Source organism: Neolamprologus brichardi, chromosome 12, assembly GCF_056152115.1.
Source record: "Neolamprologus brichardi isolate AB-2024 chromosome 12, ASM5615211v1, whole genome shotgun sequence".
NCBI classification, from domain to species: Eukaryota; Metazoa; Chordata; class Actinopteri; order Cichliformes; family Cichlidae; genus Neolamprologus; species Neolamprologus brichardi.
The window spans coordinates 6,251,302-6,503,779 of NC_142115.1; the positions used below are offsets into that span (position 1 = coordinate 6,251,302).

General features: G+C 41.1%; 21 protein-coding genes and 1 non-coding gene across 26 annotated transcripts; 13 read left to right on the forward strand and 9 right to left on the reverse strand.

Annotated features, from left to right (window-relative positions):
• Positions 1-3,274: 3,274 nt before the first annotated feature.
• Positions 3,275-12,213, reverse strand: LOC102789720 (cytotoxic granule associated RNA binding protein TIA1-like). The gene is made up of 12 exons (XM_006797489.3): positions 11,994-12,213; positions 11,164-11,260; positions 10,838-10,936; positions 9,985-10,039; positions 9,624-9,711; positions 9,323-9,398; positions 9,097-9,205; positions 8,903-8,998; positions 7,581-7,665; positions 6,783-6,921; positions 6,174-6,325; positions 3,275-4,642 (listed from the first exon to the last, which is right to left on the reverse strand). The coding sequence occupies exons 1-12, from the start codon at positions 12,020-12,022 to the stop codon at positions 4,504-4,506; spliced, it is 1,164 nt and encodes a 387-aa protein (XP_006797552.1). The 5' UTR covers positions 12,023-12,213; the 3' UTR covers positions 3,275-4,503.
• A 333-nt stretch (positions 12,214-12,546) lies between these two features.
• On the reverse strand, positions 12,547-12,617 carry trnag-ccc (transfer RNA glycine (anticodon CCC)). The gene has a single exon. It is a non-coding gene; the product is annotated as a tRNA-Gly (tRNA).
• A 6,611-nt stretch (positions 12,618-19,228) lies between these two features.
• Positions 19,229-25,632, forward strand: rchy1 (ring finger and CHY zinc finger domain containing 1). The gene is made up of 9 exons (XM_006797490.3): positions 19,229-19,343; positions 22,028-22,147; positions 22,297-22,412; positions 22,673-22,751; positions 22,841-22,885; positions 22,997-23,055; positions 23,826-23,855; positions 24,318-24,438; positions 24,545-25,632. The coding sequence occupies exons 1-9, from the start codon at positions 19,293-19,295 to the stop codon at positions 24,704-24,706; spliced, it is 783 nt and encodes a 260-aa protein (XP_006797553.1). The 5' UTR covers positions 19,229-19,292; the 3' UTR covers positions 24,707-25,632.
• A 4,127-nt stretch (positions 25,633-29,759) lies between these two features.
• lrp13a (low-density lipoprotein receptor related-protein 13 a) lies at positions 29,760-42,109 on the reverse strand. Of its 2 annotated transcripts, none has more exons than XM_087848946.1 (20): positions 41,975-42,109; positions 41,724-41,879; positions 40,892-41,107; positions 40,536-40,757; positions 39,299-39,514; positions 38,976-39,205; positions 38,376-38,505; positions 37,852-38,042; positions 37,436-37,622; positions 36,091-36,303; positions 35,794-35,977; positions 35,504-35,705; positions 34,575-34,739; positions 34,056-34,256; positions 32,855-33,404; positions 32,657-32,776; positions 32,374-32,481; positions 32,011-32,244; positions 31,536-31,917; positions 29,760-29,883 (listed from the first exon to the last, which is right to left on the reverse strand). In XM_087848946.1, exons 1-20 carry the CDS (start codon positions 42,024-42,026, stop codon positions 29,766-29,768), a joined length of 4,077 nt encoding a protein of 1,358 aa, XP_087705072.1. In that variant the 5' UTR covers positions 42,027-42,109; the 3' UTR covers positions 29,760-29,765. The 2 variants fall into 2 exon arrangements, with proteins under 2 accessions (XP_087705072.1, XP_087705073.1); XM_087848947.1 differs by having other exon boundaries at positions 41,724-41,882; positions 41,975-42,091.
• A 391-nt stretch (positions 42,110-42,500) lies between these two features.
• Positions 42,501-54,933, forward strand: LOC102790296 (SMAD family member 2). Of its 2 annotated transcripts, none has more exons than XM_006797491.3 (11): positions 42,501-42,660; positions 44,625-45,039; positions 46,198-46,287; positions 46,498-46,691; positions 46,811-46,945; positions 47,054-47,128; positions 48,565-48,618; positions 49,130-49,342; positions 49,482-49,619; positions 50,040-50,184; positions 52,566-54,933. In XM_006797491.3, the coding sequence occupies exons 2-11, from the start codon at positions 44,804-44,806 to the stop codon at positions 52,687-52,689; spliced, it is 1,404 nt and encodes a 467-aa protein (XP_006797554.1). In that variant the 5' UTR covers positions 42,501-42,660; positions 44,625-44,803; the 3' UTR covers positions 52,690-54,933. The 2 variants fall into 2 exon arrangements, with proteins under 2 accessions (XP_006797554.1, XP_006797555.1); XM_006797492.3 differs by having other exon boundaries at positions 47,054-47,116.
• Positions 54,934-55,862: 929 nt separating this feature from the next.
• Positions 55,863-56,950, forward strand: LOC102790772 (immediate early response 3-interacting protein 1-like). Its single transcript, XM_006797493.3, has 3 exons — positions 55,863-56,033; positions 56,286-56,387; positions 56,494-56,950. The coding sequence occupies exons 1-3, from the start codon at positions 55,943-55,945 to the stop codon at positions 56,547-56,549; spliced, it is 249 nt and encodes an 82-aa protein (XP_006797556.1). The 5' UTR covers positions 55,863-55,942; the 3' UTR covers positions 56,550-56,950.
• A 62-nt stretch (positions 56,951-57,012) lies between these two features.
• si:ch211-12e13.1 (uncharacterized) lies at positions 57,013-60,063 on the forward strand. The gene is made up of 5 exons (XM_006797496.3): positions 57,013-57,316; positions 57,406-57,569; positions 58,654-58,896; positions 59,000-59,197; positions 59,298-60,063. Exons 1-5 carry the CDS (start codon positions 57,081-57,083, stop codon positions 59,486-59,488), a joined length of 1,032 nt encoding a protein of 343 aa, XP_006797559.1. The 5' UTR covers positions 57,013-57,080; the 3' UTR covers positions 59,489-60,063.
• A 4,181-nt stretch (positions 60,064-64,244) lies between these two features.
• si:ch211-12e13.12 (uncharacterized) lies at positions 64,245-67,553 on the forward strand. The gene is made up of 2 exons (XM_006797590.3): positions 64,245-64,339; positions 66,529-67,553. The coding sequence occupies exon 2, from the start codon at positions 66,545-66,547 to the stop codon at positions 67,208-67,210; it is 666 nt and encodes a 221-aa protein (XP_006797653.1). The 5' UTR covers positions 64,245-64,339; positions 66,529-66,544; the 3' UTR covers positions 67,211-67,553.
• Positions 67,554-70,874: 3,321 nt separating this feature from the next.
• On the forward strand, positions 70,875-83,068 carry susd1 (sushi domain containing 1). The gene is made up of 19 exons (XM_087848948.1): positions 70,875-71,185; positions 71,312-71,455; positions 74,843-74,998; positions 75,112-75,264; positions 76,209-76,388; positions 77,365-77,544; positions 77,662-77,841; positions 78,327-78,506; positions 78,590-78,769; positions 78,927-79,106; positions 79,261-79,440; positions 79,678-79,842; positions 81,474-81,568; positions 81,644-81,830; positions 81,992-82,085; positions 82,193-82,448; positions 82,528-82,567; positions 82,679-82,772; positions 82,923-83,068. Exons 1-19 carry the CDS (start codon positions 71,131-71,133, stop codon positions 82,939-82,941), a joined length of 2,718 nt encoding a protein of 905 aa, XP_087705074.1. The 5' UTR covers positions 70,875-71,130; the 3' UTR covers positions 82,942-83,068.
• A 2,058-nt stretch (positions 83,069-85,126) lies between these two features.
• Positions 85,127-94,460, forward strand: p2rx4b (purinergic receptor P2X, ligand-gated ion channel, 4b; the record flags this gene model as incomplete). The annotated part of the gene is made up of 12 exons (XM_035910656.2): positions 85,127-85,329; positions 90,195-90,342; positions 90,462-90,533; positions 91,536-91,608; positions 91,697-91,793; positions 91,877-91,957; positions 92,066-92,207; positions 93,055-93,191; positions 93,277-93,370; positions 93,464-93,529; positions 93,611-93,715; positions 93,815-94,460. Coding segments are annotated over 12 exons (1,251 nt in total), but the record flags the coding sequence as incomplete, so codon positions are not given.
• On the forward strand, positions 86,214-88,567 carry zbtb26 (zinc finger and BTB domain containing 26). Its single transcript, XM_035910655.2, has 2 exons — positions 86,214-86,439; positions 86,602-88,567. Exon 2 carries the CDS (start codon positions 86,625-86,627, stop codon positions 87,948-87,950), a length of 1,326 nt encoding a protein of 441 aa, XP_035766548.1. The 5' UTR covers positions 86,214-86,439; positions 86,602-86,624; the 3' UTR covers positions 87,951-88,567.
• Positions 94,461-94,542: 82 nt separating the features above from the next.
• On the forward strand, positions 94,543-100,503 carry gucd1 (guanylyl cyclase domain containing 1). The gene is made up of 6 exons (XM_006797500.3): positions 94,543-95,045; positions 95,121-95,202; positions 95,385-95,550; positions 95,649-95,740; positions 95,832-96,073; positions 98,146-100,503. Exons 1-6 carry the CDS (start codon positions 95,039-95,041, stop codon positions 98,235-98,237), a joined length of 681 nt encoding a protein of 226 aa, XP_006797563.1. The 5' UTR covers positions 94,543-95,038; the 3' UTR covers positions 98,238-100,503.
• A 211-nt stretch (positions 100,504-100,714) lies between these two features.
• upb1 (ureidopropionase, beta) lies at positions 100,715-105,679 on the reverse strand. Its single transcript, XM_087848949.1, has 10 exons — positions 105,501-105,679; positions 103,460-103,631; positions 103,107-103,194; positions 102,923-103,017; positions 102,684-102,842; positions 102,430-102,599; positions 102,056-102,137; positions 101,933-101,975; positions 101,326-101,480; positions 100,715-100,960 (listed from the first exon to the last, which is right to left on the reverse strand). Exons 1-10 carry the CDS (start codon positions 105,602-105,604, stop codon positions 100,877-100,879), a joined length of 1,152 nt encoding a protein of 383 aa, XP_087705075.1. The 5' UTR covers positions 105,605-105,679; the 3' UTR covers positions 100,715-100,876.
• A 2,368-nt stretch (positions 105,680-108,047) lies between these two features.
• Positions 108,048-111,243, forward strand: LOC118454705 (uncharacterized). The gene is made up of 5 exons (XM_087848669.1): positions 108,048-108,133; positions 109,035-109,564; positions 110,013-110,242; positions 110,404-110,581; positions 111,033-111,243. Exons 2-5 carry the CDS (start codon positions 109,165-109,167, stop codon positions 111,167-111,169), a joined length of 945 nt encoding a protein of 314 aa, XP_087704795.1. The 5' UTR covers positions 108,048-108,133; positions 109,035-109,164; the 3' UTR covers positions 111,170-111,243.
• A 1,057-nt stretch (positions 111,244-112,300) lies between these two features.
• On the reverse strand, positions 112,301-113,730 carry c8h22orf15 (chromosome 8 C22orf15 homolog). 2 transcript variants are annotated; one of them, XM_006797501.3, is made up of 5 exons: positions 113,647-113,730; positions 113,419-113,505; positions 113,221-113,343; positions 112,862-112,936; positions 112,301-112,704 (listed from the first exon to the last, which is right to left on the reverse strand). In XM_006797501.3, exons 1-5 carry the CDS (start codon positions 113,669-113,671, stop codon positions 112,604-112,606), a joined length of 411 nt encoding a protein of 136 aa, XP_006797564.1. In that variant the 5' UTR covers positions 113,672-113,730; the 3' UTR covers positions 112,301-112,603. The 2 variants fall into 2 exon arrangements, with proteins under 2 accessions (XP_006797564.1, XP_087704796.1); XM_087848670.1 differs by having other exon boundaries at positions 113,221-113,505.
• Positions 113,731-117,723: 3,993 nt separating this feature from the next.
• On the reverse strand, positions 117,724-127,501 carry adora2aa (adenosine A2a receptor a). The gene is made up of 3 exons (XM_006797502.3): positions 127,400-127,501; positions 120,863-121,553; positions 117,724-119,707 (listed from the first exon to the last, which is right to left on the reverse strand). The coding sequence occupies exons 2-3, from the start codon at positions 121,186-121,188 to the stop codon at positions 118,699-118,701; spliced, it is 1,335 nt and encodes a 444-aa protein (XP_006797565.2). The 5' UTR covers positions 121,189-121,553; positions 127,400-127,501; the 3' UTR covers positions 117,724-118,698.
• Positions 127,502-130,814: 3,313 nt separating this feature from the next.
• Positions 130,815-156,683, reverse strand: specc1la (sperm antigen with calponin homology and coiled-coil domains 1-like a). Its single transcript, XM_006797503.3, has 16 exons — positions 156,510-156,683; positions 146,849-147,005; positions 146,618-146,756; positions 144,546-146,167; positions 143,967-144,174; positions 143,705-143,778; positions 142,461-142,636; positions 142,000-142,163; positions 140,436-140,563; positions 139,388-139,478; positions 138,768-138,857; positions 138,505-138,664; positions 138,147-138,249; positions 136,054-136,170; positions 135,906-135,965; positions 130,815-134,384 (listed from the first exon to the last, which is right to left on the reverse strand). The coding sequence occupies exons 2-16, from the start codon at positions 146,966-146,968 to the stop codon at positions 134,295-134,297; spliced, it is 3,342 nt and encodes a 1,113-aa protein (XP_006797566.2). The 5' UTR covers positions 146,969-147,005; positions 156,510-156,683; the 3' UTR covers positions 130,815-134,294.
• A 523-nt stretch (positions 156,684-157,206) lies between these two features.
• Positions 157,207-189,350, reverse strand: si:dkey-91m11.5 (PH_BCR_vertebrate and RhoGAP_Bcr domain-containing protein). The gene is made up of 23 exons (XM_006797504.3): positions 187,150-189,350; positions 174,685-174,866; positions 173,287-173,391; positions 170,907-171,092; positions 169,796-169,903; positions 169,511-169,571; positions 169,347-169,399; positions 169,127-169,267; positions 166,320-166,441; positions 165,902-166,067; positions 165,600-165,719; positions 165,354-165,429; positions 165,154-165,258; positions 164,986-165,060; positions 164,363-164,460; positions 164,055-164,186; positions 161,535-161,594; positions 160,539-160,648; positions 159,980-160,119; positions 159,705-159,839; positions 159,488-159,593; positions 158,595-158,754; positions 157,207-158,516 (listed from the first exon to the last, which is right to left on the reverse strand). The coding sequence occupies exons 1-23, from the start codon at positions 188,486-188,488 to the stop codon at positions 158,427-158,429; spliced, it is 3,870 nt and encodes a 1,289-aa protein (XP_006797567.2). The 5' UTR covers positions 188,489-189,350; the 3' UTR covers positions 157,207-158,426.
• Positions 189,351-189,765: 415 nt separating this feature from the next.
• On the forward strand, positions 189,766-207,184 carry ift81 (intraflagellar transport 81 homolog). The gene is made up of 18 exons (XM_006797505.3): positions 189,766-190,204; positions 190,338-190,441; positions 191,598-191,778; positions 191,865-191,954; positions 193,247-193,312; positions 193,614-193,724; positions 195,038-195,122; positions 195,595-195,758; positions 195,836-195,931; positions 196,776-196,922; positions 201,436-201,585; positions 202,834-202,962; positions 204,378-204,467; positions 205,132-205,218; positions 205,356-205,427; positions 205,624-205,709; positions 205,922-205,967; positions 206,490-207,184. The coding sequence occupies exons 1-18, from the start codon at positions 190,061-190,063 to the stop codon at positions 206,670-206,672; spliced, it is 2,031 nt and encodes a 676-aa protein (XP_006797568.2). The 5' UTR covers positions 189,766-190,060; the 3' UTR covers positions 206,673-207,184.
• Positions 207,185-209,034: 1,850 nt separating this feature from the next.
• On the forward strand, positions 209,035-234,810 carry atp2a2a (ATPase sarcoplasmic/endoplasmic reticulum Ca2+ transporting 2a). 2 transcript variants are annotated; one of them, XM_006797507.3, is made up of 21 exons: positions 209,037-209,549; positions 210,523-210,540; positions 210,650-210,732; positions 214,010-214,114; positions 214,975-215,113; positions 222,647-222,727; positions 223,206-223,291; positions 223,460-223,924; positions 226,882-226,970; positions 227,063-227,165; positions 228,057-228,188; positions 228,285-228,404; positions 228,500-228,718; positions 228,802-229,137; positions 229,280-229,500; positions 229,676-229,878; positions 229,981-230,066; positions 230,151-230,284; positions 230,399-230,516; positions 232,060-232,180; positions 234,166-234,810. In XM_006797507.3, the coding sequence occupies exons 1-21, from the start codon at positions 209,432-209,434 to the stop codon at positions 234,177-234,179; spliced, it is 2,991 nt and encodes a 996-aa protein (XP_006797570.1). In that variant the 5' UTR covers positions 209,037-209,431; the 3' UTR covers positions 234,180-234,810. The 2 variants fall into 2 exon arrangements, with proteins under 2 accessions (XP_087705076.1, XP_006797570.1); XM_087848950.1 differs by lacking the exon at positions 234,166-234,810 and having other exon boundaries at positions 209,035-209,549; positions 232,060-233,182.
• Positions 234,811-235,614: 804 nt separating this feature from the next.
• Positions 235,615-241,481, reverse strand: anapc7 (anaphase promoting complex subunit 7). Its single transcript, XM_006810124.3, has 11 exons — positions 241,272-241,481; positions 240,619-240,805; positions 239,934-240,053; positions 238,574-238,685; positions 238,244-238,397; positions 238,009-238,151; positions 237,754-237,871; positions 237,469-237,665; positions 237,154-237,378; positions 236,848-236,998; positions 235,615-236,754 (listed from the first exon to the last, which is right to left on the reverse strand). The coding sequence occupies exons 1-11, from the start codon at positions 241,370-241,372 to the stop codon at positions 236,565-236,567; spliced, it is 1,698 nt and encodes a 565-aa protein (XP_006810187.1). The 5' UTR covers positions 241,373-241,481; the 3' UTR covers positions 235,615-236,564.
• A 2,215-nt stretch (positions 241,482-243,696) lies between these two features.
• Positions 243,697-249,094, forward strand: LOC102786257 (ubiquitin-conjugating enzyme E2 G1-like). Its single transcript, XM_006810125.2, has 6 exons — positions 243,697-243,866; positions 246,267-246,369; positions 246,472-246,569; positions 246,732-246,910; positions 247,022-247,129; positions 247,209-249,094. The coding sequence occupies exons 1-5, from the start codon at positions 243,824-243,826 to the stop codon at positions 247,106-247,108; spliced, it is 510 nt and encodes a 169-aa protein (XP_006810188.1). The 5' UTR covers positions 243,697-243,823; the 3' UTR covers positions 247,109-247,129; positions 247,209-249,094.
• The last annotated feature ends 3,384 nt before the right edge of the window (positions 249,095-252,478 follow it).

Here is a 252,478-nt window from a genome sequence, read left to right on the forward strand (position 1 = left end):
AGGTTGAAAAGGATTTCTGGTCACATTGTAAGTTGTGATGCAGATTCCCTGCAGAAGCAGAACTCAGGCAGAGAAAGGGTTGTGCCGTAGGTTATGGTGTAGGGTTTGGGAGGGGTTTGCAGCTACAGCATAGATTTTGTCATGGATTTCCCGCTGAAGCCTAAATCCCCAGTAAGTCTGCTTTTGGGGTTTGGAAGAAACATTTTAATATCACAATATATTGAGGTCATCATAAAAAATGCATCATATGGATGTCTTGTGTTAAAATAATCCCATATGAGTCATGAAAAACATTATCGTCACCAAGTTTTTAAATATTGTTGTGTTTTGCATCTCAAGGACATCATATTCTAATGATGGCCCAGTTTTGGCTCTTAAGCTAGTGATTAAAAGTAGCCTTTAAACTAAAAGAAATGTGTATATATAATATATCATGTTAGCGTTTTAAAAAATGAACATTTAACTGATGTAACTAGAGCTGAGACACTAAAGGTTAGAAGGCCTGAACGTGATAAAAGAACATTTACTCTGTCAGGGAGTGGATGTATTTCAGACCTGATGTAATACTTGATAAAAGGGCTGAAACAAAGATAGCTATAAGCTGTTAGATCACAACAGCAGAAGTGTTTTTAAATGTTTAATTAGATCTGTATCCTTGCTCCCACACATTCTCCAGCTTTCTTTAACCAGTATGTGAGTATATTTCAGAGCAAAGAGTGAGCCTTTTTGAATTTTTTTGGTTTTGTTTTGTTCGAGTGCCGCAATAACAGCGGCAGAAAACGCTGAGAGAAAGGAAGCGGGACAGACAAAAAGAGAAACCGAGCATGGCTGCTTTGATTGATTTCAGCTCTAATCTGCTCACTAAGTCATCTTCTGACATCTCTCTCTCCCCCTCCATCTCTAACAGACTCTCCGTCCATTAAAGCCCAGTCGGGTCCTGGCTGAGCAGCTGTGAAGAGACAAACCATTTATCAGCCTGTCAGCTCTTGCTGCCTGTTATTCCAGCCAGCCAGACTGCATGGCAGTCCAAGACCCAATAACTCAGACTGAGGAGAGCTGGCACGATACCTGACAACACCCATATGAACATACACGTTAGTATATGCACAGCGCTTACTGAAATCTAAAAGACCTGTAACGTTTGGAGTTTTTTATTAAGAAAAAAAGAGATAAACTTTCTGTGTGTGTGTGTGTGAGTGAGAGAGAGCGAGCGTTAACAAGCTCTCACTTGCTCACTCTGATGTGACAGACAGCCATTTGACATGCTGACAGACTAACTGATGGTTCTAGTCACACTGTGCTAAATAGCAGCAAAGCAAGCCAGCTGCTCCACAGCAACCTGTAGGAAACGTGGACTGAGGGCGCCATCTAGTGCCCAGGCCTTTATTCACAGGCCTCAAGCAGAGAGCCTGCAAGAATTCCAGTTAACTCATTTTAACTACTGTTTTAGGAATATAGGTCACATGAGTGCCAATACATAATGAGCATCTCAGAATTAAAGGCCTGTGAACTGCTTACTGCACAGTGGAGCTGGGGCTAGTTGAGCCTGCTACTACAGGTCTGTGACCCGTTTTGTTTTCTGATAATCTAGCTGCCACATCACACTGTTCTCCCAGTTTAGAATGCATATGGAGTCACTGGTACCAAAGTCCAAATTCAGTTCAATTATATTCATATAGCACCAAATCACAACAGTTGCCCCAAGGTGCTTTATATTCTAAGGTAAAAGACCCTACAATAAGCTTTATAAACAGCTTCAACAGACCCTTCAGGACCTGTGGTCCATTTGGTGTCTAAACTTGGATATAAGGAGCTTTAACCACAGACAGGCGGCACTGTTTATGCAGTATTAGCTTAAAAGTGTAGCCAGATCACTGTTGTGACGAGTGCAACTTACAGTATTAAATGTAGCATGAGTTTCTAAATGTGTATTTTTCTGTGATTTTGTTGCACCGTGGTGGAGTGAACAGTGCTGTAGCCTCATAGCAATAAAACATCAGGTTTTAAAATACCAGCTAAGCAGCATCAACAGGCAGCTTATACAGCATTTCCCTTCCTAACGAACAATCAGGTTTCACTGGTATAAACTGTTGGTTGTGTTGATGAAACATTACTAAGGTGTGTAACCTGACAGTTACAGCGTGGCGACAGAGTAGATTTCCCATTGGAACATAAATCCCCAGCAAGTCTTTGCATTGTGTTTTCAGGGTTTGGAACAAACATCACTTTGAGAAAACACATGGTTGTGCTTTAAAAAAAATAAATAAATAAATCACTTACAAGTCAAATGTCCTCTGACAAACTGTAAAAAGCTCCAGTCAGAAGGTGGTGGTAGAACTGTGGGAAATCCTTTTTGTTTTATGAACTGGAATAAATGAGATGTAAATACATGAATAAGACCTAGTGCTTTAATGAACTGAATATTAAAAGTCTAACAGACAACCTGAAGGCACAGTTTGTTTGTTTTTTAATTAAAATTCAAATGTATCTTCAACTTTTTTTGTGCTGAAGCCATCTCAGCTGCGGCTCTGAAGGTAGAGCAGGTTGTATACCAGCTGGAACATCTCTGGTTTGATCCCTGGCTGTTCCAGTCTCAATGTGGAAGTTATTGTTAAGCAAGACAACTGCAACTCCAAGTTGCTCCTGATACATCCATCAGTGTGTGTTTAAAAAAAAAGTGCTGAGGTAAATGAGGATTGTAGTAACAGAGCGTTACACATGTAAAGTTCATTTTCTTTATGAACTCTAACATTTTATGCACGAAGTACAACAAAAATAAAGCTTTAAGTTCTTTTTTTAAGCTCTAGTTTTAGCTGCAGTGTGACTGACTTACTGTAATATGATTATAAAAACACTTGTGCTTTATTTTCACCTTTGAAGGCATTAGGAGTTTTGCGATCACATGACCTGATTTATGTTTGACCACGTTTCTACATTTTGGTGAGATATCTGTTATCTGTGCGCTTTGGCACCAAATAAAGTTCCTCTGGTTCAGCCGGACAGAATCTAATGTCTTAAACACACACAAGGCTGCAGATGTTAGAAGATTAAATGCGACCGGTGGCTAAAAAAAAAAAAAAAAAAGATTTGGCTGAACTGTGCCATGATACAGATCAGCAGGTTTTCTTCATAACAAATATGGTCAAGTACTGGCAGGCTATAAACAGCAAGACTTTTCCAGATGTTTTATGTGATGTGCTTAGAGTTTTGGACACAGTATTTCCGTTTGATGCTCTAATATGACTAAAAAGAAACAGGGGGGAAACAAACAAAGTGTGGTTTATGTGCATTAGCATTTTAATTGGACAAAGCAAGAAAACATTGATTACAGTAGCAGAGTCATCAGTTCTCAGGACTAACACCTTTCGAAACAAAAAGGTCTGAAAAGGTCTGTAGGCACTGCCTAATTAAAAAGAGTATCTTGTCAGCTAAAAGAAACCAGCTCTATAAGGCAACAGTTACACAATGTAGGCCTCTCCATCTCTCTGGCAAAAAGAGCAAGTGTAAAGCTGAATACACTCAGATTTGTCTGATATAAAATACTGGCGTTTCAATAGATATTTAAAAAAAAAAAGAAACATCAGAAGTGTCAAACATGTTCACACTTTAACGTTTGAATCGTGTTAAATTTTAAAGTATGCACTGCATAGCAATGCTGTCTTATCCCTGCATGGAAGAGTCGCGTGTTGCACTGTGCCAGTGTCACCTTTGATAGTGCCACTCTGCTACGTACAATGTTCGAGTTAACTGTCGAGTTATCAAAACAAAAAATGAAAAGCAAGCACCCACAGTTAACAGTAGCATTTTACTTACATCGTTTCAAATGAATGGATGGCTATTTACACGTGGCGAAAAAAGTTTTGAGGCTGTCAGAAAGATATGAAGGAGAAATGGAATGCAAAAAAGAAAAGAAAAATGCTCTTGGTAGTCAAATTTTTCTGGGAAATCCAAGAGAGGAAAGAACTGTGCAATATTAATCTGCCCTTAAAGAGAAACAGCAGTGGCAATAATCCCTGCAATTGTTTTTAATCCAAGAGAAAATTAGAACAAATTTCCATTCCTCAGATAATTAAGGATCATAACTTAGCATGACTCAGTTCCAAAAAAAAGAAAAAGAAACCTCTCAGTGGTCGAGAGGAAAGAAGTGAAAATGGAGGCAATCTGTAAAACCCGGGAAAAAAAAAGATTCTCCTTTACAGTTTTATAATTCATTTACAGTTAACTTAAAAACGGTAAGAGCCCTGGTTCATGGACAGTCTTTCCTACCACAAATGGTGTAAATACCTGTGTGGGTCAAACTGCTGCTCCCTGGCTCCCGTTACCTCAGCCCACCCCAAGAAATCCCATTTACATCTCCACAGACGTCACCCTTCTCATTAGATTCCACATCCCAGTAAAGTCTCAGTCCTGCCACAAAATGGAGGCAGTGTTACACAGCCCCGCAGGGCACCGTACAGCCAGCAAGAGGCTGATGGTTGACAAATCTCCCACCCTGCCCACTTATCAGTGTGTGGGGTATCCTGCGGCTCCCATACCGGGCTGGTTGGCTAGCATACTCCCATTCAATCCCTGTGTAGGCTCCATAACCCCACCGTTACTGATGGCGCTCATGCCAGTCCACCCAGCACTGGCCGGTAAGTGACTGCAAAACAAAAAAAACGAGGTAAAGAAAGACAGAGAGAGAGAGGGAGAGAGAGAAGACAAAATGCCAGCAGGTTAGAAGAGACAAGGCGAAAGGGAGCCAAAAGAATAGTCTGTATTAAAGCTACTGGAATCTGGACAGGCTAGAATGAGAACAAGAAGGCAAACAGAGTTATCAGAGGTTATAAGGGCGGGGTGGGGATTCAAGCTAGATGAAAACAAAAACAAAACAAAAGAAAAAAACTGAAAGTGGATGGCTTTTGGTTGGGGTGGGGGGTATCAAAAGGAATTTGATTATACATGGGTGGATAAGCAGACAGAGAGCATACAGGCTAAGTCCAGCAAGCTAAAGATTCCTTGCTAAACCCCCCACCCCCCTCCCAACTGCTGGTAACTACAAACCCTGCTGTAAGCAGCCTACAGACTGATGACAGTGCAAGCACATTCATTTCTCTAAATTTGGCCACAAAGTATCACTAAGTAGCAAGTTCTCACCCGGTTTTCACAGGCTTTCTTTTTACTGCTTCTGTGGTTCAGGCAATAAAACTAAAGGTAAGTTCAGAGTGGAGATTCAGCGTGGAGACGCAGGTTAAAGTTCATCTTCAAATTTCAAGTCAAGAGGTGTAACCTCTGTCTGAACAAACTACCCTGAACAGTCAAAACACACTGAGCCCACATCTGCCTGACACTTTAGTGCAGAGTATTTAGAGAGCTGTTCACCACACATGTTAGATTATCAGCAACTTGAGGCCCGTCCTTTATTAATCTTGGGTGCACAAAACATCACTGCACATAAACTGTCCAGATAAAAGCAAAAGAAGGTAACCTGCACATCATATTCGACATTTCCAACATAACAAACAACATCAGTGAGGGGGAAAAAAAAAAAAATCAGTGAAATCAAAAAGAAACATGTAAAAAGCTACAACAAAAGATCAAAACAAAAACAAAACAAACATGCAACAACAAAAAAAAAAAGGAACAAGTGAAGAGTCTTGAAGATGTCCGTACACAAAGTGAAATGGATTCATCATCGGCGAGCTATCCCAAGAAGAGGATGGCAAGTAAAGAATAAGAAAAAAACCCTCAGCTCTGAGCATGTGGGGGTTTTCTGCATTTAGTCAATTACATTTTTTTAAAAAAAAATCAAAAATTTTACTTTAGCTTGTTCAAGCAGCTTTTCGTATATCCGATGCTCTGAGCCATTATGGGCTATAAATCAAGTGACAACACATTTTGGAACAAAAGTTTTCAGGTTTTACGATGAACTATGTGCACAGTAACTATACACTGAAACATGATTACCCTCAAATCTTGAGTTCAGATTCTTTTTTTTTTTTGGTGGTGGGGGTCTGTTTATTTCTCAATCTTCTGAAGTTGGCAGGCTCGTGAGGGAAGAGGTGGGGGGCATTGGAAGGCAGAGGGAGGTCATAGCTCCCTCCTGTGGCCAGAGCTGGATCTCACTGGCCTGGTCTTGAACTGATGGTGTTGGAGTAGGAGGAGGCAGAGAAGAGGAGCCCTGTGCTACTTACTTGAAGCCCTGCTGGTTCCAAGCCTGCCCGTAGACACCGTAGGTGGGGACCTGCCACCCATTGGGGACATACTGGCCAATCTGGGGCCCGTTGCCGTACCACTGTCCCCACTGGCCATAAGGCTGGGCTGCAGCAAAGCCCATCTTGTTCTGCTGCAGAGTATAGCACAAAAAAGGATAACTTCAGAATGGTTTAACAGCAGCAGATCCCACAAAGAACCTTCCAGAATCTATTTAACAGTGGCATAGCTGGCATGGCTTTTTATTTGTTAAATTAACCACTTATTTGCATATCAGGTACAATATTAGATAAAGCTGTGAGGTCATTACTGGTGACTTTTTCTTCCTGCTTGGGACTCCTGCAGGTGACCATGTTGCAATAACACTTGCCCGAGTACATCACAGTATCTTAAATATATCAATTTCATGTACAGGATACTCAATTACCCCATACTTTTTGTAACACTCACATACCCTCATATAGCAAAAAAGCTGATACTTGAGCTGAACTAGATCAAGACATACTGCAGCACTATTTGTTTGGTGTTCTTTGCCATACCAAGTCATTATGTAATGCTGTCCCTCTTACTACAGTTCATAGCACCCTTACTTGTGGCACAGGCATCTGCTGCATGGAGTTCATCATGTCTGGGGTCTCTTTACCCCAGTAACATTTGACTATGTGCCCCTCTATAGACGAGCCATTCACAGACACAATGGCATGGGCTGCTGACTCATGGGAGTTAAACCTGGACAAACAGAGGGAGAGAGAGAGAGACTAAGGAAACGCTGAACATCATTTCATAAATATCCACTCAGCAATGATGACCACAATGCATGTGTTTGTTAGCAAACTGAGAGGGGGATAAACCATTAGATTCCTTGGCTATTAATGGCTAAACTACTAATAGTACAGTAGACATCTAACATTCATCATGGACTAGAACTGATACAAATGTGTTGCAGCACAGACCTGTAAACAAAATCTGTAGGTGTATGTGATGCATATACATCACACCATTAGGACATACTCAGTGTCCACAGCAGTGCTGCTTTTTGCTTCCATTTAGTGCTACTGCTCTTGCAGTACAGTTTATGAACCCACTGGAATAACTGTTTTATATTTTCTCTTTATGTTAAGTGTTTTGGTGTTTTCCATCTTAATCATGCTAACTGGTGCACACCAAGTTCCCCTGTTCAGGGCAATAAAGTGAACAGAACAAAGCAAAAATCTGTACTCCAGGCTGCAAAAAGTAATCACAATTACACTTGTCTATCATTATGACCAGGGCCGGGGGATCAAGCTCATTCCAAAGAGTTCATTAACCTTTTCTTTCAGCTGTAAACTTTAGCATCACCGTTCGATCAAGCAAAGAAATGAAGAAGAAAACAGAAAACATCCACATACCTGACAAATGAATATCCTTTGTCAGGAAAAACTCTGACTTCCATGATTTGTCCAAAGGGGGAGAAGGTCTGTCTCATTAGTTGCTCTAAAAGACATAAATAATGAGACTATTAGAGACCGATTCTGTAAGGGCTGTGTCCTGATAAAGTAACTGCTACCCAGGATACATGTGGATATGCCACATACAGGTGGTCAGCACATTTATAATCAACAAGCAGAAACTAATAAACAGACTGGGCTATGTGGCTATACTTTACCTTTTCCTCAGTTCTGCTAGTAGCAGAACTGATTTTCTATACCTACAGTGTAGTTATAGAGTACATCACATGACTCTTTCTTTGAGGTAAACACGATCTGAAAAGTTTATTTTGGGACAAACTGATGCTTTTCTTTTTTTTGTTAAATCTCTGCATTTAAAATGAAGCATGTATGACTATGTTAAACTCTCTATGAACTCAAGCAGATGCACTGATGCTTGAGCAGCTTCTTTGAATCTCTCTGCTCTTACTAATAAATATATAGGTACTCATTTTAATAATAAAGATTTGACCACCAACAGCAAAAAGCTTTGGCTACCATGGGTAAAGACATTTATGTATTAATTCATAAACTAAATTATGCTTAAAAATTTCCACAAATCAGTAGGCCTCCTGGGCCAAACAGTTAAACTCTGAGGTCTATTTATGTCAACATATTTGCACTATAGGATTGGGAAAATAAAGAAAGAAATAATTGAAGAGCTCACTTTGGTAGCAGACCAGTTCTTGTCTATCACCTACATGATGCTAGCAGCGTTAGCTTGAAAGCTGGGCAGACACTATGCGAGCTTTATTTTACATGTTGGCTCCAAATAAATGTTGAGTTTTAAATTGCCTTCCTCCACAACCAGTGTCTCCTTTGCTCACACAGTGATGGTTTAATTAGCCGGACACTGAGGAAATCACACTGATCATAACTACTAACTTGTAATTTAATGGCTCATTCGGTTTTGGATAAGGTAAAAACATGCCCTTTTTCAATCTTCTTGCAGTACTGAACATGATGTAAAACCAAAGTTCATACCGAGCAGTGACATTTGTGTATTGTTAAACTCGTATAGGGGTGAGGCGTTTTGTTTTTTTTCCTGCTTTGTTTGAAAGATCATTGACTAATAACGAAAAGCTTAAATATGAGCAGTCATATCCATCTGAATAGCAACAGATTCAATTCAATTCAATTTTATTTATATAGCGCCAAATCACAACAAAAGTCGCCTCAAGGCGCTTCAGATCTGCTGTAATTATCATAGTTATGTTGTCAATGGTACTCATATATTTCATTACCCGTCAGTCCTGTGCTGACTCCACCACAATACACAGTGCAGTTACTGGGGCTGGACTGATTCACTACCTCATCAAAAGAGAGATGCTTGGAGTTATCTGGTGAGAAAAGACAAGCTTCTGTTAATGAATCCACCCATCCGTACATATAAGGACACCTGTAAATCTGCATATCTTACAAATCCTGTATAACATACTTTCATGGGTGGTCTTTGGGGCAGGAGGCTTTCTTGTGGCCCAGTTAGTTCGAATCTGTCTGCCTCCTAACCACTGCCCCCCCATGTGCTGAATGGCATTCTCTGCATCCTGGAATGAAGAAAAATAATCTTATTTCATCCACTGGGAGTCTTAACATGAAATCTAAAGTGCACCTCTTCAGAAGCACTGCAACAGCAATATTAAACTCACATGAAGCCTACTTACCCATTTGTTAAAGAAAGACACAAAGCCATAGCCTTTAGATTTCCCTGTAGCCATGTCTTTCACAACACGAGCATCTCTACAGAAAAAAAATCACCAAACAGCAGCTTGTCACAAACATTCAGCACAACATGAAGTCTCTGCTGTAAGAGGACTAGCAGGTCTCTAAATAAGACAATGGGCCCTCTCCTCCTCTGCCTGAGATTTATTTCATTCTTTTCTCAATATATCTAAATGGGAATATGTGGTCATGTGTGTTAACCCAGACTTGATCTTTGATAGTAAACATTAGTTTGAAACTTACGATATCCTGCCAAATGGACCAAAGGCAGCTTTGACGTCTTCTGTGGTTATTTCTGGGCTGAGGTCGCCAACAAAAACATGAAAATGATCTATTTGGAGGAAAAACGTGGTTTAGACCCGCTGTGCATTAGAGTACACACTCTGTTTCAAGCTTTATACTTTCCAAGAACATCCCGTTCCTATTGTAGACCGCTGATTGCTATCAGTTTGTTAACAGAGGAAGAACAAAAATAAGCATAAAATCAACAAAAAATCAAATGCTTAAGTTCTGCAGTACTTATTCAGCAATATTATCACAGGGACTCTTTAAGTGTGTTAAAGTTCAAAACTCCACTTCTTCATATACAAATAGTTTTACTTACTACTTGTGTCTTTTTTCTGGCTGGTTGGTGTCGTGGCCCAGTTGACTTTGACTTCCTGTGAGAAGAGCGGGAAAAAAAAAGAAGGCAGGTGGAGTATGTTTACAATATACAGTAAAACCTGGTAATCTCCAATACACAAGTTAATTAAAAGCCAATTTTAAATTAATTTTTTTTTTTTTTTTTAAAGCTGATCTTGACTCAAAATAGGCTTTCAATAACCTTAAGGAAAGCTATGCATTTTTATAAAGCCCACAATATAACAATAAATGATTAAATGAATGATTTAATATAATATGTTAAAAATAAATAAAAATTCAAATAGAATATAATACATACATCTCATCTAAGCAGACTGGTCGCTCAGCACATCTATTTGACTTCTAGGTTAAAGTCCCAGCACTGAACTCATTACTACACCATTCCTGCACCACTTTAATATTCTTTTATCAGCCCCTGGGGTCTCTTAAATGTTGCAGTTTACAATGTTAATTATTTCCTCTCTTGTTCTAGATTGTAGGGCTTTATCAAGTTCCTCTGTTTTAGAACACTGTATTAAATTACTGCACTCTGCTTAAAATATTGAAAGCAGAGAGCTCACACTTAACAAAAGAACTATGTGGATTTCCTCAACATAAAGACTGAGTGGCCTGGTGGAACCAGTTTTCATCGTATAAAGAAACTGTCATCACTTGCTTAAGTAGCCGCCCCTCGTCATTTAGATCTAATCAATATTATATGGAATGCAGAAACCCACTAGTTTTTCTTTCATGTTAAAAATAACTTTTTTTTTCCTCACATTTTCCACACCCAAAGCCCACCCATCCCCACTCACCCTGTAGATACGATAGCTTACCTTACCCATTATTTTCCTTCCATTCATAGCTGCCAATGAGGCAGCAGCATGCCTGTGGTCATAGAACTCCACGAAGCAGTACGGATCATTTCCAGCTGTCTGTTAATGGGAAATCAAGACTGATTTTAAGTCAAATATTTAACCACTAGAGAAAATAAGAATCACCTAGTATAGATGGATGTGAAAGGTCCGATATAATGGATTACAAGAAGAAGAAAAAAAATGACACATTGGCTAAGACTTCCACAAGCAGCGCCATAACCGCTCATGCCGCTGCTGAAAGACAGCCACACCACACTGTATACAGCAGAGACAATAGCACTCACATCGACTATCATTTTACAGCTCTTGCAGGGGCCTATCTGTGTGAAGACCTGCAGAATGAGGGGCTCGGTGACATCCCTGGACAGATTCCCCACATACCTGCAAAAGGAGAGAGATGGGGGAGTTGAGCTTTAATCAAACAGGAAGTAGCATGCAAACAAAGGCTAGTTAACCAGGCTAGCTTACAACCCACAACAATGAATTATAGCAACATAAAAGCCATAAATGAATTGGAACAAAACATTGTCGGGGACAGTGTGTGCTTTACAAAAACAGTCAGAGTGATTTCACCCCCTCACTGGAGATGTCCCACACCGTCTCCACGAGCGTTGACGTGGCTTGTCCGCCAGCTAGCTAAAGATACCGCTAACCGGTTTACGGGCCTCGAGCTAAGTGTCTTGGCAGCTAGACACATTATAAAATACTATCCTTGTTGTTACATTTTCGCTAAAGTGTTTACACTACCAATAAAACAAAGCGTTTTATTTTATTTTAGCTATCACTGCACGCAAACGGGAGTACTTTCGAAGAACTGACTTGCTAGATGTGTTCGAATGTTTAGGAGGTGCTAGCTAGCATTAGCTAACAATTCACTTTCGTTTGCAAGCAAATTAAGGTTCCGTCTATTTATCCAAATAAACCCAACAAACAAGGAGCTACGTGTGTTGTATTACATCCATGAATGGTAGTATATAATAATAGAAATGAAACACCCTTAATGACGAGGTTTAAAAGCTTTTAATTGAAACAACAACGTGGAAATATTTCGGACGCGCAGCAGTTAGACGAAGCCTTCCCGTTCCAGGGCATAGACAAGGCCGCTGATACTCACAAGGTTCTGGGTTGATCGTCCTCCATCATCAAGGTTCAGTGGTTTCGTCCTGAGATAGCTTTAATCCAGTGACATACAAATGGTTTGTGCTGAACTTAGCGACCCGAACGTAAAGACTAAATCTACTATTTGATAATATATCTGCGGTCGACTCTGCTCTCTCTGGCACACACCGCAGACAGCCTCAGTCTGATGCAAACAATAGGAAGTTGAAGATGGCGGAGGAGCGGCGTCAGCAGCGTCAACCTGCGCGCTGAAATTAAGCCAAAATCAAGCGCTCCTGCTCCCACACACAAAGATGCGCCCCCACATTTTTATTCTCTACGTGTCACACAGGCATAGTTAATACAGGCTTTGAGGAACACATTTTTATTTCTCAGTTCCTGATTATTGCTCAATCCGCTAAAATAAATAGAGCCATCTGGAAATCATATTATGTGAGTAGTAGTCACGATGAAACGTCTAAATATTTTAAAGGGTACATTTGACTGTCAAACATTTTGATCACATTAAATAAATGTCTTGAGATTTAATCGCCGTTCTAAAAGAAGCGTGCGCCGCCCGGGAATCGAACCCGGGTCGCAAGAATGGGAATCTTGCATGATACCACTACACCAGCGGCGCTGCTGAGGAGAAGTTCGGGAACGGGATATATGAAGGCTGCTGGATCAGTTGATGTTTATTGGAGGGAGAGGTAAATGCCAATTAGAACGGTATGTTTTAGTCACAATAAAGCAAAGGAAACGTTAGATGTTTCAAAAGACTACTTCTTAGCCAACAGGCTATGATTAAAAGATACCGTCTTAGAGAGAGACTGGAGAGACATAACAGGCACTATGCAATAATATAGAGATTTTAGACCTACCATTCATTAGCTCAAACATTAAATTCATTAGCTCAAACATTAAATGACATATAAGCTTAAAAAGCATCAACCTCAGCTCCTCTCTGACAGCACGATTGGAGTATCTAAAAATGAGAGAGTCTTCATTAATCCATGAAAATTTACACCCATTTGGAACAACCCTGACATACTACAGAACAATAATATGATTAGCCTTTTGAAGTTCTGCAACAGAAAGAGAACTAAGACCAGTGTTGGGAAGGTTACTTTTAAAATGTATTCCATTACAGAATACAGAATACATGCCCCAAAATGTATTCTGTAACGTATTCCGTTACGTTACTCAATGAGAGTAACGTATTCTGAATACTTTGGATTACTTAATATATTATCATGCTGTTTACAACTACGTGAATGTGATTTATTACTGTTACTGAAGGTCCGCGGCTCCGAACCGTAGTAAAGGGACCTCTGGCTAATACGGTGGGTTCTGTGTCGGGCTCGTAGCCGAAAACTAGCTTTACTTTGTTGTCTGGGTCAACTTTGCTAGCGAGAGATAAAGAGAGGCGTTGAAAGGCTGCTCCAACGGAACTTATTGTTTTTGGAGGAAAACACGAACACAGCGTACAGTCGAGTCTTAATAGCTTACTTACAACTGGGCTCGTCAGGCACTCTTCTTGGCTGCAGTGGTTATTATTATATTTACATGCTTCCAGCTCCCGTTTTTGCTCGATGACAGCTCGTACTTTTCCTTTTTCTCCCTCCCTCGCTCACAGACACATAATGTGTATGGCAGTCCATTCTCCCTGCAGCACGGACTACACTGCCTATGATGCTACATTCTTTAGAGCTATACCGGTAGCATTCTGCCTATTAGCTTAGCACAACAACAACAACAGGCGCTCTCTCACCCAGGAAACACGCAGAGAGAGAGCGTCACCCTGTAACCATGGCAACCGTAACGCTGCCGCCTGGAACAACAGAACGTAGCTGTCAAACAAAACCCAAACAGTCCTGACCCGCGACAATAAGAAACAGGGAAGTACCGCCGTGTAATCCATTTATTTCAACAAAGTAACTGTATTCTAAATACCACCTTTTTAAACGGTAACTGTAACGAAATACAGTTACTCATATTTTGTATTTTAAATACGTAACGGCGGTACATGTATTCCGTTACTCCCCAACACTGACTAAGACACCCACAGTTGTATCTGACAAAACATCATTAATGATTTGTCTTCTCAGTGTTGCAATAATATTTTCAGTTTCTGAATACAACTAGAAGCAAAAAAATTCCCTTTTGAAAATTCAATACTAAAGTCCAACATTGTGAAAAGTTATCTCAAACAGTCTACAGAGGTTTTTTTCTGTCCACCAAAGTCAATATGATTGAAGACGTTTCGGTAAGTTTGCTTGTCCAAAAAGCAAAAAAAAAGATTAAACCAAGATTGAACAACAGTCAGAATTAGCAGAGTGAGCAGAGCTACCGTAGCTCGGTTTATGACATGAATTAGGAAGGATAAGAAAAGTGCAATCTACTGACATCTAATGGTGAGATTTTACATGCTGTAACTTTAATAAAAATAGAAAATAACAAGTCACCTCCTCTACAAAGATGGCATCAAGGTGTATGCCAAGAGTGAACGAGACATCGATTCACTGATACACACCACCAAGATATACACCAACGACATCAGAATGTTGTTCGGACTGGAGAAGTGTAGTCCGATGATAACAAATAGAGGGAAGGTATAGAACTGAGGGGATCGAACTACCAGAAGGCAACATTGCAGACACTGAGGACAGCTACAAGTACCTGGGGATCCCACAGGCAAATGGAAACCATGAAGAGGCCGCTAGGAAAGCTGCAACCACCAAGTACCTGCAGAAGGTCAGGCAAGTCCTGAGGAGTCAGCTGAACAGTAAGAACAAGATCTGGTCTATCAACACCTACGCCCTACCCATGATCAGGTACTCTGCTGGGATAATAAGTTGGCCAAAGGAGGAGATAGAAGCCACTGACATCAAGACAAGGAAACTCCTTACCATGCATGGAGGGTTTCACCCCAAGTCCAGCACCCTGAGGCTGTACGCCAACCAGAAGGAAGGAGGCCGGGGACTAGTGAGTGTCAGCACCACGGTCCAGGAGAGACAATGAACATCCATGAATACATCCGGAAGATGGCCCCAACTGACCGCGTGCAGACAGCAGAAACCCAAGAAAGAGGACAAAGAGGAGGAAACATCATGGAAGGACAGGCACCTGCACAGTGTGTACCACCGGCAGATAGAGAAGGTGGCTGACATCCAGAAATCCTACCAGTGGCTGGACAAAGCTGGACTGAGAAGCTTGAGAAGTACCAAGGGTTCAGAGAAGAGCTGGAGAAGATGTGGAGGGTGAAGGTAACAGTGGTCCCAGTGGTAATCGGAGCACTAGGTGCGGTGACTCCCAAGCTAGGCGAGTGGCTCCAGCAGATCCCAGGAACAACATCCAAGATCTCTGTCCAGAAGAGCGCAGTCCTAGGAACAGCTAAGATACTGCAATACCGTCAAGCTCCCAGGCCTCTGGTAGAGGAGCCTGCAGGGGCATGAGGGGATATATAACAACAGTTAAATGTCATACATAGTTTTTTTTCACAGCATCTCAGGAGATTTACCAAAGTGCCCTAATTTACCTGAGTTCACACTTGCTCTTTTGAAATTATGCTAAGTTAAAAAAAAAATCATATTGAGAAAAATATTGCAAAAATATTCACCAATACAGTCAGAATTAGGTTGATTAGTTCAACAATTGCACAGTCTTTTGTAACTTTGCCTCTGAACACCAGTGGACCAGCGACTCATGTACAGGCTTTAATTTAAAGGGTTTTACGAAAGTGTTGTATTAACCATTCATTACTTAGACATTTTATCTTAATGTCAGTCCCCCATTTTAAGGTAGAAAACATAATTGAACACACTAACATAAACTTAAATGTAAGAATTGTCATTAATGAGTGGATGACAATGATTCCCATTCAATAATTACCTTGAGTCTATAAGTCATGGGCATCACTAAATGCTGTGCCAGGTATTTACTACAGCCGCTGCTTGTTTGTGGGTTTCTCTGCTTTAATCCTTGTCTTCATTCCAAAATTACATGAAATGTGTCATTGTCCAAAAACATATTAATCCAAGTGATAGATGATATCCTATGATAGATCAGTATCAGCTGAGTATATTGGATAATTGCTTGGTCAGGATCCATGTATTGAGTATAATTCATGCACAGCTGTTGAACATGTATAATGAGAATCACTGGTTTTGGGTTATTGTCTTACTTGTAGTGATGCAATACTATATGTCAATACTCCTAAAACTGGCGATTTTCATTATAAATCTTCAGGAGCTACAAATGAATCATATGTGTATGCTATTTTAGCTCTTAAAAATTGCATGCAAATTATTTTCTTATTTGTTCCATAATATCTAAGAAAAAAGTTTTCTGGATGCTTCAAGAATTTTGAACCATTATTAAACCAGTTGATTCAGACTAACAGATTTATTTTATTTTATTTTTTATTTTTTTTACAGTTTATGTGACTACTTAGTCCATACAAATGTGGATTCCATAGAGGTAGGTGGGGTAAAGATGAGTGAGAGTGTGAATGGTGTGAAAGTGATGGGAGTTGTATACACTAACAAGCCAGATTCCATGACTGCCACTTGAAATCTTATTGAAGAAAACACATTCAGCTGATCCCACCTAAAATCAGTGTTGTAAAAACTGAGTTCCTTCAGGTAGCCTTCTTCTTTTCAATACTAAGATACTACTACATTTATGGATGAAAATAGTAAATAATGATGGTAGGCCTTCTGGAAATGAAATATTTACTACATGAGTCCAAAACCTTTAAATGAATACTTTAAAAATGCCTAAAAAAGGGGTCAGAATAAAGCAAATTCCAAATTGTGTGGTATTATAATAATAAACTTTATTTATAAAGCACACTTAAAAAACCAAGGGTATGCCAAGGTGCTTAACAAGTAAGATAGAGAATAGGAGGAGGATAATAGAAATAGGACCAAAGCAAGTACTAAGTATGCAAGCAGGTAGCTGTATAGGAAAGCAACAGGTATAGAGCAAACAAGAATTTAAATGAGCATAAAGTGCATGATATAAAATCATAAAAGAAATATTAACTAGAGGGAAAGGCAAGATTGAATGAGTGGGTTTTTAGTCGTGATTTGAACAGTGCAATGGAATCAGATGCGCGGAGGTCGAGAGGAAGGGTATTCCACAGTACCAGGGTAGCCAGAGCAAACGCACGGTCACCCTGAGACTTCAGCCGAGATCTGGGGGTCAGAAGTAGTTGAGTGGCAGATCTGAGTGTTCTAGCAGGAGTATGTGATTTGAGAAGTTCACTAAGATAACTTGGTGCTAATATATTAATAGTTTTGAATGTAAGGAGTAATATTTTAAATTGAATACGGTACTTTATGGGCAGCCAATGCAAGCTACCTAGAACAAGAGTAATAAGGCAAAATTTCCTGGTACCAGTCAAGAGACGGGCTGCTGTATTTTGGACTGTTTGCAGTCTAAGAAGAAGAGAAGAGGGAAGACCGTGGTACAAGGAGTTACAATAATCCAACCTGGAGGTCACAAAAGCGTGAATAAGCTTCTCCAGGTCCTCATGCGGAACATAATGCCTAGCCTTAGAGATAAGGCGCAGTTGGTGGAAGCTAGATCTCACTACAGCAGACACTTGCTTATCGAGTTTGAGCGAGCTATCCAGCAGTACACCCAAGTTACTGACATAGTCACAAGAAAAGCTAGCAAAGGAACCCAGGGCAGCACAGAGTTGGGCACGAGGGATTTTACTGTTGAACACCACAATCTCAGTCTTCTTATCGTTTAAAACGAGGGAATTACTCAGGAACCATTCTTTGACCTCCCGCATGCATTCTTGAAAGTAGTACAGGGACACAGCAAGGTCGTCAGTAAGTTCAAAATAGATCTGTATGTCATCGGCGTAACAGTGGAAGGCGATATTGTATTTTTCAAAGATTGCGCCTAGAGGGAGCAAATACAATGAGAAGAGAATAGGGCCCAAAACTGATCCTTGAGGCACACCACAACAGACCGGAGCGGAGGAAGAGTTAGTTAACTAATAAGGATCTATCAGCGAGATATGATTTAAACCAGTCAAGGGCAGTGCCTCTAATACCCACAGTGTGCTCAAGTCTTAGTAATAAAATGTTATGGTCCACCATATCAAAGGCCGAAGAGAGGTCCAGTAAAACTAGGACCATAGAGCATCCAGTATCAGTGATTACAAGAATATCATTAAGAACTCTAACCAACGCTGTTTCAGTGCTATGCAATGGCTTAAAGGCAGATTGATTCTATGTTGTATCCATATAGAGGTCAGGTAGAATAAACCAGAAACCCTCTAAATCTGCTCTGTTTCTGTTCATAAAGTCTAAAATCCTTGCATCTTATTTACAAGCACAGTCCCAGCTCATTTACCATGGCATGCTTATTGGGTTTATGTGGTCATGGGTCTAAAGAAGAATGAAGAGGCTTGGAAATTAGGCTTAGACACTCATAAGCAAATCAAAGGCCACAGAAAAAGTCTGGTGCACAGCAATGTGGTGAGGGAAATGGAACACAAAACAAAGGGGAGGATTCTATATTATAAACAACAAGATTATTAATAAGAAATGAAGATAGAGCAGGGAAACAATACAAAAAAAGAATATTTTAACTTAAAATGAATCTTGCTGGTCTGTGTGAACACTGTTAGGCTGAAAATGAGATCGCTATTTAGGCTAAAATGAACCTTAACCTCCTAAGACCCGAACTCTTCCACAGCATGCATTTTTAATTTCTCTTTGATATTTGGGCTGATTGGGACCTGATGAATGTAAAAACAAAGAATTATCAGTTTTGTTTTGTTTTTTTTTTATCTAATTTTTGTTTCTAAGAAAAATGAGAGCCACATATGAGGATATTCGTCCTCATATCCACATATGAGAATATTTGTTTAAAATTTTGATAGAACAGTAGCAGTATAATGTCCTCATAAGTGGATATCAGGCCCCTGTAGAGCAAAATTGAGTATTTTGGTCTAAATAACCCAAAATGTGATGTCCACATATGTGGACGCCAGGTCCTAGGAAGTTAAAGTTGTGTGGACATGTTTAATGTTCTTTAAGAGACAGTATTTATGGGCGCAATAAAATGCTGTATAAAATAGTTTCTTTTGTTTTGTATTAATTTTGTGTCTGTTTGTTTTTCCTTTTTTGTGTTTGGAGTCATTGGGTAGGATTTGTACAGACTGCGATCCACATTCCGAAGCAGAGGTGGCGCTAATGCAACCTCAACGATGACATAATCAACAGCACAGGAGGCAACAGTGCAACGCTCTAGAGCGGAGAGAGAAGAAGAAGCATTCCATTTCGGGGTAAACATGGCTGCTTCTGCTGGTTGTGATCATTACATTCGAAGCTGCTTATTGAAAGTGAGTAAAATGCTTTAAAAAATGTTCATACATTTGTCTTAAATATACGGTGGAGGCAAATAGGCTTTGAATATGCCAAGTTATAACTGTGCTATAACGATTATGTCGTCGGTATATCTCTGCTAGAGACTGTCATAGTTAGCTAGCTAGCTAGTTATTTAGTCTTCAGCCGGCAAACGTCGCTGTAACAGGGTTAAATAATAATAAATGTTTCAGACGGCATGATTTTGCATAATATCTGCACGGCGAGGGGCTTGAGAGTTTCTGGAGCTTTTCTCGCCTCCTTCCCTCCGGTCTTAGTCCTTCCCATCATAATTACACGCGGAGGAGACAAGGAAGCCTGCTCCCTCTTACATTTGACAAATAAGAAAATGAGAGTTTATGTATTTAGCGCAAAAGAGCACAAAACTGAATAGAATTTAAAATTGTTGCCTTCCTAATCGGTTGTACTTGGCCTTGACAGAAAACGTCAGGGGGAGGTCAAGGAAAGGCGTGGAGAATTTATCATTTATTTTATATACGCTTTAATTACATAACCTTTACACACTGTTTATATTTAAATCTTTTACATTGTGTCCAAATTTTGATGTACAGATCTATTAAAAGTGTGTAAACAGCCTATCTGACATTGATAAGTTGATGACTCATCTTTATATTTTCAAACAGCAGGGAGAATGTACTTTTTTTTAGGTCTTGGAGCCAAAACGTCTGATGCAACATGATATCATGTCCTGTTTTACCTAACATGTGACAAATATATTTTATCCTCATGTCCTCATTGCCAATTTTTTAATTAATTACTTAAGGGGTGGTCAGGGCGTGTCATTAGTATGGAAGCTCTTCACTGTGAGCCAAGACGTTTATAACAGCACGCCTAATCAGACACTTGATTAGTAGCTGAACATTTTAAAGAACCTAACAAAAAACAAGTGGCTAAAGCTGTTCAGAGTTCAGTCAGCCAGCAGCCTTGGTATGAGAATCCAAACAGCTCCAGTTATCAGGGGAATTTATAAATGTTGTTTTGTTATATATCACCGGCTTTTGTTTGATAAGGTCAAATATGTCAAATAAAGGTGGGTGTACTGCAGCAAATTGTTATTTAATTATTTGTACTTCTTTCCAGTAGCAGAGCATTTTTTCAGTTGTTTAAGAGAGAGGGGCTTCTTGACTTACTGCTGTTTGGGAGAAATTTAAAGTTTATTCATATATACACATGCATATAATATTTACAGACACACACATAATTTCCGTGACAGTGCCAAGCTCCCTCTTGAACTTTGTCAGCACTGTTTAATAAAGAATTTTCAGAATAAGGATTACATTTAGACGCGCGCGCGCACACACACACACACACGCGCTTAGTGACTTATTGCTACAGCTACACAAACTGTGATAGGACTACTATATGGGCTCAAATTGTGGTCATAAATATTTTGTACTTGTAAATCATGATTTTTATGTGTAAAAAGAATTTGTGTGTGTTTAAAAAAGATTTGTGTGTGGACTTAGCCCAAAAATACGTGTGAAACTCTGCACTCAAGTTTCAAGTTACAAGTACGAATTTTGACCCCGTTTTTCTTCCTTTCATCTGATTGGCCAATGTCATGTCAATCACAAATTTAACTATCCAATCAGAGAACAGGTGGGTTTGGCTATTGGAGGGGTGCTTTATGGAGCTTCAGGTGCTTGAAGGGAATAAACGCCCTTTTACATGCCAGTCCAGTGTTTTCCTTCATCACCAGGAAGGAAAACAGTCTGTGGTGGTCTCAGTTTGGTGATTTTTGCGTCACAGGTTTACGTGCTTAATACAGGGACCTCCAGAGCCTTTTTAACAGCGCTGCAGACCTGGGGGGGGCAGTATTGTGGAAATGACAGTCTTCACTAGTGGGGATAGTTACAAAGCTTTCTTCGTTATGAATGAGCATACATGTTTTTATTGAATATTTGAAGAACCAGCAAAAAAAGCAGAAACTCTTGTAGAGGACATAAAGTCAGAGATAGAAACGACAAGGAGCAGGTGCATCTAGTACAGGTAGAGCTGCTGCAAAAACCCACAAAGCTCAGCAGCCAGCGCAACAAATTCTGGATCCTTGGCTTTTAGTTAGCAGTAGCAGCACGTGCTGCGTCCGATGTGAGAGGACCTTTATGCTGCGCACTGTGACTCACAGCAATGGTCCCGGGTCAGCCCTGACTTTGTGTTAAACTAATCCTAAAGTAATAATGGTATTTCTAACCACTGATATACCACAACTTTATCCTTTCAACAGCTACTGAAAGTTAGGGGACCTAGCTGCTATCGGATATTTATATAGAGATCCTCCAGCTTCAAACTGTATTACCCTTCAAGGACCTGCAGTTCAAAAAAGCGCCCCTCCGACAGCCAAACCCATCTGTTCTCTGATTGGATAGTTAAATTTGTGATTGACATGACATTGGCCAATCAGATGAAAGGAAGAAAAACGGGGTCAAAATTCGTACTTGTAACTTGAAACTTGAGTGCAGAGTTTCACACGTATTTTTTGGCTAAGTCCAAACACAAATCTTTTTTAGGCACACACAAATTCTTTTCACACATACAATTCCTGATTTACAAGTACAAAATATTTATGACCACAATTTGAGCCCATACTACTATACCCATCCCTGTCTGTGCCCTGTGTAATCGCGTTTCTGCTGTACTGCAGGCACCTTGCTGCGGTAAACTGTACGTGTGTCGGCTGTGCCACGATGCAGAGGAGAACCACCAGATGGATCGATTCAAAGTCAGAGAGGTGCAGTGCTCAGCGTGTCTGACGGTGCAGCAGGTAACTGAGGAAAAGCTAGTTAACGTGTTTGAGCTCCACCGTCGGTTACAGCAGGACGTCTCGATGTCACCTTAGTGCTTGAGTTGTACTTTTGATTATGGTTAGCTCGGATGAAGGGAAAAAGCTGTACAAATGTTATACTTTTGTAGACACAGCAGACTTGTCAGCAATGTCATTTGCTGTTTGGGGAGTATTACTGCGACATTTGCCACTTGTTCGACAAAGACAAGAAGCAGTACCACTGTCAGCCCTGTGGAATCTGCAGGTAAGAAACTGATTCAATATATTTCATGTTTATAGTGTCTAAATATTTCTATGTGTAACTTTAGTAGTAATAATGATACGGGTACTGGGGAAATGTCTTCTTAACGTTCCCCACAAAATTTTCCCATTTTTCTTAATTCATTAAGAAACGGTCAGAGATAAAAATCACAGTGTTGTGTTATCATGCTGATATTTCACTGTTCCCGAAACACGTGATGGCAAAATTTGTCATTTAGTGAGTTTTCAAATGTGCCTCTACAGGATTGGGCCCAGAGAGAAGTACTTTCACTGCGAGAAGTGCAATTTGTGTTTAGCTCAGGATCTGCAAGGAAACCACAAGGTGACTATCGCTGTGTTCCTGACTCGCCTACATCTATCTGTATGTTAAACCCTCACAGTTTTAATTTCCCTTTATTTTCTATGTTTCAGTGTGTTGAAAATGTTTCAAGGCAGAACTGTCCTGTCTGCATGGAGGTAACAGCATTAATGGGATAGAAGGCGAGGAGAATGTTGGCTCTTTTTTAATCTATTTTCTCCACAGTTTAATATATATTTCTTTCTTTTTTTAAATGTTTTTTAATGCAGGATATTCACACATCCAGGATTGGAGCTCATGTTCTTCCATGTGGCCATCTTTTACACAAGTAGGATTCCTTACTCTCTGGATACTGTCAGTTCAGGGTTATGGGGTTTAATAGTGTATTTTTTAATTTCTACCAGTGGCACAAAATGATATTTAAAAAAACACACCGGGCATTTTTCCCACTTCCAACACAAAAAGTCTTTCACATCTTAATCTTTAATAATGACTGATTTTACTTTTATTAGTCCTGTTAGACTGATTTGGTGACTTATCCAGTTTTTTCTGTGTGAAATATCTCACCTACACGACTATGCTGGTGGAAAAATAGTTACAGTCTAATATCAAAATCAGGTCAACACTCCTCTGTTTCTCCTGTTTGCTGCTGCTGATAGTTCAGTGTCGCTGCTCACACACACACATGCACAAATTAACTTGAAAGCATCCAGAAGTCTGTGTAAAATTTGTGACAGAAAACTATAGTGAAGCACACTCAATTTATTATTATGACTCTTTTAATAATATGAATGTTTAATGCATGTATCGGGAAATGAATCACAGATATTTGAGTAGGATCAGGCACCTATCTGACCAAAATGTCAAAGAGGTGCCTGATTGCAACACTGTCAGTTTGACAGTATCTGTTCACAGACAAACACATAGTACTCAAAACTACGTTTGTAGTATATCCTGCTGCCACAGTCTCCAAGAACACAATTTTGCAGTAATGACAAAACACAGACTCAGCACTGACAAACTGACTGCAGATTAAAATATCTTCACGATCTATTGTGACATAATAGTAACAATGCGTTTGTTCACCTTCTTCCACAGGACCTGCTTTGATGACATGATCAGAACAGGGTATGTTTAATAAACTCCTTTTTCTGGTAAAATAAGATGTTGTTGTAATTAAGGGACCGGGTTATAGTCTGCTTTTTACCCCTCAGCCATAAAAGGCTGACGGAGTATTGTTGTCGCCCTGCTAAGCATGCAGGATGTGTCGACACAAGTTTGTAAACGAGACCATGTAAGATTTTGAAATTGATACAGTAGGTCCATCTACTAAAAAATCTCAGATAAGTTTGAATCTCAGTGACCTTGACGTCAAGGTCAGAGGTCAGGCTTTTGTACAGGCTTCTGTAATTTGTAAAAGCTTTCCTGAAGAAGATTGTCCAATCTACCTGGTACAGAGCAAAAACGGTTTCTGATCAGCTTTTTAAAGGCAGTGTGTGTGTGGCAATGTAGGGATTTTTGTGTCCTCTTATTTGATTGCTGGTGGCCTTCCATATGATTGCTTTTTTCCCTCACCTGTGTTTGTTTCAGAGCTTATCGCTGCCCACTGTGCATGCACAGTGCTTGTGACATGCAGAACCACTGGAAGGAGATAGATAAAGAGATCGCTCAGTCACCAATGCCCACTGAGTACCAAGGAGCAATGGTCAAAGTAGGCCTTCGATAACACAATAAAATGCTGGTGCATTTATCTAAATGTGAATATGAAACCGATATTTGTTCTGTTTATGATTTTTTTTTTAATGTCTTTACTGCAGATTATGTGTAACGACTGCCAAGCTCACTGTACGGTGCCTTTCCATGTGCTGGGAATGAAGTGCACCAGCTGCGGCTCGTACAACACAGCGCAGGACGGAGGACTCATCCAACTGCAGCAGCCCGAGCAGAACATGGAGCCACAGCAGCACGATCAACAGTAGTTTCCACACAACATTAAGAGTACATGCTTGACCAAAACCGAAGGCATGTGATGTAATAAGGAGCATCTAGGGTAAAACTAGACTGAGCCGGTTTCTCCAGTTTGTACATACAAAAATGTATTTATCTATTTTCCCTACCTGCTAACGTTCGTCGTGGATGGAATTTTTCCCAGGATCCACTCGGTGGGAATCACCGGACAGGATCACCATACTTACAAAGAAAGACAATTTAGAAGCATAGTCCATGTGACCTGCATGTTTATAGGAGGCGGCACGATTGAATCATTCAAAGCCACGCAGGTGATGGTGTCAGTGGTGTGCAGTTGTGGTTAGTTAGCCCTGATACATCTGGTTTATGTGCCATAAATCTTATTTAAATGATCTGAGTAAGAGAAAGTGTTAACTAATGTGTGTTTGTCATTGGCATTGGTCAGCCTGTGCTGTTACTTGCATAGTCTCCCTGTTAGTCAAATATTTAACAGATGGCATTGTTTCTTCATTAGTTCTAAATACATATTTTAGTTTGTCATTGTGGATCCCTCTCTCTATGATTTTTAGTTGGAACTTGCTACAAGGGTTGAAAATGGTTTATTGTATCAAAATTCTAGTTCAAATCAAACATTCATGCATATCTTTAAAAAAGGCTCATTATATATAAACTTGATGATCTATTTGTCTTTAAAGCTGTCATCAAAACCCACTTATAATTGTAAAATACTATATGTGCAATCTGAAATTTAAAAAACGAAATTGCATACAAATGGAAATATATGTGAATTAAATTTAGATGGCTTTGTAATGCTCCACAGCTAGCCAACATCCTGTATAATTTCTGTTGTGCCCACAGACTGTATATTAAAGAAAGATGCATGTAACCTCAAAGATTTCAAAAGCGGAGTCTGTGAGGAAGTGCCTTGAATTTGCTTTCTTTCAGGGGGCGACGTCTGTTTGCAAAAAGAAGTCAGACTGCAAAAAACTCTGCGATGATTGCATACTTTATACTTGATTTGTGACCTCTGTAAACACATTCTTGATAGGTTTATGATATTAATTGTTCAATTCATTTTGAAAATTATGGCGCCCATTTTAGAGGAAAGGAGAGTATGCTGTTTAGTGTGTTTGGCAGCTGCTAACGCACGAGCATGTAGCAATTATTACGTTCAGTTTGAAAACATCAAGACAGCGGCTGCCAAAATGCTGAGGATGAGACTTCGGTCTTTTATATACAGTCTGTGGTTGTGGCTGCTGTGATAAATGGCCCTTGATTATTTTTGCATGTTTGCCCTTTGCAGGTATCAGGTTTGCTGAACTGTACTCTGACTGTAATACACACTCATATTAAACACTCATTTTACTAAACAGTTCACTGGATTTGAGACAAAAAATTTAATTTTCAGCTGTTTATTAATTAATTTATTGTGACTGTACTTTTGTTATTGCAACAGCTTTAGATGTGTTTATTGTATATATACAGCATATACATTAGCACCATTTTTTTTCCCATTTGCCAAGGTTGAGGGAAAAGTGGCAAAGTAAAAGCCACGTGTAGTTAGGACATGTATATAAGTATCAAGTCAAGGTTGTGTATATGTACAGCCATAATGTGGTCTGTCCTGGTCACCTAGGCTGAACTAAAACTTAAATGAACAACAATTTCTGTGTTCTGTTGGGGATCAAATGCTGTCTCCTCTAGGTGGATCTGGCTCAGCAGTTGTGACCTGGAAAGTGAAACAGACAGGACCACCATCTAGTGTTGTTCCAATAGGGAGTACCAGTGGTGGGGCTGTGGAGAATGCTGTAGGTGTTGGTTGGATGACACATGTAGGAAAGGGTGGAGTGACACCCTGGGTGGATCCTTGGTATGTGGTAATGACTTGTGGTTGAATTGTACCTATGACTACACCAGTCTCTGAAAGCCCTGAAGGATGCGTGTTTGGTAGAATGTGGGTAGGGTTAACAGCGTTAACAGAGTCCTTTGTGGGACCAGAATTGGGCACATCTAAAGAAATATCAACGCTCATCGCAGTATGAGACGGATCTGGCACAAGCTGTAAAGCATCTGGGTCAGCAGAGGTTTGTGGGTCTGCAGGAGAAGTGGCCAGAGAAGGTTCTGCATCTGCAGAGGGAAGCGGTGTTGCATCCAGGGGGTTGTTCTCTGTAGCATCCGGCGTGTTTGACTCCAGGGTTTCCTGTGAAGACCGACCATTAGTGGTGGTCTCTTCTGATGAACTGGATTCACTGGACTCTGATGACTTGGGTGAATCCTCACTTTCTTTCAGATGGACCTGTTTTATAATGAAACTGTCACAAATCCACCAATCTTTGCTATACAGTGGGAAAATGTAGCAGTAAAGCAGTATATCTACTCACTGGTTTAGCTGTCACTAGAGTCACCATGAGGACAGCGCAAAGGGTGGCCCCCAGGACTGCCATTGCTGTCCTTCCTGTATTTGCTGAAACAAACTAAAAGAACCATATTGGTAAACTGGTAGTGTGTACATTGAGAGACAAACAGTGTACTTTCTTCTTGGTTCAGTTAAAAATGATTTCCACCTCAAATATTGTTAAAAAAGACATTTCTGGAATCATTTTTTTCATGTTTGTAGTGGCACAAATCTTCTTTTTTTTTTTAGGGGGGGGGGGGGGGGGTTGATTTACATTTAAATTTGTCAACCCTTTGCTAATATTGCCTTTAACTGTCTCAAGCATAAAATTCATTAATTTTTAATTAAGGGAATTGCTGCATCCACTAATCTATTACTATTTGAAGGAATTAAAGAGTAACACAAGTAAACATTTTAGAATTCAATTTAAATGCATTATTCAATGTTAGTAAAGTTGTTCAGCATCTTGAACTACAACAAGTTCAGTAAAGTTATGATTGAGAACCTACCTTAATGGTCGAGTGTCCTCCTCACCATAGAAACGCTCCAGACTGATTACAGTAAATTCTCACTTCTACTCAGTCCTCAGCAAACAATAGAACATCTGGGTTGGCCTTCTTTTTATATGGCCGTGGAAATGTGTGGGTACCGGGACATCATTGGGTTCCTGTTCCTGGTAATATATTATGCACTGTAGCGCTGATTCCTAAAACCATGAAAGCTAAATCATTAAACACCCCCAGCTAAACTGAAATTACAGATCGCTAAAAATTCTAGGACAATGGCTGTAGAAGAATAAGTCCACCAGAAGTGCCTATTCATAAGCACAGTAAACATGTGTTTTGTGGTATTGGTTTAAACAATGGTTTAGAATTTAAATAGATGTAAAATACCTAAGGAATTTTAGACAAAGTTTCATGCATAGTGTTGGCACTGGGTGCAAAAGTACTAACGTGATTTTGATTGTTTTGATGTTCCATGGTATTAATTGAATACCCAGTGTTTCCGTAGACACTGAAACAACATATTCTATATGGACACCATTTTGTCTCCCTGTGATTTACAGAACAGTCAAATAAGACCATTCAGGAAATTAAGGATCACTGCAATTCATTGTTTCCTAGCTGATTGCGACATCACCATGAAGACTACAAAGCCTTGCAGAGTGTCTGTCCACAAGTGTTATAAACCATATGTCTCCTAAATACCTAAATAAAACATTAATCATGATAACAATAATAATAGCTTCAGCTGTGTGCCATGACACTTAAAAGTGACATTTCGGATCATTTACAGTTCTCTGTAGTCTTAAGCCACCACTCATTTCTTTGTTTTGCATACAGTGAGCCAGACTAGTAATTTTTAAAATGTGATCTTTAGCAACAGTTTGAGGTTTTCTGAAGGTGTTCCATTTGCTGCTTTTCCCCACTCAATTTTAGTTCAGTATCTGTCCATTTTTAGATTTGTTTCCTTAGCCACTGGGTGCTGAGCTACGAGCCATTCAAGAGTTGAAAACACCTACACATAACAGAAAACGTAGCAAAACACCAGTTTTATGTTGTATTGTAAGGCACATTGTTACTAACAGCTTGTTGCCCCCCCCCCAAAAAAACCAAATAATAGTAATTTCTTTAGTTGAATCTACAAAAATAAAATGCTTAGGACAAAAGTTTGAGAGGCGTACATTGTAATTTTGCAACAAAAAGCTGCTAGCCAGAAACTGGACATAAATCAACATGGTGTGTGACGATGAAAAATGGAAGAAACTGGAGGAGAAAAGAAAAGTGAAAGACCTAAACAAACAAAACTCTACAAGTGAACAGTAGCTGGAAGTAGTGTTCTTTGTAGGAAAAGATCCAGCAGAGACCTGACGATCTGGCTGATCCAAAGTTTCATGGGAAACAGCCTCAGTGGAAGGGTGGCTGTCAAGAAGCCATTCTTTAAAGAAAAGTTTGAGGTATGCCAAATTATACAAGGAGTGGACAGGAAAAATCTGACAATATTTGGGATTCATCACTTAATGAGTGACAAATCAAACTGCTGTCAATGTGTATGCAGGTAGTAAGGAGAAGAATACATCAGTGTTTGTAAAACAGAGGCTCTGTCATGGTTTCGTGCTGCATTTCAGGCAGTGGTGTTTGAGAACTTGTCAAAAAACACGGAATTATGAGGAAAGTACAGTCAGATTTTGACAATGATCATGTGTCACACCAAATACTGACGTTTAAGTTTGTTAGAATTCTACAAACTATGTCTTTGCCTTGTATCATTTTTCCTGTGCATTCACAAGTTCCATTATGTCACAGCACCCATTTCCTATGTTCCTAGGAAAATCTTGTGAAATTAGGGCTGGCTCAAGACTTTTGCACAGTAGTTATTTCAGTTTAAGTAATAGTCCCCCCTTTACACAACTGTAAAGGTCTTTTGGTGAAAACAAGGCATTAAAGTCAGACTTGCACTCACATTTTACCGTCTATTATAATCCAAGTGTTCATGCTTATTCATGTCAAACTTCACAATCATGGTCTAACAGTAAACAACCTGAAATAACATGACAGGAAACTGTGGAAAATGCAGACTGTTTATTTAAAACATCACTTGTTCATAAATCAGCTCGATTCCAGAGAGGATACGGCTTCTAACAAAGCGACAAAACAAAACGGGAAGCTGCTGGTTTAAGGGAGGTCCACCTCTGGCTTTTCTGCTGAGGCAGTATGGGATGTGGGAATGGTCTCCGCTTTGCTCTCCAAGTCAGTCATGCTCATCTCCTTGCCTGCTGATGGTCCATTTCCCCTGCAGCAAGAACACACGTTTAATTCTGTGATGCAGCAAAGCTCTAAGTTATTTTTGCTAAAAGTCTGAATAAGAATCAAGTTCCTGACTTTGTTTTTAAATGAAAATGATGCACCATCCATAACCACACTTCTAACTTGGCAAAAATTAGATTATCCAAACATAACAGCATAGTCTAGACTGGATAATTGAATCACTATGCAAATCTGTGCTGAGATTCATGGACCCGAAAGGGGGGGCTGCTCATTTTCTTATCAACCATGTTGGATTTTTTTTTTTTTCCTCTCAAATATTATGGTAGCAACACTACATTGCATTGGGTCAGTGGCAGACAAATGGACAGGACAAACATTTTTACTCCTGTTGACATCATTCCAAGTGGTTACGCCCAGTTCTAGCTTTGTAGTCACAGGAAAACATCCTAATGCAAAGATACTGTATATGGAAGATGGACAGACCATATAAGAAATTGAACCTGCTATCATGAAATCACTTGGTTTATGAAGTCCCATATGAAACCTAAGATGTGCATTTTTGTTTTGACCATCTTGGCATTTTCATTGTACAGTGGTCCACCTTTCCCGGCTTCAGTGATTTTTTGCAATTTTGCATGTTTTTTTATTTTAATTTTTTTAAACAGCGTGATGTGTTCCGAGTCCTGATCGGCTGTAGGCCATTCTCAATCTCCTCCGTGCCGCGTCTCCTGTTCAGAATGCGTTCAGCTTGTCAAATTCGCATAAATCTTGGAAGTGCTGTACTGTATGTTTGTAAGTTTTCTGAAAACGTTTTGCACCGTCAAAGGCAACCATGGGTGCCTTTGGTTTCATTCTATAATACTGGACTTATTGTTCTACGATTGTATGAACTTTGAGAGTATTTAAACAAGAGACAAAAGTGTGAAAATGTTCATGCCTGTCTGAGAAAAGTGTGTAGTGAGGGGGTTTTATAGCCTTAAAACTTCTGTAATAATTGTAAAAAATAAAGTTGGCTACTTCACAGATTTCACCTATCACGGGTTATTTTTAGAACGCAACTCACGCGATAAACGAGGGACCACTGTACAATGAAAATAAAGGCTTATTCTATTCCATTTTGAAACCAGATGTGCCGACTAAGGGATTGATATGGCATTTTAAAAACCACACGCTCGAGATTATTCCAAATCCAAACAGATTTTTCACAAATGGACATCCGTTCCTGCAGATCACCACTATGCTTGTTTGCTGTACATGCTTAATTGAGAGCCAATAGAACTAACCTCCAATTAAACAGATTCCAAGTTAAGTTAAAATCAATATAGTAATAATATTTTAACCCGCATCTAATAACATTGATATAAATGCCATCCTGAGCGTTAGCATTCTGTTGCTAGCATTTCACACCATATAGCCACTGTGCCCAAGTCTTAGAGCTGCTATTAGAAGAGCTGTAAAATAGTTATCCATCACATCAAACCACCAGTAGGTTAATGTGTGCAAATGCTTCCCAGTAAGGTGTACAAAACTAAACATTGCTGCAAACCAAGGACACCATCTCCTATTGCAAAGGGGCAAGTGTTGCCAAGTCTTGTAGCCCACCCACACCAAAACCCACGGAGAGAGAGCAAGGAAAAAGTAAAATTTGAGATTGAAATAAAGAAGAAGAAAAAAAACCTTAAGTTGGCACTCTTCTTCCTCTTCACCAGCACTATTGCAACAATGACAATCACAACCACTGCACAGAGACCCACGGCAGCGTAGACAACGGGACCCTGCATGGTTTTTACGAGCCGGTTTTCACAGGAATCGCCGCTGTAGCCCAGTGAACACACACATGTAGTAACTCCCTTCGTCTCTACACAGTGTCCGTTACCACTGCAGCGCCTCTGGCTGCACTGCTGGGCATCCAGGTTCACACGCTGAATGCTGACATTCAGTGTTGTGTGCAGACCTGTGACTTGTGAGACAGGAGAGACACTGGAAGGAGGAGGAGGAGAGCTGTGAGGTTGAGTGGGAGCCAAGACCTCAGCTCCTGGGCGCCGCTGGGTGCCAACACCTTTATGAAAGGAAAAAAAAAAAGTTTTAGCCAAGGTGCAATAAGGTGTCATCATCTACAGGAGCAGTTTTAGTCTTTAATTTTGTGTCCCACAGTTCTCATCGGAGTGGTCCGTGCAGTCTCCACGTCCATCGCAAAACTTCTCCACAGGCAGGCATGAGAGGTGATCGAGGCAGGGCCTGCTGCCAGCTGGGCAGTGTTGCTCTGGGCTGCACTGTGTGGCATTCAGAAGGATGTGGTCATAAGAGCACTTGCATGTGCGACCTGCTGGGGTGGCGAGGCACAAGTGCTCACAGTTCCCATTGTTTTCTGTGCACGGGTTAGAGCCTGATGAAATCAAGCAGATATTTAGGCATGAGGTAGTTTGGTTTTTTGTACATGACATGTAGAAACATCTTTAAAAAGGGCAGGTTAGCCTTTCCTAACCCAGGTGTTCCGTTTGTGGTTCTTACATACCCATCTGACTGGGTTTGCTGAATGCCTTTAAGCCGACCACTTGTGTGCCAACCTCAAACCATAATTTCTTATCCTGCTGAGCTTCTTTGTACCAGAGTCGGGTCTTGTCTGAAGGAACAAAAGGTCATAGTTGTACCATTAAATTTATACTCAAAGATGTTGATTCCTGTGGAGCCATTATCCATGTTATGAAGTAGTCATTTACCAAAACTGCTCCGGCCAAGATGTCATTTGAATTTTAGGAATTATAGTCAGTTATTACAGTACATGCTTGGACTCTTACCAGTGACTGTAATCCAGAGGAGGATGTTGTCACTTACAGCCACAGCAGTCAGGCCATCATCAACCTTCAGCTCTGTATATCCAGATCCATCAATCAGGACAGAGCCAATGGTCCCCAAACCTGAGAACATTTGACTCAAGTCATTAAGAGAACAACCTATTGGAACAATTAAACTAAAGTAAACTAGTGTCAGCTTACTCGTGTCAGCCCAGAAAATGTTATCCCCATTATTAGAGAAGACCAAAGATGTTGGTTGGACAGCATCCTTCCACACCACTCTTTGCTCACCACCATCCATGCTGGCGCACACTATTGTAGCCGTGCTGCCTGTAGCCTCCAGATCCATATTCGTGAAACAAACTCTTCCACTGGGCGGGTGAAGAGCAATCGAACCCACTCTATTGATCCCCTCCTTTATAAGAATGGCTGTGTACGTGCCTGTGACAGCAGTGACCTGCAGGCGGGGCTGTTTGTAACTGCTCCAGTAAATGTTGAGTGTTATCCAGTCGACTGCCATGGCAGTGATGGCGTCATCCAGCAGCTCAAGAAGCTGGTCCCGAGACGTCAGGAGTGAGTCCTTCAGCCTGAATGAGCTGAGTGAAGAAGTGGCATCATCTGTCACAAATAGAGTGTGTTCCTTGAGGCTGTAGTCCATGAGATTGGCTTTGTTCACGCTCGGTATCTGCAGGGCCAGATGCTCGGGCCAGCCCTTCAGCTCGGCTGCTGTGTGTTGGGACTGCAAGTAGATCTACAGAGATTACTGGGATTAGAGTATTTATATTATAATTAAGCATTTATATAAAAGTCTTTCCATTTTTAATGGCATTACTCTATTAGTTATGTAGCTTGCTGTGTGATACAGCCTGTCCAGAAGGGCAGGCGTAGAGTTTGCTTCACTTTTGAGTGAAATTCTGTTTTAACAATTACAGTTTAGAGCAGAGCATTTTGCCAAGTATCCTTTCCTAATAAATGCATCTAAATTTGTCGTAAGTATTTGTCCAATGACAATCTAATGTTTGCTTCTGTTCATCACCACAGTTGACTTTAGAATCAAACAAAGAAGATGTGAATGAAGTGCATACTTTCAGCTGTGATTCAAGAAGTCTTCAAAGTCAAAATTCGAATTTTACTGTGGTGGTGTGCAGACGCAAAACAGAATGCTCAAGAGCCCAAAACCAAGGATACACAAAAAGGAAAGCTGCATCAGTTATTTCTATTTAAAAAAAAAAAAAAAAAATCCATTTTATACTTTTATACTTTCAGAACCCAATTCCCATTTTGAAAGTTTGCACCCAGAACAAATTGTTCCAATTTATCAGGCATTTGAGTTGCAAATCCATATACAGCACATTCTGCCAATGCAGGTTACACTGAGTAAAATTAAGGCATTTAGCAAAACCTGAGTGACACTGGACAGAGACAGCAACAGCAGAAATGCCGAATTGACCAGGTTGGAGCAGGTGAGGTCATCCTCTGCCAGCAAGAGACCAGGGGGACATTTGCACACAGCCCTGGGCCCAGGAGCAAGCACACACATGTGGGAACAACCCATCTTCTTGCAGGGGTTCTCAGTGCCCATCTGGAGCATTGGGTGGATGATCTAAAAGAAGAAAAAACAAACTTCTAAGCCTGTTTGTAACATTTTAAATTAAAACCTCTTCAGCAAGCTTTCCAGGACTTTAACCATTAGGGTGTGCCCAAAAAAAAAAAAAAAAAAAAAAAAAAAAAAAAAAAAACACCCACACACACGTCTTAATCGCTTCCAACAAAAAAAAGAAAAAAAAAAAAAAAAGGGAAAATCTTCAAACACAATGGAATAGCTTTGTATGAGCACTTAACACATGAAAGGATCCAAAAATTGTACATTATTATGCCGCCCCATTTCCTAACATGTTTTAATTCAACATCTACTCCTTACCTTCACAGCAAAAGGCTGTCTGGGCTTTTTCAGCACAACTTGATGGTTTTTACCAGAGATTTTATGAGCAGCCTGCACCACTCGTTTCTTGGCATCAGACCAGTAGAGCATGTCATTGAACACTGCCACAGAAAAGGGGTTTGTGGTCTCCTTTATCTGTAGAATCTGAAAACAGCATTTATATATAAAAAGGTATTTTTCACCAGTTAGGTTAGACATTTTTCATCGTTACACAAAAATCATCTCTATATTCTTGAGTCATTTAGGGAAAAGACTTCAGAAATTCATTTTATTACCAAGTTACTGTGTTGTGTCGTATGTAGTGCTGACATGAGACAGTTTTCCAATTTCATTGTACTATGTATAACAAGAAAGAGGTATCTTATCTAAAGTGATGTTTTTAGTTATAGAAGGAGAGCGTGATAACTAAGAGGCTTGGAAAGAAAAGCATCTGGACTTCTTTAAGTCGACTGAAGACGTTTCATCTCTCATCCGAGAAGCTTCTGAAGAAGCTTCTTCAGAGGCTTTTCTCTTCAAGCTCCTTAGACCAGCGGTCCCCAACCTTTTTTGCACCACGGACCGGTTTATGCCCGACAATATTTTCATGGACCGGCCTTTAAGGTGTCGCGGATAAATACAACAAAAACTAGTACCGGTACCGAAAAAAAAGAAGATTTATTTATAACACGTGAAAAGACCCAGGAAAACCGAGTAAACGATAACAAAATAACGCTGAAAACCAATAAAAACTATACATTTTACACCTTAGCCTCAACTCTCGCGGCCCGGTATTGGTCCGAGGCCCGGGGGTTGGGGACCGCTGCCTTAGACTACGATGAACTGGATGACTGAGAGCCTTCACAGACAGAGCTTGATAACCTTTTCGCTAGAACAGCAGATTTGGGATAGGTTAAATAGATACATTTTACCCTAATGTCGTCGCCATCCAGAGTTGCAGATCCAATCGCCCTCAGTCTTTCATCTGTCCAGTAGACCCTCTCAGAGACGGCATCTACAGCCACACCACCCGGCCAGCCCAAACTCGAGTTCACCACTGCCCTCCTCTCTGACCCATCCATCCCAGCACGCTCAATCTTCACTACATTACCAATCTCTGTCCAGAACATCAGCCTGATGAAATAAGAGACCACGAATGCCGCTTACTGTAAAAACTGAAACAGTTCTGTCTTTTTTCTTCTTTTTTTAAATTCATATCAACCCTTTTTGTGGTAGCAGGGCAAGAGAGCGGGGCTGATCCAAGTCTTCATCCAAGATGATGCTTTGGTCCAGTGAGCTTGCAGAGGCTGCTGCCAATCTGATGGCAGCAATACAACTCTTCACCCCATTGATCCAGTACAGATTCCTCCCGACCCAGTCCACAGCTATAGAATCAGCCCGAACCCCTGTGGAAACAAGTGGCATCTTGTTTCCACAGGGGTTCCTTGATACAACTTTCAGACATGACAGTAAACAGCCATTCCTCTGAATGCTCCAGCCACATTCGAGTTGTACGAACCTTTAATCAGACTTCCTGTCATCTTCTGATCTAGAGAAGACCACATTATAGCATCCATCCCCAGACTGACCCAGAAGACCTTCTGCCCTTTCCAGTCATAGTCTAGAGACAAGACTGCCTTCTTTGCAGAAGAGGGCAACGTAACCAAGCTGTGACTACGCAAGCCATACAAGTAGATATCTGTTTGGATTGAGGACAACAGGAGGGGCTCACCTGAGGGATAAGAAAATCATAATGCATAAGTTATTCAACACTGAGGCTTTTTGCTCCATTTCACCTTTTTAATGTTGATTTAAAAAAATATATATAAGACTCAAATGTGAGAAAAGTCTTGTGAAAAGGCAGGGGAGAGTCTTTCAGCAGAATGGCTAGATTTTTGTAATGCTATTAAACACATGATTTTGTGGTTTGCCTGACACACAAAAGATGCCAGTTTGAGGAGAGCAGGAAGTGAGTCCCTCAGAGGGTTGTATCAGTCCTCCAGATAAAAATCAAATCTGCAGATCCATCTGCTGTTCTCACCTCTTCTGAATAAGGAAGCAGCTGAAAGAAGCTTTTGTATAAGGACATTACAAAAAATAAAAATATTTCACCAACTGTGAGCCCCACTGCTTCTCCTCCCTCTGATCCTTGCCCTTATTTGGCATGAGACTTCTTTGGGCAGTTTGTGAGCGTGAGAATGAAGTGAAAATGTGTCACACACCAGAAGAATGAGTGTTCCTCACCCTGCATTTACCCCCGCTTCCAGTTTGTGGTCTCCTGCATGTGGCTTAGTTTTTCAACAGACATGCATGCATACTCGTTAAAAATTAAAATAAAATGGGTGCAATTCCCAAAATGTCCCGCTACCCATATGGAAAAGAAATAGAAAAAAAAAAAAAAAACTTATAAAAGACTTGCATAAGATGTGACCTACTTCATATAGTGAATCATATAAGGCTTATACGATTCATATAAGGCTTATATGATTCACTCATGAAAGTGGCCACTTTCTCATTACTTTCATATATTGTTTTAGTAAGTATCCAAAACATACAAGTTTCATTTATAGAATTTTTCAAGGGATCTTATCTGTTTTCACTCGTGTGCTTTTCATACAAGTTTCACACAAGACAGATAAACTTTATAAGATTTATACATCTTTTCCATATGGGTATGCTGTTGCAATATATCTGCTTGTGTCATATTTAACAGAATGTAGCAAAAATGTTATTAATCTTGAAATGGGTCAAAAGTCAAACCCATTTGATTTTGGTGTGGCTGCAGCGTGCTGACATTTTCAACTTTGTCCAGTTCCACTTCAAGAGTGACAACGCCATGCTGTGTTTATTAAAGGGAGCTTTACCAGTGATTTTGCAGTGGTGTCCATCTGCTTCCATTATAAAGCCCGGCTGACAGTCACATCTGTACGAGCCTGGAGTGTTGATGCATAGCTGACTGCACACACCTGGAGTCTGAACTTTACACTCATCAACATCAGCACAGGCCAGCCCATCCTCCATGAGCCTGAAACCTGCTGCACAGCGACAGCGCTAGAGACACCAAATGCAAATCTAACATTTAGATTGCTCACTTTGAGTCACTGCAGGCTCATAGCCTTCATATACATCTTTACTGGATCAACAAAAGGGATTGTTTATCCAGAACAATCAGACTTTACATGGCAATATTGCTACATACACCCTTCAGTCCATTTTCAGGCACCGTCTCTGCTGGGTAAATTTGATCGAGCACACAGAATTTTAAAGACACACTTCTTACCGGTCCCTGAGGTGTGTTGTAGCAGCCCTGGGAGCAGTGCATGTTATCTTCCTCTGCACAGTCTGTATGGCAGCTTCCTCCCTCATCTGAGCCATCTGCACAGTTTGTAATGCCATTGCACACCAGGTTTGGATCCAGGCACTCCTGACTGCCACACTGGAACTGGTGAGGGGCACATGTTACAGCCTGACCTGTAAACATGAACAGCATTCATGTACACACAGGTTTCAGCAGCAGTTTAAAGTACAGGAATATCCATTTACTACTCTTCAGCTAGAATTTACACATTACAGGCATTTTACAGCTCACATAACTAAACATCCCAATTTGAATTAAAGAATTGTGACAGTCTCATTCTGCAAATAGAATATTCTCAGACAAGCATCGACATATTTTATGTCCTCTTTTATACTATGTGCTAAACAGATATAGCAGGTGGTAAAACTGGAATAAGATAAAGATCCTTACTGCTACAAGTTTTCACATTGATGTTTAATTCTGTGAATAATTCCAAATTTACTCACATTCAGTCTCGTCACTGCCATCATTGCAGTCCTTCATGCCATCGCACATCCAGGTTGTAGGGATGCACTTGGTCTTGGATTTGCACAACCACTGGAACTCTCCACAGTTCACTGGAGCCACAGGACAATCCTGAAAGCCCAATTAAATTTTAATCATCATCTAAACATGCACTTTACCATTTCACTCCTGATCATGGAGGGAGAAAAAGAAAAAAAAAGAAAAAAAAAACTGCAGGAGGCCAGCTGAACATTTAGCCCATCAGAGGACACGCAGCAGTTTTAAAGGAGAGTAAAGTACTATTCAATAACATGCAGAAACCCTGCTTCATGCCTTCTGAACCTGACATCTAAACTGTCAGAGGAAGAGGGGCATGGCAGTAATACACCAACATCGATGTACACTGCAGCTAACATCTAATGTCTGGTTTTATTTACAACGATTTCCCCTTCATTTATCCACAAACAGGACCTGAACTAAATCACTAGCTCCTAAAAACACAAAAATAAATAAATAAAAATCACTCCCCAAATCATTTTTAAAAGATTTTTATGGTTGCTCCTCAAAGTTTAGCATGCATGAAGCTGCTTTTTAGCATCCACCTTCTCATCAGTGCCATCTCTGCAGTCCTGGTCTCCATCACAGATCCACTCCTGCACTAGACACTCCTTGCTCTGGGGACAGCGAAGTTTGGTGTTGCAGGCTGGCACTTTGGTGCAGTCTTCCTCATCCGAATGGTCCCGGCAGTCTGGGTGACCGTCGCAACGCATTGGGGCCAACACACACTGGCCACTGGTACACTTGAACTCTTTGTCACTGCAGTCCTCCTTGTCTACATTGACAAGAGGGAGGCAAACAAAGCATTAAAGATTACTCATATGCAAGCAAAGCTGAAACCAGGTAGGACATTAGTATGCCCACATACCACACTTGGCCTCATCACTGCCATCAGAGCAGTCACTTTCCCCATCACAGAGGAAGCTACTGGGAATGCAGCGGCTTTTGTTGTCGCATTGATGAGAACAGCCCTCCATGTACTTTGTGCATTCCGCTTCATCCGAGCGGTCCTGACAGTGAGGCACACCATCACACACCTGGCTCTTCTCAATGCACATCCTTCCATGGGCACACTGGAACTGGTCTACAGAGGACAGATTGTATAATGTTTTTTTATTATGTTGACATTAATGTCTCACTTGGGTTCAGGCTTGTAGTGCATACATCTGTAAACCTACAAACGCATAGACCATCCTACTGCATACACATTAGATTGTTTGTAACTGTCCAGCTTATCTGCTGACACAAATATCATCTGGCAGTTTGAGCTTCAGTTACAATAAGAGATTTTAATCCTAAATTCCACAGTTAGGTCTACATTTATTGATCTGCATATAGTGCCCTGGTTCCATGTAATGTCAGAGTTTGCAGTGGCAATGCTGGGGGGCTCAGCTCCCGATCATAATGTCACATATGCAGTGCCTTGTAATTAATATTAGTTGGATATGCTGTTTGCAAATGAAAGCAACCCTTTGCACGTCTCAAATAAACTAGATAAACACTACAATTTTACATTCAAAAGCAACCTAATAAGATGGGTGACCAGAGATTTCAGGGTGGATTAGATTCCCAATTTTCCCAGCAGACTAGTGGATCAGAAGGTTAAAACTGGCTAATAATCTCTAGTGATTTAAGCTACATTAACTAACGTTTTTGATGCCATTTAGAGAACAAATAGAATTAAGCAGACACTTTATAAGCTGCATTATCAGAACAGTTTGAACTGTTGCTATATTGCAGTTAGTGCGTTTTAAATTTGCATCACTGATCTGTGTCATAAAATTACCTCAGCATCGTCTTTCTGGCGCAGGAACAAGAGTTATTAGACTGTTAATGACAAACCTGGCTCTGTGTGAGTACACTGTAACATCATCAACACTGGATATGTAGCCTGTTTTCATTCCATCCTGTGCTGTCGTCTTTAGAAAAGTTAGAAAAATATAACTTTAAGAAAATACTATTGCTATAGTAATTTTTAGGTGTGCTCTGATAGTAAAAAGCCAAAGCGTCAACTGGCCATGCACCAATACTGATGTGAAACTAGCGTTGCTCACTAGATGGCAGTAAAGCCATATTAATAACAAGTGAGATGACAAACAGGTTACCCTTTTCACAAGACGATGAGCATTTGGCCTCATCTGAACCATCTCTGCAGTCTGCTTCACCATCACAGAAATAGCGGTTCTGGATACACTCCGAGTTGTCACTGCATGGTATGAAGCCCAAAGAACACTTAATGGGGTGAGAAGAGGTGGACTGTTTAGAAGGGCCAACCAAGACTGAAGGCACAGAGGTTGTAATGGTCTCTTCCTCCTTTTTGTCTTCTGCTGGATACATAATAACAATAAAATATAATGCTTTCCCCACTGTATTTTAATTCAAAACCAAAAAAATTAATAAATGCACAAGTCCAACATAAAAACGAGTGTCAATTCAGTACTATAAATACATCAGAAGGTACCACAAGTGGCTTCATCTGTGCCATCTGAACAGTCCTCCTCGCCATCACACAGGAAGTTTGCAGGCAGGCAGCGGGTCTTGTTGTCACAGTGATGAACACAGCCCCTCATTAGCGTCACACACTGAAGCTCATCAGAGCGGTCCTGACACTGAGGCACACCGTCACACACCTGGCTCTTCTCGATGCACATCTTCCCATGGGCACACTGGAACTGATCTGCTTGTGTGCAGGCATTACAGTCACATGCACAATCGTAGTTCTTCATAAAACATAGTACCATAATAACCCCAATAGAGCACCTTGTCTCCAGAATTCTGGTTTACTTGTGGTATTTAAGAGTACAATAGGAGGCAAAGCCTTCGGGCCCCTTGTCTGTGGAACCAGCTCCCAGCTTGAATTCAGGAGATAGACACGCTTTCTACTTTTTAGATTAGGCTTAAAAGTTTCCTTTTTGATAAGGCTTAAAGTTAAGGCTGGTGACCCTGAATCCTCCCTTAGTTATGCTGCAATGGGTCTAGGCTGCATGAGTGTTTCTACTTCACTCACCATGCATTTAATCATTAGTTATTAATCTCTGGCTCTACATCCCCTCACCCTGAACTGTTTGTGGCAGATGGCTGTCCCTTCCTGAGCCTGGTTCTGCCAGTGGTTTCTTCCTGTCAAATAAGGTTTTTCCTTCCAGGTGTTACCAGGTGGTTACTCCAAGGGGGTAATCTGGCTTTCCCTCGATTATTGTATGGTCTTTATTCGTGCTTTCAGGTGACTGCCGTTGTGATCTTCAACTACTTCTGCTACTCAATTTGTCTAATCTAACATACACACTGTCTCATACCTTTGCTGCATGATGTTTCACAATCCTCTTCATCTGAACCATCCGTACAGTCCAGCTCTCCATCACACAGATAGCTGTAGAGCACACACTCTGAACCATCTCTGCACAGTTTAGAGTCCCGGGTGCAACTTCTGATACCACTTCCAGCAGAAACAACTACTTGAATTAAATTGAAAGAAAAGGGACAAAAAAATGTAGTCACTGCAAAATTAGAAGGTCTAGAAAAGCAGTTTTGGTAGCCCCACACTCACCCTGTAAGGAGCCCGATAATAACACCAGACAGAGAAACAAACATCCACCCATTGCCACAAAAAACAAAAACAAGGTAAAAGAGGTGGGTAGATGTAGTGTTTTATAACGACACCAGGTGAAGCCAATATAACCTAATTGAACACCTGCCTGAGGGGAGGAGCTATTGCTTCTGACTAAATTTTCAGCAAACCTGATATCTCTAAAGATAAATTTTCATAAATAAGCCGGAGTGAAAAATAAAACTTATCCTATTTTTCAATTTACTATTTAATTTTGTTGGGAAAATGTAAATAATGATAACCCAAGTAATAAAAAAAATGCTGCTATGAACTGGTTTTGCTTCCAATCCTCCGTAAACGATGACAGATATAAACACATGCTGTCAAATAAACAAAGAAGATTGTCAAGGACAAGAGCCAGTATTCAGTTACGTCTTCGTCCGATCCTCCAATCACGTTTTTGATAGGCGGGCCTAAGCGCTTGCCCGTAGCCAACAGGTTTGTTGTGTTGTTCCGGTCTAGCTAACCTAGCTAACTAGCTTGTGTAGCATTGGTGGCAAGTTGAGAAGAGCCTTGTCAAAATTAGCTGCAGTACAGTAGCGTTCATGTATTTTTATGTCACCAAGGCGTTTAGAGAGGCGCACATCTCTTCCTCGGAAACTGGAAGCTGGAATTTTCAGACTGGGGTAATTATTGAAACGTTTAGAGCGGCTTTCTTGACTTTGAAGCATGTTGTTTTGTGTGGGAGATGTAGCTCCGTTAGCCAGCGGGAGACAGGGCTCAGTTTGGAAGAGTTCGTCCAAGATGCTAGCTCATTTTACTGTGTTTGAGTAAAAGACACAGAGAACGGGTAGCTTTATTCAACTGATAGACTACATTGTGTATACCCTTATGGTGACATTTTGTGAGATTGGATAAATTGTGTCTTATCTGTATTTGACTGCCTGATGGTAGGTAGAAAAGTAGCGCGACTTGACTGTTGCGCATAGGAGGCTGTTTCGTGGATCACAACAAAAGGATTTTTGATAACAAGCTGGCAGCTAGCTTGCTTAAGCTAACGTTAGCTGCCTTAGCTAGATTATGAATTCTCCGTAAACTACCTATGGTTTATTGAATTTCATTATCTGTGGCTTTTTTTTGCATTTCGCTCTTTGCTTGATTTATTACAGAAATTCACAAGCTAGCTCTGATAAACTGATTTAGTGCTGACTTGATCTAGGCAGGGCCCCTATCAGGCAGCTAGAAGCCGGCCTTCCAAAGCCAGTTAGTGTTAGCACTAACTGGCTGTCACAAAATACTCTCACATTGATTTGATATGATTCACAGCGCTCTTTAAAAGTTTGTCGTGCTAGTTTCTGGGCATGGAAGAGACACACCCGGTCTGCTAACTTCATTGTTTTGCAAGCTAAATAGTTGAGGTGCCAGGCAGTGTTTGTGACTAGCTAACATCAGGTGGGCATTTCTTTACTTCACACAAGAGTCAGTGCTGCTGACAAAAGAGTCCTGCTTATTTCTTTTTGAAGTAACGGTGTCTAGTACAATAGTGTGCAAAAGGCTTGAGCCCGCCCTCATTTCTTAACATTTTGCTTTTGTTTTTTAAGTGGTTTTGAACAGTCGTTCTCCGAGCTTTCTGAAGGTGTTTCAAAGGTTTTCTTTGGATATCGGCTCCCTTTTCACTCATTTTTAGCCTAGACCCTGTCCCGTTGTTTGTTAAACCATTCTCACTGACCTATGACTCATTCATACATATTTGTATCTTAAGTGATGCCTAAAGTGTATCTTTAGGCAGCCTCATAACACAACTTGTTCCCATTCCTTTAGTTAAATATTTAAGAAATGCAAAAGATGACTTGCCAGCATAAACTAGTATTAAGTAGAAATAGCTGTGGTGTGCCACATTACACAAGAACGGGACTGGAAATCAGTGGCAACAGGTTTTATGGAGTGGTGAATTCAAATTTGAATTTATTTATTTTTTGTTTATATCAATAAATACAGATATGGCATATTAGTGAGCACCTACAGCAATTTGTAAAACATGGTGGAGGCTCTGTCATAGTTTGGGGCTACATTTCTAGTAGCAGTGTTTGGTATCTTGTCAAAACCGGTGAAATGACAGGCATTAAAAAGTACCATCAAGAGCAAATCTGACTTGTTGCTGCTTAATTTTACAACACGACAGTGATCCCAAACACACTGCTGGTGCAGTAAAACCATTTCTGGTTATAAAAACATACAGTGGAGCAAAGTCAGTCATGGACTGGCCTCCACAGAACTTTGACTTCAGCATTATTGAACAAGCATAGGATCATCTTGAGAGAGAACAGAACAAAAGGCAGACAAAATCCAAAGAATACCATCAAATGTCCTTCGGGAATCCTAGAGAATTATTCCCGAAAAATACTTAAAGACCCTAAAAGTTTTTGCCTTATAAACTGTATTTCATTTCTGTTTATGTTTGCACACATTTTAGTTCATCACTACACTTATTTCCCAGTTTTCTAGAAAAAGTATAAAGACATGAAGGGTAGCTCAAGACTTTAGCGTTTCGCTGTATATGCCTGCCTGTTATTTTTATAAGCTTAAATGCTCTTGTTTTTTCTGTAGTTTTATTTGTAATGATGTACTTTGTGTATGCCTCTCTCCCAAGGTGTCCGTCTCTTCTGAGTTTACACTGCTAGCATTGGAGTTCATCCTGTGACTCAGTGGTCAGTAGAGGGGCTCCTGAGAGCAAGGGCCCGAAACTGTAGCTCCCAGTCCCCTCTTGTCTGTGTGTGAGAGAAAACTTGTATTAAGTCCTGTGGAGACTCCTGGCTTTTCCAGCTTAAGATGTCCTCCATATTGCCATTCACCCCTCCTGTGGTGAAGAGGCTTTTGGGCTGGAAGAAATCGACTAGCAGCCCGGGAGGAGCGGGCGGCGCAGAGCAGAACGGACAAGAGGAGAAATGGTGCGAGAAGGCCGTGAAGAGCTTAGTGAAGAAGCTGAAGAAGACGGGTCAGCTAGATGAGCTCGAGAAGGCCATCACCACACAGAACTGTAACACAAAGTGTGTTACCATCCCCAGGTACAATAATACTGCTGATTGTTGGTGATTCTGCTTTTTCATGTTTCTGTGACTAAAAGCTTATATTATATTTGCTGTTAGACAGTTTGTATTAGTCCCATGGGAGAGAAATGTTGAAAGCTCAATTGATGTGGATCTTTGTCAGCCAGCCTTCATGACCCAGACTTGCATTCAGTGGGAACACCGTGTTAACAGACATCTTTCAATGATGTTCCACCAAGTACCACATCAAATGTTTGGATGTCTATAGATAACTGTTTTTTTTATCTCCTGAGAGTTGTTCTAGGACATGTATGTTTTAGTGATAGAGTGACTGGCTCAGTGTGAGTGAAATGGTATCTACGTCAGCTAAAAGTAATGTCATTCAAGCAGCTGTACTTATACTGGTTTGTTTTATAGCGTTTAGTGACTTTGATAGGTGTCACGTTGACATTAGGTTGCAATCATGCAGTTTCCTGCAGTGGAAATTGCTAATACCACATCTTGATATTATGAGCTAAACGTTTCTGGGGTAAGTGGACTAAAATGGATTTCCAGCTTTGTCTTGAGCCAGACGACTACAATCACAAAGTCTAATGCATGTTGTTGTGTATTTTTAGCTTATAATACGTAGCATCTGTTATTGTCCTGTTATTCAGAAGCAACTACTCTCCATTTGTCTTAATTTCACATTTTTCTGTCCATTTTCTTGTCAGTGTTTTGAGAATGGAAAGGTTTTTTCTTCTTTTTCTTTTTTGCCAAGGTTGCCACCCCCACCCCTTCTCTTGTGCCATTGTGTGTCTTCAGTGTTTGTTTGAATGTCTCCAGATAAGTTCTGACATAAACAATCATAGTGAAAGAGTTATTTTCAGTGTTTGATACAATGCCACAATGTGAAGAATGCCCTTTGTCTCACTCATTGTGCGTGCTAGCAAATTCCATGTTTGGGTTTTGCTTTTTTTTTTCTCTCCCTTGATTCGGTTGAAAAAGGCTTCTCTTATTTGAAGTTCCCATCTTTCATTTTCATAGCTGAAATTTGATGTCTTTCTTTTGCCATGAGACTCCAATAAAAGAGGCCTTTTAGTGTTTACATACCCATACTGATATTTCTGAATGAGTCATGTCCCATGTTTATCATTTGTTTTTTGTTTTTGTTTTTGTTGTTTTCTCTGTGTGCAGCAATTGCTCTGAAATATGGGGACTGAGTACACCAAATACGATAGAACAGTGGGATACATCAGGCCTTTACAACTACCCTGACCAAACCAGGTGACTATCTCAACTATTGTGTATACAACTTTGATGTGGGAGAGTTGTCATCATAGTGTTGGAGGTGACGGTTGCTGAGAACATCCTTGTTTCTCGTCAATCCATCTCCATTACCTCTCCTACCTGGCCATATTATGTATCACTCCTCCCCCTCTACCTCCCCTGTGTTCTGCCCCTCTCACCACCGTCTCCTGTTTGCTGTTCAATCAGATCCTTGGACGGCCGTCTCCAGGTCTCCCACAGGAAGGGCCTTCCCCATGTTATCTACTGCCGTTTGTGGCGATGGCCAGACCTTCACAGCCACCACGAGCTGCGTGCCATTGAGGCCTGTGAGTATGCCTTTCACCTCAAGAAGGACGAAGTCTGCATCAACCCTTACCACTACCAGAGGGTGGAGACCCCAGGTGAGCCAAATTGTGCCGTTTGAATATGAGAAGTTGTAATGAATGGTGAGCGGCAACATTTTAAAGCCATTTTTTTAAATATGTAAATCTCTTCTGGTAATTTTTCCCCAACACTTTAGTGCTGCCTCCTGTTCTCGTGCCAAGACACTCAGAAATCCTGCCAGAGCTGCCACCTCTAGATGACTACACTCATTCCATACCTGAGAACACAAATTTTCCAACAGGAATCGAACCTCCAAACAACTATATACCAGGTGAGTTTGCTTCTTGTATTTACATCATGTCGGGAAAGAAAATGTGATTTGAGAGAAGACATGCTTTCAAGATTTGTTCAAGATCACATTTTTTGTGTGTTTCAACAGAAACACCTCCACCAGGCTACATCAGTGAGGATGGGGAGGCCAGTGATCAGCAGATGAATCAAAGTATGGACACAGGTACCCTAGACTAGTGGTTCTCCTTCTTCTCCTGTCTGTCTCACATCACTAGTATGCAGGTCGGAAGGTTGGTGCTTCGATCCCCGCCTGCTCCAGTTTGCATGTCAGAGTATCCTTGGATAAGATACTGAACTCCGATGCGTTCATTGGAGTGTGAATGTTAGATTGAAAAAGCTTGCTTCTATGTATGGGTAAATGAATGAGGCACATTGTATAGTGTGCTTTGAATGTTCAGGTAGAGTGGAAAGGTTTTATATACGGACCAGTCACCAGTTCAGTTACCATATATAACTTGTTTGAGTGATTTAAGTTGATAACTGAAGGTACTGAGTTTTGATTGATGATTATTATAATATTTTCTTAAGATCGTTTTTGGGCACTTTTGCCTCTATTGGATGGTAGAGCAGTGAAGATGGACAAGAAAGTAGGGCGAGAGAAGAAGAAGACATGCAGTAAAGGGCGATAGGTCAGACTCTACCTGTGCTGCTGCACTACCATGTGTCACATAGTCGCCTGATCTACCTGGTGATGGATTAGTACCAATGAAATCTGTCCATCAAAGCGCATCCTAGATCAAGTATGCTCATAGTAACATATAGTTTTAGATTGTTGCGTCAAGAGATTACAGTCTTATTCACTTACTGGTTCAAAGGTGAGTTTTTGACTGTACCACGCGCTGGCCTTATCAGGCCACTAAAGTGAGAGCTTGGTGTCATTCAGACATGGGTATGTATATACAACACAGGAAGGCATGAATAAGAACAGTTTTAAAGCTGCTGTTATTGTCAGACACAGTGTAGCACCTTGCATCAATCTGTCAGTGCTTGTTCTTTATTGAAAGCGTCTTGATTCAGTCCTCCACCTTGATTCTACCTGTTGCGCTTCCCCCTCTGTTTTACCTCAGAGGGTTAAATGTGTCGTATCCTTCAATTTCTTAAAGAGGGTGGCAGGGACAAAATCCAGATTGAATCTTTTTAGATTTTTTTTTTTTCCACAGAAACGTGAGCAAACATGAGAAAAGCATTTAAAGTTTAAAGTCACAGAAGTTAAATGTTTTATTTTGTAAGATTCAATAGCAGCGCTCGGTGTCTTGTTCTGGAAATGGATGTAAGAATAAAGTAGCTTAGTGTACTGTTAATGATAACCTCAACTGCAGCAGTGAGCTACTTACTGTTTTATAACTAATCCATTTCACCCTTAGTGCAGTGAAAGAAGCTGTAGCTCAAACTTTATCTTCTCATCTAGAAGATGTACAGATCAAGTGTTATGGCAACAGTAGACAGCATCTCTTCTGTTCACTGTAAAGCAAGCAGATGAGTTTTATGGTATCCTTTTGGCTTTTCTTTGCAAGACAGCCACCAGGTTCATTATAAGATATAATCCACCTTTTTGGATTTTAATGCATCCACACCCATGACTTGTTGTTTTCTGGTTAGGTTCTCCAGCAGAGCTCTCCCCCAGCACTCTGTCTCCTGTCAATCACAGCATGGGTAAGTGTTGTTTTTAACTCTACTCAAACAAATTGTGTAACTGAATATGTTAAATCTGACACAATGGAAGGGAACCATGTGAAAAAAATGTAATTAAATTTGTTATTTAAAAAAACACAAGTGTTTAGCTGATAAAGAACAGGATACATTTTTATTCAGTTATTTGGTGTTTTTTGGCATCTCTCTATGTACAACTGTGTAATGAAGATTAAAAAAAACAGCATGATGAATTAACAAGTCTGTGTTTGCATACATGAGTGAAGCGAACAAGTGCCGCAGACTTGGCAAAACCTGCACATAGGGCGGGGATTTTGCTGGTAATCACAATAATGGTAATAAATTAGTGAGGTGGTGGTTTTGGATGGGTCTTGTGGTTGCCTGTCAGTAGGAAAGCAGACACATCTGTGCATACACAGAGAAAACTTTTCAGTGCTGGTCTCTGCTCTTCTTTCAGTGCAGAAATGCTCTGTGATTCTTTCGTAACTGATGTGTAGTTTTGCCTCTCCTGCAGACCTGCAACCAGTGACTTACTCGGAGCCAGCCTTCTGGTGCTCTATAGCGTACTATGAGCTGAACCAGCGCGTCGGGGAGACGTTTCACGCCTCTCAGCCCTCACTGACAGTGGATGGATTCACAGATCCATCAAACTCTGAACGCTTCTGCCTCGGCCTGCTGTCTAATGTTAACAGGAATGCCACTGTAGAGATGACCCGAAGGCACATAGGTATGGCACAGCTCAGTATGTGTTAGGAGTGTATAACTGTGTGTAGGAAACCTGTTGCACTTTCAGCCTTCAAAATTACTTTCTTTACATTCACACAATTCAGTATGTCTGAATAACTGGGTTCTATCTGTGTTTGCAGGAAGAGGAGTTAGACTCTACTATATTGGGGGGGAAGTATTTGCTGAGTGCCTGAGTGATAGCGCCATCTTTGTCCAGAGTCCAAACTGCAACCAGCGGTATGGTTGGCATCCAGCAACAGTGTGTAAAATTCCTCCAGGTGAGATACTTAAGAAGAAATATGATGATAAAAGTTTCTCTCTCTCTTAAAATTGTGTAGCATCCTGCTTTAAGGTGAAAATGGAATTTACATTCCCAGTGTCTCTGCTTCCATAGCAACCTTTCATATCACCTCTGAAAGTCCACTTCTCTGCCATGCACTCAGAATGCTAATTCTCAGTATATCAGAATAAAACGTTTTTAAAGGAGTTCTGTGGAAAAAGAGGAATTTAAAAACTTGCTAAATTAATCAAATCACTAACTGGTGAAGGCCAGCAGACTCATCACAAAAGCTCTGTGTAATTAATAATTATCCACAGCAAAAACAATAACAGACCACTTCCAACTAAAGTCTCATTGTGATTCATCTTTTACCACCAGCGAAAACCGACGGCCCTGTTTTTTCTCTTTGTCCTTTCAGGTTGTAACCTAAAAATCTTTAACAACCAGGAATTTGCAGCTCTGCTGGCTCAGTCAGTCAACCAGGGCTTTGAGGCCGTCTACCAACTCACCAGGATGTGCACTATCCGCATGAGCTTTGTCAAAGGCTGGGGAGCTGAGTACAGGTGAGCACTGGTCCAGAAACTGGAAATCATGGGATGTAGTCATACTTAATATGTGGAAATTTGATTTGAAACGTTAACAGTTAATCTTAGTGGTGCCTTGTACGCCGAACTTTAGTTGCACCCTATGGTCCTTATTACTGCAGTTAAAGTAAAGTTTTTCTTCCTCGCTATCAGTTTTGTTCCTAGTGAATTTAATGACTTGACTAATTGATTAATTTATTAGTCAAGCTTGAGGGGACAAATAACAAAGACCAAACAGAGCGTTCATAGAACAGCCAATCTGAGTTTATTCACAGAGCACTTTAGAAAACAGCATAGTTGCCCAAAGTGCTTTCTAATTCAAGAGCAATAAAATATAAAACCACATAGTAAACAAAAACTAATAATGGTAAGCTCCATAAAATAAGGGTTAAGTTATTTGTGTACAAGTATTGTGTGTTAAAGAATCATTTCAAACTCATTAATATCCTTTATACTGCAAAGAGCTACACAATTCAGCAGCACTTAAACTACTGAGGGATTTTATGCATTGCTTTACAGCTTCGACACACACACTGGATGCAAGAAATGATTCTTCTATAACAAAATAACTGCAGGACTGAGCTGGTTCACGGGGCAGGAGGGCAGCTTTTTAACAGCTTAGAGCCAATCACATACAGGATGTGGACCGGCCGCTAACATTGTACGACTAATTAGTGATGAAAAGTTTAACCAGTTATTTCTGTTGCTGATTAACAAAGGCGGCAAATAGGGCTGTTCGATATAACGATACGTATCGGATGACATCTATCGTTTCATTTTACGCTATCGTTTGTTTCGTGGTGTCGCAAAATAAACTGTTTACGGCAATATTTTCTCATCGTTTTGATGGTCACTGTAGTGGCTATATTAATTTATTAAAGTTCTCTCTTTCTCTTATATTTAATATAACCACACTATGGACGGACAAGCGCCTGTTTTTATGCGTTGTTGTTAGCTACAACGACGGTAACACCATCGCGTGTCCGCTTGTTTATTTTCCACATAAACCTTTCACAATAAAGCTCAAGATTCTGTTGAGACTTTTCAAAATAAACTGAATCACGTGAAAGAGGATGCAGAGTGTTTACGGATGAGAAGCAACAAGGAGCCGTCAGGTGCTAAAAAATAAACCTTATGCCGGGCTCACACTGTGCGATTTTTGGCCCATTTTGAGCCGATTTTTGGCCTTCATCATACGTCGTGCATCGTGTAGTATACGTGGGGTAACGAGAAGCGATTAACACCTCACAACCAGCTCCTGATCATCAATCGCTTGGTCGTGAGGGTGTCACCGCAGTCTCTCACACTGCGCACGTGCAAACACAAATGTCAGCTAAAAAGACGGAGCAGCACGGCAGTGCAGCGTGTGATCTGGACACAATCGATGGAGGCACTTGTAGAACTTTGGAAAGCTCATCCGAGCCTTTTCGATGTGGCCTCACAAAATTATCACGACCATAACAACCGTGAAAATAGTTGGATAGACATTGCTGCTCAATCACAGCTGCCTGATCAATGTTTTTCATTAGCAATTTAGCAAAGTTGATGGCGGTGGTGTGCGTGTCTGTGTGAGTGAAAGACAGAGAGGGAGAGCAAGCGACAGAATTTCTGTTATAACCTTCATTTTATGGACGCACAGTGTGAGCACTCAAGTCGCATCAGAGCATCGGGTCGTATAGTGTGAGACCCTGCATCGTGACCTACGAACTTCTAACCCCTACGAGTCAATCGTACAGTTTGAGCAGGAGCTGAATCGCGCGACTGAAAAAATCGCACAGTGTGAGCCCGGCATTAGACTCAAACGTTAGAACAGGCTTTTCCCCGCAGCACGCCGTGTAATAAATACTCACAAAGAAAACGGCGGCCGTTACAACTTATGTCTAAAAATGCACCTCAAAACACGTCACGCAAGTCAAGCTGCCCAAGATTTACAGAATTTACAGAAAATGTTAAATTTTTGTGATTTATATCGTTATCGGGACGATAGATGTCTTATATCGGGATATGAGATTTTGGTCATATCGCACAGCCCTAGCGGCAAATGTTGTTTTTATTTTGTTTGTTTGTTTTGATGCATACAGTTTGAGCCATTATTAGTGACATCAGCTAATAATGACCTGAACTATTTCCATCACATGGGATGCAAATGGTTCAGGTTATTCCAGGGATGTGTGATCAGATTTTCAAGTAGTTTTTAGAATTTCAAGTAGAGAGCTGCAAACCGCAACATCCTCTTCCTGTAGAAGAAGTTGTAGAAATGGGTGCTTCACTTAACAAAGCTCGTCATAAAGCATCATAAGTCACATGTCGTGAAACATAAAAAGGCTACGTCAGCTCATGAAATTATCTTTATTTTCCAGGCGGCAGACTGTCACAAGCACTCCTTGCTGGATCGAGCTGCATTTGAACGGGCCCTTGCAGTGGCTAGACAAAGTTCTGACCCAGATGGGTTCCCCATCCGCACGCTGCTCCAGTATGTCCTAAAATAGCCCCTCCCCCTCAAAAAAGCCCATTATAAAGCTCATTAAATTCTAAACATGTGAGTCCTTTCATTTAAAAAAAGGAAATCCCACAGATTGATTTTTCTGTGACATACTTCATAGTATTTGTGGCCCAGTTCCACATCCCTCTTTTAACTTCACATACACACACAGATACAGACTTTTGACTAAAACAACAACAAAAAAAATTGGCACTTTGTTACCCCTCTATGTCATGCACCTTGTTAAAACTGTTTTCCCAAAACCTTAATATTAGATCTATTTGTGGTACAAATAAAATGTATATTGGTTTTTAGTCTGGGAGGTAGAGGAGATACCAAAAATATCTGTGAATAGTTTCTCAGTATTTGAAGATTGCTTGTATAAGTAACATGATTTTTTTTTTTTTTAAAGCCTACCCCAAACATTGTTAACATAAGTTTACTTTTCTCTGGGAAACTCTGCCCCGTCTCTTGCCAGGGGGAGGTGACTTAGTGAAGAAATGATGGCCTTGGTGGCCGTTCCCCTCAAGGAAACGCCACGGTGTTTTTATTTTGTTTTTGTTAAAAAGTGATTTGATTGTCTTTGCCAGAACACCCCTTCCTCGCACACACACACACACACGCACACACATACACCTCAGTTTTTGTTTTTTTTTATTTTATTTTAGTTTTATTTTAAGTCTTGATGGGTGTCGTTATAAGACATTCCTCGTAATGGAGAAAAGAGTGTTGGTTGAATAAATATTTCAAAAACGAAGTGCTAACTCAGTCTGACAAGAGTTTATGATTTTTGTCATTATATGGCACTCTTATGTGTCCTTGGCTTAGTCTAGTTACATCCCCCACTTGAACAGCCTGGTATGGAAGCTGAAGAGGTGGTGGGCCAGGCTTTGCAGGGTGCACTGGGCAGGGACCAGAGAATATCAGCTGTTAATCAAAAAGCTTCTTGTTTTTTTGACAGACACTGGGAGTCCTGGGACTCTCCAAGGTGAAGTAGAGAGCGGTTCACTGGGAGAATTTGAAGGTTTCAATGAATGAATTCATTCTGTTTTTAGCCTATATCCCCATTGTTTTGCTACTTTTGTATTCTCATGTATTTTTATATATAAATATACTTAAAATTTCTGTCGTCCACTTTTTATTAAAATAATATTATAAAGACCACAGTTGTTTCCAAAGTGACATGGAGGGCATGGATCATTCCTTCATATATTTTTTTTTCTCTCCCTCAAAACTTTCTAAGCAGCTCTTTGTCTTGGTTTAAGGAAAAAAAACATCACTGCCACACATGATGTGCAGCCTGTATCTACCCTTTTTTCTCTTCTGAAAAAATCTGGTGCATTTAAAGTACACTAAAACAGCAACAGATTTGCCTGAAATCAACTTTTCTGTAATGGTTTGAATGATTCCAGTGGCATGTAAAACTTTGTAATGGCCATTTGTTCATTCAGCTCGGCCATTCAGTTCATTCAATTTTATTTTATTTTTTTCCCGCCCCCTTTCATTTTTGGAAAAAACACACATGACCTCTTGTAGCCTTCTGGTGCTTACGGCAGGCAGGTTAAGATGAACCAGATATAATTGGCTTTCAAAATGTTACAGGAACGTCGGAAGGAGAGTGTTTCTTTTCTCCTGTGAGAGGAGCGAATGTGCCTGCACAGTGGGACATTCTGTGTTAGTGTTTGTATCGTACTTGTTCTGTCTATAAAATACAGTATGTACAACAAGACTTTATGGCTTCAACTCATTTTGTGGCTGTTGCGAGTTTAACATGTCCCCGCCCCCAAAATATGTTTACCATATGGCAGTAGTGATTGTACTTTAAGTGCACCTAGTGAAGTTTGGATTTGGGGAACTGAACCAAGTGTTAGGGTCCGGTGTTACATTGTTTTGACTTTGGCCTACAACATATGAATGTGAAAAAAAAAATTGCATTACAAAAACTGACGTGGACCAGACATGCATATACATATATACATAACAGTAGTACAGTATGTGTGTATTTAACAGTAATCTTTTTGCAAAGCAGTCAGTACAGTAGATGTGGCAGTTGTTTTACCAGTAGAGGGCGGTATTGATAGAGCAGTTCTTTTTCTCTTTTGTTTTTTCCTTTTTTTTTCTCTGACCATAAGCTTCTCAGGCGTGCGCATATTATGCAGACTTCATAAAACACTAATAAAGATTTTTATTCTCATGATTTAGCCTCTTGTGTTTCTTAAATTGAGGAGTTGAGAGAATTTGTACAACACTGATTTTTATCTCCAAGGTCCTGCTATTTGAATCGCCAAATTCAAGTAGAGATTACTAAAGGCAGCTGATGACATTTTCATCAAAGGCAGCTTGTGGAAAGTGGTACATTTCCGTAAGTAACACTCAAATACAAATTGGAGCTGTGGAGCATATAGAGCTAAGTTTGCATGTTCAGGTTATACATGGGGGGGGGAAAATAAATTCCACCATTAAATATGTATTTTTTTTAAACACATTACATGCCTTACGAAGTTTTCCACCATGCCAGCCGTGGCATGACCATCAATAATGACACCATAATAACATCATGAGATATTACAGGAGGAAACATCTGCATAAAGTGGTGTTTTGAGGCTATGTTGCACATAATGCTCGTCAAACAAGGCCGTGGGAAGTAGGGATACTGCATCAGCCCTTACCTGCCAACTGCCACGGTTTTTTGTTTGTTTTTCAGGGGTGGTGGCACTACGGCATCCTTCAATATCAAGACATTTCCCACGGCTCGTTTAGCTCTTGGTTATACATTTGCATCTTGTTTTGGTCAAGTTTTATATGATTGAGGGGCAGATTGTGAAAAGCTAAGTGCAATTCACTTTTTTTACTTGAAAAGCCAGATTTCAGAAAGAGGCCTCGTTCTCAGCTGACTGTATATTGAGGGAGTTTGGCTTTATGGCTTTCTGCCAGACAAGCTTCTAAAAATACATTTAACAGAAATAGTCTTCTAACCCTAACCAAACTGTGAGTAAACGCTACAAAAATATAAAAGAAAAATTTCTCACAAATGCCCAAGAGGCAAATATCTACCAGTAGTTGTGGGGCACGTCAGAAGTTGTTGCTTGAAGACAGATGGAGTCCTTCCGTAGCAGTTCTTACGGGAGGGTTCTGGATTGGACGCGCCCCACCCACTCCCTAAGCCCGACGACCAATCAAAGCAGAGCGGCCTCCGGATGTAAATAGTGCCAGCTACAGCTAACATATAGCTAGCTAGCTACTTGTCGAGACAAGATGGCATTTACCTTATACTCTCTTATACAAGCAGCTATTCTGTGCATCAATGCTGTTGCTGTACTACACGAAGAAAGATTTCTAAGTAAAAGTAAGTGTCTGTAATTCAGATATTAGGCTGTCAAGAGGTCATGTATAGAAATGGCCCAGCATTTAAACTGGCTAATGCTAAAATGCTAGTCAAATAGAACAATTTAAATGGCAAAAGTTTGTGATTTAACGTTGCTACACCACATTCTATCCATTTGACAGGAAGACTTTATGTTGTTCGTCTATGTTTACATTTTGTACTTTTAATTCCCACTTTACTTAATACAAATCCGTTCGTTTTAACCATCTTCAGTTGGCTGGGGAGTGGATCAAAGTGTCGGGGGATTTGGTGATGAACCAGGCATCAAAGTCCAGCTAATGAATCTTATCCGCTCCGTCAGGACAGTCATGAGAGGTGGGTTTCCACTTTATCACACACTCAGTATTCTTCAGACAGAGTGACTTAGATCATTTTAACTTCTCTTGGCTCAGACCATGTCATGTTTTATTTTCCCCTGCAGTGCCGCTGATCGCAGTGAATTCAGTCTGCATTGTGCTGCTGCTTCTATTTGGGTGAAGAAGTTTAAAAGCGGGGACGGGGCAGATGAGTCAGGACATCTCCGTCACTTCAGGAACCACTGAAGAAGACAATGTCCCCTTCAGCCTGGATATGAATGTTCTCTTTGTATATTTCTATACATGAGTTATTGTATGGTTTTGTTTTTTTGTTAAGCTCTCTTTCAGCCAATAAGAGTGACATCTCCCCTTCGTTTTGGAAATAAATAAATAAATAACGAATTGCTGAATAGTTTGAACTTTTCAGACAGTGAGCAAAAATAAATATTTTTACACTGTACTAGTAAATTGGTGAGAGGAGCCGACTATGAAACAGCTGTAATTTATACTCTGAAAAATATGTGAAGTAATTGTGGAATAAGTGATTGTGCGTCGACAGTAAAGATTTTTTTAAAAACGTCACCGAGTGCGAGTTTCATTGCTGATGAGCCGAAAGCGCACTGTTTGTCCCAGGGCGCTTGCCGTACTGTTGCACTTTGAGCTAACCTTGCTAAGCGGTATCTGTGAGCCTACATGGATATTATAATCGATCATGGGGAATGCGCAGAGTTACATTGTAGCCTCACTGTCTGTATGTTCCGTGTATTTAGTTTACGTTCACGTTTACTGCGCTCACAAGCTGCTGAAAACAACCGAACTGCATAGCGACAAACTTCCGAGTGATGCGTATGTTTACATGAAATACCTGAGCAGAAGAGTGACCCGGAGAGCAGGCTGCTTATACGGTACAGAGAAACAAGAAGCTGGTTATACAGTGGTCAGCTGCAGGTGAGTGCGGCCTAACGTTTTACGCATGCATTTGAACTGTAAAATAGCTGGGAGCAGGTCCTCTTTGAGTTGGTGTATGTGTCTCTAAGGGTGGAGGATGCTCTGTTGCGGAGGTTCTGCAGTGCTGCAGGTTATGGTTGGGATTATCCAGACAGTGAATACAGAGACATCCCGCTGTGCTTCCCGGAGTTTCTCTGCGGCAGACCTCTCCTTATGTTGTTAACTCATGAAAACTTCAGGCTCAGCCCAGCAGGTAAGACATAGATAACATAAGACACATTTATAGAGCTTCTAAAGGGAATGATAAAGTATTATGATTCTATGACACGGTGTCTTTAACTCAACTCAGTGGAAACTTGATGGGTACATTTTATTGCCAAAATTGCTTTGATTTCAATATTTGATTGTTGTACAAAATACTACATCAAAACTCTGTGGCTACATTTAAAAGTAGTGATCCCAAGTGGGCCATACTGTGGGCTCATCACCCACAAGAGAAGTTGTAATGGTCGTGGGCGATGTCTGATCCCTGGTTGCTGAGGCTGGCTATTGGGGCATATAACATCATCTCTCTGGTGGGGAAGGATGCTGAGCTTAGGTGAGAGGTTGGGAGATCTTTCCTAGATATAGTCAGTCTCACCTCACCGCAGTCTGCTGGACAGGGGCTGGAGTTTGTACCAATCCGGAGTTGCCCTCGGTGAGAGGCAGCAGGCAGAGGTGGGTATTCAATCCCGATTCACTGCCCGGTTGAACTACAGTTCAGAGTACCCAGCCTTCTTGGGGTGCTGGAGAGTGTCCCTACAGTGATGACTAATGAATTGCTCCAGGGATCTTCTGAAGATCAGTGTCAAGATGGGGCCGGGTGATCAGTGCAGAAGGTGGCACACGATCTGGACTTGGTGCCTTCCTGGTCTTTTGTCCCTTGAAGAGTTGACTCTTTCTTCAGGTGGTAGAAAATGTATGGACAGATGGATGGAAACAAATAGCGAAGGCACCAGTATTGCAGGCTCAAATGAGTTTCACTAGAAAACAAACCAGCTAATGCAAGAACCCCACAAGTGCCATTTTAATTTGCTGAAGACATACTCACCTTGGAAAACCACAAAAAGTATCTATTTATCCATTTATTTCACTTTGCTCACAAAAGCAGTCAGTCACAACTAAAAGAAAATTCAAATTTACTGGAAAACACAAGGACAGGAATGAAAACTAACCATTTTTTAAAAAGCTTGACTTAGTGCACTGACTACATTGTTTACCAAAAAACGTGTTTTTCCCAGTACTGCAGGTTTTAAAAGAAAATTATCCAACTTTGAGTGTTTTAAATGTTTTTTTAGGTCTTGTCCATGTGCGTCAGAGTTTAAAAACCTTTCAGCCAATCGATGAGCTGAAGAAGGGTCCATTCACCCTGCGGGTGCAAGTCCTGGGGTACCAGCCGACTGATCTAGGGGTGGAGGTGGACATCTGTCTGTCTGCTACTTCCCGCTCCAGATGCGTAGTGTGGGAGAGCATCCTGACACTGCTTTCTGAAAACAAGCTTCACAAAGCCATCAGATGTTCACCTAAGAATGAAAATGAGAGTGAGTAGTGTCACGGTGGTTTCCCTTCAGAATATTTGTGTTTTTAAAGTGACGGTACACTGACGGTACCTGATCACCATGACTTTGATCTTTGTTCTGGCAGGTGAGAAAGATGAGCCAGCACCAGACACTCTGAAGCAGGTGGAGCTCAAAGTTCCCTGGACTCCTGACCTGAAGTGTACATGGAGTTTTCCATGTAAGCTCCTCTCTCTGCCGGCCAGGCTCTTTAGATTCACACCTCACAGAGCACCGAGTCTCTGGATGTTCTCTGTCTGCTTGGCTGAAATTGAAAAGCACAAAGGTAATGCGATTTATCAGACGATAACAGTATTAATTATCACTATGAAGGATGGCTCTGTCCTATTCTAGGGTGTCAGCTAGCTGCTCTGTTTTGCCAACAGGGGTTAAAGTGATCACAGCTCCCGTCACCGTCACTGCCCAGTTTAAGGAGCCTCTGCTGGTTCCAGGAAAGGTGACGGTCAGTTTTTGGGAGGCACCCGAAAATAAGCATCAGTCCCAAAGCCTCTACTTTCAGATGCAGCAACACAGAGGGGGCAAAGCTCACCTGGTGGGACTGATTTCTAGGTGTTGATGATTAACAAAGAATGTTATTTGTTGTTCAGATTTTCACTGTTAACAGTTTGACTGTCAGTAGATTGGCAGGTTACAGTCATCTGAATTCTGTTTTCTTACCCCTCCCAATTCAAGTGCATAATCTCAGCTACGGTGGCTGTTATAGAACAAAAAGTTTTAGTCACCTAAGAGAGATCAAAACCATTACATTTACCCAGCTGCTGCTGGCTGGCGTGTTTCTACTGTTTGTGTAAAACAAATATATTTTTGTACACAGTGTTTTTGAATATGTTGAATAATGTCAAAGTTTTCTGAACTTTTCTGTCATAAGCGCTGCTGTTTTTTGCTGCTGTTAGTCTGCCAGCTGCTCTTGTTAGCTGCTTTGAAGTAGATTCAGACACTTGGCGAATTAACTCTCATATGATGTGAGAATATAATCAAGCTGTTTATCAGAGGGAATGCGTGGTTTCAAGGATACTTGATCCTACCGTTAGCTGGTATCGCGTTAGCTCATAACCAGCTGTTTTCGTTTAGTCGGCTCATTGTCGGCTGTTCAGAGGAGAGTTGTGTGTCTAATAAATGAGGAATAAATGAGCAGCTTGTGGATGTTTTCATTCTGTTCTGACTAAATATTACTTATATACTATATTACCATTCAGTGCTTACCAGTAAGCAGATAAGGTGTTTCCAGGTATTTCCTTGTGAGTAATAATATCATTAATTGTATCTCTGATCAGTTAAAGCAGACCCTCCCAAAGTGTGGGGCCCCACACTTTGGAAAAGGGGCGCAGAGTCATTGCGGGGTGGGGCGCGGAATGAAAAGAGGGGGGGGGGACAACGCTTGGACACTGCTAGCACGGGGCGCCCACACAAACGCAAAGCAGGAGATGAAGCATCGCTGAATATGTTTCCAAACCAACTTCATTTTCAGCCAAAGACTAGAAAATATGGTGAAGCATATCTGCCCTTTGGCTTCACCTGCACAAATGCCGAGGTAGGTCTCCCCTGTAGGATTGGTTTTCCCTGCATCGGGAGCACACGCTGGGTTCTTCAAATCACGGACAAACAGTATCCCACATTCTTGATTTTTAGTTCACAAACACTTGTTGTAATGATTAACTACTCCTGACATTTTGGAGATGTTAGCTCTTTATACAGTAAAGTTACAGTCGGATACAAATAACATCAGGCTGATCCTGACACGATTTGTTCCCTCGGTTCAAATCACGGACAAACAGTATCCCACAGTTGTTTATGTTTTTTCTTTTTTCCTCAGATATTTTTATTAAATTTTCTGCATCCATTTTTACAAAAGACAAATTGAACAATATGCCGTTTTCTTTTTGAAGAACATAACAATATGAAACATACACCCCCACCTCATAATTATAGGAGTACCAGTGGGTGTACAAAAAGAAAAAAGAAAGGATCCAAACTAATAATACGAACAGTAAACCCTGGAGTACAAGATAACAGTTCCTGAGTGTACAACAGAGATGTGGAGAGTTTCAGAACCCACACCCCCACACAGACACAGAAAAAACAAACCAAGAAAAAAACAAAAACAAACATGAGTGGTCAGCTTAGTTGTAGAGATAAGTCAAATCTGTAAGGCCATCATAAAGCGCAGGCACAATAGAGTCTGTATACTTAAACATAAGATAAAATAAAATAGAATAAAGTTGTTTATGTTTTTAAACCCATTTTGCACAGAGAGGCATTATTTGAAAAATGTATTGATAGCAATGTTGAATATTATTACACATGAAAAAAAACAACTACATGTAAAATAATTACACCGTGAGGCCTCTGCCTTTGTAAATAGAGAGACAGTAACTGCGTGTGGCGTACAGCGTGACGTGGAAAAAGACACATACCTTTGACGTTGCCTGACAAACTCTGTATTCCTCGTCCACACATAAACGCAAAAAAAGGAGTTTTAAAAATCTCAGTTTTTGGTGATTCGAAACGCCGTTTATGTGTGGACGAAACAGCTGTGTTTTCAAAAATACCCATGTAGGTGTGGATGTAGCGTAAAAGAGTTAGTAGATTATTTTCTTACTACCTGCAGATTACTTGTATTTGCTTAATTGTTTACTAAATGTTTGAGGTGTGAAATAAACCGCAATGGAGCAAAATATGGGTGTGTGTGGTTGGAGGATGTGTTTGTCCCCCTTCCCCCGTGCGAAATCCATTTTCTTGTAAAACAAAGGAGGGCCCAGCAAAAAAAGTTTGGGAACCATGAGTTAAAGTGTCCCATTAAACCATGGCAGCATGCACAATGTCAGGACCCTGAGGCTAAAGCAGCTAAATGGAATTCAGGCATCGTTTGATTTATTATTCATGTGCTTTTCCCTTTGTGACAAGTCAAAATGTCCCAAAAAGCTAAAGAGCAGCTGCTCTCTCAAACAATAAGAGTAAGAACAGAGAGTAGAAAGCACTGGTTTTCTAATTTAGAGCTGAGGCGCACAGTTCCCGTGCACAACCGCCTCTGACCTAAAAACCTGCTGGAAAATAAGAAATCACTTGTGAAAGATCAGACGCAGTTTCAACATTAAGTGTCCTCTGCATCAGTGCACCTGGTGCTTTAACACATGACTCTGGTGCATTCCTCAGGGTTTGCTGTAAATATTCTTGCATTCTTTGTTTGAGCTTTATTTAGTTTACACCAAATTGTTGTCAAACATAATCTAAAAGACTGTTTTTCCTTCAACATAAGAAATACATTTTCTGACAAGTGGCATCTCCTTTGAGCCTTCTCTTTCGCTGAGAAAAATAAAGTAATCCCCAGTTTAGTCATTATTGTAAGGTCACAGTCTTAATTTTAAAGATTTTTTGAAACGGGTGTGTTGTTTGCTTGACTTCACAATATTTGTTGAATAGCTGAAGAGTTTAAATTCAAGGATGTAACACAATATTTAACACTGAGACTTAGAGCCTGTATTATATATTAGAAAACATTCAGTGCATGGGATTGAAAAAAGTGGCGTTTTAAAAGGACAAAATCAGGACAAGTGTCTGTTGTAGTTCTGCGTAAATAAGAATTCAGGAAGGGACTGCAGGTATGATCTGACTTCACTGCCAGGTCCAGTAAAAGTTAGCGCTCTGCTGGTTTTATCTTATCGCACTGAAGCGACAGAGGATAGAATATAGGTTGGATAACACATGAATGAGAAGACAATATTTATGCAGTCACTGATCAAAAGGACAAGTTTGACTTCCAATTATTATCACTATTATCATTTTGGTAAATAAAACTAATGTAAAAAATGTTTTTAGAGCTATTAAGGGATCGGGGTAGATTAGACAATATAAGTAGTAACTGTCACGGCTGGGCAGCAGTCGTGTGGTGGAATGAAAGAGGACCCAAGATGCAGATGGCAGTGGAGATTTATTTAAGGTGAGGACACAAAGCGAGGAGGAACAGAGGACACAAAGCGAGGAGGAACAGAGGACACAAAGCGAGGAGGAACAGAGGACACAAAGCGAGGAGGAACAGAGGACACAAAGCGAGGAGGAACAGAGGACACAAAGCGAGGAGGAACAGAGGACACAAAGCGAGGAGGAACAGAGGACACAAAGCGAGGAGGAACAGAGGACACAAAGCGAGGAGGAACAGAGGACACAAAGCGAGGAGGAACAGAGGACACAAAGCGAGGAGGAACAGAGGACACAAAGCGAGGAGGAACAGAGGACACAAAGCGAGGAGGAACAGAGGACACAAAGCGAGGAACAGAGGACACAAAGCGAGGAACAGAGGACACAAAGCGAGGAACAGGGCAACATACCAAAATGATGCAGAGAAATGCAGACGACGAGACAAGGAGCACAGCAGAGACACGTAGTATAAATGCAGTATAAATACACACACCAGGTAATCAGGAAATGGCACACAGGAGGGGACACAGCTGGAACTAATGGGCATAACGAGACACAAACCTACAAAGTAAAACAGGAAACTCACAGACTGTTTCACAATACCAACTCGGGGACACGAACAGAACACAGAGGAAGGACACAGGTAGGGATGATAGAAACACTAAACGCACAACTCAAACCATAAGAACAAATGCAAAACAGCAGAAACTGGAAAATAATAACAATAAACTCAAAACACTGGGTCAACGACCCAGGACCATGACAGTAAGTTATTGAGTTGCACATTTTTAGCTCGTTTGTCTGTTTTGCAATCAGGGCAAAAAAATCAGTTTGCAGTCAGGAAATAGATTTGAGAGCAAAATTACAGACGGGACTAAAGAAAATGTTTTTTTTAATCCTTTTGTAAATGTTTAACTTTAGATTGACATTTTGATTTTAATTAAAAACTACCTGAAAAGTGCCTGTATTCACTGTATAAGCGGTGTCTATTTTAATATTGTTATTATTAACTGTCTGCGCATAAGCACGTTAGCATATTCTCCAAAATGGCAAATAATGTGCAATAAATTAACCTTTCTTCATTTCCTTGTTTTGGGTGGTGTTTGCCTTTTTGCTATTTCTAATTTAACGAAAACTCAAAAGTCAACTCTGGGTGGTTAACATGTGAAGCAGAATCAATATAAAGGTCAATCCATTAGAAAATCACAAAGTTTAAAATAAGAGACGCACACACAAGTTCTGGTGTGAGTGCGTCGAGTCTGTGCCTGCCTCTGTGCAGCTACAGCTGTGAGCAGTTGTAGTGGATACGATGAGGGGAGGGCGTGTGTGAAGGATTTCTTGTTTGTAGACCACAAGGAATACTCTGCAAGCAGGAGACATCAGTTTTGCCAGCGGCACAGCAGAGCAGGAGGAAGCGTGCTTGATCATCCCATCTATGCCATGTGATTTTCCTTACATCGACCCGGGGAAGAGTTCAGGCTTAAAGCTTAAGGTAAAGGCATGTTTTTATTCAATTGATGTGTATTTTTACAGAAATGTGGATGTTCATTGTTGCATCAGTTGTGTGTTTGATGTGTAAAGGACAGTTTTAAGTAATGTTAGCATTCAGATAGCCACCATCATACATTAAGTGTACTCGATACTGCCCAACATTTTTAAAAAATCAACTCTGTGATATTAAATTATTGTCTATTTTCTCCTGGCTGTGCCACATAGTTCCTCCTCCCAGAGATAAAGCTTCTCCCAGGCTGCTCGTACTCACTGCTGAGACAAAAGGAGTCGCCAGCCATGTGAAGCTAAAGCCATAAACCAATGAACGTGTTTAAAATATTATCTATTTTTCATCTGTTCTTGTTCTCGCTCAGTCACCTCTACAAACTGGAGCATTCCCACTCCAACATGTACACTGCAGATATTATTCATTTATAGAGTCCCAATTCTGTCTTGCAGGAGTCAGTCAAGTGTAAGAGGGTCAGTTTGTAAAGCTCCTGTGCAGAGTGCAGCGCATTTAGCACACAGAGCTATAAATCCTCTAGAAAAGTCTTTCAATACAGTTTCCAGTGTGCATATTTATTGCATATTCCCATTTGCATTTGTTTGCGCTTGTCCTTTCTTTAAAACGGGACTAAAGCTTGAAGATTTGCCCACTGACATGAATCTGTCAGCATTCCACACCCATAAGCAGGATGGCAGATTTCCAGGATGTTCTGATGATCAGTGCCTTTATCACTTCATCTGAAATGTTTCTGTGTGGCAGCAGGGGAGGAGGAAGGTGTGTTTAAAAGAGATCAAACACTCCCTTTCCTTGGTTTGTTAAAGCACTTTTGAGGCCTTCATCTGTCTCCACCTTCACAGAGCCGGTCCTTCGGGAATTCAGGTTATTTTTGCTTCCTTTAAAAGTAACGGCTTCTTTTATTTATTCAGAGAGGCTAGTGCATAATACAGTCCACTATTTGTTGCCCCAGTTACACTGTTAGCGAAACACTGTACTATAATGTAACTGCACGATGTAGTCAGTTTGTAATTGTGCATTAATAATTCAAAAATTAACTAAATAAAGTAGGGGTAAATTTTGTTGACCTCAAATCATGTCGCAGCACCTTTATTCAGATTTTAGTAATAACTAGATATGTGACACCAGCCATGGTTTCTTTTTTTTTTTCAAGGTCAACTTTGACCGTGGGCACTAACAGTGAAGGTCAAGGTCAAATGTTTAGCCAGTCTAGATAGACAACATTTAAAATATCTTAAACTGTGGTCACTGGACCGATAACGAACAGACCGACAAACAAATGGAAACGATTACATACTCCTTCCCTTCAAGAGAAAAAAACTGTTTCCTGTCAAATGGTTTAATTATACTATCAAGCATTTTAAAATACATCAGTGTCCATGTTGGTCATGATGCCAGTTTGTTTGCTTGAGGAGTTTGGAGCATTTCTGTGGGAAGCAGTTCAAGTCAGGTGATGCTCTGCACATCACTGTTTCCTGTGATGGATCTTCACAGACCCTCAGACGTAAAAGGGCCAGTAATTTTGTAGTGCCATGTTCTTGACATTGGCATCAATTAATTTCTTTGGTGGAAATTCATCAGATTCATACAGTTGTATTACAGCTAAAAGATAAAATACCCGTCCAGGTGAACAAAGACTTTTTGTTTTGTTTTGTTTTTTTTACAGATTTCATAAGTCTTAAAAGACTAGAAAAGAATGAACACAATATACATAAAATAATGATACAATTCAGGGCACAAACCTCAGTTTTCTGGGTCAAAGGTATTTGGGCTCCTAAAGTGAATTGTATTGCTTTTTCTAGAATCTGCAAAGAAAAAACTATTTTCCCATTATATACAATGCAGACTCATAAAATAAATTAGCTTCCCTCCAAAAGCAGGGATGTCATAATTTAATCATTTAGACCATTTTGTTTACTATGTAGTAGTAATCTTAAAATGATTATATTAGTATTTATTGTTTGCTAAATATTCTCATATTGTTAAAGAAAAAGGAAGGCCTATTTACTGGATTATTCTATATTGTTTTAGGCTCACAAAATAAACCAGCCCCAGGTGTCTGTTGTTGTGAGCTGGTGTTACATAAATAATGTCTTGCAGTCGTCCTCAGTGAACAGACTAGTTTCTAAGGTCAGAGACTAACCTCCAGTTTTTTTGTTTGGTCTCAGTGTGAAAGAGATTTACATGAAGAAGCAAGGAAAAGGAAACACTGCCAGCATCCCCATTTCTTCCCCAACAGGGAGCAGCAGTGTGCAGGTCTACCATGACTATGAGAAGGTGGCCTTCAAGATGCATTCTGGAAATGGTCATGCTGCAGAAAACAGTTCTCATCCCAGGAGAGACCAGCTCTCCAGCCGAGCTAGTGCCAACGTTCCAGACATCAACTCCATCAGCCACGAAGAAAAGCGCAGCACGAAAGACGAGATTGGCCACAGGAGCTTCATAAGGACGATGGAGTCAAGCAGCCAGGGCTACTCGGGGCCAGAAGACAACTCAACAGACCCACATGAGACCCTGACAGAGACTTCAACTCTGACGTTTGTGGATGGACGCAGTACGGAGGAGTCAGCAGAGAGCCGCAGTCTCCACGGAGTGGGGATGGTTTATCTCAAGGAGTTTGTGCTCATAGATGATGATGAAGACGGGGACATGTCGCTAAGAGAGAAAACGGTGACAGACGTGTCCTTGATGGATGGAAAAGCTGCAGACCTGGTGTGCAGCAGGCTTTTGTCCACCTCCAGCGGTTCAGTGTCAGAGTACAAGGAAACATCTGCTCCTGACGCGCCTCCTCCTGAGGAGCCTGAAGCTGCACATGAAAAGAAAAGCTGCTGTTTGTGCACACTTTTATGACCCTTCAGGATCTCACAGCTTTGTGTCCATCATATGAACTGTGATACTGTCTGTGATAGAAACCTGAGCAGTCACTCGTGGTATGGGAAGCAGAAGAAGATTACATTCCTGACATGCTTTTTTAGCAACCAGCAAAACATGTCCATGTTCAAACATCAACCACTAATGTGTTTCAGTCAAACTGCTTTTTCATTATAAGTATGAAATGTATGAAACAGTATGGTGCATTTGATAAAAGTTGCAGTAAGAACGATTTGATACATGCATGTTTCTGCAATAAATGGCCGATTCTTGAAATATCAGGTGCTAACAAAAAATACAAGAAATTTCAGTATTAAAATGTCCCGCCTACTTATATTACTAATGTCCCAGTTTCATTTTGTCCATTTGAGATAACTCCACCTTTAATAATTGTAACAGCAGTGCACAAAGATCACAATGACTGATCATGCAGAGAGAGTCTTCGGTTTAGGTTGCCCTGGATCCTGTGTTGTTTTTACAAATAGATCCTCTTTTTAACTGCATTGTTCCCTCACCATAAAATATGTTGGCACAATGGTTCAGTGCTCATCAACAGCTGGCGTAGGCAAAAATAACTGAGTGCCACCTGAGTGTTATTTTTATTTGGAAGGAATATGTGAAACACATTTGTCAGAACTCAAAGATACAAACTGTGTTTCTTTAAGATACAACCCTTTTTTCCTTACATGCGCTGTGTCCATGAACTTCTCTGGCTATTACACTAAGTTTTTGTGTGTGTGATAATGCAGGAGCCAGTGCATTCTGATCTGCTTTTTTTATTCAGCAGCTACCTGAAAGCACAAGGTATGCATGATGTCCAGTTGTGCTACTCTCACACCAGAACGGAGCTAGTGAGTGGTTATTTTCTGCTCTTGATGTGATTTATAGTGAGAGCCTGACTGATACAAACTTAAACGATCTCTAAAGAAGGACAAATTCAGACAGCCTTGATTCTTTGAGACTGTCTGGAGTTCACCTTTGGGATTATTTTAAAGGTACAGTGTGTAAAATCTCACCACTAGATGTCAGTAAATTGCAGTCAACTGGATTATATTTTGTTACCCCTTTCAATTCAAGTGCATAATCCTAGGTACAGTAGCTGCTGTAGAACAATCAGCTTTGGCCACTGTTTATCTGTAGAGCGTCTAGGCTGTCAATCCCCTGTTTATTTCAGCTGTCAATATGTATCCACGTCTATTTGCTTTGGAAGAGGCTGAAGACCTTTGTGAAAGGAGTCCAAAAAGAGTCGACGAGACAGCAATGCTAAATTTTGTCCTATGGCAGTATTTCTGAGGTGAGTTCTAGAGGATATCTTTAACGTTTCTGTCAGAAAGCACTGCTTTGAGCCTCTGTTAGGGTCTGCTCTCTCATACAATGTGCGAATGTAATCAAACTGTTTATCAGAGGAAAACTGTTTTTTTTAGGGGTCTAAGGAGCTTGGAAAGAAAAGCGTCTGGACTTCTTTGAGTTGCTTGAAGACGTTTCACCTCTCATCCGAGAAGCTTCTTCAGTTCTAAGGGTCAATGGTGGAGAGTCCTAGATGATCCTCCCTGATGATCCTCTACCTAATCACATGAGCCAAGGTGTGAAACTGGGTGTGGGTCACAATCAGCCAGGGTTTCGGGTGAGCTCATTGTGAAACCTGGCCCCACCCTATCATGTGATTTCCTGAGGTCAGATGGCCCAGGATGTGAGTGGGCGTTAAGGCGTCTGGAAAGGGATCTCAAAACTGGATTATAGATGGCAGAGAGTTGGCGTCGTAAACCACCGCCTCTGTTCAAAGATGGTCGCTCACAGTGGACGAAAATGGCTGTTTTTAGGGCACTTGCCCTAACATTAGCTGGTTAGCTTATAATGCTAGTTTTTAACCAGCTGTTGTTGTTTAGCCAGCTTGTTATCAGCTGTCTGGAGACTTGAGAGTTTCAAGTCTAATCTGCTGATGATAAGAAATTACCAATATCAGGAATAAATTTGCATGTTTATGCACGTTTTCATGTGTAAGAGGCCTGTCTTCAGTTCAGGGGTCGAACACATGCTTGTCACATGATGAGTTTGAGGCTGAGACAAGCTTGAACTTTTAGTCTGCTTCTTTACATGGTTTATTGTTCATTTGTGCATGTTTTATTGAGGAAGCTCAGTTTTAAAAGGAACTATTTGGATGTTTACATCATTTGAAACCTTGCTAAATACTCTCAGACTTGAGGGAACTTATGGAAAAGAAATGAAAAACACTTGTTCATGTTTTATATATATTGTATGTCCCATAGACTTACATAAATATAATTGTTATTTATTCATAACGGTTGGACATTTTGCATTTATTTCATGCAATATAATTCTAAGGACCAAGTATAAAGAAGTATAAATTCAGTATTGTTTTGAGTAGTAAAAATGTGAAATGTCTTGATGCATGCTCAGTCATCCAGGTAAGCAAATCCCAAAAAGTTTCCTATTTACACTTACCAGCCAGTGGACACTCTTTCAATGATGAGGATGTACACATCCTGAATGGGGAGGAAAGCTGGTTTGAGCGCGGAGTCATGAGGCCATTTACGTGAAAAGGGAAAGACCATCTCTGAATCGAGGAGGGGGCCTAAAGGTACATCTTTTACCATCAACAATGCTGTGATTAAAGCCATTCCCCAACTCTCTGTGAATGGTACTTCTGGCCACTGTTCAGTGGTTGTTGATCATTCGTCATGAGAATTTGCATATTAATGATCAAGGAACTGACCTCACAGCCCATTGTTCATTCAGTGGGCTGGTTTCAGTCACTGTAGAAATCTACTGTTTATAAGTTTGGGGAAACCTGCAGTCAGCTGAGACTGAAGAAGTCACTTGGATGAGTGACGAAACGTTTCTCCCACTGAAAACTCTACGTCCAGATGAACAGAATCAACCTTTTGGGAAAAATGTGAAATGTTTGAGGAGAAAATTATATAAACTGTGTATTTAAACAATCATGTACTATTGGATTGTAAGTTTATTCCGTTTTTTTATTCATTTATTTTTTATTTTCTCTCTTTTTCACGTAATGTTACTCATTTGTTCAAAGGGGTCACTTCCGTGATGTTTGACTAAACTAATGGTTTTGTGATTACCCAGACCTGATGTGTGCTCACACAAACGCACAGTTTTCACTTTGATCTTTAGTTTGGACAAAAATGTCTAAAACTGGCCCGTGAATATATAAACACACACACACACACACAGAGCCACAGCTGTGAAGAGTTTAGCTTACTAATTTGAGTGACAGAAAACCCCAGTTAGGACCCTGCTGGGCAAAGAGATAGGAGCTCATCAGACTTATCTCCCCCTCCCACATTACCCACTGCAGACCCCTAGTTTCAACATAAATACAAAAACTTAAAACACCACTTATATATTTATGGAGTCTAATCTAAGTCAGCCGTCACTTAGCATCGGGTAAAGTGCACTTAACCTTCATGAATCCATAAGAGCTGTGTCAGTGGTTAACACCAAACTGGTGTAATGAGGAGATTAATATGCACAACACTAACTGTTACAAAGTGACACCATGTTTTTAAGAGGAAATTCAGCAGGTTTATGGGGCCAAATATAGCTGTTATCAGCTCCCACAGCTGAGTGGGCAGTCCACTGTGAGTAGTGAACGTATCATCTGCAGATGCGAGTAGTAACTGAACATGCCAGACGATGACAGCTAAAACCACAAAACTGCTAGAGGACCATTGAGAAAAGGAGTTTCTTTCCCAGGGTGACCTCAGCTCACCCACTCACAATTCTGGTTATCAAATGCGCTCAGCTTAATAATGGTGCACAAGAAGGAAGTACATAAATAAATAGAAAAAAAATAGAAAAAACCAAGATGAGGACAAAGAGGTTTTGTGTCGGGTGAAGTCCACGGGGAGACTGGAAGGATGGATGAAGGAACCAAAAGCATGATTGTGTTCTTTCTGCTCTTCGTTTTTTCAGGTGAGAATCCTGGTGACGTTTTTCTCCCCACATTTCTTATTTTATAATTACAACGTATGATTTATAGGACATAATGAACAACTTTAAATATCAACATGATAATTGGAGTCCTCTCTATCCTCTCAGGTAAGCCAGCAGAGGGTCAGAGTCTGTTGGATGTGTGCTCAACCTGCCATGCTAATGCCACGTGTGACGACAAGTCAGATGGCTCGGGCAAAGTTTGTAACTGCAAGTACGGCTTTGTTGGAAATGGAAGAACCTTCTGTCAAGGTAGGAAAAAAATATATTCTGTACTGCTGCTCCAGTTAATATATTAAAAATTCATCAAGTAACTTTATGTAATGTAAAAGAGGCTCATAGGGATAAACCCACAGCAAATCAGCATCCACTTGTACAGTTTTCCAAGACTCCAAACAGCTCTTTAACGACTTTATGCTAACTATTTTGGTTTCATCAAATTTATCGTTTTTTACCACCAACATCAGGATCATTTCTAGCAACAGCAGTGATCTGTTAGCACTCTGCTGCTGCACAGCAATCAAACAGTATGTAACCAAACAGCCGACAGACCATAGACTAAAACATTACACGTACCTGTTGTACAGTTTTCACATGAGCATCTCCACTGTCAGCATCTTGGCAGTAAAATGAGGGATGTGAGGAGAAGAGGCGGTCTGATTGACAAAGTGTTAGCCAAAGTTTTATATCACAGACAATCATTTTAAAACAGAGTATGACCACAATTAACAAAGTAGATGTCATTTTTATTCCATATGACCCCAAACAAGTATTTACAGAGTTTAACGTGTTTATAGAGGTCACATCAGAAAGACTTCAATAGGTCTGGAAGTTACATGAGTTAAGGCAAAGTTTCATTGGCTTTATTTTCCTAGCCTGAAGCTATATCCATGTTTTGTGCTGGCTATGCCACAGGCGAGGTTAATAAGCTGATGAGCATGATGGAGTATTTAGCAGCTCACAAGCTAAAAATATAGCTCCAAATGATGCTCATGTTGCTTTACTCAGTATGTTAACAACCCCTTGCTTCCTGGCACTTGAAGGTATGTCTTATTATAGTTTCTATCCAAGAGGCCAAAACTAGACAGAGTCTAATCCATACTCACAGCTTTATGAGGTTGTACCTGTACGGGCTATTCTTGGGTAATGGTGATTTGAGTTAAATGCTAAACTGGCTAATACTCGCAGTGATCCTAATTTAGCACGTTAGCACCATATTACATTTGATTATTAGCAAAAAAAAAAACACAAAATGCTGCTAATGCTGAGGGGTATGGAAATGGTTTAGTTACTATCCAAGAGCCCAAAACTAGACACAGTCTAAATCCATACTAACAGCTCTATGAGGTTGTACCTATCCGGTTTTTAAGTGATGACGTGACGAATCCTACTTCCGGGCCTAAAGTAGTCTGGGTTTAATATGGCTTTTGTGTTGTTAACATGTTTAATGTTTTGTATTTTCTTCTATTTAATCTCAAAAAGCTCCTAAAACAGTCAGTGATCACTGTTGACCTCACTCGGCTTTTATTACCGCTAATCATTTATTTAAGCTCAGTTTTTAAAACCTTAGGATGTAACTACAGCCCAGCCCATGCAGCAGTATATGAATGACTAACCTCGTATTGTGGAGGGATTATCTCAGTTGTTCTCCTGGCTGAAGTTTGGTCCTTTTACAGCATCCTGCCATGCGATTACATTTGTTCCTGACCACTGAGAACACTCACGTTAACTTTTATCGAGTGGAAAAAAGTTAGCTTGTTTATATTATGCTAACATAGCTGTGTCGCTAGTGGTCACGTAGCACATCATTTTATACCAGCTAGCCAAACTTCAGTAACCCTACAAACGTCACTCCTGTTTTTCTGTCTTCATTTATGTTGGAAGTGATAACAGAGCTGTACGTTTTAATTTGTTTCCAAAACCCCGCAGTCGGGACATGCTATATTGTATTTAGATTGAAGCTAGCAAGCTAACTTCCTGCTAACTTCTAACTCAGTTAAATGTTATAAATTCCGTTTTCATGGATGCCTGGATGTTAAACTCAATTGTTACACCTGGTAGAGCAGAACGTTGATCATTTTATTAAAGATGAAAGACTTTAGACAGCTTTTCAACTCTCAGTAATGCCATAGTGATCATTTGATATATGGACCTGCAGCGGAGTTTAGGCCCAGACCAGTGTTGCCAACTCCTCAGTAAGGAAAATCGCTATTGGTTGTCCTAAAAGTCGCTAGAAGTCGCTAAATGACGTCATCACCTAATTTGCATAATTGGTCATGCTAATATAATTGTAACCTACGCTGCTGGAGAGAGAAATAACATCGTGGACGAGACATAAAGTGAGCAAAAAACGTCCTAAATGCATTTAGAGTTTATTTAGAACTACAAATTAAATTTCTTTGAGCAATTATTGTTTTTTGTAATGTCACAATTCCAACCCTGCTCCTTAATCCGGGCTTGGACCGGCAAAAGTGACCCGAAATAGGCACTCTGGTGGAGTTACTTTGTGTGTGTGTGTGTTTATAAGTAGTTTTAAACCTGATCCGCAAAACAGCATAAGAGTAAAAGAAGAACTGACTGCGTTACAGCACCCGCTGCTTGTTGAGAGTAAAAGCGATACGCGCTTTCACGTCTTTTTTTTAGCGACTTTTTCTAGAAAAAAAGTCGCTAGCGGGTCTGAAAACTCGCTAAATATAGCGACAAAGTCGCTAAGTTGGCAACACTGGCCCAGACACGGCTAGTGACGTCAGACTTAACGACCGGATATGGGTTGTTCTTGGGTAAAGGTGATTTGAGCTAAATGCTAATTAGAACTGACTAATACTCCCAGTGATGTTAATTTAGCATGTTAGCATCATATTACATTTAATAATTAGCAAAAACACAAAATGCAACTAATGCTGAGGGGTATGGAAATGGTTTAGCAAGTTTAATAAAGGCGTGAAATAAGTAAGAAGTATAAAAAAATAATAATTACAGAGTTGTATTATTACATACTACTAAAAGGAATGAGTATTCGGGCCAGATTACAAAAAACGTTTTTTTTAAAAAAAATAGATTAAAGTCCAAATACTATTTTGAGAAAAAAGTCTAAATGTGGAGTCATATAAACTTGGAAGAGTTGGCTGGATTTTGTACAAAAAACAAACTGGCTGGCAGTGGACAGATACAAGGAAACTGATGGTTACACCCTCATGCACAAAGAGGATTTACAGCCTGCATCCTCTTTGCTCCACAGAGGTGTAACCACTGATATCCTCACATCTGTCCATTGCAGCTATTTCATTTTGCACAGATGCAGTAAGATTCCAAGATTGTTTTTCCTTCTGAACAGATGTAGTTTTCTGCACCATCTCTTAAAAATCCAGAAGTATTTTGTAGAGGGTCAATACTAATTTCATTACTGAGATTTGAAACAACAACTTATTTATTAAAATACCTATTTAGTATTTTTAGTTCATTCTTTTAAAAAGTATATATTTTAACCATAATACTTTATCATGCAGTTACTTATCTCACATTATTTGGGTTTATGAAAATGTCTATAAACTCTAATGGTAATTATTCCCATGGACCTTTTCCACACCTTTGACTTGCAGAAAAAAAAATCCTTATTGATCGTTTTCTTTGTTTCTCCAGACAAAGATGAGTGTCAGATAGGATCCACTAAGATCTGTGGCCAGCACACCACTTGTCACAACACTTTTGGCAGCTACTACTGTACTTGTCTGGCCGGCTACAGCCCTTCTAACAACATGGCTGTTTTCATCCCAAATGATGGCACCCACTGCCAGGGTGAGTTTGCGCTGTACCCAGAGTTTTTTAAGCAACACCTATGATATTAGAAATACATTATTAAATGAGCAAATTTTAAGCCACGTGTTCATCATCTGTCTTTGGCTGTGCAGACATTGATGAGTGCGGGATCACAGGGCAGTGTGGAGAGGGGGCTCAATGCAGGAATCTTGAGGGCAGCTTTGACTGCAGCTGCCAGGTTGGATACAAAATCCACAATGGAGTAGAACCCTTTAACCCACTGAGAGACAAAGCTTCCTGCAAAGGTGCGCTCATATTTATTTATATGACTTTTTGTCACTCATCTAGAGTTCTGGTGTAATGTCAAAAATGTATGGCTCTCGGTTTGGCTCTGCCACACTACTATCTGGTTAATATTATAATGAAGGCCAATGTGAAGGTTCTCAGTCATCCAGGTCATGGTAGTCTAAGGTGCTTGGACAGAAAAGTTTCTTGAAGACATTTCACATCTCATCCAAGAAGCTTCTTCAGTTCTAAGAGCAATTGGTGGAGACTCCCAGATTTTTAAGCCCTTTTGGGAGTGTCCCAAAGAGGGCCCAGGACCCCTAATCACACAAGCCAAGGTGTAAAAATGGGCGTGGGTCACAATCAGCCAAGGTTTCCGGTGAACCCATTGTGAAACCTAACCCCACCCTGTCATGTGATTTATTGAGAACAAATGACCCAGGATGTGAGTGGGCATTAAGGCGTCTGAGAAGGGATCTCAAAACTGGATTATAGATGGCAGACAGTTGGTGTTGTAAGCCCCGCCCTCTGTTCAAAGATGGTTGTTCACAGTGGACATAGATGGCTTCTTTCACTCCTCCTTCATCTGTCTTCTCTGTCCAAAATGTGAACACTGACATCCTCAAAAGAGTGACCTTTGACCTTTAGATGCAAAAGTACAGCTGAGTCTTGACCTGTCGAGGTTGCTCTATGTTGTGCCATGTGTTTATGAAGTTGCTGGCCCAAGGTGTTTGGAAGTGTTATAGGTGTTGTGAGGTAAGATGGAGAACAATTGCTCTTAGAACTGAAGAAGCCTCTCAGATAAGAGATGAAACATCTTCAGGACACTTAAAGAAGTCCAGACGCTTTTCTTACCAAGCTCCTTAGACAATGACAGTCAATCTTGAATTAAATCCATGCAACCAGTTGCTGTAAAGAAAAGCTGGATGTAAACCTAAGTTGTGTATAATCCTGTTCTGCTCAGTTGTTAACTGTGGCCCACCTGCACTACTGGAGGACACAGTGCTAGTGTCAGTCACAGGAACTACGTACAGCAGCGTGGCCACATTCATCTGCGATGAAGGCTTTGTGTGGAGGAGGGGAGACAACAGCTCTGTGTGTGGTGCTGAGGGGCTGTGGAGCAAACCTAACATGGTCTGTGAAGGTAATGAAACTCTTTGGTGCTTGTAGCTGTTGTGATGTTCAGCTCTGCTTAACATTATGTGTTTTAAAATGCATTCACTGATATTTTCATGGTAACACTGGAGACAACACTGTGAATCTCAAGGTGATTATCTGCCAAATTTTTACTTATTCAGAGGATTTCAGGATCATTAAGCTCATTACTCTTTGGTTTGGGTCACTTTTGATGAGGTACCCATTTAAAAATTCATCATTAAAGGTCCTTATTGTACATTTGTGTGTTTAAAAATATGTTAACCCTCTCAAAATTAACAATGACTTTTAACAGATGTGAAGAAACAAGCGCTATAACTTTATTTCCACAGCATCTATGAAATGTGCGAGATATGAACTGAAGCTGAACGAGAGCCGCACGTGATACCAGTCGGTACCACAAGATACATTTGAATTTAACCTTTATTTTCCAGGCTACTCATTCAAGGGACACAAAAGCAAAGCTTGATGAGGAAATAGAGAGATTAGAAACAGCATATCAGAAACTAACTGAACACATCCACTGGTGAAATGCTGCCCCCTGGTGCTGAAAGTTTTGTTAAATTCCATAATGACTAAAACCTTAAAGTCGTGTGTCACATTTTTGTGCTTGTATTTACATGAAACTCACATACTGCAGTATTTGTTATCATCAGTTCAGAATGGAGAGTGTATTAATGCTGATTTTCTTCCTAATATGCTTATAAACCTAAAAAATGTTTAGTTTAATTTTTTTTTGCTGAAACAAGTTACTCTAATACTTGTTATGAGTATTAATGCATTATTTTTACTAATGTAAAAATTTGCATAATAATAATAATAATAATAACATATTTGCATGTTTTTCCAACATCCAGAGAGTTTTAGCCAGTGACAGGATTGTTTATGAAATGGATCAGTTTGAGTTGTTGGAGATTTTCAGGTGAAAACATTTTTACGCAGCATGTCACTACTTTGGCTCCCAGAGGTTGACTGTGGTTCTCCACCTGCCGTCCCTCACTCATGCTTGCTGTGGAATAAAAGCACAAGGATGGGCACTGAGGTGGTTTATCAGTGTAACTCTGGATATCATAATGTTGGAAAGGGAAATGTCTCTATCTGCACTGCAGCTGGACAGTGGGCGGGTCCATCTGTGCTCTGCCGAGGTACTGTCACTGTACTTTCATGCTGATGAGGACTATTTCTAATCGAAAATGATTGACTGACCGAATTAATCTGAATCCTTTGTGTTACGTTGTTGTGGTGATTGTCGTTCCTTGTAGAGATCTTGTGTGGAAATCCTCCTGTAATTGAATTCACTGGGCAGGTGTGGAGTTATAACTCCACACCTGGCAGCACTGTGCTCTATTTCTGTAAAGACGGCTTTTATAACAAAGGAGGAAATAATGTATCCACCTGTCAGGAAAATGGTCAGTGGACATCCCCAACTTTGTCATGCCAAGGTAATCAAACAATGGATTGTTTTCTAAGGAAAAAAACAGCATTAAATTATTCAATTCAATTCAATTTTATATAGCGCCGAAAAAACAACTGTCACCTCAAGGCACTTTATATTAGCCACTTGGCGACAGTGGGAAAGAAAAACCCTCTTTCAACAGGTAGAAGCCTGTGATGGAACCAGGCTAAGAGGAGGAAGATGGGAAAACATCATAAGGACTTTTGAAAAAAAACAACAACAAATAAATAAAGGTTTAATGTAGAGATTTAATGAGATAATTCAAGATTAAAGAGATTTTTTCTAAAGGTGGCACTCAGTAAATTGCCAATTTTAAAAAGTCACTTGATTTTAAGACCCCTTTTTATCTTGCTATGACAAACTAAACTATATTGTTCAATATCTTATTGCGAAGTAAATTCAAATGTCTTGTGCTTTCAGTTGTTTTTATAATCCTCCATAACTCCCGTTGTGTATCATTTCCCGTCATAGAGATATTATGTGGGAATCCTCCAAATCTGCCTCACACTGGGCAAGTGTGGAAAGGTAGCTCCACCCCAGGAAGCACTGTAATTTACTACTGTAAAAAAGAATTTTATCACAGTGACGGAAACAATGTTTCAGTGTGCACAATTAATGGTTACTGGACAAAACCAGATATCTCATGCAAAGGTAACAGCTTTCTTCTGGCGCTCTCGAGACACAAACAACTGTTTATTTTCTTCTGTTAAATGATAGATTTTTTTCATCTGTAGAAGTTGACTGTGGCAAGCCCCCACTCATCCCTAATTCAGTCATGCACTGGGATAAAGTTTCCACTGTGGGCTCAAAGGTTATTTATCAGTGTAAACCTGGATATCTCAATGCTGGAACAGGGAATGTATCTGTTTGTAGTGCCAGTGGAAAATGGGATGGAGCATCTATCCTTTGTCAAGGTGACAATTAACTATAAACTTGTTTGTTCATTACTGTAAAGTCATTTTAAACCAATGTGCAGTTTAACCATACACAATTCAAAACTCATTGAAGCATTGCTGACAACATACATCTAGCTATTATCACCCACAATGACCAGCTTTCTTTTTGTTGTAGAAATCAACTGTTGGGAGCCTGTTTTAAAACCCAATGCTAAAATGTTATGGGATGGCACATCACGCATTGGTAGTGTGGTTTATTACCAGTGTGCAGAGGGATATTACACCAGGAGCCTGAGAAACTACTCAGTATGTGGAGAAAACGGACTATGGGAGGATATTGATCTGTGGTGTGAAGGTGCAGATTATTACGTAATGCATGTTCAGGGGCTTTTGTTGTCGTTGTTATGGGAAAAAAGGCATATTTAATGGAGGATTGGACAGTGTGTCTGTCTTGTTGCATTTCTTTATAGCCCACAGTCTGTGCTCATTCATGTCTGTGTGTCAGACAGAAATAAGCTGTGGTCCCCCAGTAGCCCTCCCCCACGCTAACCTCCTGTGGGGCCACAACAGCACACCGGGCAGCATTGTGCTGTATGAGTGTATGGAAGGATTTTACCAGGAGAGTGGGAATAATATGTCAACATGTTCACTATCAGGAGAGTGGGGGGAAGTATCTATAAAGTGCAAAGGTAGAGTAACGATCTCTCTGTATCTGTTCAGCAGTGGGAGCATGATTATTTCTGATTATTTGCATGCTGTTTACGTGTTTGCATGCTGCTTATTAATGTGTTTGTCCCTGCATGCTCTGTGGGTCTTAATATTTTTCTTTATTTCTAGGATTTTGGTTTCCTTTAGGTGCATGCTGAAAAAACAATGAATAGCACTATTTCTGAGTCATTAAACAATTCACTCTTGCTATTTTCCAGCTAAATGTGGCCCGGCTCCTTTTCTTGCCAACTCAGAGGTGGTGTGGCATAATAGAAGCGTTGTGATCCACCGCTGCGTGGCAGGATATCACAGCTGGAGGGGAAGCAACGTCTCTGTGTGCGGGAGCTCCGGGGAGTGGCAGAAAGCTACTCTGAGATGCATAGGTAAGTGTCAGCATACAGTTAAAGCCACAGTTCTCATTGTTTCATTACAGGCATCTGATTCCAAATGTTTAACTTGTATTTAGTAGCTTTTCAGTGCATCTTTCATTATGGCCCAAAGAGATTCTGATGCAAGTTAACAAGGCTGAAAAGCCCCCCAAAAGCCCCCAGTAATCTGTATTACCAACCGGTATTGGTAATACAGATTACTGGCCTTCAGAATACTCAGTATTCTTAAAAGGAAGGACGGTGCTGGCCAAAAGGCCTGAAAGACTGCAGAAGACAACTAAAGTGGCTGACTGCATAATTTTCATTACATCTAGCCAACATAAGAACATTCTTGATGAGGTAGGTGAGTGATTGTTAAAGTCTGCAACCAAGAAATTCCTTCATGGATGGAAATATAGTGTGTTTACAACAAGGTGCAAACCACTGGTTACACTCGAGAACAAGAAGGCCAGATTAGTCTTTGTCTGAAAAAACAAAATAGAGGCTGATCGGTTCTGGCAAAGATTCTTTTGATACAAGAGATAGATTAAATTGTACCATAATGATGGCAAGAGAATGAAAGGAACTGCTCATGTTCCAAAGCACAGCACACCATCTGTTAAACACGACAGAGCCAATGCTTTAGCATGGGATGGCTGCCAGTGGAATCACGTCTTTAGTGTGTGATTGATGACGTGACTGTTGATAAAAGTAGCAGGGTGAATTCTAAAGTGTACAAGGCGCTACTCTCTACTCACATTCAGCCACATGCTGCACAACAGACTGGATCATGCTTCACAGTACACGTGGATAATGACCTAAAGCGTAGCTTTATGTTGCAAAGAAATGGGATATTCTTCAGTGGCCAAGTAAATCAGCTGATCTCAGTCCAATGGAGCATGGTTTTTATTAACTGGAGACAGAACTGATGAAAGAGTGCAGTATAATTGTCATAAGCTTTGTGGATTGTTGTTATTTACAGAATCAAAGACAGGAGGCAGAGAGAAAACTCAGTGTAAGCTTTGATTTTGATTTCCCAGGTGATAAACAAAGTTCAGAGTCCACAGAGCAGTTTACAGAAAACAAGGAATCCATAGATCAGGAAATACTAAGAATTCCAAACACAAGCACACTCAGCACTAGATGATCCACAGCTGGAGGGATGACTTGACAGAGGACAAGCTGAAACAATAAATACAAGAGTTGATGGGGGAAAGGAAACACAGCTGACAATAATAATGGAAGATGAGAAAAGGGAAGTAAAATAAAACAGGAAATAATTACTCAGAGACAAAAGACTAACATAATACGACACAATAGAAAGAATAAGAAAATAAGTGACTGTGCCAAATAACCCTAAAGCAGAATATTAATAAAATAATCATTAACTAAAACAAATAATTGAGGCTCAGGATACTAAGAAATGTGATCATCAACCACAATCAAACTAAGAACCAAATGGAACATTAAATAATAAACAAGGATTACGTCCACAAATTAAACACTGGTTCTGAAACCCAGGACCATAACGATAACAATACAGCACAACAACTGCATGACTGTCCATGACCAGCCTGTAGTGGGTAAATACTGTGGTTGACATGTTCATTATATCCCACAAAATGCTTTTTTTTTTCCATCCACAGAAATCAAACCACCTATCAATCACCTGCTTATTTTTACTGAAAGCTGCCTGCAGTGGAAAGCAGAAAAGTACGAGGAGGACACAGAGGTTTACAAGGTCAGATAAAACATCACCTACCTTCTTTAGCAACCAGGACTTTTCTCCATGACACATTTGGTTTACACTTTCTAGGTGACTTACACTGGATCCAGGGACTACCAGAGATCCTTTTATGACAAAAGGAAGAGATTTCTGAGCTCCAAAGCAGACCAGCTGAAGCTCTGCCTTGGCTTGCTTCCAGTCACAAACTATAGCATCACCGTCACTGCAACATCTGCCAGGTTCACAGCCTCTGTCACCACAAACACCAGTCTACCAGGTAGCAATTTAACCTCAACTCTGCTGTAGTCTGATAAAATTATTTCCAATCAATATATTGACCAAACATATTTCATAAATAAATAAAAGTATTGTGCATTTTATTCCCTTCGTTCCCTTTATACTAAGCAAAATACTTTATAATATGATCTTAATCAATAGTACCTCCGGGACCAGTTGTCTACTACAGGGAATTTGACACTCCTCTACCAACGTTGAGTCTACGCAGATCACCCAACACACTGGACTTAATAAGGTATCAGCATGGCAAGGGGAAAGATATCTGATACCTCTGAATCCTTTCCAAACAAAATCATGAAATGTTGCATGTTAGAGTTAATTTTTTTGTCTTTTTTCTCCCAGTTTGTACCAAGTGTTTGTGCTTCCTGTAGAGGGGTTTATGATGTTTAACTGTTCCTCTCCTGCAATCGCGCCGCCTTTGAGCACACTTAAGTCACCAGCGGAGTACATCGCTGCTCAGTTTGAAGTCCATCGTGTTGGAACAGAGATGAATCTCACTATAGGAGATGGGCTGCTCTATGGTGGCTTTTATAATGCACCACTGGAGAGTGGCAAGAACTATTATATCATTTTACGGGCTGTCAGTCAGTGGAAATCGGTGAGTGCAGCTATTCTATGGTTAAAAAGTAATGACTGAATATGTTCGACAGACTTTAGCTGCATGTCTTCTCTCCTAGGCCTTAAAAAGTTCCTGTGTCCTGTGGGCTAAAGTAACAGGTAATGCACTGTGAAGCAGTCAGCAAGATCATTTTATCCACAATTATGACACTCTCAATTTACCCCAGTTTCCAAAGTGTCACTTAGTCACAGAGACTTTCTTCATTCCAGCTACATCGTACGCTCTGAGGGTTTCATCGCTGTCTGCTGTAGCTACTATAGGGCTGGTTGCCGTGGTTATTTGGGGAGGCTACAGTATCTCCTGGTATGGAAGATGTCACACACTTCATTACATTTCATTTTCACACTATTAACATAATTTCATGTCTAAGTAGACACACTGATCCATCAGTATATTAGTATAATGATCTATAGTTATAGTTATAGCGTAACGTCCCTCTGTCCTTGTTTCCAGGTGTTTCAAGAAGACATGATGCTCCCGAGTGCTGACGTGCTCTAATACTGTCCTGAGTTTCTAGCAGTACATTTTGTAAATAGTTATTATTTTATATTAAATATTATCACCATATTAAACTTATTAAAGTCATTTTTTGACACAGACTCACATTGTGATTATTGGGTGTGCAGAGGTCCTCTCTTCTGTTCCAGGATCTCAGGGTCAGTTTATGATACTAAAGTCTTTGCTGTCTGCAGAGCACATTAATGTGTCTGAGCACTCATCAGGACACAGAAAGTGTGTGAGCAGAATGTCTCTCTCAACTTCTGGAAGACTATGTCCTGGTGAGTGGTGTGATGAAGAAGAGACTTCTTCCACACGTTGACCTGTTGTTTGCTGGTCATCAGTGAAACCAAACATCATTGGTGATGTGGGCCCTCCTTTTAGTTCTACTCTGTTCTGTGATGCAGTCGTGGTTTTGGATTAACGTTGCACAGTTTTGACACACCACTCAAGAAAACCTTTGTTGCTCTGAATGTCATAGAAATGCTCTTAGAGAAAGAAAGAAAGTGCAGACAATGTAAAGTATATATATATATATATATATATATGCCCCTCACACTTAGAAAGTCTTATCTCACACTACAGTTGCAGTGCAAACTCACATATCCCTTTTTGGAGTAAAGATCCTTCAAAGATGGGAAGAGTGACACGATTCCAAGTGCATGAAACTCCTTTGTCGCTTTAGTTAGAGTTCTCCTGCAAAAGCAGAAGTGTTTTTGTGATGCGATTCTCACCAGTTTGAAAAATGAATGGAATAAACACCATGCCTCTTACCCTTCCTTTTCATGCATGTGAGCTACAATGATCTTCACCATTAATCGCCTGGTGGAATCTTTCAAACTCCCAGTTTATTCATACTCATGGATGACAGTCGCCCCTGCTGGTTTGGAAGTTGGAATCTGCTCCACTGTTTAAATAAATTTGATACAAACCACAAAACAACTGACAAAAAAAAGGAGACAATTTTAACCCAAACAACTATTTGTTTTCCTCTAATCTGTTTTATCTTTGTGTTTAAGCTTTTTCAAGTAAGGGCCACTAAAGAGCCAAGTGTGAGCCTATTAAGTAATGAATCATAATCAGAATACTTTATTGATCCCTAGGGGAAATTATTTGGGTTACAGTGCTCCAGTTCAAACAGTAACAAAGACAGACAGTACAAAAAGTAAGGAATAGCACAATATAAATATATATATATATACACACACAAGTTACTTATTGATAAATAGCTGAATAAGAAAGAGCATGTGCAATGTATGTATCTACATTTCTTGCATGTATGCTGTCCAATAGAGGCTGAACCATTTGACATCCAGCATCGTGTCACTGCTCTGAATGCTGGTGGTTGACACAGACAATGTATCTGTTTTGAGATTTGAGAAGAGGGTTCTTCCAGATGTTGCTGCAGGACAGTCAAATCTGAGGATCACAAATAAAAAATATTAGAATATAAGGCATATACAATCAAAAATCAAACAAAACAACATTTATGAAACTTTTTGTCTAAAAAGTTTACTTTTTGGACTAAAAAGACAACAGCACACCATTATGAATGATCCCATAGTCCATTTCTATCTCAAAAATCCTATTCATCATCCTAGTCCATATTTTTTGTGCATGTCATTATTGATCACTAAAGAGTTATGACGTATCATAATTTTATGATATTCATAAAAATTATGACCGTCACAGACACATATTACTTCCCAAGTCATAAATCATTTGACAGGGGTCCATAAATCACTGGTTTGACATAGCTGTCTTTGTGTGTATAGGATCACAAGTCAAATCTGTTAAAATTCTTCCATAGATTTCAATTCAAGATTCAACTACCAGCTCGCTTTAGTCTAGACTTGCAAAAGAAGTGTATAACCTTTCAGATCACCTTCCCACCTTGAGCTTATTCTATGGCTGTGAGCACTTGAAATCATTCACCTGCAAACCACTAAATTATGATAATAATCGATTATCTGTCAGAGACCTAAAAAAAAATGCTGCCACAAGAAATACTGAAATATTACGTTATTTTAGAAAGGTTACACTTGGGACCTTCAGCAGAGACTGAACCTGAAGACAGATCTGATGGAGCCTGGAAACTAAAAAATCTGTCCACACCAATTATATGATTTCGAAAGGAGAAAAAGATGGCGTATTAACGATGGGGCTGGAATACTAGCACTAAACAGTATTATAGGGCATATTTGAATGTGGAACGCGTTTCCAGAGACAAGCCGAGAGATGTGTGTACTGGGCCTTTAATTAAAGGTGTTTTGCATCCGGAGCAGCTCCCTCATATCCCCCAGACAGGCCAACGTCTCACCTACAGCATCACAAACCAGTTTGTTTACAAGGGCTCAAGCAGGTACGCAACACTCAGTACTGCGAGGAAAAGGTGAAAGTGACGTTTTAGAGCTCGTTATAAAGCAACAGTGAAGCATGTTATAGGACAGCCTGGGCGGCTGGCTGAACAGTAAGGAGTAGGCCGAGGGGACACGTAGAGATGTGTGATTGATGCCATTTAGCAACAGTACAGCTAACGTTAGCCATGGACGTGTTATACCAGATTAATGTATTTTTGGGGGGGTTTACTCAGGTTTACTCTAAATAAAGGCCAGACTTTAACCTTGCGTTAGCTGGGCGCTACGCTAATATACTCAGACAACGATAGTCAAGTTGCAGTGTTCGCTTAAAACAGACCGATAATTTCATATTGTCTTGTTTATCGGTACATTCTGGCAATATTGTGTCATTAATACACCCACATTTCCTTTTAATGCGTTTCCGAGTAAGGCTGTAATGGCTATTCAACACTTTAATATTTAATTTAAATATTGCTCGTCAATGATGTTACCGCCGTGAAAAGCAGTTATAGTAGCAGCCGATTTAAATTGGCATTTTTTGTTGTCTTATGTTACACTGGTCAACGCCGAATTAAAGCGTGGACAGTCATTTCCAATAGGATATTGAAAGATAACCGCTAACTAAGAAACTTTTGAAAGCGATAGCCTTGTAATTATTAAATTGACCGGTTTGTGAATTGAGTCTGGCCTCGCGCTATCCAGGCAGCACACGCAAGGTTGATTGTTGTGGTTATAATTGGTATGGCTGTAATTGACACAGGTGATGTTAACTATATATACTACATAGTGGGCGGGTACACACACATATATATATATATATATATATATACACACATGTGTCTGTGTATTTATTTTATTTTTTAAATTTTTTAACAAAATCTTTAAAATGTTTACATCCAGGTTAAACTACCTGCCACCTAAAGTTAAAAGTTTTTAATCGATGTCCGGATAGTGCGAGACCTTAGAACAAGGGTGGGGGAACTCCAGGCCTCAAGGGCCAGCGTCCTGAAGGATTTAGATGTTTCCTTCATCCAACACAGCTGATTTAAATGGCTGAATTACCTCCTCCACCTTCTCCAGAGGCCTGGAAATGAACTAATCATTTGATTCAGGTGTGTTGACCCAGGGTGATATCTAAACCTGCAGGACACTGGCCCTTGAGGCTTGGAGTCCCCCACCCCTGCCTTAGAACTAGACTTGATTCGCAAAATTTATAGTAGCCTATTCCTAGGAGAGATATTCAGTCTTTGTATTTTCATGTTGGTCTACTACAGCTGCTGTGGTCCCCTGGTTCACTATGGCCCAGAACCAAGTGATTCTGCAGTTCCGCTTCGCCACATTTGGAGACTCCATGCTACAGAAGATGAACCTTCTGCGACACCAGAGGCGCTTCTGCGATGTTACTGTTCGCATCAACCAGCTGGAGGTCCCTGGTCACAAAGTGGTGTTTGCTGCTGGCTCCTCTTTCTTAAGGGACCAGTTCATCCTTCAGCAGGACTCCAGGGAGGTCCAGATCTCTATGATCCAGGAGGCAGAAGTTGGCCGACAGCTGCTGCTGTCCTGCTACACTGGCCAGCTGGAGTTTCCTGAGCTGGAGCTGGTGCATTACCTGACAGTGGCCAGCTTCCTCCAGATGGGCCACATTGTAGAGCAGTGCACTCAGGCCCTCAGCAAGTTCATCAAACCACAGGCTTCACGCCAGCTAGAGGTGGATGTAAAAATGCGGAGGGAGAAGAGGGAGGAGAGTTTATCCTCCCAGGCAAGGATAGAACAAGAGCGCTCTCAGGTGCAGACTGTCCATCAGGAGGAGGAGGAAGAGGAGGAGGAGGAAGAGGAGGAAGAGGTAGTGGAGCAGGTGGAGCAGGATAATAACGATGATGAAAGTGAAGATGATGATGTGATTATACAGCCCAAAAGCCCTGTCCAGATCTCGACCAGGCGTCCAAGGCAAGGCATAGTGGAGAGTGACATCACTATAGTAAAGGTGGAGTCTGTGTCTGATGTTGCAGAGAACTCCATCACTGGTCACTTCTCCACCAACCCACCTGCAGAGCTCCACTCCCCTGAGCCCCAGCACTCGCTCATTAATTCCACCGTCGACAGCCGCAGCAGTGAGATGGCGGTTCCGCCTGGCGTGGCGGGATACCCACTTAGCCCTCCTCCTTCATCTCCACCTGCAGAGAAACACATCGGACACCAGAGGAACTACGACAAGCCTCTCCAGTGGTACCACCAGTGCCCCAAGTGCGCCCGAGTCTTCCGCCAACTCGAGAACTACGCCAACCACCTCAAGATGCACAAGCTCTTCATGTGCCTGCTGTGCGGCAAGACCTTCACACAAAAGGGCAACCTGCACCGGCACATGCGCGTCCACGCCGGCATCAAACCCTTCCAGTGTAAGATCTGCGGTAAGACTTTCACCCAGAAGTGCTCGTTGTTGGATCATCTAAATCTGCACAGCGGAGATAAGCCGCATCGCTGTAACTACTGTGACATGGTGTTTGCTCACAAGCCAGTTCTCCGCAAGCACCTCAAACAGATCCACGGGAAGAACAGCTTCGATAATGCAAATGAAGGCAGCCTGCACGACGGCGGGGTGGACTTTGAATTCGGACGAATATGAGATCACTTTGGGCTTACTGGCTGTGCTGTTTGAGAACACAGTAACAAAGGCGGCCACGTGAGTGAGACGTTCACTGACATGGATGATGGGTTACCTAAAGGATACAAACATGCACAAGGTTTTTCTGATCGGCACATCACTGTAGCTTCATTACTGTGGACTATTTCTTTCTTTTGTACAATACAGTGTAGATGCCTTCATCTCATACTTGAAAATTGAAAAACACTGAAACACATCATAATGTTTGAACATCATTAGTTTTATTAATGCATTGCCATGTCTTTGTGTCTACCCTGTCCTTTAAAGAACTGCACAATGAACAGTATCCATTTTTATGTTGTTTATGTACACAATCTGCTGTATGATTACTTTTTAAACTGTATGACTATGGCAACGTGGACTTAGGAGAAACTTGAAAGAGTGGAGATGCAACATTATTTTACATAAGGCAAGCTATGTCATTTTGTCTTGGTGGCCAAAGTGTCTGTTAGCCTAAGGGGTCTTCTTTTTTTAATAGAATTTATATCTGAGGTACTATTGGACCAAAGTGACATTGTATCTGTCCTGTGTTCATGGAAGTCAATGTGAGTTACGAATAAAGAAATATTCTTAACTAATGTTGCTTTTGTTTTCTTACCGTTACTTATTGCTTCATCGTTCACGCACAACAGAAAATTGCCATGTTAGTGTCCAGTCTGTAGTAATGGCCAATGCAATTCTCAGCGTGTGCTTGTTTTTACAATTTTTAATCAGATCGAGTTGGCAGTATCTGAAAGTGGCATGGAAATTTCTGGTGAGTTGTTTCAACAAAGGGTTCTGTGTTTTACTGCACTTTCAGTATTTCCACATTTTGAAAGAAGGTGCTGTACTCTTTTAAAGAGAGGTTTCGCACCTCTTCACAAAATGAAATCAAATATTATGTCTAATACTGTGCTTTCAGTGTGTATCTGATGTTGAACAGCAGAGATGACAGTACGAACCTGTTAGACCTCGTTTAAACCCACGTTTTGCTCACTTTGGAACTGGTTTATTTAACAGATGGCTCCACATGATTCCTCATAAAAACTTTATTTTGAGTTAATAACTAACAAACAATAATAATAACTTTACCGCACTAAAAAATGTTATCAACAGCCCACACCTAGTAAAATGTGTTTTGTATATTTTTATATTTTCATTTATGTCATCATAATGGACCAACTGAAATTTTGCATTTAATGCTATGATTGGTATATCATTATTCAGTTGATATCATACAACAAATGATCAGTAAACATAAACTACATATTTTTTTCTAGACTTTTAAATTTAATGTGATTTACATAGCACTAATTCACAGCAACAGCCACTTTAAGGCACTTTGCACAGTAAGGTAAAAGACCCCACAACATCTGAGAGAAGTCCCCAATCATAAGCTGACCGTTTATAAGTAAGCAGTTGGCAACAGTGGGAAGGAAAACTTCTTCTCCTGACAGAACCAGGCTCGTGGATGGGCAGCCATCCTCCACAACCTGTTGAGGGTGAGAAAAGGGAGATGTGTTTATACAGTTGCGAGTGACATTTATGAAAATGTGTTAACTTAACCACTGGCGACCTGTCAAGGGTGCACCCTGCCTCTCTCCCTAAGACAGCTGGGATAGGCTCCACCCACCCCCCAAACCCGTCAACGCCCTATGCTGGTGCGTTGACCCAATATTTGTTTTGGCTTTCTACATCAAATAACCCAGTACAATTAGTTAAATAATCTTATTTACTTACCTTATGTACTTAAATATGTCCAACAGTCAAAATGTCAGCATAAAATAAGTTTACCATGATAGTATGTAAGTTGTCTAAACTGGAATTAGTGTAAAAACACTATGCTTCAAATTGTATTTGCCAAGCAGTAAATGCGATTTGAATATAATGAATTTGAATAAGGACGGTTTTGTCAAGTCGTCATTTTTTCTCATATCTTCATTGTTTCGTGGTGTAGCCATGAGCAAGTCAGCAGGCTGCTGCAAGAGATTCCTGCACTATGCTTTTGACTACGAAACACCAAAAACGCTGGTTATTCCCAGCTTAGGTGTAGGATTTGTGTTCAGGTTCACCCAATTCTTGGTGGTGATGTATGTGGTTGGGTAAGTACCCAATGAAATCAGAGGAGGGGATTGATTGGTTGGGGGTGTGGTAATATGTGGATTATGAAATGATGTTTTTGCTTGCACAGTTAAACTCTTAAACATTTCTGCGAACCTGCTGTAGGTATGTGTGTGTGGTGCAGAAGGCCTACCAGGATACAGATACTGTCATCAGCACCGTCACCACGAAAGTGAAAGGTTTCGCTTTCACCAACACATCTGACATGGAGCCTCGTTTTTGGGATGTGGCTGATTACATTATCCCTCCTCAGGTACTCAAACGTGCATTTTAGCATTTCTGTCATTTTATATGTGAGGGAGGAGAACAGCATAACAGGTTTTGGCTTTTTTCATTCCCTGGAAAAATTTTCCCTGCTCTACTTTCTGACAGAGTGATCATTCATTCTTTGTGCTGACGAATATGGTTGTGACCCCAAAACAAGTGCAGTCACATTGTCCGGAGGTGAGTCACTGCTGTTACAAAACAGATCCTATAACCAGAGCCAAGGGTCGGCCATGTCTTGCCAAACTCACACAACCAGTGGTGAAGACCATTAGAGTGCCAAGTACATGGTCATTGTCCTGTATTAACAGCTACATTTCTCTGTGGCTATTGTTTTTCAGTTGGGGGAAATTGTTAATATGATTATAAACCCTTTTAAAGTCAAGTGTATCATATTTCCTGTGAGTTTTTGAGACTTCTACACAACAGTGTCATTTTTTTCCCCACGGCAAGTAAATTGCACAAAAATACCTGATGCAGGAAATATGGCACAAATTACAACTCATATAGCCAAATGGATACTTATCTAATTAAAAATTGTTAGAAGACTCAAGAAACTTCAGGCTTTAAAGCAGGGGTGTCAAACTCAAATACACAGTGGGCCAAAATTCAAAACTGGAACAAAGTCGCGGGCTAACATTAATATTTATTGAAAAAAAAAATCTTCCTCCAGATATAAGAATGAATCTTTTCTTATGGACTCAAATAAGTTTTGCTGGAAAACTGAATATGGAACAAGCAAAGCTTAATACTAAACAATATATATATTAGCTGTATAATACCAGTAGGCCAGCTCTAATAGTAATTTGGTATGGCTTCGCGGGCCAAATGTAATTTGACTGCGGGCCAAATTTGGCCCGCGGGCCAGAGTTTGACACCTATGCTTTAAAGGGTTAAGTATTAAATACTTTTTAATGTTTGCATTAACCCTTTAAAGCCTGAAAAAAGGAAACAGTTTCTAAATAGTTTTTTAAAATTGGGAGCTTCTGACAAAGATTTTTAATTAATTTAAAAATGTAATTAATCCGTTTGTGTCATATTTTCTATATCCAGCATTTTAAAATGTATTTATTTATTTAATTGTTTTGCATATTATTGCTTAAAAATGTTTTGTGAAATGTATTTAGGATTTTTAACTTCACCTTCAAATATACACATTAACACTGGAGATTTTTCCTGCAGCTTCCAAGCCCATCAACTACTTGTGTGGATGACTGCAACTGTGTCGAGGGACGCAGTGATCCCCGGGGCAACGGTAGGCCTTCCTCCCTGATGATACAGCCCCTTTAATATTTGTGGCCTCACGCAGCAAAAACTCAGCGTGAAATGTATTTTCCACCCAGGTATACAGACGGGACTGTGTGAGAACTACTCCACCACTGCACGGACCTGTGAAGTGCTCTCATGGTGCCCACTTGAAATAGACACTAAGCTGCCTGAGTAAGAGTATATTTACCACGTTAGAATATTTGTTACTAGTTCCAGGACTGTGGAGGCTTGATGTGTTGTCTCATATCCCGCAGGCATGCGCTGCTGGTTGCAGCAGAAAACTTCACCGTGTTGATCAAAAACAGCATCACGTACCCAAAGTTCAACTTTCACAGGTCGGTGAACTGCATTTGAATGTAAGAGGGAGATCTGTGGATGCTTAAGCAAACATACAGAGTCACAGTTTTCCCCATTAAACCGGAGCCTTGTCCTCCTTCCTCCAGAAGAAACATACTGCCTCATGTGAACTCCTCATACCTGAAGAGGTGTGAATTCAGCCGTCTCACAGACCCACACTGTCCCATATTCAGACTCAAGCATATTGTCTCAGAGGCTGGGGAGGATTTTCAAGACATGGCTGTGAAGGTGAATCGAATGATCGTTGTCTTTCTGTACTGGAATTCATTGTTCAAGTTCCTGTATGGTCTTCCTCCAGTATATATGTCTCATAAGCAGGATGTGAGCCGGTACACCCCTCAGGTTCCCTGGCTCCCATCTGATAGTCACTCCCACAGTTAGTGTAATGTATGCATTTTTTATGTTCTCTGTGGTCACTCCAGATCACAAGGCAAAAACCTTTCTAGCTTCTGTGCTCTGTGCTGCGATTAAAGTCTACCATGGGAGCTGAGAACAGCTGGAAGTGCTGAACTCTTAAAGCCATTGTTTGGCTTTCCATTAAGTGTGGTTGAGCACTATTGTTTATTTTTATGTAGCTGTTTCATCTTCATTGTAGGATACATTGTTTTACATGGTTGTCTCTTTAAACTCTGAAAAGCAGGTACAAGTTAACATTTTCATTCAGCATTGCCATATTTGAACTTAATAATTATTTTCTTACACTGTTTTCAATTGTAGTTGGTGTTTTCAACCAAATTTTAGGTCCTTACAGGTTCTTATCTATATATATTATGATCATGGTTGCCTAGCAATCACCTAGCAATGGCCATTGAAGCTTTTTTTTTTTTTTTTTTTTGCATTTATGCTCCTACAATAAAACGCATTTTACTATTTCAGTTTCATGGCCTGTGTAAAATACTGTGGCACAGGCGTGTACTAGTTTTATACCATTCTTTGTTATTGTTTTTTGTCCAAACACTACTTTTTGTTGTGACTATTATATTTTAATTGTTGTTTTTAATTTCATCAGTACAGATCTAACCTAAATTTAAAGGTGCTAATTGAATAATCCTGAACCGAGTGATTGTTTTTACAGGGGGGTATCCTTGGTATTCTTATTGACTGGAGCTGTGATTTGGACTGGTGGGCAGGGGAGTGTTTACCTAAATACAGCTTCCGGAGGCTGGACAACAAACATCCTGTCAACAATGTGGCCCCTGGTTACAACTTTAGGTGAAAAACTTTTTTTGTTTTTTTTTTAAACAGACAGGTACTGATGAATGTATAAGGCTGAACTGCTAAAACTTCTGTCTTTTAGATTTGCTAAATACTACAAGACAGCAGATGGAGAGGAAACCAGAACGTTAATCAAAGCTTACGGGATCCGCTTCGACGTCATTGTGTTTGGAACTGTGAGGCCTGAATAAATCTTGAAACAGCAATGATTTTATCAAGAACCGTCCGTGTTTTTACGCTAGTCTTATGGTAGTTTGGGATTCTTACAGGCAGGAAGATTTTCCATCGTCCCAACCATAGTGAACTTGGGTGCAGCCTTGTCGTTCCTCAGTTTGGTGAGAAGAGAAATGTTCAGACTAGCATCCGTATAAATGATGAAACACCAGATTTTAAATGTTTTGACTATTTTCGTTCAGGTGCCCGTGGTTGCTGACTGGTTTTTGGTGACTTGCTCAAGGAAACGAGATCTTTACAGCAGACACAAAACAACACATCTCACTGAAGATGCAGACAGTGCATCGGTAACTGGCTTTTCTCCTTCACTTTCACTGATGATCTCAGTTAGTACTGACTAAGATCTTAAATGTCGGTCTGTTTGTTTGTGTTTTTTTGTAACACAGGTGTCAATGGGGACCACCTATGGAACCCAGTAGCAGGAACAACATTTTTCTACAGAGAAATGGGAACCCTCATGAAACGACACATTAAAACATCATTTGAATATTTCACTAAAAGCATTCAAATGTGATAATAGAAAGAAGGAGGATAAACAGTGTTGGAGGACGAACTCTGGCTTTTATTTAAGTAGCATCTACAAAACACTCACTAGTAAAAGTATAAACGTGTAATCTTCAAAATATAATTATAATACCAGCAGCAAAGATGGAGAATGAAAGGTTTCAAAATAAAATACAGTTCTGGGCTAATTACTGATCATTAATATGTTATTTTACAGCTTGCAGAAATTATTTGATTTGATTTATTTGCACTTTTGAGTAGTTTCATCTAAAATAATGTATTATCAGTTACCAGGTAATTGTATTCAGTAATATGAATTGAGTCAAAAACATGTAGTTATGTGAAAATAAATGGAAGTATCGTTACAGATTATTTGTATAATGTGTTAGGACATGGAATCATCATCATTCATATGTGCAATAATGATTGCAGAGCATGGTGTATTTTATGAGCCAATTGTTTTTACCTTTTGCCACGAATACATTTTTTAACACTTGAAGACACAACAGACAAACACTTGAATTTCCTGTCCCCCTATTCTTCTAATCACATGACTTATAGTGAGTAGTATACATAAAAAAATCGTCCGTTTAAAATGTTAGTGAATAGTAGGATTAGTCCTGAAATACTTTAGTAAAGTTTGTCTACTAATAGTTCAAATCTATGGTTCAAATAGATAGTAGTAAAAGTGCGTGGATACAGTTCTCATAAGAAGCGTTAAAGTGTCCTCCACACCACATGGTGGCAGTATAACGCAAGCAAACACAAGAAGCGTACGCGAGTAAACACGGAATAGAGCGGAGGAGCGTCTTGTTTCGAGGTATCGGCACGAAAAACCGTCCTAAAAATGAGTTTTTGTTACTGTTTTTCTTGTTAGTTATGTGTGTGCGCCTCGCAGCGGCGTGAGTCACAGAGCTGTGCGCGTTTTATCAGCAACAGAGCGATAAATAGTGCTAGCCTGGACGCTTGTAGTCGGGGAGCTAGTTTTTTTTAACTAGTTAGCATCGATGAGGGCACCCAGCCTCGCCCTTAGTGCTGCAAACAAGACTGACCAGCTGGTACTGAGTTAGTTACCGGGCGGTCTGTGAGAGAAAGAAACCAGCAGAATGACAGGTGAGTGAAACAGTCTTGTGACAGCGCTAGTATTTGTTTTGTTGAAATGTGAAAGTAACTCCTCGGTTTACTCAGATGATGTCCTGCTGGATGTTCCTGTTATCCGGCAGCTGTACCACTGGGACTGTGGCTTAGCCTGCTCCAGGATGGTCCTCAAGTAAGAGCACATCAGGGTTTTTACCTTCAGAAGTCATGTTTTTATTACACTATGTACTGTATCTGCCATACAGACTGCAGTGCTTCCTGCACTGCCTGTCAGCAGGCTCTTTTCTGAATTGCAAATCAAAGGTGCCTTGGCATTGTGTGAGAGATTCACACTCTGGTTGTCTGAATGTGTAGGTACCTCCACCCTGTCAGCGATGATGAGTTTCAGAGGGCGTGCTGGGAACTGAAGCTGACAGAAAGTGTGTGGACTATCGACCTGGCCTACCTCATGTGCCATCTAGGAATCAAACACTGCTTTTGTACACAGACTCTGGGTGTAGATAAGGGCTTTAAAAACCAGGTACGTAGTCCAAACTAACAGTGTAATTCTAACCAGTTTTGAACATTTTGATAGTTACCTATGATTGTGTCTTGACTATGTTTTGTTGTTGTTTACAGTCCTTTTACAAGAAGCATTTTGATACTGAAGAAAACAGAGTGAATGAGCTCTTCCTTAAAGCGGAGAGCAAAGGTGTGGGGGTGAAGAAATGGTGAGCTTCCTGTTTATGTTAGTTTACCCGCCTACTTTTTTTAGTACCTTAAAATAAATATATGACCTCAGTTGTGTGTGCCTTCTCTCAGTTCTGTGTCAGTTCAGGAAATCCAGTCTCATCTGGAGCAGGGCCACGTTGCCATAGTGCTGGTCAATGCTGTGGTGTTGACATGTGAACTGTGCTCCCAGCCTGTCAAATACTGCTGCTTCATGCCCGTGGGTCAGAAGTGTTTCTGCAGGAAGCCGGACTATCAGGGTCACTTTGTGGTTGTGTGTGGCTTCAACACAACCACTGGCTCCATCTTCTACAATAACCCAGCGTATTCTGACCGTGAGTATACTTGTATTTCTACTTTTACCATAACTGTAAGTAAAATTAATCTGTGGTATGTAAGAGACCGTCTTAGTAAATGTGAATCCTCCTTCTTAGCCTTACCTGTCATGACACTGCTCGTTGTGTGGAAGTTATTGTAGAAAAGCTGCCAGAGAAGTGGATGGCTCAAGGTTTGCAGGTGATCTTCTAGATTGAACTAGCTTTTAATATTCCACACAAATTCATACTGGGTGCACAAAATGTGCTCACTGGTGTTTTGAGCACCACAAGTAACTGCTGCCTGATTCCATCCATCCATCCGCTTCCACTTATCCTTTTCAGGGTCGCGGGGGGCGCTGGAGCCTATCCCAGCTGTCATAGGGCGAGAGGCGGGGTACACCCTGGACAGGTCGCCAGTCTGTCGCAGGGCCAGCACACACAGGGACAGACAACCATTCGCACTCACATTCACTCGCACATTCACACCTAGTGACAATTTGAAATTATCCAATTAACCTATCCCCACAAGCTGCATGTCTTTGGACGGTGGGAGGAAGCCGGAGTACCCGGAGGGAACCCACGCAAACACGGGGAGAACATGCAAACTCCACACAGAAAGACCCCGGCCTGATGGTGGAATTGAACTCAGGACCTTCTTGCTGTGCGGCAACAGTGCTAACCACCGTGCTGCCTGATTCCATTCACTTAAAAAGGAAAAAGTCTCAAAGGCCGGTATCTCCAAAAGTCTTCATGTCACACTGGAATTATCAGGATGGCCATCATCCTGCTGTTGCCTCACAGCAAGAAGGTCCCCACCCCCACCTGTTTACTGTATACTTTGCCCTGTTGCAGATGCTCGAGAGACCAATTTGAAAGCAGAAGAAAATAGATGGGGATAACTTGTGGGGATAGGTTAATTGGATAATCCAAATTGCCACTAGCTGTGAATGTGGGAGTGAATGTGAGTGCGAATGGTTGTCTGTCCCTGTGTGTTAGCCCTGCGACAGACTGGCGACCTGTCCAGGGTGTACCCCGCCTCTCGCCATGACAGCTGGGATAGGCTCCAGCGCCCCCCGCGACCCTGAAAAGGATAAGCGGAAGCGAATGGATGGATGGAAGAAAATAGATGGATGGATGAATAGCACTAAAGCAAAATCCTCTTAATTTGAGTTCTGTGAGCTGTTCTTTTTAAGGAATCCTCAGAAATAAAATATATATGATACAATTAAAATAAGATCTACTGTTAGGCTTAGACTAAGAAAGCTTAAATTTTGGCACACAGCGATAGAGTCGGCCCTTAAACAGCAGCTGCTCTGCTTTCAGGTTTGGTGTAATGCCACTTTTTGTTGCAGCTGTTTTCAGTCATCATGTGATTCGTGAACGTCAATGTTTCCATTAACATTAACAAACCTTGCTTGGTTCCATGTGACCGCATGAGCTGAACCCCTCACAAGGTGAATGACAGAAATGCAGAAAAAAAGCTATGTTTAAAAACAAACAAACAGATAAACCTCTAAACGGTGGACTTTATTTGTGGGGCAGCTGTGCTCTCGTTTCTTTCTCCTCCTCAGTAGTGACAGAGTCAATTCAAGCTGGTAGCACAAGTTAATGCTGCCTGGCTTGATGTTCAGTGGTGTATTTGTGCAGTTTCTGGAGTTAGAAATGGTTCATGTTTCACAAGTCATTGTTTTTTCCATAAGCAAGACTTTTATTTCATATGAATGGAGTCGTGCATGAGAAAGGTGAACACTTACTAAAGGTCCACTCTCGTATTGCTTCATCATAGTCAACATAATATATTCAGGCCCAGCACTAATCCAAAGTAATTCTAATGAATCCAGAGGGAGCCACGAGGGTGTGGATCAAATTTCATGGTAATCCAGCAGGTGTTGAGACATTGCGTATAAACACCATGGCTGGTGGTATTTACTGTATGGGCACCAGTGAGTTGTCCATGAACGTTGCCATCTATAGAGCTAACAGTGGGAGGCAGACCCAGAGTACACTTTTTGAGCAGCTTATTTATAAATGTGTTTTTATTTATTTAACTTGGAGCTGACAGATCTGTGTGTGTGTGTGTGTGTTTTTAGGGGTGTGCTGCACCAGCGTCAATAACTTTGAGGAAGCTCGACGCAGCTATGGGACAGACGAGGATATCCTGTTCGTGTTCAAAGAGAGTTGATGGATTTGGATTTTTGTCATTATAGGAATATCAAAATGCTGCAGAGTCTAGTGACACCTCCTCCTGTCTGCTGTCACAGATCCCCCTTTTGCAGGCTTTTTTCCTCCGGTGCCAAAAAGCCTGCTCACATATATACATGTACTGTATATGCCAACACTACTTAACCTTTGAATGATTCACCGTGGGAAGAATTAGGAATCCAGGATGGATCCTTTTATTTCTGTTTTTGTGATGAACAGATATTTCAGATTCATGTTATTGTCAATGTGGAAATTTTTAATGACTGCAGTTGTACTGGAGTCTCACACTGAGTGTACAGACTTGCACAACTGTGGCAGAACTGTGGGAAACATAAGCAAGAGTAGAATTTACCAGGAAATTGTGTGCACATAATTCAGGGCCGATGTTGATAATACTTGGAGTGTTCATTTCTTTGTTCCGCTCAGTGTTAATGTGAAGCTGCTTATCCGCCCCTCCCCTCCAGCCTCGCCTCTACCTGCCTTTTAAAAATCCTCCCGACTCACCGCATTTTAATCAGACGATTCTGTAAACAGGGAAATACAGGAAGCAAGTCACGAGAGTATCAGGTAATTAATGCTCTAAATTGTGACTCAAATGATGAAGCAAGTTCAATGCAATACTCCATAGATGTATGGAACTCATGGACACTCAGCTCGGACGTGATGAAACGTGACGTCACCGGATTCAATTGCTTCACTGGAAAAGCAGCTCCGCATGTGTCCTGTGCCTTTGGGGAATGTGCTGGATACATGGATGCGTTAGGACTAGGATAAGTCATTTTGGTTTGTAAATGAAGACGAAGTCATTTCCTCATTGTCACGGAGTTTTATTTTTAACTTACATGTTTTTGCACTACACTTTCATACCAGACACGATTATGTTATTTAAATTATATTGCTTTTCCGAATCAAGGAAAAGTGGGTCGTGTCTGGTTGTGCTTCTGGGTGAAAACCACAAGCTTTATTTTTTTATTCAGTATAGATAGCACTTTTATTATATGTTGTGATTAAAACATTTGAACAGCCTTGTTATTTCCGTCTGCTTTATATAGGTTTAATAGTGAACTCATACCTTAAACCTCATGTTATAGGTCAAATCTTATATAAACAACATCAAGTGCTGTGTAGTTGGGACACTGTTTAAAAGGGAATTAAAAAGATTTGCTGTTGCCTACACTCCAGCGTCGTTTCCGCACCTAAACAGAAAAATGAGTACGGTCAGGCATCTATGACCACAGTGTGCCCATCTTCAGATAGCTGCTTCCAACAAGAGAACGCGCCAGCTCACAAAGCTCAGATCATCTTGAGCATCAGTTTGCTTTATTCCGATCACTTCCACAATCACCAGACCTAAATCTAGTACAGCACCTGTTTGATGTGGTGGAACTGGAGATTCACATCAAGTGAGGCTACTGAATCAATGTGAACCAAAATCTCAAAGGAATGTTTATTGTATTCAAATAAGGATGTTAGCATATGTACAAGTTGAACTAGACTGGTGTAAACACTCCATTTCCAGTCACTTCTCTTTTGCTTTGTATGACATCAGTAGGAGGATATATTCCCAATATGGTAATTGAAACAACAGAGGCCCCACCCCCTTTCAAGGCTGCTTTAAATGTAGCGGTCTTGAAAGGGCAGAGGCCAAAACAATTTATTTCAGAGGACGAACTGAATTGAGACCCAGTATTAGATAAAAAAAAGTATTGTTTTAAGCCATTAAATACTTAAGGTGGCTCCAGTAGAGTACAATGGCAAAAATATGGAAGTGAAAATGTGCACAACAGGTCCCCATAAATTATGTCTACCGTGATTTTCCATCTCAGGCCTACTTCTCACCCAGATAACTTCCTTAAGAGGATTTATGTGTTCATTCTGAATGAAATTATAAGAATCAGTTTGAAACAGGGAACCACTTTTTCTAAACCATTAAAAAATACTTCTAATATGGCCTGTATTTATATAGCGCTTTACTAGTCCCTAAGGACCCCAAAGCGCTTTACATATCCAGTCATCCACCCATTCACACACTGGTGATGGCAAGCTACGTTGTAGCCTCGGCCACCCTGGGCACACTGACAGGCGAAGCTGCCGGACACTGGCGCCACCGGGCCCTGAAGTGTCTTGCCCAAGGACACAACGACCGAGACTGTCCAAGCCGGGGCTCAAACCGGCAACCTTCCGATTACAAGGCGAACTCCCAACTCTTGAGCCACGATCGCCCCGTACTTCTAGTATCTACTAATACTTCTAGTACCGCTGCATTTCTACCCTGGTGGTACCTTTCCCCTTGTTAGCTGTCTGCCACAGGAGAGCTGCGGGCTGCAATGCCAATTCAAAAGCCAGTGTGGCCTGTAGGAAAATGTCTGTTATAGCCAATGATTTAAAAGGTGATTTGAAACACCAGGTTCATAGGCGATCTTTAATTCAGCAATGTTTCAGTTTAACAGTTCAAATGAGAACAGGACAAAGGTTTGTCTTTGAATGTTTTTTATCACATTAAATGATAGAAATCAGTCAGTCTGACAGACGTGATCTTTGTGTCAAATTAAATCTGAACCAAGCATGTTTTCTGCTGAAATAGGCTATAATAAATGTGCACTATTTGTAGAATATGTCCTACTCTTTTAATATTTTGGGTTTGAAGTCATGCTGAACAGCTTTGGCAAGTTGTTCTGCGTACTCAGCATACCGTCCAGTCATCTGCAAAGAAAAAGACACTGAAGAAGTCAGTCAAGGTTGCAAAGAATAGCTGAAGTGAATGTACAACCATCCAGTCATTGCAAGAATAAATAAAAACACAGCATCTTCAGAGCTTGTGCATAATTTACCTGGAGAATTGGAGGATGCACATATAGGTGTGGTAGCAGCGGACATACAGACATGTTTGAATTCTGCATACATATAATCTTTTTGTGCCATTCATTCATTACATTCAAGGATTTCTGAGGGAAATATTGTTCTTCTCATCTTTGTTTTTGGAATAATAGGATCAGAGATTTTAAATTAAACTTTATTTCTAATAAAAATTTCTAACATTTTAAAAGGTTAAAATTTGTTCAATTTACCTTGAAACTCCACTTGTCACAGATTTGTCGATTCAGGTTGAGATCCATTTCTACCACGAGCAGCCCATCCCGGGTCCTAGAGAGGCCTGGCGTGCGACTGCCGTCAGGAGCTGCCACGTAACTGGACCCATAAAAATGTCCGAAGTCGTGGTGAGCTGAAAAAGACAAGAAAATTGAGCTAAATCAGAGTCAAAATGTAGTTATTTGAAAAAGTGATTTGAAGTTTTGATATTTAAAAAATTAAAACATGATTTTTTTCTTCATGAAAAATTATTTTTATTCAAGTCCAAAAACTGCACACACAAAAAAAACACTTTTTGACCCTGATTTAGCTCCATGCAAGAACACCAAATGTAACAGATGCACTGATGATAGTCCAGACAGCCGTGCAGCAAAGACCCAGGGCGATTTAAAAGACCTTTCAGTTAGAGCGTGCAGCTCATGGATACAGAATCATTTTCTCTTCTGTTCATTAAGGACACCTTAAAGAATTAACTCCCTCAGGCAGAATTAGCTTCATCCACTTCACCATACAGTCATTTTTTGATAACACCATATGAAGAGATACGTGAATACATCCTGGGACTTAAGAAAATAAAACCTTTACCTTTTTTCCCATCACCAGACGTGAATTCACTTTTGAAATGTTCCTGTAGAAAAGATTATTTTTGGCATGATTTCATATTTATCATTCATCAGAAATATGTTGGAATGATTTCTGCAAACTTACTGTCCCAACACGGTTAATGGCACACGTAAAACAGTGGTTAGCGATTGCTGCATTTCTGGCCTCTATAGACCACATGGGCTCACTGCAGAGAAGAAACAATATTATCATCGCATTATTTAGATATACTATGTAATAATGGTAGCAGCATTTCAATGATAACATTGCTTCAACCTGATTTCAGGGTCTAGGTATGGCAATCTGAGTATTTAATCAAACCTTTTTCTGAACGTAGGAATATGGATGACTAAAGCACATTATCAGTTACCACCATACCTGGATCACAAGGGCTGTCTGCACCATAGAAAGCTTACTATTCCACTATTATTTTGCATTTTCTTAGCTTACCACTGGTACCATGTGCCTTGTTCCCTTACCTCAGAGCTCCAACGGTAGCCGAGGGGTTGAAGATGATCTCAGCTCCATTCATGCTGTACATGAACCAATTGAGTGGATGATGACGGCCGTAGCAAATATTCACAGCAATCTTCCCAAACTGTGTCTGGAACACTGTGTGGCCAGTGTTGCCCTCCATGTAATAAGTAGACTGAGTAGAAAACACGAGACAATGACAACAGCAGTTTTTCAGTTCCTGCACAGCCACAGTGGATCGTTTAGATCACCCACTCACCTCATTAAAGTCCCCGATCCTGGGAATGTGGTTCTTCCTGCTCTTTCCCAGCACGTTTCCAGAGTTGGAGATGACCACCGCCGTGTTCCACAGGGTGCCATGTAACTCCTCTCTCTCCAGAATCGGTGAAACTATGACCATGTTGTACTTTTTGGCCAGCTAATTGTAGAATTGCAGAACTGTTAGGTTTGCAGTCCCCAACGTATTAACCGCGCTGCAGCAAAGCTCTACAGTCTCACCTCTTGGCAGAAGCGTGTGGTGTTTCCTTCTTCAGCAGACTCTGCAAACTCTGTCCATGGTTCTTTCTCACGGGTGCAGAACGCAAAGGGCATGGCTGATAACGAAAGAAACAAAAACCCCAGTCTCTGTTGGTACCTTAATGTTTGTTGGATAGGTTTATAATTCTTGCACATGGACACTCACTCCAGGTCTCCTGAAAGCAGACAATGTTTACACCACACATGGCTGCTACCTCAACCATTTCACCAATTCGGCTGTGCATGGCACTGATCTGTGAAGGGAGAGCAGTGATAGAATATTAACACCAGTCACTTCTACCAATGAAATGGAGCAGTTTTATTCTTTTGGTCAGGTAAATTATTTAAGCAGATACATGTTGAATACTTCTCTTGAACAATGATGTACATGAAGAGTTTTACAGAAAGTCATTCAGTCAAACACCTTACAGCTTCCTGTCTGTATCTCTCTGCTAATGTACCTCAACAGGTTTGGTACATGTGGTCTTCTGGTTAGTACTGTCGTGTGTGACTAGTAACCTGATCCAGGATGGGGGCATCAGTGGGCAGAACAATGTGGTGCTGAATGAGTCCCACTCGGATGTTTCTGGGTGGCCTGAGTTGTTCCTGTGCCGCATCAAACTTATATCCTTTAAGCTCAAAGTCTCGCTCAGAAGCAGCTTCCACAGCACAGGCTGAGAGGTCCAGCTTCCTGTAAGACAGTGTTCAGAAAATAAAGCATTGTTCTTTTTGTGTTTCAGGTCAAGAAATTAAATAAATCTTTGAAACAAAATAAATGAATAAATACATTATTATCAAGTATTTTTATTCAGAGAAAGAAAAGGTATGTTAGCTGGCGGCAGCTTTTTAAGAACTCCTTGATCACAATGACAGAGCTCCTGAAGTCCCCTGCAGAGATGTGGGCAACCATCTTTTCAGGCACTTGAGCAAGTAGGCATTCATGGTAGAGAGGCTTGAGAGGACTCTGAGAGCAAGTGGGAGTACTTCTCTGGCCTGACAAGATCACAAACTGAACTGTCTGGACTCGTTTTAGGTGTTTCTCAGTGGCAGTGACAGGGAGACTAGTGAAAAATCAGGTACTTCTTATGTAAATGACATGATACTTTTAGATGATCTGAAAAAGAAGACTCGGAGTTATTGATGCGCATGTTTAGTTTTTTAGTATTTAATGTTGTAAATGCACAATAAAGTCTTGAAATGCAGAGAAGATGAAGAGATCAGCATACTTACACTGTAGAGTTGCATGGCCTGCTTGGACACAGAAACTGCACATACAGTTAAGTTCATATATATTTGGACACTGACACAAGTTTTGTTTTTTACCCATTTACTGAAAAATCTTACTTTTATAGTTATATATAGTTATATATATTATATAATGGACATGGGCATAATGTGTAGACTCACTGCTTTCATTTTTAGGGTAGCCAGATATAAATTGAATGGAGGGTTTAGGAGTTTCAGCTCCTTAACATGTGCCACCCTTTTTTGACTCAAAGGCTACATCATTATCAATAAAGCAGATAAAAGGCCAGGAGTTGATTTGAGGTGTGGTGCTTGCATTTGGAAAATTTTGCTGTGAACAGACAACGTGGACAAAGTAGCTCTCCATGCAAATGAAACAAGCCAACCTTAAGCTGTGAAAACAGGAAAAAAAAACATCAGAGAAATTGCTACAGTATTAGGAGAGGCAAAAGCTACAGTTTGGTCCATCCTGAGAAAGAAAGAAAGCACCAGTAAACTCGTCAATGCAAAAACACCGCACACCCATGGAAGACAACAGCGGTGGATGATTGCAGATTCATTTTCATGGTGATGAGAAACCCCTTCACAACAGCCAACCAAGTGAACAACACTGCTGTCCTGCAGCTTTTAGATGCATCCCTACTGCAATACAGCTGAATCAAATGGTTGGATTACCTCTTCAGCATGCCACCAAGTTTGGCAAAGGCCTGATAACAAGTCATTCATTTGATTCAGATGTGTCAGAACAAGGATGCGTCTAAAAGCTGCAGGACAGTAGCTCTCGAGGATTGGAGTTGAACACCCCTGATCTAAAGTGTACTGAAAAAAAGCGTAATTTAAGCCCATCATTGCCATCAAGAGGTTTTCAACCAAGTATTAGAAATGAGCATTTTATTTTCAATTATGGAATTTGTCCAGTTACTTTTGAGCCCCTGAAATGAAGGGCTTGTGTTAAAAAATGCTTTACTTCCTCACATTTTTATGCAATTGTTTTATTCAACCCAGTGAATTAAAGCTGAAAGTCTGAGTTGTTTCATGTGGGTAATTTACCGAACCAAAATTAGAAAAAAGTTGTCTCTGTCCAAATATTTATGGATCTAACTGTTTGTAGGGTTTTTTAGTCTATACATTTATCAAACCTGTCTCTGTGCTGGCTGTAAGTTATCCTTCAGCTTGATCAAAGTCCACTGAGCAGAATAATAATTTACCAGGAACCAAAACAACAGAGAAGGAAACATAAAGAAAGAGAAACGGGAAAGCCCGATACTTCCTTTAGTAAATTTAAAAGAAATGCAGTATAAGTACAACAACTCACTTTGTCTCCTTCCCAAATAAGATGCGTTTCACCTCCACCAACTCGGCCGCTGGCAGATGGGACTCCAGAGATTTCTCCAGAGATTCAAACTCACATGCGGACATCTCTGCAGGTTTCTGTTGGTTTTGCAGCTCGACAGCAGAAGCAGCAGTATTTGTGCGTTTAATGGGTTACTCTCGTTATATAATCTTTAGTGATTTCGAAAGAGTAGAGGAGCCCCTAGCTGTGGTTTGTGGAAGCCGGTCATTGACCTGAGACACGGCACTGCTGGCTGTGGCGTTTCTGTTGAGCTGCAGATTAACCGAAGAGTTTGCTTGAATAATAAATGTGTTACCAAACTTAGGAGCAGGCTGAGCAGTAGCTATACTCTTCAATATTTCCACATCCTTCTGTAACAGCAAAATGAGAACAAATTTAAGTTTGCTAACTGATATTTAACATCTATTTTTTCATTTTTCTCCTTGCAGCACAGCAAATCAAAATAATTAATCATAAATAAAAATTGGTGTAGAAAATGGCTTTAAAACACTGGGCGTGATTGTCATGTGCATCTCTGTGTTCTACTGGATGCTGTGGGATTATGATATTATTTTATGCCATGTTAGACCCCTAATTAAAGATTGTGAATTATTATGTAGTTTTAGTTTGCATTATGCTCCTGAATTAGAAGAAGGTGATAACTATTACATTTGGTAAACTGATTTGCATTACATTAGACTGCTGATTTATTGTGAATGAATGATATTGTTTTAAGATGCATTATACTGCTGAGTTATAAGAAATATTGTTCACAGAAAGTCATCGCCTTATTTGTCTGGTTAGAAGAGAACAGAGCATACTGCCCCATCTCAGCAGGAGCAGATAAACATGGAGCCAAGGTCGTAGCTTAGGCGCTGTGTGAGAAAGAATGTGAATGTTTAGGCTTTTATGATTAGGTGGGGGCCACTAGAGGCTATAAGAGTTTGATCAAGGCTCCACCATTTTGAGATCTGATGCTGTCTGCTGTATGGTGTCCATCTCCCACGCGTGTGTTCATTAAATCATCGTTTGACTTGACCCGGCCGGACCAGTGTTGTTATTTTGGTTTTCCTCTTGTATCCATCCCCAATATTTGAATCCGTAACAATGCTGATGCTGCACAAGAGTTTAAATAAACGAGTGAGTAAAAGTTAAAATCCCATCCAAATAGCTCAACAGTCCACAATCTGTATAATCAAAAAATACATTCAAAGAACCTAAGTTATATCTAGAGATTATATTGATCGTAAAATGGCTTTTTTCAGGATCATATACATTATATATTTTAGATTGCAACTAATGATCTTTTGACATATATATGTTTCTTTAATGTTGCAGCATCTGCTGATTTTAATGTAGATCATCTGGAAAATAATAAGAAAATAAAGATTCGATAAAAATGGACTGGAATATTAAAGAACAAATATTTACCTCCAAATTTATAAAAGTAGCATAACACTGAAATACTTAAAGTGCAAGTATATTAAACCCGTACTTAAGTAAACTGCTAAAGGTACTCAGTTACATTCCTACTGGTCCTATCCATGTGCTAATCCAGCGGTGTCAAAGTCATTTAACATTGCGGTCCACTTTGACTTTAAGTGGAGCCAGACCAGTGAAACTCCCCTTGCTGTCAGTGTAAAGAAGTTACATAGTTAATGGTTTTTCTACATGATAAAGAAAAAGCTTCTATGACAAAGAAAGAAATCTGTGTTTAAGATTTGGCCAAAAGTGTTTGATACGAAAAATAGGTTTTGGCCACTAAGAATTTGTTTTAGAGAATGGAGTCTTAGTGTTTTAGCAATTCAGAAAAATTGTAATAGCTGTCATTAGTTCATTTGTTTTCAATAGCCAACATATTTCAAGGAAACTGAAATTGGATGAGTTGTTTTAAATGTAACAAAAATTTAAAAACAAAGAAAAGAATACATGTTTCTGGTTTATCAGTCATGTTGTAATGTGGGCAAGTAGGGTTGCTGAGAGAACTACAGCACCCCCTGGTGGATGGTAAAGGCAACCTAGATAGCAAGACGACATTGAATTGATGTTGATTTTTCATCTGATTCGTCGTTATGGTCAGGGTTGAAATGCCAATGTTGTAACAACATTGAAATACCGTGGTAAACCGACGGTCTTACTATAGGGACGTTGTAATGATGTTGATTTACCTTTGTTTTTTTGTCATTGATATTTGATCTATTTGTAGTCGACCAGGTGACAACAACAACTTCGATAAAACGTCTATTTATAGTTGACCATCATTCGGCGCCAGTCACCATCAAAAGCCATCGATTTGTAGTTGAGCGTTAAATTGCATTGCAACTGAGCGGGTATAAAGTACCGGAGAAAGTAGATTTATTGTTCTTTTGTTATCAATGACTTTGGTCTAGTTCACCAGCTTTAAAAAATCGTCTCCACGTGCGATTTATAGTTGACCGGGAAATTAAAGCAGCGATCACTTGGACTATTCCGCAGCACCCCTCTCAGTGGTACATCCCTCCAGGTAACCATTGTCTTGTACAGTAGAGCGGGACATTAGATTTACTCTCAGCGGAATTGACCGGAGAAGGCATCAGTTCATGCACTGCACTGGCCTGCACCACGATTAGTATAAGGTAAGAATGAATTAATTTTTTTTCTATTCGTTATTTCCACGGTTGCATTTGAATAACGGTAAAAAATAAAAATAAAAAACTCGTTAATGTACAGTTTTGGACAAAATGTGGGAGCCCGAAATTGTGTCTACTTTCATCTTACAATCCGGCAACAAATAAATTGCACTGCGAACAAAGTCTATCAACAAAGAAAACATTTCGTTTCATACTCTTCCGTTATATTCCCTTACAAAGCTAGCTTTAACGCTTAGAGGGTTCCTTTGTTCTTCCCGTCGCCTCGGCGCTTGACCCAGACTTTCGCTCTGTAGTTGCTTTTAGCATAGTACTACAAAAAAATTGTAAATTTGTGATATATGATTGATAAACGTAAAGGTAACTGTATAAATGTGTTCAATGACTTTGTTACTTTTAATGATTGGAGAGCACCCGCTTCAATTCGCACTCAATTCAAACTTTACGTTGCACGCTCACCAAACTTTACGTTGCACGCTCACCTAACTTTACGTTGCACGCTCACCTAACTTTACGTTGCACGCTCACCTAACTTGTGTTTACACCTTTTCTCCACACGTAAACTGCGTTTTCGTTAACTGAAAACTGAGATTTTTAAAGACGCCTGCCAGGGTGGATATTTTCGAAAACGGAGAAAACGCAGCGTCAAAGGTGTGCGCCTATTTTGACGTCACACTGTGTTTTTGTCTCTGTGCCATAAATTCCTACAATGGCAAACTTAGACAAAATACTGTTAATTTTATTATCTTCGGTGTTTGAATGCTTACACATACACACGCAGTTACTGTCCCTTCACACATAGGACTCGGTTCAGCTTCTATGAGCCGTCTTTGAATCTAGTTTTCCCTCTTTATTGACATTGTGCCCTATTTTTCCTCTTTTTTTTCAGATCTGATTTGGTAACTACCATCAATAAGTAAGAAACTCACGTCCTTAAATAAATTCCTAGTGTTAAACAATTTGCTTATTTGGCTATTTCCAAATATAGCACTATTTGTTTAATCTGATATACACTGACAATGACATCACGCTGGTCAAGGAGGCGCAAGTTACGGAAAATGGTTGCGGCAGCAGAGTCAGATATACTCAGGCACTTTAAAGAGATGGTTGCTGAAAAACATAACCAAAACGGCAATGCACAAGTTGAAGTTAAGCGACCGCAGGTTGCGGAAGAGTCTGGTGTGTCCCACTGTTGTCACCCAGGTATAGACAGTCAAGTATTTACCAGTCGCTATGAGCAGATTTCAGAAGTATGTGAGACCTATGTATCACCCGACAAGGATAATGACTGTGACCGCAGTCTTCCCCCGCCGCCCAGCTTCCGGCACCTTTCGCTTCTCCGGCAGAACACACAAAACGACACAGCTTTGCGATCTCCCCAGCATGCAGAGTCTGATGTCGAGGACTTCCCTATAGATGGTATGCTTTTAAAGCTGAATCACAATGTCATTGTGCTCTTATCTTCAAAACACCAGTTTATACTCCTGAATGTCATCTTGTGATTTTTTTTTTTCCTGTAGATTCCAGAGACTCTGTGAGGCCACTATTACAAGGCAAGTTCAAAATCTTGGAATTTACATGGTATAAATGGTAAATGGCCTATATTTGTACAGCGCTTTAACTAGTCCCTAAGGACCCCAAAGCGCTTTACACATTCAGTCATCCACCCATTCACACACAATTCACACACTGGTGATGGCAAGCTATATATGCAAATATCAAATATATGTGACTGGCAAAAACTAGCAAACAGTTAGAACAACTTATACTTGAATGCAGAATGTTACACCATCACTTATGGATATATTAGTTTTTCGCCTCTCACTGCTTAAGCCATTAATCTTTCTGGAATTGTTCTTTGAAACAGATGCGACCTCACAAAAGATGTTAACGATGCTGTCAGACCTGACCAGAGCAGTTAACGAAATCCGTGAGGAGGTCAGAGCCATCCGCGAGGAGGTCAGAGCCATCCGCCATCCCTGCTGCAAAGAATCGGAAGATGCTGGGGTACTGCCTCTGGATTTGCCCTTGCACAACATTGAGGAGCTAAACAATGCAGAGGCAGCTCTTCAATCACAAGAGGCAAATAAGGCAATGGTAAGTATATAAAGGTTATGTACACTTTGTAACTATAAAGTGTAATAGCTGTCAGATGTGATTTAAATGCATAACGACGGCATGTTGATTATACACACAAGCACTTGCATTCACATTTAAGACATGAGACACGCTAATTCCATCTCTTAAAATGTGTCTAGGTGAGACGCTTTGCCTTGATTGGAGGGACCACACTGGAGGTGCGAGTCCGCCGTGTAATGGCTTGTGCCATTACAAATGAGCTGGCCTCGGTACTCAACTGGGCAGGGAAAAAAACCAAGGACCAGACAAAGCAAAAAAGGGCATTTAAAGATACAGCGCTGTGCAGATGCATATTTGGTAAGTTTTACTGTTTATTGTAGTTTTATGAGCCTAAAGTGAACAATAAAGGGATCAATTGATCTGCTGGGTGTGTTTCACATTTCCTATGTCCGGTTTTTGCTTTATTACTTTGTCTTTCTTAATAACAAGACTTTCATGTCCGGTTAATCTGGAGATGGAGTCTTTGGTCTTCAGCTTGTTTAGTCCTCGGGTTGTAGTTTGTACAGCCCAAGGACCCCATGTTTATTTTGTTTTAAAGGATACACCATGCTAAGACTTATCACTTTTTCCGCTCATAGCTCTTTGGGAATCAAATGCGGCAGTTTGCAGATTTACGCCTGGTGACTTTCATGTTTATCAGCCTAGGAGTTTACATACTTTCTCCCCGCTGAAGACAGTTAACAAGAGTTTATTCATGTGCTCTAATTCACTTTTTTTTTTTATTTGTGTGTGTGTATTTTTGTCCTAGATGGCCTGACGCAGCAGTTAGGGGCAAACTCTATGTCCGAGTTTGTCTTTGCACAAGCAGTGCAGAAATGGCTCCGATACGCCCCAGATCGTGTAGGTGGCACAGGACGCACATCATCCATCCCCATCCCGGAGTAAAAATTACCAACTTATGTGAAACATATAAATGTAAATAGGAAACTGTCTTTTAATAAAGTATTTAGCAAACGAAACATGTCTATTGACCTCTTTGTTTAGTTTTTTTCTCTGTTACATCACATGCAGTGCTTTCTTATTTTAGGATATTAATATTGACATGATACATTGTGAGACTTTTATTTATATATATATATATATATATATATATATATATATATGGGTGTCCAATTAGAGGAATAAGTACAATTATGTGTTTAGGTGGTTTAAGTATTGATGGAAACATGCAGTAGTTTAGTATTGTTGACGTTGTTTCAACATTAAAAAAGGATGCAAGAGTGACGTTAGGTCAACGTCACACCTCAACATTGATTCAATGACATCGCCTGATATTGATTCAACATTGTTTCAATGTTTCCTTGGGAATGCACAGCAGGAAAACGGGGTACAACGTTTTTAATTAGCAAGACATCCTTTCATGGACAAACGTGTTTTTAATTAGATTGTTGTATACTTATTTTAAGGACCATAATCACAGATGAAAACATGCATTGTAGATTTACGCTTAAATGTTTATATAAATCTTTTTTTATATTTATGTTGAGAGTGCACATCCTGTGGAAGCAACCCCACCATCTAACACTTTCCCGCAGCTGTGTGCATGACTGAAAATCAGTTTGGTTCAATTTCTTTCGTTCCCTTGAGTTTTCCTAATGAAAACAGCAAGCAAGTCCTCAATGCAGGCAAATCCAATCACATCATCATTAATTCTTTGGTAGTGCAGTATTAATGAGGAGCGCATAGACTAATACACCGCAGTTAGATTTCTGGTAAAGAAAAACGTGAGACAATTTTTTTCCATCAGTAATTCATTTAGCGCATTTATTCTGCGTGGACTTGCAGAAAGTAGTGAAAGTTTAATCCAAGTGGTTCAAATTTCAAAAAATCCAAAAGGCAAAATGCAGAAAAAGAGGGAGGAAGAACTGTGGGAAAGGATTCAGACTAAATACACAATATAGAGAACAGGTGCAGGTGAACAAAATCTGGGCGGGAAGAGAACAAAGGCAGGAAGTCAAGAAAATAGCAACCCACACAAGGAAACAGCTCTCAAAATATATCAGAAAGTCACTGAAAGACGGACAAAAAAGGAACTCACACAGACAGGCAGGAAGCCACAAAAGGCATGAGGAAAAGGAAAATGCTTAGAAACACAAGAAACTAGGAAGATACACAGCAGCTCATACTTCTGATTTACCTCTCTGTGACATTCTGGTTACAGTAACAACTTAATGCAGAAATACAAAATCTCAAAATGTAACTTATTCTATTGAACTTCTTCAATATTGACTATTATTAACTAAAAAGAAATCATCCACTTTAGCTCAGTTAAAATAGAAATATAGCAAAGTATTCAGATTTAAATTGACAGTGTTAAATTTAGTGGCTCTTGCTGTTTGCAGGAATGTTTTTGGTCTGAGGCGTCCGTCTCTTTCTAGTTTTTCTGTCTGGCCCTTTGTCAGTCAGCCTCTTCAGCAGTTCTACAACACAAGCAATGAAAAACCACATAAGGTAACTTTATGTTTGTTTTGTAGCATTTTCACAATGGCAGGAATAGGTTTGTCCAGCAGGAGGCCTCAGAGAGCCACTTCCACACCCCCGATGTTATTCTTATCATTAATATTATTTTATTGTTACCTGTTAATTCAGGATGACTTTGACTGTTGTTGTTCTGAAGGGAGACATATTTCTGACCTCCAGCCTCATGGTCTCCTGAGGGAGCACAAGAAGTCACGGGCATGCTTTCAAACACAGGTAAAATCATACTTTACATTCAGCTTTCAAAAAATTAGGATGGCAACATGCATTTCATTCACAAAACCCCTGAAAGCACCAGAATTAGTTTGTCCTGCCACTTATCATCATTACATCAATATATTTGGAATCTAATTATTTAGACCAGACACTGATAACATAATTAGGTTTTGGAAATGCTTTTATAATCTGGGTGTTTGTTCCTCTGAAGTCCTGCTGATGGATGGACCAGACGGACTCACGGCAGACTCGCAGGAGGACGTAGTAGTGTCTGGCTACCAGCACACTGCTGGCCAGAGCCAAACTGTGCTGCTTGGCTGCCAGGTTCATCACTTTACCACTGCTGTCCATCAGGTCCACACAATCTGCAGGAAGAATTTTGTTGCTTTTAGAATTTGTATAAGAACAATTTAAAATGATCCAGCATTTTAGTCCAGTACCTTTGGAGTCCACACCGGCCCTCTCTTTCAAATGATGGAGGAAGTTTATCAGCTTACAGTTGAGATTGAACATTTCCATTCTGCCCTCTGCCAAGAAGTCATGCACATGCATTCACAAAAAATTTGGAACAAATGCTGTAAGGTGCAAAAAAAAAAAAAAAAACCTGCATGCCTGCAAACCTTTAAGCCTCCCTGCACAGTATTAACATGCCCAGCAACTTTACTAACCTCCAAACAAGACAGTCACAAACATTTTCAGGTCCAGACTCCTGACAGCAGTTAAGCTCCAGTGATACTAGAGGTAGAAGAAGACTGGACTGGGCACAAAGTGGAACAATAAAAGCACTTTAGTGTTGTGGTCTGCATTTTTTCACACATCCACCACCCTGAGAGAGTTAAACACACACACACACATGCATGTTCCCTCATTTGCATCCACCTCTCCTCGCTCACAAAGCTTGAGTCTTGTAAAAGGATGAACAAGGGACTGTTTCTGCTTGTATCCATGGAGTCTCTACACACAGTGAGACCGGCACTCTGGACTTAACAGCTGCATGGGCAGAGATGTCAGTATTGAAAAAAAAAGAGCTGGTTTTATTGTTTCCCGCCACAGACTGGAACCCAACTCCATTTGCACTTACAGTAACTGACTTATAAAGACAGATACACCGAGATTTCATTTTGGTACCACAGAGGAAGGATAGAAGTTTAAAATAACAAAATTCAAATAAACAGCCAACATCAATAAAAGATAAGTTCTATCATCTGTTCATTTTTGGTGTATAGTTACATTACAGACACTACTACACTCAATCAAAAGCAACGTGGAGTCTCTGTAACCCAATCTGCCACATGAATGACTGATTCCTTAAAGCCTCTGTAATTAGTATTTTATAAAAGATCTTTTCCTACTGGCTACTTTCAGCTGCTACTTGTCATACCTCAGCTTTAGGTTTGAGTTAATTCATTTGCTAATGAATACCAGAACACACAACAATGATATCTGTTCAATACCTGTCCAAAAATAACTTGGATCTGCCCAGAAGCAAAAGTCATTTCCATTTCCCCATTACTAGGCTGTAGTATAAGAGACTGCAGGACCAGACTCACCTGGATTGATTACAAGAAGGCCTATGACTCATTGCCCCACACCTGGATCCTGGAATGCCTAGAACTATATAAGATCAACAGGACCCTGAGAGCCTTCATCGGGAACTCGATGGGGATGTGGCGGACAACACTGGAGGCCAACCTCAAGCCCATAGCACAAGTCAACATCAAGTGCGGGATCTACCAAGGAGATGCTCTGTCCCCACTGCTGTTCTGCATAGGCCTCAACCCCCTCAGTGAGATAATTGACAAGACTGGCTACGGATACCAACTACGGATACCAACTACGGAATGGAGCAGTTGTCAGCCACCTCCTGTACATGGATGACATCAAGCTGTATGCCAAGAGTGAACGAGACATCGCTTCACTGATCCACACCACCAGGATATACAGACATCGGAATGTCGTTCGGGCTGGAGAAGTGTAGTCGGATGATAACAAAGAGAGGGAAGGTAGTCAGAACAGAGGGAATCAAACTACCAGAAGGCAACATTGCAGACATAGAGGACAGTTACAAGTACCTGGGGATCCCGCAGGCGAATGGGAACCATGAAGAGGCCGCTAGGAAAGCTGCAACCACCAAGTACCTGCAGAGGGTCAGGCAAGTCCTGAGGAGTCAGCTGAACGGTAAGAAAAAGATCCGGGCTACCCCTGCTGGGGTAATAGGCTGGCCAAAGGAGGAGATAGAAGCCACTGACATCAAGACAAGGAAGCTCCTTACCATGCATGCAGCACCCTGAGGCTGTATGCTAAGCGGAAGGAAGGGGGCCGGGGACTGGTGAGTGTCAGCACCACAGTCCAGGATGAGACAAGGAACATCCACGAATACATCACAAAGATGGCCCCAACTGACCGAGTGCTCAGTAAATACCTCAGGCAGCAGAAACCCAAGAAAGTGGAGGAAGGCGAGGAACCATCATGGAAGGACAGGCCCCTGCACGGTATGTACCACCGGCAGATAGAGGAGGTGGCTGGTATCCAGAAATCCTACCAGTGGCTGGACAAAGCTGGACTGAAAGACAGCACAGAGGCACTAATCATGGCAGCACAAGAACAAGCTCTAAGCACAAGATCCATTGGAGCTGGGGTCTATCATACCAGGCAAGACCCCAGGTGCAGGCTGTGTAAAGATGCTCCAGAGACAATCCAGCACATAACAGCAGGGTGCAAGATGCTAGCAGGCAGGGCATACATGGAACGGCATAACCAAGTGGCCGGCATAGTGTACAGGAACATCTGTGCCGAGTATAACCTGGAAGTCCCGAGGTCAAAATGGGAGATGCCCCCAAGGGGAGAATGACCGAGCTAAGATCCTGTGGGACTTCCAGATACAGACGGACAAAATGGTGGTGGCTAACCAACCGGACATAGTGGTGGTGGACAAACAGAAGAAGACGGCCGTAGTGATCGATGTAGCGGTTCCGAATGACAGCAACATCAGAAAGAAGGAACACGAGAAGCTCGAGAAGTACCAAGGGCTCAGGGAAGAGCTCGAGAAGATGTGGGGGGTGAAGGTGACGGTGGTCCCAGTGGTAATCGGAGCACTAGGTGCAGTGACTCCCAAGCTAGGCGAGTGGCTCCAGCAGATCCCGGGAACAACATCGGAGATCTCTGTCCAGAAGAGCGCAGTCCAAGGAACAGCTGAGATACTGCACAGGACCCTCAAGCTCCCAGGCCTCTGGTAGAGGACCCGAGCTTTAAGGGGCGAGTGGGGAATTTTTACATATGTATATATATATATATATATGTGTGTGTGTGTGTATATTAGGGGTGCAACGATACACAAAATTCACGGTTCGGTTCAATACTTTGGTGTCACGGTTCGATATTTTTTCGACACAAAAGAAATGTTCATGCCTTCTTATTAATTTGTCATTTATTAAATTTTCACAGCACATTCTGCACCACATCTCTGTGCGTTCATCATTTGTTTGAAGCCAGCTCACCTCCTGCAACCACTTTTCCGAGAATACGCGCTTCTTTTGTGTTTCGGACTCCTTCTGACATTTCTTTGGAGGTGGAGAAACACCAAAGTAATTGCTTAAAGGAGCTTCTTCGACATCTTTAAGAGTTCTAAACAAATGTCTGTCCTCCTCCAGAAAATATTATGTACGCAAACACGCGTTGCAACTTCTTATCTTGTGCGCGTTTTTTATTTTGACAGCGAATGCGCACCTGCGGACCACTTATGTGCAGCCCTGGTTATTTAGCTCGTCATATTGCAGCCACGGAAATTCTTTTGTCCATGAAACCATAAAGCTGCACTTTCTTTTTGCCTCATAGTCTGATTTGTCATAACTTTTCCGTTTTGTGGTAAGCTTTTCTTTGGCTGTCACTTCTTCACCCTGACCTGTTTTATTTGGCTCAGCAGAACTAAAATATATATCCTGCTGCTTTTACACACGCACTCACATAACGCTCAGCGATTCTCTGCGCAATCAACCTCTCACATGTTTAAGCTGCAGGAGATTTCACTTGTCATGTTTGCATAGTAAGCTAACGATTGATAAGATGATGTCAGAGGAATTGGTGCGCAAATTATCATCACTCACCAATCAGTACTGTCGCTCTCAGTTCACAGTTCGCGCGATTGCAAAGTGAAAGCAAAAAACAAGCGCAAATTCAAACGCGATTTCAATATGTCACATATTGACAGTGGCTCACCGATGCCAATGACATAATTACCCAGCTACATTTCCGAAAGAATGCAAAAGCATTGACATATATTTTTCCTTCCTACGATAGGCTAACGGGCAGGGCAGAGATAGATAGATAGATGGATAGATTTTCAATCATTGCCTCATAGTTCAGTGCAAAACAATGTCTTGAAAGTGCGTCTGTGGACCATCATTCAAAAGAACCACATCCAGAAAAGTATTTATTGTATGAAGCTAAGGTTTCACGGCCGTAATGCAAAAGGAGACAAGATTTACAGCTCAAAAGATCTCCTGTATCCTTTGCCCCACAGGAGGACACAGGACATCTTTTTTGGCTTTAACAAGGAATAGGCCTCAAGAGCTGTTCTGATAAAAACTGCAAAAATAAAGAAATGCCAAGAAATGATGACAATTTAATCCACCATTTCTCCGAATGACCAAATCACGAGCCTTTCTGCTGAAAAGCCAGTGGGATGTCTGGAGGTGTTCCTGCAGCTCCTGAATAAAGACAGGGATATTGCGGCCATTGCAAGAATGTATACACAGCGAGCACACATTAAAAGTGTGAAAGGATTTATTTAAAGACAGCACTTGGTGCCAGTCTACTTGTGAGAACATAGAGGGCAGTAATGGACATCTGCAAATAATTTCCCATTATTCATCAAACTGTGTCAATTGTATCATCTGAATTTGACTTAAATAAGCATACATTAAAGCGTCATTATCACAAATGTATAAACAAAAATAAAAGGTCGCATTACAGCATTAGATTGCCAAGTTACTGGTCTTTGCTTTAGAAAATGTGAAGCATTTAACAGATATTCTCACAACCGCAAACCTGCACTGTCATTCTGCTTTTAGTCCAGTAGGAAACAGCAAATAGGAGCAATGGGCTGAAACATTCATTTGGAACGTGGTTATGTCTGTTAATCTCTACCAAAAGTGTGGAAATTACAAGTGAAGAGAGCAGAGTATGTTGTGTTTATGTTCAAATCCCTGAAAGAAAGAAAACAAATGTAATAATTTAAAGACACATCACATTCAGACCTGAAATGGCACACTGTGGTTAAATAAAGGTGGCTATCCTGACACGCCTACAATAAATGCTCCTATTCCATATAGACCCTTCTATCAACTGCCTGCATTTTTACTGTATTTCAGCTGTTTGCAAAGAGGAAGTAAAAACATTCGGTGGTGTTGAAATTTCCACAGAACAACTTGTGAAGTGGCTGCACATTACAAACCATCCCCGGTCATGTGGGTTGATAAGACGTAGCCTCCCGGTAACAATAGCGGTGCCTTTTAGACTTATTCTGAGTTAAATTGACATGTCAATGTATTTAAATAGTAGAGACAGTTTTCAGTCCTGTTTCATTTATCTCAGTGAGTGACATTCATTGTCTGTCATCTGTTTACAGTACTCCCATTGGAAATTAGAGATTCATGGTGATCCTGAGCAGACATTCACAACTAACTGCGAGGAATTAGCGAATGATCCCTGCGGCGCATAGATCAGTGCACTTTATCTAGCTCGCTACAGCAGCTCCTCCTGTCCTGGGTGTTGAACAGCAGTGCAACCTGTGCTGGGGCGAGGTTCTGTTTGCAGTTTTCCTCCAGGATCTCTGGTTCAGAGCAGTCGTTCCCCGCCGGGAGCTGAGTCTGCCTGAGGGCTTGAAGTGGACACGTCCCCACTTTGGGGCAGTGGGCGATAACAACTGACAGAGGCGGGTGAGACACTGTTGCCAGACCACCTTCTAAAGGGGAGATGTGAGCAGGACAGCGGCAGGAGTTCTCACAGGTACTGCTGCTGTGCTCTGTGAAAAGGTCAAAGCTGAGGCCATTTGCTTTGAGCCTGATGGAGTCCGTGATGCTGTTGTGAGTAGAGTTCCGCTTACTCCCGCCGCTCTCAAACACCTCCCGCTTCCCCAGGATGTGCCGCCTAATAATCCTACGGAAGGTGTGCCGGAACTCTCGGATGCGGTAGGCGTAGATGAAGGGGTTGACCACAGAATTGGCATGGGATAGGATAATGGCCACATACATAACCAAATCAGGAGGACGATCACACTGAGGACAGAAGAGGGTGAAGCAGTTAATAATATGTAAAGGCAGCCAGCAGACCGCAAACAGGCCCACAATGATGGCCAGAGACTTGGCAGCCTGGACCTCTTTCTGCAGGACGGAGCGGGACTTTTCCCCATGAGACGCTTTTACTTCAATCAGCATGAGCTGGTGGCGAGCTGCCATGAAGATACACAGGTAGATGGCCAACATTAGCAGCAAGGGGATCAGCACACAAGCAAAAAAGTTGAAGTAGACCATGTACTTCATGTCGACAACATACTCAAACAGGCACTTCATCATGCCCGGCTGGCAGGGGCTGCTTTCGGTTTCGTTGGTGACGTTTCTTAACTTCCCAAGATGCCAGCCCATCATGGGGGTCAAACCGATGATGATGGATAAAATCCAGCATATGGCGATGATGCCTTGAGCCCGCTGTCCTGTCACCAAGCTGTTGTACCTGGACAGGGAGACAATACACGTGTCAAGCTTCAATTGTCAGCTCCTGAGAACCCAGAGATAAAGGTTTGTTTCCCTCTGCCACAATGACCTCTATAAACCTCATAAGAAAGCTTCCGTCACTTGTTTGAATTAATTATTACTGTATACGAAAGTACCCCGTTGATTTATCATTTGCTTATGCGATCGTTCTGTGGAAGCAACTCTCATACCGGAACTACAAGAGACAAGAATAAACAAACTGAGTCTTTCAGGACTCCTCAAAGGAAGGAGCCTATTTTTGGTTCGCCTGTAGCACAGTGTGGGAGAGCAGCTGAGACGTTTGGCTTGTTTCTATCACATTCTTCAGATGTTAAAGTGCAAAGGTTAATACTGCAAAAACAAGCCCCCCCCCCCCCTCTTTTCGGGATGTACAAACACAACGCAGAAGAGCCGTCACGTACGTATGTTCGGCAGGAGGAGGAGTCTGTTCGAGCCCTAAAGGGCGAGACGTCTGACCGGCGCAGCAGTGCGGTAACGATGAGGTCACATCACTGTCACTGGTTTAGCCTGTCAGGTCTGCAGATACACCGTCGTTGGCAAATTTGCATGTTAAATCAACATCTGACTGTGTTTGGAGTTTTTTTGTTGTTATTTTTACATTAAAATAATAAAAGTAAGTTTACAAAAGAGGCTTACACAGTCTGTGTAAGCAATTAGAGCGATATTTGTTTGATTGCTCCGGGGGGGATTTGCCCTGCGGGAGACGCTGTTTCTGAACAGTCTTATTCAGACATGGAATATCTGGTTCAAATGTCAAATGTTTTAACCGACAGAAATGAAATGAAACGTTGGGCGTCATCGTGAGAATTCTGCTGCTTCTGATTAAAAAAACACATTGGACCAAAGTAAGAAATGTTTTCCCTCTGATTTAGAGAGTTAAAACGTTCCTATTTTGTTTTCCAAATCTGATCTTCGTTTCTTTCTGTGCTTTGACATGTTGAAAAAATGGTTTATAAGTAGTAATCAGCTGTTTTACTAATGCTAATCAACTGTTTATTGGTGCCTTATTAACACACGTAATAATGCAGTTATAAAGGATTTCACTCATTCTATTAACTCATTAATTTTGCACCAATAAATGATAAATGATCCACTTTTCCTTATGGTTACTGACCTGAGTGGTATCTTGATTGCAATGTAGCGATCTATAGCGATGGCCAGCAGACTAAAGATGGAGCTCTGTGTGAGAACCAGTACAAAGCACGCAATAAACAGGCAGCCATAGAAGTTGGAGCAGAACCCGATGCTGATGATGATGGCAAAGGGAATGGCCAGGACGCCCACGGCGATGTCGGCCACAGCCAGCGACACCACGAAGAAGTTGGTGATGCTCTGGAGGTTACTGTTGAGGGCCACGGCCCAGCAGACCAACACATTTCCCAGCACTGAGAGGACGGCAATCAGCAGCTCCAGGGTGATGTAGAAAAATTTGTCCCCCATGATGAGGCAAACGGCAAAGAGGTCACTAATGCGGGGGGAGGAAATCTCACCTCAACGTCCATAGCTGCAGCCTAGCAGCTGCTGAACTCAGCTTTGTCACCTCCAGAGAAACAGCCACTAGATTCCACAAAACAGTGACTCCTTCACACCTGCTCAGCTTAAAATGCTGAAAAAGAAAAATGAATCACATGGAGCTATCATCACTCCTAACTCCGCATGCAGGGTGCAGTCACCTCCATCCTGTCCTCATAAAAAAGCTCTTCTGCTGTCCTCTCCCCTCAGCTCCTTCCCCTCGGCGTCCTTTTCCCACGAGCTCCTTGAAAGGCTGAGATGATGCCAGCAACGGACATCACAGTGACATCGCTCTGTCGGAAATAAAAAAAAAAGGTGCAAAAGTGAAAAAGAAGAAATGCTCCTACAGTAGAGGAAGTGAATATGGACTTTGTATTAGGTATTAAGCGAGGCACCCTGTTTGCATTTGAAAGATCTACAAACACAATAAAGGTTCCTTCTTATCAGTTATGAAGTACACTTATATGGGCGTTATAGGGTACGCTTATATATAGTCACAATATTTCAGCAGCAGCTTTAATAAAACCACAGACACCTTTCATAAAGCCACATTACACTGCAAAAAAAGAAGAAGTAATGTCACTGTTCAGTTGTGTGAGGCTTTTAGTTGCTGATGCCTCCTATAAACAATCTTTCTGACCCTGCAGAAGGGCAGTGGGAGAGCAACTTGTGTAGCCTCCATCAGCACGAGCATGCACGGCTCCACGTTGTAGCAAACTGCTGTCAAAATGCAGTTTGAATCATTTATACTGTGCTAAAATCCAATGTTATATTACAATACTACAGCATAAGTCAGATTTGCTCTGACAAGCACAGACTTGTGACAGTTTCTGATGTTTAAGTTCAGACACTCAATTTAGAAGTTTATATCCGTTATGTTTTGTTTACACTTGGATTGTCGTGGATTTGCGATGTGATTTCCAGCATTTGTGTAGCCAAGAACAGCAGACCTTGACTCCTGTGGTTGATAAAGATTTTCAACTAGTAAAAAAGAAATGCGATCTTATCTTGTGATAATTCAAGAAAAATGGGCACTGAACTCAACGTGAAGCTGTTTTATGGATTACTTCTGCAACAGTTGTGATCACATACAATAGAAAGTTCAGAGGTGTGACGCTGCATTGGCCTTAAGCCTGCTATCGTCTGAGGCACGTCCATGCAGCAGCTTATTTTGAAAATGTACATTAATATTACAGCAAAAATCATCTTTCACAGTTATAACAGTTAACTATGACCTTAACGTAACTGTAGATGGTCATCTAAAAGGCTGGCTGTACTAAACTGCAAAGCTTCAATTCTACAAAGTATGTGAACATGTTGTTGATTCCAGAAGCCGCGCTGTACACAGTGTAAATGCTACATGCTGGTAAATGTAGCTGTTAGATATTTACTGTTATTATTTGTTACAGGAGGTTCAGGACAAAAGGTTCTGCTACAGTGAAAATCCTGTGTGTCCAGTTTTATAATGCATGCTGTACAGTATTATACAACGGCTAAAATGCCATTCTCTCAGTTCTGTGAGCGCTAAAACTAAAACGAAACATTGTGACCACAAAAAGTGCGCGTTGAGAGATGAGTCACACTCAGAGTATCGTAGTGGGTTTTGTAGCTGCTGTCTTTCAGGCAATTCAAAACAGATAAGACCAAAGATAAATAAATAAATGTATTACTTGTGCTTTTATTGAAAAGCACAAGTAATACATTTTATTGAATGTGCTGTTTATCTTAGTTAATATCGAAAGCTTCGTCAGTCACATCTGATCAAACAAATATTACTGAAAATTATTTGAGATGCAGTTTTAAACGATCTATAATCAATACTTTTTAATGACAGTAAATGGAATTAATGCATGTGAAGTGAGAGTTAGGGGTTACTGTAGAGTTAGGCCTATAATATTATATGTGATTATATGACTATATGTGTATAAATGATCAATTCTTTGTTAGCAATTTCTCCAAATATGATTAAAAAGTAATATTTCAATATTAGGTTTGTTTTTACCAACCCAGGCAACGGTGAATACACACACACACACACACACACAAGCCCAGCTATCTTAGTGAGGACCTTCATTGACATAATGGTTTCCCTAGCCCCTTACCCTAAACCTAACCAGAACCTAATTGTAACCCTGACCCTAAAGCCACATTTTGAGCCTCAAAAATGCCTTCAAACTTCAAACTTGTGAGGACCGGTGTGTGTGTCCTCACAAGTAGAATGCAGATTTCAGTCCTCACAAAGATAGCTAGACAGGAACACACACACACAAACAAAAGAGGGGAAAAAACAGAAAAAAAAGAAGAAGAAAAAGTTAAGCTTCATACTTGAAAAGATTTCCCTATTTTGCAAAATATTATTAGGACGCAACAAAAGATAAAATAATGATAAAACGGGAAGATGAACAGGGAACAGAAATAACCAACAAAGGAAAGGAACACATGTAATGTAATCTGATCTTGAAACTACCAATTCCTTATTTTGGAATTTGGAAATTTCTTTGAAAAACAAATATAGCTTTTGAGTCTTAATGCTGAGTACAATGTATTGAAATCCATTTGAATTACATACATATTGTTTTTTTATGCATGTTTACATTTGTAGATAGCAGATGGCTTTTTTGGTTCAAGTCACATTAAATGATGCAATACAGTGAATCAAAGGGCTTTTTGTGCCATAAAGGAAATTATTTTCAGAAGCTCTGTTTTTAAAGGTAAAATATTTTATACTCACAAAATCTCTCATTGACCTCATCTGAGGTGGGAATGATATGATCGGAATCTTGAGAAAAAGATTTAAACAAATAACAAAAAGGTGGATAAAACCGAACTCCAATCAAAGAAAATGAAACCTTTTACAAGAAACAGACAAAATGATCCAAAAGAGAATAAGGGAGATGATGGAAAATGGTAAATTCCTATTTAAAATCTTCTTTTCTATAAGTTTAAATGGGTGGAAACACATTAGTATGGAACTGTGTCTGCAAGCGTGTTGGTAAAGTGTTGCATTTAATGCATTTAAACATGAGTTTAGAGCATGTTTTTCTCTTTTCCGTGATTTGCAGTTTTGAATAGAGTTATGTTTTGCTGTCAACAGGATAAGGAAGCTGTCAAAAAAGAAGTACGCTTCAAGCAGTATTACAACTCTGCAGTAGAAAAGCAGATAAGAGCAAACACCTTTGTAAACATTTTTGGGTGAAATATTGTGGCGAGAGGGGAAAAAAAGAATTGTAGCACAATTCTTGGAAGTTTGATATGGCTTCTGGTCTATTCTCAGTCAGACCATAGTTTAGATGCCTTGATAGCTTTGAGCCGTCAGTACGCAGCTCACTGAGCTTACAAATAGAAGCTGTTTTTGTGCTGCTGAATTCCCTCTGAGGGGATGTTTGTGAAGGTTAGACTGAGTTTTCAAAGATACCAGCTGTGATGGAACACAAAGGTCTTTGCTCTCCCAGTCATGCTTTTCCCTCGGGGTTAGATGAGCCATTTAGTAATACTAAACTGTTATTCCACGTTTGCGTGTCATCAGGAGATATCCTTTTAATTCCAAAGGACTTATAAATAAAGTTTTAACTGTTGCTGTTTTAAGAGATGTTGGTGTGCGACTAGAATTCCAGTGTTTTTTGGATCAGTACTTCACAGTAATAATCCCAAAGGACAAAAAAGGAAATCATGAATTTCTTAAAACTGCACCAGTGATTCTCCCATGCTAGCCACACAGTAAGAAGCTGTCCCAAAATAAAATTATGAGACACATCAGAGAAACTCCAGGGAGTAACAGTGAGACAGGGTTAGGGTGCAAGCTTTGGTTCACAGCAGCCACTTTGAGGGATGAAATCTGGACAAATATTGATATTTATTAGTATCTTTGTACTGAGAAAGATAAAGAAGAAGTCAGCCAATGCAGCACACCAACAATAAATCACAGCACATCACCGCCCTTTACCACTGCACACGAGAAAATTAAAAGTTAAGCTTCCTGTCACCGCAGGCTCTCGCTATGCTGTCCATACAAAGTGCCAATACTGCTGCAAGCACAGTGAGTCGCCTCACTATCTCTGAGCAGCTGTATTGACTCTTTTGCACTAAAGCATCGTAGCATATTGAGAAGCAGGGAACATTGATCAAAATTACAGTCTGATTAAATAATATAATGAAATCTGGGCTTAAACAGTAGATTTTATGGTGAAAGTGTGTCAAGAAATTAACAACTGGGCTAAAACAATTAGCTAAAAAAATGGATTTTCAAGTCTGACCGATTTATTATCAAGGCAATGCCATTGTTAGCTATATGCCAATTTTTGGCTTCACAATTTGTAATGACTTAGAGCTGAAAATGTAAAAAGTAAAGACACAAAGGGAGAGACACCCTTCAAACAAAATGAGTGTTAGCTTAAAGCATTAGCTTAGGCTCTAGATATAGTTAAAAAGATGCTGATAGCTAAGAGTAAGCTACTGGATAACAGGGATTTAATAAAGTAGCCTAAAACAGATGGATAAATAAGTGAAAATAGGGCATTGCAATTATGAATAAATACCTGTTAGCTGGAATTAGCAGGTAGCTGTAAACTGGATAATGGTATTGGATAAAAGTAGTAACTAAATATTTGGATATTACAGGTGAAATTGCTAAAGCTAAAGACAAGAGTGGGTACGCGGTTGAAGCAGGTCATAGTTGTTAAATTAGACATAGATAAATACTTAAATGTGTAGCTTAGAGTCGTGTAGCATAGAACTGGATAAATGAAAGCTAAAGATAAAAATTAATGGTTCAAAATTTTATGGATACACAACTGCTGAAAAAAATGGAAACATTTCTAGATGAATGGTTAGAAAAAAGTTATGGATATTTTGTGGTAAGTGTTGAAAACAGGCCTACTGGTCTAAACAGTGACAGTTAACAGATGTCTACTTATAAAACCAGTCTTAAACAACACCCAGTTTATGATGAAACTAAACACACATTGAATATGTGTCCTACATCAAGTAACAGCCTGTAACAAATCACAAAAGATGAGTAAAGTAGAGTGGTCACTGCTGTGTGACACAGTCCACTTGACTCTGTCTTTGTCTCTGCACTTGACTCATGGCCACAGTTACTCACATGCAGACACCAGGGGTGGAAAGCAGCTGTGCACAGTGACCCCGGCACCTGTTGTGGCAATCTGGCTAATAAATCAAGGAATCGCTGTATGTGTGTTCTTCACATGGAGACAAACGATTATTCTTTCTACCTCAGACCTGGTGGCTGTGCAGCTCTGGCCCTGACCAAGTGCACTGTCCGGTCGGGGTACTTTGAATGAGTGGTGTTCCCATTTCACAAGGTCTCTAGTTGCTAGGTAACATCTTTGACTTCACAGATGATGTCATGAATCATGATGTTTATGAATCAACATCCTCCACTCTAACATGTACATGCTACTACACCTTAGGGAGGAGACTTGTTAAAAACAAATTAATTTAAGCATATGTAACATTTGACACTTTAATAGAGGGACCACAGTAGTGCTGTTATCATTTCATATATTGCATTTTAGAAGAATTATTCAGATTATGTGTCATAAAAACAATGATTGCAGGACAACAGGGGTACCTGATGCTGTGATGGTAATGTTTAGTTTGTTTGTTTTTGCTTTTTATGTCTTTTCTTCTTCTTTTTTTGCACTTGAACATGATGTAATTGATTGTGAGGACAAGCAAAGCTGCATTATTTCTGTGCAACATAAAGTAATTACGGCACTACAGCTGTTTTATTACTGAATCTCGAGTCTTCCGGTTGCAGAGGAAGCCCAGGTCGCAATACAGGTTTAAGAGATGAAGTATTTCATTTATTAGGTTACGTGTTCAACAGGCCGTGTTATAATAAGCTCACCGGGGACTTTGTGGAATCATTATCAGCAGACTTTTTTCCTGCAAGCCTCTGAGAAAACCCACAGTATGCAAATACGCATGGAAACATCAGTTTCCACAGAAACCTCACCTGTTTCTCATCTTGCCGTGGGCACTAATGCAAAATACGACTGTTACATGAAAATGTTCATTCACGTGTTCATCTTAGTGTGAAAACTGAAAGCACTGCCAGTGAAAGTGAAGTCTGCGTTTAATTCATTTTTGCACAAGATGTAGTCAGTCGGCGGCTTACCTTTCTCTCCGCAGGCTTCCTTTCCTACAAATGGCAAAGTTTTGATATATAAAACCACTTGATGAAACGAGGCGACAGAAAAAGTCGACTTAAAAATATCACGCAAATGACGGTTTTCACTTCCCACTGAGCGACCAACTTCTTCAATTCACGCCTTAGATTTTCCGTCCAGCTGCACTTCACTTTTTTTCTTCTTTTTTTTAAAGTTGACTTTAAAGCGCAGCTCAATAATAAAAACACACCATCGAGCTCTGATCGACGTGTCTCCACTGAAAGAAAGAAGACTCCTGCTTTTGTCACTTCACAAAGATGAGATCTGCTCTTTACTCTCGCTCTGCTCCGGTCAAGTGAGTGTCTCTCGCTCTCGCTCTCTCTCTCACACACGCACCCTCCATAAAACAGGCTGGCTGTACCTCAGTTTCCTCTTCGGGGTCAGACGGCTAAAAGCATGCTGTGTATACGTGATGATGGTGATGATGTCACACGTTAAACACGGTGTGTCTGCTGTGCAACTTGAGATGCTCTGAATCCGTTAAGCCGGTTATCTTTCTAACACAGAGGGACAATTATCCGGTTAGTGCTCGGTACCAGAGCTCTGTCGCGTTTTATTACCTGGATAATGTGTGTTGAGTGGAAATGTAATGTTCTAGCCCCGGGCGAGGTTCAAAACCCTGCGTGACATAAACAAAGGTGCAGATTTCAGGGGGATGTGCGCTCTTTTTAAACCCCGTCGTCCGGTATGAACCGTCACCACCCCTGACTCAACTCCGTCTCGCTCTCTCGCCTTTTCTTTAAAAGTTATTCTTTTAAAAGTAGTCTTATCCAACAGTTCTTCAGGCTTTCAAAGTCTCCTAAAGCAGCGGTCCCCAACCCCCGGGCCTCGGACCAGTACCGGTCCGTGAGTCGTTTGGTACCGGGCCGCGAGAGTTGAGGCTCAGGTGTGAAATGTATAGTTTTTAGGGTTTTTATCGGTTTTCAGCGTTATTTTGTTATCGTTTTTATCGTTTACTCGTTTTTCCTGGGTCTTTTCATGTGTGTTATGAATAAATCTTCTTTTTTTCGGTACCGGTACTAGTTTTATTTTGTTGTATTTATCCGCGACACCTTAAAGGCCGGTCCGTGAAAATATTGTCGGGCATAAACCGGTCGGTGGCGCAAAAAACGTTGGAGACCGCTGTCCTAAAGGGTTTCTTTGGATATTTGCTGATTTTTCACCAACTTTCAGTCTAGTCGTTGTACCTGACATTTTATTAGAGACATTTTGTGTCTGTGTGTGCCCCTTCACACTGACCTGTGAATCATTCAATTAAAAATACAAAGGAAAAGAAAGAAAAGGCAACTCAACTGATGGAGTGTTGTCCCAGATAGCAAGGAGACATTGAACAGATGTTGATTTTCCATCTGAACCATCAGAATCGTCAGGCTTGAAATGTCAACACAAAACCAATGTTGAAACAACATTGAAATACTGATGAAACCTGACACTGACATTGAAATAACATTGATTCACTGTTGTTCTGTCATCGTTGATTGTTGATCTATTTATAGTTGACAAGGTGACAACAATCACGTTGAAAAACCATTGATTTATGGTTGAGCGGGAAATTAAAGCTGCTACCACTTGGACTACGTGTGTGTAGACACAACAATAAGCTTTATCTACACATAACAGACAACTTGGCAAAGAATCAATTTTAAAATGTCTTTCTGTATTGTGTTACTAGGTTGTTACAAAAGCACAGAATTTGCTCCAATTTCTTCATCTGAACACCAAAGACAGTCTGACAGGCATAAAATAATGTTTGTACAGCAAGATTCTCAAAAAGATGTTAGCTAAAAACTTGGCATATCTTGATGAGATAGAAGTATCATCAGAAATGGTCTCGATGAAAGGTTAGCTGTTAGGAAGCCATTCTTAATGAAGGGAAACAGAGAGGAAAGGACGAGGAAGTTACACAAGAACAAAAGTCAGTAAGTCAGTAAGGGGTCTTATGAGTGATGAATCCAATTCTGAAATTCTTGGTTTGTCATCAGTATGTACAGAGAGGTTGAGTGAGAGGGACTGGGAGTGTCTACAGCCATCTGTAAAAACAGTAGAGGCTCAGTGGTGTTGGCGATCTTTCCAAAATTGATGGAATTATGAAGACAGAAAAGTACCGGGTCAGATTTTGAACCACCATGTAACATCTGGAAACCATCTGATTGCCAACAACACCATTCTTGAGCATGAATACGATCACTGCCAAAGCAATAAAAGCACACCTGGATAGACATTACTGAAGCAGTGTGGGATCATCGTGACAGAGAATGGAACAAAGGGCAGAAGAGTTCGGCATCTCTGTCTTTTTTATTATTGTAGGGTCTTTACCTGACAGTATAAATGGCCTTAAGGCGACTGTCTTTGTCATTTGGCACTATATAAACAAAGCTGAATTGAATGTCCTTGAAGAAGCCTGAAGAATTGTTCCTGAACAGTTCTTACAGGAATGACAAGAAAGCTGCCTAAGATTTTTCAGGCTTGTACCAAGTTTTACAAAATTTGTTTTCCATACTGTATTTTCGAGCATGTTTGTACATGATTCAATACATTTCTGCACCCATTTTCCATTTTCCTTGCAAAATCTAAAAAAAATATGTTTGATTTGAGACTTTTTCACGGTACTATAGTGTTGTCAGTCAGCTGGTACCATGTGTAAGCACATCGATGACCATGGAAGAAAATGGGAGCCAAGATTTAGTAGTAATTTGTTTTCCAATATAGAAGTGCTGTTTATCCAGTACTTCTGAGGTAATGTAGCCTGCTTCTTGTTTTCAGGCTACGTGGTAATAGATTAGATGTACTTGACTTCCTAAGATGATCAAAGGTATGTGGTAAGATAACTGGAATGTTGGGAGGTTTTAAACATGAGCAATTAACCAAACATCCAGTGGGTTACACAATGAAACACATTGTTTCATTTGTTGGAGTCAAACTCAGGACCTTCTTGCTGTGAGGCAACAGAGCTAACCACCGTGCCACCATCCTGCCCAGTGTTTCGATCATTTGATCTGAAAAGAGGCCAGCGCAACAGAAGGACAAACAAGTAGTTCATACCCGTGTGTGTGTGGTGAACTATGAATGAGACGATCTGAAAGCCACACTGGATTATGTCCTACTTTATGTTTGTTATGTGGTACGTGATTTTTGTTGTCCTTTAACTACAGACATTTGCACCACAGAACGATGCAGCAAACGTATAAACTGGTGCAAGAGAAGCAGAATGCAGGAAGTAAAGTTTCTGATGCTCATCATTTCCTGGGTAAGGAACATCTTCTCCACCACCCCCACCTCCCCAAGCCCAGCCCACGGCTGAAAAAGGACAACAAACATGGCTGTTCAAATGGTCCTTTATAACTACGAGAGAAAAAACAAAGCAAAACCAGACAGCTTTTTTATTTCTTACAACTGATTATCATCATAGTGTGCACTTAATACTGTAGCTTAGTCCCTTTATACACACGCATACATACACACATTTATTCAATCAGCTTTCACTTAGCTGAGGGACTGTTTCAGCACTGCATGTAGTGTGATCAGAAAAGTAAATCCACTTCAACAACAATCTGCATCAGACTGTAAAATGTGGTATTATTATTAAAACAATACGAAAAAAAAGGCAACATGGAAACAAAAAGACAAATTAAAGCATGTTCAGTGAAATTCTCAGAGCATTTTCAAGTAAACAAAGAAAAATACAAGTAGCATGATGTAGTGGACCCACTAAAGACATAAAGCTCTCTTCACATCCTCTTTAAGGGCCTTTTTTTAAAGGACCAAACAACGTCGTCCATCGCAGCTGCATCATGTGGCGGTGGAATGCGCGCCCTAGCTTTTGTTGGCCGTCTGGTCTCTACTCAGCAGGCTGGGCTCGGCTCGTCAATCACCACACGTCAGCACACGCTGGACGTTGTAAAAAAGAAACGGTCCCAAGATCACTAAAGCGTGATCAAAACACATTCCACTTTCAGGATCGCGAGGCTTCGAATCTCCTTTGCGCCTCTCGTTCCTGTCGGGAGCAATAAAACACATGGGCCAGCGGTGGAATCAGGCAGAGCACAATGTTTTTTAAAAGAAAACTAACAAAAGGCTGCTAATCCTCAGCATCTCTCAGCAAAGAGCCTCTGCCTTCAAAAGTCATTAAATAACTCAGTCTCACTCCATCTCGTACACAAACACAAACAGTCGATGTGACGGGCTCGTGTGCTCACTTCAGATCACTGGATGTCCACCGCTGTTTTACACACAGTAGCAACGAGCTTTTGGCAAACGGCTCGCTTCGAAATCAACACAGAAAAATGTCGTTTCTAATGCAGCTATTGATACCAGCTGGTAGCTCTACGCACTACAGTCACCTTAACTGGAGACATGAAGAGGAAAGTCCAACATCAGCTTCAAAAACAAAAAGATTCACAGCCATCGCTCATGATCAGCGTTTCTCGAGAGGCACCAACATGAAAGAGAGGGTTTTCCCACAAAACCATCTCCGCACTGTGAAACTGGTCTGGAAATACGGCTGCAGCTTAAAAATGTCACATTTTCAGTCTGAGAAATATCTGCTGAACTATTAAGGCAGGATATTATTGTGGAATACATTAAAAAAAAAAAAAGCTTATCTCAGTGCAGCTATTCAAAGTGTGTGTGTTATAAATCGATATACATGTAAGACAATGTAAGCAATGACTTCACTATAATGCACTACGCAAATAAATAGAGTGAACTTGGTATGTTGAGGCACACAGCAGTCAGACAGCGTGACAGTAATGGTGCAGACTGAAGTTAGAGTTATTACATGGCATCGTGCTCCACAGTATTTCCTTAGTAATGCTTGGTCATATTATCAACTTTATTAACACTGCAAAAGCACAAAATCACCAAAACATTTTGCATATTGCAAAATGGATTACCTAATAATTTGTGTTTAATTAAAATAAACGGCCTTGCAACATTTCCGGACGTTAAAGGAAGAGTTTAAAATCTTGTGTAACATATGCGTTTGGTTTCTTGCTACGAGTTTGATCTTAATATGTCTGATTCCCCCCTTAAAGGTCACACGTTGTGCACCATTCATGTGCTTATTTTATGCTTGGATTACCTTTTGGAAGTCCAGTTCTAGCCACCTGCAGGTGCAAATATATAAATTCACCATGGACCTCGATTGTACACAGAAAACAAACATCTGCATCGAAACATCCAGATTTTCACATCTGGGACACTCCCCGGGGCCAAAGCAATAAAGGGAGGTGCGGGTGTGTGTTGCTTTTTTTGACACATGGTTGTGCACCTTGATTTTGAACTCTTGACTTGAGGAAGGCAAGTGTTAACCACTGCCATTTCCTTCTACAAGATGAAATTTAACTTAAAGGGTCACTGATTTGACACAGTAGAGGAGGTCCTGTTTGCATCGCGCACACAAACATGCAAGTAGTCAGAACAGAATTTCCAGGGAAAGCTCTAAAAATAGCAGCTGAAGGCAGTCTAAAGGTGCAGAAGGAGGTGACCTTGAAGGGGACAGGTAAGGCGTTTGCTTTTCCCAGAACTTTTGATCACACTTTACAGATCAGAGCCAAATGGATGCTTTCATGTCTGGTTACTGGCAAGAAAGCAGCAAAACGCCTCACTGAAAACGTCCACCTGCTGCTTTAACTGGAACACTGCTTTGGCCTAAAATAAATTAAAAAAAAAGCTCATGAAAGTGTCTAGTCTTGCTTCCTAAAACCAGAGCCTGGCATGAAATCTACAGCTGAGTCCATTATCTAAGGTTCTAGTTACTCATAGCTTGATTATGATGAAATGTGTGCTGTATGTGCCCAATGAACGAAGTGCACGACGGCAACTCCAGGCCTATAAAATACAAACACGTTATATAGTTCTTCAAATGAATATTAGTCTAAAGTCTTGGATCTATTACAGAAAACCTATCGTAGTGTGTTAGTGCGGCTTAACAACAGAAAAGTGCAGCAGAGTTGTAGAACAAAGTGCACACCTGTCCTTGAAAGCAGTCAGTCGTGATCAGCATCAATGAATGAATCTGAAACTAGTTTGGCAACTCCTCAAATCCTCAGCTTTACAAACTGGAGAAGAAAAAAAGAGCTTGTTTTCTGGTCTCCTGCATCAAAACTCACACAGGCACTTTATCCGTTGTACGAGAGGCATCTGTTATCGCACTGCAACATCTGGAAGACTTGGAGTAAAATCCTGCATCTGTCTCAAGTCTGACCAAAGGGAATTTACAAAGTTTTAGGGGGAAATTCCGACATGACTAACCTTTGGTTTCTTATAATGTAGAAACTGAACATTTACGGGGGGAAACATCCAGTAATTATTCCCCATCAAGAAGAAAAGCCTATGACAAACCTTATGCTGCAAAGCAGAGTGTTTAAAGTCAGATTTGATGGAATTCCCCTTGAACAAACTACAACCTGGAGAATGGGTGCAGAGCGGAGAAACGTATGCAAGACAAAACCAGATAGAAGGCACTGAGACTTGGCTTCTTTTTCACGCTGCTACTTCAGGCATGAATTGGAGGAAAAGATGAACCACAGGTATTCACATCCTGTCCTTCTCATGGCTTTCTAGTATAATGGTAAACAAACAGGCAAGCCCCTGGACTACAACTCCACACAAGGGTCTCCTTAGCTGCAGTGTGAGGATGTGGCACTTGTCCAGCAAAGTCCTGGTCTGCAGTTAGTGTTGTTAAATAGCGTGGACACACTTGCAGCATGACTGAGTGTTGCTGTGATGCATGGGGAGGGAGTAAGGAAGAGTTGACCGTGCAGTTGGATTGTTGCTGAGAGCTCATGACGGTCAGTGTGGCTCTGATTGTGCTGCAGGAGAAGGGCGAGGGAGACGGTGAAGTCAGGTCTCAAAGTACTTGTAGATGGCTGTAACGTAAGTCATGACACTTTGCCAGTCTGGCCTCTCTGTGTGCACCATCTCATTAATGTCCTGGAAAAGAGAAACAGACACTTTAGACACGACATATTTTATATGATGTTTTTCACTTCATTAAAGGGCGTTATTTATAATTTATCAATAATGATTATGGTTAAACACAACCAAATCGTCTTGATAATAAGAGTTGCCAACTCCAGCTGTAACAGCAGTAAGTAAACCCTGAGTGAAGCATTTGATTTATGATGTGTACCTACTGATGAACAAGGCCGGATAGCATTGGAGAGGATCCTGTATAATGTTACATTTTCAACCCATTCAAATAAACTTCCAGATGAGTTTGACATTCTGGGAAACTCCTTAGACTTGAACATAATTATGTCACATAATTATGTTCAAGTTTCATCTCATTTGTGTAATCTCAAGCATCACCCTGAAGAACGAAGTCAAAAGCCATGCACCATAACTTCCTGATAAGCTGTCTCTAAAGCTAATATAACTACAAACACTACATTTAAACACAACCCAGGCATTTAAAATTGTATTAAGGCTAAAGTTAAGCATGATTACAGCTGGTCTCTACAACTAACAGGTGGCTGCTGTCACAGCTCTCTGCAAGGCTTCTCCTCAGCTCATTCAAGTCACTGCTGGACCTCCTAATCATGCCTGAGCCCCTGTGCAGCATTTTAAAAAGCTGGTAGCAGTCTATAGATAGCAGTGATAATTTCATTCTTTAATAACCTTTGTAATAGTTTTTGTCAACAACCTTTTTTTGTGGAAGAAAACAAGACGATATCTAAGATGAAATGTACTGACAAGATGAAAATAGAAGAAAAGAAAATCCAATCAGAGCCTATTAAGTTGTATACAAAGGCGGGACGAGTCTGGAATCAATCCAATCAGAAGTAATCTCCTTGTGCTGTGAAGCTTAGTAGCGCATATTTGATCTTTGTTGGTTGCCAGTCTGCAATAGATAGCAATGCATTAAGTCTTGGTTATTATGTCTGTTTTTTTTATGTATACAGTCTTTGCTTAACTGGTAAAAAGAATCAGAGAGTCTGTGACAGACGAAGTGAGGTTGACAGAGAACCAGTACACACTAACAAAAAAGAAAAAGAGGGAAGGCTTTTTAGATTCATATTAAGACCATTCCTTTTCAGGTAACCTTACCTTACATTGACTTTTCATTGAGCCAACATGGTGTAGCAGTTAGAAATCCATGTTTGCTAAAGCCGCACATTGTTTAAACACATGTACGCTTGTACTAACTTAGGACGCTGTCCAAATTTAAAATAAAAGTCAGTGTATAGCTCAGATCTGTGATGATAGATGCACAAGCAGCTGAGTGAAGTTTATGAGGTTAAAAGCAGAACTATAAACGGATCACTGTACAATTAGAAAGCAGACTGCGGGTTAGCGCCAGCCAGCGATCACAACAAGCAATATGTGCGAGCATAGCTGCCGTATTGAAAAGCAATGCAAAGTATATTCTCTATGCCATCCGTTCTAAATTCGTGTCAGGATTTTTGCTGTATTTTATCTTAATTCCTGTGGTTTTATTTTAATGAAGCTTACCAAAGTGCATTTGATGCCCACGCTCTCTGCGGCCTGGAAAGCTAAGGTGAAGTTTCTCCTCTGATGAAAAGAAGCCACAGTTTAAGTCACATGTAATGAAACCTGATGATTAAACAAAGTTTGCGCTTTTCTTCCGAACATCACTTGCCTTCTCCTGGCTGGTGAGCTCCTGGTACGGGATGTGTGCGGGCAGGTAGGTGTGGAGCACGGCGCAGAAGGCCAGGCCATCGTTCCAGCTGCTGCTGAAGTTGGTAATATCAATGTTCTTTAAAAAAAAAAAAAACAACACAAAGGTGATCCATTTAAACTTTGATTATACTCGACAGAACATTTACAATCCAGACCACAAATCAATAGGAAGCTATTTTCTGGGTAAGGTGTCAAACAAGACTGTACAACATTTCATCCTTTGGACCTTTACATCATGAACGTCACCGCCAGACGGCCGATCTCCACATCGTTTCAGACAACACGATTGCTCACAATCAATTCTGCTTTCACGGAACCATTTAAAATGATTTATCTGCTCGATCTGATGACGGTCCTGGGATTTTATATGAAGTGTCAACACTACTCATCCATATCATATCATCTTTTCCACTATCAGCTGCCATCTGACCTTTAAAATCAAAAGAGTTACAGCATCCTGCAAACAACCACTTAAATTATATCCTCAAATATCTTTAATGTCATAACTATAATCTACACCATATGCAGTGATGCAGAGAGAGCACTGTGTTTTTATCAGAAAACTACATCACAGGATATACTAAATGTTGCCCACTTCCTGGTGAAGACCTAAGATGCCATGGTAACTATACCTTAGATCAAATAAAAAGGGTTGCGGTGATGGCAGAGGACTCTTGGCACATCTGTTTATTGCTGCTTAAATCACTCTGAGGTCGTCACTGGATTTATCTTTATTTTTTTAACCATAGCTTTAAAGAGCCTGCGGTGAAATTAACAAGTGAGACCTACGCAGAGCAGTCAGTCTGCAGCAGCACCATCACACTACAGCATGTAAAGGGTACTGCAAAGTTAAAGGGTGTAAAGGGAGACAAAGAGTTCATCTCAACTCAGGAGTTAAAGTTGTGACATTATTTACCTTTCTCTACAATGAGGTATCGCTGCCAGTGGCAGAGTGCACCACTGCATCCACCTATCAACAAGGAAATGATGCCGCCTTCATGTTTTTCATTTTATCTCGCTGATAACAGTTTACTGTGCAATCTTAGCACCACATTAGACCTGCATCATGTTACTGCTTATGCACACCCTCCGCTGATTCTTCTCATTAAAAGCATTCAACTAACATCTGCAAACATGTTTCCACAGTGTGAGTAGGTTGTTTTTACACTCATTTGGAGGATCACGTCCACCCCCTGATCATGCTAAGAAACTTTATACACAGAATCGGAACACAATGATCGCAAACACACAAAATCCGGAGGACAAAAGTAAGCTAGCTCTCTGTGTAGACTGAAACTCTTTTACTTAGTAATATTTGCCTAAATTTGCAAATAATTTTGTTTGTAGCAGCATCTTGCCACACAGCAATGAAGCTACATTTGGTAGCAACCAACTCCAGTTATTAAAAGCTCATTTCCAGCTTCATCTTTTTATTCTTGGACTCAACTAGAATAGCTTTCCATCACTGACAGTTCAATACAATCCTTATTTAGCTTCTACTGGGCCGTGTGCAGCCCCTCAGTTCATCCTCTATCTGATTGAAAAAAGCCACTTTAACTCCCATCTGACTAACAGCTCCTGACAAATAAAAGGTACACAGGGTAATCTGAAACCTGAGCTTTTGGCTCACATACATCATCAACAGTACATACGCTGACCTCATTACATTAAACATGGGCCAATATGAGCCATTGCTACAGAAAGTTTAGTGTTAAAACCTTTAACTATTAGAATTGCAAGGGCAGTAATTTTCCACAAGGCAACATGTCAGAAGACGGTTGTGCAAGAAGCCTCAAGCGGAGATGAGGAGTGGGCTTCAGAGGTCTGGTGATCTCATTTCTTTCTAACTCCACACCCCCACGTTCTATTTTCAAACTTGAACTCAGCCTTTAGATTGTATGCAGCTCCCTCTAGAGATGCAGAAGCACTTTATATACTCTTTGTCACATATAGTGTACGACTACAGCTGCACTTCAACTGTACATGCTGACTGAGGTGTTTCAAAAGTTACAGGTACTCTTGATCATGGGGACACTGACAGAAGAGAGCTACCTGATAGCCCTCAGTCTTCTTCTGGCACCACTTCAGCAAAGCATTCCTCTTAGAGCCTCCGTACTCTCTGGCCAGTGCTGACAGCGGGTCCTTTCTCTCCTCTCTGTAACAGAAACAGAGGAAAAGCACAAGCAATCAGTTTTAAGACATTTTCCATACCAAAAAGGTAACAGATTACATGTTCATCTGATTTACTTAATGAGTAAAGAAAAGCCATCATGAGCTGGGCTATGAAAAAAACAAAAAAGGGATCAAGAAACATGAGATTAAAATCACTGACAAGAATGGAAATAGACAATGTTTTTTAAGTGCCAGTGTGAGCACATTAGAAACACATCAGTGGATCAACCTGTGGTACCTTAAGCGGCTGCGGGCTGTGGGAGTGATGGAGGCGGTTGGGGAGGAGGAGGACAGAGAGAGTGGGGAGGAGGCAGCACTCATCGCCATCAGGGAGGATGACGAAGACCCCTCCGAGGCTGACATGTCCCTCTTAATCTCCTCACTGCTCCGGCGGGTCACTGTTTAATTCACAGGAGAGGAAATCAAACTCAGCTTTTCATACTGAACTACTGACCGAGTTACTTCATAATTAGTTCATAAAACACAGCCAGCATCTCTAACCTGAGATCGCCTTGGAGGAGTCAATGTTGGAGACCCTCTGGAGGGCAGATGGAGGTCGGCTAGCCGAGGTTCCCCTGAGAAGGTGCTCAGCTGTAAACATCACAGTAAACACATACAGAACAATTTACTCTATGAGCAACTTCCTCTGAAATGAGATGTCATGGTGGGGGCAGAGGTCAGTAAAAAGCCACATTCCAGTCCCTCCGAGTTCAGGGAATACCGACGCACAAGGCTGACACGCTCACCAAGAAAACAATAAATCAGTGAAGCATAAATGGACGACTGAAGGCTATGGCCAAGACTGCACGTTCACATGAAACACTTGAACTCATTAGTGTTGAGAATGAACCGAGCAAACCAAGCACTCATTATTTCCTGCTTATCATCCTCTACACATACAGGAAACCTGCTAACGTGCAGGCCTCTGAGAAAAACAGTCCCTCCATATACCCTGAGAGAGGGGACAGCCCATTAATCCTATTAATCACTGTGACAGAGGACTGCAATATTATATGGGTAATCCTTCGTGAACAGGACAATATTCTGCATGTTTATATGAAAAGCAACAGTTCCTACATAAAGAAACAGATTTATTTATTTATTTTATGTAGAATATGTACCTGGCATGGAGATGTCTGTGTAGCTGGATCTCTTATCACTCAAAGAGGAGAGCGGCTTGGCTGATGACATTGACCCAGTTATGGAGTGTCTCTGAAACAGCAGAAAAACATTTTAAAAAAATAAAATAAATCTGAATGCAGTGATTTGTAAAACAGTAGGCGGAGCTTCACTTCTGTAATGTTATCTGAGCTAAAAGCACAACACAAAGTCGCACCGATATCATTGGAGAGTGTCACATGATCAAGTATAAGAGCCTGCAATACTATGTGAAAAGGAGAAGAACCCCAAAATCACCACCACTCAAACCCTTTAGAAGCCCAATGCTTAAAATGTACACTGTTGTGCAAAAGTCTTGAGCCATCCCTCATTTCTTTAAATATTTTGGTGTGATAATTCAAGTCTGGACTCTCCACAGTCCAGGCCGAACTGAAAGTTTTCTTATAGTTAGTTTCTTCTTCAGGACGCTGGTAAGATCCACAACACCATCACTGGCTCAAATGCAGCTCCAACTCATTTCAAAGCCTCTTCCGTGTTTTACAGATGGCTGTAGACACTCACTGTTGTCTCCTGACCTGCTCTACATACTGACAATTTAACTAAAAATTTCAAACTTGAATCCGTGAGACCTGTTACCACTGATTTTCAGTCCTCAGGTTTTCCTTATAAATTTCCTTTATTAAGAACAGCTTCCTGACAGACAAGGCTTCAGTGAACAGTAGATGCTTCAGCTGAAGGTCCAGATCTCTCAGGTCCTGTGTCAGGTCTTTGCTGGATCTTTTCCTATTTCTAAACGACATGAGTTTCAGATACTGTTCACCTGATGTACATGTTTTTTGTAGGACTGCCTGTTCTTCTGAAAGACTTTCAGAAATTATTTTTGAAGGTGCTCAAGACCACTTTAAAAGGATTCATTATGGCACCTTGGAAGAAGCATAAGCATGTGCTCAATGAGGAATATAATTTTTGACCTTGCACTAGTGTGAAATAGTATGTAAAGCAGTAAGGGACAAAAATGCTAACATGTTAATTAAAAACCTTCTCCAGTACCTGCATGGGTGAAACAGCAGCTGCTGGGGGCGTCTTCATGGGACTGGGGCTGAGTGGGGTTCGAGGTAACGGAGCAGCCGGAGCTGTTGGAGGTGTTGGAGCCACAGAGGCACCATTTGACGTTGGACCTGAGATATAAAGAAGCAAAGGTTCACATCCAGTCATATAAAGTTTAGTTGGGACTAGGGCTGGGTATCGTCACTGATTTCTAGAATCGATTCAATTCCGATTCACAAGGTCCCGAATCGATTCGATCCACGATTCGATTTAATTCAAAACGATTCGATTCACTTCGATTTGAATCTGGGAAATTTTGACAGTCAGAAATATTATAATTCAGATCAGTACGTTTACATATTTTTGTATCTATAAAAAGGAAGCTGACACAAGCAAGACTTTATCAAAGGTGTGAGCGTCACAGCAGATGCCTTTGTGTCAAAGTAGCTGAGGATAAAACACAGAAAAACATGAAGGCAATTTTTCTGGCCTGGGATTTTATAAAAATATTCTGCAGTACATCAAAAACGAAAGAAAACCATTAATCAACACATGAACATTACCTCTGAAGTTACAGCGGTTTTATTAGAGACACGGCTAAGCGTTTTGCATAATTTTAAAAAGTTTAAATTTGTTCAGCATTGAACGGCAGAAATTAGGTTTTCTTTTCAGAAGTATATGAAACGAAAAAAAACGTCGGCCGACAGCGCTGTAAACAACGGTAGACTTGTGCGTAACAAGCAAGCAAATAATGCAGAAAACAGTACAGAGAGAGAGAGCGAGAGAGGGAGAGAGAGAGAGCGAGAGAGGGAGAGAGAGAGCGCGAGAGAGAGAGCGAGAGAGGGAGCGAGAGAGCACGCAAGAGAGAGCTGTGCATCGTGGTCGAAGCAAAACATTAAAAGTAAGACTGAATACATGACGATGTTTATGTGAGGCATAGTTTGGATCTTCTTTTGCTGCTGGTTCGGTCAATATTGTTTGGAGAGAGATAAACTAACAGCTTTAGAATCAGCGCATAAAGGGCGTGAACACAAAGGCGACATCTAACTGATTCTGATCTGCGGGTTGCGCTGTGTGTTTACTCTTTGTGCAGAATCCGTGTTCCTGCTCTCATTTACTGTCTTAGCTGTTTGGTGGTTGTTGAAATTTTGTGAGATTTCACCTGAGATTCTGGCATTTCGGGCAAAATAAATTTATATTAAAAAATCGATTCAGGATTTTAATGAATCGATTTTACGTTATCCAAGCCAGAATCGATTTTAATCGATAAATCGATTATAAAAACCCACCCCTAGTTGGGACCTTCTTCAGCAAGCAGACAAGCCTGATACGTCAGGAGTCCTGTCTGCAGTAAATCAATAAAAATGCTGAAAATGTATTGAGAATATATTGTTGGGGGGGTAAGACTTAAATTTATGTCACTTGTCTTAGTCAGACTGGTGACTCTTGACAAAAAACTAACTAACTAACAATATGGGCTCTCGTTGGTGAGGGAATTTGGGGGGAAAAAAATACAACAAAAGCAGCAGCGAAGGTCTAAAAATCTAAAACAAAGACAGTGTTGTACCTTGTGAGGCACTATCAAAGCTCTTGATGAGTGTTTTGACGGTGGGTGAGGGCTCCGAGGAGGTGGAGGATCGCCTGCTGAGACCCATCCCCTGTCTGAGAGCAGCTAGGTCCCTCTCCACTGCATTCATGTAGTTATACACTCTGCCTCTCTCCTCATCCTGCCTGGAAAACACAAAGCACTCCACTGAGCATGTGCACTCAGAGCACCTCTGGTGTCAGTTTTGACATTATCAATGCAAAAATGCCTCTGCTCAGCAATTTACTGAGATAGAAAACAGAATGTGTAATTCACAACTTATTTTTGTTGTTAATTCAACTTTGGATTTAGCACAAGCCCTGCTACTGAGCATCTAGTATCAAATTTAATGAAAATATGAAATATCCCAGTTTTTTCTCCTAAGAAAAAAATAATTAGGAGCTGACTGTTGCAGCTCTTCCATGCGTCTCTGTCTGTCTTACTTGCGACTCTTGACTTCGTCCAGCTCCTTGCTCAGCTTCTCGTTCTTCTCCTGTGCTTCCTGAAGTCGGCGCCGCAGGTCACCAATCTCCTCCTGTGCTTCCGACTTGATGTCATTAGCAATGACGACAGCGGTCTGCAGATCAGCCTGGAACTGACGCCACTCCATTGACTCCTCCTGCGCACACACACACACACACACACACACACACACACATAATGATACAAACAGCTGAACATTGTTTATGCTCATAACAGCAGACCCTTCAGCAGTATTTTCTCAATACTGTATTTAGCAGTATGGATAAATTCTTTTGGCCACCAGAGGGCAGTTTTTCCTTTAAGTCACTATGGAGATGAGCACTCTATTTGTAATGACAGACTTTCCTTATGACAGAAAAAATAGCATTCATTTAAAATCAGGCCTTCATGAATTCCCCTTTGCGCTCCGTTTAGGTTTCCATCAGCTCCTAAAGGAAATACCTGCACTTCTAAAAATGCCCCGCTTTGTTTACCAGTTAGTTGTTACGTTTTCTATCTGCTTTTTTGTGTCAAAATATCAGGGGATTCTGCAGCAAACCTTTTGAAAATTCCACAGTGATGGAAAAAATTTGGTTTGTGAAGCTAGAAGTCATAATACTGCATTTATTTAGTATCCAGATTTTATACAAAGTACTGTCTTAAAACCTTGTTTTTGTTCCTTCTAGTATAATTTGACCTTAACTTGCTGGTAATCAAACAGCCTCAATCCACACTCTTTCCCAAACGTGTGCACGTTCACATTCTGTGTGGCTGACTTTGCAACAGAATGTTTCGATTTTGTATCCCAGAAGTGCTGTGACAGAAGATAAAAGTTATGGCTGCTGTGATTATATTTCAGAGTTGCAAAAGTCCTTCCTGAAAGCACCACTGACTGCTGGACAATACTTTTTATTTGATAAGACTTCAAAACTCATTGTTCTGGTGCTACAGCTGTGCTTCCTGGATCATATTTCATCATCTTGGCCGACTGACAATGAGACAGCTTCATCTGACATGGTCAGTAGAGAGAGGAACAAAATATGGGAAAGGGGAAGGGAATGATATAGAGCAAAAAATGGTCCAGCGCTACATGTGACTCCTCAGGTCACTTCATGGGTGTCTCGTGTTGTTTGCACCCGAGCTGCGTGGCTATCAAGATTTTTAGGCTGTTGGATGTCAGCAGTTTTCAAAAGATGAGCACCTTTCAGTACGAATGCCCACTTACTCTCAGCCTGCGGTGAAGAATCTTAATCTCTCTCTCCATGTCGTGCTTCTGGTCCTGCAGCTTCTTCACAGAGTCTGAAATCAGAAGGTGATGCTATCATTAAAGAACGCACTGATTCAAAAGCAGACGTCCTTTTCATATCAGAATCTCTAAGGCAAGCTGATGAGCATGCATACATGCTCACATTGTTCTACTACTTGATAAAAGTTGGCCTTCAGCACAAGCGTCCACTCGAGTTAGAGTGTGTCTGCAGCCCACTTACTTTCCAAATCTGTGATAATGAGATTGTCGTGGAGTTTCAGAGCTCGGTGCTGCTCCACCTCATCCTCCAGTTCGAAGATGGTTTCCTTCATGTCAGCGATCTCGGTGTCCTTCTCCTGCAGCTCCATGCGCTGCTTCTCCAGTGCACGATCCTGCTCAGCCATTTGCTGCTGCGCCTGCTCCTGGAAGTCTCTGTATTCACTGTCCAGCTGCACACAAACAATTAAAGTATACTTCATTTAATTAGACAGTAGACAAGACATTAGGTAAAAACTGACTGCGATAAATCTTCACAATAACCTGCCTGCTATTATAACTACACATCTGTGCAGTTAGCTCTGTATAGTCTTAGAGAATGTGTACCATTCCTTGCTAAAGGCTGACTCTGGAGAGCTGGTGATACTAAATTTGTGATATCTGAGACACGGATGGACGGGTAGTAATAAAGCTGTAATTTTCATAACCCAAAAATAGAGTTGTTGCACCCTAGATTAAAGTAAAGACATTTAGGTCAAACGCCTCAATTTAGCTTCTATTTGCGTGAAGACACTGATGTTCCACTCACTGTCCTTGAACTAACCTTACTGAAAGTCTCTTGCAGCCGGCTGAGTTCGCCGTGGGCCTGTTCCATCTCCTCCTGCATCTTTGCAGCTTTGGCCTCAGCCTCCTCTTTCCCCAGCCGAACACCTTCCAGCAGCTGACAGATGTCATTTTTGTCCCCCGCAGTGTGCAGAGAGTACAACTCGGCCACTCTCTGCCTCTCTTGATCCAGCTGGGCTCGGCAGCGGCTCAGCTCCGCCTGGTCGTTGCTCACGGCTGCTTTGTACTCTTCCAGTGCGGCCGCCATGGCAGCTCGATCCTGCCTCTCCGAATCCAGGAGGCGCTCCATCTGTTGGTTCCTCTCCTTCAGCACTCCCATCATCTCCTGAGCTTCAGCATTGTCCTGCTCAGCCATCTTTAACGTGTTGGATAGGTGCTGTTGCACCCCCAGTAGCTGCTCTCTCTCAAAGCGGGCATTATCTGCCAGATCTGCGTAACGCTGCTCCAGCTCCATGTAGCGCCCACTCTTGATGTCCTCCTCCAGCACGTAGGATATATGATGCTCTTCGAGGAGCGAGCGCAGGTATTCGATCTGGCGGCCGTAGAGCTCCAGCTTGTCGCTCTGCTGGCACAAGGAGTCCATGAGGATGACTTTCTCCTCTCCGAGCCGCTCGTTCTCTCCATTCAGCTCCTGTGTGATCTGCTGCAGGTCAGCCAGTTCCTGCAGTGTCGCCTGAAGCTCCTCAGCTGTGCTGTGCTGATTCTCCTCCATCTGTTGGATGCGCTCCGTCAGACAGGCTACTGACACCTCACTGGCATTGCCACTGCTACCCCTCCGTGAACGCTCCCTGCTAGGCGCACACTCCGACTCAGATGACGAGGAAGCTCCAGATGGGGCGTCCAGAGCATCGTCACTGGAGGTGACAGCTTGGTAGACCTCACTTGACTCACTATCCAGGTTGTCTGCCGAGCCTCCATGCTGGTGTCCTGTGAGAAGATCCTCCAATGAGCCAGGGGCAGAGCCTTCCACTGAGGAGGTCATAGTACCTGTGCCACCACCATCGCTGTGCCCGCTGCCTGCAGCCAGTTCTGGACTCAGGGAGGAGTAGTTGAACAGCTTGTCAGAGCCATCCAGCCTCTGCTCCAGGGAGAATCCCAGAGCATTGAGCCGGTCTTTCAGCATGCGGTTCTCGCTCTTCAGCAGGTTGAGCTCCTCTCTGATGGCTTGATTCTGCTCTTGTAAGAGAATCAAAGTGGACTCCACATCAGCGGCCGTGATGGCTGAAACCTGGGGCTTCTCTTCCTCCCCAGCTTCTTCCTCCTGTGGCACCTCCTTCCCACCAAGGCCGAGTTGGGCCCTCATGTCCCTCAGCTCGCTGCGAAGGTGAAGGATCTCCACGTCTTTGCTCTTGGCCAAACCAACCAGGTCTTTGACTTTGGCTTCCAGAGCCACTTTATCATTAATCTGGCCATCTGACTTAGACTTGCTCATACGGCCCTCGGACTCTGCCAGGATCTGGCGGCGAGAGCGCTTTCCTGAGGCCACATCCCCAGCTACAGTCCCTGATGCAAGCTGCTTTTTAGCTGTGGATGACCGAAGGCGGTCTCGTAATGAACTTGGCTCCTTGGAAGTGGATGATGATGCACGCTTGGATGAAGTACCTACAAGAAAAAGTGAATTTCTTTTATCCTGGTGAAGTAACACTGAAAAAATTATTTTTACAGCTTATCTGAGAATATGAAGAGCTCAGTTTAGCAATGTTTTTGTCCCATTCTTTTTCTTTTTTTGCTAGTAGACAATTCCCATGCTCTTATTTTGACAACTAAGCTCCCGCTAACCAGCAGCTGCTGTTGTGATGATCTTCGCTATCATTGTGCTGCTTGGGTCTCTCGCTCATGTCCCAACATCATCATTTTGCTATTGTATTGTTACCTATTGTAAGGTAAGGACCTTACAATAATACAGAGAAAAGGCCAACAATCCCTTGGCAAAAGTGAGGAAGACAACCTCCCCTTTAACATTAAGAAACCTCTGGCAGAAGCAGGCTCCAGGAGGAGCAGCTCCAGCCACAAATACATTCCAAACCTGTGGGATATATTTTTTTGAGATACCTGAAGTTGTCTTTGGCTTGCTGTCTAAGTTGCTAGCGCTTGTGCCAACAGACGTAGTCCTCTTGGTCTTAGTGACGGCACTACTTGATGAAGGATTCCCTCCAGCCATAGCCGCTAAGAGGTCATCATTGCTTTTAACCTGAAAGAAGAAAAAGTCAACACGCTCACAGAAAAATTAATGAAATCAGAAACCTTCAGCTGCTACACGCTCCATCACTTGATGAATTTTACCTTAGACAGAGGAGCAACGGTGGTGCTTTTGACTGGGGGCTTTCCACCGGTAGTCACGGCCTCGGACTTTCCTCGATCGCCGCTCACCTTACTCACCGCTGGCCGGACCGTCTTCTTCATAGTGAGCTCTCTGATGCTGAAACATTTACGGCTCAATCTGTACACAAAAAGGAAAGGAGACAGGAGAAAGGTAATGTGCGTCAACCTCCAGAGCAATAGCTCCAGTTTTCCATGGAAGAAGAATTCTTTCCACAGAGACAATTCCCTGAACTCTTAAGAAAAAAAAACTGGGACCACATCAAATAGCTGAGCACTTCTCGAAAGCTCTGCCTGAGCTCGGAAATTTATTCAATACAGCCGGTGTTTGGCAGCTAATTTTGCTTCTTTTTTTTTTAATGTATTTGTGAAGCCTACAATGATTAGTTTCTGGTGGATTTTTAGTTTTCTGCATATTTAAAAAATATCCCGTGTATACTGTACACCCCCAGATTCAGGAATGCAGAATAAATACGGACTTAATGGCCTCTAAAGGGCAGCCTCCACTAGATGGCTGTCATGTGTTTGTAATTGTTCTCTCAGTTAAGACTTTTAGCTGCAACAATGATACCAGAATAAGTGGCCGCTGTTGGGGGCGTATGTGCAAAGAATGTGGCTTTGCAGTCTTGGCCTCAGCACAAACAAACAGGAGGTAGGGAAAGCATCTTGCTATCATCGCAAAGAACGTTCAGCAGGACCAAAAAAGGAAAACGAGATTCCACCTCCCACAGATCAGCCGAACGCTCAAATATCCGGCATATCATGAGGCAAAAAAAAAAAAAAAAAAAGATTAAAAAAACAACACCACAAAAAACCCAAAGTAATACATTTCACCTTGAGCTGCTAAGACATGACTTAGTGCCATTCTAATGTGAGCCACACATATACCAGTTCACAATCCTTACTGCTTTATTTAAACAACCTGACAAACCAGAAAGGATTCCTGATGACGATTTAATCTAGGCTCCTGAACATACTTACATAGTGATAGACCAAATTAGTAACAGATGACACAACTATACTCTCTCCAACAAATGAAGGGCTTTTTACCTCTCACCAACAATGTGTTAAACCTGGCTATTAAAAACCCCCCCAAAAAAAACCCAAAAACCCAGGAGGTTTTGTAGAATCTGACTTGATGCCACGATAGCAAGAAATGGGATTTGGGAAGCAGCTGGAGACAAAGAGTAAGTGCTTTTGCACAAACTTGGATGTCTTTGAGTTCACTTACGAGGGAAAAAGTGAGCTAAAGTGATTTATTGTGCACAAGCAAACCCAGCTCCAATCTACCTCTGAGTCAGTGCTCTGTTATTTTCCCAAGAAAAAGTTTGCTGTTTAAAAATGGAAATAAATACACAGACACACAGTAAATCTGACTTTAAATAGAACGCTGTGAAGCTGACCAGTATGCTGCAGTGGGCCATAAATGTTTAGATAGTTAGGTGACTAAGCTTTTTTTACCGTATCACGGCTAAATAAATACACGTAGTAAAAATGAATTAATATTTAAAGTAAACTGCATCACCAGTTTATGTTTCCCGAGAACTCAGAATGACCTGCTACCAAGTCACAACTGTACTGTACTCAAAAACAAATACCTTTCTAACAGATTTCAGCTGTGCCTCTGGGGTGCAGGTGCTGTTTAAAATCTGCCATCCTGTATCAAGTCCTCAAAAAGATCCAGTTCACACACAGTCTTTACTATCACTCTTCACAGCCTTTCTTCACGATCAATATCAGTTATGAGGAGTCTAAATGTCCTTTGTGTGCTTTTTAAGTTGTAGAACACAAATACACATCACGTAAGGCTGTTTTCACACATGAACTCGGGGAAAATGTCAGGAGAATCAGGGAAGAGCATCCTCAGAAGTTTTCTTTTCATATATTTAACACACAGTTATGGAAATCTCTGACTGAAATCTCCCTGATTTAGGAGACGGTGCTGTATGGGTACGGCTTATAGGAGGAAGAAAACAGAACAATTGTGTGTACTTTGCCACAATTGGACAGCAGATGGACATTTAACGTCCGATCTGTTTGCATTGGACACTTGCATTCTCTCATGCACCTCTGTCTTTGGGTCCTGCGATGTGAAAGCATATTTTATTCTTTCCCTTTCACCTTTGCTGCAGGTCAAATTTTACAAGTTTGTTTTATTTTCATAACCCCAAAACTTTTAAAGACTGCTCTCAGAACAAAATGAAGTTTGGTTCAGACGTTAGTGAGGATGGTCTCTGTCTATGGAGATACCTTTGGAAAAACCCATAAAACCACGTCTTTATTGATATACCGAGGTGTCAAAACTCGTCGTTAGAGGTACGGGGAAGTTATCAACAGGAAGGAAAGAGTTGACTGGCTGGACCTCAGAAACTGCAGTGTGGTAGTAGGGTGTAGTCTGAAGCTCAGGTGGAGTAGAGAGTTCAGGGGGCAGCGACAGGAGAGGCAGCCTGGCAGCTGTCAATCCTCCTCAAACCATGTCTCTTCTAAGCAAGGTGTATGGTTGGTTTGGCAGCCCCACCACTATAGTGACCTGCGCCCTGAACTAGATCAGGCAGTGAAAAAAAACAGTGATAAACACTGTTGGAAAGTAATAAAAAAAGCAAGCACAGCAATCCAGTCGTGTCTTGCTGTGTGTGTTGGGACCCTGTGATGGCAGGAATTTGCTGCAAGCAGGCGGGTGGAGCTTCCATGCCAACAGCCAGAGCTACATGGACGACATGACCATATTAAGCATGTCTCAGTGACATTAGACACAGCTTTTCTTATAGCAGTGAGGTTGAACTTGTTGAACTTCTTAACTAGTTACTGGCAGAATCATGAACTCTGAAGTGTGCAGAGAAACTCTGTATAGAAACTGAAAAGAAATCATCCACGATTGATGATGGAGATCCAGAGCATACTTAACCACCCAGAAGAACACTGGGGTCTTAAAATGGTCTTCCTAGAACCCTGACCTCAATCCCATAGACCACCCATGGGAGCACCCTTGGGAAGATATGGACAATAAAAGCCAGTTTGTTGGCGTTTCACTAGTTGATGATGACCTGAAAGCTTTGTTGGCTCAAACGAGAAGGAAGGGCTTGCCACAACTGCAGAATCGGCTGGTTTCAGGCCACAACCCTAAACAATTTGCATGGTTAAACTGATCTTGGGTAGGGTGTCCATTACCATTTTGTCTGCATTTTCAATGTGTATTTATCATTTTGTAATTTAAACCTAAAAACATGTTGCTGTTTTGAGAGCACAAGCATCTCACCCAAATGCCAAAACAAATCCACTGGATCCAATTCGGGAAGAGGTCAAGGGTTCAGATTTTTCTTTTAAATTGTCACCAACGTGTATATTACCTTTTTTTTTTTTAAACAGGGAAAGTTACTTTGAACAGTCGTGGTATGCAAGTCTAAAACCAAACCAGACCGGTACAAAGAAACAAAGAAAAGCCCAAACGTGTACTTAACTGTGCAAGTCCAAACACCAGCAAGTAAGCAACACCTTTAGCTAAAGACAGCCAGAAATCAGTTACAGCCAGATTGCCATTTTAAGCAATATCCAAATATACAGCGCTGAAAAAAAATATTTACTATTTTCTGATTTCTTTTTTTTTTTTCTATATTTTTCACACTTACATGTTTCAAACAAATCAATCAGATCAGTTCCAAGGGGAAAAAAAACATTGCCAAAAAACATCTTAATGATCCCCAAGACTTTTTGGGAAAATATCATGTGGACTGACGACACAAAGGTTGAACCTTTTGGAAAGTTTGAGTCCCGTTATGTCCGGCACAAAACTAACACAGCATTTCATAAAAAGAACATCATAGCAACAGTCAAACACGGCGGTAGTAGTGTGACGGTCTGGGCTGCTTCGCTGCTTCAACACCCTCGATGACTTGCCATAATAATAGGACCATGAATTCTGCTGTCTACCAGAAAGTCCTGAAGGAAAATGCCTGGCAATCAGTTCATGGTCTAAAATGTAGAGCACTCTGGTTATGCGGCAGGACAATGACCCTAAACACACCATTAAGTCCACTACAGAATGATTCAAAAAACTAAATGAGAGACCAAGTCAAAGTTTGGACTTTGAACAGGCCGTTCATGCCCGAGAATTAAAACAATTCTGCAAGAAAGAGTGGGCCAAAATCCTGTTCCAGTTCTTGCTCCTCAAGGTGACACAATCAGTTATTAGGTTAAAGTGCCAATTGCTTTTTCGCATAGACACAGGTAGGTTTGGATAACTTTCTTTCTTTAATAAATTAAACTGTTACTTAAAAATTCCCTTTGTATTTACTCATGTTATCTTTGTCTGATATTAAAATTTATTTGATGATCTGAAACAATTAAGTGTGACTTATATGCAATCAATTAATAAATAAATAAGAAAACAGGAAAGGGGCAAATACTTTTTCACAGCACTGTTTGTTCTGTGCTCACATTATAATTGAGCTCTGTTTTTTCTCCCGAGCACTGGCGTGCACTCAACAACCAGACAGTTTTCTGAATAGCTGAATGTTTTTGAATGCAGATGTCTGAAACAGAGAGCTGCTAGCTGGAGCACAACCCTTTTTCACTGGGTCTGAATAGACATGGGAGCACAGGCTGGGGACCAACAGAGCAGCTAAATAGGGCAGAGTCAGCAGCCTTCACTCTCCCACTCTTGAAAACAGTATGCTCTTCAACATGCACCACACACATCAGTCTAACTTGGTTAAATTTGTTAAAAAAGAAATATATAAAATAGCAAAAACCCGGTGTGTTTTCCACATTCCTACACCAGCATCTGTGATCAATTACAGTATCACAAACAACCTCGCCTAACAAACAACACTCCTGCTGACTCTACATTGTTGGACTGAGTGTTCATAGTATAACAACGTATTACATGTTTAAATAAGGGACATTAGATAAGAGGAGACAGTGAATCCTGAATAAAAATCTATGGGAGAGTCTCCCCTGCCCCTCACCCCGAGAGCCAATCAACAGATAAAAAGAAAAACATATCAGCCACTCATTAGAGTTTGGAATTTCAGAATTTATAAAGGCCACTAAGCAGGAGATGATAGAGAAACACCCTTCAACCATGAGTGTTGATGTTGCACAGAATGTCCACCAGGGGTCACTCTGGAACTCCCTTTTTAGCAATGCCACAAAGGCAACAGGCAGCTGATCTGAGCACACTTGGGCAGAGCATGAATAAGTAAATAAGTAACTACATATACCAAATGTTACAAAAATCTGTTTAATTTGTATGTCAAAGGAAAAAAAATCCAATATACTATATTTTTAATATAACTTTGCTCTTCTACAGTGCTGGCTGATGGACCAACAACAGCTCAAACAAGATTAGCCTACAGACTGATGTGTGTACCACATATTTTTGACCATGCTGCCATCTGATAGCAGAAGATCTCTGCAGATAGGCAGGCAGTCTGTAGCTGCAAACTGACTGCCAACTCGTCACAGCCGTTGAACCATAAATTTCCCCTCGATTGCTGGATTGTTTCCCAACAATTTAAAACAGTGAGAGCAAGATAAAAAGACAAAAGGGCAATAGAGGATCTTAATGAACAGTCAAGCAACAGCAACAACCAGATGCCCCACGTTTCAAAAGACAAGGACATTGTTGAGAAGAATTTGATAATATGGAGGTATTTTGGTTATTTAAAGTCCAACAAAGAAGCAGAGCAGCGTGCACTGCCAGTTGTGTTGAGAGCGTGTTTCCACTAATGTTTTTTATCATCTGAAGCAGCACCATGCTTTAGAGCACATGCAATGCAAGACTTTACAGTTCCAGACATGTCCTTATGTACCGGAACTTACAATGGAAAATGAAGAGACGGTGATATGAGAAACGCAAGTCTATTTTACTGCAAAACACACCAATTAGCACAGTTGACAATTTAGCATTTAAGTGGCTGAGTAAAGTAACTGAACCTCATAAGCCAACTCCCTCACCATAAACATTTCTCTGAGATGCTACTTTTTTTAGGATGGGCAGAAACACTCTTCATGTTGGCTCATGTAACATCCTTTTATTCTCTGAATGCATTGTGCAAATATAAAAAGCTTTTTAAGCCTTTTAAGCATGATTTTAGTGTCACCATTTACCTTCTTTGTTTCTTCTATTCATACAGTTATGTCCCTGTAACCACTGAAATTACAACTATGGCTCTCTACCCATTCAGTCACATAGGTGCTTCAAAATAACTGCTCAAATACCTGCCCGGAGGCATTTTGAAGACGGCTGCCGGGTGGCTAAACTTACATTGAGCACAACCGGTTAAACACAGCTCAAATATTTAACAAACAGCACAGAATGAAAAGGCCAAAGTCCACAATGTTTGCCTGAAACTGGCAGACACGTCTTAAATATTAGCCAGGCTGTTGACTGTTAACAGCATAAGTTTAAAGTGGAGGAAGGGCGACTGCTGAACTGACATTCAGAATCTATGAAATACAAAATGACATCAGTTAAATGTAATAAAGGTGCCTATTTATAAATGCATAAATATGTCTGAATGTTCTCAGTCATTCAGGTCATTGTAGTCTAAGGAGCTTGGAAAGAAAAGCATCTGGACTTCTTTAAGTTGCTTGAAGACGTTTCACCTCTCATCCGAAAAGCTTCTTCAGTTCCAAGGTCAAATGGTGGAGAGTCCCAGATTTAAGCCCTATGGGAGTGTCCCTCAAGAGCCTACAAAGGACCCCCTAATGATCTCTACCTAATCACCCGTTTCACACCGAGCCAAGGTGTGAAAACGGGTGTAGGTCACAATCAACCAAGGTTTAGAGTGAACTCATTGTGAAACCTAGCCCCACCCTATCGTGATTTACTGAGATCAAATGTCCCAGGATGTGAGTGGACGTTAAAGGGTCTGGGAAGGGATCTCAAAACTGGATTATAGATGGCAGACAGTTGGTGTTGTAAGCCACCGCTTCTGTTCAAAGAAGTTCTGTTCACTGTGGACATAGATGGAGGAGTGAAAGAAGCCATCTGTGAACAACCATTTTTGAACAGAAGCGGTGGCTTACGACTTCCCAGACGCCTTAACGCCCACTCACTTCCTGGGCCATTTGATCTCAGTAAATCACATGATAGGGTGGGGCTAGGTTTCACAATGAGTTCACTCTAAACCTTGGTTGATTGTGACCTACACCCATTTTCACACCTTGGCTTGTGTGATTAAGTAGAGATCATTAGGGGGTCCTTTGTAGGTTCTTGAGGGACACTTCCATAGGGCTTAAATCTGGGACTCTCCACCATTTGACCTTGGAACTAAAGAAGCTTCTCTGATGAGAGGTGAAACGTCTTCAAGCAACTTAAAGAAGTCCAGACGCTTTTCTTTCCAAGCTCCATAAATGCATAAAGGTGCAAAGCTCACTGTAAACCATGCAATTAAAGCTGAGATAAGCCATGGGGCAAGTTCCCATTATTTCAAATTAACAGAGCTCTTGTAGTTGTTTTCGCTGTCAATAAGTGCACTGGATCTGATCCAGGGTTGCACAAAAACATGAGCATGAGACAAAGAAGAAACAGTGTTTGAGAAAGAGGTGGGGGGAAAAGCACAGTGGTCTAGTAAATAACCCTCCCCTGCGCTCTTTCTTTAACTGCGGGGAGGCACTTCCTTGCCATAACATCAGCTTCCTGTGGTGGCGTCTCCCAAGAAGAAGAAGAAGAAGAAAAGAAATGTCGACCCTGCAAGGGTGACTGTTTACAAAGACAAGCAGAGATCAGTCCAGCTGAGACACAGACTTTTTCAAACCTCAAATTTGACTTAAAAATGTCTGGTTATTAATGCCAAACAGGAATGAAGCATCTTATGACAAAGCTTTAACTATTTAAATCTTTAAATCTATAGACTAGTGAGTGCTTATGGTTTTTGCACTCAGCTGTCAAATGGACATTCATCTATGCAAAGAGGTATTTATGTACTGCACCCATACAATAATACCTTTCTCCTGTACACTGCTGTTGCTGAGTCAGTCTGATCACCTCCTGCAGTGACACTTTCAGTTACCTGAGAAAGAGCGGCTCCTCTGGGTTTTTTTTCTTTCTTCACCACCACATAGCACTGATGCATAAAGAATAACAGCCAGCAACTATGTGGTGTAGCCACAATATCCAGAACTGCTGACTAACATCTTACTCATATATCTAAATCCAGATATCAGTTTGGTCACAGTCCATGTTTAACCACTAACCATGTGTGCCCCTCTCCCAGCAGTGGACCCTCTTTCAAAGACGGGTAAATCCGGTGTTACTTCAACCCTGCCACAAACTCGGTGTCCTTGGACCTGCTCAGCATATTTATAAGTGCCACAGAGCACGTTAAAAGTAACCGCTTAACTGATTAACTAGTCCGTGAAAGCATCTGCAATCATGTGTCTTCTCTGTTTTCTCTTCTTTAATTTTGTCACTGGCCTACATTCGTACATTTTCTGTGTTCGGTGCCACTAGAGAACAAAGTCTCCTAGACTGAGATTTCCCCAAAATGTGTTTTTGTTCTATTCTCAAAGACAAATCATTCATCGGCCAGAGACCACAAAGCTACATTTCATTGAGGAGACTGTGGTATATTGATCTCTCCAAACTGTTGACAAAAGTTGAGAGACATCTGTGGACACCTGGTTTTACATATAAATATATATATGTATCTAATTTTCAATAAATGTAGTATACGAATAAGTCACATCTTTGAAACAGCGTGGTCAACCAAAAGACAAGCTGAGATATCAGTAGTGTTGACTCCTCTCAAACAGCAACACAAACGTCAGCCCTAATACGATGTGTGAAATGTACACGTATGTCATTTAGCCATTTTATTTTAGGGAAAAACAATCTGCCCACACTACGGAATAAATGAACATTTGTACTACCCTAGGAAAAACAAATAGCATCTTAAAATTATTGACATAACCTAGCTAGCTAGTTAGCTAGCTGTACTGTCAGGCAGGCAGTTAGTAAACTTCCTGCTTTGCCTTTCAAAACTAAAGCACCAACCTAGACACGTAAGCACACCCCTCACCAGCTACTATCGAAAATGTCAACAGACGAGTGAAAATAACAGTTAAAGATGACATGAGGTATAATGCACGCAGACACAAGATGTATTTTTTTTTAACTGCAGATACTTTTAGCTAGTGAAAAATGTTCTGCAGCGAAAATCAGGACATATTTAAAACACTATTTAACAGTTAACAAAGCATGACGGCAACTTTATTTTGAGGGAAAATCTCGATTTAACAATAGCTGTGGTTTTACTGGCACACATGAAACTACTGTACGAATGCCCCCCGCCGAGACTACATGGCAACCTACTTATTGTGAAATTATTTATAAGATGACTCAAAGCACGCTCGTTAGCTTGACAGCTTATCCAAAATCGGGTGTAAGGGTTAAAACAACATTTCAAGCGGTAGTTAAGCCAACACAACTAAGAAAACTAGGCTTGGTTGTTCATGTGACCTCGGCGTAGGTGCCTGCGTTTCTTTTCAGTCTGTTAATTTCACCGCGCTGCCAGCAAGAAATACCAACAATTATGTCGCTAATGCTATTATTAAGCTAACAATGTTAGCATAGCCGGCAAAAAGACAGCGCCCCTCCACTTAACTGCAGAAATATTCCTACCTAAGGTTGTCCTTATCTCCCAGCTTGGCAGGTTAGGGCCCGATAGGCATCCATTTGCGGTCGCTAACAGTCTGCCTAGCCCACAACGTGTTACGGCAGCGGGCAGCACCGGTTTCGGATGTCGGCTCCCTTCTGTTGGCAGCAGCCGCCGCGTGAGCCTCTGCCCCCTCCCCGTGTTGGATCACCTCAGCATCACCCGCAGGAGGGACACTCCACTACCTCCACCATAAGCAAATATGTGGTTAATTTGTAACCAAATTAATATAAATATATATGTATCTAATTAACCAAATGTGGTTAATTTGTAACCAAATTAACGACTTTACACGATTTAATTTAAAATGAAGAAACTGGAAAACCATTTGGATGAATGCTTATCCTCTTTTAATCTCTAAGACTAGTTTGAAATATATCTGAAACCTCAAGTATTATCACACTATTTATGCGGGCGGAAAAGTATCAGAATATAAACATAGACAGGGACCCAGCCACAAATCCGGTCTCTGGAAAACTAAAGTGAGCCTGATTTGGATGTTTTCTCCTGTTTTCACTAATCTAATTTTCAGTGGAAACATTTCATACTCTTGAATGTGGTTTAGGCTCAGTTCAGTACATTTCATTCATTAAAGAGGAATAAACCCCTTATCCTGATGACACTGTATACTGAAAAAGGACACAAGAAGAGTTTAATACTGCCAAGTATTTATTTACATATCACACTAGTCATCCTAAAAGTTATTGCTTATTTCACATGAATTAAAAGCCTTTAGACTTTGTGCTAACAAGTTTAAATACTTAAAATGATTTGGAAAAAAATGTGAATACACAGTGTTTTTTTTCTCACAGAGCTTTAACTTACACTAGGTACAGCATGTCAATGATAAACTTATTAATAACTCACGATACATGAGTGCATCACTATGCTTCAAGGATCCTACTGGGAAATGTTTGGTGCTCCAGATCATCATATCATTTCCAAGTGCTCTCATTTCTACAGCAGTGTGGTTTTTGTTATATAAAGGTGGAAGACTACAGAGAAGGAATGCAGAAAGTAACACATATATATATTGATTCCAGCTGAATACATCAGTTCAGAAAGAATCTAACCAAAAAAAAAATGTGGATGCATGAATTATGGGTAAAAAGACAAGTGTGAAATTAACACACAGCACAGTATACATTCCATAGGTGGAAAAAAAGGGCTTTTTCTGGAATGATTTTTCCTTTCACTTCTCTGTACCTCCTCCAAAAAGACTTGGTATGTACATGAAAGTTGGCCCGGACTCCACCAGAAGAACCTGAAAATGGTCACTACACAAACTGTATAGCACAGAAAACAGTGTTGAGGTCAACATGCCTGCATGTTGCTGCATCTTAACTACAGTTTTCAGTCTTATACGTTTTAAATTCTGTACAAAATTCAGAGTGTGTAAACATTAGGATAACTGAAATGTTCTACTGATCGTCAGCAGGGAAACATTGGCACAGGTGAGCTTGAAACCAAGTCAAACAGATCTACAAAAAACAAAAATATGTTTAGACTTCAAAAATATAAGTCTGAAAAAGTCCATCCACCCCACATCTTATAAAATCCAGCAGAAGTCATCCCCTATGGATATGGAGCTGATGTGCACAGTGACCAAACAGAGCGGGGGTAAACATTAACATATCGTATTCTAATATTGCTTTTAAAAATGTAAATTTAAAAAAGAAATCATATATTTTGTCCACACATCATAATCAGATGCCTTTTACTGACACAGCAGGTAAGCTTAAACAGAACAGGGCATGGTCATTATAGCTCCAGGAGAAATGGCTTTGCTCATGGTGGCTGTTTCCAGTTTTCAGTGGGTCGAAGGCTCCCCCTGGTGGTTACATGAATAGGAAACCAGCAGCGTCCACCTGTTGAAGCAGCTGTTATACTTCAGTAGAGAAGAGAAGGCTCTGACGTTTGCTGTCAGGTGTGGGAATGCTGTCAAGCTGAAGGAAGTAGAGAAGGACTTGGACCTATGGAGACACACAAAGAAGGGATCAGACCCATACGGGCTCTCTAAACGCTGCAGTCTCACTCATCACGGGTTTTACCTGAGCCATGACCTCTAGGGACCAGCAGTCGTTCATGGAGATTGGCTGCGAGCTGCTTGAGAGTTTGCTGTCTTTTTCAGACGGCCGAAGCAAAGTGGGGCCAAAGACGGTGGCTATGTTGTGCAAAGACATCTTATTGATGCTTTCATTTTCAGCCACCCTATAAGAATGATGTAAAAAAAAAAAAATAGTTTAGCAAAATCCTAACTAAACAGCACATCTTCACCAAAAGGTATAAAATGTAAATGCAGTAAATGCAAGAGATGAGGTAAAAAGCGATGTCAGCAAACTGATTCTGTCCCAAAAGTGTGCAAACAATTACATTCAAATTAGTTACCATAACCATCTTTTACCACACAAAATTCATATTTAACTAAACTATGAAACATCCACCCATCTTCGTCTGTTTGTGAGGCAGCAGGGTAAACAGGATATTCCGGATGTCCTTCTGGGCAGCAATGTTTTCTAGTACCTCCTGGGAGATTCCAAGATTTTCCCAGGCCAGATGAGATAAATTCGCTTACGGAAGTTCTGAGTCTACCTCAGGGTTCCCAGAAAATCACAAAGGTCAAGTACCACCAAGAACCATGTCTGTGGGGCTTTTCTGATGTGAAGAATCATTGGCTCTACTTTAACCCTATGTTTAAGGCTACATGTCCAGCTACCCTACAGAGTAAACTGATTTCAGCTGCTTACAACACTATTCAGAGCTCATGATCATATTCTGCTTTCTCAGTACTCTTTTCACAAAAAATGGTCCTAAGAGGCAAAAGAACCCTTGATATATAAATGTAATTCTTTGAAGATTTGACAGTCTTGTTTAATGTTCTTAAAGTGTCTTCTATTTTGATAACTCGGTACGTGCTATAACAGATTTAATGAAAGCTGTTTACCTTTTCAAGTGGTCAAGCAGGAAGAGAAAAGTCAACAGATTAGGCTCCGGTAGGGACAGCAGAAGGTTGACCATACAGCTCTCCTTGGCCACACTGTCAGATAGAGCTGTAAGGCAGATGCACATATGAATATTCTGGTGACAAAAACAACAAATGTATCTCCTCCTGACCAACAAAGATGCTGTAGGGGTGAGTTAAACATGAGGTGGTGACTAACCAATGCCTCCAGCAAAGTTTGGGTACAACTCATCAGTGAAAAGAGGCTCCGGCAGCTCACGGAAATACAGCTTCAGTGTTCCAGCGATGGCGTTTACGTCTATCTCCCGCATCATGAGAGCCACGTCCTTGTTGTCTGTAAGACAAATGAGACATCGGTCAGTATATACCAAGGAATACAAGAGCTTTGAGGGAAAAAAAAATACTGAGCAGGGTGGAAGTCGATTTCTCAGGACTCTTTTCTTACATTTGTCTTCAAGTTTAAAGTGAACTCACTTGAATCAAAGGCAGCCTTCAGCGCCTGAATGTCAGTTGCGACACCAGATACTCTGTAAATCCCAACTTCGTCCATGCCCCGTCGCTCAATCTCCTCTACACACTGGCGGACAATGAGCGGGACCTTGGAGCGTTCTCGCCTATTAATGACGCAGTGGCACAAAAACAAGGTTACACCTACTAAGAATTCCACAGATTGTAGAAACAGGGCATGTAAATCAGACCACGCTGAATCTATTTACTTTATCACCAGTACTAATGTTTTTAAAGACCACATTTACATCAATCTGTTCTGACTTGTGGCGGTCTAGCTTCTTTCCTTTTGTTTTTTAGTTACAGTCAAATAAGCTTTTTCCACATAAGGTAGTTTGGCATGTTTCTGGCGTGAATGACAAAATGAAAAAAGTCAGGATTCCACTTTGGTGCTTCACCTTTAGGGTCCTGGTATTACGCCAAAAACAAAACCACACAAACAAACTTTCACATATGCGGACATAATGAAACATGTTAAATCTTACAAATAGATAACAATGACAGTCAACACATAACAGCTACTCACTTTGTTACTGCGTTGATTTTCACTCCAAAGACGCCAGACTGCTTCCTGGAAGGCATTCGCTTCAAACTGAACTCTCTGCCGGTGAACTTCATGGAAAGTTTCACCTCAATCTGACGAAAAGATTAGATAAAGTCAGCCTGAGTGATAACAACAAGTTCAATCCTAAAACATAACATAAAGAGGCAGCAAAGTGACTTGATGATGTCTGTTTTACTGGACTGTTAATCAAAAGTTAGCAACTGTTGGCAAGTGGCCAAAGCAGGCTGGCAAGTCGAGCCCCATAGACCTCCATATTTATATATTACCTCAGTTCAAGCTCATTTCTAGCGTCGATTTTTCATCTTAGACTCTACTAGAGTAGCTTTGCATGATTCACAGCTGAACATGGTCCACAGTTATATTTATTTCATCCACCATCTGAAACAAGCTGCTCTCCCTCCCTGTGTCCTTGCTTTAAGCCAGCTTTCTTTGGCCTGGCTGCCCCTCTCAAACTGAAGGCTTTAACGGCACGTCTGCGGGGCTTCTTTGCTCAGTGCAAGAGCTACTTGCCTGAGATGTTATTATGTTTACCTACTTTCATTGCACTCGTCACTCAGCTTTTAGCTCACTGGGATTACTCGCACATGCTCTGACATCATTGTCTTAATCTTAATATGAGATAAGGAAAACATAACTGATCTCCTTTAACAACGTGGCACAGTCGATTCCAGTTAAACACAAACACAAAAACAAACAAACTGGTTAAATGGAAGATGGATGGCAGATTTGACACATCTTAAAGTGGATTTTAAGCAGCCTTAATACTTTCTTAATATCTATTCATCATTAATAAGAGGAAATGGTGAGACAAACAAGGAGAACCGGCATTTAAATCTCAACATTTATCTTTCCAGTAAATTTTGTCTGGACTCGACACTGAAACCCATCAATCAGCTGCCGACTTTAGTGTCATTCCTTAATTTAGCCGGTTCTCTCTGGTCAGCTGGAAACACTCACCCCATTCATGGTGATGACTGTCCTCTGCCAGTCTTTACTTTGTAGCGTCTGTGGATCCAACTAGAAGGAAAGAAAAATAAATAAAATGGACAATGAGTTCACAATTTAAAAAATAGAAAACATGCGCCTATTGATCTGAACTGAAAGTTAGTGAGCGAGAACAAATTTAGGGAAAATTTCAGTGTAATTGCACCACATGTCTCTGCTGGTGTTATCCCATTCCACTAATCTATTTGAGGCATGTGACTAACAGCAACTGCCAGCTTTTATTTACAGTGATCAGGCATGAGTAATGTGATAACATCACGCCCTCACCACTAAGCACCGTGCCTGTCCAATGCGACAGATGTTCTGTCACCCAAGAAACCATCGAATCTCACTGAGATAATCCTTTGCTCGGTGAAAAACAATTTTCTTATATAATGCTTCTTTATCCAAAAGATAAAAAAAAACAATCACAGGCGCTACACTACACGTTCTAAACCTCAAAAGAGTTCAAGCCTGACAGAAATAGGGTTTTAGATATCTGCCAGAAGGGAGGAAAAAAGTGCTTTCCGAGACAGCCCGCAGCTCACTTCCACATTACCACGTTACCTTTGGTCTGATCAGACTGCTGCGGACTCTCTCCCACAAACGGGCCCCTGTACTCGTGGGTTTTCTTAGAGTTGCGTCTCCCTCTTCTTCAAGCCTACCCTCTGCCTGATCCATGATCTCCTCTTCCTTTGAGTTACTCTCGCTCTTTATTTCTGGCATTTGCGTTTCTCAACTCCAAAAAGCTTTTTCTGCGGACTGATGGTAAACAAACAAAGAAAGCAGCACTGTTCCACGGATATCACAATTTTCCAAGCCAGCACACTAACAAGAGCAGCGGGTCCTTGTTCCCCGAATAACGAGCCATTGAAGAATATCGATCCTCTTCATTGAATCTTTAGTAAAAAAATTAAAAATCGTGTCCCGCTGTCCCATCTTCACATTCATGCAATATAAGACTCCATATCCTTTCATTCCACTGGAAGTCAGAAAGGAACAAAGCCACGCCAGTCAGCCACGTTTGCTTGTGTGTTGTTCTACCTCCCAGATGGATTTGGGGGATTAACTCCTGAGAATCCCCTCCTACCCTCATTACCAGCATGCTTCACCCCTGCTGCTGTAAGGAGTGTTGGCTGGTAAATTTGCATATCAAGTAGCCTAAAGAGGATCCTCTCAGCCTAGTTACAGATTAGCACTATTGACCTTTAACATCAGAACTAACACGTGCCTCGTCTTCCTCATATCTGACGCATCACTTAATATTCAAATCCACGATACACCCGACTGGTGCCCTACTTCGGAGCTTTTAGCAAATATCTGAATGCTACCCCCCACCATGTCCCCTCCTCTAAAGCTCCGCTGTGTTTTGACCCACCTGTCCAGCAGTGTAATCCCTTCACTGCCAGATCAAACAGAGCCGCGAGTCTTTCTCGCTCCGTTATACTCTGGAGCAGTGCCAGCAGCTACATTCGGTCAACCCCAAAGTCTAATCCGTCTCCTGTCACTACACCCAATCAGGGGGTCAAGCTGAAGTGACCCAGTGGCAACCTCGAGACTCATTTCTTTTTCCAAAGGCAAAGGGCTTCCGCAGGGCAGGATTAGCCAACACGGATAAGACAACACTGTGAAGTGCCCAGAATCAACAGACTAGAGGGCGCAAGCTCGATTTACAGAGGCAGGGATTTGTGCGTGGAAATGTTAAGATTTAGAGTCGAGATTAGTATCAACACTGGTCTATAAAGACCAGAGGACACATCGGCCAAATAGCTTTTATGTATACAGACTTTTCATTCACTCATTTTGCTGCACAAGTTCACATATGTAACAGAGTGAAAGGTATACAAATGAAACTTTAAGTTGAGTTCTTTACTGTGATGAAGAAAAAAAGAGCCTGTGACAGGCTGAATTAATGAGACTCACTAATGCTGACCACAGTTTAAAGGGTTCACAAAATGTTATTCCCAGCTGGAGTTAGTTTGTTGCTTTAAACTGTTTGTAGAAGTCTTTCTGCTGACTCTAATATTCTTGCTGAATCTGAGAATCCAATGACTTGCTTCTTAAAGTCAAAGTGTTGCATGCATTTATGCACATGCCATAATGGTGCCAACTTCATGAATTATAAATTGTAATAATAAATTATACCCAAAATGTAGACTGAGTACACCAGGACCTGCCAGCAAATGGCAGTGTTCAGAAGTTTTTTTTACATCATACAGTATCCCAGTGTCCTGGCACAGACATCATTTTTGTTGACCAACTTTAAAAAAACATGTGTAGTCACGCAAAATATTATATAAACTGAACCATTTTCTAAACTCCCAGATGTTCATACTGATTTGGACCAAAGGAAAGCTGCTATTGGTCAGATCTTGAACTGGTAAATCTAATAAGAAGTATCTTAAAACTGTAATCGTTCTTTGAAGTTGTTTTTTTTTTATACAAACATACAAACTTCTGCTGTGACCCACATCTTCTGTGTTTTGTCTGTACCTTTATTTGTCCTTTAGCCACAATCTTGTCTGTGACCTCTCCGTCCTCTTTGCTTTGCTTCACTTTGCTGCAGCACTTCTCGTAGCAGAGCAGCCTCAGCGTTTGTGAGCCCTCCAGTTCAATCTCAAACTCCTTGTGCAGGAACAGAACAAATGCTCATTAGGTTTCAGCCGTGTGCACATTTGTGTGAATTTTTGAATTTCCTTGAGTATTTTGAACTACTCAAATAATTTCATGCAAAATATGTGGGCGAGTTTTTTGCTTCCGTAAAGGGACGTCTTTTTCTGCATACGGATTTGTCTTCTCACCTCGTTCCAGTTGGGCTCTGTGCTGTCTCTGTACACGCGTGTTTTAGCTTTGTTCACAAAGTAGCCAAAGGCATCCACCTCCAGAGAGCAGTACAGGTCTAGCGGGTGGAAGCAGAAGAACAGTTGAATCAAAGTGAAACTTAAAACTGAGCATCCACATTAGTCACCCAGCTCAGACATGCCCAGACTGTGCTGTGTGCTCCCTCTGTCTCTGCAACTGACTGCTGGCTTTGGACCAGAACCCTCTCTTTCCCTTTAGTTAATGTGACTCTGATATTCATTTCCCAGTTAATTTGTCTCAGTCAACATCACTGGCTGTTTCCTGGGATCTATTTTTTTTTTTTTTAAACACACTGTGACAAACAGTGTAACGTTTCTCAAGCAGGCGGTGATTTGAGCACTCAAAGGTGTATTTGAAGAGGCTTGTACACAGTGTTCATGACTAATCCCACTTGTTCTCCTGCAGCTGCCCTCCCAGCTGACAGCCGCAGAGAGACAGAGAAAGCGAAAGGGAGGAAGAGGGATGGGGGCAACACACAAAGTGATGTGAAACGACATGCAACCTTTACAGTAATCAACAAAATGATTTCTATTTAGAAAAAAAAAAGCTTTAAGACACCTACTCAAGCTCTGTTTGAGCCCCGATGCAGAGTGGACAATGACATTCAGGAAGCCATATAAACCAGGTGACTCATCATCTGTGGAAGGAAAGGAGGCAGGAGGGTCAAATGTTAAGTACAACACAAGGCTGTATTAAAACATAGATTTAATCCAATGCTATACAATCTTACCCTCCTTATTCATTGTCATTGGAATTGTGTGAACAGTCTGGAGCTTCACACACGAGTTGGTGAGCATCTGCAGCTCCAGAGAAGTCAGAGAGGAGCTTTTAAAGCCTGTATGTTACAGTGAAAGGGGTGAAAATAGCATTGAAGCTGCTTCAACAGTGCTGCCATCCTGTCTTAAATTTTTATAAGAAAAAAAAACATACACTTTTTCTGCTGCTCACGGATGAGCTCCCTCCACTCTGCACGCTCGTAATCAGAAGAGATCAGAAATGTGAAGCCCTGAAAGGCAAAAGGGGGGAAGAGTATTTCTTGAGCTCAAATGGTGCAATTTCATTGTATCAACTGCAGAGGGCAGTAAAAACCAAATTAACAATGATAGAAAAAAACCTATTTCATATGAAAAGTCTTTACTCCTTTCCCTAATTCCCTCCTAAGGACCCCTGACTCACTTTGCCGTTTCTGTTGGCCACCCTGAAAGCCATGTTGGGGGACATGAGAAGCAGCAGGGACTCTTGCTCTGACAACTTCTTCCTCAGTCGCTCAATCACCTTGGACCCTTTAGTGGTTCTCTGCAGATAAACAGGAGCAGCGTTAATGCAGTACAGGCCTGTCTAGACACTCAGCTCTACTCACGTGTTAATCTGTACTTCCTCAATTTATTTTTGCTTGTCTTTTTGGTACAAAGCAGTCATCACCCTGGTGGTATGATGCTGTTTGTTCTGAACTCTGTCACGTATGTTTCTGTAGTCACCTTCTCTCTTTGCATATCGTTCTTGATCTGGGAGATTTTGATCTTCAGTGCGTCAATCTCCTCATCCTGAACGAGAGGGACGGGGCTGGACTCGCAGTCCTCGATGGTCTGAAAGGTCAGGTCAGCCAGGGGGATGTACCACTTACAGTCATACTGTTGCCCTTTCCTGTTGAAATACAAAATACAAGAAGGCTACGAATAAATATATATTTTTTAGCTGCCTTTAGAATTGCTTGTTAGCAGCGTCAGAGTACAAAAACTGTTTGTTCAAACTGAAATAGTTCTATTTTCAGCAAAGGACAATTTAAGTTCCTGGGAGGAGTCACTCTCATTTCCCCAACGAGGGTTTAAACCAGTGGATGTTCCAGGTCAGATGCCTGCATCTGTAACCTCAGGCTGGACGCTGACCCAGACTCACCCTGCAGCCTGTTTCTTCAGCTTGGTGCAGAGCAGCAGGTCGGTGAAGAGGAAGACGTGACGGAGTTTCCTGGAACCTTCCACCAGCTCCACCATAAAGCGATCCCTCAGGAGCTGACGGTTCTGCCAAAGGAAACAAGGGATCAGTGTGTACAAAGCATGTCACATCTCAACCAGTATACCTATCCTGCTGCAGGGTAAACAGTGGCACACCACAGGAGGTGCTGAGATTACACCGTCTAATTTAGGTCTGACGTTGTTGCGCCGTTTAAAATGGTTTCACATTATATAAGTGCTGATGGTTGCGAATACTTTAAACGCTGCGGTGTTGCTACTGCTCTCGGATGAATTCAACCCAGTAGTATTTATCCACCCAGATTGTTTTGAAGTGAAATGCCCAGTGCTGGAAATAAAGGCTATTACGACCTTCGCTTAAATATAATGGAACTAAATGAAGCTTGCCTTGTAGTGTTCAAAACGCCAAAAAGTACAAGATAAAAACTCAGCAGTAAATTCTCTTTCCAGAAACTTTAATCCAGTGAACTTTTGCTGTGGGCAGTTTCACAGAGTTGCCATGTTGATACACACAACTAAACCACATTAATAAGCATCATTATTACTAGATAGAATATTGGTTTTAGTCTCTATGAATAGTTTGTCCCTTCCTGTACAAATCCTGGAGGGAGTAATTGTTTCAAAACAAACCCATTTGGATGTTGTTAAGGATTAAAGTCAGGGGAATGGTTGTATTGGCTGGTGGATGTAAACACAGACCGCTAATGGTTTCTCTGCTAGTTCAATTCACTAATCAGGTTTCTTTTGCCATAGTTGTGTTTGCGCATCAGTTTTAATGAATGAATGAATGTCCATCTTTTGTATACAGTTTATGCCCGTGAATAAAGGGTTGCTCTAGAGGCCGCATGATAGAATGTAAATATAACGGTGTTATCTGAGCATACTACCCACATATGATCAGCTGCTCATTTACACAAATCTAATCAGTCAATCACATGGTAGAAACTCCTGTCATGTGTTTATCCATGTAGAGATGGTCAAGACAACTTGCTGAAGGTCGAAGTGAGCATCAGACTGGGGAAGAAAGGTGATTTAAGTGAATTTGAACGGTCTGAGTATTCCAGAAACTACTGACCTACTGAGATTTTTTCACACGACTATTTCTGTAGTTTACATTGAAGGTTCTGGAAAAAAAGCAAATATATGCAGTGAGCGCCAGTTCTCGGGGTGAAAATGCCTTGTTGATGCCAGAGGTCAGAGGGGAATAATCAGACAGCTTGAACTTGACAGTCAGGAAACAATAACTCAAATGCCCACTTGTTGAAACAAGATATGCAGAAGAGTTTCTCTGAACACAGCACCTTAAACCTTGCAGAAGACCACACTGGGTGTCAGTCCTATCAGCTAAGAGCAGAAAACTGATGCTACAGTTCACACTGGCTCCAAAATTGGACAACAGAAGACTGAAAAAATTGGAAAAACATTGCCTGGTCTGATTTGGTATAATCAGCATGAAAGAGTGAAGCTTGATCTCGGGGGTGATTGTCTCTTTAAGCCTCTTATGCTCTGTGTTTCAGGTTCTTATTTGGCAATAGGTTCTGATACCGGAGCCTGAGCTTATGCTGTACAATGTGATGACACTAAGCTTTCCTGCAGCAGCATGCATCTAAATTCCTTTTCTTCCCTCTGACCTCTGGGATGAGGCTGTTTACAGTGACACTGCCCATATGAGACACTGCCATCCCACACCAACCACAGTCTGACAAAAACAAGGAAATCACTGCAGCATGGTTTTCCTCTGCTGTTTTTACACCAGCTCGGTTCTGGCAAGTCACAAACACGCTGGTGAAGGACTCAAGCACGTTCGACACCGTCCTGGTTTCTGAAAGAGGTGGCAGGGTTACATCCGCTTATTGTTCTGCGACAGAAACAAGACCACAAACTGTCAATAATCCAATGGAAAAAAACAACAGCTGTCACTGCACAGAGTTCACACCCTTCTAATGCTATATGTTGCTGCACTAAAATGACAACTGAGGCATGCACACCGGAGGTGAAGCTAAACACGCTCGCGGGTTTAAATGCTCGGGCTAATTACAGGCGGTCACGTTGCAAAACATCAACAATGGATGCACATTTAGTCACGAGGTGAGCGCAAACAACAACAACAAACCCATATTTTCAATTGATAGCCAAGTCGTGGCTTGTTATCTGTCGATCTCTCAGCAGGCGTTCAGACTTCCTGAACAATAAGCAAAGGGAATGTCCTGGAAAACTTTCTTGAATTTGACATCCTATCTTGGTGGGCAGAACCGATTCCCAGGAAAAACAGAGGAAGTTCTCAACTGGGTCATCTGACTCAGACCCCAGAGTTGCGTGACGCAGTGGGAGACAGAGAGGTCAGGAAGCACTACTAAGCCCGTACACGCCCACTGCGAAAAGCAATTTAGACAGTAAAAGTTGATAAGGCGTCATTTCTGGGAAGCAGGGATGGACCAGCTCTGAGGGAAGGATGGGAGTGAGCACAGAGGTAATCGACGGATTTTCCTGGAGACCCCTCAACTCCGGTGTGTTTGCACGGCTTTGTCATGAGCTTCCTCTACGCTCCACTTCCTTCATGGCTACATCAGACAGGGTGAGATGACTCAGCAGCAACCTGACACACACTTTTACAACAGCTTCCAGGCACCTTGAACATTTTACTGTCAACAGTCCAGAAAAAGTGGAAATTGCAGGCGTGGGTGTTCATTGAAAAAGTCAAATATATGAGCATAGCATTGATTAAACGCTGACCTCTCCTTTCTTTACTGTCATGGACTGCCTGCGCGGTGTGATCTCTTCATTTATGCTGGACAGGAAGTTCTGGGAGATGCGCAGGGCATCCTGTAACAGCGGATAGTCTGGGTGGCTGGAAGGTGTGTGCTTCAGTAAGTCCTAGAATAGAGGAAATATGACAAACAGAGTTGTAGGAAAGTCTTCATGTGGATAAAATGAAGCTCCATATCCAACTTACATGCAGAACAAGAGTACTGCGCGTCACTCTGTCCACAGGCTTGTAGAGGAGAGCTGTGGAGGAGGAGGAGGAAGAGTCAGTTCAACAGGCCTCATCACAACTCAACTACTCCAAGCAATATTGATTAACGTGGAGGCGCTGTGTTCATCTGAGTCACTACTCACTTTCCAGTGAATATTTAGCCGACTGGTCTTTGCAATCCTTTGTGCTTCTGACCATGAGATTCTGCCAGGAAGTCAACACCAGAGGAAATGTTTGGAATAAGACACAAAAACTTGAGAAACCACAGTAACTGACCCACAGAGCAATTAAAACAACTGCTGCAGTCGCTCAGCTCATTACACTGCGAGGACTGCCGAAAACAGCCCTGTCATCACTTGTCCCGGGGAGCTGCACAACATCAAACACTTGCCTGCTGCAGTCCTGCTGTGCGTAGCATGATTACATACCTCAGATATCTCTGCAAACTGAGCGTTTGCCTGGCAGCACTTGTCTGCCGTTTCCACAGCAACCTTATAGTTATCCACAAAGGCCCGGTACACTCCGAGCTGGCTGGCCTAAAGGGCACAAGCAGATAAAGCTTAGACTCGGATAGATTTTACTAGTCTGTTAGCACCACAGTGTCACAGTGTGCTGTGCCTGCTCAGGCACGAGTTGGCAGGAATACAGAGGCGACTGATAAAGCAGAGTGTGATTCAATGTTTGTGCACGTGTTTATAGAAATCCCTGCATGTATGCATCTTTAATCTTTCGTCATCCAGTGGCAAACACTGAGGTAGCTCTTATTCATTAACGTTCTATAGAGGATTTTTGCACTCCTTTACTGCTTGTCATGTGGCGAAACAAGGCTTTTATCTGGCCAGGAGACGACTCCAGGCAGTCTACTCAGATGTGCAAGACCCACTGAGGATTACATTACAGCCAAAGACTCCCACCTTTCCCCTCTCCAAGTCTCCCCTCTTTTAACGCTCATTAATGATCAAGGAATGACATTTAAGGAGTGCTATAATTAGCATCTGAAAGTTACTGACTAGAGGAATGGTGGTCTCTTTGATCAAAAACCAACATGCAATTTGGTGCTTGGAGGTTTCGTGTTATTTGATGCTTGCTCTTCTTATCCAAAGGAGGACTGAGTTTAGCTGAAAGGACTGCCACTCTTTATATGGTGGCTAAATTCTGCTTAAACTGTTACAAATCAAATAAAGGAATGTTTCACTTTTATCAGCTCATCAAACACTTTGTTGTTCACTGCGTTCAGACTTCCTTGTTTACTTTGTCTGTTTCTGCCGAATTCCAAGTTAATAGGAGTAACGGAAGAACATGTTCTGGCTAATGCTTTTCATTCATGCATCATAAAGCAACCGTCCATGAACAACAGGTGACATTTGTCTTTTTTTCCCAGCACCAGCTGTACCAGTGAGATCATTATGACAGAGGATGAGAGTTAACTGGAAGAGCAACATTCTCAACTTACAGTTATGTTGAGACTGACTTTTTTGTTTTCCAGCTCATCCCATTACATCAAACAAAGCTAAGTAAGTAAGCAACCTGCTTACTTACCAGCTTCTGGAAAAGGTCGCCCACACACTGCTGGTGGCTCCAGTCCTCTACTCGAGGCAGCAGAGCATCATAGAAGTCTTTGTGGATCTCATGAAGCTCCGGTACTTTGAAGAAGATGGTCTCTATCTGCTGGATGGTTAGCATCGGTTGGGATGTTGTGGCCGCTGCCCTCAGAGGTTTCATGGGCTACAAAAATAATCACAACCATATATGACCATTTATAAAGAATAACTGAAGGCCTTGCAAAATAGTAACCACAGAACATGAGTCAATACAGTAAATGCCAAAGGTGACTGACGTGTTTAGTAGCATTAGCTAAGATTAGCTAACATGAGATAATTCTAAAAATGTGAACACTGTGTCTGCAAAAACACCAAAAAACAGTTAAGCAAAGAAATTTGTCATATAACTGCAAGTTATCTTGTTTGTTTGCATGAAGAAAATCTATTACTTACTATTTAAAAGGGTTGGACCAGTCTCTATGCTAACAAAATTAGCTTGCGTCAGCTATCTTATCAAAAGTTATACAAAATAAGGTAACAAAATTGTAATAATTGGATTAATTTCTAGTGTGTTTCTAATGCTAAGTGTGCTAAGTTTCAAATAGTTTTTTCTAGTTTTATGACAAAGTACAAAAGTACTTTGCTACAAATCCTGCATCCATTATTTTTTAATACGCAAGTATTAGCATAAATATATTCAGTCCTGTAAAAAGTGAAGTACACCTTTCCTGCTTCATTAGGAAATATAAGTAAGTCACATTTTGATAATCAAATGCACTTGATTGATTGATCATCACCAAGTTTGAGCATCTCTATAAAACCAGAGGTTTAGGCAGTTTGCTGGTCCGGAGCATTCAGGTGTGTTGACAACACCACAGTCTTCAAATCAGCAGACAACCCAGCAAATTCACGCAAAGATAAGGCCGCACTATGATCAGATCAGGAAAAACAAAAAGCCAAACAAGAGCTACATCTTGGACTTCACCGGCCTCAGTTAGCATGTTGCAGTTTATGAGAGTACAATTAGAACAAGACTGAACAAGTATGGCTTGTTTGAAGGGTTTCCGGGATAAAGCCTGTTCTCTCTGACGAAAAAAAAAAAAAAAAAAACGTAGCAGGACAGTCTAGGTTTTCAAAGTAGAATATGAGCAAACCACAAGACTTCTAAGAAAAATGTCCTTTGGAAATACAAGACCAAAGTGGAGCTATCTGGCCATAACACACACCGGCACTTCAGGGAAAACCCAAACACAGCATATCAGCACAAATGCCTCATACCAGCTGTGAAGCACATATGAGGTGGTTAAGATGAAGGGGCGATAATTTGATGATTCTGCCTTGTTTTACAGCCACTGATCAGCATTGAACTCCAGGATACTTTGGTATACACAAGAGTGAAATATGAGGCCATCTGTTCAACAGGTAAAGTTTGGCCAAAACAGTCACGCAACAGGACAATGATCTCAAGCACAGCAGCAAATTTACAACAAAACAGCAGAAAAAGAGAAGAATCCAGTTGCTGCAACGTTGTGATGAGGCCAAAGTCCAGGCTTCTATCTGACTGAAATGCTGTTCACACACAACTACTTCCAAAACCCGATGAACTGAAGCAACAACGTTAAGAAGAGGGGGCCAGAATTTCTCCTCGACGACATGAGAGACTGATAAAGTTGTACAGAAAACAACAATAACTTCAAGTTATTGTTGCTGTGATATCTTGTGGTTCTACACCCATTAAATCGTGGGGTCGGTTTTAGCTTTGCTCCGGATTGCATGTTCATGCACGTCCTTGTTACTTGTATGAACATGAAGACATTTTTTTTCCCCACAAAGTCAAAATGCTCATTGCGCACAGTGACTCATATTCATTCAGTCATTAGTACCTCACTTACAGGCGTTTCAATTCATTTACACATTGCTGAATACCTTATTCTAAAACATTATCAGTTTATATACTTTGTATTCGCCCACAAAATAACTATTGGCTGAATCTTTTAAAATAATACAATATAAAGTATAATACTTGCAAAAGTAGAATGTAGCATGACATAGAAATACTAAAGAAAAGAATAAGAAAATTGAACTTGTTTAAAAATACTTACATTACACCACTAAATTAAGTTTAATTAAGAGGCCCTCAGGAGACAGGAATTAAAATAGCTTGTTTAAGACAAAGGAGGACTGAGTGGATGGATACAAGGTGACTATAACATAACTGAGGGTTTTTGTGAACTGCAAGTCAGGCAAAGCTACACTAATGTATTCCCAGAATAAAATTATAAAACAGCTGAAAATGACCTTAATAGGTCCCATTTTGAGCTGCTACTAAACTAAAGCTAAGAACGTCTTTTAAAAGCCTGTTTTCATATTACACATACTATCAGCAGGGCCTCCAGGTGGCTGAGGTAGGTCTCTTCACTGGCCAGGATTCCTGACAGGACCCACTTTCTCATCTCTAACCCCTTCTCCTGATCCAGCTCCACCTGAAACAAACACGGGAAGAAAGAAAACAGTTGGCAAACAGGGAGAAATGGTATTCACCTACACAAAAGTCACACAGTCACAGTAATGACATGCAATTTATCAACGTGTTTGATCTTTACAAAAGCTGCCCGTGCACCTCTGCAAACCCCCAGCTGCAGATATTTTTGCTGTGGGATTAGAGGAGTCCAGATTTGTAGGTCTGTAGGAGTTTTACATTCCAAGAGGACAGCAGCAGAAACTCCTAGCATCTTGAGTTGTTAGTCCAAACAGGTCAAAGACATCTGTCACCCCCAGTAGGAGTCATTCAATGAGAAACTCCCTGGAGCACTGACTGCATCAAATGCTGCCATTATATTTGCTAAATAAAAAAAGAAGAAGAAGGAAAAGCTGCAAGTCAAGTGAGCCAACCCTCCACCATGATTTCAGCTTTGAAGATCACCAAGTGTACACATCAGAGGATAAGAATACCGCAGATAGGAGAGGGGCAGACTGGAGGGGGAGGGGAGCGCCGTCTCCTTTTAACATCTGTTTACACACAGTATGTTTGCTGAGTATGTATGGTCTTTTTCAGCAACGCTGAAAAGCACTCCCATCTGGGAGCTACATGGCAAACACGCACTGTATGTTTTATTGTTGTGGTATGGATGCCTGCAAGCTCGGGTATCCCTGTTAATGCCTCTCTGAAGGGCGCCTTATTTAGTTTGCTTGTCACTTTCAGTGGCTAAAAGTTTTACATTTCAGCACCAGAAATCACAAACTGTGAGGACGTGCAGTTTGTAAGTTGGAGGCCTTTATTTAAGAAGGCAGGGTGTGACAGCAAATGCCATCAAGATATATTATGGGAAATATAGGATCACACTTTTTTTTTAAAGATCTTACTAAGTAAAAAAAAATAAAATGTAGCAATAACAATCTTTTAAAGGTTACCACAGTGCTAAGACACCGTTATGTCATAAGACTGGCACTGTGCCACATTTTGAATCAAGTCATTTGTTCCTCCAGCATCAAGCAGCAAAAAGCAAATTCCTCAACATCTTGCAGCACGTTTATCACTTATGTGCACATAAAGCATGTGGGAGCAGAATCACAAGCAACAACAGGAAAACTGAAATGAAATGAGGAAGGCCTGGGCTTCCAAAGGGTGATATTGGAAGAAGTAACTTTTCCACACAACTGAGAAACCACAGCTACAAAATACGTTTGGAGAGATGGCAATGAAGGACAGTGAGACAGCAGAGAAGAGGAGGCAGCACAGTTAACGTGTCTAACTGTAGTCATTAAAGCAACACTACCGACAGCGGGGAGTCCAGAGAACCAGATGACTGGTTGTCTCGGTTGTTCCTGATTTTGGAGCGGAGCCGTGGCGAGGAGGTAGGAGATCCCGTGAAGGACAGAGGTCCGTGGCGAGGCCCAAGCTCGTCTGAATGCTCCAGGTCGTAGCCATATGATGGAGAGTTTTCGCTGTAGGACGCCTCTGTGAGAAACAGTGAAACAAAGCACAATAGTCACATGGTGTGCTATTAAACTGTTAGGCCGTGTAGTTAAAGCAGAGAAAACATCATGGGAAACGCAGCAAACTGGAGCATCAGTTTTTGTCAATTGTGAATAAGCCAGAAGGTGCTAACACAGCGATCCTGGACGTAGTGGGAGTGATGAAGATGTGCATTTAAAGCCTAGAAAAAAAAAAACTAGTAAAAACTCCTTTTTAATGAAACAAGAATCCATATAATGTCCTGATCATGCATTTTACCATCGTGCATCACAGATTTTATTAACACAGCGTCAAAGGGTTGTTAACTTTATACAAACGTTTTTCATCTCTTTCACTGAACAAACTGAGCAATATTCTAGTGTAGGCTGGAAAAAAGTAAGTAAACTATTGAATTTAGCAGTAACACCCTTCATCAGATCTTTTCAGTAGCCACCTATAAGACTTGCAAAACAATGAAGAGGAATTTATGACTGTTCCTCCAATAAAACCATTTCAGTTCATTCATTTTCCTGACATGTCTTGACTGAACAGCCCTCTTCAGGTGATGCCAAAGAATCTTTGTTCATTTAAGGCCAAGACATTTCTGTAATGTATTTATGTGATATTTTCCTGCCAGCGTGTGTTTATTGTTGGAAAACCGCTTTCAGAACATAGCTGCATGTATAACAGCGGGTATTAAAATAAGGAATGAGCTGTCTTTTCGTGCCATTTGTCTTCCTATTAAATCTTTTAATCTTTGTAAACCTGTTACCTACACAAATCTACCACACAGCCAGAGCCAGCCGCTGAGGGCTCCTGCCAGGTCATCGGATAAGCCTGGCAAACTGCACGAGTAACACACAAGCTCGTGTCATGCCAACCTTGGTATATCATGCCTCCTTCAGCTTTATTATGCAGTGTTCAACATCACAGGAAATGTGAAAGATAGTGCTTTAACTGGGCATAATATTCAATTCCATTCAAATCCACTTATATTATATTATGTAAAAAGAATTGGTCCCAACACAGAACCCTGTGGAACTCCTTATTTAACCTTAGTGTTTAAATTTACATGGATAAATTAGTGTCATTCTGGTAACATCAGGATGACATCCAGCTCACAGCATACGCTGGAAAAATTAAGCTATAACAATGACAAATTGAACATAAACTCTTTATAACATGACAATGGGTCACAACATGCCCTCATATGCACATCTGTAGGGCTGTGCGATATGACCAAAATCTCATATCCCGATATAAAACATCTATCGTCCAAAAATCACAAAAACTTTTCATTTTCTGTAAATTCTGTGAATCTCGGGTAGCTGAAGTGTTTCAAGCTGGGCGTCGTGTATCTGGAGTCGAGTGTTTTACCGGTGCATGAAACTACACATTTTTAGACATAGGTTGTAATGGCCGCCGTTTTCTTTGCGGCGTGCTGCAGGGAAAAGCCTAACGCTCTAACGTTTGAGTCTAAGGTTTATTTTTTAGTTTATTTTTTACTTCTCATCCGTAAACACTCTGCATACTATTTCACGTGATTCAGTTTATTTTGAAAAGTCTCAACAGGATCTTGAGCTTTATTGTGAAAGGTTTATGTGAAAAATAAACAAGCGGACACGTGATGGTTTTACCATCGTTGTTGCTAACGACAACCCATAAAAACAGGCGCTTGTCCGTCCATAGTGTGATTATATTAAATATAAGAGAAAGAGAGAACTTTAAGAAATTAATATAGCCACTACAGTGACCATCAAAACGATATAAAAATATTGCCATAAACAGTTTATTTTGCAACACCACGAAACAAACGATAGCGTAAAATGAATCGATAGACGTTTTTATTTTTATATCGTCATTCGATATATATCGTTATATCGAACAGCCCTACACATCTGTGCTATTTTGCATTTAGAGAGATCGAAAACAACAAAGCCGAATGACTGCATCCCACAGCGAAACATGTTATACTCCCTGGACCTTGTGAAATCAGATTTTTTAAGACAGATAAGATCAGATCGCCAATGACTAGATCCTGTAATCAGTGTCAGCCAATCCTGACTCACCAGCAATTATTAGTATATCATGCTTGTCAAGCTGTGTGGAAGATCCAGAGCAGAGTTGCCCATCCGCACAACAAAAAATAAAAAATAAAAATACCAATATGGAGTGGACACTTTAAAAAGACAACAATTCATAACAGTTTTATGGCTACAAGACTGGTTTACCTCAGCTTGAAAACAGGAAAGAGAGGATTCCGGAGACTGGAGGAAGATAAAGACAAGTTTCCCCGGGGAGGCCTTGAAGACAGGCAACTGACAGGATGACATCCGCAGAGGCTGTGACAAAGGCGTCAAACAAACACACTGGGCCCAGCAGAGACAGAGAGCTGTATGAACTGCTTGAGGAGGAGACTACCGCAGTCCAAACAGCTACACAGCCCAGGGGGGGAGTCCATGTGAACGGCTACTCTGTGCTTGGGTGAAATTATACATCAAGCCCGGGAAAGGATGACTAACACATCCTCTCTCAGGCTGCAGCTTTGGAGCCACAAACTATCTAAACTAAGAAATAGCCAGAGCTTAGAATACAGTCCAAACACAAATAAGTAAAAGTGTAAAAATGTACCGAAGCCTTAAATACTGAGCCACTTGTGTTGTTTATAGAGACGTTTTTAAAAGCACAGCACTGACTTGGCTGTGGTCAGTGTGAGAAAGTGCACATCACAATGGACCCTCAGTGAGTGCTGTTGTTCTAGCAATCACAAGGGCCGATAGCGTGAAGGAAGTGTCCAGGCAAGTTTGTCCGGAAAATTCGGCAATTTGTCTGCTTCAGAGCGGAAACAGGCTCTCTGCACAAGGTCATCTTTTAACAAAGGCTTCCACTCCTAATACACACATTCGTCTACAGTCACGGCTATCAAATCTACATTCCAGCTAACAGTGACATGCCTTTTATAATTAAAGGCTTTGCAGACAGCCCACGCTTTTCAGACATACATGGAAACAGATTTGTACAGGTTCCAATAATTCACTGTGACTCACAATTTATGTCTCTTTTCTGCTTATACTAAGAAGAACCTAGGTGTCAAACAGACTTTTAAAAAGGGGTGAGCAAATAAACCAAAGTAAAGGCTGCACTTTCACAGCTACAAACTACCTACGAGATGCAGTTGTTAAACAGCAGAGCCCGACCCAAAGTGTGCTGTTATTTCACTCCAGACCTCAAGGGAGTCCTGCAAGTTTTAGATATCATCCTGGGTCATCACACCTTAATCAAATGTTTAGTTAATTACCAGGCCTCTGGAAAACTTCAAGACGTGTTGAGGAGGTAATTTAGACATTTAAATCAGCTGTGTTGGATCCAGGACACATCTAAAACCTGCAGGACACCGGCCCATGAGGCCTGCATTTTAACCACACTTAAACAGTAATCCTGAAATTTCTGCCTAGCAACAAAAATATTACTCAAACATTCAAATCTTTATAAGTGTTTTTGTCTGTGATTTGCTGAAAATCTGGTTTACTTCCTGTTAAGGCAGACTTCTTCTTCCTCAGTGTGGACAACTGCTTGATCATCTGATCAAAGAGGTACTAGCAATAAACTGGATAGTGATTGCAGGTTTTAAGAAATCTGACAAGCCATTAACCAAACTTTGACCAATCTTCAAGATTTATGCCACCTATTAATGTAAGTAACTTTGATCTAGGATGTGGTTAAAAAAAAAATTCAAAATCCATTCATTTTCAAGTACTTTGCAAATGCCTGTTCATTTTATTATGGCCCTTCTAGTCCAAGAAAATATGACTAAGAGCATGACCTGGATGTCCTTTTTTGCAGCTCTGCTGTTTTAAACAGATTAGCTTCAATGCAAAATGCCTGTTTAAATTTGAGGCTAGTCATATCTGCAACTCGAAATCTTATCTTGTTATAGACCAACGAAACTGAGATAAATGTTATCTAGATTTAACAATTACTGCTAAGCTATCAGCCTCTATGTACACATTACTATTCAATAAAGTACACATTTCAGTCAATTTAAGAGTGTAATGTTCCAGCCAGCGTTGGAAGTCACAGTGAAGGAGCTATGTTCCTATTTTATTATCAGCATCCCAACAGCTTCAAAATCACACAATTGAAAGTATCACACATTTAGCTGGAGGGTGGCAAAATAATCCTGCTGTTCTGTCTCATACCCAACAAATGGTTTCAGCTGTGCAATAGAGCCGTAATAAATACATTCTAATGACATTACATAAGATCGCTGAACCCGACAGCTGTGGTCGCGAGCTGTGTGGAGCTGTGGATCAGACAGAAGCTGATTTCATTTTGGACCGTCACTGAAATCTGTAATTCCATGTTTTTGAAGGATTTCCTTCAGTTCCGTGAATCAAAGCAAATCATTTAAAAAGTATTATTACCTATTAATGCACAACACTGAATGTTTTGGTTTCCCACACCAGCACTCTGAGCACCACCCAAAAATAGATCTCAAGGATATATAAACGGGGGCTCGGCCAAACAACTGCCAAGCCTGCTTCTGGGGAATAATCAGTCATCATGAAGCACTTTGCCTTCCTGCAGCATGTAAACAAGAGCCTTGCATAGAATACAGTCACAGCAGTTTTAATACCACAGGCATGCTGGATACACACTGGATATCCCACTGATGACAAAGCAAAGACATGCACTAATCCTAATCCATAGAGATGAACTACGACAAAACACGCAGGGAGGGAGCGACAGATGTGCAACAGAATCTTTGCGGCAGCAGCATCGGGAATTCTCTGACACAGGAATAATCATGTGGTCTCTTTTCACTACACAGCAATGACAGAAGAAGTAGGAAGTGTTATTTGGGACACTTTCATCAGAGTGAAAGTCTGTATTGGGTTTCTAAATAATGGTTGGGGTTATCACATGGCCATTTTAAAGTCACAGCAGTTTAAAAAATATGCTGTTTTTTCTGGAAAGTAGTTATTTTTTCATCTGTGGTCATTTAGGTTCTGGGAGCACATCTCCCTGACGTTCCCCATTCATACACAGAAGCCAGAGGGAGTGAGAACAACTGCACGACCCGAGCACAGAAGCAGGTACCAGTGGCAACAGACATGACACTGACTGGTTCAGACACAGCATGAGAGGGGGAGCTGGTGTGGAGATGGGTTGCAAAGCAGCTTGCAGATTTGAAGTGACTGTAGGCAGGCATCTTAAATACCTCCACCTGGTCGTAGCAGATGGCTGCCCCTCCCCGAGGCCTGGTTCTGCTGAAGGCTTCTTCCTGTTAAAAGGAAGTTTTCCCTTCCCACTGTCGCCAAGTCCTTGTTTACATTGGCGGCGTCTGATTGTTTAGGGTTATTGTAGGGCCTTTAGCTTACAATATTAAGAGCCTGGAGGTGATTAGGTGCTTTATAAATAAAATTCAATTGAACTGATTGAAGATGCACCACATGAGATAATTTGAAGAGTTTCAGCTGAGGGATCAGCTGATGTGGGCTGGGACTGAGATTAACTGATCTGCTGTTATTGTGGCTTGTGTGAATTAATGTCATTGTTTGAAAGTATCACAGGTAAAATTTCAATTCTATTTGACTGATGGGGGAAATTATCAGACAGCAGCTCCCAAAAATAAAACTTAGAGGGCAAAGAGGTTTATTGATCGAGCCTTGGAACTAGAATGGTAGCATCCATATTTGCCCATTTCACCGCTGGGAAAAGACAAATTGAGTCAATCCTCAATTACTGGACCCCGCTGTGAACATATTGACTATCCACCAAAATCTCAGTCAAAGGATGGATAGAATTTAGATCACAAGCTCCCATAAATAAACACACACATATCAAATGGACTATTTGGCTCAGAAAAGGCTGGAACTGAAATTTTACAGTAAGCATCCATAATTTATTTACAAAGTTTAAAAAAAAAAAAAAAAGATATGCTAAAGGACGGCCTTTCTGTTGCCTCTACAACGGTTGTATAGATCTGGAGAGGAAAGTATCTCCTCTCACAATGTGAGAGGTTGTTAAAAGCTTAGCACCACTTTATGGCTCCAAATGGATTCTCCTCTGATCTGTGGAGTCACTCGGGAAACAGCGGTGATAAGAAGGGCAAACACTGGGGCCGGTCAAAGGGTGACAGCCTTTCAAACACCTGATGTGGTGACCCCACTTCATGGACTTTACGATATGTGGTGACACAGGATAATCGGAATACAGAGCCTGAGAGTTTGATATCCGTCTATCACAGCAGACGATAATTAGCAACAAGCAACTTTATCCTCATACTACAATTTATCAGAGGAAAAATGGCCTCAAAATTTAGGATTTTGACATTTCTAAGAAAAACATGACAGTTTTTGAGATTAAAGTAATTCATGTGAAAAAAAATGCATGTTTTATCTGACATCAAAGCTCTTCTGAAAAACTTTAAATGCGTGCTAACATGAGCTAACGAAGTTTTGTAGCTAGCTGGTAACATAAAACTTTGCTCTCTGGTCTATATATGTCAAGAAAGAAAGAAAAAAGGCAACATGCCCAGGGGCATAAACACTAATGCTAAGGTTCTAAGACACAGAGACTAGTGCCCATCTTTTATATACAGTCTATGGACGTAAGCAGAAAGGATGTATCTGTGGTGTGATGAGGTTTATCAAATCCAGTAAACTAAAGTTGGGTATGTGAGAGGGGAAGAAAAGCGGGTTCATCCCCTCAATCATAAATTTTGTTACTTAAATCTCAAAGAATTTCTGATTCTGTTTTTTTATTTTTTGCTCATTTGTGACGTCTGTGAGGTTAGTCTCAGAGATTTGCGGTGTTTTTTCAGATAAATGAAAGAATATCTCGGTTAAGATTTCCTTGCCCCTAATTGGCCATTCAAACTGTAAAAATGTTATCCGTCAATTCATCATCCCATCTGGGCTCGTGTGGAGTGCCTGCTGGCCCGGGAGGTCCTTTAAACCACAGGCCTGTGGAACACATTGAAGACCATCAGCACTCGCCTATGATCTGCTGTGGGGCAGCCTAAAATTAGTGCCAGTCATCGAGCGGTGTAGGTCAGAACTGGGCCGCCAAACACGGCACACCTACTAATCAACGTATGTAGAAATAGCTCGGGGTGGACACACTGCGGCTTGTAGTGTGCCGCATAACAGAGCAAATAAAAGCCCCGATAACAGTTCCAGCCCGGGTAAATAAACACACGACGGTGCAAAGGCGAGTAAAAAGATTAACTCAAGTCCAGCAGCGAGGAATAATTAACACGAAGCAGGATTTATTTCATTATATTATTGTGACTTTTCAGGATGACACCTTCAAGTTTGTGCTTTGTAGCAGACACAAATATAACGGCTGAGTTTTCAGAAATGTAAGCAGTGACAAGACACAAATCAAAGTGACCTCCTGGTGTAATGAAATATTCATTTGCATGTCTGAATAGAATTAAATATTAGCGAATGGGCCTCACCTGATGTGCTCTGATGTGACTGGCCAGCGGTATTCTGCCTAGCAACACAAGTTTTTACAGCGAATTCGCCTTAAGGTAAACTGTACCTGAGTGCAGGCGCGTGGCAGAAAAGAATCAAATCATCTCAGATTCAGATGGTTTCATAGAAGTTACAACACTTTGAAAACTGCAGTATCGTTTGTGTTATTCCAGCTCAAAGTTACTAACCGGAAGTATAAAGTTTAAAACACGAGCATGATTAACAAGGGTTTTTGGTTCTGATGCTGCTGCCTCTTCTACTTCGCCACTGAATGTTTTGCCTAAAATAAACGTTCAACTACAGGCAAAAAAGGTTGACCATGGCACCATGGGTCAGGCCGTTGTGACAGAGGTGAACTCGTTTAGCACATTACATTTCATTAGCCACTTCCCCCCACACCCCAAGAAACAGCTGAGACATTCCATAAACACTTGGCCTGCCAGCCAGCCGCACAGAGGGCCCTTTGAGGAGAGCTGAAGCCGCAGGAGCACAGGGCTGAGGCTGAGCACGAGGGAGGATCACCGAGCCCGAGGAGGCTCGTAAACAGGCCCGAGCCTTTCCTCTGCATGTATGTTAGTAACTGCACAGAGGAGCTTGAGGAAAACCTAAAGTGAACAGTCTTGCATAGTTTTGAAACAAATGTTTTTGTTGAGTTTTTTGACAGAAACAAAAGGCCATTCATGGCTTTTACTGTGAGAGCAGCTGGCAATGCCTGGCCTGGTGTACTGATGGCCTGCCAGCTTTTGACCACTTTACCCAGTACACTGCACAGAAGAACAGGTGCCTCACTTGCTCACGCACACATACACGCACACACAAAGGCAGACTTGGCAGCCCTCAAGAGCTGCCAGCACTTCCTCTTGTAGGCTTACATTTACTTAAGGAAAGGGAGAGGCTGACTTCTTCCCCTTCTTTACCCACCAAACTTCAGATGTTGATACGTAGGTGCAACGATAGGCCTGTCTGGGCTTACACGGGGAACCTCAAATATTTATGAGTCCACAATTAACCCGGAGGACCGGTGTGACTCCTGCTGAGGCAGCAAGTGGTGGTCTGAGGCAATCAGACGAACGTTAGTCACCTTCCAGATAGACACTTTCTATTAATGTCACAGCGACAGCAGACAGGCCCACCTACGCTCAGAAACGGTGCCATGTTCTGACTGAGGCAGGCTCGGGCTAAAAGCATCCTAAAAGACAATCTCCTGGTTTTTGCAGAGAGGATCACGATTAAACTAATGGGAGATTTATTATTTTCCCTTTTGGCTGACCTTTTTCTTTTACGCCCTTTCACTATAACACATTAACCACGAGACAGTCTACACGCCCAGACTCTTCTTTAGCCACAGGCACGTCAGCGTTGTGATGATAATTAATTATGGCAAAATAAACCCATAAGAGAGCTGGCCTCCTTAAAGGTCCACAGCTAATCAGCGGCTCTATTCACAGTCAGGCTTGACAATTGGCCTAGTTAAACCAGAAACCAGGAGACAACACTTATTTCTTCTATTCATAGGAAAAAGTCCCCTGAGATGCGTCAATTTTAGACTGGCCATTTCACAGAGTTCTCACAGCTGAGACACAGTAGGACAAGCACGCGTTTGTTTAGAGAAGTTCGGAGGTGTCACTAACGGTAAGTCACTCATTTTTTCCCCAGGCGCAGGAGGACTACCACCACGGCACTCCCACAACAGCAGCACGGACCCTGCGAAATGACATGGTGACAGAGTGCAGAAACCCCCCCTACCACCCAAACATGTGCAGTATATGGCAGTTTGTCTAATGGTTACAGAATGTGCAGCTAACTGGACCATAAAGCGCCTTTACAAGCCTGCTTTACTCAGTCGTTTCAAGAGATTTTAGTCAATGCCGCAGTGCTTTGTGATAAATGCAAAAAAAAAACAAAAAAACAAAAAACACTTTCCAGCAGCTCCCTGAAAGTCAAGAACCACAACAAAGAGCAATTTATTGCAAAAGCTGGCCTCAAACCAGCTCCCTGCTTGAGGACTAACTTAACAACGTGCAAAAAATAAATAAATTATTACAACATGAAATCCAGACTTCTGGTAATCCACAAAGCAAGGTCCACATGACGCAGGTTTGCCATTATGTCAGCAATATGTCTCCTCTGAAGAAAATTTAAAAAAGGCTGCACTTCAGACTCTTTCTGTAGTCAAAGTGTCAAACAGGCATTACGCATCAAATAGGGAAACACAAAAGGTCAGTTGACTGTTCATGGGATGCACTATTTGGCATAGAAAGTCCAAACCTTTGTAACTGCTAATTAGTTTTTATTTAATTAGGTTTTTGCTTTCGGTTCAGTTTAGTTTCAGAGATTTCTTACACCTAGTTTGATTTTTTTTAATTAACTACAATAACATTGCTGTTTAGGCCTGTGACAAGAGCTGTGCGCTGACTCCGTGTGACACCTACACACAGTAGGGAAAGGAGCAACATTTGGAGCTACCTGGAAAAACTAGTAGTGAGCCTTGAACACAGACTGTAAAGAAAAGATGGAAGCAGCCACTTTGCCATCACTCGTTTGTGGACTACTGTTTTAAAGCTTCAGATATAGTATTTTGGCCATCACATCTTGTTTAATTTTTCATTATTGGATGATAAAGTGGAATGCCAAATTAGCAGTGTAGGCTAGCTAGCTTGGTTAGCTAGGTTTTCCACAGAGGTACAGGACTAAATGGAGCTTAACTGCTTCTTGACAAAAGATTTTTTTTATTTCAAAAATAAAATACCAATAATATTTCCAAATTAAAATAAAACATTTATGTTATTTATTTTTTCTTATAGGAAAGTTAGCATTTTGCTAATAAATGTCTTCATTGGCTTCATTTCTTAGCCCCGAAAGCTGCCACTTGATCTCAACTTCTTTTGGACGCTCCAACAACTCTTACACTTTATCCACAGGAGCTATTTGCTCATCGCAGTTTGCTTGACTGGGGCTCAGCAGTTGACTTCACAGCAACTTCCAGCACCAACTCGCAACCAGTCTGGGAATACTAATGTTTCCCTAGCAACCAGTGGTTGCCAGGCAGTCACCAACCAGTCCCTAGCCCTTTGTGACTGTGGCCTAGCAGGCACACTGATTGTGTGAGATGCGCAGGGAAGATGCACTTTGCCCCTGCCTACACTGCTACAGTCACAGCCCCTGAATGACAAGGGCATTTTTATCTGACAAAAAGGATATAACAAGAAAATGATTACAGGTGCATTATGGGTATTGGAGGCTACCTCAGCCACTGCTGCATCAGTTTCTACTGCATCACTTATTTTTTGTTTTTGTTGATCATGCGATACTAAGTTGCTTTATTGCAGCTTTATTATTATTAATGAGTATTGATTTGCAATTTTATACATAAATGTAGCAGCTATGAGTTTAAAAAATGACCAGAGACAGCCATCCTGACAATATGCTTACAGGACTCAGCGACACATGGCACGACGGTGGAATGATGCAGACCCAGATCGAATGGATTTATGCATTTCAGTCATCCGAGCAGCGTGCTGGCTCTCACTTCATGCTGATTATATCACAGACGATCTGCTCACTTGTCACATGCTTTTTGTCAAAGAGCTTTGGACCGAATCACCTTATGTAACAAAAACACACTACTCTGCTCATCTGCTTAATCTGACCCTGAGTGGATAATGCTTCTTTTTTGGGGGGGTAGAGACACACAGTTTTTTAGCTCCAGTCTTCCAACAAGCACTCTGCTTCCCAATCTATCTTGGGTGAGGATCTGGCCTCAACCAGCGATGATGTGTGTCCTTGTGTATCTTTTATTATGACAAATGCTCCCGCCTGCCCTTCTGTCCTTGGTATTACCAAGTTACCCCAACCACTCTCCTTATCCCTCCTAACAATGTTATATTGTTAACATGTCAATACTGCTGCTCAGTGAGTGATTCTCCTATTATGCTGGAGCATAACAACAGGAAACACCGATGGCGGGTGTTTTGATTGGAAGCCACATGACACACTTAAAGCCCCCTCGATCCTCCTCGTTGAGCAAGTTGTCAGGGCTTTTTTCCAACCCACCACCCGTAACAAAGAACCGCCCTAAATTTATCACGCTAGACAAACCCCTTTAAGTTAATTACACCACACTAAGGACAACAACGTTGATGCGCGCTGACACAAAAACACTCAGGGTAGATAGGGCTGAGCGACCGGGAAACCCCGGGGGGCAGATGCTGTCTCAGCCAGAGCATCTCTGCGAGAGTACTGCAGCACTCAGTGGGGCAAAGAGCAGAGAGGGGTGAAAAGGAGAGGGCAGGCCTGCTTACAAAAGGGTAAAGAAAGCCCTGCTCAAAGAAGTGCAAAGGTTCTGCTGTTCGGGATCTGCACACGAGGGCCTCAGTTTGCTCACAAACAGCCTGATGGCAGCTGACGATCGAGCCTAATAGAGCCGACCAGTACGGATGAGGCTTGTGAGGAGGAGGAAATAAAGCTCTCCTAACAAAAGAAGAAGAATCTTCATTAAACCTAGCCTCCTTTTTTAAGGCAACTTTTATCGCAAAAGATAAGTAAGGCTGCTGAAAAGTCCTCTGGGTTATGGAAACGTTTTAGGATGGATTTAGTGTATCAGGCACAGACTGTTGAGACTTTATTTGAGTGATTGCAGGTGCATTTTACACATCACTGACTCATTCTGGATCTGGGCCACCCAGGGCAGACAGACATGTTTCAGAGAGGGATTAGAGCAGGCTTTGGATGTGTATCATCTTCATGCATCAGACTCAATTTAAGTGTCAGATCACATCCACATTTGTGTATTAGAGACCTACCTAGATCTCCTTGAAGGCTGTTGTCATGAGAGGTCCTGCTGGACGTGGTGGAGTCTCCATCACTGGGCCAGATGTGGTTCGCCTTGCGGAGTCCAGTGATGCAGGTGTCAGAAATCATTCCCTGCTGCTTCAGGCGAATCTGAGACAGAGGTGTGGGCGGGCTGCTGCTGTCGAAGGACTGCTGGGAGGGTGAACGGCTTTTCTCCCTGTACATCTGATAGGTGGTGGGGCTGGGAGACACCTGGCTGGACTGGCTTGAGGAGAAGTCCTCTTCGCTGGAGGTCAGGTTCTCGTTGGAGCTGCAGTCCGGCGTGTAGCCTCCTCCCACGTCGTCGAAGCTCCCTGGAGAGTAGGAGCGCCTCGGCCAGGTGAGGTGCGCGTCCTCATCTGTGCTGTGGTCCCTGATGTGGATGACTCGCATATCCCCATCACCCATCATCCCCCCAACGTACACGCTGGTGTAAGCGTGGCACTCCACTGGCTGCCGCTCAGATTTCCCCATAGAGTAGCGCCCCTCGCCTTCTTTTAGGGGATGTGGGCTGACCTCGGAGTCTTCATATGACCCGTTGTGGCTGCAGTTCCCCTCGGTGGATCTGCCTCTCTGAACGGCCTTGCTGATATCCCCCGTGGCGGCTGACAGGTTCCCTGGGAGTGAATGCAGGGACCTCTTTCGCTCCATCTGCATGGCTTGACAGCCCAGGCTGCTGATCTTGTCTGAGACCTCCCTGTCGTTGACTCTGACCAGCCCTCGCTCTTGATGGTACTCCATGTTTACGTAGAAGGGTTTCTCTTGGCCTCCTGTCACCGACAGCCCCTTGCAATCTCCCGCTGTGTGGGAGTTGGCCCTCCTTATGCGCTCAAAGTTGGATCTAAGAGCTGCCACCGAGCCCGGACCCACTGGGAAATCAGGAAGCTCAGAGTCTTGGCGGACAGGTGACACCCCACCCTTCTGTTTGCTGTCGGGGGCACAATCCATCTCAATGTCTGCATGAGGTTTGCACTTGACTGTCTTACCAGGCCCCCTGTACTTGTGCTGCTGCTCCTCTGCTCCTGCCTCATCTATGCTGGACCTCTGGCTGTCTTCATCGTTTGTCTCTGCCATCCTTTTAAACCCCCATCTCTGCCCATCGTAAGACTTCCTCTCCTTTGCGAGCAGAGTCTGCAGGTAGATCATGCGAAAGCGCTCCTTGTTTACTTCCTTCTCCAGTTGCTTGATGGATGACTTGCATTTGTCCAACTCCTGCTCAATGTCCCCCAGTGAGTTGAGCTCCATGCTAGGGGGATCAGACTCAGGGAACTGCGCTCTCCATGCTTCCACAAACCCAGCTGGCTCAACCATTATTACTCTGACACAAACTGTTCAATAAGCTACCAGCAGAAGCATTTCCAAAGCTCAACTTGACTCTTTCCAACAACTTCCATCGTGCTACGAGTTCAAGGTGTTTCTCAGAGTAATCCACTTAAAAGGGTTATAAAACATACTTTACAGTCTTTACTCACAATCACAAGAATCAAATCCGCTTTACTCCGTTTAACAAAGTCCAACAAAATGCGAGGTTATCCTTTTCTCCAACTTGATCTCCTTCTTGCGCTGTTCTCTGGAGATCCTCTGCCTTCCTCTGTGCTTGGTGTCAGACTGAGTCCTGCAGCTCTCTGGTGTTTTGCCTCTGTCAGTCGCAGCTGAGAGAGGCGGGGCTAAGTCAGAGATGTGATTTAAACCGCAAACACATCAAAATGAACACTGCTGGTTTTCTGATCTGCTTCTTCTTAACCCCAAACTGTCTCCAGGTACAGACGGTTACAGCTGAAAAATAGGAATCCACCAGGAAATGAAAACTAGCATGACAGCACAGCTATTGCGAAATATGTGGTCTTATAAAAGGAGACAAACTGACACTTTCAAAGTAAGAAACCCTGCCTGCCCCACATGGTGAGGATTTTGTGATGTTGTGTGTGCAGAATCTCAGTTAAGAAAAAACGAGGTTCACAAAACTTTGTTGTAAGCGCAAATACAGCCTGACCTCTTTTTGAGAAACACACTAATCTTTCCTTCTTTCCCAACCAGCTCCTGGCGTGATATTTTGCAACATCGCACACTTGTCCTTTCAGTTGTGTTCTGAAAACTAGGGCTAATCCGACCAAAGTTCAGCGTGTAAAGAACTGAAATACAGTTAACATGTGGAAATGTCGCCTCCTGGCGGCTCAAATGTTTAAGTTGGTGCGTTCAGGTACACACCGGACAGATTATTCAAATTTTAGGACTGTCTAAACATTGCGTTGCAGTTACGGTTATTCTGTCCGTACCACACTTCCTATTCTCACGGGAATTAAATTTTAAACTTGATGTTCACTACATATTCAAGAAAATTGCGTTTTTATTCACTTTAGCTTGGAGAATTGAACTTATTTGATATGTTCACCTCAGGCAAAGGGTTTATATATGGCATTGCGCTCATATATTTCGACCGTGAATGACACTAGACTGAGGTTTTCTTCATTTACTCCTCTGACCAGTGATTGTAGAATACTTTTATACCGCCACTGTTTTGTCCGTTGAACCAAAACTATATTTTGGATTAGCTGAACACAACTCTTGAACGGACCGTAAGAGCGACTTCCGGTTAGCAACCAATCAGTGACGCCGTCTTTATGGTTTCCACAGTAACCGTTGCCTTTCCTTCTGCTAATTAACTAGCTGCTTAAAACTTGTGTAAGACGATTTTGCAATTGTTGTTATAATTTCTGAATAGTGACTTCCTAGCACAACCAGCAAGATTTTAAATAATTATTTTACGGGTTTGCGAGCTAAGCTAACTTAGTCGACAACAGAAAGCGTAGTTAAAGCGTTAGCGTTAGCTGGCTAATCAAGCAAAGAAGAGCCACTAAGTGCATCAAATCACACTTTTCCAAGATGAGCGAACAGTTGAAATTCATCGTCGAACAGCTGAACAGGGAACCATTCAAGAAGAACTTCAATCTCATCACGTTTGACTCACTTGAACCGATGCAGCTGTTGCAGATTTTAAACGATGTTCTGGCTGAAATCGACCCAAAGGTGAACCGATACTTTTATCAGATATCTTTACCAACACTAGACGCTAAAGTTCATTACACTTGTTTCCGAGTGATTATGTGTGGTGTTCATAGAAATAACGCCGGACTTCTCTCACTGATGTTTATTATTATAGCAAGCCATCGACATCCGTGAAGAAATGCCTGAACAGACTGTGAAGAGAATATGTGCTCTGCTGGGGATGCTGAAATACAAACCTCCTGGTAACCTCTCTGATGTGTAAGTATCTGCAGACACTTTCAGCTAAATTTCCCCTTAGTTAATTCTGATGTTTCTAATGTTGACAAATTGTCGTTGTACGTTATTTCTTGTTTCACTCAAAGTGTTTTGTTAGTTTGTTTTTTTTTAATTCAACATCTATAACATAAAATAGTTTCAGGGTAATTCTGGGAGACGGGCACCTTTTTTTTTATTTATTGTTAAAGCTTGTATAGTCACGGCTGGATCAGGCGATCCTGAACCATCATGGTGCACTGAGCAATTCTTTCATCTCTTTCCACTCTTCAAGTGTCTCTTGCAAATAATTTCAGGAAGGGTCCCCAGCCCTGGTGGAAGGTTTTGTTGGTATTGCTAAGTGAGTAACTGATCTTTTCCAGGCTTAAACAGTACATAAGATCTCTCAGCCATTGAGAGTGGGTGTGTTACTAAGACTCTGTCTGGCCAGAAGGAGTGTTCAAGAATTGCAGACAGGGTTTGAAGTATGTTCCTCCAATACCTTTCAAGACTGGGACATGCCCAGTACATATGGGCATGTCCCATATGTACTGGGCATATGGGACATGCCCACAATGACGATTCAAAACTGTGTAAACACAGGATGTTTTGGCTTTTGATAAATGGGCCCTGTGAAAAATCTTAAACTATAAAAGACCAATTGTTCGTATTTTGCCCTTGTTTCTCTATGCTCTTTATTTTGTTTCCACTCACCCTTTAGCCAGTTCTGGCACATTGCTGACCTCACTTAGCCTGGTTCTGCCAGAGATCCTTTCCTGTTAAAAGGGAGTTCTTTCTTCTTGCTGTCACTAAGTGCTTGCTCACAGAGGACTGTGGGGCTGTTCTGTTTTTTTCTTTAATATCGTAGGGTTGTTAGCTTATGGTACAAAACACCATATACTTATGGTTGCTGTGAACTAGCACTGTATAAATCAAATTAAATTAATTGATAAAATTAAACTCAACATGCACATCATTCATAGAGCTCTCATTTTTTTCACCTTTTCCTTAGTTTTCACTGTTTACAGTGAATTCACATAAATAAAGTACCTTAAATCTTGTAATCACCTCACTACCAGTGAAACGCAGCAGGGGATCTTCCATGTTTTCCATTCACCTTCTGCAGTTTGAATCAGCTCTCCTCCTTCATCCCTCCCTGCAGAAGCAGCTTCAGACAGGGTCTGGTGACTGGCAGCAAACCTGTGATTCACCCAATCCTCCACTGGCTGCTGCAGAGAGTCCCTGAGCTGAAGAAGAGGGCTTACTTGGCTCGTTTTCTTGTTAAGCTCGAGGTGCCTGCAGATTTTCTGCAGGACGATATCATCAATGACACTTATCACCAGGTTTGTCAGCATATTAAAGATACATACACCTCCTGCATTACTGGAACTGCTATTTTAATAAAAAGGTAAATAATATGTGTTGACAGTATGAAGAGCTGGTGGAAGGATTTAAGACTTATCATAAGGAGTGTGAACAGCTGAGGACTTCAGGCTTCTCCACAGCAGAAATAAGAAGGGTAACAAATACAGTGGCGTGAAAAAGTGTTTGCTACCTTCCTGATTTTTTTTTTTCTTTTTTTTTGTATGTTCGTCACACTTAAATATTTCAGATCATCAAACAAATTTAAGTATTAGACAAAGATAACACACGTAAATGCAAAATGCAGTTTCTAAATGAAGGTGTTTCTTATTAAGGGGGAAAAAAAATCCAAACCTGGATGGCCCTGTGTGAAAAAGTGATTCCCCCTAAGCCTAATAACTGGTTGGGCCACCCTTGGCAGCAACAACTGCAATCAAGTGTTTGCGACAACTGGCAGTGAGTCTGCAGCACTGGGAGGAATTTTGGCCCACTCATCTTTGCAGAATTGTTGTAACACAGCGAAACTGGAGGGTTTTTGACCATGAACTTCCTTTTTAAGGCATCTCAATTGGGTTCAGGTCAGGTCTTTGACTAAGCCGCTTCAAAGTTATTATTATTTTTTCTTAAGCCATTTAGAGGTGGACTTGCTGGTGTGATTTGGATTATTTTCCTCCTACAAATCCAAGGGCACTTCAGCTTGAGGTCACGAACAAATGGCCGTCATTCTCCTTTGTGATGCTTTGGTAGACGGCAGAATTCATGCTTCCATTTACTACTGCGAGACTTCCAGGTTCTGAGGCAGCAAAACAGCCCAAACCATCACAATACCACCTCCAGGTTTTACTGTTGGTATGATGTACCTTTTTATTTTTTATTATTATTATTTTTAAATGTGACATGAGCCTTTTTTCTTTTTGGGGTTAGGGTGTTTCTTTAGATCGTGGCATGATGTGTTGATTTTTAAGATATTTGTGCCTGCTCCAGCCATCAGACCGGTTCTGTTTTCCAAAAATGTCGTTTATCAGAGTTAATTAACTTGATTTAACATGAGCGGTTACTTTTCCACACAGGACCAGGTAGGTCTGAAAAACTTTTCTCCCTTAATCAATGAAATCATCGTTTAAAAACTGCATTTTCTATTTATTCTGGTTATTTTTGTCTAATGTTAAAATGTGTTTGACCTGAAACATGTAAGTGTGATAATTATGCAAAACACTAGAAAATCAGGAAGGGTGCAAACACTTTTTCACACTGTAGTCGTGCTTTACTCTTTACTACTCTTTACTACTACTACACTGCTTGTTAGAAGTTACTGATTATAATCTTTCGTCAGTATGAAACTCACATATTGATTTTAATTTATATTTGTTGTGTAATAAATGACAGTAGAACTTTTTCATAAGCTTAACTGACATTCATGACATTAATTCATCTTTTCTGCAATAACAGGACATTAGTGCCATGGAAGAAGAGAAAGACCAGCTCATCAAACGTGTGGAGAGGCTGAAGAAGAGGGTAAGGCAGACTGCTCTGGGAGGCTGCGGCACTCCTGCAATGATTGGAAGGCTTTAGAATTGACTGTGGAATGAAAACATGACCTCAAACATATATTATCAGCTCCTCTAATAAACCTGACAGGGATGTGACAGGCTGCAAGGCTGCTTAACAAGGCTAGAAGTAATGAGGTGCTGAATTTCTAGGTATTACTTACAGGCCCTGTTAAAAGGTGAAACCTGACTCTGTCAGAGGGTCGCAGTTATTTTCGCTGACCCTCCGATGACTGCCGCAGCACTGAATGGTGTTTTCTTTCCACTAGGTGGAGTCGGTGTCTAACCATCAGCGGATGCTGGAGCAGGCCAGGCAGCTGCGGGTGGAGAAGGAGAGGGAGGAGGCGCTGACTCACCAGAAGCAAGAGCAAAAGAATCAGGTAAATACTTGGGATTACTTGTGTCATTTATCAGCTCTTTTGTTCATCACAGTATATTTTAGCAAGTCATGACAATCAAGTTAAACAAGTTTGTGGGCCGTTATGCACACTGCCTTTTCTCGCTGTCTTTTGCTTCTCCTTTCTTGCTTGATGGAGTTTAAAAAAAAAAAACTGTGTCTGGCAAAATCTGGGTTTGGATTTAATGTGGAGTTTTCTGCTCACAGAGTTTTTATTGTTTGTTTTAGTTTTTTGTTTTCATTTCAGTTTAGTTTTGGCCGATACATCACAAGAAAGAAACTGAACTGAAATCTGTAGGAATTCTGTAAGAACAACAATGATTGTAGAAATATAATTTCTTGGGAAAAAGCTTTTAGAAACCTTATCTTGGGCCATTTTGGGCAACCTTTGTAAGCACCTTTTTATCACTTTTGGCTGTTGATTCTATAATAATTATCTGTCTGTGACTATTTTTGTTAGTGTTTAGTGAGCGTTGTCACACAGAATCAGCCCATCAAAGAGTCCAGTCTGGCCCACCGGCTGGCTTTGAACACTGTAAAGGAGGACATAAATTTTGTGTTTGTTCGTAAGTTTTACAGCTTTTCCTGCTGATGTCACCCATGACCATTCATAATACACCAATGTCATTAACTAATAGAGAAACGGCAACGACAAAACAGAACAAGGATATTTTCTGTGAATTAACAAGTAATTATAAATGCAGAATATTCTGGGCAATGAGCTACCAGAAATTTTACTGTATTTTTATACAATTATTTCTACAATTTAAGCCCTTTTTTAGTTGAGGTGACAGATTTCTGTCTTCTGTACACTGACAAAAAAGAGGCGTTTCACTGGTCACACAGTGAGCTGTATGCAACAAATGATATAAAATGAGTCTAATGTCTGTAGTTTAATGCTGTAAAATAACTGCCCAAACTGGTGCTCAGAGGATTTGCAGTGTGACTGCCAGGTGGCAAAACTAGATTCTAGAAGGACTTACTTTGCTGAGTGAGTTTTCTATTTTTGCATTTGTCAGATTTTAGCATTTAACATAAGAAGTGTACAACAGCAAAAAAAATACGATACAGCGTTGCAAACAGTTGGCGCACAGTCTCATCGTTATCAAACACATCCACGACTGCTGCCTAACACATGTTAAAGTCTTCTTTTTATTTTCACTTTCATTGTTTCTAGATATTTTATCGACTGAAAACTGGCACATCAATGCAGAAAACAGGAAGATGATTTCATATGAAAGTAGTGCTCTGATTTCCTGACAGTGCCTGTATCTGTGACTGTTTTTGTGTGTTCAGCTGTTTCAGGCTGAGCAGAGGCTGCTGAGATCAGAGCAGCAGTTGAAGGATTTGCGACAAGCTGCAGCAGATGCTAATCCAGAGAGTGAGTAGCCATGTCCCTGCTCCATGCATACAGCTGGATGGGTGGATTCAAGGTCACATCAGAGTGTGATGCGGGTGTCTCTCTGCTAACGGGCTTTCATCTGCTGAGACCCTCTGATTATGCTGATCTTTGAAGTGCTCTAATAGAGCTTATCTGATGGTGAAATTGTCGCCTTTTGTTCTCATCTGCTGTTGGCGTCTTTAGCCAAATGACAGATTTACACATTTGCAGTTTCTAAAACGACTGCGGTGCAGACAGAGATGGACCTGCACAATTAAAGTCAATAATCAGAAGCGCTACAAATGTTTTAGGAACACTAAATGGGGCTGCTGATGTTTAGTATACATTTAACAAGCGCTTGTCTTTCTACAATAACATTTTGGCGAAATAGTTGTTTTACCATATATTTTTGTTATTAGGCACTGAATGCCTGAAAGAGGTTTAAAATAGCTTAAAGAAAAGTCTCTTTCAGGCTTAATGAAGCGACTCGAAGAGGAGATCAAGATCAACTCCTACATGGTCTCTGAGAAGCTTCCCAAGGAGCTGGAGGGCATGAGGCGTACCGTGCAGTTCCTGCAGAAGGTGGCATCAGAGCCTGCGATGGGCCAGGCTGATCTCCAGGAGCTGGAGGACAAGGTCTGGAGGACCAGGGTTTGGTGTTATGCTTGTGTACCTTCAAGATTCTAAATGTCCTTTAATTTACTCTTTCACAGATTAAAGAAGCAGATTCTCAGATAAACCAGCTGATTGAGAAGAGGATGATGAGATATGACCCCATGGATGACAAACTCTCCCTTTACAGACAACAGGTGCTGACTGTGTTCATTCTTTCAGTCATCTTTCATTGTTCTGTCTAGTTTTGACTCTTTAATCAGCTGCATTTTTTTCCCACAGGTTAAAAGGAACCTTAATGTAATTCATGTTAAGAACACTGTTACTTCTGAGATCATAATATAAAGTTGTAGCTGAGCAATAACCAAACAAATTTTGATACAGTTGTGCCAAACATCATATTTAATTACTTTAAAATGAGGCTCTTAGGGAACAATGTCTCATTTTGTTAATTGCTTCTTCTGCTCACATCTATGGTAAAAGACACAAGGAGAGGGATCCAGGATGTGCAATTTGTGGTATGATAAAAGGGGCATGTCTGCACCAGTATTTACTTAGTACACACACCATACAAACTGGAAATTTCGGATGTTTATGGAACAGAGACCTTTCAGAATCCACAAAAGGGACTACAGAATTATATTCATAACAGAGTTGGAGGAAAGATTGATTGCCGAGCAGATGGAGCTTGCATAAGTGTGCGTAGAACATGCAAATAGACCAAAGGATAGGTCTGAATGCAAAACATCTTACTGTGACCCTGTGTTTATTTCAGAAAACTCAAATTCTTAAGGTTTTTCACTCTAAAGATGTATATTGTACAATCATTCATCCCTTTGTCCATCTGTTCCTAAATAGGTTAAGAAGAAGAGGCAGAAAGATGTTTTTCATTTGAAAGGTCAACGACTGAACACTAGCGATCTTTATTCTGTTCTCAGTGTGTGTCATAGGAAAAATGTTTGTTTTTTTCAGCTCTTTCATTTTCTCATATTTTCCATGGATTTATCGTGTTTGTATATGTCTATAACCTGACCCTTGTAGGCCTCCATCATCGCTCGAAGGAAGGAGTCAAAGGCAGAGGAGCTTCAGGAAGCAAGGGAGGAGCTGGCTGCGGCAGAGAGGGAGCTGAGGCAGAGGACAAACCAGACACGAGGCTCAGATGGGGAAGAGGTCATTCGTGGTGATGAGGTACACTGCCGGTACACACACTCACAAATCACTGCAATATTTGCTGGGGATTTTTGTGTGTGTGTGTGTGTGCGTGTGTGTTTTTGTTTTTTTGTGGCTCCACAAAAAAGGAGTTTTTAAAAACAGGACACCGCTATCATCTCCAGCTTTATCAAAGAAACTGCTAGAAGATTTGCAATCCACAGAAAACACAAGAGGCTATTTTTGTTCTTATCCAAACATAGACAGGCTCACTGTCTAATGTTACTTATCCCTTTTCCCTGCACTCCCCCACATTCCCATGCACAGTCATAAATAGAACACAAAAGAGAGAATGTCCAGAACAAGGATTGTACTGGACAAACTTCCTGAAAGTTGGCCTTTTTCTTAATCTTTAGTGTAATCAGTCTCCTAATTCAAGTCAGCTGGACAAAAAAACCTTGAGCAGTCTTTGGGTAGAGAGACTTTGCTCTCTATTTATATCCCATTACAAGATGTACTCCTTGTCCTTTTAGACACGTGGTATGGTTTACTCATGCTGATCAGTTAAAGTGAACTTAATATAGAATAAACTTAAACAAAATCTGGCAAAAGACTTGAGTAATCACTTCTCAGCTGGCCAGTAGACTAAATTTAAAGTTACGGAGCTGACGGTGACTGCTCTGAAAGAGCAGAGAGATGCTAATGATTTGGGAGCTGCGCTGGGACCATCAAAGCTCAATTTTCTAGAATCAGTTTCCATGGTTTCCTAAAGCTGACACCAGCACAGCACAGCAATATTGTTGGATCCATGATCCCTAAAAACAAAAACAAAAAAAGATTTTGTACACTGCGATTTTCCTCCCAAAATTGTTAGTACAACCAGTAAAAGTATGTAGTAATGAGCCCCAAAACCTGTAGAAATCCAGGCTGTTGCCCAAAAGGCACCAAAGCCAGAACAGCTCTGCATTGACATTATGTTAGTGTAGAGGCAATACTGTAGCATATGATGAAAACACAACAGACCTCACAGCAGAGTTTCCGTTTAATGTAAAATGGAAACGCGGCACTTTTGCAAATTCTTTTCCTGGGAGCGTGCTGTTAGAGGGATGCAGATTCTCGGCTGAGGGAACACATTTTTATATGGCAGCCTTTTGAACCACAGAACAAGCTGCATGAACTGAGTTGGCGAAGGAATGCATTAAGTTGCTGATGTGGAAAATGTGATGAATATGTTTAGCCCTGATTTCTTACAGCTTTTTAAATCACCTTAAGCATAACTACATTAATAGTAAAATATGTTATTATATTGCATCATTATTTTAAACAAATGTGACAAATGGACATGTTTGGTGACACAAAAAATAGACACAAACTCTCCACCACGAAATATAGTTAGAAACAGTGAAGTATGAGGCACACTATTATATTTTACATTAGTCATGACAATGTATTACAATCAATTTGAGACTCTTTAACTGAAATTAGAGAGCTGTTTGTAGAAACAAAGAGGCCCTTGAGACGACACATGAATGAAGTGAATGGAAACTGTTTTGTCAAATGCGGCTTATCAGACTCCTGTAGTTTCGGGCTATCAGCCGCAGTGGAGATGATCACTTTATCAGAGGTATTTTCCATTCTGACCATTACGTGTCATCACATGCCGCCCACCAACTGCAGGGTCTCTCTGAGGGGGGATGACTGCATCTGTTCGTCATTGGTTGGAAAGTAACAAGAAACCATTTTAACCAGCATCCTCGTCACTCTGGTTAAATTTAGTCTTACTTCAGTCACAAATCCGACTAACGCTTTTTTCAAAAACTTGAAATAATGTGAATTTATTTTGATTTCCTGCTGTTTGTCCCACGTGCAGTTATTTGGAGCATACGCTGCACGGTTGAGGGTTTTGTTAACTGGTCTGCTTGTGTGTGGGTGTACTGCTGAATGAGCCACCGTCCATTTTAACAGCAGTTGTTTTGGGGATACAGTGTCAGGAACACTATGCAGTATAATTCTGCTCTGTTAATTCCTCTTGCAGTCACGTCTGCCCTTGACGTTCCAAAATACACAAAGAATAAATGTGCACACAAACACACACGCATTGATCCGCATGAAGCACATTCTGTGATTTCTGGGGCTGTTCTTCTGTGTCCGTGTTCATTTATAGCTGCTCTTCATTGTGGAGGAGTTTCAGTGTGTCCCAGCAGACATTTGGGGTGGGGAGTAAGTGAGCATCCACTTAAAGCAGTTATTCTGTCAGATGAAGCTGTTTGCTGCACATAGCTGGCTGTGAATCTCAAAGGATCGGGTGACTCTTTCAGATCATAGCATGGCCTCCAGGCCTCCTCATTGCAGCCGCTGCTGTTCTCTAATCCCTTCCCTCCCCTGGCTCGAGCCATTGTCTTCTCCTGTAGCCTTTCATAGTATCACAGCTGTGCCGGACACCATGCCTCCAAATATAAACTGTGTTTAGGCCTCTTTCATTGCAGTTTCCATATCAAATTTACACTTTCTTTGTTACAGCAGGTTTTAATGTGCTTCACAGAACCATCAATAATATCAAAATGTATGTGTCTTGTTATTTTGAAGGACCTATAATCAATATTTACATTAGATAAATGGGGAGGGTTGCATCAGGAAGTGCAGGTGACGTAAATTCTTTGCCAAATCAAACACGCAGGTCATCAAGAGTGAGACTTCTATATCGGATTGGTCGGGTCCCAGGTCAACAACAACCACCTCCAGTACTGTTGGCCAGCAATGTGCCAGTGGAAACTGTGCTACTGTTGGCCGATGACAAAGGAAGAGGAGAGGGGAAGCGTGTTCGGAGGTAGTAAGGGAAGGAAAGGAGCGAGTGTGGGGGTGTGAATAGGGACCTTAAATGTAGGGATTATGATTGGTAGAGGGAGAGAGCTGATTGACATGATGGGGAAAAAAAGAAGGTGGATATATTGTGCAGGAGACTACTTACAGGGAAACAAGGTCAGAAGCATTAGAGATGTACTCAAGCTGTTCTCCCATAATGTAGATATGTAGAGAAATGAGCAGGGGTGAGCTTGCGTGAAGAGTAAGTGAATAGTGTTGTGGAGGTGAAGAGAGTGTCAGAGAGGATGATGAGCTGAAATGCTTGAAATTGAATTGAAGGGGTGATGATGAATGTTGTCAGTGTGTGTGTGTCCAACAAATTGAATATTAGGTAGAAAAGGGAAAGGAAGTGGCAGAGATGGGAGAGAGTGGTGTTTGGAGGAGACTTCAGTGGACATGTAGATGAAGAGGTGAGGGGGAGGTGTTGGGCAGGGATGGTATTAAGGATAAAAATGCAGAAAGAGAAATGGTAAAGCTGTGGTGATCACATACTTTAAGAGGTGATGTAAATGAGTGGAGGTAGGTGCATGCAGATGGCCTATATTCTATGCAGAAGGTACAATATGAAAGAGTTTGGAGACTGCAAGGTGGGGTCCAGGGAGAATCTGAGTCTGTAGGATGACATTAAGAAGAAGAAGCAAGTGAAGCCAGAGGCAAAGATTAAATGGTGGAAGCTGAAAAAGGAAGATGTTGAGCCAGAGTTCAGGCAGGATTTGAGACAAGCTCAAATCCTGCCTGAACTCTGGCTCAACAAAAGTAGCGAAGAGTTACCAGATGAATTGGTGAGGAAAGAAAACAAGGTCTTATGTCTTATTTCCTGGAGGTATGATCTAGAGAGAAGAGGACTAAAAGTCGGTAGTAGTAAGACAGAATGGATACGTGTACTCGAGAGGGAGGCAGGTGGAAAGGTGAAGTAGCAAGTAGAGGTAGTAAAGTTAGTTGACTTCAAATATCTGGGAGCAGCAGCTCACAAAGAGAGGTGAAGGAGAGTGCAGGCAGGGCGGCTGGGGACGAGTATCAGAGGTGACATTTGACATTAGGATAGCAGTGAGAGTGAAAGGGAAGGTTTACAAGACTGCACTGACACCTGCTATGATTTAATGTTAGCAGATGTTGGCACTGGAAAAAAGACAGGAGGCAGAGCTGTAAGTGTCAGAGTTGATACTAAAATCTTTGATGGAAGCGAGGGAAGTACTAGAAATGAACACATCAGAGGTACAGTCAGGTTGAGTTGTTTGGAGACAGTCAGAGAGGTAAGGCGGGGATGGTTTGGGCATGTGATGGGGAGGGATAGTGGACATATTGAATATAGAGCTGCTGGGTATTTTCATGCAACCTTTGAGTAACACTAAATGATCTTGTTCACAGCTACCACTAATTCAGATTCACTAATTAAGCAAACAAGCATGTCTTTGGACTGTGGGAGTAGGCCGGAGTACCTGGAGAGAACCCATGCAGCCACTAGGAGAACACGCAAATAACGCAAACGATAGAAAGGCACCGACTGGCCTGTTTCCTTTACAATCTGTCAGCTGGTTTTAATTCCAGTATTAATTACTGCACCACCAAAAAACCCAAAAGCAATAGCAATCTGCCCAAAATGTGTTTATCCAGGACTTACAGGCATGTCCATAATGTGTTCCTTCGCATTTGTGACTAATGCCGAATTCTGTTTCGTTGTTCTTCTAAGATGAAACGATTAGTGGCGAAACTCCGCAGCAAGGGAACAGTATACAAGAAGAAACGCCAGGAAATTGCTGAGCTGAAAGCAGATTATGGAGTCGTGCAGCGCACAGAGGAGCTTCTCAAGCAGAGACATGATGCTGTCCAGCAGAAACTGGTAATTCCTGATTTTGAATTTCACGTGAGAGAAGCAGAATCGTAAGGAAGGACTGGGATTCACAACTTTATGTTGCTTTCTGAAGACTATTGTGATGCTACAGGACAAACCATAAGGAAAGTCAACAGTGAATCCCACATAGGCTTACCGTGATATACTTAAATAAACAGAGCACAAGGGAAGTCTCATTAAAGACACCCTTAAGTAATAATTTAATGTTAAGTATTTGGACCTGGACCAGAGAAATCTTCCTAACTGCTCCTGCTGTCCTCTCTGAACTGTCATATTCATGCAATAACCGCCCCACCTCCTCCCCCTTCGTCATTCTGTCAGTCCAAATGTGTTGTTTTCACTTGATCCTCCCATTCACATACTTTCTGCTAACAGTGAAGTGGTAGAAGTTTCCTAGAAAGGGCTTCACACCTTTGTGTGGTCCCAGCACCTGACTTGTTGATGGGCTCTCTGACGCAGGCTGAGCTACTATTTCTGACAGTTCCATCTGCTGCTCTTCCTCTGTCTGCATCCCACACAAGGATTTGATAAAGCAATGGACGTTTTCCTTCTGATCACATTTCTGGTTGAAAAAATGTCTTGCATATGAGCCCCCCCCCCCCCCCCTTTTTTTTTTTTAAAGCATCATACTCCTTATGCATTTTAGAGATCAAATGACAGACACCCTGTTAATGTTAATTTTACGTGGAGCAATATTCAGCCCCAATTCCATGAAATGTATAAATTGTAAATGAAAACAGAATGCAGTGACTTGCAAATCTCATAAGCCCACATTTTATTCAAAATGGAGTATTAAAACCTATCAAATGTTTAACGTGAGAACATTTTAAGAAATATATTAGCCTTTTTTTCAATTTGATTGCAGTAACATGTTTCAAAAAATGCTGCGGCATGGCCATTTTTTATCGCTGTTAGGCTGTTTACCTCTAGGCCTTTCTGCCTTTCTTCACTTCCTCGATGCTCTTTTTATACCCAATCATTTATTGACCTGTTGACAGTAACACGATTGGTTCCTGAAATGGTGAAATGTTTCAGTTTAAACAGCTGGTATGTTTTCTTGGTTGTATTGTGAATAAAATATGGGTTTATGAGATTTTCAAATCGCTGCGTTCTGTATTAATTTGCGTTTTATGCAGAATCCCAATTATTGGGGAATTTAGGTGGTATGTCTGAAATCAAAGACAATATTCCTAATCATCAAAAAACAACATCTGACTATTTGTGCTGTGTTTAAAGCAAGCCGTGGAGGCTGAGAAGGGGATCTCTGGCTACAGTGATACTCAGGAAGAGCTGGAGAGGGTTTCTGCCATCAAGAGTGAGCTAGATGAGAAGAAGGGCCGCACTCTGGATGACATGTCTGAAATGGTGACTATACTTTTTGTTAGTGCTATTTGACTTACTGTAGGCTTAGTAGTTACTATAGATACATACTGATTATCAATTATTTAGTCTGTTCTCAGTAAGTTCATATAAAGCCAGGAGAAGAAACAACTGAGTGTTTAAAGCAGTCTGCACTCTGAGCTTTTGATTGACACGGGTTACTTGTACACATACAGACCTCATTATTTGAACTCTTAGCCATCTTGCTAAGAGCGTATGAGCAATCACTATTGGAACATTGTATTTATGACAGAAAATAAGGAAAAGCAGAGCATGTCCAATTTAATGTTCTTCACATCTTCATTCGGACGTAGCCAACACAGTTACAGACAGAACGATAAGCATGCAGTATGCATAGGCGTAAAAGGCTTATTGCACATGTGCCAACAAATACTGTTAGCATTGATGATAACGTGAACTTAAATGACATGATTGTCTCCAGTGTTGTCAGTTAAAGCATAACTTTAACTTTAACCGTGTGTGTGTCTGTGTGTGTAGGAGAATATGATATGCCACTGAAAAGAAAAGCACCAGTGTTGCAGTTTAATTGATTGAAGCCCATTTAGCTGATTCAGTTTTATGGCCCTTGTATTGTGGATACAGGCTCACTGTAATTTGTAATAGACTTTTTTTTTTCTTCTTTTACCACCCACATTTTGTTTTCCCACAGCAGGGAAAATGTGAAATTTATGATCCTGTCTTGAGCTGGACAGTGAACCAGCATGCACACACACACTCCATGATTTGAACTATTCATTTAGCCACCATTTATTTATTTGCACTTTCCCTGGAGTTTGGCCTTTAGGGAGTTTACGAAAGTCTAAAATAACTACAGCAAAGTGAAATTTCAGCACATGTTGGCAAATAATAACCTCTGTGTTGATGCTCGGGATATTTAATTAAAGCTGAAAGTTTGATTTTATTGTTGTCAGTAATGGGAAGTTACAACAAGAATACTAGTTCATAACTTCCATCATCATCCTTTTGTGTGGAAGCCCAGGACATCCGTTGTGACTTTTTTATGAATTCGGTAGCGTGTGTACTTCTGCAGACTGTAGGATTGCTTGTTAATGATGATATCAAATATACCTGCATCCATGCTGAAAGCACGCTGTACACTGAAATTTAAAAATGGTATTTCAAACCCATAAAACTGAAATCTGGAATGTTTCAATCAATACTTACCTACTTACACACGCGCTATAGGCACTTTCTCCAAATGTTGATCTGGTTGACAATGCTGTCTAACTTCATCATTAGTCACAGTTGCATTACCTGCTGTTTACTCTTAAGTCTGTGAATGCATACAAAGGTACATGTGTGATTATTGTAGGACTCCTTTTTTGTGTTTTGTTTTTATTGTTAATGCAGTGTGTGCCGTTATCTTGTGTTTTTTGAAGGTGAAGAAGCTAAACTCAATGATAGTGGAGAAGAAGTCTGCGCTAGCACCAATTATTAAAGAACTGAGGTCACTGAGACAGCAGAGTCAGGTGAGCATCATCTGAATTATTAAACGAGAACTTCAAAGAAACCTCACGGCACATCAAACGGTGTTTGTAAAGACAGTTTGATGTGCCAAAGACCACATCGAAACAAGGACCTTCAGCTCACATGACAAAACAGCATCCCTGTTTAACACCCAGCCTGTCAGGAAAAGGATCCTGGCAAGAATTTGGTACGGATTTTTCATTACAGAGTATAACTTTCAGAAAGAGTGGGTAATTCATGCTCCAAAATATCTTCGGTGAGTCCTAATTCTGTTTCTGCGAACAAGTAGAAGTTCACTTTAATATTATGCTACCATGGACAAGGTCCATTAAGAGTAATTTGCATGATCCATAAATAAATGTATAATGGGAAAGCATCCTGCATCCCTGAGCTGGAGCAGAGGATTTAATTTTCCTACATGTGTGCCCAGAATTGCTCTTACATCTCAATGTGTCACGTCTGTTAATGAAGAGCTGCAACTGGAAGACATAAATAGACTCTGTAAGTGGTTAAAGTGCTAAAACTACAGCTGGGATCTTTTGTTGACATTAAACAGTGCTGTGAGCAGGACACGAGTGTTGATAATAGTGCATTTGTCTCAGTTCTTACTGTCTAGTAATGGATTTGCTTTTCTGTTCCGGTGTGTCCTGCTCGGATTCTTCATAGGAGTTAGGCCAAGAGTATGAAGAAAAGAAGGCACAGTATGAAAGCTGTGCTGCTGGTTTGGAGAGCAACAGATCAAAACTGGAGCAGGTATAATTATTATAGTGCAAGGGTTTCATATGCACAGCACTTTAGGTGAATTTTGGTGCTTTTTTCCCCTTGTGTTAGTACATGTTTGATCTTTAGCATGGTTATATAAGAACGTCCATCTTCTCTTTAAATCACAGGAGGTGAAAGCACTGAGGGATGAGATGGCACAGAAGGAAAACCGATACCATCATATCAACACCATGTCACAGGCAAGTATTTTGAAAAGATACAGTAGTTACGGTACTTAAAGCAGGACCAAAGACTGTGCACGGTTATCGCTGTTTTCAAGCCAAATTAGAAACATGAGTGCATACAATGCTGCAGCATTTTGTAAGCCACCTGCCCCCACAAGCACCCACTGGCACAAACTGTAAACTCGGATCTGTGCCTCTCTGTCCTCGGCAGATCCTTGAGATGCAAATACAGAGGGCAGCTGAGGAGATGAAGGCCTACGTGTCTCCCGATCCGCAAGAGAAGAAGAAAGCCATGAGGTGAGCCTGCTGAGCCAGGCCAGCCAGCTGCTTGCGAGATGAATGGCCTTTTTTATTTCAGCAGGCTCTCATTACAATAAAGCCAGTTAATCTACTGCCACCGTTTCCTTGCTGTTGTGATGACACACCTTTATTTTTAATACGTGGGGTGAAATCAGCTTAAGAAATGGCTGTTGCACACATGTTACTAATCTTCCTTTTGTTCACTGTAGGGAAGTGTACATGAAGAATATTTCCGAACAGGAGTTACTTGGCAAGGTGAGAAAAGTGTGCTGAGCGAGTGCTGACCTAGCAGATTCTAGGACGGGTCAATACTTGGAAATATTCCTTTATTCTGTCAAGAACATGATCTGAGGACACACAGGTTAGCCAAGGAGGTTTCACAGAGTTTGCTTTGGAAGTAAAGTAATGCATAGTAAGGAATGCACCTGAACATTCACATCAGGACACAAAACAAAACAGTAAATTGTATGTATTACTCTATAAATGTGCAAGCAAATTCTTTATAGAATTCTCTGGAAATGCCATAAATGTGCATCTAGTTTGCTGAGTTAAGGTTATATTAAGATATATGGCATCAAATCTGAATTCTGTCTTTGAATAAATGGCTGTTGTTTTTATCTCAGGTCTTCAGAGGACAGTAGAATGTCATAATGAGACAGATTTAACATAGTTTTGTTTGCACCAGGTTGGCACAAATGTGATCATGTTGGGGTTCATTTCATTTTGAGCAAACGGAGGTATTTTTCACCAATATCTCTTTTCACGTGTGGTCTCCAGAAGTTGCGAGAGGAACAGAAGACGGTGAGGGAGAGCCACAGCGCCAACATGGAGCAGGTGAAGATGTGGCGTGACCTAGAGCAGCTGATGGAGTGCAAGAGGCAGTGCTTTATAAGGGCAAAGAACCGGGAGTCTATCGGTCAGATCATCCAGGAGGGAGGGGAGGACAGGCTGGTGCTGTGAGGAGTCATCTAGGAATGATGGGCTGTGATTCCACTGAGTTCAGCTTAACAGAGTTTCTGTCATCGTTCTGTCACAGGCTTAATTTTCCTCATCTATCTCTTCTCTTTATACTCGGCTGTTGTTTCACTTGGAACTTTAGAACCAGACCACTAACCTAAAGAGGTGGCGTGGTTTAAGATGCTTTTGAATCGCCAACTTAAAGAACACGTGCAGCGGCACAGGGGTTTTCACTTTCTCTGGCCCACAGGAGACTCCTTTCAATCAGACTGTCCAAAGATAACAGGATACAAAGTGGTGCTCTTGGGATGTGGCCACAGTCAACTATTATTGGCACTGCCAACCATGACCTTGAGCATGGGTTGAGATTCCAGTTTTGGAATTCACTGGGAGCCCCCACTGCATTGAAACGGTCAAAATATTCTGCTTGTGGAATACTGTAATGGATCCTTTTTTCAATATGGTTGTTAATATTTTCTGTGTATTTCTATTAAATATATTTAATAATGATTTTGACTTATGTTTTCATTGTGACAGTGAGAAATGTATGAATGTAAATTAGGAAAGCTATGTAGACTGTTGGAGTTTAAAAGAGCAGTCGGTCTGTCCTATTCATTGCCTTCATTTGTTCTGTTTTGTTTTTTCACCATGAATCAATTTTGCATCATATCTGAAAGCAAAAACTTTTATTTGGATGATGAAGATTCATATCTTTTTTAGCAGGTAACACGACACACACGTCTGCCCGCTGACTTTTGTGTGTGACACGTCATTCCCAGCAAATGTCTTCATGGATGTTTCAGGGTCTCGACCTCCCCCTCTCCCATAGGAACTTAATCTCCTGTTGACAGCCAATGTTAGTGGCCCTTGTGCCAAACGGATCAAGTGTGCTTTGTAAAAGGCTGCTCGATGTCCAGCTGGCTGGTGCCATGTTATTGTTGTTACAACACCTTGTGCTTCTTGGGACCTTATTAAGACATATTAACAGATGATACACGCCAGTCCTGTAAAACATCTGACAGTACTACCCCCTGAAGACCCCAGAGGAGGGCGGGGGACCCTTTTACACCTTTACAGAAAATTGGACCTTTGTTTTGCAAACACCTTTCACTTTAAACCTTATTGTTTTGTGGTATTGGTATGTCTCTGCTACTAGCTGGTGTGAATAAATGTTCCAATTTTCTAAGACAATCTCAATTCCATCCTTTTTTTTCTAATTAAAGCGGTGATACATTAAACGAGCAATGGACTTTTTGTATTTGTATGCCTTCATTCTGTCTGCATGAAGCTGCCTATAAAGCTGTATAAGCATATTTGGGCAGAGTATTGCAAGATTATTGTAGTTAATAAAAACTAAAAAGGTGTGGGGGAAAAGGCGTCTTTACTTTCAGTCTTTAGCTCTTGCTCGTCCCCTCGTATTACCTGTTTATATATTTTTTATTAATACAGGACCATCAGGGCTGCCCATGTTCAGCGTTGAATGAAAAGGACATTGAGGACATGTATATAATCGCCAATGCTTAAAAAAGGTTTTAAAAGCAAAGCAAAACCACCACCTTTGCTGCTGCAGAAATCTCCTTGAAATGTCATGTTTCTCTCAAAATATTTCAATAAATTTCTGATGTTGTGTTTTTACGGTAATGTCTATTCTCGACTTGTTTTTGAACAAGTTGTTAAAACCTTTCCCCAGAAAAATCTGTCCTAACTATTAAACATTTTACACACACACATTATACATATATATATATATATATATATATATATATATATATATATATATATATATATATATATATATATGCCTCTGTTTCAACTTGGACATTCATGAAGCGGTGGAAGGGTATCTTAACATTTTTTACTGTAAATTCTTAAGTTAATTTGTAAATTTTGTAGTAACCTGTAAATTGTAAATACTGTAAAACTTTTTTCTGTCATTTAATGGTCGGGCATTGTACAGCTACAAGCATTTCACCCCCATATCATACTGTGTATGGTTGTGTGCGTGTGACAAATAAAATTTGAATTTGAATTTGAATTTGAATTTAAGGAATAACTTGTCAGCCGTATAAAGCCAACTGATAGCTCCAGCGCGTCACGTGTCACAGTGTCACCTGCCAGGTACACTGAGGAAAACGTGGCGGGCAATATGAAACACTTAAAATGAATGCATAGTGACCCTACACACTGTACGAAGTGTCCCAATCTTCACGGCTTACGTAAAACAAACCCCCCGGTATGTCGGCCTCTCATTTCCTGGTTATGTTCCGGTTTTTTTCCGGCTCTCCTTAGCTGACGCGGGTCGTCCAATGATATGAGTCCACATGCAGCGCAGGGAAGAGGGGCAGCAGTGAGGCGCTTTGATAAAACCAGACTGTCGGCAGCGCGTGAAGCCACTGAGAGCTGCGCCACGGTGAGGCAGGGTACGGCACGGGAGCACAGAGGAGGACTGGACCGGGTGAATGCAGTCCTCGGCACGGGACGCTGCTGCAGACACTTTCCCACTATTTTCGGACATAACGGGAGGCGCACAGTAACCACGCGGGGAAGAGGAATTTGGCTACAAAATTTCCGTCGTGAAGGAAATCTTAATAGGGGCCGAGAAGTGAAAGGGACACGTTACACCTCTGTCAGTAGCTGCCGATAGCTATCCGAGCTGACAAAGTCCTCGTTGCTCTAAAAGTCCTCACAGGGTAGGAAGCCACAAGGTATCCTCCACCGGTGTCCTCGGGTACAGCTGAGTGAGAAGGAGCCGTCTATCCGCCATGGAGAACGCTCACACGAAGAGTGTGGAAGAAGTTTACAGTTATTTCAGCGTCAATGAAAGCACAGGACTTTCCCTGGACGAGGTGAAACGACAGCGGGAGAAATGGGGCCTAAACGGTACGACAGCTAAAAACCGCAAAGCGACGGAAAAACAAAAACGCTGCGGCTGCGAACGAGACACGGCGTGAAAGTGTCATGTCACGGTGGCGTGGGCAGCGCGAGCTCAGTTTTTGATATGCGGGGTAAAAGTCGCCAGCATCATCATCAGACCGTGTGGTGATTTGGCTGACGTCACCTCGAGGGTTTCCCGTGTTTTACACAGTAACGAGTTAATCATTACTCAGAGGCCGTAGCTGTGCGCGGTAACGGCGCGTGAGCTGCCTGTGATCGCGGCCACACTGCTGACAGCAGCGGGGAAATGTGGCGCGGTAGTTTCACACGGTAACCCTGTTGAATGTTCCTCAGCAAAACTGTAATACATGTGCACTGGACACTGAGCAGTAGGTACAGGCTTACTGGACCAACACTGCCAAAGTTAATCTCTCTTGTCCCAGGCTTAAACAGCTGTTTTATATTAATATCAACCGGGAGGCCATGGACGGTATCCCCTCCTAGCTCACCTTGACCTTTGCACTGATTGGATTTTTATTTAAATATTTATTCCTGCTGTGTAATAAAGCATCACTGATGTAAATTATGTACCCTTGTTGGCTCTAGACATGTGAACATGGGGTCTTGCATACAAAAGTATTAAATAGTTGCAGTGTGATTTCTTTCATGGGTTTAACAGTCAAACTGAGGCGTGCATACAGAAATTCCCCTCTTTTTCACTGTTTATGACTGAATAATCACTGAGCAAAAGTCTCACATGAAACTGAGAATAAGCTGGTGGCTTTGACACCTAAATGTGCCTGAGATTTAGAGCTATGAAAGTAGCGCTCACAAACATGCAGAGTTGCTGTTTCTCAAGTGGGAAACTTTTTGTTGTTGTTGTTGTGTTCATATATTACTTATATATTTATTTATTTATTTTTCTTCTTGCCTGCTTCCTGTATGATCCCCGGATTGACAACCGCATACCCACACACAGAGTTACCAGCGGAGGAAGGTAATCACTGCTGTCACTCACACCACTCCCATCATTTTTATGCTGGCAAGTTTCTGCGATTGGCTTGTTTTTCACTAACTCCCCCCTCTCTCTCTCCCTCTCTTTGCAGGGAAATCTTTATGGGAGCTCGTCCTCGAACAGTTTGAAGATTTGCTCGTTCGAATTCTTCTGCTGGCTGCATGCATATCTTTTGTAAGTATATGCTAGAGCGTTTGTTTTAATGTACCACACAGACTTGCTTTCAGTCATCTCATCCCAAGCTCAGTGAGCTGAAACTGAATTGCGGGCTTCTTCTCGAAATTCAGCTGAGCTTCTTAGTTTTATTCTCAGTGTTAACTCCCCTGTCCTGTCACCCCCTGCGTGTCCGTGTGATGATGTGCTAATCTTAAAGTCAGAAGAAACCTTTTCACATCCCTCAAATAGCTTCCTCTTTCCACCTCCTGTCTGAAAGTGTTTACATGAAGCCAAAGCCGCAGATGGGATTATTATAAAGCCCGGTGTCATAAATGGCAGCACACTATTTATTCAGCGCATAGTGCTGAAGTGTGAACGTCTTCGGTTTGTATAACGTGCCTATGGTTACACTCACATATGGGAGCTAAACAGCTGAGAAGGCTAGCAGCCCGTCTGAGGAATGGTGACAACAGCAGTAGCAGCATTGAGTTGCTATCACCATGTGCCAAGTAAGACATTTAAGTCGCCAAGCGTGACTGCTGTGTAATAACTTGCACTCGGTCTCGTCCGGGCCGCAGGCATCCAATGCTACATGGATATATGTTTGATGGCTTACACTTACATAACAGCGTCACTGCCATGTGTCTGAGCCAATTTACAAGCTAAATTAAGTGAACATTTCCACATGGTATAAACTATAGATCCACCATGCAGCTTGCAGCCTATGAAATGTACCTGTCAGCTGCAGGGACTTTTTAAAACATTCTTTTATGTTAAAGGTGGAATCATGGTTAACTTGCACATCTCTTCTTGTCTCTTAAGTTCTTCTACTGTGTTTAGATAAAATGTAACAAGTAAATGAGAACATGTTCTCTGATCTGCTCCCAAAAGCTAAATTGAGTAAAATCAAAATAAAAGCATTTTATTTTGCTACATTTTGCTGTCAAATTGTGCTTTTTTTCTTCTTCTTCTTTTTTTAAAGCAGTCTTTAGCACTGCAAAGATTCATCCTTGCTATTTAATTCTATAAATGACTGCTAACGTAACAGATGGCTGAAGAAGACTTTGATAACTGAGGCTGCCTGTGTGTGTGTGTGTGAGACAGAGAGAGCTGGTAAGAGTGGTGCCTGGTGTCAGGTGATACAGAGGTGTCAGTCGCTGCTGTCTGACAGTGGAGCAGAGCACCACTCGAGACCAAATTTGGTTCCTCACCCCTCAGTGGGAGGGCTCTCTATCAGACAGAAGTGCACACCAGCGTCGGTGTAAATTTTATGTGTATATAACCATCAAACCTCTTCGAAAAACTAAAAACCATATCCAGAAGTGATTCACAGTCGCCTGCTGCATGTTTAGCTGCTCTTTATGCAAATATCTAATCAGCCAATTACATGGCAGCAATGTCAGAGGGGCTGGTCTGAGTATCTCAGAGTGTATTATTTTAGTTATTATTTTTTTAATTAATTAAAAGTGTGTATGGATTTTAGATGGATGGATTTAATGTTTGAAGAGGTTACTCTGGTTTCTAACACACCACAGTTAACATTTCTTTGCTATTTTTTTACTAATCAATTCATCGACAAGCAGATTGCCATTATATTAAAATGAAGAGGGTAGCTGGTTAGAATAGTATCTTTACATGTATTGTATGCCATGACATACAATAGCGCATTATAAGCACTTCTGTGTTGAGACAGCTATTAAAGCATTATGCTTGCCTTTTTGAATTATGCCATTCAAAAGTCTTTGGCATCCACTGCAGTCAAACACTTGGGTCTTACTGAGGTTGATTGCTTTATACATTATGGCAGATTAACTAATTGCTAGTGACAGACAGGGTAATTTAAAGACCGTTTTCTCAGGAACAGCAAGCCAAATGAGACTCCGGGTCAATATACTGTAATTCTTTTCCTGGCAGTTTTGAGTGTGTGCGTGTAACAATGTTGAGACTGGTCCTTTGGTGTTCGTGATGTGAATTAAGTAAAATTGACAGGCTTAAAAAGTGTTAACTTAATGGAGGTCTGACCGTGTTAACCCTACAGCTTTCTCCACAGCCACCTGTTTGCATTATTGAAGGAATTACTCATGAAGTAGCCTCTGTCCATATGCAGCTTAGCCAAGCTTTATAGCTTTCAGAGCAACAGTAAAAACCAGTAATTACAATGTATGTATGTTTATATACCACTGTGCATATGAGTATATAACCAGCTGCTCACAATGAATAGAATAAATCAATTTCTAATGTTTCTAACCTAACTAGGAATTTTAAAGGTCTGCTGTTTACAACAAAAGTCAGAACATTGTTATTCCATTTTAAAATTCAATTCAATTTTATTTATATAGCGCCAAATCACAACAAAAGTTGCCTCAAGGCGCTTCATAGATACAGAGAAAAACCCAACAATCGTATGACCCCCTATGAGCAAGCACTTTGGCGACAGTGGGAAGGAAAAACTCCCTTTTAACAGGAAGAAACCTCCGGCAGAACCAGGCTCAGGGAGGGGCGGGGCCATCTGCTGCGACCGGTTGGGGTGAAAGAAGGAAGACAGGATAAAAGACATGCTGTGGAAGAGAGACAGACGTTAATAACAGATATGATTCAACACAGAGAGGTCTGTTAATACATAGAGAGCGAGAAAGGTGACTGGAAAGGAAAAACTCAATGCATCATGGGAATCCCCCGGCAGGATTCCCATGAGGACAAGAATGTGTTGTATTCAGGGATGATATGACATGTATGGATTTTAGCCGGGATATTATTTTCTCCCAGATATTGTATAAAAATATGCTGCTGATGATCCTAATTTATTAATAATCTCAGAGTTTAATGTGAAGATTCTGGCAGGTGGCTAAATCCTCACATAAAATCAACACGGCAGTATTAAAAAGGGATCTCTTTTTGAAAGAAATAAACCAGTCGAGTTTTATCAGAGATGTGAGCTTTAGTTTTTTTTCTTCCATGGAAAAACGGTGGTTAGTTCTTTCTGGATTTTGTCCCCTTTTTGTGAAGCCACAGTGGTAACAGTCGTACTCAGAGACACTTGACTTCTCTTGGATGAGAGCAGAGTTTTGTTTTTGTTTTTCCCCGAAAAACTGACACAAAAGCTCACTTCAACTCAAGATTGTATTTGGTCTAAGGTGACCTTACAAAACACATTTCTGGTCATAGGATGATGATGATGATGATGTAAGGTTGATTCTGGACAGATGGAGCTGTGCTATATGCAAGCACGAGGCAGAGAGCTCTCTTTTCTGTGACATGTCTAATAAATACTGATGGTTTATTTGACTTCTTTCAGGTCCTGGCCTGGTTTGAGGAGGGAGAGGAAACTATCACCGCATTTGTGGAGCCTTTTGTAATTCTACTCATTCTTATAGCAAACGCTATCGTCGGCGTGTGGCAGGTGAGAGCATAGCGAATCACGGCTTTGCATTTTTATTCGTACTTAATTCTGTTTTTGGACAGTTTGAGCACTATGTCTGAATATCATCAGGGTTTAATGCATTTTTGTTGAAAAAAAATCAAATTTCATGAATATGAATGTGGTATTTTTAGCATTTCAAAGCAATGTGTTAAACTACAGTTATATTAGTACTGAAGGCGTGTCAGTGTAAGGGAAAAAATCCTAATAAAGCCGAGCTAAATCAGATGCCGCCAATGTGACAGACTTCAAATAAATATCCCTTATCAGTTTACTAATAACCTCTATCAGTTTGATCCTGCGTCCAGTGCAACATGATCTGATCATCCAAAATGAAAAAACAAGCTCAAACTGGGTTCACGATCTCCTTCAGAGGCTCGAGTACTGAAATCTACGTAACAGTACTGCATGTTTAATTAAACATTCCTTGTATCTGCATTACAGCCCCGCTGTGAGTTGAAGGTTTTACCATTAAACTTCACAGGCAATGCAGAAAAACACTGCACTGAAAGTTATTTTTGTCTCAAAGAAGACTTCCTATTCAAAAGGAACAGGCTGCCGGTTTTCATCAGCAGCCTTTCTCTAGTTATTTATTTATTTTCAAACTGTGTGGGCTTGAGTGATGTTTTTCTTGCTGGTGAAGAGTAAGATTGGAAAATGAGAAAATTTAATACACTTAACACCTAAATGTCCCCAAACACAACCCGAGGAGAGATGCACGCACATCCGGCGAGAACAGTCAGTGCCCCTCCAAAGGAAGCGTCCAGCTTTCTGCAATCGTGATAGTTTGCTGCACAGCAACTCAGAAATATTTGCCCTGAATCTCATGTTCTTCTCGCCAGGAGCGCAATGCTGAAGACGCCATTGAGGCGCTTAAAGAGTATGAACCTGAGATGGGGAAAGTGTACCGACAGGACAGGAAAACTGTGCAGAGGATCAAGGCCAGAGACATCGTGCCTGGTGACATAGTGGAGGTTGCTGGTAAGTTGACCTGCATCCGTAATGCTTTTATACGCGTTGTTAGGAAAAAGTAGATTTGGCTTTGACAGACCTTTCTCTCATAAAAGAAGCATCAGGGCATCACATGAACATGATAGAAATAAACCTTGAGATTCACAGAAAATTGGCAATTTAATGCCACGGTTTCACTCTGAAAGAGACTATTTTTCCTTATGGCTTTTTTTTAAATATCAGAGACATCTGGTGTTTTCATAAGATAGCACCTCGTCTGTGTTTGGCTCTGCTTCAGGTAATGGTCAGGTCATATGAGTCCAGGTATGGACATTTATTATTTAGCACATGCTCAGACCTCCCCCATCCCCAAGTGCCACTGCAGCAGCACGGTGACTCACCCTGTAAGGCTGATGTATTTTGAGATTTTCCTATTAACCCATTGTCTCAAAGGGCTGCGCACACATGCTGTTAAGGCCCACTTACTGTAACTGTGCGTGTGAGCTTACAAAGCTTCTAAAGTGTCATCCCAACTCAACACTTTCCCACCCTGCAGTCAGCGCATTTCAGCAGCTGAAATCTTCAGGATGTAAGGCTTTGGTTTTAATAGTGCCGTTTCCCCTACGGCAGTATGTAATACTGCAGAGGGATGAACGGGAACGCGTGAACGGAGTAATGAGTCCTTCAAACGCTGTCCTGATACTCTGTTTGAACCTAAACCCCTCAAGTGATGCTTAGCGTTTTGGTGCATCGTGTGGGTTTTATTTTTAGCTTTCATTATGGATTATAGAATGCTGTATTTATAGAGGCAGTGACAGTCGTGAAGATGACAGGTGTCAGCCTCTTCCCCTCCCCTCCTGCTCGGGGGGAACATTGCTACAGCAGGTGACGTGGGACAGTGTTCAGCGGGACTCCTGTGTGACCTTGACAAAGCACAGAAAGTAGGAGTGATCTGCATTTTAACATCGCATATCCTTCTAGTTGGGATATGTTTCTATACTATATGTAAATTAATTTCTTGACAGTGCTAATCATGACATGTTAATTTAGGTTCATAAGAAGTTGAGTGAAATTTTTGGCTCTGGTTAAAACAGAAACTTGTGAGTCAGATGCTCTCGCATATTAGAGACCTAGTTATTTAAAAACTCTTGATGAAGGTAGCTGGAGGCTTTGCTGTCAGCAGCTTGAGCGCAACCCAGCAGGGAGACGATTTGGATGCTTTATCACACAGTCAGGAGTTGCTCATCAGCTCTACTTACTCGCTTAATCCTCCAACTATCCTTTACAATGGTTCCTGTCAGGCTCCCTTTTTTAATGAATAATATTTTCCTGAAGCTCCAAAGTGACCTTTGCCATGCAGAGGAGGATTGTGATGACGCAGATGCTGGCTGGGAGGCTGCTTAGCCGAGCTGCGATAGAGGACACAGAGATGAACCCTCTGTGGCTGCCTCAGCCGTGAGAAGAATAACCAGCAGCCAAACTGCACGGCTCTGTGAGGCTGCTGCCGCTGTGTGTTTAAACGCTGCCTCCTACTCGCTTATCAGCCTCACAGATGAACTCTTACTGAACATACAGTGGAGATGATTAGGTTCTGTTAAATGCATTTTTCAGACGTTTATCAAAAGTAGATTTTTGTGATTGATTTTATTAATCAGACATTTACTATAGCATAAATATGAAGCGGTTTTAAAACGAGCAAATGCTGACATCGCTCAACCTAACTAATCCCTAAAAAATCACATTGTCAGATAACGTGAAGTCTACTGAACTGAAGTCCTTTGCATGTAGCTGTCAGTTTACTTGCTGCTCTGAACACTCGATTGAAACCTTTTTTCTGCTTTTGCCTCTATTATGACATCAGTGAGGTGAATATGTAAAGATATTTCTCATCCATCCATATTAAGATATGGAGAGCTCAGGTACTCAGCTCTAGCTGTAAGCACAGAAGCCCAATCCACCAGGCGTACAAAGCTTGTGTTCGTGATGGGAGGGGGGTCTTAAACAACTGGTTTCAGACAGGATGAGCTGAGAGTCTCAACCAAGCTCCAGTATGAGCTATATAAATAAATACATTTTGAATGTGAGTCATGCAAAGCTACTCTGAAAGAGTCCAAGAATAGAAAATATGGAGCTGGAAATGAGCGTAATAGGTGCCCCTTAAGGGTTTGCAGATTTGGATGTTTGCCTTTTCTCAGAGCGGCAGAGCTCGGTGTGTTTGTTCCCCGTTGCCTGTGAAATTGTGGAGTCTGGGCTTGTGGAGGGGAGTGCAGGGGGAGGATCTCTCATCTGCTCCTATTGTGCTAGAGAGAGATGACCTTATAGGGAAGTGCTTCGTGAATAACCATCCCGCCCTATCACGCTCAATGCACACCGACCCTGCCCATCAGCACCAGCACCCTCCACTGAGATTCCAGACACCATGGATAGTATGTGGCATTTAATGTGGTCTGGCAATCGTCCGATGTCACTGAGGGACTGTCTTTTGGCAGAGGCTTCTGACTTTTCAGCAAGGCTGAGAGAAATGGTTTCATCCTGCCAGCCGGAGTAGCGGACTTCAAAAAACTCAACCCTCTGATGTAGTCCTGGAGGGTCACAGGGGTTTCATTCAAACTAAGCAGTGCACTGGTTGAGCTTGGGTTGATAGGAGTATGCATGGAAGTGTCTGAATAAATCATGTGTAACAAAGCTGCCTTAATGTGCGGCGGTCAACCTTGTTTACCTAAACCGCACTCACAGCTGGGAATCTGTTAGTGCAGTTCAAAATGCTTCATTGAAGACTGATGAGCCCTTTAAGACGGAGCAAGCATAAATGCTAATAAAGAGAAAAAAAAATTAAAAAGCTGTAAGAAGTTTTAAAAATAGCATTACTGTAGAATAAATGAGGGGGAAATAATATAAACCACACAAATAAATGAACTAGACAAAGCAGGTTAAAAAGAATAATATAGAATAACTTTTAGAATAATTTTTATTTGTAAAATAAATAGTAATTACATGTATAATTTATTTAATTAATTAGTAAATAACATTTTAGTGTCTCAGTACTTCCATGTGCTGAATTAATAACATAAAAATATGAGGAAAAACACCTGGGAAATTAGCAGCAGCAGTCTTTGATGTAAGATGAAGCAATAGAAGCAGGCCTGTACATGTTATGCGCAGTATTTAAGGCCAGGACCAGTGCACATTAAATACTGCAGAACTGGTTCAAGGTGGGATGAGATGTCAGACTTTAAGGAACCGCTTTGATGATGTCACTGATAAGCTTTTGTTTGCTCGTGTCACCTTTTATTGATCCAAGCTTTAAAGCCTATATACAAACTGTACTTTTTCTTTTTTTTGTATACGTCTTGGTTTCTTTCAATGGCAGTGAGTTAAATGTCCACATCTTTGCATGTTTGAAGTAGGCTGTGGTAAATACTCATGTAAATTATTATCATTATGGTTGGATCTATTAGATCAGTACCTGATATGGCATTGTTCTCAGCTCCAATTTAAATTTGCAATGCCAAACATATGGAATTCCTACCATCCTCTGCTTGACTAATTTTGGCTGGAACTTTAGTGCTCCTGGTCCTGGGATAAGATGTGTTACTATGGCAGGAGAAACACTTGCATGTTATGAAGAGCCCCAGCCAGCTGCTGCTGCTTAAGATTCATACCAGACAAAGAGCAGCAGAGATCCCAGGGAGACAGTGTGGAAATGGTGCTTGCAGGGTCAAAACCTGACACGTGTTTTGCATCTGTGACAACACAGAAGCAGGAAGTTAGAAAAATGTCACTTCTTAGATTATATTCATATCTCTCTCACCAGGCAGCAGCTAACTAAACATCACTTACTCAGGTATTGTTTGCTGATCAGGGAAAAAAAAACAATTGAATCTCACCCATTACTCTGGAAATGTGCTAGTGCAATGGCCAAAGGGCAAAGGAGACATTGGTACAACAAACTGTCCTTGCAAAAAGTAAACTTGCACAAATGAGACTGGTCGGTTAGGTTTCCCTGCTTTGGACTTCTTCCATTGTTGGTCCCAAATAGAGTAGCAAACTTTTAAACCCAATGAAAGCTTAGTGGCTTATCTGTTATAAACCATTTGCTAATACCGGATCACTTTGCATAAATATGTAAATGCAGATGGTGAGGTAGTTAGTCAGAGATGTGCTGGAAAGCTGCAATAAGCTTTGCCTGCTGACTCTTCTGAAGCAGCCCACTCTACATGACAGGAGCGCAGCCTTTTGTTCAGCTGCCATCAGCACATGTAGCCTCCTGGACGGCCCCAAGGAAGCCTGGCCAGCATAACCACTCGCTGTCCCTGAACGCACAGCAGGTGCAAGTGCCAGTCAAAGCTGGTACTTTCAGTTCAGTCATTGCTTTGCCTGTTCTGTTTGTAAGGCACCTCTGGGAGTCATATAGGTGGCGACGTATCACCAGGTCTTAGCTTTCGCCACCGTTAAATTTGCAGACCGTTTGAGCCATTGGCAAGCCCTGAGGTGAAGACGTGGTCATGCCTCTGGAAATGCTTGGACTGCTACCAAGTAGGATGTTGACACAAAGGGACAGATGATATATACTCGCTTCACCAGAGCAGGCCTGCAGTGTAACACAGCCTCAAGACAGGTCCCGTGTGTCACGGCGTCACAGAGCACTGGTTACTTTGCATGAGAACATCAGTAGGAACCTTTGTTAGCAGGCTGGCCATCTAGCTCCTGGTGTCTTGGCTCAGCACTCCCTAAGAAGTTTGTATTTCTTTGAAAGTAATGACGTGACACAGGAAGTGTTACACAGCGAGAAAGGATGCAAGTTTGAGTAAAAGTTAGGTATGGGCAATTCTTTAATTCAATTCTAATGAAATTATTTGACATCTATAATTCAAGTAAAGTGTTACAGCTGTGTAACCAGGACAGTGAATTCAGGGGGCAGCCTTCAGCTCTTCCATATGTGAAGTGTTTTGCTCATTGATTTGTAGCTGACATTTGGTCGCTGGACGCTGCAGGCTCTGGTTGCATAGTTACCCATGTAATGAATTCCTCGCCCTCGTATAGCTGTCCCTGTTGGTAGTCGCTTCAATTCTTTAGCTCAAAGTTTAACTTCATGTTGCTAATGGTTATTTCTCCTGCCATTGCTAGAAGTCGGTGAATTTCACTGACATTTCACGGTCTCTGGTTGCCACATTGTTCTGTGTAAGCTCCGCTTTGGTTTCTAATGTGAAATGTCTTTGAGCCTGTGTCGGGCCATTTGATTCGGGTGCGTGACCTTCTCATAAGCAAATCTTCCATTGCACGTCTGTTTCCACATTGAGATAGTTTAAAGATGCAGCTGAGCTCAACATTTGTCTTCTCAGAAATGCTGCCATTGTCTGCCTTAATTGGCCAGTGCCTGCTGACAGATGAGTGTTTCTGGCACTCGGGTGAGTTGATGATCATCCAACTTTACATAGGGTCATGCCTCCCAGTGAGAAATCAACCTTCACAGAGCAGGCGGGCTGGAGTACACATAACTAGAGCAAGGGTCTGCATTGGATTAGACTGTATAGATGCACTCATAAAATATGTTTGCAGCTTCTATTCCAAACATCTATAAGAATCTCCAAGGTAATGCAGACGAGTTGCTCCTGTGTTCTGCATCTTGCCTGTCTCTTCCTGTGGCAGTGATGAGAACATGTCTGCCATCGTAGGGCCACATTTAAACCAGATCAGCAGATTGGGAAACAGGTTGAAATTCTTTTTCCTTTTTTGGCTGCATGCGTCAGTGGTCCCATTGCTATTTTCCCCCCCTCTCCTCCTTCAAGGCCAAGGCTGGTTTAGCCATACAATACCTGTCTCCCTCAGTCTGGATCTGGACACTGGTACATTTGATAAAAAATCATTATTTGTTTTTGGGTGAGTTTCCACTTCAGCCTTGTTTAGATGTTTTGTTACATTCTTAGATATTTGGCAGCCTAGTACCGTTTCCTGGATTCTAGCTATATTGTATTCAAGGAGTCTTTTGTAACAATGTGACACAATTTACATTTTTAACTAAGTAGGCCTGTATAAGTAGACTACACCCACGGAACTGTGCCATAGCCTGAGCCATTTCCCCAGTTTCCATTGCCTTTATGTAAGATTAGGAAGCTGAATTGGGTCACTGCAGTTCTGATGTACCCAAATTGGCCATTTCCTTTGAGACTAGCCTTTTATGGCTCACAAGTCCTTCATTTCCTTCTGTCTTTGGTTCTCCTTCTCTTTCCCACACCAATGGCAGCACTCCTTTGCTGCTGTGAGGCATAACAACCACGCTATAGTGAGCTGTGGTTCATAAATTTAGTTTACTCTAAAGCAGAGTTACTGCCTGTAGCAAATAAACACCTTCTCATCTGTTAAATCTTCATTTGGCCAGTACACCCACCCACAAATGGTACTGTACAAGGAATGCATGGGTGGAGAGTTAAGATTGCCCTTTCTCCTTTGTGGTTAGCTTTTGTTTTTTGATTGGATGTGTGATTGAAATCTTTCTCTTCTGCTAAATCGTTTAGCTTTGAATGTATCCTGGAACTCTTTTGGAGGTAGGCTTTAGCGAAGTGACTGATTCACTGCCTAAGAATTTATGTCTGCCTTTGTCAGCTATTTTATACCACGCCCTGAAGAAGACACAAGCCCCTGCACATCGATGCTCAACAGGGAAACGGCATATTAACTGGCAGCGATCAAAACATGTACTGTTAGAGGAGGTTGAGCTGCAGTTACTCCAGACATGCTCGCTAAAGTATGGGACAAGTTTGAGATTTGCATAGATGTTTGCAATGTTTTGTAGGTGAAAGTTTATATTTAGCCATATTTGTTAAAATTTACCACAAGCTTCTATGTCCGTTACTTAAGAAGATGTAGCCTTTTGAAATCGGATGATTCTTTTTAATAAACCATTTACTGCTGAGCCATGCTGATGATAGATGTGCAATACTAGGTTTTACATTATCTTTCTAAAATAGGCAAGAACTTCACTGAAAAAGACCTTTTCTTAATTGCAGCTTCAGTGGCGTCTTCACTGATGCACAAGTCATCCAGGCTTTGCGCACTAATTCACCCATCCCTGTCACAGATGTTGACTTTAACTTGTATGCTCCACTCTTCTTGCATTTAATGTCCATAGTTTGTGGAAATCATTTAATATTTGGTTTAATCAGATCAGAGGAAAGTTTTGAACGTTGCTCCAGTCCATCTTAAATTAGCTCAGGCCCAGACAAGGTGGCAGCATTTCTGAATCTGGTTTACATTACATGTAATGAGTTTTAACTGGGATTTGTGGATGCAGCAACAAACCTGGTTCACTAACAGTTTCCTGAGGCCATGAAGTTATTGCTTCTAGAGAGAAGTGTCTGTTTCCAATGTAGCTCCTCATAATTGCCCAAAGATGACTACTGCTGTCAGTTTTGTTCCTTATATGCATAGATTGCAATGTGTTTTCTCTAAATCTTTCAATATAATTAATCAACTTTACATGATTTGTAACAGTAGCATTATCTTTGGTTTGATATTTGTATTGGGTTTTTCCTCTCTCTCTAATTATGGATCTGCTTTTTGTAGTTGGAGACAAGGTGCCCGCTGACATCCGCATCTGTTCAATCAAATCCACGACCCTCAGGGTAGACCAGTCCATCCTGACTGGTAAGATATTTTTGCTGATGGCAGACATCAAAGTTGACATTTTTTAATTTTTTGAATGCTAATCCTTATTAAGTAATGGATAGACTAAAGCTTACCTAATGACAAATGTTATTTTATTCTCTTAAAAAAATGAATTAACAATCTCATAGGGCAGTTATTCTAAGCTAAAACACAAGTATCACCACAAAGCCTTTAAAGTAAGTTAAACTGAGGTCAGTCAGCTTGTCTGAATAAATGGTCCCTGCTAAAAATTCAACTTGGTCGCTTTGAGTAACTGATGAACAGAATGAGCCCAGAGGTCTGCTGTGACGCTCTTCCCACTTAACACCTTTTTCCTCTGAGACATTCATGTGAATCATCACTGAAAGATGAATAACCAGCACTGCAGATTTGCCTGTGGAGACGACTGGCTGAGCGTTCTTCCTTAAATCATCTACAGAAGGATGCAAACCGGTTTAACCCTCCTCTGTCCTCGTAGGTGAATCTGTCTCTGTCATCAAACACACCGACCCTGTGCCTGACCCTCGCGCCGTCAATCAAGACAAGAAGAACATGCTCTTCTCTGTAAGCCCGAGTCTGCATGTGATATCACACACATCCTGCTGATTCCTATTACTTCTTATGTGTTTAGCTTCTGTACACTTCCTGGAAAAACAAGTTTCTGTTATTTGAGGATGTGCGCGATGATATCAGTTGCACTTGAGCCAACACGTATGTGACGTGTTCTTTCAGGGTACCAACATTGCAGCAGGGAAGGCTGTGGGTGTGGTTGTTGCCTCTGGCGTTAACACAGAAATTGGTAAGATCCGTGACGAGATGGCAGCCACGGAGCAGGAGAAGACGCCCTTGCAGCAGAAGTTGGATGAATTCGGCGAACAGCTATCCAAGGTCATTTCCATTATCTGCATCGCCGTGTGGATCATCAACATCGGACACTTCAATGACCCTGTCCACGGAGGCTCCTGGATCCGTGGAGCTGTCTACTATTTCAAGATCGCTGTGGCGCTGGCTGTGGCTGCCATCCCTGAAGGTCTTCCCGCTGTCATCACCACCTGCCTGGCCCTGGGCACTCGCCGCATGGCCAAAAAGAACGCCATCGTCCGCAGCCTGCCCTCTGTGGAGACTCTGGGCTGCACCTCTGTCATCTGCTCTGACAAAACAGGAACCTTGACAACCAACCAGATGTCTGTTTGCAGAGTGAGTTTATCTCTCCCCCTCACACACACCCAGAAACAGTGTTTTTCATTACTGAGCAGGTTGGTCGTCAGTCCTTTGTCGTATTTGTTGTCCCTACTTTATGTTTGGATAAGGTGATAGCAGTTTCTTCCATTTATCTATAAAATGCTAATGCTCTCTGTAAGCAGAGAAATTGCAGTTTCTGGTTATTGAGCGAGAAGGCAGCTCGCTTTCACTGCTCTAATCTGCATCGAGCAGTTAGATGACTTACACTACTGCTGTTGCATAACTGACCTTGCGTCACCAAGCTGCAAAGCAGTGAGCTTGTAGTTTCTTTTTCTTCTCTTCCTCTCTCTCTCTCTCTGTGAGTGGCACCTCTGTGCTACTTGGCCCCACATAAAAAGGACATTTCAGCATTTATTAAAGTTTAATCCCCTTTAGTTGGCTGTTCACTGCTGTCTCAGAACTTTGGCACAGCCTGAATAAGGGTGGCATTAATTTACAGTTACTGTCAGTTGTTTCAGTCCCTGCACATGGAGTTGGCCGTGATTAAATAGCCTTGTGATTCTGCAGTTACTGTAGTGACTTATCGTAATTCACACAGAGTCGGGACATGCAAACAAAAGCTTTTAAAGAGGTGTGCTCACTGACTTTACACTCATGGTTACTAATAAAAAGCAACGTCTCATTCACTTGAATCGTTTATTACAGATGTACATTTGCACCCAACATTGTACAATAAAATAATAACAACATAGCGAAAACACCATCTACATTCATGCAGCCTAAATGTAGTTTGTGATTGTACGTCCTCTTTATTAAATCCTTTTCTGACAGGCCACAATCATTCCTGAAAGTGTTCAACTGGTTACTGAAATAATTAATGGATTGCCTGTTTGCTCTAAATATACTGCAGCAGGGCAGTGCCAGGATTTTATGTCTGGCTAGTCGTTGCAGGAGGGCTTGCTGATTGTCTTCATCCATTTTCTGATATAAGCAGCCTCTGACTAGCCCTGTTTGTGTGTATACTGTGTGGCTTTGTACATCTTTGTTTGTGAGTGAGCGAAATGATCAAAGCTTCCTGCGGGAGTAGGCCTGGCACTGCGGCGTCTTCCTTTTGGGCACAGCTTCTCTCTTTAGTCAGGCTCCCTGGCAGCTTCTTCTGTTTACTTATGGAGAGAAACTAAACAGCCTTTTCTCACATTAGGCAGCAGGCCACCCAGCCTGCCCCTCACAGAGACACACTCTAACATTGCAGCCAATTTACTGTCATTTTTTTCTGCTGCAACAGTTATTGTGTACTTTTAATATGAGGTGTAATAAAGAAACAAATCAAGTTTTTCCGACCACATCCCCCCATTGCTTTCAGTCTGTGGATGAGTGTTCATGTTCTCCGCTGTGATTTTTCAGGTTCTGAGTGCTTTCATTGTTTTGTTTTGTTTTTTTAAAGTTGTCTTCACCAGTTGTTTCTGGTTTAGCCTTTTAGTTTTTCATAGGCTAACTTTGAAGAATATGAAGAAGTTTGCTTCCTCATTCAAAAGGTCACAAAAACTTTTTTTTTTCTGTTGGTGTAAATTATATATGTTATATTTTTCTATAATATACTAGGGCTGTGCGATATGACCAAAATCTCATATCCCGATATAAGAATTCTATCGTCCTGATAACGATATAAATCACAAAAATTTAAAATTTTCTGTGAATTCTGTGAATCTCGGGCAGCTCGACTTGCGTGAAGTGTTTCCAGCTGCGCGTCCTTTACCCGGAGTCGAGTGTTTTAACAGATGCATGAAATGATACATTTCTTTGGCGTGCCGCGGGTTGCCTATTCTAACGTTTGAGTCTAAGGTTTATTTTTTAGCACCTTTTTACTTCTCATCCATAAATAATCTGCTCTTTCACGTGATTCAGTTTATTTTGAAAAGTCTCAACAGGATCTTGAGCTTTATTGTGAAAGGTTTATGTGGAACATAAACAAGCGGGCACGCGAAGGTGTTACCGTCGCTGTTGCTAACGACAACGCATAAAAACAGGCGCTTGTCCGTCAGTAGTGTGGTTATATTAAATATAAGAGAAAGAGAGAACTTGAAGAAATTAATATAGCCACTACAGTGACCATCAGAACGATGAGAAAACATTGCCGTAAACAGTTTATTTTGCGACACCACGAAACAAACAATAGCGTAGAATGAAACGGTAGATGTTTTTATATCGTCATCCGATATATATCGTTATATCGAACAGCCTTATAATATACTAATTTGATTATTGCTTTCTTAACCTCTGAATATTTCTTGTATATGTAAAAATATCTCTAGATTTTCTTTCATCTTGTGTGGCACAAAGGGAATCATCCGCATTAAGAATCTCACTTTAGCTACAGCGTCTCCTTAACTCAAGAGGTCTTCAGCTTTGGTCCTCTCAGCACAAATAAATCAAAATAACCATGCCTCACGTCTTAATCTGCATTTGTAGATCAGATGTGGAGGAATGCATTGAAGAGGGTACAGAAATCTCTGCAATGCATTTATTTTCATCACCTCAATTTTTGTGCCAGTCCAGATAGAAGGCAGTGGTTGCGCTTCAATCTCCCTGAATCTTGAATCTGGGTATAATTTATTTTAATTATCTTAAATTATTTTACTATCACAGCTCCTAGATATTTGACTGTTATTGCCTTCCAATCTTTTTTTTTCCTCTTGTTTTTTGCTCAGAAGATTCATTTAATGAAAGGATTTTGAGTCTCTGTTAGATTTCATTCACAACCTGAATACTTGCCAAAGTCTTCTAGGATAACAGACAAACAATAGCATCAGCTGCAAGGAGCCTTATAATGTAATCTTGTTTTTTTCCTTTAATCTATTCGAGTTCACTTGGAGGTTTTGTGGTTTGACAATAAAGACTCTGGTATTTCAGTCAAACACTGACATGATCTGTGTGATGTCTTCTAATGTCCCATGGACTCTTCTCATTTCCAGATGTTCATTATCAACAAAGCTGAAGGGGACAGCTGCTCTCTGTCAGAGTTCACCATCACAGGTTCTACCTACGCCCCCGAGGGTGAAGTGTGAGTACTTTTATAGCTTCTCCATAACTGGCAGATCCTTAAATACATGAATACATAAATACAAAAACATGATATTCTGTACTTGTCCTCAGGTACCAGGATGGTAAACCAGTGAAATCCTCCCAGTATGATGCTTTGGTTGAATTGGCCACAATCTGTGCCCTGTGCAATGATTCCTCGCTGGACTTCAACGAGGTCTGCACCTTTTCTGCTGCTTATTTTATGTGTTTTAGTGCAGTTTTCAGTTCTGGGGGAAAACGATTACATATGACTGCCTGTTTTGCTGCTACCCTTCTGTACATTTGGATTTAAGTGAAATAATCTTTTTATGTACGCTTATAGACTGTATATGAAAGATAGAAGTAGCTTCCAGGGTTGAAAAATTCATCAAATTTTAATCTCAGCTGTGATTTTTCGCATCCCACAACTAAATGAGCACAACCGAGTGATACTGGTCATGTGTGCTACACCAACAGAACGCAAACCAAAGTCTAGTGCTGCACAAATCATTGCTTGATTACATATCCGCATGAGCCAATCACAACTTTTCCGTTGATATTAGTAATATACTACAAATAACAGACATTCAGAACAGTCATGATCATTTGCAATACTTCAGATTATGGGCAAATGATGTTTGGAAGAAATGCAAAAACACACTGCAAACTCCAGCATGATGAATTAATGAGGCAAAGAAAAACAAAGCAATGGTTGCTAGCATGAATCGTCCAACTTCAGCTCATAAACGGGTCTGTACAGTGTATCCATCGAGCTCACAAAGGCACTGAAATCACCAAAGCAGTCGCACTCCATTTGGCCAAAGATATGTGTAAGCTAAACACAGTGAGTAATTAAGGCTTGAGATCCATCATGCAGGTATCGTGAATGACGGAAAACACTATATTTTGCCAGGTGAATAAACGCTTTATTCGTCTACAAAGATTAATGAGCAGGAATGTAGCACAATGTCACAGCTCCCCTTCACTCATCATCGAAACAACTAATGGTAGCCTTCTTTGATGCACAGTCTTTGGGCAAATTTAAGATGTTATAGAAAAGAAATGAGTGAAAGTTTGGATGTTTCAGGTGAAGGGGGTGTACGAGAAGGTCGGCGAGGCCACGGAGACCGCGCTGACCTGTCTGGTGGAGAAGATGAATGTCTTCGACACTGAAGTTCACAACCTGTCAAAGATTGACAGAGCCAATGCTTGCAACTCAGTGAGTGACATCAGCTCCCTCACTTGCATGCGCTGCACATTCCCACCGTTCGTGCTCAGCAGCTTTTTCTCCCTCTCTGTCTCTTTGTCTGATCAGGTGATCAAACAGCTGATGAAGAAGGAGTTCACCCTGGAGTTCTCAAGAGACCGGAAGTCCATGTCTGTCTACTGCAGCCCAAACAAGTCCCGCTCTACCATGGGCAAAATGTTTGTGAAGGTATACCCAGTGTAATACGTGCAGATGTTCGATCTGCATTCGCTGCAGTCTTCTGCTGTGTTGTTAATGTTTCATGCCTCTCTTCTTCCTCACAGGGAGCCCCAGAGGGAGTCATCGAGAGATGCACTCATGTCAGAGTTGGCAACAGCAAAGTTCCCCTCAGCCAAGGCATCAAGGAAAAGATCATGTCTGTTATCCGTGAGTACGGGACAGGTCGCGACACCCTGAGGTGCTTGGCTCTGGCCACACGAGACAGCCCACCAAAAATGGAGGACATGATATTGTCTGACACTGCCAAATTCATCGAGTATGAGGTGGATATACATTTGCGTAATCTACTTGTAGCACATTCTTTTCAGGAGCAGGCTTTCATTTGAATCTTTGTCTCTGTGTCCAGTCTGACCTGACGTTTGTCGGCTGTGTCGGCATGCTGGACCCTCCCAGACAGGAGGTAGCTGCTTCTATCAAACTGTGCCGGCAGGCTGGCATCCGCGTCATCATGATCACCGGGGACAACAAGGGCACAGCTGTGGCTATCTGCCGCCGCATCGGCATCCTGACCGAGGAGGACAATACTGAGCACATGGCTTTCACTGGACGGGAGTTTGATGAGCTCACACTCGATGCCCAGAGGGAGGCTGTGACTCGTGCGCGCTGCTTTGCACGCGTCGAGCCTTCACATAAATCCAAGATCGTTGAGTTCCTGCAAGGATTCGATGAAATCACTGCTATGGTATGAAGTTTGTCGTACTGATCAAAACTGCCCATTTCTGCGTGAATGGTTCATTCTCTTGGCTTTGTAAGGGTCGTGTTGATTTGCTGGTGTTACTGAAGAAAAAGGCAACACTTACTATAAAGAACATGTTTGTGTACAGACCGGTGACGGGGTGAACGATGCCCCTGCGCTGAAGAAGGCAGAGATCGGCATCGCTATGGGCTCTGGCACTGCCGTGGCCAAGTCAGCCTCTGAGATGGTCCTCGCTGATGACAACTTCTCTTCCATAGTGGCCGCCGTTGAAGAAGGCAGAGCTATTTACAATAACATGAAGCAGTTCATCAGATACCTTATCTCTTCCAACGTGGGTGAGGTCGTCTGGTGAGTCTTCTTCAGAGGAGATTAGAGCTCAGTCTTCTGTTTTTTATGAAGCTGAGAAATAAAACTGTTGTTTTACAGCTTTACGTTCACACAGCAACGCTGTTGATAATATTAAAGTCATATTTGCTCCAGTTTATCATTAGCACTTTCTGACTGGAATGGTTTCTCCTGACAGCATCTTTCTCACTGCGGCTCTGGGGTTCCCTGAGGCCCTGATTCCTGTCCAGCTGCTCTGGGTCAACCTGGTGACAGACGGCCTCCCTGCCACCGCCCTTGGCTTCAACCCCCCAGATCTGGACATTATGGAGAAGCCTCCTCGCAATGCTAAGGAGCCCCTGATTTCTGGCTGGCTATTCTTCAGATATCTGGCTATTGGAGGTTGACTAAAATTGAGCTGGATTGGCGCTGTCTTGTTGTTTTGTTTTTTTCCCGCAGTACATCCAGTGAGTAATATGATGATTTTGCTGTCTTTGCTTCCAGGCTACGTAGGTGCTGCCACTGTGGGAGCTGCTGCGTGGTGGTTTACAATCTCTGATGATGGACCGCAGGTCACTCTGTACCAGCTGGTAAGTAGGTCTGTCTGAGAGAACATCCTTCAGCTTTCCTCCGCTCTTTGTCTCCCCCTCACTCTCCCCTCTTCCTCCACACAGAGCCACTTCCTCCAGTGTGCCCCAGACAACCCAGAGTTTGATGGCTTGGACTGCCACGTGTTTGAGTCACCCTACCCGATGACCATGGCCCTCTCTGTGCTTGTCACCATTGAGATGTGCAATGCTCTGAACAGGTAAGGGTATTTTTAAAGAGTGGAGGAGTTCTCATGAAAGAACCATTTGCAATGACACGATGATAGACAGATTGTATAACCAGATCCACCATCTGTGCGCTCCCTCCTTTCCAGCCTGTCAGAGAACCAGTCCCTGCTGCGGATGCCTCCCTGGGAGAACATTTGGCTGCTAGGGGCCATCTGTCTCTCCATGTCTCTCCACTTCCTCATCCTCTATGTGGAACCTCTGCCTGTAAGTTTAAAAAATAAGAACAGTGTGTTCATGACTTGATGACATTGGCACAAGTCAAAGTGATCTGTCTGCTGCAGTTTTGGTTTTTATGTGGATTTTGACGCCCTCTAGTGGCCATTTATTATTGTTTGTTGGGGGGAAAATGACCTTGAAAGGTGGAGCATGAGGGGGGGAAACAGATTCAAATAACTTTATTTGACCTCCTAAGACCTGATGTCCTCATATGGACATCACATTTTGGGTTGTCTAGACCACAACACTAACTTTTGCTCTACGAGGGCCTGATGTCCTCTTCTCAGAAACTACATTGGCTAAAAAGATAATTCTTTATTTTTACATTCATCAGGTCCCGATCAGCCCAAATAGGAAAGAAAAATTAAAAATGCATGCCATGAAAGAGTTTAGGTCTTAGGAGGTTAAAGTGGAAATTCACTCCCAGTTCAGGCTAACGTTACCAGCTTTGAACATTAAAAATGTGGGATGGAGCAGGCGTGGATATGTGAGGCCAGTTTCTCTGTAACATTTAAAGTGAAAAATGATGAGCAACACAGAATCACAAGGCACCGCTGCCACAGGGGGATCTTTGGGCATGGAGGGCTTTCCCTCCATAATCCTCTGAAGTGGACATCAGTGTGGTGAAGTACCATTTGTATCCAGGCCAAACTGATTAGAGCCTTTGGCTTCAGCTTCAGAATGGCCAAAGATGAAGCTCTCAGAGCTGAGGCAATGCGAGTGCAAGAAAGGGATACGACTGCTGGTTTGGAGGGAGAGAGAGCAGTCTGCTGGTACTTACAGACTTTAAAAGCAAAGTGTTAAACAATGTGCCAACATTTAAAAATAAATAATTAGTAAATAACAGTGTAAACTCCTGCAGAGGATGAATATCCATTAGTATACTTTCCATAGTTAGACCCACTTACAAGCGAGGGATGGGGTGTAGAAGGCCCACCCGTGATTACTGGGTGTTGTCAGGATGGGCTTTGGAAGTTTAAGGATTATTTAAAACAGCAGATGCCAGATAGAGCCATTTTCATCTGACATGTAAATTTGTGTTTTTTGGAAACAAATATCAATGCTACACCAGTACTGATGTATTCGATGATAGTACAGTACTCTTTGACTGCCCTCTACTTTCAGGTACTTCATAGAAATTATTGGGACCACCTTGAAATAAAGGAACAGTATTTGAGTTTAAACATAAAAAAACATAACTCTGTATATGTTAGACATTTTATCTGGTAGGGAATAAGCACCCAGGTGATCTCTTCACTGCTGTTTCCCATCTTTGAGGCTGACCATCTCCTGTGTCCAGCTACATATTGAGTGTACTGACATAAGAGCCGTGTTGATCGATCGACTCTGAGCTCATGACAAAGCAGTGTATTTTTATAAAAGCTGAATAAACGTCACCACACACTTCTTACGGTCATGTAGAAAACACTGGTAGAGTTTTATGTGTTACCCATGCTGTGATAATCCTCATAAATCTTTATCTCGCTCTCTTTAAAAAGCAGCTGTAAGTTATTTGCGTATTCCCTCCCAGGTCATCTTCCAGATCACCCCTCTGGATATGACCCAGTGGTTGATGGTGCTGAAGATCTCGATGCCCGTCATTCTCCTGGACGAGCTGCTTAAGTTTATGGCCAGGAACTACTTGGAATTCGGTAAACAACTGGAGAAGCCGACAAGCAAAGGCTGCTCTCTGTCTGCATGCGCCGAGGGAATCTCCTGGCCCTTTGTGGCCATCTCCCTGCCCCTGGTGCTGTGGATCTACAGCACCGACACTAACGTGTCTGCCATCTTGTGGCCCTGACTGACTCCAGTACACTACCCTCCTTGTGCACCAGTGTGAAGTGGACATTAACGCACACATCTAACACAGTTACATTAACTCAGAACAAATTACAGCAACAGCATTTACACCTTCTCCAACCGCTGTCAGAACGCCTCTGTTAAGTACATTTAGACTTGCACATATTTTTGGGTGGCCGGTGCTCGAGTAATATTTTACCGACATGATTTATGTTCCATGTTACCGTTGTGCTTTTCTCTGTTTTGACCCCCTTTGAGAATAGCTAGAGAAGCCCACTGCGTTGGAGCGACATGTTGAGCTGTACAAAGAGAATTTATTTACTATTCTGTAATAATTAATATTTTATAATTTGGGGAATGGAGATTTCTGAGGACTGCGTAGTTTAGTTCAATACTAATTTAGGGGCAAAGACTTTCAGCGGAATACATTTGCCCAAGCATGAATCACATTTGAAGTCCGTGCATCGTACTCATTCATTATTTTCTGCATTAGGCAGAGCACAGCTACCTCAGTGCTGCTGATTTGACCATAATGACCCATTTGTCCAAGCTGTCATTTCATATGTGATCATTTGAAGTGTTGAGGTAAGCACCAGTAGAGTCAAAATCTTCACATGTATTTTAATGTGCATATATATATAGAGAGCGAGATATATCGATATATCTATCTATATATAGATATATCTATCTATATATAGATATAGATAGATAGATATTTTTTTGTGTTCCTCTGTTATTTGAGGGAAGAGGGGACAAAGACATGTTACCAGCTTGATTTTGAGTAAATTCTTGGTACAGCCTGTTGTTAAATTTATTTACTTGAAGAAAACACATTTGTCTGTGTTGTGTGTGGGGGGGGGGGGGGTGTTTTTGGGTTGTTGTTGTTTTTTTTTTGTTTGTTTGTTTTTTTAAAGTTAAATCGTTGAGATTCATTCTAAGTTTTCAGTCCTAATTTTGTGTGTTAACGACAGTAATCTTTATGTATGTAAAATGTGCACATACTGTACTTGAATATGTAAAAAGGCACCAAGAAGCTGTTAGTCTTGCAAACTGAGCACAACGTGGACGGTTTGATAGGCGCTCAGACCTCTGATTGGCTGCTGTCGGAGGCGTTTGTATATCTGTACATAGAACACGACATAGACTCTATACATTTCATTTCTTCCTGCATACATTCACACCCGTTTACTCAAGCGTAGCCTTTCTGCATGCGCGCTCCGATAGACCAGAGAGTGTTTTTTTGTTTTTTAATTTGAAAAGCTAACTGTTGTTTCTTCCCACGCCTTCCCCCTATTTACCTGCAGAGTGAGTACACTTTGACGTGCATGCTAACTACTGCCGCGCTCTCGTCTGTATGGTGGTTGCACACACAGCTTGTCAGTCTGTCATTGCTCGTGTCGAAATGACAGCAATAACTGCTCCTTGTGTTTTATCATGTAAATACTTTAAATGGTACAAAAACAGGAGCTTATAATGTCACTAAGTGCCAGATGCACACTGAGCAGAAATGGGAACCTTGTGCATTTTTAAACGGGCTCAGTGTTACTGCTGGTGCCGCTTATTTTTGAATGTAGGCTTGCAGCATGTTTGGGCAACTGGCAGAGATGATGGCATTTAAACGCCCCCACACCGTTACAGGACACGGTGTTGTATGTATTTCTTTTTTTGAACTGCATTTGTATGAATCTTCCGCCCTCCTTTATTGCATGGCCTTTATTACTCTGAAATTCATTGAAATGATCTGCTGCTCAGATGCTTTTTACCTTGTTTTGTGATTTCTCGTGTCCATTGATCTGTTTCTTCCTGTCTCCTCTTCTTTTCTTTTTTCCCTTTACAGCAAATCCCAAGTAAGCCCATCTCTCCTGTAAATTCCTAGCAGAAACTTTGGTTTGGTTTTGTGTTGTGCATGTGTGTTTTTCAGCACATCTTACAAGAGCTGAATGCCAGTGAAGTGATGACAGGGGCTCAGAAAGTTCACGCATCATTTTTACAGAATGCCCATAAATGAATGTCTGATGGAAACTAGCCAGTTCCGCCTCATCGGTCCTTCCATCCTCCTGCATGAAGAGCCTTAGATTGCCATACAGTCCTCATGCCTTCATTTTAGACTAAGAGCTTAGTACCTTGTACAGTCAGTTGTACATTATTCTATGGTGCATGTCTGCTCAGTCAGCCATCTGTTTTACCAGACAAATGTAATAGATTATGTATAAGTTCAAAAACACAGTTCATCTTTCCTAAGGAAATACTTTTATGAGATAATAGATTTTTCTTTTTGCTTTACACTGAGATGAGCAGATTTTTTGCCAAATCTGGGAAGGCAGGTGTGCAGCGATGCTGATGTTTTACCCTTTTAACGGCAGGCGGTCCCTCCACTGGCATTTTTTGCCAAACTGCTGTACTGTATTTTCAGAAATGATTGTACAACGTATCACATGGACTTTGGTTTCAGGTAAATAAAATTAAAACTGTCATACACTAAGAGTTTGTCGCTGAGTTTTTACTGCTGTCCAGACGACTGTAACAGGCCACAACAGTATGACTTCATTCTGGAGCATCAGTTTCATTTATCTCCGTTGGCTACCAGTTGTTAGCTCATCACCTTCAGAAAAGATGTGCTCAATACTATAAAATGCCTGAGGATTTTTAGGAATGATCTCGACGCAGCTGTGATCCTGATGCTGGCTGGAAATTTGAAGCAGCTGGAATTGAACAAAGGGATGTGAATCAACATTTGAATTATTGTGTTTCAGCATCTCATCCCACTGCGTATCTGACCCAAGCCTGTTAAAATAAATTTTACTCTAAAACTAACCTAAATGTGAGGAAAAACTATTTTTATGAAATAAAGGAGATTATTTTCAAAATAAAGATTAAGCTAACAAAAAGAAAATGTGCAAAGTTTTATATTCTTTGTTTTGGAGGATTGTGTGAGCTCCCTTGTGCAAATATTTAGTGAGACTCCAGAGTCCACCTCAAATCCAGCCCCTGTGACGCTCCATTTGAAACCCCTCCTGCACAGCTAGAGCAGAGTGGAAGAAGCCTTAGGATTTTCAAAATAAAGCATCACCTATTCAATTAGCTCAACTTTAATGTGTTTGGTAACTTTTATTTGCTTACTGTTAAGCATGTGGGTCCATGAATGTACCCTGTTGAGCTGTTTTTGCTCCTTCGCCCTCCCACTGAGCAGAGATATGGAAGAGAGAATGAACACACTGATCACCTGGTGATGATAATTTATAAGCAAGTGGGATGACTTTAGAAACAACTCTGTGCACGTCAGGTGTTTCATTATTTTATTATACATTTTAAAAATATGTACAAAATACTATAAAGTTTTGTTTTGAAATGATAAACTAAAATATTCCAAGTTATGTTATTTTGATACAGAAGGCAGACCTAATGGACGACACAAACACACACAAATAAGCAGAACTATTACATGACACAAAAACAGGTTTTAGAAAATTCATACAACAGATTTTAAAGAGCAGCAGAAATTCAATGTCACTTCTGGTATATGTGTGACCTTTATTGTGACACTTCAACACCCACCCAATGCCTCCTTTGTGGTAAACGTGTCCCAAAATAAAAATATTACACAAGTCATAGTAACTCCAGTCATTTTTTTTTAAACTTCAAACCACAGTTTACTGAATCACCATCTAATTTTAAACAAACTTCAGCTGCTCATTTACTTGCATCCTCCATTCCTGGGAACAACCTCTCAATGCAGGATACATGACTCACTATAAATAAATAGTCTTTTTTATTTTTAATGTCTTTGTGGTGTATTCTGAACTGGCTGACAGGCAAGAAGGGTGCACAAATAGACAAGGTAATATAATAATATTTATAATGCTATGCATTTAACAGACCTCAGAGTGACACTGCTGAGACTGTCAGACTGATGGGAAACGGCATTGGGGCCAAAAAATAAAAAGAAATGACTGGAGTTCTGCATCAAGCTGCATTTTAATAAAAGTTCTGACGGCTTCCTGTAGCTGTACTGCAAAGTTGAGCATCAGTTCATCCAGGGGCGCAAGCATTAATTGTTGTATCTTAGCCGTGTTGTCGTCTTTAGGTTGGCATCATCGCTTGGCAATAACCTCGGAGATCACGGAGGTTAAACATGCAGTACAACCTTCGTCTTGTTCCGTCTGACAGCCCTCATGGCTGAAGGCTTCCCGTGGGCTGCCGTGTGATACTGACAGAGCGTCTGTCAGTGGACCGGAGTCACTGCATACCAAACCACTGTTCCTGATCGGCCCACTGAGCTGCCTCACTGTCACTGCCCTCAAGATCGCCGTCCTCCCCGCTGCCTTCCATGTCGTCACCATCCAGCTCCACTGTGGCGTCTGTGGGGCTCTCCTCCTTCTCCATCTTCTGCATGCCTTCTAATGATTTCTGGTCATTGGGATCCAAGCTTAGGACAGAAAACAATACAGTGTTAAATTCATAAAAAATACTTAATAGATTTTATGACAGCGTTTTCCCAGGATCAATAATCAGTGTTTACCTTAATGCTATACTGTACTGGTCCATGGCTTCTTGGTAATCATTGACCGCCACCAGGAAATCTCCCAGCATCCTGTGCAGGACACAGTCACTTTGATTGGCCAAGGCGTTCCGCAGGAGAGCGATCCCTTCTTCATATTTCTGTTCCCGGCCTTCATACAAGAAAAAAAAAGCAAAAGCAACAATTTCATCTCATCTGCATGTGAAGCTTCTTTTTCCTCCCTTCAAGTCATTAAACTGTAGATTTATTTATCATTGGGGAAAAGAGGAAAACAGAAGTACTTAGAGTCTTTTTTGCTGTACGTACTGAGGAGTTCAGCCTTCTTGACAACAGCCTTGGTGTAGTCAGGTCTCTGGGCCAGTGCCTTGTCTAAAAGGGTTTTGGCTTTCTCCTGAGTCACTGGGTCTTCCAGACACACTGTGGCGAGGATGGTCAGAGTCTGTGCATTGGCTCCTAAAGTCTTATAGATGTTGTTAGCCATTCCCATAGCCTCACGAATCCCATTGGATGCCAGATAACAGTCAATTAAACCTGGAGTCAATAATACTTTGTTATTGCAAGCGAAACAAAAACAATCTGAAAAGCCAAAAAAAGAAAGAAAAAAGCTAAAAGTAAGCCTACCTTCATAGCAGTCAAGGCGGCACGGTGCCAAACGCATGGCCTCTCTGAAATGGATGATGGCTTCCTGAACTCGGCCCATGTTTCTCAGTGCCGCACCCTTCAGCAGCAGTGCCTGAACACTGTTGCTGTTCAGCTGGATGGCCTTGGCTCCCAGGTAGAGAGCCCGGGAGTAACGCTTGCTATAAAAACTGTGACATCTGAACACCGCAAATTGAAAAGTTTAATGATATAAAACACGGAAATTACATGAGAGAGATTGTGTGTGAGAAAAGTGAGACTACTCACCCAGAGATCACCCACGGTTCAGCGTGCTGATCAGATATATTAAATAATCGACCTCCCAAGACTTCAACATCCTCCAGGTGTCCCTCACGGGCCATCAGGTAGCCATAAACATCCATACCTGAAAAAGCAAACATGTTTCCACGTCTGTCTTTATTAAGGCTACTTAGACTTGTGTGACACACAGATTACGATAATAAAACTGTCATCAACTACAAAATACATGTGTAAGTCAAAACGTTCTCTCCTGTAACACACCTTTGATGAGGTAAGGGTCCAACATCTGGGCTTGTTCAAATTTGAGAATTGCATTTTTCGTGTCACCTGCTCTGAAATAGACATCTGCCAGGCTCACCAGGAGGTCCACGTTGTCCCGCAAAAGTGATTTCTTCTCCAAAGAGCTGAGAGTGTTTCAGGGAGGAAGTTAAGACTGTCACAAAACACGGCTCGCAATATTCACTCACTGTGTACAAATCATTATTGCTTTGCTCACCAAATGGTATTAATAGCTCTCTGGTTATCCCCTGCATGTATGAAGGCGTATGCTTTGATCCAAACAGATAGCCAGTCAAGGTTGGGGATACTCTGGATCGCATCCATAGTCATGGAAGCCACCTCGGCTCCTTTGACTGACAGAGAAAGAAGACCTAAAGGAAAAACACATTTTTCAATTTTTTAAAAGAGATGCTAAATCCAAGCAGAAGGGTTTTTTTGTTTGTTTGTTTTAAAGTGGCACGGACATAGGAGAGCACTGCAGGTACAAACATCTTAGCAGATGAAGTGCTGCTTGTGGGATTACAGAGTCTACAATGAACATGCGTACCAATGATTGCATCCAAGGCAAGAGGGCACTGTCTGAGGACCTCTTTGTAACTCGTCACAGCAGATCGCTCCTGTCCAGCTTTCCTGTACAGGTTAGCTAGCATCATGTTGATCTGAGGCAGGAAGGAATACAAAAGGTAATTACTACACCTTATACAAGTTACTGCACTTGAACTGGTTTCAAAAGGTTAAATAGAGCTTCATACAGTTCCATATCATATGAGCCCCATTTCAACAAAACTGGATGAATAACTTAGGAAAAGTGGAGATCTGAAAACTAGTATCCAACACTGCTTTGGGCCTAAATTTGCCAGAATTCAGGGGTCAGAATCAATGTAGGTAATTTCTGATTTCAATTAATGACTTTTGTTCTTATAACTGATACCCTAGCACAGAGTTTCCCAAAGTGTGGGGCCCAGTATGAAAAGAAAAAAAAAAAGAATGCTTGGACACTGCTAGCATAATGGACAGGTTTTTTGACGGGGCTCCCACACAAACGCAAAGCAGGAGATGAAGCATCGCCAAATATGTTTCCAAACCAACTTCCTTCCATGCCAAAGACTAGAAAATATGGTGAAGCATATCTTCCCTTTGGCTTCACCTGCACAAGTGCCAAGGTAGGTCTCTGCGACAGAATTAGTTTTCCCTGTTTCCCTGGGCTCTCCAAATCCCAGACAAACAGTATCCCACATTCTTGCTTTTTAATTTACAAACGCTTCTTGTAATGACAAACTACTCCTGACATTTTGGAGATGTTAGCTCTGTGTACAGTAAAGTTACAGTGGGATACAAATAATATCAGGCTGATCCCACCTTAATTTGTTCCCCCACTTCAAATCACGGACTAACAGTATCCCACAGTCGTTTATGTTTCTGAACCCATTTTGCACAGAGAAGCACTTTTTGAAAAATGTATTGATAGCGCGAAGATTTTTCTTGTAAAACAAAGGGGGGCCCAGCAAAAAAGGTTTGGGAACCACTGCCCTAGAATATCATGAAAACCAACCAACTAACAAATTTTAGCATCAAATTTTAACCAATTTTAGTAAAGTTTGTTAAGATTTATTTCAGTCGTATTTTGACTGTAGACCAGTCTTTGACTTCAAATTGCAACTGTCACACCATTTCCAATTAACAGATTTCATACTCCTAGTTTTTACTTAGAAAGTGATTTTACTTTAAAACAACTACTGCTGAATTGTTACAAAACCTGAACTTGTAGGTGCATTCATTATTTAGTTCTAAAGCAGCTATTTGAATTCACACAGTTACTAGTCTAATCAGTTAAAAAATAAATAAATACATAAAACTAAAGCATGAGGTAAACAGTGATTGACAGTCACTGTGTTAACAGACTGTACCTTCGGAGTCCTCTGTCTGGATGGTATCCCATCGAGCACTGCAATGGCGTCTTTATCCAGTTTCAGAATGGTGTAGCACTCAGCTATTTTGTACTTTACCTCAATCTCTGAAGGCAAACTCTGAAAGACAACATTCATTGTAGATAAACATTATTCTAACCAGTCATCCTGTGCTCTGGATATACATATGGTGCTGCAGGACATCTAAAACCATCTTTACATTTAAAGCATTTTAAGCCTTAAATCACTGGAAGGATGAAAGGCTTAGATTTACATTGTGTGAAAGTAAAGTAAAAGAGATTTTAGTGTCGCAAAATTTTGTAAACATTGTAAACATGTATAACAAAATTTTAAAAAAAATTAAATAAAATCACAACTGCAGGTAAAGACACGACTCACATTACCAGAATTTTAGTGGCTGATGAGGATCTACATTACTCCTGTCAAACTTTATCTAATGTAGTTATTAAATGTTTCAGAAAGGCAACCTTTAATTACTATGAAAAAAGTCAAAGATTCGGGAGAAATGTTCAGCATCAGCAAACCTAATGTTCAATTCTGTGTCAAGTCAAGTCAAAGATTTCTATATCAAATTTAAAATAAAAATAATAATAAAAACCCAGGTGACCAAAGTGCTATTATAGATTTCAGTTTGTTTTTGATTACAGGAAATTGTCAAACACACCTGTGCCTGTATGTTAGAAGCAGCTCCACCAGTTGAAGTACGAACTTTTGATGTTTTGCTGAGCACCTTTTTCTGTTGCAGAGCCATGCTGTATTTGCAGGCAGCGTTGCGATACTCTTTGTCATGGAAGATGGCATCAGCATGGTAAACCAGCAGCTGGTACTTCTGAGCCGGCGAGAACAGCTCCCTTCCATTAAAAACACACCAACAATTAAGTGCTCAGACTGAGGAAAACCATTAAAACTGAATGACACACGAAGAAACATCAATGCAAAACTCATAAAAATTGTCCTACATAGCTACAGTTTTTAAGTCAGTCACGCTAAAGTGTCAAAAGTATGAATGGGTAAGACAACGACAAGTTTTCTAATACAATACTAGTTAAATTTCAAGCTATTTCATAGCAGCATTGTTAAGTGCATACGCTTGTAGATGCGACTATATCGTGAAGGAGTACACACACTGTAAACAATGTATATAATTTAAATTGCACTCGCATTTAAACACTATCCAATAATGAGTGGACAATGAAAAGCTTCGGTAGAAATAATAATGTTAGCTGTTGTTGACTAGTTAGCTTGGGACTATCGCTACCACTGGTGTGGAAAAGCAGTCTTCGGGAATTAGACGGTTCCCGCTCAGACACGACTTACGGATTGTTGTTGCTCATCGTCAGCAACAAACTACTCAAAATCCGGACATTAGAGTAAAGGCCTGCTGCAGCCATATCCCGCACATAATCTATTACATTCATTTTGGATTATTTGAAGGGCTCGCTGTAGGTTTCCGGCTTAGGTTAAAAGTTTGGGCTCTGGAAAGGCTAATGTTAGCTAGCATCTGACGCATAAGACGTCCAACGGCTGACCTTCCTTCCGCATAGTGCTGCGTTTAAATGCTCTTCAAAAGCTCGTATATTTTCAAAACTTTGAAATAAAAACCTGCCTGTGAAATATTTGATGTTGAGTAAAATAAGTATTTCATCGACTTTACTTTTATTTTAGGGACGTTAGATGTGAAGTTACATTTTACGAAATATTTTACAGATCAAGGCGTCTTTATTTAATTATTCTAAATTTATTGAATCTCACATGTCGCGATACCTTTGAATGCATCATGTTTGTTTTTGCTGCAGCACTGTTTTTAAAATAGTTGGAAATTTTGTTTCAACTATTGACTAAACAGTCGTCTTTTATCAAATCACGCTATTGCAAAATTCTGTAATAAAAGTGTATGATATAATTATAATATATTAAAACAGTTTACATTATCTAATATTAAAATATGAGTCAAAAACTCAGGCTTCAGACTACCCTATATGCTAATTTTGAGATAGTGGATGAAGTATAATGAAGGTAGCAATGAGCCCCACTATAATACAAATAAAGATTACTTTGAACTGTTAATGGAGCTGGAAACGAGTATAACAGGTCCTCTTTAATGCACAAGATCAGCTGATACTAGGTTTGTGGGCCCATATGGTGATACACATATTTAGTAAGGATTGTGAGCTTAATATATCATCAGATTTTTTTTTAGATGTGTACACATGGTAGCTTATTAACTTTCCAGTAGTGGATTTCAAAATATTATTTGAAATCCACACATATGGTTTTCATATGTGTTTTCATATGTTTTCAGTGATATCAAGTTTAATAGCAGGAAATCCATCTCTGCCATCTTTTTCTAGTAACCTATATTGACAACAGCATAATAAAACTGGAAATTCTGCTTTTGGTGTGCTACCCCAATATTTTAGTGGTCCCCATATGGTTACCCTTTTAAAAAATATTCTGAAGTGCCCCTGCTTAAGAGTTGTCCATAAAGATACCTGAATAAGCATTGTTACTTGGGTGAACTCAGGTAAACTGGGACACCTTTGGTGTTGTGTTGAGGTAATGTTTTACATTATAATTGTTCAGGCACTGCAGTTTTTTTGTGCGATCACGTGTTGAATGTAAAAAGGGCAAGTGAAAGGACAACATGAAACAGAAATAACTGGATGAATTTTAAGATAATTTTAATTGAACATAACAATGTAACGTTGCATTTCAGTTGCATTAAACTGCCAAATGTTACTTGTTGAAAAATGCTCAAACCTAATTTTGCTGACTTAATCCAGGCAATGAGCCGTCACTACGTCTAAATGATGGTCATAAAAAAAAGTTTGCACATCGGTTCCCCCAACCAATATTTAGGTTGGACTGAGACTGCCAAAATCACAACCTAATAGACTTCAGTAAGGCTACAAACCACACAACAATAACGATAATAAACTGTACAATAAACAACAATCAATCATCACAAAAAGGTGTCTGTGGCTATTTGAAAAGAGAAAACACTCACTAACAATCATAGTCTCCCTGAGAACTGACATCAGATGGGGAATCCAAATGGTGATTTGGTCGGGGGTGGGGTTGGTACACATTTATGAGCCAGTGGACACTCTTTCAATGATGAGGATGTACACATCCTGGACAGGGAGGAACACTTGAGCGGAGGTCAAGAAGGCAATTTACGTGAAAAGAGAAAGACCATCTCTGAACTGAGGAGGGGGCCTAAGGGTACTTTCACCATCTTACAATGCTGTGATTGCAGCCATTCCCCAACTCTCTGCGAATGGTACTTATGGCTATTGATCAATGGGCCTCAATCAATGGTCATGACAATTTGCATATTAATGATCAAGGAATTGACCTCACAGCCCATTATTCATTCCGTGGGCTGGTTTCAGTCATTGTGCAACTGTACTGTTTATAAGGTTCGGGAATCCTGCAGTTAGCTGAGACTGAAGATGTGGATGAATGACGAAACGTTTCTCCCACTAAGTCCAGATGAACAGAATCGACCTTCTGCGACATTTACCAGTCTCATTCGCACACGAATGAGTCTTATTGAATCAGCTCTACACATCTCTCCACGAACGGATTGAAGAATTTTGATTTTGCTGCAGTACAAGACTGATACAGTTTTCCAGTTTGTTGCTTGTTGATTTGTCTTGATCAAATGTTGCTTTGAAGCCACGCATAAACACAGTCGACCGCAGGCGCGCATGCGTACAGCTCAGGCTTGTGTCAAAACACAGAGGGAAATCAGCAGCAGGCACGGGCAGCACTAAGATCTTAGCTCGGTTTGTTCGGGTTTAGCTCTTCTCTTCGTAAAGTGTTTGTCTACACGGAGTGCTTTTTTTCAACTGCGCGTGCATACCATGACCGAACAATCAGCATTGCTTCTTCGAAAACAACTGGCAGGTAATAATAATGTAAAACTGTAAGCAAATAGAGCCGACATAAAGGCTCCATACCTTAGCAGCTAACGTTAGCTTTTTTTGTGGCTTGGCAAAGCTGTGTTTACGCAATAGAAGTAAGCTCAGAAAGGTAGCCGAACAGCATAATGGGTTCCTTTATCAGTCTAGCTGAGTGTGTGGCTAAGCAGCTTTGAATAGCTTACCTGTGTTGTGAATAAATACATAATTTTGAAGTATACTGAGCTCAAAAACACCTCAAACAACACATTGCAGGACCAGTCTAGCTAGCATTTGCTAGCAAGTTGGGCATTAGTTAGCTAACGGAACAAAGGAATAATCAACCAGACACTCATCTGCTCTAAACACTTTAGCATTGTTAATGATAGCGCTGTGCACCGCAAGGATTTCATAGATCTATATACCAATACATCAGTAACCGCTTGATTGAAATTACAAATCCATAATATAGCCATTTAAGATACAATCTAACGTTTCTGATATCAAATATGGCCCAGAGTCTAACGCGGGAGACAATCTATATTAGTATTCAAGCCCTCAATGCTGAAACTCTTATTGTTCTCCTTTTGAAGTCTTTTCAGAGACATAGTTGATTTTATTGCTGTTGTGCCCTGTAAATGACACATGGATCTCACGAGGCTTTAAAACCCGTGGTATAAAGTTTGGTTTGCAGCTGCGTGACTGTCCAGTTCCTTCAGTTCTCATCTTTTAAAAGTAAACCAATACCTCAGTCAACACTTTGCTATATGAGGTGCAGCTTTTCATTTAATGACTTTAATGCTATAATTCAATTATAATTTTACCCGATAGGGTAAAAGAACTTAATGCAGCATTCAAGATCAGGTGATGAAATCTGTCGTGGATCACTAAAATATAAAAAACAACATCGTGCAGTCTTAATCATGTAAATTATATTAATTCAGTGTTAATACACTGCAGTCACACTGGTCCATTTAGCTAAAGTAACACATTTTGTGAGTTCAGTTTCAGCACATGACAAACACAAGTTGGTTTGTATATAGCATGCCCTATTAAAATGACAGCATCCAGTTACACAAGTGATTTGGGATTTTGCACCAGCTGACCATCACATACAAATATTAATTACTCTGTGTGTGGGGAATGAATCATTGACAGTGTTTGATGCAGTTTTTCTTTTCAAGTCAGTGATTCATATCAGCAGTCTTCATTATTTTTGGACATCACGATTAGATTCTGTAAACAGGTCGTTCAAATGAAAATTTCTGGATTTTCAGTTTCTGATCAACTGCGAAATAAAGGTTCATCTATTGTCTTCCCATAGTTCCCATGTTTGTATTCATTTTATTTGTTTAGCCATATTAGGGCCATATTATCACCTCTCAACGACATAACACAGAGCTAAGAGTTATTAAAAAAAACCCAAAACAGGTCAGTGGTCAAGTAATTATTCCTGTTATATTTATTCGAAGACTTCATCAAGTCCTTTCTGTGGGCTGTATGTGTTGTTGGTGCATTGTATTGTAGATTTTCTGTGGACGTCCACGCTGTTACAAAAATTTGGCAGGACTCTAGCATGCTTACAGACACAAAGTATAATTAAGGCTTTAAAATGAATCGGTGTGGAAAGTAATTTTTCTGTTTCTTCAGTCCTTAGCAACAGACTGCTCCCATGGAACCAGAGTGTAAGATTGATCTATTTCCTATAAGACCAAGGTTAAAAGAGTGCTTCAAGCACATGCCATATTGAAAAACTGAGATATTCGTCGTGATGCCTTGTGTGGGTCGGTCTCTCAGTGGCTCGGGAAAATTCAGTTAGCTCAGTTGAGTGTATATAGTACTTGTTGCTGATTCATTTTTAGTCACCTGCTCTTTGTGAATTCACAGATGTCAGATACCTCCCACAGTGAAGTGTGTCAGCATCAGTAAGCAAAACATGGGTAAAGAGCTTGCGATTTACATGATATCCACCAAATCAGTGTCTGGGACTCCAACACAGATTTATTTTCCTCTGAAATTATGTGCCATGAGTTTGTCATAATAGTTTGTTTCTGCTGGGTTTTATTTACTCAAGTTTGTTGACCTAAGTGAAAAACCAGAGCTTGGTTACCTTGTCAGCTGCATCATGTCAGCTTATGTTCTCTATTAAGCTGCTACTGCTTTTTCCCCCCCCCAGTCTCTTTTACTTGTGTACTGTTGATGTCAGCTTAACTGATTGTTATGATACCAAAATTCTGAATATCCAGAGATACTTTTATAACTTGTAGTAAGAGTAGGGGTCTGTCAACAAAATATGTTAACACCGTGGATGTTGACTTCTATTTCTAGTGATAGGCCTTTCTGTACTACAGTTCTGTTTTCGCTTTGCTACTGAATAAAATACACGTTGTGCCTCTGTTTTTCCCAGAGCTCAATAAGAACCCCGTGGAGGGCTTTTCAGCTGGTCTGATAGATGATGATGACATATATAAATGGGAAGTTGTGATCATTGGTCCACAAGATACCCTTTTGTAAGTAAGGTCTTTGGTTGAGATATTCAGAAACAGAAATGATTATTTAATTCAGTCATTTGACAAATGTTTGTCCTTTTTTTTCTGTATTTGTCACTGCAGTGAAGGAGGGTTTTTCAAAGCATACCTAACCTTTCCCTATGATTATCCACTACGGCCGCCGAAGATGAGGTTCATAACTGAAATCTGGCACCCAAATGGTAAACCCACTTCTTACCCTTTGATCGTTTTACTCACACAGTCTTCTTTGCCATCACTTGATCTCTGCATATAAATAGATTCATAAACTCTCTTTTACTGAACAGATCCGTGCGACTGACTTGAAAGTGTAATCAAAAAATGTGTGAAATTCGTCTCCACAGTTGCAAAGAACGGCGATGTTTGCATCTCAATTCTGCATGAGCCAGGAGAAGATAAGTTTGGTTATGAAAAGCCCGAAGAACGCTGGCTTCCGATCCACACAGTAGAGACAATCATGATTAGTGTTATCTCCATGCTCGCAGACCCCAACAGCGACTCACCAGCTAATGTGGATGCTGCGGTGAGTTATTTATGTCCTTCTTCAAATGCTGGAAGTCCCACCTTTGTATTTGAGCAGCTTAGGTAATTCGAAAAAGTGTGAGTAAAAGAATTTGGTTCTCCTTTTCTACAGAAAGAGTGGAGGGAGGACCCTAATGGAGAATTTAAGAGGAAGGTGGCTCGCTGTGTAAGAAAAAGTCAAGAGATGGCATACGATTAGGAGTCAGCTGTAAATTCCAGGGTAAGCAAACTGACCTGCTGAGTAAGATTTGCATGGAATACCTTGCTTCTGTAAGTAATAACTTCATTCTTTATTGCAGTTAAAGGAAATGCCTTCAGAGGGAAAGATTCAGCAAAAGGCTTTTGCACCCCTTGTTTTGCCAGTCAAAGGAGTTGGTTGGCTTCAACCACGTTTTTGTGAACGGTTGTCATTTTCCGCCAGACGAACCAATTTGAGAAACCTACCAGCAAAATTATCCTGTTTCTTACCTGGAATTGTATATTTAATTTAATTTATTTTGAGAAAAAATAATGATGTAAAATATGTCACTACTGTAAATTAACTTCCTTTTTTTATCTGCTGCTGAACAGTTTCTACTTTATACCAGGTTTCTTATGCAATTTAGTGGTCAAGATTGTGTAAAACAAAATGAAAGCCTGTTGTCATTAGGTCATCACTTGTCCTCCCTGCTTCATACTGAGATAGATTAACGACAGCCCAACATCAGCTCTGTCCGTAGATGCGATTATTTTGTCATTGAATCACCGTTGCCTTTCGTCGGCTTCACAGTTCGCCCCGTCTCGTTTAGAGGGACAGGTTGAGAACTTTTTATGGTATTCACATTTTCTGAGAAAAAGCCTTCTGTTAGCATTTTCTTCAAGTGTCAGTACATGTAAGAGTTTCAAAACCATGACTCTCAACCTGCATGATCCCCTCAAACAGCTTTGTTATGTATCGTTTTAAGCTATGGATGCAAATGGAACGGCTTACGCAGCACCTTGAGAGTTATTGTTTTATTATTGTTAGACTCACACAAGCATAGCTAATGGTAACAGGAGGTTGGTGCCAACTTCTCAGGATCAAACTTTAGTGGGATCTCGATTAGCAATCAGTAAGATAAACTTAATGCTCCGCCGTCAACAAAGAAGTCTGATAATGATCACTTAGTTGAAGTTATTGAAAATCACGGACAAGCAAATCCAGACTGTGAAAATAGCCTAAGCTGTGATTATTCTGCATGTGGACTGATTAACTGGCATCTGCGCTTACCTCAATTTAAACGGATAGCATATTTGACCAGGTTTATGGTTGAGTTCTTAATCTGTTGGGGAATACGGGGGATTTTAAAGGCTCCTTAGTAGAGTTAGGCTAGTTATTCTTACCTTGTTTTGTCGTGGCACATTTGGCTTCCAATTAGTGCTTCATATTCACTCGCGGGCTTAGACTCTTCAGGACTTTGGCTAGTTTGTGGGATAGTGCTCTTCTGTGAACATCTTGAGTTCTGATCGGTACATACTTCACTAGAATTTATCACCTTCACTCGATTACTAAATCTGGGTTGTGATCCTTCACAGAGACTTAACTCGCCGCTTAGTAAAGTGTAAGCAAGTGGGGGCTGAAGGCGATCCCCCATTTAGGCTTTATTTTTTAAAAAATCACTAAAAGGTTGTGTTTGGGTGGAGTCTGGAAACCACTGGCTTTTGTTCACCTCATTGATGATGTTGTTGCTGAATATTAAGCCATGATGACGTGAACTCTGTATAACGTATTGATCTGTGACTGACACTGAAACATAGCTATAACCATCTTTTGGCGCATGCAATCAGGTTTGAGGGAGTTGGGGTGAGTTTCAGTAGGATACCATTGGTAGTGCATTCTGGGTGAATGTGATGTGTACAGTTGGTAGATTTCTGTAGACTTGATTATCACATAACTGCTGTTGACATTACCTTTTAAAGTCAGAATTTTCTAACCTACCATGACCTCCTCTGACCGGTGTTCACTGTATTTGCACAGATTCGGTGCGTTTGAAATGTCATTAAGCAATACGCTCTGAAAATGGTGTGTCCAGGTAATCCACCCTAACGCCATTCTTTTTGTTTTTGTTTCTTTTTTTGTTTGTTTTTCATTTTTTTGTTGTTTTTTTTTTTTCCCATTTTGTGTCAATGCAATGTATATTGGACATGATGCTCAATAAAGTGTGTAAACAGAGTGCTTTGTAATGTTGTGTTTTACATTTTTCATGGGACACACTCTGGGTTCAAGTATATTAGACCTCTGCTCTGTAATTGGAACCCAGTGGGAACTCTCGCGTTTCAGGGCTGGCTTCGTTTCACAATAATAGGCTCTGGTGGCTGCAACATGTGCCGAGCGGACAAAGATGCCAGCAACCTCTCTGATATAGGACAGGAAATACTGCTGTGTGTATAACTGAGGATGAGGAAGCGGGTTACATTTGCTGAGAACCTGAAAAAAGAAAACTTGTTCAGAAATGGAAGTGGTCACATCTTAACGAGGTAACGCTTACATGGAGGTCCTGACATCCTCGGTGAATTAACATAACTGATGGATTTATGAATTTTCACAGTGAGACTTGTAATTTGTTGTTTTTAGATCTGCAGGGCCTAAGAGGAGATGCACGGGTGGTGAGTTAGATTTTTCTTATTTACCAGCTGGACATGAACCTTTTGTTAGCGATTTTTAAAAATTATTATTTTATTAAATGTTTAATAGAGAGTGCATAAATCAGAGGTTTGTATGTAGTTGATGACTAAACCTCAGTTGAAAAATAATGAGCTGCCAACGTAGCTTCTAACATCCAGACGCCATAAACATCTGGATGTAATTTAATGCTGTTGAACTATTTGTGGTAATTTTGTTCTTTTAATGTCATTTTTCTCACTTTTGTTTTCATCCGTTCATTTCTTCCATTTGACATTTCATCTTTTAGCTTGGCTAAAATGTTTTACACTTTATCCACAAATTTAGCCTAACCAACATTTGTTAATTAACTTTAAACCTTTAATTTTTGCTATTTGTCCTGTTCAAGAATAGTTTTTACAATTTATCCTTAACTTACTAGTGTTAGACTAGTTTGTTCATTTCTTTTAACAGCGCTTATCTCTTTGCTGTCTAACTTTTGGTTTTTGAGCCTTTTAATAAAGTGACACTTTAGTTAAACCTCTTAAATCAGCCATTAAATTTAAATTAAACAGGAATATTTACAAAAACCGTGTCATTGTCCAAATACATGTATACATCAGTCAGACACAGTATTAAACCCACTAAAAGAAATAACATTTCGATGGCACATGTCATGGCATACAGTCATGAAGAGCTTTCACAGGACGTGTAATGGGGGTGTACTGTGAAAACCCACGATTCAATAGCTTGTAGAATCACCTTTAGGAGCAGTAACCCGAAGTCACGATTTCTGTAGGATTTAAGTGTCCCATATCATTGTGGAGGAATTTTACAGCTTCTCTGCACTCTTTACGGCTTTGCTTTGGTTCATTGAGATTTGTGGGGATCTCACCATATCATCTCAGTCAGTTTAAGGTCTGGACTTTGACTATTTTGTCACATGCTTGGGATCACAATCCTGTTTCAGGACTCCAGCCAATCTTAAGCTGTCTGACAGATGGCTTCATATTGAACTTTATAATACCATTGTGTACAGAGGACTTCAGACAGATTTCCTGTCATAAACACAGCATTTTTTCCTGACATGTTGCTTTTTTGTAGGCTTTGAATGTCTACCTGGTCAGCAGGTGAGAGAAATCTACAGAGAACAACACACAAATATACCTGCAGGCAGCCAACACTTGAAAACGATACATCCTCCAAAATCTATGATGTCTGCCCCTTTCTTACAGGTAACCTCACAAAGCTGGAACAGGTAGCTTTTGGTATTTTCTTTTTTCTTTTTTTGACCATCAAGGGTTAAAGAACCTCTCCAGGGGAAAAATATGGTGTTTTTTCTTTTTGTGATCCTTTACTACATGTCGTTCACTATGCTCACTCTCCCTCCACCTCTTTCCTATCTATCTATGAGTGTTGCACTCTTGAAAAAAGGTTAAAACTGCCCCTAAAATGATATTTATTACTATATGTTAGATTTGAGTTTTTCTAAAGCAACAAACTTAAGAAACTAAACTGATAAATTTAAATCCACCGAGAACTTGACTCATTTGACAGTAGTGACAGATTTCTATTAGCTGTTTGATAGTTTCTTCAATTGAAAGGCCAGCTAGTTTCTTTAGCAGAGCAGGCACAGGTGAAGATATGACCTGAGCTGACAACAAGTAATATTTGCTGGAAAGCTTTTGTTGCAATACAGTATCATCTTAATACGTTTTACATTGTGTTCCTGTAACCCACTGGGGTTAGGGTTAGAGCACACACACCTAAAACACACACTGCTGCAGTGGGGACAGCCACTCTCCCTCCCTCCATGTAACGCGAGAACTAGTGAGTGAGTGAGTGGGGTCTGGTTTGCTTTTAGCTGCAGAGGGAGCATGGTGGCAGAATGCAGGCATGCGATGGAGGGCTAAAACCCACATACAAAGTGAAGTAAAAGTTACAAGTTTTTAAGGCACAAAGAGTACCATTCCTGGTGAATAGAAGTCATTCTGTACGGGTCTAATTCATGCCAGGAGAGGAACTTGATTTTCTCATTTAAAGCATATTTAAGGCATCTCTTATATATAACGACCTTACTGTCCTTCTGCCAATCACATCTGTTCTTGTCTCAGGAGCCAGCTTTTACAGGAGGACGCACACCCTACCTCTACAGTATAGCAAGCATCTACAGTACAGAGCACATGAGACGGCAAATGAAGCAGCACTATCTCAATGTCCTGCACGCATGCATTCAGTCAGGTCTGTATCTGAATTCATTCTGAATGCAGTGAAAGTTTGTCTCACACATAAACTGACCAGCACAGTCCAACGCATCCTGTGTTTTGGATCGCCCAGGTCATGATGAGACCCGCAGGAGAATGTATGGAGATCATCATTGCAAAGAAAAGAGCATGTTTAAAACTGATCCAGAGAAGAGCAATGCAGCAGCAAATAAGCAACAAAGGCAAAGGAGAAGCAGCGACAGAGCTTATTCTGATGTCACACTTCCAAAAATAGTCAACAGATGATATATATGTATTTATTGTGATTTATAAATAGGTTGTCGTAGGAAAAGTCTTACATTCATACACTTGCTAATATCCAAAATACATCAATAAATGTAGCATGTCTGTTTTTAAGGCAGCTGAGACTTGTGTTGTTTGCATGTTCTCTTTGGGGACTTCATCTTCCTCCCACAGTCCAAACATACTTGGTTGGTTAATGTTGTCTGTCTCTGTATTTATTTATTTATTTAAAAATGATTATGGTTTCTAATTAGTTTTTTATTTTTATTTCATTTGAACTTGTTTTTGCTTTTAATTTAATTTCAGTTAGTTTCCATTGTGAGTTTAGATGTTATTGTTTGAAATGTTTAGTTTGTTAAGATTATCTTGGTTTTAGTCTTTAATTATTATTAGGAAAATGTAGGAATATGTAAGAGGTAAGATTTAGGAAAATCATTATAGG

Bases quoted from the DNA above. Each gene is read 5' to 3' on its own strand.
- LOC102789720 (XM_006797489.3), bottom strand. From the start codon at position 12,022: ATGATGGAGGACGATCAACCCAGAACCTT. The intron at 11,261-11,993 runs GTGAGTATCAGC...CTCCTTTTGCAG, and splicing joins GACGATCAACCCAGAACCTT to GTATGTGGGGAATCTGTCCA. The intron at 4,643-6,173 runs GTAAGTAGCACA...TTTGTTTTGCAG, and splicing joins TGGAACCAGCAGGGCTTCAA to TCACTTACCGGCCAGTGCTG.
- rchy1 (XM_006797490.3), top strand. From the start codon at position 19,293: ATGGCTGCTTCTGCTGGTTGTGATCATTACATTCGAAGCTGCTTATTG. The intron at 22,148-22,296 runs GTAACTGAGGAA...ATACTTTTGTAG, and splicing joins CGTGTCTGACGGTGCAGCAG to ACACAGCAGACTTGTCAGCA. The intron at 22,413-22,672 runs GTAAGAAACTGA...GTGCCTCTACAG, and splicing joins CAGCCCTGTGGAATCTGCAG to GATTGGGCCCAGAGAGAAGT.
- lrp13a (XM_087848947.1), bottom strand. From the start codon at position 42,026: ATGGGTGGATGTTTGTTTCTCTGTCTGGTGTTATTATCGGGCTCCTTA. The intron at 36,304-37,435 runs GTAAAGCTCCCT...CTTATCCCTCAG, and splicing joins ACACCACTGCAAAATCACTG to GTGAGCCCCTCCTGTTGTCC. The intron at 34,257-34,574 runs GTAAGGAGTAGA...TTCTTCTTTTAG, and splicing joins GACAGCCTTTTGCTGTGAAG to ATCATCCACCCAATGCTCCA.
- LOC102790296 (XM_006797491.3), top strand. From the start codon at position 44,804: ATGTCCTCCATATTGCCATTCACCCCTCCTGTGGTGAAGAGGCTTTTG. The intron at 48,619-49,129 runs GTAAGTGTTGTT...CCTCTCCTGCAG, and splicing joins TCCTGTCAATCACAGCATGG to ACCTGCAACCAGTGACTTAC. The intron at 50,185-52,565 runs GTGAGCACTGGT...TTTATTTTCCAG, and splicing joins GGCTGGGGAGCTGAGTACAG to GCGGCAGACTGTCACAAGCA.
- LOC102790772 (XM_006797493.3), top strand. From the start codon at position 55,943: ATGGCATTTACCTTATACTCTCTTATACAAGCAGCTATTCTGTGCATC. The intron at 56,034-56,285 runs GTAAGTGTCTGT...AACCATCTTCAG, and splicing joins AGAAAGATTTCTAAGTAAAA to TTGGCTGGGGAGTGGATCAA. The intron at 56,388-56,493 runs GTGGGTTTCCAC...TTTCCCCTGCAG, and splicing joins CGTCAGGACAGTCATGAGAG to TGCCGCTGATCGCAGTGAAT.
- si:ch211-12e13.1 (XM_006797496.3), top strand. From the start codon at position 57,081: ATGGGGAATGCGCAGAGTTACATTGTAGCCTCACTGTCTGTATGTTCC. The intron at 57,317-57,405 runs GTGAGTGCGGCC...TGTGTCTCTAAG, and splicing joins TATACAGTGGTCAGCTGCAG to GGTGGAGGATGCTCTGTTGC. The intron at 59,198-59,297 runs GTAATGCGATTT...TTTTGCCAACAG, and splicing joins TGAAATTGAAAAGCACAAAG to GGGTTAAAGTGATCACAGCT.
- si:ch211-12e13.12 (XM_006797590.3), top strand. From the start codon at position 66,545: ATGAAGAAGCAAGGAAAAGGAAACACTGCCAGCATCCCCATTTCTTCC.
- susd1 (XM_087848948.1), top strand. From the start codon at position 71,131: ATGGATGAAGGAACCAAAAGCATGATTGTGTTCTTTCTGCTCTTCGTT. The intron at 79,107-79,260 runs GTGCAGATTATT...TGTGTCAGACAG, and splicing joins TATTGATCTGTGGTGTGAAG to AAATAAGCTGTGGTCCCCCA. The intron at 82,568-82,678 runs GTAATGCACTGT...TCTTCATTCCAG, and splicing joins CCTGTGGGCTAAAGTAACAG to CTACATCGTACGCTCTGAGG.
- zbtb26 (XM_035910655.2), top strand. From the start codon at position 86,625: ATGGCCCAGAACCAAGTGATTCTGCAGTTCCGCTTCGCCACATTTGGA.
- gucd1 (XM_006797500.3), top strand. The intron at 95,203-95,384 runs GTAAGAGCACAT...CTGAATGTGTAG, and splicing joins TGCTCCAGGATGGTCCTCAA to GTACCTCCACCCTGTCAGCG. The intron at 95,741-95,831 runs GTGAGCTTCCTG...GCCTTCTCTCAG, and splicing joins GGTGTGGGGGTGAAGAAATG to TTCTGTGTCAGTTCAGGAAA.
- upb1 (XM_087848949.1), bottom strand. From the start codon at position 105,604: ATGTCCGCATGTGAGTTTGAATCTCTGGAGAAATCTCTGGAGTCCCAT. The intron at 103,195-103,459 runs GTTACTAGTCAC...CTCCCTTCACAG, and splicing joins ATGCCCCCATCCTGGATCAG to ATCAGTGCCATGCACAGCCG. The intron at 103,018-103,106 runs GTGAGTGTCCAT...TTTCGTTATCAG, and splicing joins CTGCTTTCAGGAGACCTGGA to CCATGCCCTTTGCGTTCTGC.
- LOC118454705 (XM_087848669.1), top strand. From the start codon at position 109,165: ATGACATCACGCTGGTCAAGGAGGCGCAAGTTACGGAAAATGGTTGCG. The intron at 109,565-110,012 runs GTATGCTTTTAA...TCTTTGAAACAG, and splicing joins CGAGGACTTCCCTATAGATG to ATGCGACCTCACAAAAGATG. The intron at 110,582-111,032 runs GTAAGTTTTACT...TTTTTGTCCTAG, and splicing joins GCTGTGCAGATGCATATTTG to ATGGCCTGACGCAGCAGTTA.
- c8h22orf15 (XM_087848670.1), bottom strand. From the start codon at position 113,671: ATGTTTGTGACTGTCTTGTTTGGAG. The intron at 113,506-113,646 runs GTTAGTAAAGTT...ACTTCTTGGCAG, and splicing joins TGTGACTGTCTTGTTTGGAG to AGGGCAGAATGGAAATGTTC. The intron at 112,937-113,220 runs GTGAGTCCGTCT...GTGCTCCCTCAG, and splicing joins CGTCCTCCTGCGAGTCTGCC to GAGACCATGAGGCTGGAGGT.
- adora2aa (XM_006797502.3), bottom strand. From the start codon at position 121,188: ATGGGGGACAAATTTTTCTACATCACCCTGGAGCTGCTGATTGCCGTC. The intron at 119,708-120,862 runs GTCAGTAACCAT...CTCCCTGTCCAG, and splicing joins GCAATCAAGATACCACTCAG to GTACAACAGCTTGGTGACAG.
- specc1la (XM_006797503.3), bottom strand. From the start codon at position 146,968: ATGAAGAAGACGGTCCGGCCAGCGGTGAGTAAGGTGAGCGGCGATCGA. The intron at 142,637-143,704 runs GTAAGTGGGCAT...GTGTGTGCGCAG, and splicing joins TTCTTCACCGCAGGCTGAGA to GAGGAGTCAATGGAGTGGCG. The intron at 138,858-139,387 runs GTACATATTCTA...TGATGTTTACAG, and splicing joins CACAGACATCTCCATGCCAG to CTGAGCACCTTCTCAGGGGA.
- si:dkey-91m11.5 (XM_006797504.3), bottom strand. From the start codon at position 188,488: ATGGTTGAGCCAGCTGGGTTTGTGGAAGCATGGAGAGCGCAGTTCCCT. The intron at 171,093-173,286 runs GTATGTGTAATA...TTATTTTTGTAG, and splicing joins ACCTGGAGGCCCTGCTGATA to CCCATGAAACCTCTGAGGGC. The intron at 166,068-166,319 runs GTGAGTCTGGGT...GTATTTCAACAG, and splicing joins CTGAAGAAACAGGCTGCAGG to GAAAGGGCAACAGTATGACT.
- ift81 (XM_006797505.3), top strand. From the start codon at position 190,061: ATGAGCGAACAGTTGAAATTCATCGTCGAACAGCTGAACAGGGAACCA. The intron at 196,923-201,435 runs GTACACTGCCGG...TGTTCTTCTAAG, and splicing joins AGGTCATTCGTGGTGATGAG to ATGAAACGATTAGTGGCGAA. The intron at 205,968-206,489 runs GTGAGAAAAGTG...TGTGGTCTCCAG, and splicing joins AACAGGAGTTACTTGGCAAG to AAGTTGCGAGAGGAACAGAA.
- atp2a2a (XM_087848950.1), top strand. From the start codon at position 209,432: ATGGAGAACGCTCACACGAAGAGTGTGGAAGAAGTTTACAGTTATTTC. The intron at 226,971-227,062 runs GTGAGTACTTTT...ACTTGTCCTCAG, and splicing joins TACGCCCCCGAGGGTGAAGT to GTACCAGGATGGTAAACCAG. The intron at 229,879-229,980 runs GTTGACTAAAAT...CTTTGCTTCCAG, and splicing joins CAGATATCTGGCTATTGGAG to GCTACGTAGGTGCTGCCACT.
- anapc7 (XM_006810124.3), bottom strand. From the start codon at position 241,372: ATGAATGTAATAGATTATGTGCGGGATATGGCTGCAGCAGGCCTTTAC. The intron at 238,152-238,243 runs GTGAGCAAAGCA...AAACACTCTCAG, and splicing joins AGAGCTATTAATACCATTTG to CTCTTTGGAGAAGAAATCAC. The intron at 236,999-237,153 runs GTACGTACAGCA...TCTTGTATGAAG, and splicing joins CAAGAAGGCTGAACTCCTCA to GCCGGGAACAGAAATATGAA.
- LOC102786257 (XM_006810125.2), top strand. From the start codon at position 243,824: ATGACCGAACAATCAGCATTGCTTCTTCGAAAACAACTGGCAG. The intron at 246,570-246,731 runs GTAAACCCACTT...TCGTCTCCACAG, and splicing joins TGAAATCTGGCACCCAAATG to TTGCAAAGAACGGCGATGTT. The intron at 246,911-247,021 runs GTGAGTTATTTA...CCTTTTCTACAG, and splicing joins CAGCTAATGTGGATGCTGCG to AAAGAGTGGAGGGAGGACCC.